Source organism: Lynx rufus, unplaced genomic scaffold, assembly GCF_022079265.1.
Source record: "Lynx rufus isolate CCGP_SWC_20201006 ecotype Redwood Valley unplaced genomic scaffold, mLynRuf1.p SCAF_11, whole genome shotgun sequence".
NCBI lineage: Eukaryota > Metazoa > Chordata > Mammalia > Carnivora > Felidae > Lynx > Lynx rufus.
This window is the reverse complement of record NW_025814825.1, coordinates 43,774,724-44,063,081: the sequence shown is the minus strand read 5'-3', so window position 1 is coordinate 44,063,081 and position 288,358 is coordinate 43,774,724. Positions and strand designations below refer to the sequence as shown.

The following is a 288,358-nucleotide window of genomic DNA, read 5'->3' as shown; positions in this document are numbered from 1 at the left end:
TCATGAATGATAAGAGATTTGAATTGGATTTTAGTATTCGATGAATTTCTTTTCCTCCAGAACAATAGCATGGGTTCAAAAAGAACAAGTTTCACCAAACCATTCCAATCTCCTTTCTTTAATAAAATGATAATATGGGCATAAAAGGAAATGTAACAGACATAATTAATCCAAATGGTAAAGTGGTTGGCAGTCTTTTTTTTTTCCTGTTTTCAAAAATTCTTGTTTTCAAATGAAGAAACAAGTCATATATCTCTGATAGTACAGATAAAATTATTAATTATCAGAGCCAAAGAGTATTTGATCAATGGAGTAATGAAACGTACAGAGTGGCCCCCAAGGGAATGTTATGAGGGTTTATCCTATTTAAAATAATATATCAGTAATTTTCATATTATTGATTTTAAAATCATATAAACCTGGGAGAGATTGATTGTGAAATCAAGACTTAAAAGATTATAACAGGATACAATAATCTACCCTAAAAGTAACAAGATAATATTTAATAAAAATGTACTCCTACACTTAAGTTTAAAAACAAACGAACAAACAAGAATTACACAAGTACAGAATGGAGAAGACCTGGTTTGACTGTATTTCATTCATTCAAAAAAAAAAAAAAAGATGCAGGTGATTCACTGGACCACAAAGTACAGTTATGTGGCCGTCACTACAGATGATAATAAAGAAGGAATTTCCTGACATGGAGAAAATCCCCAGAACATTTTCCTAAGTGGATAAAAACCAGTTTACTGAAAATACACACACACATATAGATATTAATAGAAAAAAAGACTCAAAAGGTAGCAGCAGTTAACTTTCAGTGGTGAGAATATAGACAATCTTATTTTCTTCTTTGTGTTGTTCCATATTTTATACATTTGCTGCAATTACTTTTTATAATAAAAATGTCATTGCAGTTCAATATGGATCAAAAATGTAACGGCTGATAAAAAACAAAAAGGAATTCAGTCTTAAGCTGCATACATAGAATTACGTTTCCCAGAAAAAGAGATATTGATCAGTTCACTATGCTCTGGACTGGGACAGCCATATCTGGGATAATGAATCAAGTCCTGGATGTCATGTCTTAAAGGATCACTTTGACCATTTAGATTCATACAGGGGTGGGGAAGGGTGGAGGGTGATCTGAAGCTTAAAGAAACTTGTAAGCAGGGCCTGTAAAGAAAAAGAGTTAATGGAGACATATTTGCTTTCTTTATGAGTGTTTAGCGTTCTCACATAGAAAGGGCAGTAGATTGGGGCACCTGGGTGGCTCAGTTGGTTAAGCGTCTGACTTCGGCTCAGGTCATGATCTTGCAGTTCGTGAGTTTGAGCCCTGCATCAGGCTCTGTGCTGACAGCTCAGAGCCTGGAGCCTGCTTTGGATTCTGTGTCTCCCTCTCTCTCTGCCCCTCCCCTGCTCATGCTCTGTCTCTCTCTGTCTCAAAAAATAAATAAAACATTAAAAAAAAAGGGGGGCAGTAGATTTCTGGCAGATTAAAGATGGCCGCAAATTCTTCAATACTTACACCATTCAGAGATGGGAATCTATGTCCCCTCCCTTTAAATGTGGATGGTCCCTGTGGCTGCTTTGATCAATAGAAAATGGCAGAAGTCAAAATTCTCAATAAGATACTAGCAAATCGAATTCAACAGCATATAAAAAGAATTATTCACCATGATCAAGTGGGATTCATTCCTGGGATGCAGGGCTGGTTCAACATTCGCAAATCAATCAACGTGATACATCACATTAACAAAAAAAAAGAGAAGAACCATATGATCCTGTCAATCGATGCAGAAAAGGCCTTTGATAAAATCCAGCACCCTTTCTTAATAAAAACCCTTGAGAAAGTCGGGATAGAAGGAACATACTTAAAGATCATAAAAGCCATTTATGAAAAGCCCACAGCTAACATCATCCTCAACGGGGAAAAACTGAGAGCTTTTTCCCTGAGATCAGGAACACGACAGGGATGCCCACTCTCACCGTTGTTATTTAACATAGTGCTGGAAGTTCTAGCATCAGCAATCAGACAACAAAAGGAAATCAAAGGCATCAAAATTGGCAAAGATGAAGTCAAGCTTTCGCTTTTTGCAGATGACATGATATTATACATGGAAAATCCGATAGACTCCACCAAAAGTCTGCTAGAACTGATACATGAATTCAGCAAAGTTGCAGGATACAAAATCAATGTACAGAAATCAGTTGCATTCTTATACACTAACAATGAAGCAACAGAAAGACAAATAAAGAAACTGATCCCATTCACAATTGCACCAAAAAGCATAAAATACCTAGGAATAAATCTAACCAAAGATGTAAAGGATCTGTATGCTGAAAATTATAGAAAGCTTATGAAGGTAATTGAAGAAGATTTAAAGAAATGGAAAGACATTCCCTGCTCATGGATTGGAAAAATAAATATTGTCAAAATGTCAATACTACCCAAAGCTATCTACACATTCAATGCAATCCCAATCAAAATTGCACCAGCATTCTTCTCGAAACTAGAACAAGCAATCCTAAAATTCATATGGAACCACAAAAGGCCCCGAATAGCCAAAGGAATTTTGAAGAAGAAGACCAAAGCAGGAGGCATCACAATCCCAGACTTCAGCCTCTACTACAAAGCTGTCATCATCAAGACAGCATGGTATTGGCACAAAAACAGACACACAGACCAATGGAATAGAATAGAAACCCCAGAACTAGACCCACAAACATATGGCCAACTCATCTTTGACAAAGCAGGAAAGAACATCCAATGGAAAAAAGACAGCCTCTTTAACAAATGGTGCTGGGAGAACTGGACAGCAACATGCAGAAGGTTGAAACTAGACCACTTTCTCACACCATTTACAAAAATAAACTCAAAATGGATAAAGGACCTAAATGTGAGACAGGAAACCATCAGAACCTTAGAGGAGAAAGCAGGAAAAGACCTCTCTGACCTCAGCCGTAGCAATCTCTTACTCGACACATCCCCAAAGGCAAGGGAATTAAAAGCAAAAGTGAATTACTGGGACCTTATGAAGATAAAAAGCTTCTGCACAGCAAAGGAAACAACCAACAAAACTAAAAGACAACCAACGGAATGGGAAAAGATATTTGCAAATGACATATCGGACAAAGGGCTAGTATCTAAAATCTATAAAGAGCTCACCAAACTCCACACCCGAAAAACAAATAACCCAGTGAAGAAATGGGCAGAAAACATGAATAGACACTTCTCTAAAGAAGACATCCAGATGGCCAACAGGCACATGAAAAGATGTTCAGCGTCGCTCCTTATCAGGGAAATACAAATCAAAACCACACTCAGGTATCACCTCACGCCAGTCAGAGTGGCCAAAATGAACAAATCAGGAGACTATAGATGCTGGAGAGGATGTGGAGAAACGGGAACCCTCTTGCACTGTTGGTGGGAATGCAAATTGGTGCAGCCGCTCTGGAAAACAGTGTGGAGGTTCCTCAGAAAATTAAAAATAGACCTACCCTATGACCCAGCAATAGCACTGCTAGGAATCTACCCAAGGGATACAGGAGTACTGATGCATAGGGGCACTTGTACCCCAATGTTCATAGCAGCACTCTCAACAATAGCCAAATTATGGAAAGAGCCTAAATGTCCATCAACTGATGAATGGATAAAGAAATTGTGGTTTATATACACAATGGAATACTACGTGGCAATGAGAAAAAATGAAATATGGCCTTTTGTAGCAACGTGGATGGAACTGGAGAGTGTGATGCTAAGTGAAATAAGCCATACAGAGAAAGACAGATACCATATGGTTTCACTCTTATGTGGATCCTGAGAAACTCAACAGGAACCCATGGGGGAGGGGAAGGGAGAAAAAAAAAAAGACGTTAGAGTGGGAGAGAGCCAAAGCATAAGAGACTGTTAAAAACTGAGAACAAACTGAGGGTTGATGGGGGGTGGGAGGGAGGGGCGGGTGGGTGATGGGTATTGAGGAGGGCACCTTTTGGGATGAGCACTGGGTGTTGTATGGAAACCAATTTGTCAATAAACTTCATAAAAAAAAAAAAAAAAAAAAAAGAAAATGGCAGAAGTGACACTATGGCAGTTTCTAGGCCCAGGCCTTAAGAGATTGGCAGCTTCCTCTTCCTGTCTTCTGGGGAAGCCAGTAGCCTTGTGAGAGGTACACTGTAACCACCAGGCATGAGGATGCCCAAGCTAGCCATATGGAGAGGCCACGCAAAGGGAGAGATGTCTAAGCAGACTCCAGTGGATCCAGCCATCCCAGCCCAGGCACCAGCCATGTGAGGGAAGAAGCCTTTAGACAACTTCTGACTGCAACCAAATGAGGGATGCCAAACAAGAATTGCCCCACCGAGCCCATCAATCCCAGAATCATGGGAGATAATAATAGTTATTTTAAGTTAGTGTGTCTGGGGATAGTTTGTTACAGAGCAATAGAAAGTCAGAATGCTTATTATATCCAACTTGATCTCAGTATTGAACAGGAGAAGATTGAGGATTTTTGACCAAGAGAAGATACCTTGCCCTTTATGGTAAGTGCTGTGACCAAACAGCAAAGGATGGAGGGATGTGTGGCCCCTGAGACAAGTTCAGGGATGATACATCAGGCTTTGGAACAAGCTGCTAGATAACTGCTAGCTGTAAGGAAGACTAAACCACAAAGATAACCAAAGTGGGCTCCACCCTCAGGAATTTCCATGTGGAAAGGGGACCAGAGGCAGGAAGAGAGGGCCCTGTTTTTCTCTCCAATTCCTTCTTGGCATGAGCCCCCTGGATTTTGGATCTAACAGACTTTAGGTCCAGAGTGTAGGGACCTCCTCTGCTCAGTGCATGGGCATGAACTTCACTACAAGAATTCTGAGTTAGTGTCTGGGAGGAGAGGGAAGAACTCATTCTTCCACAGCATTCAGACCTTAGCAATGTGCAAAACAGGAATACCAGAATGCCTTCTAGCATTTCCCCAGAAATAACTGTATATACACGTAGGTCTTTGAAACAAATCCTCCTAGAAAATTCACCATAAGAAGATGGAGCATTTCCCACACAGATCCAATAGTCCCCATCCAAGAGGCAGTAGCTCCCTTGGCTGTGGGTCTGCCAGAAACTATTTGTATAGGATGGGGGGGGGGGAAATCACTCATTCCTGACTTTTCTCATCTGCAAAATGAGGTCTTTGGGTTGGGTGATCAGAAAGCACTCCCTTCCTGGGTTTTCCCTTCCATGATTGTTTTTCACAATACCCATACTTGCTTCACTCTAAGAATTTATCACAATGTGTAAAATGTCTATTTGCTCTTTCATTGGCTTGTGTGCCACTAGATAGTAAGTTCGTGAGGACAGATGCTGACCTTGTTCATTGCCATGTCCACAGCTCCTCATACAGTACCTGACACAATAAAGACCTGTCATAAATATTCACTAAATAAATAAGGTTTATTTTACTTTATTTCACTGTGCCTATCTTTATATATAGGTTTCATTTATCGGATGCATACTTCAGAAACTTTCCATACACATCAGACTCGGAGGAAAAGGAGAAATAATGGAACTGTAAGAAACCAATTATCAAATTTTCAAAGTTTGGGCTTGATACGTATTCACAAATAATGAGGGGCCAGCCTGCAGTGTGGTGGATTAAAAATAAATCGCTTCCATGTGCTTAATTTTGCTATCTTTCCAAACATTGTCATTTAGACTCCTTCGGCAGGACATCAGCAAGCAGAAAAGAAGAAGACAACTGTTGTGAAGGAGCAAAATTTAACAAAGTTACAGCTCTTCTGAGTGCTGGGTGTTTGTGCTGGATGGATTCACATTTAAGTTAGATTCTGAGCAGATGAAAGGAAGTGCCCTCAGTGGACTTGAAGAGATGGACAGGTACCTGTGCCCCCATGGAAGACAACGGGGCCTTCAGCAGATGACAGGATTTGGGGTGGGGGTACAGACTGGGAGGGAAGAAGCTGCTGTCCCTGCCCCACTTTCAGTCACAGGCAGGCACAGCTCTGTAGGTAGATCACAGCTGTAGAGGGAGGTGTTGTACCTCCAGGTAAAGATTTCCATATGGAGATGCAAATTAGGACCCCTCTGCAGGGATGTCTGAAAAGAGCCAATAACCCGGGGAAATGCTGGGAAGCAGCTTGGAGAAAGGAAAAGTGTGGTGGAGGAAGGAGGCAGAATGTCTTTGGCTTCTTAGAGAACAGTTTTATTGCTGTCATTGATGACCATGCTTAATTAGCATCTGGTTCTTGACCCAGGGACCCAGGTAACAAGGGCCAGACTGTTGGCTTCACCACTCAGCACCAGAAGAGAAATGCTCTGCTTTTCCACCCCATCTGGTCTTAAGATCTGCTCATACCTCACACCTATACTGCTCGACCTCCTCACTGCAAATGTGTGGGTCTCTTTTCGGCAGCCTCTGCCTGAGGCTCCCTGAACACAAGGTGAGTTTTTCCCTGTTTGCCCTCTAGTCCCCAGACCTAGTGGACAAATGATAGCCAGTGTGATGCTTTACAGTTATCTAAACACACCCACCTACCCTGTCTCATTTGATCTTCATGACAATGCTTTTAAGGAACCCAATTCCGAAAGAGGAAAAGCATTAGTAACAGTGGAGGGTACTCTCTCTGGAGCTGGTCAAAGGTGAATTTGAGTCCTGCTCTCACTTCCTAGCTGTGTGACTTCAGCAAGTTATCTAACCTTTCTGTGCCCCAATTTCCTAATCCCAGTCTGACTTTCAGCCCAGGAAGTGATATAGAGTTTGGTTAAGAGCTTAGACTCTGAAGCCTGGCTGCCTGGGTAGAGTCTCTGTCACTGGCTGGCCATTTGACCTTGGGAAATTTACTTAACATCTCGACCTCAGTTGCCACATCTGGAAACTGGGAACAATGAGAGCATCTCCAAGTCAGAGGTTGTGAGGATTAAATAAATGCAGTAATCACTATTCAGTCTTTACTGTGAGTCTTATTACTCTTTATAAAATGTATTTTTGTTGTGGTACTAAAAGTAGCACATCAACATTGTAGAAATCCAGGGACATCTCTATTTTGCTTTCTACTTAATTATGTTTTAATAAGAGTCTTCGTAAAGACCGTTCTAAAATATTTAGCTAATGCCTCCTCCCTCTGGGTACCATCTCCTCCCTCCAGGCTGTCATAATCACTGAGCTAGGACACAGGGGTGAGGACACAGGGGCCACAGCCCACTGTTCACCAACCACCCTCCCCCTCTCCCAGTGACAACAGTAACAAACAATTGAGAAAGAACAGGATTCAAACTGAGGCCCAAAGTGTCCTCCTCCAAGCTGGTTGCTTGTTTGTTTTCCTGGAGTTCTGTTGTTGGGTTGCCATTTTAATTTGGCCTGTCTGTACTGTCTCCCTCCGGCAAGTAGCCACTCCCTTGCAGAACCTAGCAAGACAACAAAGTTCCTATAGTGTGCACTGACCTGGCAACAGAGAGAAAAAAGAAAAAAATCCACAACTTTTCCAGGAGAGGTAAGATGTGTTCTCTGAGCACACCAGAGAAGCCCCCTCGTCTTTTCTATCCTTCCCAAACGCCAGAGGTTGACCAAGGTGTACTTCGGAGCACATTCTTTAGAGCCACGTGGAGGTGTTTTTCTTAAGGAGGTCAAGAAGGGAGATGGTTTTAAGGTGAAAAAGAGCACAGTTAATAAGAACATCGGGAAGGCAGTCAGAGACCAGGATGGGTGGCCACCCCAGAAGTACCCACATCCACTTTTGCCATCAGTTCCCATCCCAGGTCCCAGGGGGTGTACCTGGTTTGTAACTGGGATCTCCTCATGAGAACCCCAACTCTTTCAGCCAAGGCACCCTTTGGGGATTCAAGTAGCCCTACCTTAGTTTTTTTGTACAATATTCCAGTGTTCTAACTAGGGTAGAGGAAGTAAATATTCCTCCAAAACAGAAAAGATGTGCATGCTTCCTCATTAGGGAAGGAGCTTTATTCCAGTACCAAGCCCACACTGAGCACTATCTTTACTAATATTTGTTGAATGAATAGTGTTAAATCAGGGTAGTTCTCAAGATTATAAAATAGAAAACATGGATGGTGATTTCTCTACGACAGGCACAGTGCTAAGCATTACGTCTTGTCTCATTTGATGTTTGTGATAACCCCAGGACATAAAAGAAACCCCCAGATAAAAGGGGAGGACACAGGGGCTTAGGGAGGTTGAACAATTATCCAAGGTCACAGAGCTGATAAGTGGCAGAGCCAAGACCCAAACCCAATCTTCCTGCCACCGAAATCCACTCTTTTAACCACTAACAATAATAATGAAGATGATGATAATACTGACAAACACTGTGTGTGCCAGGCACACTCAGAGTTTTACATGTACTAATATTATATGTATATATACATGATCACTAGAACAGTAGTATTATTGTGTCCTTTTTTTTTTAATTAATTAATTTATTTTGAGAGAGAGAGAGAGTGAGCACAAGCAGGGGAGGGGCAGAAAGAGAGAGGGAGAGAGAGAATCCCAAGCAGGTTCCATGCCAGCAGCACAGAACTCCACATAGAGCTCCAACTCACAAACTGTGAAATCATGACCTGGGCTGAAATCAAGAGTTGGGCGCTTAACCAATTGCATCACCCAGGTGCCCCTTTTTGGGTCCTTCTAACAGGTAAAGAGATTGAGGCACAGAGAGGCTAAATGACACATGCAAAGTCACACAGCTCTTAAAGTGCCGGAGCTGAGACTCAAACCCAAAGAGTGGAGCTGGAAAGGCCCTGACCACCCCTTGGCTCTCCCCCCACCTTGCCGCTCTATCACTTACAATGACCCAAGACAACGTTGTTCGAGTCAAAACTTTCCTCTGGCAGGACTCTGATAAAATAAAGACCCAGGCAGACACTTGCATCCAATGTAATAAATCAGTATTATATTATTATTTATTTGGCCCAGAGCTTCATAGGAACTGTCAGGGACACAGCAGAAGACACATACATTTGCCCTTCAGAAACTTAAAGTTCATTCAAGGTTGAGATTCTGGAAGTAGTGAGTATTTACTGAGTACTGAAGCAGTAGCCATGTGTTAGGTCCTTTTACATCCCCTGCTTCCTTTTATCTGCACAACCATCCCAAGGGGGAGGTTTTATTCTCCCCCATTTTACAGGTAACCGAACAGTGGCTTTCAGGAGAGAAAGAGGTCCCTCAGCTGTCGACTCTTGGCTCTACCTGCCCGGGAATCCTGCCAGGCCCATCTTTAAGTCAGCCAGCTTCACACACAGCAGCAGTCAGCACTCATAATTTTTTTCTTTATATTCAGCACGCACACATACCCACACACATACACACACACACACAGACACACACACACGAAAATCCTAGCTGTTTAAGAACTAAATATAGAACTGACTGCTGGCTTCAGTGTTTATTCTAATCCGTGCAGGTTCATAAAGTCCACTTAAGACCAAAATAAGGCTGACTCACATATGTAAAAGAAAATCAGTTCATATTTACAAGCTTCATAAAACCTGCTGCAAATACTTAGGTAGAAAGATACAGTGAATGCATTTACAACTTTACCCAAATGTCTCACTAGCAGTGGTCTGGAGGAGGCTGAGAGAGGGCTGAAAGGAAGTATAAGGTTCAAATAATCTATAAGAGTAATATATTCTAATTACTAAATGAACCAGGCAATCTAAGAATATTGGATTCAAATGGATTTTCTTGTGTTTGCAAAAACACTACAGAACACACCATAAATGGGTTTATGGCACATACAGAGGACCCGGCTCATGGACAAGGACGGATGGACACACACACACACACACACACACACACTATGGGGGGAGCAGAGTGATACCTTTCTGAATGAAAGGTTCAGACAATTGTTGATATTTCCAGGGGCAAACACACTCCCTGTACCCAGCCTAGTGCTACACAGGCTCATTATTCATCAAACCAACAACGAATATGCCTCCAGCATCTCTTACTTGCCCTGCCCTATATTGTGCGTTGAGGGAAAGATAAGAAGACAAATGCCCTCAAGAAACCTACTATGTGACTTCCATGGATTATTTAGAGAAGAAATTAGTTGGGGTCCATTAGTTGAGGGGCATCAAAGCCCACATGACCCAAGGAAATGAGCCAAGTTGCAAAGGGAGATTTGTAGGCAGGAAGAGCAGTATGGTGAGGAAGTGGGCACAGGGAACATAGCCAAGTTCCCATCTGTTTCTCCTCCCTGGGCCCCCCCTGGTTTGCTTTCTCATCTCCATTCTCCAGGCTCCTCTCACCTCATCTTTCTCTGCCAGCCGCTCTGTCTCCACATCACCAGCCATTTGGACAGTGGTGGACCTGATGACTAAACCCTGATACGAGGGAATCAGGAGACTGCTCCAGGGCTAAGAAACTCAGAGCCACTCAAAATCATGGCCTCTGAGGGGAAGGGGTGCTGCCTTGAAGACTCTGTGCCCACGGGCAAGGAGCAGGCAAGCTCATTTCACTTGGGCTTTGCAGCTGTGTCTCCCTGAACCTGATTCTGTCTTGGGAGAAGGACTCTCTGCAATGGGGCCACTTTGCAAAGAGGAGTCATAACTTACTGAGGATGTATGAGCTCCAGTAACTGCATCTCCTAGGATACAGAGAAGAGGAAAAGGCATGTGTCCCTGAGCCTGTGGGTGACAACACAGCCATTTCAAGCTGCCTCAAACCAGAATGTATTGACTTACAATATTCTCCATGCTGCAAGCATTAATGGAGAGCTGTAGCAAGCCTACACTTGACACAGTGGACCCAGAATTAGGAAACACAGTCACCACCTCAAGAACTCTGGATCCTACCAAAGAGCACAGACATGGCCTTAATCAGCCATAATCTAAGGTAAAGGTGGAATGTGTCTCGTAGTACTGGGAGGAAACTAGGCATTGTTAAAAGACAACTCTATGCAGGCATTTAGGCTTCACATTCTGCCTGAAAGACACTAGGGGTAACCCAAAGAGGCTAAGCAACTTTCCCATAGTCACACTGTTTCTTGCAGGATTTGGGCCCATGATGCTAGGCAGCTTCCTTCTGGAACAGTGCCTTGCCCTAGAGAGTCCAGGGGACCCAGGGAATGGAGAGGAGGAGGAAGTAGACAAGATTGCATTGCTGAGAATTCAACCCGCCATTTGGGGAGAATAATTATGCAAAATTAAATTACTAATGTACTTTCACAGTCTACAGTGTGTGGGGAAATAGATTTTAGAAGATTTGTTTGAAGCAGGCACAGTAAGAGATTTACAATGATGAAGACAGACCTGAGAAGTACCAGGAGCAAACACCAAAATAACATTAAATGAGCCTATGGAGTGTGGGAGCAAACAGACCTACACACCTCAGCCAGCCTTGTACTGCAACATTATATGATAATTAATGTGCCTGATGATACCCCTGGGTTATCAATAAATGGGCAAATTACATTGACATGCTGTCTCTAGTGAATAGAAGGTACAGTCAGGACCCTACTGACTTTGCATCAGTCTTCAGCTACTGGCGTGATCTCGGAAACGCCAGTCCACTCCTTTGGACCTCAGTCCTCTCACTGGTGAAATGGGGGTTATGGCAACTCTGAAAGTCTGAAAAGCAAAGTCTATAAGCAAACAAAGGGATCCGGGAGAGAGAAATTTTTCCAGCACTCCACAGTGCCGCCAGCCCTTGCGGAGGACGGCCATGTTCTCCCTCTGGACCATCCAATCCATACATAGATGCTTATTCCCTCTCTGCTCCATTTCCCCAAAAACTCCATTTCACAGCAATTCTACTTTTGCCCAGGTTGTCACTGGTGGTAGCGTGACCATAATTGTTCCAAAATCAGGGTCACTTTGCTACTGATGAGAAAGGAAAAACATATTCATATGGCAAAATTATTTTCACTTATGGCACGAGTCATGCTGTCTAGATGCTAAGTGACTTTGGCCATCTACAGGCAAAAATGAAAATGTGTGGCAGAGAAACCATTGGCAACTCCAGCTTCTACACTGGAGGATGCTGAGCCTGAATGTAGATGCTCTACCGGAGCCTTCTCAGTACTGAGGGCTTGAGGTATTTTCTGTTGTCTGTCCCTTGTGCCCTAGCTTGTGTTCAAGGGTGGGAGCTAGTCAGGGCATGAGATTTGAAACCCCTGCTTCTATCCAAGTCCAGTAAAGGAAGGAACAGCCTTAGAGGTCAAGTCCTAGGAGCATTTCTCTTTAACTCCCAGAGCACATTGTTTGAAACCAAATAAACCAAATACCCTTGGGGGACATAAGATCTTAATGCATGGATGGTAAATAAGTTTAATCTAAACTACCCATTGATCAATTGGTAATGACTGCCTGGAGCATCGTACTGAGAAAACTTTTTAAACTGTTCCCCAGGGTGATATTCAAAAGATTTAACAACCCACCAACTGCTGAGCTAGAGCAAGCTCTACCAGCCCACCAACCTAACCCTAATCCTAAACCCTCTGGGCTCTTCTAGGTTCCAGGCTGGTTTGAATGTTAACTCTTTGGCTGCTGGCTCAGTGTGAGCCCTCCAGGCAGCAGCTATTGACCAATTGCTGAAGATGTTTAAACGACCTGATCACAGGTCCAGTATCAGCTCTGTCTGTCCCCCCAGGTTCACAGGAAGTGGACAACAGTTGGTTAGCCTCCTCAGCCTTACATGGAGACAGAGGAGAGTATAGCAGCACGTCAAGCATTTTCTCTCCCTGCCTGCCGACTTGACCTACATTTTCCTCCGTGGGTCATCTGTTGTAGGTACTGTCAATTTTGCCTGAATACAAATAGAAATTGAGACTGTGCACCTCAGACACATCCATACTGGATATGCTTACACCGATATGCTTTGCATTGTTACATTGCATGTAACCTGTTGACGTGAAACCAGAGTACTCATTGGTCATTTTACTGGCATTAGCCTTAGATAGCAAAAAATGACAGAATTGCTTCTGTTCAGCTTCGATTTAAATTATGGGTGGGTCAAGGCTATTAGTCTGACACAGACGATGGCTTTCAGACCCTGGGAGTCCCAGGAAGGTGGCTGAGTTCTCCTGGCCCTTCTTGTGTGCTCACTAATTACAAGCTATTGCTAAAAATATTAGGCAGAGGGCAGCTCAGGGTTAGCTTGCCTGTTGGACACCTGGCCTGGCAGGCAGAGCAGATCACCGTCTACCCTTGAAGAACATCTGGGGCCAAAGACCTAAGTCTCTCATACCCCCGTGTGCATGACTAGGAGTGTGTTAAAGTGACTCAAGGGCCTGCCCTAAAAGATTCTAGTTCAGTAGAAATCTGCCTTTTAACAACTTTCCAGACTGGCTCTGTTGCAAGTTATGGATCACATTTTGAGAACCTTTAGACAGCAGGGATGAGAAGCCAAGAGGCTTCTGGGCAGATAGAAACAGATAGTAAAATGGAAGAAGATAATGCAGTGGGGACATGGGGGTCACTGACATAAACTCCACCCACTCTGGCTTTCCTAATGAGTGGCGGGATTCTGCCTTCATCAGAATAATAAATTAGGTTCGTTTATTGACGCAGAGTAATAGGTGCTTGGTGTGCATTCATTGACTCATACAGCTCACAGCCACAAACACCTAGAAGAGGACACACATTCTTCAGTGAAGAAACTGAGGCCAACACCAGAACTTGAAGGTGATAAAATCAGGACTTGAAACCAGGCAGCCTGACTCCAGAACCTGAACACTCACCACCGTGGGCTTCCCACATCCGAGAACTATTCCAATATACCTGAGATAATAGCTCTTAATATCCTCATGGATTAACTAGAATATAAATACAACTATCAGCTTTTCTCAACTTATAATGAATATTTCTGGTAGAAAATGCAGAATGGGGGGCGCCTGGGTGGCGCAGTCGGTTAAGCGTCCGACTTCAGCCAGGTCACGATCTCACGGTCCATGAGTTCGAGCCCCGCGTCAGGCTCTGGGCTGATGGCTCAGAGCCTGGAGCCTGTTTCCGATTCTGTGTCTCCCTCTCTCTCTGCCCCTCCCCCGTTCATGCTCTGTCTCTCTCTGTCCCAAAAATAAATAAACGTTGAAAAAAAAAATTAAAAAAAAAAAAAAGAAAATGCAGAATGGAAAATAGAGCTGAAAGTGGCTAAAACGGTACATAATAAATTCATTATAATTAGAATATAACTAAAGAATCTTATCTCCTTGACAAAATTTAGATTTGCAAAATTAAGCCTAAGAAAACTGGACCTGAAAAAGGTTAAATCAGTCATTGTGGCAAAAGCTATAATGGTCAAAAAATGAAAAATAAAAACTCTGAGTGACAAATCAAATATTCATTGTATGGTATATATGGAATAGAATTTCTCACAATAAAAATGGAAATGAAAACCAAAATGATTAGAAATGTTTAGATTCATCACATAGCAGAAGATCATCAAGAAATTAAATGTACTTAATAGAGTTTGCTCTATAAAATCATTTTTTGACACAAATTATTGTTTTTGTTATTCCAGTTAAAATGACTTTATTTATACACATGGAATCAAAATTCCCTTAGGGGGTCAAAACAGGAACAAGCTTTCAGGTCACACTGGGTTGTATTTATAAATGTTATCCATCACTTGGGCAGTGACCCTAGGCCTCCCTCACAGTTCGGATTTATGTAATAATCAGGACATAAAATCATGTGGCAGTTGGTGAGATATTGGAGTAGGGCGTCCCACCATGTTCCTCCAACAACAATGTGCTCCTTATGGATTCCATGGGAATCCCAGTAGAGAATCACTGCTGAATTGACACAGTGGTTTTTTGTTTGTTTGTTTTTATGTTTGTTTAAGTAGGCTCCATGCCGGGTGTGGGGCTTGAACTTAAACCCTGAGATCAAGAGTTGCATGCTCTACTGATTGAGCTAGCCAGGAGCCCCAGATATACTGTGTTTTTAAAAAAATTTTTTAACGTTTATTTATTATTGAGAGACAGAAAGAGAGCATGAGCATGGGAGAGGCAGAGAGAGGGGGAGACACAGAATCCAAAGCAGGCTCCAGGCTCTGAGCTGTCAGCACAAAGCCCGACGTGGGGCTCAAACTCAACAACCGCGAGATCATGACCTGAGCCGAAGTCAGACGCCTAACCAACTGAGCCACCCAGGCGCCCCTAGATGTACTGTTTTTGATACAAGTATACAACATTCCCTACATGGGCAGGAAAAAGATGTTTGAGAAACATTGCTTTAAATATTGAGAACTTGCCCTACCTCCTTGTGTCTCCCTATCCCACCCACTCTGCCCTGGGTATTTAAATATCTGTGCACTGTTTGTCCAAACCATCATCTACACCATCATCATTGCTGATCTGGACCACTGCAATTACCTCAGAAGGCATCCTGTTTCCACTCTGCCTCCTTAGAATCATTCTTCATTCTGAAGCCACAGAGATCTCTCAAAAACATAAATCAAATTATGTTCCTCTGCTTAAAGCCATTCAATGGTTCCCTATTGCACTTAGAATAAAGCATGATATCCTTATCCTGGTTTATAAAACCCTTTACATTCTGACCCCTGCCTACTTCACCAGATATATCGTGTACCACACTCCCAACTTTCACCTCACTCCTCCTGCAGTGCCTTTTTTTTGTTCCTGTTAATTCCCACCTTAGATCCTTTGCACCGAGAGTTCCCTCTGCCTAAAGTACTCTGTCCTCATCTTGTCCTGTTTGGGTCCTTGACTTTTATATCTCACCTTACATGTCCTCAGAGAGGCCTTTTCGACCCCTGTCTCAATCCAAGAAACCATGTAGTCATTATTATCTCATCCTGTGTTAATTCTCTGCAAAACACTACATCTCATATTTTGATTAATTTGTGTGTTCATTTCTTACCTGATCCCTCCTTTATATTGTTAGCCTCCATAAGGGCAGACACTAATTTTATCTTGTTTACTGTATGTAAGCACCCAAGATATGTTTATGGATATAATGAATAGATGGATGGATGGATGGGCAAATGAATGAATGAAATAAATACCTCAAGGCTGTTGAAATTTTAGGAGCCAGTGTGCTGGGAATATCAAAGAGAAATAAAGGTAAGGCAAGCTTTACCTTAAAAAGGTAAAGCCAAGACCCTCCCCAAAGTCCCCTTTTCCAGTAGGAAGCCTACCCCATCCACCATGCCTTCCCCTCCTCTGAACTTATAGCAGTGATTTACAGTTGCAGTTAGCCCTTTGTTCCCTGGATTGGATCTCCCCAACTAAAGTAACCTCCTTGCAGGTTTGAGCTATGTTATTTGGTGACCTTCAGCTCCTAGGGGGCAACTAATAAATATTTCATAAGCCACAGGAGTTCAGGGTTGGAAGTGATCTGAGAGCTCACCTTCTGGAATCTCCCATCATGGAAGTAAGACAGCAGAGACCTACAGACAGAAAGTGACTTGCTCAAGTTTGCATGGTCAGCCAGACATAGGATGCTCCCTGACCTGTGTCCTATTTCCCAATCTAATATTCTTTCCACTGCTTCAGTGGAGACCTTATTAGAAGGACAGACTCATGGGCAACCCCCACCAGACCTGGGACAGGCTCCAGCATCAGGTGTTCAGCATGCTGGTGGTGACTGTGGTTGTAGGGCCCCAAAGATGGTGCTGTTTGGGTAACCCACTATTAGGACGAACCATATGAAATCCCCAGCATTCAGCAGCTTTTGACATACAAAGTGACAATTTCGTATGGTTCAACCTAATGACATTTAGGTTTAAAGGTGTTAAGGGTAACAGGGGAAAAGACCCAGAGAAGAAATGATAGCTCTATGAAAAAAATAAATAAAAACAAATGAAAGTCTAAGAAGGATAATAAATAGACTCCCAAGTAGAAATTTCATGAAGACAGGAGAGCTCCCTTTGCTGGACACAAAACTGTCCAAAGTGCCAGGAAGGATATGGGGTACAAATGGCCATAGCAAGTTCCTTATCACCGAGAAGATTATGCACAATAAGGAAAGCTTTTGTTTTTTTTTTTTTATTTTTTAAGGATTTCTTTATTTTAGGGGGCACGTAGGTGGCTTAGTTGGTTAAACATCTGACTCTTGATTTTGGCTCAGGTAATTATCCTAGGGTCATAGAATCAAGCCCCATGTTGGGCTCTACAGTGAGCATGGAGCCTGTTTAAGATTCTCTCTTAAATCAATAAATTTTAAGAAGACTTTTTTATTTTTAAGTAATCTCTACACCCATAGTTGGGCTCAAACTCACAGCTTCAAGATTATGAGTTGCATGCCCCACTGACTGAGCCAGCTAGGTGCCCCATGGAAAGCTTTTAAAGCTGGCATTTACTGAGTGGTTTCTCTTGCCAAGGACTGTTTTAAGCACTTTACCTCTGTTGCGTCCTCCATACAACAATCTTACTAGATCAGTACTATGATTATTATTAATCTTACCAGTGTCCCACTTTACAGATGAGGAAACTGAGGCAGAGAGAGGTAAGGAACTAGCCCAAGGTTGTGGATTAAAAGTAACAAAGGGGCACATGGGTGGCCCAGTCGGTTAAGCGTCTGACTTCGGCTCAGGTCATGATCTCGCAGTTCATCAGTTCAAGCCATGTCAGGCTCTGTGCTGACAGATTGGAGCCTGGTGCCTGCTGCAAATACTGTGTCTCCCTCTCTCTCTCTGCCCCTCCCCCACTCACACTCTGTCTCTCTGTCATAAACATGTTTTTTTTCATAAACATGAAAAAAAACTTTTTAAATAAAAAAGGATCCGACTTTTGATTTTGGCTCAGGTCATGATCTCACGGCTTGTGAGATGGAGCCCTGCATTAGGCACTGTGCTGACAACGCAGAGCCTGCTTGGGATTCTCTCTCCCCCCCTACTCACACCCCTCCCCCCTTTCAAAATAAATAAACTTTAAAAAAAAAAAAAAAAGGAAGTGACAGAGACCATGTCCTCACCCACTGTGTTATTTTGAAGCTGTTCCAGGGGAAGTCAGATGACCACTAAGTACACACTTTGGAAAGCCATCTCCAGCATTGGGAGGACAGCTGGATAAAATACCCTTAAGGAAAGCTCTGGACCTGGGGTTTCAGGGTTCTAGAATGCTGAGTAGTTCTGGTAGAGGAGTGTCTCACCACAGCGTCTTTTCCCCCCAGTACAGCCCTCCCCACCTCCCTCCTGCCCATCTTGGTGAGGCACACACTGTTGCCTGGGGGGATGTGTAGGGCGGGTCCAAGAATTTAGGGTTATGAACTCCTACTGATTATACACCTGATATGCGCCAGGCAGAGGTCAGTCTATCCAAAGATGACATTGTGTCTTGTGGGCTCCTCTTAACAACATCGAAGCAGATATTTCATTTTACAGACAAGAAGACTAAGTCACCAGAGAGGGCCCTGGCCTTAGCTGGTTAGCTGGTCAGTAACACAGCCAGGATTGGCACCTGGGTGTGTCTGATTCTAGAATCTTGTGCTCCTTCTGTGAAACCACAGCATACCTTGGGAATATTTCCAGATAGTAGTGGGCCCGAGCGCCGAGTGGCGCTCAAGGGACGAAAAGGAGTTCTGAAATTCTTGGTTCTGACTGCAAATGCCCTGTGCCTCCTGCCACCTCAGCCCCTGCTTCAGAGAAGCTGGCAACCCGGATAAGCTCGTCCCAGGCCGTTTCCACATACGACGCCCCGTCCAAAGGCATGAAGTGGGATAGGCAACGTGCAATTTCCAACTTTGGCGCATCAACACACTTGGAAAATCACGAGAGCCTGTCAAGACAATCTGACAGTGAACAAGAGGAAGTGAAGTCGTTCATCAAACATTTAAAATCGAGACTCACCCAGACTCCCAAGCCGGGAGCTCCCAAAGTTCTTCCCTTCAGGTGAGCTCTATAGGAGCACGTGCTGAGGGGTCAGCGCCCTTGTTCCCGGGTGAGAAGTGTCTCCCCGCACGGCCCCCGGGAAGCCGCCAGCTCCCCAGCACCCCAGCTCCAGCCAGCCACGGCGGGGACAGATGCTGTTTCCTTTACATGCCTGATTCTGATATCATTTACCTTGCGGGTTCCTCTGGCTGGCTTTTGTCTTATATGCTCCACGAGTTGCAAGTAGCCTCCCCTCCACCATCTGCTGGTGAGGGTGATGGCATGCATGGCAGCAACTGCTGAGCTCCTGTCCCTCTTTTCTCAGAGCTGATGAGAAGAGACACAGAGCCTGGCCCCTGGGGAGAGTCACAGTCTCCCCACCGCGGACAGATCGGAGACAGCAGAGAACATGGTCAAGGTCTGAGTTTACGACCACATGAGAGAAGATGCCACACTTCCGAGGCTCATTCACCATGCGTAGCTCAAGGGCCCTGTGCCCGGCGAGCTCTGCCCGGCAAATCCAGTGTCACCCATTCACCAGCCTGTCTGCCGAGCAGGGGCCCTGGCCCTAGTAACCTCGGCTCTGCCCGTGGACGTGAGGCGGGCAGCCTCGATTGGGGTTGACAGGCCCCACATTCGAGCGAGCGTGAGCCGTGTTTCTGAAACTGTTCTGCAGAACATTTATTAACGGGCGTTCAGTTTAAATGCCCCTTGATCAAGTACAAAGAAACAAGTTCACTCCCAGGTGTTTACCCAAGAGAAATGGAAATACGTGTCCACATAAACACTTACATGCAAATATCCATAGCAGTTTTATTCTTAAGCACCTAACATCCATCAGCTGGCAGGTGGATTAACAAACAGGATGCATCCGTACAATGGACTACAACTTCCTAATAATAAGGAACCAACTGCCAATACACACAGCATGACTGAACCCCAGGAAACATGAAGTAAGGGAAAGAAACCTGAGACGCAAAAGATTACTTGCTGTAGGATTCCATTTATGCGAAATTCTAGAAAAGGCAAAACTATATATAGCCACGGAAAACAGATCAGTGTTGTCAACGGTGGGGAGTTTGAGAAGAAGGATAGCTGTAAAGATCTTTTGGGGCGGAGAGAAACATCCTGTATCTTTTTCTTAAATTTTTTTAAATGTTTATTTTTGAGAGAGAGAGACAGAGTGCGAGCAGGGGAGGGGCAGAGAGGGAGAATCTGAAGCAGGCTCCAGACTCCGAGGTGTCAGCCCAGAGCCCGACATGGAACTCGAACCCACGAACCGTGAGATCAAGACCTGAGCCAAAGTCGAACGCTTAACCAACTGAGCCACCCAGGCGCCCAGAAACATCCTATATCTTAATTGTGAGGTTAATTGCCTGACTGTATATATTTGTCAAAACTCATTGAACTGCACTCTTAAAATGAGTGAATTCTATTGTTTGTAAACCATACCTCAGTAAGGTTGATTATTGTTTTAAAGGGGCGCCTGGGTGGCGCAGTCTGTTAAGCGTCCGACTTCAGCCAGGTCACGATCTCGCGGTCCGGGAGTTCGAGCCCCGTGTCGGGCTCTGGGCTGATGGCTCAGAGCCTGGAGCCTGTTTCCGATTCTGTGTCTCCCTCTCTCTCTGCCCCTCCCCCGTTCATGCTGTGTCTCTCTCTGTCCCAAAAAAAATAAACGTTGAAAAAAAAAAATTTTAAAAAGTAAAACAGCTTGTTTTTAAACCACAGGACTTTTCAGAGCCTTGAATATGTCAATGTGCATTTTAAACCTTCAAGATGACGCTACAATGTCCAAGGTTTGGCAAATTCGCTTGACCAAGGATTTAATAAGAAGTTTTACATAATACCAAATAAAGCCTTGAAGAAACAGGAAGAGAAGATCGCATTAAGGAATTACCAGTCTGGATAAATCATTGCCCTTTCATTGTTGCCTTTTAAACCTCAGACCCTCTTGAGAAAGGCAGCACATTGAGCAGGACATCTTCCTGGGGGTGGTGGAGCAGGCGGGGCCAGGGCTCAGCAGGGGTGCAACGAGTGTGAGGAGAGGGTGTTGGGCACCGAAGCAGGCATCAGGATCCTGAATGGGCCCCCTGCAAGCTTTGGCCATTTATCCCTCCATCCAACTGTCTTGTGCAAGGCACTCTGCCCAGAGCCAGGGGAACAAATCCCCTATGGAGCCTGCCGTCCAGGACTGCTCACAGCCTCACTCACTCTCATAAAGAGCTGCTTCCCCGGACCCCCCTGCCCACCCTCTCCTCCATGATTTTCTTCTCTGGCTTCTCACTGTCTTTTCCCGGAGGGAAAATGGGATGGGTCTCTACCACTTGGGCTGGCACATTGCCGAGTACCTCCAGCCAACGTGGTCATCAGCTGTAACCAGCGGATCATCCCAGACGCACTGACCACCCGAAGGAGCTCAGCACAAGCCGGGGCGTTCTATCAGACGGCAGCAGAGGGAGAGAGTTTTCCACCTCATTTCACCTCCAGCCACATCCAACTTCTCCCCACCCCTCACCCGGTCTGCCTGTTGCTCTGAGTCAGGGAGGGGTGGGGGGAACCAGACAAGAGACAACATCACAGAGACGGCTGTGTGGAACACGCCTGCTTTGTTACATGGAGGAGACCCATCCATCCAGCTCTGCTCTCTCTGCCTATTTTTTCTTCTTCCTCTCTCGTGTCCCCCTGACGCGGTCACCTGGCTCCTTTCCAAAAACAGCCGAATCCAGGGAAGCAAAGCACATATCCAAGTTGGGACCCTAGTCTGTTCCCAGAAACTGACTCTTAACTCCTGCACTATACTGCTAAATTCCTCGCCTGCCCTGTAACTAGGAAAGGAGGCGGACCCAGGAGTGTAACAGGCTCTCCTCACCCCTTTCTGTATTCCATGCACCTCACCCAGCATCCAGCCACAGAAGATCTCCAGCCTCCAAGGCTCGGGAACAGAAGCGTCCAGGAGGCAGAGCCAGAAGTGGTGACACACGACTGCCCTTATCTGTGCTCCTGGGATTTCCCAACGGAGGTTTAGGGAGGGCGTTTCAAACCCCAGAATTTCTCTGAAATGCTCTGGGGCTGTCGCAATGGAAACCACTCTGGAGTTCTGGCTGCCCATCACTTCCTGCTCTGGGTTCTCAGCTTCAGACAGTGGCATGTCCTCCGCATGAGCCCACACCATCCTACACACTCCCCAGGCTCTGAGGCTGCCCCAGGCCTTCGACCTGTGTGTGAGCTACGCTCAGCTGTGACACACACCCACCCCAGACCTCACAGAGGATCTGGGAACCTAAGAAATCCAGAAATGCAGCCCCTTAGCACAGCTGGGAAGAGCGGGACGGGCAGCAGCAAACCAGCAGCGCTAGAAGCAGACGCAGTCGCCACCACCTCCCAGCCAGGATAGAAGTTCATGGGGACCATGTGTTGACTCTACTTCGTTCACTGTTCTGTCCCCAGATCCCAGAAGCCCTAGTAGGCACTCAAGAAACATGTGCTGAATGAATGGATTGATAAAATGCATGTGTGTACACATACATTTTAAAGAAGCTATTTAAAATTTTTAAGATTTTTTTGAAAGGAAGAAAGGAATTCAAAAGGAAGGCACAGATGCCTTGAGTGATAAATCACATACTGGGACTCTCCTGGCAGAAGATTTCTCTAAGCAGCAGAATACACGAGGAAGCCAAGGAATGATGTAGCCTAGTCATTTTCAATTTCTTTCTTCACAACAGAATCGTTATTCCAAATGGAATCTTCCACCACACAGCCCAAGAGAAAGTGGGGTTGCTCCAGATGAGGCTGGAAGAAAGCTCCTGGCCAGAGCTCCATGCAATCAACCCCTTCAGCTATCCTCCAGCCACCTTCCATCCCCCTCCCCACTTGGCCCCCATTCCAAGAGCAGCCAGTGGCCATGGCCCACCACAGGACTTGCCCAGGAGACAGGGCGTCCCACCCACATGGCATGCTCAGGAGACAGGAGTGCCGGCAGCATGGAGCCTCCATTTCCAGGTGGACAAAAGCCCCACCTCATTTCCATCCCTGGGCTCTGTGAACCCTTCCCCTGTGTATGTCAAGATTTCTTGCTATGTTGCATTAGCCAGTTTGAGGAAGGTTTTGGTCACTGGAGATTAAAGTGGCTTTAATAAATTTAGGTGATCTGTTGTGAGCACTCTCACAGGTGCCCCTAAGCCTTTGTTTTTCCCAGCATTTGCCCAGATGAGCCCTGATGGGAGCCCTTGGGCTGAGGGTGGAGAAGCGGCCAGCATAATAACCCATGACCTTCCAGCTGACCAGAACGTTTCCAGCCCACAGGGCAGAGACCCTTCACACTCCATGAAATCAAAGTTAACCCCCTTACCTCTCTTTCTAGCAAGGGAGGGAGGGAGGGAGGGAGGGAGGGAGGGAAGGAAGGAAAGAAGGAAGGAAGGAAGGAAGGAAGGAAGGAAGGAAGGAAGGAAGGGAGGAAGGGAAGGAGGGAGGAAGGGAGGGAGGGAAGAAGGAAGGGAGGAAGGGAAGGAGGGAGGAAGGGAGGGAGGAAGGGAGGGAGGGAAGGAGGGAGGGAGGAAGGAAGGGAGGAAGGGAGGGAGGAAGGAAGGGAGGAAGGGAGGGAGGAAGGGAGGGAGGAAGGAAGGGAGGAAGGGAGGGAGGAAGGAAGGGAGGAAGGAAAGGAGGAAGGGAGGGAGGAAGGAAGGGAGGGAGGAAGGAAGGGAGGGAGGAAGGAAGGAAGGGAGGGAGGAAAGAAGGGAGGGAGGGAGAGAGGAAGGGAGAGATTAGGGGGGGAAACCCCTCATTTTTGGCAAGATCTAAATGCAATTCTAACTCGGTAGATCCATGAGAAAATTGACAAGAGCCAATCCTTTGCACAAAGCATGCTCTGATTTCATGTCGACAAATTATTTTTTAAAGGGCATTAATATCACAAGCTGATGACTTTTAGCCCTGAGCAAATGATGCATTTTAATGTTTCTTTACACATAGCTCTCAGCCCAAGTGAAGCTGTCTTCAGCAAAGCATTAGCAAACATTTACATTTCAAAATTCAACAGAGGGTTGTTGTTGGGCGTTTCTTTCTTTTCCTATATGCCCAGACAGAGAAATCATATTTCACATGTTAAGTGGTGTGGAGCATCCATTTCTAACCCCTGGCATACCATCAGAAGACAGTGGCACCTGGCTTTCAGGCCTACAACATAAAGACTGATTTTGAAAGGGAGACAGAAATGCAGTGGCTCCATCAAACACCGTTACCGTGGTGGCAGGCAGGCTGTTTGTGAAATGGCCGTGTATTTGCAGGTTCCTTTATTCCCCAGCACAGGGGAAGGCACCGGATATTTGATGCAGGGTCATCAGAGAGCAAACAGACTCAGTAGTTAGTGCTTATTTCTCCAGACGGAGTCAAAGCCAAAGGGACAGCGAACCCAGGGCTGGGTGAGAATCAGAATCAATCAGGGGTAGGGATTCATTTTCCATTTTAATAAACTCAAATCGGTTAAGAGTCATACAATTAGAGGTCTGCAGCATGCCTTCAAATCTGTCGCATTTAAAGTCATCCTACTATAGATGAAGAGGTCCTTGCTCTAGACCAGGGCTTCCAGATGCCCCCTAATGGTTTGGGCATGCAGACTCTGTAGGCAGAGAGGTGTGGGTTCAAATCCCACCTCAGCCACTTTCTAGCAGTGAGACCTTGTACAAGAGACTCAACCTGTGTTATCTTTAGTTCCTCCATCTTTAAAATGGAAATAACAAGGTTGCCCATCTCCCTGGCTCCTGTTAGAAGCAAATGTGATAATTCGTGTGACAAAGCCAGCATGGTCCCTGACTCACTGTACACCATAGGAACTGCCCGTTCTTGTCATCATTCCCTCCCCAAGGAAACTTGCCATTCAGCCAATCCAACATCTCTCCAACATGTCCTCTCCTCCCAAGATTGGCTGGGCGTCCTCCTCCCCTACTTTGCAACCCGCTCCCAACTCTCTGAATCATTCAGAGAAACAGGATAATAAAAACATATCTTGTTCTAAAATGGGATTGCTGTGATGGTTGTACAACTCTACACTTACTAAAGCCCGCTGAACATGCATAGTGAGGGAATTTCATGGTATGTGAATGAAAACTTCAATAAAAATAAAGAAATAACCAAGACAGGAAAGTTACCAAGGTTCTGAAAGGTTGGTTGACAGTGATTCACAACAAGGTTGAAATCTCCCAAATGTGTCAGAGTCAGGGTCTGGGCCAAACATTCTAGACCCCTCCTCTCACGTCCTTCAATCCAGAAGGCCACCTGACATGCTCGTTTACCTCCCTTTGCCCCTCTGCTCTGTGTTTCAAGGTCAGGACAACTGATTGTGACACCTGAAGGCAGGGGTGCCCAGAAGGAAATCTGCCTTCCTGCTCTGGGTCCACTTTTCCTTCCCCGGGTGACACCGATTAGAAGGAACTCAATGAATATGAATGGCACAGGGTGGGAGGATGATTCCCAAGAAACCCAGACCTAGGAGTCATCTCCATCCCGTTACTGAGCTAGGGGAAAGCTACCAAGACAACACCATCCATTCTACCTAAAGTTCCCTCGCCCTGACAGCACATCTCTCCCACACACTCATTCCCCCGAATAGGAATCTATCTTGCTTCCTCCCTGGGTACACAACGGGTCCTGGCTGGCTGTAATGGAGATGACACTCTCCTGGAAAATGCCTTTTGCTGTGATGTGTGCACTCTGTTATTTGGGGAGAGGCAAACGGCTGGACAGGGCTGCAGGATGGCTATCTAGAGTCCCCAGGGCGTCTGGCAGGTACAGAATGCCTCGTCTTCTTCTTCATTCTCCATCTCTGTCCCACTGAGGTGAGTGCAATCCAGCCTGCATCGATATGTGACCATGAAAGGAGGGAGGGGACAGCCCTCCCAGATGCCTGCAGAAGACACACCAGCTCATCCACCTCTTTGGAAGCTGCTGGTGGCTCTGCTTTCTTCTCGGGACCACCTACCCCAGTCCCTCTTGCCTGCCACTGAAATTGCACCTGGGACTCTATTTCCCATTTCCTGAGGGGTTTTCCTCCTTGCCTGCATTCTACTGAGTGTGTTCTCAAAATAAACAAAGTACGGTTCCTGGCTATGGTTTGTCCAACAGCCTCTTGGCACATTTAACACAAGGCAAAGGAAGAACACAGGTGAGAATCCCGACAGCCCCAGGAGAGGATGTAAGATGGGCAGACTGGAACTGCCTGTGCTCCAGTCAGGCCAGCCTTGGGCCGGAGCCACCAACATGGGTGACCAAGCCAGCTAAGTGCTCAGAGGGTAGCAGGCTTCCACAGAAGTGAAGAGCAACAAGGAATCCACTCAGGACAGGGCAATGGACACAGAGGATGAGCCCAGGACAGCCTGCGGACGTGTGCTATCCACTGATTGCATAAGTCTTAGCAGAGCTCAGTTTAAAGATGCTCTGACTTGCTCGTGCCCAGAAACCCTGCTACCCTATGTTCTTTTCAGAACTTTTCTCTGAACACAACAGTCCTGGACCTCAGTTTTCTGAAGCCACTCTGAAAATCCCAAGGCCCAGAAACGACTTGAGGCTTCCTGCTTTCAAGCCTCAGATGTTCTCACGTCCTGTTCTTCTGAAGTACATGCAAGTTCGTGCTCTTTAGCACCTCCCTGAGCTTCCCTGCCAGCAAAGAGGATCCCTCATCCTTCAGAAGCTGTCTGGTTGGCTGTTCAAGATGAATCAGATGCAGGTGCAAGCCTTGGCTTCCTCACTCCCCATCAAGTGCTCACGCACTGTATTATTCTGCCCCATAAGGACCAGTCTTTGAAGAAGACAGAGAAGGGAGCTTATGACATTGCAAACAGAAAGGACCCAGGAAGCTTTCTCTAGATTCCACATAGCTATGCTTTCCTTCCTGAGGTGACTTCTCTGTAAGTCAACACTTCTTCCAGCTAGGTGTTTCCTCTCAATAAAACCCCTCACTCATTCTCCTGATTGTCACCCTTAATGAGATTTAGCAACTAATGTGTCTCTCTGATCAGGTCTCTCCTGCCTTTATTGACATCCCACCCCACACCCCTGCACCCTCACCACCCTGAATCCTCTCATCAGGAAACATGACAGCCAACTCTGGAATCCCACCCATATGCCTCCTGCTTTCTCCTAACTGGTGAAGATCCCCACCTGGCATCCAGGCATTTAGCCGTAACCCTTGATTGTGAGTATGCCAATCATCCCATTCATCAAGTGTCTCTCCCAGGACTTGGAAATCCAACTGCCTGCTGACTATTTCCATATGAGAATATGGTCACATTACACATTCTCCATGGCCAAAGAGAACACAGGTCCCTCTCTTCCTGGCTCTCCCAAAGCCATTTTCCCCAATAAATCTCTCCAGCACCCACCCAGGGCCCAGACCTTTCTCTCTCACACCTCAGGTGGCAAACCTCCAGTAAATACTACCAGTCCTAACTCCAAAAGATACCCTGGGTCCATTTGCTTTTCCCCATCTTCATCAATGCCACCCTGGTGTCTCTGGACCATGCAACAGCCTCCCCCATGTGTCCATGGGGTATGCTCCACCATCTGTACCTTGCAGAGCAGCCAGAGGTATAACGGGCCACAGCACTCCCTGGCTTGGAAGTCTCCAAAGACCCCCCCCCAATAGCATTTGGAATAGAATCCAGACTCCCTTCCATGATCCGCATGGTCTTACTAATCTGCAGCCAACTTTTCAGACCTAATGTCCTACCCACACTCAGTGAATGACTGAACAAATGTCTGCTTCATAGACATCATCTTCCTTTGCTTCTTAAGGAGAAATGAAAACATTCATAAGGCACCTCCGTAGTTCTGACAGTCCTAGAACCCTACCCAACCCAGTAACATTCCCCCACCTCTCCAACCAAAGTAAGAATTAGAGGCAGCGGCTCAGCTGTATCATCACAGTTTTCTAGCTGGGGCTTAAGCTTTACCTTCCAACATCATCCCTTCTGAGTTCACACTATTTTCTTTTGTGTTCCTATTCACTAAGGGGGGGGGGTGGCGAGGGGAGGGAGGTGGAGAACCCATAGAAAAGTAAGGAATGAAGAAGTAATGGAAACTCTTTGGTGCCCCCTTGTGGTCATGTTCAGTTAGCCGGCCGAGGAGTGCCCACAGGCATGCTGGCTTTTCTTGTAGTTTTGGAGGTGGATGAGAGGGCTGTGCCGGGACCTAGGCAAAGGGGAGGCTGAAGTTGGAGAGGGAAGTACTCCCAGGGACCGATGCTAGAGATACATGTCCGCCACTCACAGCGGGAGGAATCCAGAATAAGATGCTTGCCAGTAGGGATGCTTGGGTGGCTCAGTCGTTAAGCATCCAACTCTTGATTTCAGCTCAGGTCTTGATATCACAGTTCGTGAGATGGAGCCCTGCATCAGCTGCGTGACAGTGTGGCACCTGTTCGGGATTCTCTCTCTCTGCCTCTCCTCCGCTTTCTCTCTCTCTCTCTCTCTCTCTCTCTCTCTCTCTCTCTCTCTCTCAAAATGAATAAACTTTAAAAAGAAAAAAGAAAATAGATGCTTGCCAGTCAATTTCTCTACCTCTCAGATTCCTGTTTGGTAAAATAGATGTAATTAATTCCTGCCCAACATTCTACTAAGGGTGTTGAAGCTGCCATGAGACCATCTGTACTTTTTTGTTGCTTAAAAAGACAAATATATGTAGATATTATATATATTTATATATTCTAGTACTCAATCTTGATAAATTCTAAACCACTCCTCCTGCCCCTGCACACTTGCATGTTCACATAAACTTTCTGTAATCACCAAATGAATCAGGCAGGATGGGAACAAGGATGTACTTAAGATAATGTGTGTCTGACAAAGAAGTACCCAAATGCCACTCATCCTCATACAAAAACGTCCTGGAGAAAATGCCGATGGCAAGACTTCACAAGTGGTGAAGCAGAGAAGGGGGGGGTGGTATTATGTCCCCCAGGAAAACCCAAGGGCAAATGTGGACTTCCAGCATTTGCAAAGGAACAACGGAAGCCAGGTGAAAAGGCAAATCTCTTGTGCTTCTAACCCTTTTAGAGCTCCTATCTTAAAGATATTATTCATCTTTGCAGCCTAAAGCCTATTAAAGTGTTTGACACTAACCACCACCTACCAAGTAGACAGTGCATGCAAGAGTGAATGAATGCATGAATGGAATAATTTGAGGAAATATTTGCAACATGTATAGCCTCTAGCTTTGAAAATGCCTACTTTCTAGTCCTATCCAAATCCTAAGGAGCCTTTTCATAGCTTTTTTGGATCTCCTATTTTGAGTATAGTGAAAAGGGTACATGGCTAATTTTGTCATGAATGCCCGGAGTCTCTAATTCCCTCTCTGAACAACTAATTTTGCATTGTCTGCCTACCACATTGTCTTAGTCTGATGAAAGAAAATCTTCCTAATTCTAACAGTGAAAATGGATAACTTTTTCTTCCAAACCAGTAGTTCTTAACACTGGCTATTAGAATAAGCTAAGAAGTGTGCACACACACACACACACACACACACACACATACTCACACATACACACACACCCCAATATCCAGGTGCCATCCCAGACCAATTAAATCAAAATCTCTAGAGGTCAGCACATGGGCATCAGTGTTTTTCCAAGCTGGGACAACTTGTTCTAACATGCCTCCAGCATTAAGAACCACTATGAATGAGCTGGCCTTTGCCCAGAGAGCAGGGTCTCACTAATTATGCATGAAGCAAAAGCAGGCTTTAATGTTGCCTTCCATACAACCTTAGACCTAGGCCAGGAAGAAAGAATCCAGAGCCCAGAGCTGGTAAAGAGTTCCAGCCTTCACTCTTCCTTGGGCACCTCTCTTGTTGATGGCAGAAGGAAATGGGACTCCAAGCTGGATCTGCCTCATCCAGGTTGGGTGGGGGCAGCAACTCAGGACCAGGTTCCTGCAAGTGTAATGGCATCAGCAGACTCTAGTCTGGTCCTGCCCATTTAAGCAAGCCCAGAGAGCAAGCCATGGTCACAGTGACTGCGGTGGGGAGATGCTCCTTCTATGGCACTGAGTGGAAACTGGGTTTCCAATGCAAATAGCCAGATAACCAAGGGGATTCTGCATAAGGAGCCCACCATTCATTTAAAATGAGCTCTCAGACAGCCACTCATATATTTTGAACACAGTGCATGAACCTAAATTCAATCTGCTACATTGTACTTTCTTGCTTTTAACTTATGGCTTCGGTAATTTAACGGACAATCTGTTGCAAAAAGGAGACCACCCTCTTACAAAAATTGACATTAGCATAAGGCACTGCTTCCCAAATTTGGAGCATAATTGAGACTATCCAAATCTTACCTACAGGTCAGGAGTTATTTTAAGCTATACACCTGAGCCATATAAAATAAAGTTTGTCTATTAAGGAGCAAATCATGGCTGTGTCCATTTCTTCTACTCGCCACCAAACCTTTTGTTCATTTAATGTTTGCATGCTCTTAAACATTAGGCGGCTGCGTTCAAAAGCATGGAATAAATATGAGCATGATTCATCACTTTGCCACGTTCAAACAGTGATTTGACTGTGCCCTGCTGACTCTCAGTGAGAACAGCAGTTATCAGGTCTCAACAAGCCCCAAGCTGAGATCAGAAGTCGCACCCTAGACCTAGGGCACCAACTGCTTGTCACTGATGGACGGGAGCGTCGCCTGAAGGGCCCTTTGTGTCTAGATGGAAACACGGGGGAGAGGGCCATGTGTTAGGGCTCTCTGCAGGCAGCTCTGACTGGCAGGCCAGAGAAAGGGGAAGTGCTGGCTCAAAGGGCAGAAGGCAGACTGGCATTTATCTTGATGGCATCAGCTAGATCCAAGCAGGTACTCTGAGCTTGCTATCCTGGGGCGTCCTGCACAGGGCAGAGGCCTTCAAGAGGCGCTTTTGCCCATAGTGGATCTAGGGAAGGAAAAATTCTTCCTCTAGTCTTGAAGATCTTCCAGCTGGACTAAGAATTAAAGTTACAAGTGCAGACGAACAGGGCAAAGAATCCTAAAGTTTTCTTACGGGCACATGGAGGCCCAATAATGACATGGACACCGAAACGAGTGACCCAGGCAGGCTGTTGTTATACTTTGTAGACAAAGAGACAATAAATCTTTGAGGAGTTGATGACAAAGAAAGCTTAAGTTTGGGAGCTTCAATTAGTAAGAAATTTTAAACAGAATTTGGGCTGAGGTAGTCAATTAGTAGGAAGTAACAAGAGTTGTTTATATAGTCTTCTGGGCCCTGAATTGCCCATCTCTGGTGATAAGGACATCTATCCCCTGTTACAAGAAGGGGCCCTTTCACATGGGAGATTTATTTCCTGCTCCCAGGGGGACTGAGGAAGGTTTGTGTACCCTTCATGCACAGACTGTAACTTTTACTAAAATAATAAATTAAAAGTAACTTATTTAAAATAATCAATACACCAAAGTGGCACATTTTGGGGTGGCCTGCCCTTGGCCCTGACATGGAAAATAAGTTAGAACCACTAATTTTTAGTTTCAGAGGGCTCGTCCCCTGGGATCTGTAGGAAACTAGTCTATGTTTTTTGAAAGCCTTGACTTCCCCTTGCCTAAGCCTCATCCTCACTCCCCCTCTGTCCTCAAAAAGTGCTTGCCACACACAGAACATTCAATAATTATTTGTAATAAAATTCCCCAACACCAAAGAAGCCATCCTCCATTCAAGAGATAGGAGAGAAGGAAGTCCAGGATAGATTCTCCTCTGTTACAGAATTTTTGTTCAGAGATCTCATTCATTACAAGCCCATGATCTGAAACATCACTGTCTTGATGAGGCTTTTCCTGCTTCCTGAAGAATAAGCAAAAGGTCACAGAAGGTGTTGTGGGAAGGAGTCTCAGAGATTTCTTAAATGGACCCCATTCTTTGGTGGAAGAGGGAGTGGAAAGTCAGAGAACTACAGAGACTTACACATAGAAAGCTTTTGATAAATGTTATTCAGTGAATAACACAACAGTTTGCTGCATGGAATGTGCCAAGACCTCGGTCTTCAGGCCTCCACCTCCAGTGCACCATGCATAGCACCACCCACAGGGAAGCAGGTCAGAACACAGCCTAAACTATCCTCCTGCTTATTTGAGCCTGTAAGTTTCCCCTGAAGCCCCTCCAGCCAGTGCACCCCATCTTAATGAGGTCATGTTTCCCAGGAGCTGGAAAGACAGTAAATCCAATCGAGTCAGTTTTGGAATAGATCACACATTCTTTGGACCCCCGGATTATGCAGTTGCCTGTGGTTAGGGGAAATGTTATGAGAAATTAGATAAGATACGGCTAAAGAGAGAGGGATTGTAGAGATAGAGAGATGGAAAGACAGATAACTTTGAAAACTTGCTTTACATCAAGCACGAGGAGATGCTCACTCTTGGAAGCTTGAGAAATTGAGCCAGGACAGGGGACAGCAGATTCACACCTCTGACCTCACACTCCCTCCAGGGCACTCTCACAGTGAGTGTATCAGTCTGCTTAGGTTGTTATAACAAAATGCCATGGATTGGGTGGCTTAAAAGAAATTTATTTTCTCAAAGTTTTGGAAGCTGTAAGTCCAAATTCAAGGTGATGGCAGAAGCCTGAGGCCAGTCTCCTTGATTTACAGATGTCTGCCTTCTTGCTGTGTCCTCACATGGTCTTTCTTCTGTGTGTGCACATCTCTGGTGTCCCTTTATGAATCTTAATGTCCTCTTATAAAGACACCAGTCAGACTGGATTACAGCCCACCCTGGTAGCCTCATTTTAACTTAATCATCTCTTTAAGTGCCCTATCTCATGTTAAAAAGCAAAATTCAACCAAGTAAGTTTGAAGATCTAATTGATTTTATTAAACAATTCATGAATCTGGCAATATCTTATTAGCTAGTAGAGAGGAGCTCTGCTGAGCTAAACAAAGGAAATGTTTTTAAAAGCAGAGAGGGGTCATGAAAGAAAAGAAAAAAGAGAAAAGAAAAGAAAAGAAAAGAAAAGAAAAGAAAAGAAAAGAAAAGAAAAGAAAAGAAAAGAAAAGAAAAGAAAAGAAAAGAAAGGGGAGGGGAGGGAGAGGAGAGGAGAGGAGAGGAGAGGAGAGGAGAGGAGAGGAGAGGAGAAGAGAAGAGAAGAGAAGAGAAGAGAAGAGAAGAGAAGAGAAGAGAAAAAAGAGGGGCACCTGGGTGGCTCGGTCGGTTGAGCATCCGACTTTGGCTCAGGTCATGATCTCACAGTCCGTGGGTTCGAGCCCTGCGTCGGGCTCTGTGCTGACTGCTCAGAGCCTGGAGCCTGTTTCAGATTCTGTGTCTCCCTCTCTCTGTGACCCTCCCCTGTTCATGCTCTGTCTCTGTCTCAAAAATAAACGTTAAAAAAAATTTTTTTTTAAAAAGAAAAGAAAAGAAAAGGAAAGAAAAGGAAAGAAAAGGAAAGGAAAGGAAAGGAAAGGAAAGGAAAGGAAAGAAAAGAAAAGAAAAGAAAAGAAAAGAAAAGAAAAGAAAAGAAAAGGAACATAGTGCCTGGGTGGTTCAGTTGGTTAAATATGTCTTTATTTTGATTGGAACCATGGTCTCATGGTTCTCAAAATCGAGCCCCACATCAGGCTCTGTGCTCACAGTGCAGAGCCTCCTTGGGATTCTCTCTCTCCTCTCTCCCCTGCTCATGCTGTGCGCTCTCTCTCTCTCTCTATCTCTCAAAATAAATAAACTTTTAAAAAAGAAAAAGAAGAAAGGAATTTATTAGCAAGACATTTATTGTTTAGGCAAGGTTGCCCTCATATGGGGAGTGGAAGGGGTCTATCAATAAACTTGCTAGTATTGACCAGGAAATTCCATGTTGACTGGTTGAATTTTACATTCCTGAATGGGTTGAAAGTTCAGTTAGGTTAGGTATCAACTCTTAGTTTGCTAACTTGGGGCCTTAACCTATCTGACACCATTCTGGGACTGTGGTTTTCTTTTTAACACTCCAAATAGAGTCACATTCTGCACTACTGGAGATTAGGGTTTCAACATATGAATTTGATGGTGGGGGGTGGGGGTGGGGGGTTGGGGGGTGGTGGGGGCAGATAAAATCTCTTTCCCCCTTCCCTCTCCTGCAGGTAGAGTTGAATTTTCATAAGGTCAATGAACATGCCATCAACAGCAGTGATTTCTAGGTACAAGATTCATGTTGAATGGATGGCAGGTAGAGTCAATATACCAAGTTCAGAAGATAGTGAGCTCATGGAGAACTGAGAACGTCCACAGGTGGGCAAGATGGGGGACGTAACTTCTGAGAATACCTTTGGACAGATACTTGGGAAATGAATAGACATTCTAACAGAGGGGACAGGGCAATGGAAAGCACTAATTCTGGAGTGGTCAGGATATATGCAGATGGTGCTGAGTAGCTGGAGGGATTGAAAGGTGGCAGAGGGTTCACACCATGGATGCAGGAGAGAGAACAGTCCAGAAGTAAAGTCAAATTGTGTCAGATCTTGGAGGAACATGAATGCTAGAACAATGAGTATAGAATTTACCTGTAAGTTCCATTACCTGAAAGTTCCATTCAGAACTTTATAGTCTAGGAATGTCCAGTGAGGGATAGGAAGGGCCTGCTTGATACAAAAGACCAATCAAAAAGATATCATAAGGTCGCAAGTAGCTGGAGCTCTTGGGTGACATAAGACTTCCCGCAATATTCCGCCCAAAGTCAAGGTTAGAAATAGCTATTATGATCTCAGTCTGAATACCCTCCCCCCAAATACCAGAACCATCACATGACTCATCAGCTTCAAGCCACTAATCAAAGTACAAAAACCAACCTCATGCCAACAAAAATCAATTTCTGTTTTGCCCTTTGCTTTGCAAATGATCTAGATTTTCCAAGTACAGTAGAAGAAATAAGGTAACTTTTCCAATAAGATTATTTCATGCAAGAAACAGTCTCCTTTTCAATAAATAGTTTTAAACCATTCTCCCTGGTTTCTGAATTACACTACTCTCTGAAGATATATAAATATCAGGTAGCAGTTTTATTTCCTGTGAGTGGGGAGCTTTGGTTTAATAAGGAGGAGAGAGGCAGGGTGATAGACTTTTGGAGATGAAGCAAGATCTATTAGATCATCTCGGCCATTTCACTGGGCCTGCCGAGATTGCTCCCAGCTGCACTGGCATATTCACTGCTGCTCGGGCTAGTCCAGTTTTAAATGATTTAAGGGTAATATATTAAAGGCTCATGACCAGCCATAAAGAGTTGCTTCTTCCTGAGACACTAGCAGAGGCTTGGCTGTAATTGTAGATGGATGCTCATCCTACAGAGGTCTGAGGGCACCTTGCTGCCCTTCAGGCAGTACCACACAAGAGCCGTAGAAGTCACACCCATCCAGGCCGTGGTCATCATCCAAGGAAAAAGTACAAACGCCATGTGCATTTGTCACAACCTGAGAGAAACCATGGGCTGTGCTGATATAAACAACTGTATTCTTACAATCCATGGCAAGGAGATATGGTCATTGAGTTCCTTTCTGAACCTGATTTGTACACAGGGTGGGATACATACCTCAAGCAGCTGGTCTTGGAATATAGGATGGGGTGGGATACGTAGTCACCTCCTCCTCTTCCTCATCAAGAGTTACAATTGCCTTCACTGAGTCCTGAGACTGACCCATCGCAGGACTGGGAGGTCCATAACTAGGAATATCCTGACTTGTATATCCTCACCACACCTTAGGTCCAGAGGATCCAAATGCTCTGAGTATAGTTTAACCATTTGAAAGCCTTGGTGGCATGGTCCAGGACTCAGAAATAGAGGAGAAGGTAAAAAGAAATGGGGTGACTCAACCAAGGAACTAGTGGCCATCAGTGGTCTCAAAACAAGTCTTTAGAATTATAATAATCATTACTAGATTTAGCAAGTGCATACTACATACCAGACACATATATAATTTCTCCTTTTATGGTCTATCCTTGGATACTATTATTATTATTTTACAGCTAGGGAAACTGAGGCGTAGGGAAGTTAATTCAACTATCCTTATTTTCATAGCACTCTCCCCCACCCACCCAATCAGCAGCATTTGGGCCCCTCATAGGCTTACTGTCCTTACTCTTCACTTGGGTCACTGTGGTGTTAGCATTCCTTGCTGTTCACACATAGGAAGGCCTGGGATTCATGCCGTGGGATTTATTTACTAAAGGAGATATTAGAAGTAACACATCTGACTGAATCCATCAAAGTCTTCTGAATGTAACTTCAGGAGAAATTTCTTCCAGCCTCAGTACCTGATACAGCTGCAGATCTATTGAGCAACTAGTTGGCTTTTACCTTTGGACAATGCAAAAACTAGAAGTGATGATATTTCGCTTTCTGCATTACCAACTAGGAAACTCAGGGACAAATTTCTATCCCACCTCTACTAAGTATGTAAGACATTATTCCGTGTACTTGGATAATCATTTTACTCCTGGTTTTGTTTTCCTTCTACATTACTTCTCTCCCCACTTTCCTCACTTAAAATTATTTTTGCTCTCATTGACACTATATACATCTTTGTAAGTTACCATAAATAATTTTTGAAATGAGAGGATACACAGATATGTTTTAAAACACAAAAAGATCTGAAGGGTGAATATAGAGGTATATATGTCTTGTGAAAATTCATCACATCATCTAGCTGTATACTTACGAATTTGTTTACTAAGAAGCAAAATGGTAGAATAGGTAGCTCTAAGAACTGATCCTTCCACAGAAATATAAAAAAATATCAAGGAAACGCTGTCAGAATCAACATTGTCAGAACACTTGAAAGAAGTCCAAAGTTCATAGCAATCAAGTGAATTCTGAACCAACAAAAGTCAACTTTAAAATGGTAGGAATCGGGGCGCCTGGGTGGCTCAGTCGGTTAAACGGCCAACTTCCACTCAGGTCACAATCTTGCGGTCTGTGAGTTCAAGCGCCGCGTCGGGCTCTGTGCTGACAGCTTGGAGCCTGGAGCCTGTTTCAGATTCTGTGTCTCCCTCTCTCTCTGACCCTCCCCCGTTCATGCTCTGTCTCTCTCTGTCTCAAAAATAAATAAACATTAAAAAAATTAAAAAAAAAAAAATAAAATAAAATAAAATAAAATAAATAAAATGGTAGGAAGGCTTTGTGACTTTTTAGTTACATTTGACCCATCCCCTCTTTAGCTTGACAGTGGTCTTGAAGACATTAGCCTATATTACCCATAGGGGTCCCTGGTTCTGAGGGAGGGGAGGAACAAGACTTGTTCACATGGAACTCTGTCTGTTGCAACCTATAGGAAGCTACCAGCAGGGTTTTTTGCAAACTGCATGTCCTTCATTAGCCTAACTCAGAACTCACTCAGGGTGGAAAAGACAGTGTGCATTCCCCAGAAATATCATGAGGCAAATTAAAAAACCTAAAGCCACCTAAGACAAAAGATTATAATTGAGGCATACAATACCATGCCTAAAGCCTGGGAACCAAAGCTGGGGAGGAAGTTTCTTTGGGAAATTAGAACATTCAAAAGTCCCCATGTATACTGGGGATTTAAGAAAGCCACACACATGCTCAGGGTAGAATGCATGCCCAGAAAAGACCTGAGAAGACCTTATACTTTCACCTGTAGCTGATCCTTAAGCTCAGTGCAGGTAGAAATTGAAGGCTAAGGCAAAAGTTTAAATGATCTAATTGAGCATTGAAGGAGCACTCCTGTACAGAACCAATCTCCATAGACTGAAATTTTAGTCTTTGGTTCTAAATACAAATTTTAGTATCTGGTTCTTTAAGGTTTTTTTTTTTTTTTCCTTTTCCCTCTCTATCTCTCCCTCCCTTCCTCTTCTCTCTCTCGCTCTCCTTTTGGCTTGGGATTCAGGGAAAATTTTGTCAAAACACTAGCTGAGGGGCCCCTGGGTGGCTTAGTCAGTTAAGTATCTGATTCCTGATTTTGGCTCAGGTCATGATCTCATGGTTCATGAGTTCAAGCCCCGCATTAGGCTCTGTACTAACAGCATGGAGCCTGCTTAGGATTCTCTCTCTCCCTCTCCCTCTGCCCTTCCCCCAGTTGTGCATTCTCTCTCTCCCAGAAGTAAACTTAAAAATATATATTAAAAAAATAAAACATTAGCTGAACACAAAAGGGAACTTCAGAGACCATACATAAAAAGAATGCAAAAATAGTTTAGAAAAATGTTTTTTAATTTAATGTTTATTTATTTTTGAGAGAGAGAGCAAATGACAGAGCTTGAGTGAGGGAGGGGCAGAGAGCGAGGGAGACACAGAATCCAAAGCAGGTTCCAGGCTCTGAGCTGTCAGCACAGAGCCTGATGTGGGGCTCAAACCCATGAACTGTGAGATCATGACCTGAGTGGAAGTTGGACGCTTAACCAACTGAGCCATCCAGGTGCCCTGAAAAATTTCTAAGGAAATAACTGAAGTCTACAGCAAGCAATAAAAATAAACTCTGAAGAAGATGAATATGATTTACAGAGTTACCACATCACAATGTTCAATGTCCATTTTTCAACAAAAAAATTATGAGGCATGCTAAGAAAGAAACATGGTCCATTCACACAAATATACACACAAAATTAACAGAAACTGTCCCTAAGGAAGCATAGACATTGGACTTACTAGACAAAGACTTTAAATCAACCATCTTAAATATGTTAAAAGAGTTAAAGGAAACCAGGAAAATAACATATGAACAAATAGAGAATATAAATTAAGAGAAGTCATAAAAAAGAGCCAAACAAATTCTGGAACTGAAAATATAACAAATGAAAAACTTACTGGAGGGTTTCAGTAGCATATTTTAGCAGGAAAAAAGAAAAATCAGTGAACCTGAAGAAAAGTCAATTGAAATTATACAGTCTTAGGAAACAGGGGAGAGGGAAAGAATGAAGAAAAATGAACTGAGCCAGAAATTTAAAACTCTTAGAAGAAAATTTAGGAGCAAAACTTTATGACCTTGGATTTGGAAATGGATTCTTAGATATGACAACAAAAGCATGATCAACAAAATAATAGATTAGACTTCATCAAAATTACAAACCTTTGTACCTCAAAGAACATTATCAAGATAAAGACAATCTACATATGGGAAAAAATATTTGCAAATCATAGATATGATAGCAGTCTGCTGGCCAGAAGACACAAAGAACTGTTGAGCTCAATAACAAAAAGGAAACCCAATTTTAACATTGGCAAAGGACTTGAACAGACACTTCTCTAAAGAAGATTTACAAATGGGCAACACACACATGAAAGGATGATCAATATTATTAGTCTTTAGAGAAATACAAATAAAAGCCACAAGATACTATTTCGTATTCACTTAGGATGGTTATTTAAAAAAAACAGGGGTGCCTGGGTGGCTCAGTTGGTTAAACATCCAACTTTGGCTAAGGTCATGATCTCATGGTTCATGGGTTCAAGCCCTGTGTCGGACTCTGTGTTGACAGCTCACAGCCTGGAGCCTGCTTCAGATTCTGTGTCTCCCTCTCCATCTGCCCTTCCCTCACTCATTCTCTGTCTCCCACTCTCTCTCAAAATTAAATATTAAAAAATAATAAAATAAAATAAAATTTTTAATTAAAAAACTAAAACAGAAAATTGCTAGTAGTAACGTAAAACATTCAGCTGCTTTCGTGGTTCCTCAAACCATTAACTATAGCTACAATATTTACCAGCAATTAACCAAATTACCAAAATTTACCAAAAATACCATCCTAGGTATATCTCCAAAATAATTGAAAATAGGTATTGAAACAAATATATTTACACATGTTCATCAAAATATCCAAAAGATGGAGCTCCAAATGTTCTTCCATGGATGAATGGATTCAAAAAATTGTATATAATAAAATGGACTTAAAAATATACATAAAATAGAAAATTAGGAATTTCATGTAAGGGAATGGAGTACTGACACATGGTGCAATCAAGATGGATCTTGAAAGTAGTATGCTAAGTGAAAGAAGCCAGACAAAGAAAATCATATTGTATAATTTCATTTATATGAAATAGAAGAGGTAGTTAATCCACAGAAACAGAAGGCAGCTTGGTGGATGCCATGGGCTGGAGGGGAGAAGAGAATGAGAGGTAACTACCTTCTTTTTGGGATGACGAAAAATTTTTAGAGGTGGTGGTTGTACAACATTGTAAATGTACTAAATGCCACTGAATTATTTGCTTTAAAATGGTTAATTTTAGGAGCGCCTGGGTGGTTCAGTCAGTTAAGTGTCCGACTGCGGCTCAGGTCATGATTTCGCAGTGTGTGAGTTCAAGCCTTCCATATTGGGCCCTGTCTTGATGGCTTGGAGCCTGAAGCCTGCTTCAGATTCTGTGTCTCCCTCTCTCTCTGCCCCTCCCCCACTTACACTATGTGTCTCTGTCTCTCTTAAAAAATAAATACACATCAAAAATTTTTTGAATGGTTAATTTTATGTGATGTGACTTTCACCTCATTTAAAGAGGGAATAGTGCAGATAAGCCAATAAAAACAGTTTATTGAAAAACAAAGCTACTGAGGAGTGCCTGGGTGACTGTCAGTTAACATTAAGCGTCTGACTCTTGATTTCGGCTCGGGTCATGATCTCACAGTGAGTTCAAACCCCACATCAGGCTCTGTGCTGACAATGAGGAGTCTGCTTGGGATTTTCTCTCTCTCTCTCTTTCTCTCTCTCTCTACCCCTCCCCCTCCCTCCCTCCAAATAAACTTAAAAAAAAAAAACATGAAACAAAACTACCAAAAGTAGAAATCAAATCCATTCATCTTTATGTGCCCTCATCCCTGTGACCTTTAGCACGGGCTGGCACATAAAGACAATGAACAGTGTCTGCTTGGATGAAGGAATAATTTGAAGAAAAGCTATAAACTTTGGGGGCTCAGAAGTCCCATAAGATCTTCCTCACCTTTCATTCACCATTTTTATTTGTTTGTTTAAATGTTTCCTTAGATTTTTTTTTCAACTACAAAAGCAGTACTCACTTGTTAATATAAGCTAAAACCAAAACCAGACAGCTATACTGAGTGGTGGTGGTTGCACTATTCCTACCCCCTAGCCACCCCACTCCCCAACACTGCCATCCTGCACTTTCCAAAAACACCAGGGTCCTGATATTAGCAGATTAACAGACTGGTATGTATCTTTTCACTGCTTTCTTCACGCTCATTCAAATATCTTCCAATTGATGCATGCAATCCATCTCTCAGCTATTATCCTGGTATTAGTATTCCAAGAACAAATTACTCCTGGTGCTTTTATTCCTTCATCTTCTCCCCTGAGATGTGGCCAAGAGGGAATGATTAGGACACATTTTCCCAGGTCAAAGGAATGACACTTCCACTGCTGCATGGATGGTCTGATTACACAAACTCAGAGTTTGATTTGAAACTGGAAGCAAGAAAGCTTAAGTGGGTGAGACATCTGGCAACACCCATTCTCCCACCCCTAAAATAAGCTATTCATTATTTTATGACCATTCCCATTTGTCAGCTGAGACCATCTGCCTCCCAGCATGGATTTTATCCAAAAGTGTTTTGACTTTTATTAATTCAAAAATGGATTTTCATCACCTTCTAATATTTACTTATTTATTTTGCTTATGGTCTGCCTCCCCCATGATCATGTTATCTCCACAGAGCAGAGATTTTAGTCTGTCCTGCTCATTCACATATGCCCAGCACCTAGCATACCTACCCGGCACACAGATGATCAAAAATATTCATTGAATGAAAGTCTACAATCTCCTCATTGGGGCCTCTTATAAAGGTTACATCCTTTTAGAAGAAGTTGGGGGTTTACATCTGGAACATTTCCTCTTCTCTCCTTCCTGGTTTCCCCACAAAGACTACAGCTAACAAGGAGGGTGGGGGAGCTGATTGGCTGACACACCTCCATATTTCTCACCTTGCTGGGTCCCCACTAAAGTTTAGAGATGATAAGACCCTTGACATGCATCATCCCTTAAGAATCAGTAAGCCCCTCCACATGATCTCACTGGGTTCTGAAGCCATCCTTTGGGAGAGGTATCACCATTTCACAAGACATCTGGGAGGCATCTGACTGTCAGGAGAAAGCCAAGAAAGAATCCATGGCTTCAACCATTTGTCCAGGATTATCTTCATCACCCAAGAGAAGACTCACTGCTCCCTCGCAAGGTTTCATGCTAAAACTCCAAATGAGTATCCTATTTTTCTACTTCAGAGAGCAATGTCCCCCAACCCTATTTTGAGACCAACAGAATATAAAAGCAGAGGCTTGACTTTTTTTTCAAAAAGGATCCATTGACTAGCTATTTTATTGAGTGCCCCTCAATACGCGTTCATCTGATGTTTTCTCTTATCAGGCGGAGGTTATGCATTTGGGGCAAAAATACCATAGAAGTGGCATTTTTCCACTGAAGTGAAGTTGTGCCCTCAGTGCTATACTCTTTGAAAGGGTCAAGGCCATAAAAGGCAAAGACAGACTAAGGAATTGTTAGAGGCTGAAGATGAAATGCCATGTGGGATGCTGGAGAGGGTCTGGGACAGACAAAGGGCAGAAGTAGAAGAACATCCAAAGCCTGTAGTTAATAGTATCAGACCAACATTAATTTCCTCATCGTGTTCATTGTTCTCTGGTTATGGAAATTCTTAACATTAGATGAAGCTCAAAAAAGGGTACAGGGAAACTCTGTACTATTCTGCAACTTCTTCTGTAAGTGTAAAATTAATTCAAAATAAAAGATTTTTAAAAGTGGTTGTTCCCTGTTTGCCCCACTTCCACTTAACTGGAAGGAGAGAGAGCTCCTCGCTCCTTTAGAGTGACTGAGATAGGAGCACCCAACCCCAAGCAGAAGGAGAACTAGACAGCTCCAAGTAGCTTCTGAACTCAGAGTTGGATGACTAGCAGACAGTGAGTTCTTCCTGGAATTCCAAGATATTCCACCTTGAATAATTTGCTGAAATTTTTATTTCCACATACAGGAACCTGGATGGTTGGTCTCATTGGCCAAACTCTCTACTCTTGTTTTCACCTCTGTCTGCATGACCACCCACTAATCTTCTCTGCATGCTAGGGCCCTACCTAGGCTGGCAGTTGTTAACGCTGCAGAAGATTTTCCCCCTCCCCTGTCCATACTCTGCTTGACATTTTCCTGCCATCATCTTAGATAGCAGTGGCGTGTTCTGTGTAGTGTATGCATGTGTGTGTATGTGCACTAAAACAAGTAATTTCCCATCTATCTTGCATAATTTTCATGCCATCAAACAATACTAAATATTTTATTAGTATTTGTGAAGTTGAAGTCAAGTCACTATCAATTGTGGGTAGCAAAACAAAACAAAACAACAAAGGACTTACAAGACCTCCTCTACCACATGTCGCTCATTCAGTAAGTATGGATTAGAAACCTTTGGAGTGTCCCATACCATGGAGCAACAGGGAGTGGCTCACTTCCAATCCTGCCAGCATAAGTGAATTCTCCATGATGAGCCCAGACCAACCCAGGACTCATCAAAAAGCTAGTTTTATCTTGACCCACATGATATGTGCACACCTACAGACACCCAAAGAGCAAAAGTTAGCATGGACGTGAGAGACATTCTAAAGGAATGAGAAGGGACACTGAGTTATTAGTTGGACATGGAGGTGTCTGAAAGGAGAAAAGGAAAGAATCCTGGAGCCCTCCTCTCTTCCAGTTTCCAAGTGCCAGATTCTATGCAGCAGGAGGCCTCTATAGGTCCTATGGCAAGGAGGCCTTTTCACCACTGTCTTAGTGTTTTTGGGCTACTGGAACAAAAATACCATAGACTGGGCAGCTTATAAGCCACAGAAATTTGTCTGTCACAATTCTGGAGGCCAAGTCTGAAGTCCAAGTGGCTGCATTATCAGGTTCTCTGTCTGGTTCATCAACTGCCATCTTGGCCATGTAACCTCACATGGTAGAAGGGGGGGGGGGGTGTGGTGAGGGAGCTTCCTCAGGTGTCTCTTATTAAGGCACTAATCACATTCATGTGGCTCTGCCCTAATGATCTAATCACTTCCTAAAAGCCCCACCTCCTAATACCATGACCTCAGAATTAGGATTTCAACATATGAATTTTGAAGCATTCAGACCATAGCACCAACAGCCTCAGTCCCTATTTCTTCCTGTAATAAATTAAACCCTGGACTCATCCTTATCGGTGGAAATGGGGGGGGAAAAAAAGGAATGATTTGGGTCCAACCTGACATGAACTTGACTTTTGAGGTTCTGGACAATTGTAGGGGAGTGGATTGAGGAACTACATTGGTTTTGGGAATAGACCCAAGGATCCAGACAAAGTTTTCCACCTCCATCTCACTTCTGTGCATATAATGATATCACCATGGGTTTCAGAAGCCACTGAGCACAACTTTTAGTCCCCACTCCTTATAGTGTCCAGGCTGTTTGGGTCTCTGAGGTAGGAAGGTACTTAGTGCACAGTGCTCAGAGCCACCTCCCCTCAGAGCTGAGAAGGGCTGTTTCTCATTTAGTCCCTTAAATGTCTATGTGAGATACAGCCAGCTACCTTGTTGCCCAACATAACCAGGGAAATGTGGTTGTCCCACATCTGCTTAGCCCATATTTTTAATTGCTTAATAATGGCAAGTGGGCTTCCCCCTCCCCTCCAGCATAGCAGCGTGGGGGGCTTTGACATTCAGGGCCCAGTGTGTGGGCAGGAAACACAGATGAGGCTGGGAAATGTCAACCTCCTACAGCTTCCCTCACAATTAATCACAGCGTCATATGACAAGGCACACCTCCAGTGAGGAGCCCTAGGCTGGCAGTCCCCAGAGCTCAGCCCCAGCCCTGGCTCTGACTCCACTGCTAAATTAGCTGCATGACGTGGGATAAGTGGCTCACTCTCTGGGATAGTGATTAAAAGCACAGACTCAGGGGGGCGCCTGGGTGGCGCAGTCGGTTAAGCGTCCGACTTCAGCCAGGTCACGATCTCGCGGTCCGTGAGTTCGAGCCCCGCGTCAGGCTCTGGGCTGATGGCTCGGAGCCTGGAGCCTGTTTCCGAGTCTGTGTCTCCTTCTCTCTCTGCCCCTCCCCCGTTCATGCTCTGTCTCTCTCTGTCCCAAAAATAAATAAACGTTGAAAAAAAAAAATTTAAAAAAAAAAAAAAGCACAGACTCAGGATCTAGACCACCTGAACCCACCTCCAATTCCTTTACTTGCCAATAGTGGGATCCCAAGTAAATGACTTAACCATCCACGCCACAATTCTTTCAACTACAAAACAGGCACGAGAACACCTATGCAGCCGGGTGCTTAGAAAGACTCAGATTTAATAAGTGTTAGTTGCTGTTATTATCCCAATTCTAGTCACCTGATTTGATTGACTCTCTCCAAAGTTCCACGGGACCTATTTTCAAAGATGAGTAACATATGGAATTTGCCCCAGATACTCAGTCTTAAGGGGAAGATGAACATGTGCATAAAACATTTGGGAGTGGGGGAGGTGGGTTGCCTGGGGCCCGCCCTGTACCAGAAGCAGGTGTGGGGACTGGGCTCTGCCTGCATCCTCCCATTTAACCCTCACAGCTGTCTGGTCAGCTTGATCCCCCTGTATAAAGTGGGAAGCAGTCTCAGAGAAGTTACAGAATTTGCCTTAGATCACATAGCTTGTACCTGTCAAAGACAGGATTCAAACTCAAGTCTTAAGTCCCTTGCTCTTAAACTCCACATGACTAGGGGATTGGGTGGGATTTGGGGAATGCCTCACAAAGGAAGTGACATCCGAGTGAACTAAGCCTCCACATTTTTGTTATGAAAAGGCAGGATTTCTGGAGCATCTTCCAGCACTGCCTCTTAGCTACATGGGTGAGTTTTTAACCTCTCTGAGCCCTGGTTTTTTTGTTTCTGAATAATCATTGTGTCCACCATGGAGCTGACAGAAGGAATGAGTTTACGGATGTGATGCTGTTAATAGCACCTGGCAGACACTTAATAGATGTTAATTTGCCATCATCACCATGGTCACCGGGTGTGTTCAGTTGCCCCTCAGCTGACAGGACCACCTGTTAGTAAAAAGGGAACCTCTGTGTTCACAAGGGCTCTCAAGATAATTTCCCACCAGTTTTCTGAAATGTGACAATCAGCCATTTGTTCTTCAGGTTAAGCATTTGTCCTGTGTCTGGGGTCTCCATGTGAATATGAAAGCCACCAAGAGGAATGAGTAACACATACAATTCTTAAGAGCATTAAGTTAGTTATTCGGGAAGGGAATCCATTCCCTAGGCAGGATAAATGAACTGGCCAAGGTGAAATGGAGGCAGAGAGGAAAAAGGCCCCTATAAGTGGAGACTGACTAAAAAGTAGGAAGGATACAGCGAGGTGCTGCCTTTCTCACAATTCCAAGGGCTGCCCTTTCTAGGTCCACCAAGAGGCCAAGCCCCCTCTCCACCCCCAGCCTTCGGGCAGGGATGTTACAGGAGCTGGGCCCTCATTAGCATGTGCCGCGAGAGTTCAGAGAGGTGAATGATGGCTCCCCCAGAACAGAGGCGTGTTTGATGTAGGCTTGTCAGCCCCGCCATCCTTCACAGGGACCTGGAGCCAAGATTCATATCCCCTGTCAGAGGCTCATCCAACACCCCGTGCTGGCCACCACTGGAGTCCAATTTGTATACTCTCTCCCTGAGAATGGCAGGCAATTTTTCAGGGCCTAGAGATGAGGAAACACACAGTAATGCTACATTTTTCCTAGAAATAGCTTAGGGGCTGGAGTCAGGATAAACTAAGAAAAGGGAAAAGGAGAGGAGGATTCAGAAGGAATGTAATTAACCGTGGATTTTTGCCTGTTTTCTGCCATTGCTGTGTCCCTCCGCCAGCCCCATCTCAGGTTTTCTGGGCAATATCACTTAAATAATGGTATATTATTCTTTATCAGTTCACAGTACTAGTCTGTCACAACAGGCTGTCGTTCACCAAAAGAAAATAATGCTAGGATGTGCAAGATCAGATTCATGAGAAATAAAATCCCCAAATTAAGATGAAACAGTTTGACGATTTCAGTTAGACGTTCTGCTTTGCCTTCCTCTATTTTGTGTCTCACAGGGGTTGCCTGGTGTTTAATTCATTAAGTCCCCATTATGTGCTAAGGACTGGGAAACATGCAGTGAGGAGTGTGGCCAAGTTCTGTGACTAGAAGCTTACCAAGGGCAGGAACTAGGTCTGGGAGGCTCACTCTGCCCTGTGGCTTCCCTAGTCTTTGGTCCACAGTAGGTACTTCCATAGTGCCTCTTCAGCGCTCAATTTCTATAGCACCTTTCCCACAAAAAAAAATAGTGCAGAAACCAACAGAAGCAAAGTCTTATTTTCTCTTTTTTCTCTAATCCATTCCAGGGGAGAAAGCATTTTCCTCATTTTTTATTAAAATTGGACAAGAATAAAAAATGTTACAAAAATTGACACCACACGTCAGAGAACATCACCATGCATTTTGTGTGGTACTGGAAGAAGGGAATCTGGACTTGAGACCACCAGCTAATGCTAGCTCTGTCCTCAGCTTCCTGTGTGACTGTGGAGTCCCTACAAGAGCACGCAGAATTGGCTTTTCTGCCCAATCTGTCAGGATACCAGAGGCAGCTGGAGCTCAAAGATGCTTTAAAACAGAGGTTCTGTGAGTTATGCTCTCAAAGCCTGAAGCTGAGGAAACAAAATGGTGGCCCCCAGTTGTGAGTTTGGGGCCCACATAGGGTTTTAAAGAAAATTAAATTCGGGGCACCTGGGTGGCTCAGTTGGTAAAGCGGCCAACTTCAGCTCAGGTCATGATCTCTTGGTCTGTGAGTTCGAGCCCCGCGTCGGGCTCTATGCTGACAGCTCAGAGCCTGGAGCCTGTTTCAGATTCTGTGTCTTCCTCTCTCTCTGACCCTCCCCTGTTCATGCTTTGTCTCTGTCTCAAAAATAAATAAATGTTTTAAAAAAAATAAAGAAAATTAAATTCATTGAATGTTTTAAAATAAGGAGATTTTACATTTTAAAATCAGGATTCTCAGCTGCTATTAGAAAATCTGACAAAACCAGACCAGAAGCTCAACCTGAAAATAGTGTTTTGTAATTGAAAAGTGGTTTGTGTCCATTAGACTGAATCTGGCCTCTGCAGGTCACCACACTTGTCACTACCATCAGCTTCCTCTTGGAAGCTGCCTCCCTGGACCCTGTAGGTGTCTGAGTGGGTAAAAGAGTCTGACCAGGTTACAGCACCATGTGCCCAACATCATCTAGGAATTTACACTGACAGGCAGAAGCTGGCTCCCATGAATTTAGAGGAAAGGGAGCTCCAGGGGGTGGAGAGGACCAAGGGAGTTAAGGGAAGGAATTAGAAATGTGTGTGTGGCCCTACTTGCGGCCCAGGCGTAAACCTTTATTTGCCAGTGCAGGGGAGTTGGGGGAGTGGTAAGTTGAGCTCATACTGTTGGAACAAGGGCCCCGAAATGCCAAGTACTATTATTCTCAGCTGTTCATGCCACAAACCCCAGATAGGAGACGTGGGATTTAGGGACTAAGGCTGCCAAGCTCACCCCCACATACATTTCCACCCCTTACCTTCACGAGAATAGAAGTAGGGGTCTAGGCCTCAGGAAATACAAGGTTAGTACCAAGTTCTGGAAACCACCCTCCACCTTCACAAAGTCCTCATCTGTAGGTTTCCTCAAGCAGCCAGAGGCATCCCACAAAGACCCAGTGGCAGCAGCAGGCAAACTTCTGGGTTGAATTCTCCGAAAGCACCTCAGGGGAAATAACAGGAGAAAGAAGGGAATAAACCTCCTTTGTGCTTCATTAGAGCTCTTGCTTAACCGAGCTAAAAATAAAACTAATTGCTTTTGCTATTCTAATGTGAAAAATCAGTTTTTAAAGGATCAAAATTCTCTCCCTGGCTGGAGAAATCACTGAATCGGTAATAGAATGACTGCCAATGAATTATGAATGTCGTAATCAAGCCTTCTTGGAAGGCCACAGTCTTGGTTACAAATGGGCACTATAATTAGAAATACATTGAAGCGGCCTAAAGCAGACCCCCTTTTGTCTTTTTTTTTAAGAGTCAAGAGGCGTGGGCTGCTCTTCAGGTATCTGGCTTGTTCCAAACAATGCCTTGTTCTTATCATTAGGGGAGACATGGAAGAGCACAGAATACCATCCCTTCCCCCTCTAAAAAGCCCAACTAATCTCCCCCAATGGTAATGGGGAAGTGCTTCAGTTCTCTACATCTAATGCCTGGAATTCTGTAAACTGAAGATATTCTAGGACAGCAAGCAGCCTCTTCAAATCCAAGAGAGCTGGGGTATGGGTAGGGCTCAGTCACCGACACGTTAGTGGGATCCAATCCTTGCACTTGAACAGATAGCTCAGCTCTGCAGGATTGGGAGGACATGGGTATTCATATCAGGGAGGAAAATGAGAGAAGGGCAACCCTGACGTGAGGATGATGGGAATAAAGCTGCCTCCCAGCACCACACCCCAGCCAGGAAGAAGGGGTCCCCCCACAACACTTAGACAACAAGAAAAGCCCATCCAGATTAGCAGGCCAATAATAACAACATCTGCTCCAAAAATAAATTTTAAAAAATCATCTCAGAAGGGATTACCTTACCCCATGTTTTCTTGAGGATAGATCCATTTTAAGAAAAAAAAAAATCCTCAAATCCTTTACCTTTGAGTTGGCCTCTAGAGATGGATCCATACTAACCAGAAAGCCTGCTGAACCAGAACTCCTTCCAAGAGCTTATTTTAAAGCAGCTCTGGAAATGGCTAGTTGGGGAAAGGAGGTCAGGGCTCTGCTCCTCTCAAGCCCAGAGTGAAGATTGAGCCCAGCTCCTCAATCTCTTGCCACTTGCTGAGCACAACCATATGGGCTTAATCAGTGGTTCTCAGCCCTGATTGTACATTAGATTCACCTGGGAGATTTTTCCATGTTGCTGCCCAGGTCATGTCCCAGACCAATTAAATATAATATCTAGGAATGGTTCCAGGCATCATTATTTGTTAAGGCTTTCTTAGTGATTCTAATGTTCAGTCATGGTTGAGAACCACTGACTTAATCATCCCCTTCCAGCACCTGTTCTCTGTCTTGCTGACCCTCCTCTCACTTCCCAGACCTGTGCAGAGGTGCTTTTCTAGCATGAGAGATCCCAAAAGCAGCAATGTCTTCATCTCTCAGGGTGGGCCAGGTCCTGAGCCATCTCTGTATGGTCAGGACAGCTTCCCCACACACCTCAAATCATTCCATGAGAAAAGACCTGAAAGCACATCTTATTGGGGGTTTTGTGAATAGATTCATCCTCAAGCCAAATTTGTTGGATCAAAAGTCACTCCCTAGGGAAAATCTTTCTCAACAGGACATGTTGAGAAAGAATACCATCTTCAATGATCAATGCTAGCTAAGAGAGCAGAGAGAAATGGCAGTACTGAAACCAAGCACTTGTCGAACTTGGCAAAATTTTTGTCAACAAATTTCCTCATCTGGCTTATAGGAAAAAGAGAGCCAGAGAAAGGAAGTGATATGTCCATTAGTCAGTTCAGTAAATCAACAGGTTAGCTCTAAAGGTATTTGGTCTAATACCGTGGAACTTTGCAACTGAAAGTGAGGTCCATAGAGCATCAGGATCAGCTGGGAACTCATTAGAAACACAGAATCTCAAGCTCCACACAAGACTTATTGGATCCAAACCAACATTTTAACAAGTTCCTCGGGTGATTCTACTTGACAATGAATTTTGAAATGTCCTGTTGGACAGTGGACAGAAGATGAGAATAACAGCATGGTCTTCCATGGTCCAGATGAGGACTGCAAGGCAAACTCAAGAAAAGAACAATGTCAAGCAGTGTAAGAGAACAGAAATGCTGTCTGGTCCCAGAAGGGAGGGAGACCCACGTAAATACAAAAGCCTAGAAGCTTCAGAGAGAAGGAGGCCTTAGGGCTGGGTGCTAAAGGATGGATGGAGTTTGAACAGACAGAAAGGGCCCCTGCCACTGTCAAGGAGCTCTCCTCCCCTTACCTCTGGGAGCCCTCTATCATCCTCTCCCCCACCTTATGTAGAGCAGGTGTTTCCAGTGGGAGTCGTCTACCCAGTGGGCTTGGGCACTCCTTGAGGCCAGGGACAGTTTCCTTTCCCTGCCCCATCTCCTATACATATCCACACAGGACTAGGCTCAGAATGACCACTCAAAATATTTTTGAATGAATAAAGAAGTGATTGAATGAACAAGGGAGGACTGAAGCCAGACCTGTAAAACCAGAGTCCAGCTCCATTCTGCCCCTCTTCATCACCACCACCTGAAACTGACCCAGCGAAATTTAGGCTGGTGCCTACAATTACCAGGCCTATGACTTTTAAAACAAAGAAAACTTAGTCTAGTGCCCCAAAATTCACCCAAGTCTCATTGGCTACTAACCAGCTGGGGTTCCTTTATTCTGAAGAGAACCCCATGCTCTGTGATCCAGCATGCGTGGCTGAATCCCAAGGGGAGAAGCAGAGACTAAGGCTTGAAGAGAGGGTGTGGAAGGCCTGCCTAAAATTTTATGGGGCAGAAGTAATAATCACTCTGGAAGGTAGGCTCCCCCTTAGTCAAGATGTTCCCTCTTATGCAGCAGCAACCAGCCTGCAGACCCGCCCCACAAAATTAATGTACGTGGAAGTACTTTGTAGAGAGTAAAGAAATGTGCAGCATAAAATATTGTCATTGCTGTATTATAAAAAAAACTCAAAAAGAATATGAAAGTCATAGATATTTTCCATGTATTTATTCTTTCACAGTCTTGTATTTGTGAACTCTGTAGAGACAGAGAGAGAGAGAGAAAGAGTAGGTACAGGGGTGATACTATCTGTTTTCAGATCCTGACTCTGGCACTTCTTAGTTGTGTGACCTTAAGCACACTTATTTAACTTCTCTATGCCTTAGGATCCCTGTCAATAAAAGAAAGCTCATAATAATAACACCTATGTCACAAGATGCTCCAAGGATAAAAGAGCTAATGCATATGTAAGCTCTGGAACGTACTACATATTCGATAAATGGTAGGAATAAGTATCTGCTTTGGCTCCTGCCTAACGTACCTTCCAGAGCCCACCCAACTATACACATCTCATTCAATGCCCACTCTGTGAATGCTGCCCCTGGTTGCCCAGATCCTCCCATGGACATCAACTAGACTTGCATAAGGCAGCATCTCATGCTTCAAAGAAAGCAGTGCCCTCTGACATTTCACTCTTTACATCTACCATTCTCTCTGGGTTTATTCTCAGCAAACTGAAGAGTATTTGATAATCTAATTCATATGGAGGTGTTACAGAACTTATAGATGTCTATATTCTTTTAAAGGCACAGAACATCTGCTCTTTAAAAAGGAACCGAAAGATAGTAATGCCTCAACAAAAAAGGGACTAAGAATTAGCACTGAAATTTCTGAAACAGTCCCAGATCAGGTAGGTAGGTGCTTTTAAGACAAAGAAGGAGAGAAAGGAACCTGAATGCCCAACTTGGGGAAAACTCTCCTCCTGCAATACCAGAGGACAAGGAGATTCAAGAAGGAATTTCAAGGCAGATGTATGATTTCGTTAGTTCCCTATTCCTGAACTTGGAGTTTTCCTTTGAGTAACAACATAAAGGAGTATCTCTGTCTTCATCATTCCACCAACAAGTAGTCCTCCTATGGTTATAGACTGCGAGTGCCACCTCTGCCACTAAGGGTAAAATCCCCATTGGCAAAGTGAGCTCCATGAGCTGACCCTCCCTGAGAACTCTTTAAGCATCAACCAGCCAAAATCTCCACCATTTCCTCACCTCTATCCAAGGAAAACATGCTTCCCCTTTGTGCAAGAGAACACAGTAGTAGGAGAAGGAAGGCTTAACAGTGCTGGCCCTACTTCGTTTAGGGCAGAGCACATGTGAAGGGGAAAGCTTTGGGGGAGAGAAAGTGATACAGGTATGGCTGGGGGAGTGGGAGGCTGCCTCTCAGCCACATCTCAGATCCTACTCAAGGCAGGTTCAGGAGTCCAGAAAGAAGAGATGGAATTTTATTTTCTATCTCTCCCCACTCATTTGGCACCTGAAGTTCTGGCATCATCCCTCAGCCCTCATTATGTCATGTAACTGCACATACATTTGCCACATACAACAAAGACAATCACAGTAGACACAGCAAGTATACCAGAGGGCAGCATAAGCCGCTCTGTCCCCTGAGTGGTATGGATGTCACTTTTATGGTGAAGATGTATGAGCAGGAAAGGACCAGCTGGCTCAACTCCCTTTTTTTTTTTTTTCACAAGCAAAAGACTGTAGAAGGACCGCTCTTGCCCCAGATCAAAGTGAGCCTACAGCTGAGTTAGGACCAGACCCCAATTCTTTTTTACTATCTCTTGCTTAGAACTCCTCTACTGGGTGACTTCACACAGGTAATTTTTGGTGGTGGCTGACAATAGATACCAGAAGGATAGAGGAGCCTACAGTTTGAGGGTTCTTCATTCCCCATCTTGCCTTTATGCTGAGCCTCTGGAGCAATGAAGCCTTGATTATGTGCATGTTCCCCATCTGTATGGATACCATAACCGTATGGTTCCTGTTATAATGCAGCCTTTGCCTCCTCCTCTGACAATGGGTAGGTGTCACAGACTATGAGTCTGGAGTTCTCTCTTGTCCAGCAAGAGAGCGAACACAGAATTGAATATAAGAGAGGCTGATGTCCAGAAGGAGACACGAGCCCCAAACAGGGGTTTCATCTCTGTATTTATTGAGCTCTCAAGGTAGTACCCACATGGTGAATGTGAAGAAAGCACAAGATATTGCCCATGTGGTGAATGTGAAGAAAACAAGATCTTATACACGTGAACATGGAGAAAACAATCAGACAGTAATCATTAACTTGTGTGTGTAAGAAGCAAAGATTTTGGGCGGCAAGTGGTCTTTGTTATCAAAGTACAATATTACATTGGCACCAAATGGAAAGTAATGTCCTGCAGGTGATATAACAAATTACTCATGATCCCATTGTAATATCTCGCTAGCTAACCTCAAGCGCTTTCGCCCCGTGGTGGCGGCTTGCCACTCTAAGTGTTTTTCTAACCAATTTATGTAAGTAGAACCTATTTTCCCACAGGTAGGTCTTCATGGATGGATCTTCTCCCTAGAAGCAAAGGCTTGTTTGCCATCTGGAGATGTGCCTGGTTGAAGAGCCTCTATTCCAGTATCAATACCTCCTGAAACCTCTAGCCAGAATAGGGCTAGCAATTCTTAGGGAAGGGCTTCAGTAGATTCATACCTACCTTCAGAGAAGAACTGGTATATAGGGAAGGGGACAGATCTCTAGGCCCTCACCCTACCCACAGAGAGCAGACAAAAGCCTCTCTGTCTCCCCATTCTTAAACACTCATTCCCTCTCCACACTTTACAAAAAATGCAAAACTGTTCAGGGGAAAGAAGCGGTGATGTTTGAAGAAAAACAATGGATTCTTATCTCAAAATAGTGTCTCATTCATATCCTCTATTAGCATCAGCTACATTCTTGATGAATGTGTCACTTCCACATGCTGCTCATTTTCTTTTCTACAGAACAGGAGAGTCTTGTACTCAAGAGGGAGATGAGGATAGAGGGGGTGGGGCTGAGAGGGGGAACTGCCACAGTCCAGCTTTTAAATGCTGCCTAGGAAACAAAATGAGGGGTCTTCTTCAGACTAGAGGAACATGACGTACAATCAGCGATCACATAGGAAGGCTGGAATATCACCTGGGAGCTGGCTGTGGAAGAAGCTGGATGACATGAAAGCTGGGGGTAATGAGGAAGAATGTATCTTAAAATCAGAAAGACCTCAGTCTGAAATCCAATTCCTCCACTTACTTGCTGTGTATCTCATACAAGAGTCTTAAATTGTACAGTACTTAGACTCCCCACTTAAAATAGGATCATAATATTTGCCTCATGGGAATGTTATTAAACTTAAATGAGCCACTGAGTGTCAAGTACCTGGAACACAATAGACATTCAGTAAATGGAAGCCAATTGTATAATGACTTTTCAGTTTTCCTTTAAGGGTTTTTAATCTCCCAGACCAAGAGTCAGCATATTTTTCTGCAGTGACTTTCAAATCGTTTTAGGGAGCAAAATATTTTCCTCAAAATAAATCAAACAGACAAAATTGGTCCCATCATCCCCTTCTCTCCTGAAGGGTCCCTGAGACACTGCCTCTGAACCCTTAGGAAACTATTGGTGCAGGATGAATTGGAAGACCTGAGTTCTAACATCAATGATGCCAGTACCTCCCAGGGAGACCTTGGACAAGTTACTTCTGCTCTCTAAATCTCAGCTCTCACTGTTAAAATAAGGAGCATGGAGTAAGTGACCACTAACAACGTTCTGACTTCTAAACTGCAATGTAACTAAATGCATTGCATTTATTTACTAAAATGCAATGTAACTCAAGAAAGATTCTGGTTACTGGATCCGATTATTAGTTTTCTTGTCTTTTCCCAGGCCTACCCCAATCTATTATGCTGAATAACGATTGCTACTCTATGAGGGAGCTATAACCCCACCACTAGGGTGCAATTGCTTCTATTAAATGAAGCCATCATGTACAGACATCATGTACTGTCTTGGTCCACACCAGGGCCCTTGCATGCAGCAAAATGTCACATGCTATAGTCAAACTCAGGGTAAGCCAAGGGTCCTGGGAATGAAGCTGTGGCTTTGGTCAGAGGGTGAAAGAAACAAAAAGTGACATATCTACCTTAGTGCAAAGACCCTGAAGTATCCTCCAAAATGAGAAGTCAAGAGTGGAGTTTCATGGTATTTTAGTCAAGAGCAGAGTTTCATGGTATTTTAAAGAACACATCATTTCTCTTTGAAAGTCAATATCATTAACCTCAGTACTAGGTTAAGAAGATGAACACTTACCAAGTACCTGAAGGCTTTCATTAGTGTCCAGAGAATGTATTAGTAGGGGGCAAGTTGTCTGATACTGAGTTAATGGCAGGAACTTGAGCAGAAAGCACAAGAAGGCAAATTCTTGAGGAGGGCGCAGAGAGGGGGAGAGATAGTGAAGGGGCCTGACCCAGGACTTAATGAGTTCAAGGAGTCAAGTGTAGGTCTGGGCAAGATGAATACTGAAGTAAAAGCCAAAAGATGAATACCAAAACCTATCTGTTAAGATCTGCAGGCAAAGCAGAATGAGGCTCAATGAGAGATTGAAAATGAAGATTTAATTGTGAAAATTTAGCTAAGGCACGGTGCAGAAAGAATCCAAACTCTTCCAGGTTCTACCATTAGCATACACAAAACTCTGTTTTGCATACCTCTCAGAAACAATAGCAGAATCAAGTGAAAACGCATTTTAGAGTCCTTTGAAGACAAATAAGTCCCTAATAAACTTAAGATCCTACCTATTAAGGTATTGGACTCAATCAGTGCTTGACATCAGCATCAAGGACAGCTGGCCACTGAGCTAACTGCTTTCTGGGTCTTCTTTCAGCAGGTTGGTCTTCCAGAATGGGCCTTACCCCTGAAATGAATCTTGAGATTTAAAGAATTTGTCAGGATAAGTCCAATTTGCCTAAAATGCATAGTCAACATGTACATCATGTGGCATGCATGCCACATATATGTATTGGGTAGAAGCAATGTTTTCCCAGTAAATGGCTGGCTCAGCTGGAGAGCTTACCTAGTGGACTGCATGGAGTTAATTCCTCAGTGTCCCCTTGGAGATGAGGCAGGAGTCTTGAAACATATCAGCAGATGATCTAGGATAGGGGTTGGCAAAATTTTTCTGTAAATAAAGATTTTAGGCTTTGCAGGCTATAAGGTGTCTGCTCAGTGTTGTCACTGTAGTGTAAAAGCACAGTCAATTATAAACAAATGAGTACGGCTGTGTTCCAATAAAATTTTATTTATAAAAACAGATGGTGGAATGGATTTGTCCCATAGGCTGTTGTTCACTGACCCCTGATTTAATGAGTCAGTTGCAAATCATTTTAGGCAGGACTGGGCAATGCTTCACTATTATATATCCAAATACATAACCCCATTTGGTTGTATCTAAGGGATGTTTAAAAAGTATGAACCATCGTTTCATTATCCTGAACCTCAACTTTGGCTTTTATTCCAGATATCCATTTGGGAGAGCTCAGGTAGCCCAAGCCAACAAATGGAGAGTGTAAAAACTATCAAGAGAAGGCAATAAAAAATTTTTTTAAACAGTTCCAAAACATTTATGGAAAAGAGAACTATGGACATGTGGTGTCTTAGCATTGGCTTTGCAAGAGTCATAGTGCTTCAACTGGTAGAAGTATTTCCAATAATAATTAACAAGAGTGGTCCACTGAGAACTGAAGCAGAGGGGAAAACTATGACTGCCCAGAAGCAACTTCACTCCAGTACAAGAAGGAGAGGCCCCACAGCAGTCACACATCTACTTCATGTTCAGACCAACACTGGGAGATCTGTTATTGTGCTCACTCCTCAGCTTCCCCTCCAATGGCATATTACTCCTCCTGAAACAGGAGAAGTCCAAGGAGCAGAGAAATGAAGTCCTTGCCCGAGTACATGAAGTTCATAAATGGAAAAGTCAGGATGAAAACACAGAAGAGTTGAGGGGTGCCTGGTGGGCTCAGTGGATAAAGCTTCCAATTCTTGATCTCAGGGTCATGAGCTCAAGCCCCATGCTCAAGCCCCATGCTGGGTCAAAAAAAGAAAAAAAAAAAAGGAAAATACAGAAGAGTTGAATGTCAGAGCTGGGGATCCCCATCCAACTCTCTGTCATCATATTTAGTGTCTGAGTCACTTAGCAGGGGTCTGGGGACTTGTTCCCATGAGACTCAAGTCCAAAGAGTGGCCCTGCTTCTCCTGACAATTTCCATTTCAGCTGGGACCACTCTGGCAAGTCTCTAAGTCTCTCTAGTGTTTTCTCCTTGCAGCTACCCAAATTGGGAACCACTAGGAACCACTCGCCCACCCTGAGGACGCTCTCTCCTTCCATGCAGGTGGTCCCACGACCTTCCTGCAAGACCCTGGATGCAGCAAGGCTCAGCCAAGTGGGAACTCCGGAGTGAGTGAGCCTGGAGCAGATGAGTCTGTCTGAGGGGCTTGCAGAGTGATTCCCTGCCACCCTGCTTGCTCAAACGGTGCCTGAATGGCAGCTGCAAATTGCCTATGAAATCCATCCTTTAGTGCTGCCAAGCGTAGGGGGAGGAGGCAGTGTTTTGAAGTAAAGCTATAATATGCCTGCAATAAAAGTTTACCGGCTTTTATATAGGTTCCCAATAATGAGGGGAGATATTTCAGCAGCTTGGAGAATGCCGTGAGAGGAAAAGCAATTCCTGGCACCACCTCTTTAAGGCAAGAATCTGTCTCCCCCACATGGTTCATAACTGGGAGTTTTTCCCATTTAAAGGGGATTGCATCAAGTTCTGTGTCTCTTTCATTCCTCATCAGGGCTTGTAATGATTCCTAAGGCTTCTGAATGAAGAGTCATAAAGTGTAACTTTGCACTGGAGATGAGTGGTGAATTTTTATGCCCACAAATCTTGGAAGAGTCAAGAGTTACAGATACAGAGAGGTAAGGAGGTGGGGAATTCTGGAGTGTTCTAGGAGTTCAGACCTGGAGCCAGGGGTGTGAAGAGAAAGTAGGACCCAGGTTGTAGACCTTGAGAAATAAACCAGGGCTGGATCAAAATGTTGCTGCCTTAGATAAGGACTCTAAGAGGTGAGGCTTCCGTGAGCTGGTCAGAAACCTAAGAGAAAGTATGGAGAAGAAAATACCTGGAAAGGGGGTATTGCCAATGGGCAGCCAGAGAGAATGACTGGCCACCTGGAAGCAGAGGGACTACCCTTGGAGATGCTGGTGAGGGGGCAGAAGAGGGGTGGAGGCCAAGGTAAGGGGATGGCAGGGGGAAGCCAGGCCGAAGGCAAGGGAACCCACTGTGTCACTAGGAGGGAAGCCTGCTCTTGACCACCACTCTCCTACACTACCCAGAGAGCTACACAGGGAACTGATTTCAGTCTGTGCTGAGATGCCCTTGAGATGAGATACAGACCTGCGGGGCCAGTGGTATTCATGGGCTAATGCACATCATGTCAAACCTCATTAACAGAAACATGCCTGATTTCAAATTTGTGATCATTTAGACACAGACAAGACTTGAGTTGACACATGAGCTTTCAATGAAAATAGAGTTTGTTACACAAATAGAGAGTGTGAAAGGATTATGGGCAACAGGGATAATTAACCTACTTGGAAAAAACCCACTGATTTCAAGAACTTGAAATGACATTAGTTCCTCTCTCTTTGCATCCAAATGATGTCACTAACAAATGACTGCTGTCTCACCTCAGCATAGACCCAGCAGACCCTCTGCCTTGTAACACTTTGTTAATCACTAATCAGTGCTGTTACACATGCTTAACATAGCAATGGCACCTCTCTCCCTTCCACGGTCCAGCCCAAACCACCTCCTCCCCTTGCATGGAGCCTTCCAAGATTTTTCAGCCCACTCAACTTCTAAATCATCTAGTGCCCGTGCCACCTGTGTGCCATGTAAAGCCTCCCTTGTACTGAGTTCCATCCTGTGCCCACTCTTATCAGCACTAGCTAGACTAGAAGTACTTGGAGACCAAAAACAAGTCTTATTTATGGCAATGTGACCCATTAGGTCACCAAGAACTTTATGTTAGCTAATTGAAAGAGAAGTGTAATTTTCTAGAAAAATCTTTATATATGAGTATAATGAAATATTAGGAAGCGATTTAAAAAGATGAGTTGGGACTATATATATCGATTTATCTGCAAAGATATCCATTTCAGTTTTAGTGGGAAAAAATTGATTGTGGGGCTATGCACATTGTGTGATCTCACATTTGAAGAAAAATACTTGGGTATTTTGCAAACATCGAAATGTGTTGAGCATAGAGAAGAGGACAGACACGAAACCCTTAATGTTTGTTTTCTTGGCTTAGGGGATGGGACGGGGGATGAAGGAAGGAGTCAGACTTTCCCTTTGCAGGTCTCTGTGCTGTCTGGCTTGCTGAAATGAGCATTCATGAAAATCTACTTTGGGTGGGGGTGGAGGGTCAGTAAGCATTACAAATAGTACAAAGTTCAGCTGTGTTAGACTTTGCTGCCGCTTCATGTGGCATCCACACACAGTCTCCCCCAGGGAGCTTTACAAGAGATCTTCATGAACTCCACATCCCAGTGCATTCCTACCTTTGAGGTTCCGTCCCATCACTGGCTTCTCCTGGGGGGTGACCATGAGTGGATCTGCTTCTTTTATCCAGAAAGCCCTGTATGACACAAGAGATAGCACTCGAGAGCTGTCTGTTTTTCCTTCCAGGTCCACTCTCCACCCCTTCCAGTTTGCTCAGTGCGGAAGAGATGCTTCTGCACACTAACATCCATGGACTGCGTCAATAAGACTTCCTCCCCCACTGAGTTGGGTTCAGCCAGCAGGAGACCAGAGCAGACAGGGCCTTCACTCCCCAACTCTGTCACAGCTCAGCCCCAGCTCAACCATGGCTGTACTGCTCTACTAGAAACCACAGGTCCTGTGGGCCAGCCCTTCTGCACCCGTCACTTTCCCTGGATGTGCTTTGTGTCTTATGTCAGGAGAGAGACAAATGTGGGAACAGTTTCTTGCTGTCCTTTGTCCCAAGGCATTTTACCTCCCCTGCTGGTTCCTTCAAACCTGCGCCCTTGTGAACTGTCCCTTCACTAAGCTGTCTTCAATGCCCTTCTTGTGCCGTCTGTTTCCTGACTGGACCCTGAGCAGCCACTAGCAAAGGGCTGTGGGGTGCTTCAATGGAGAGCAAGGGCTGTCTTCAAACCCTGTCTCTGCTGTGAGAAGCTTCTCAAGCCAGAGACACAGGCACTTTGGAAACACCCCTCTCTAGCAGACCATCCTGAACCTAGCGGGGGTTCTAAGAGCAATGCTTCTTGTTTCTCTCATCCACCAGCCATGGACAGGTGACAAATCAGCCCAGTTTACCTCCTGGAAGTCCATTTGAACAAAAGAATTGAGGCGAGCTAAAAGAGATGGAAATCTCCATGCCCCCTCCCAGGCTAGAAACAGGGGTGCTGTGAAGCCACTTCAGCCAAATCGCTCCCATAGCAAAATTATGCTCCTGTGCCTCTCACCCAGTGGGTGTCAATCAGACAGGGAACAGGGAGAGAACAGATGCAAACAAGCCGACTAAAAATACACCGGTTGCAGACTTCGTTAAGTGTGCGGGAACATCTCAGTCCCTGGGGCAATGATGGGACCTCGGGATCTCAAGAGGCAGAAGAGGGATGGAACTAAAGTAAAACCCAGTATAAAAACAATAGCAGCAATGACAAAAAATATATACCCAGTACAAAAAAGAAAAGAAAAAAGAAAAAAACTGTTCATGTTTAAATCCCATGGTGTACTAACACCTAATTATTAATCAAGCTGAACTAGAGCGAGCGATGGTCTCTGGGTCCACTTCCTTCCACTGTCCAGAGCCCATCATTCATTCTGTGTGCTTCTGATCTCATGCACTCTAGGAGATGTGAGAAGGACCCATGTCAGGCCCGCTTCTAGACAAAGCAGAAGGCTCCAACCAAGTGTGGCCTCGAGGCCAGGCACCATGATACAGACAAGCAAACAACCCCTCCACCAGCACTCTCTGCACTCCTGGCTGCAAGAAAGCAAACGATATTCTATACCCAGGTTTAGAACAACCAGGAGAAAAAAGGACTGTTTTTCAAACGCATGAATGCCGATATATTACCTTTATTTTAATGAAAGCACTGGTTGCATGTTGTAGAAGAGTCCGAACTAAACTGGCTGATGCAGGAGAGGGCACTGGTTGGCTCCTATAATGGAAAAGTCTAGGAATACTTCAGGCATAGCTGGATCTAGGTACGCAATGGATGTCACCAGGAGTCTCCAGCTCTCTCTGCCTTTCAGATCTGCTTTTCTTGGTGGGACTTGATTTTCGCTGCTCATGAGTGGCCTCCAGAAGCTCCAGGCTGACACCTGTTATTAAGCAACTTTAGAAGAGAGTACATGCTTCTCCAAGAGCACCCACAAAAGTATTAGATTTGAATTTCAATGGTGTGACTTGTAGCACTGGCCCATCTGTATGTAACTTATCTCTGTGAGTAGGAGAATGGAATTCTCTGATGGGCTAGGTCTGGGTCATGTGCTCACCCCTGAGTCTTTGAAATGGAATAGTCCATCATGCAGTAGGCACTCCAAAAATTATGTTGAACACATGAATGAATGAAGGCCCCAGAGATGTGAAAGTTCATGGTACATTGGGAATCAGTGAGGGGCTACTGTGGGTGAAAGAATGTGATGGGAAAGCTAAGAACGAACACACAGTATGTGATGTGGTGGCCACGGGCAAGGTACTTGGCCAACTGGACACAGAGAAGCCCAAATGCGCCATCTGCCTTCTGAAGCTTACAACCTGGTAAGAGTCTTGTTACAACCACCCACATGCCATGACACAGAGAGATATTCCTGCAGGAGCAGAGGATGTCTTGGCACCTGGGGAGGAGTAGGGCATCAGAGACCTTTCGCGGGAGGAGTACACAAACGTTGTGTTCCACTTGGAGTTGGTGAGCGGGAAGAGTTTGGACAGGTGAAAGCAAGGACAAGGGCTTGAGGCAGAAATGCTGCACTGTAGGCCAGGATTGGAGTGGGTTGGTCCTGTGAGGACAGGCCAGTGAGGGCGCCCAGGAAGTCGAACTCTACGTGGGCTCAGGATGCCCCCAGGGGAGAAGGATGAGGTTTCTGGGCCAAGGATTTAGAGCTTTACTCAGTTGGCCGTGGGGCATTGCAGTGGCTTCTTGAGCGGATTCCTCTCAGTCATTATCCTGAAAATAGACAGCATCTGCCTTTTCTTGGGGTGTAGCATCTCAAATTCATGGTTTCAGGAAATCAGCAGGATCTCTCCGCCCTGGCTGCTGCTAAAGGAGCTGTGATTCCTCTCCGAGGGGCAGCAGCGTCTTCAGGCTGCAAATCGCCCTCCCTCTGACTTTCAACCACTTCTAGCGACAACGGCATAGCTCATCTTAAAGAGCCAGGTTTCGCGGCATGCGTGATAAACTCAGCTTTAACTGACTATTGAAATCTACAAGCTGTTAATCCAGTGGCTGCCAGCAAAGCCCCATTCTCTCCAGTGTTTAATCTTCACTTACAATGACAGAATTCACATGTTCTCTCAGCTGCTCTCAGCAGCCCCCACCGAGCCTCCTTCCCTAGACCTCTCCTGAAGTCACTCACACAGCAAATACATTCACAACCTCCTCTCCCCCCCTCCCCTCCCCGTCTATCTATCACTCTCTCTAATGGAGGCACACTGGAAATTCTTGGTCAAAGCAAGTAAGAAACTCTCTTGGCATGGGTAAATTCTGTGCAGGGGAAAGTATGGATTCTCCAGGACCCTTATCAGGATTTGCCCACTCTGCCAGCGATTGGCCCAGCACGCTCAGAGGAATGCTCAGTTTGATGAGTGACCTTTGCCAGCCATCTGGGTGGGGCCCCTGAGCAGTGCAGAACCTTGTCAAGGGCTTCCTGGGGGTAACCTAGGAGCATCACTGGAGTCCGTGTTGCCTCCTCCCCCATTGAGCAGCTTTACCTGGGACTCCCAGGGCCTCTACTCACTTGGCTGAGTTAGAGCTGCCAACCTGTCCCTCACACCAGAGGAACCACAAGCACCAGGGCAGACCGGGTCCTCATTGTCCCCTACTCATAGGGGACGTCTTCAGTGGCACCTGAGATCCTACCCAGACTGGTCCCTCTTCTTCACCCTTCTCTGCCCTCCTCACACACCCTCACTTCCAGCCATACTGAACTGCCTTCTCTTTCCCCAGATCCCTCCACCCTTCCTCATTCCTCCACCTTTGCTCCCCCGTCTCCTCATGAGGTCACCTCCCCCCTGCAACCATCCCCCACTGAGAAGCTCTCCAGATCCTCCCTAACTTTCAAGCTCAAATGCCACTCTTCCACGAAGCCTTCCCACATTCCCGAGCTCACCTGGAGCCCTGCCTCCAAACTCCTGTGGCACGGTTTGTGCATTTGTGGACATTCCTCCTGTTCTACTTTATCTTTGCAACAGCATGGCATAGAATTTTGAATATAAAGTTTTCTGTGTGGCCCTGAGAAAACGACTTAACCTCTCTGTGCCTCGATTTCCCAATCCGTAGGAATAGTATTCCTAACTCATAGAGTTGAAAAAACTGAATGAGCCAATATCTTCAAGTGTCTACAGCAATATCTGGCATACAGTGACTGTTTAAAAACCAGCAGGTGTATTAGCATTGCTAGGATGGCTGCCGCTATAAATATTTCCTTTCTCTTACTGTGTTATGAGTTCCTCCAGGACAGGACAATGTCTTGTTCATACTGGAAACCCTCTCGTTGCCCAGCATATGTCCTGGCAGGCAGTATGCACTTATTAGTTGAAAAATGAATGAACAAGCAAGCAAAAGAACAAATTGCAGAGGACTGGCTTTTTGGCTTGGATTAACTAATATTTTAACTTCTTTTCCTACTGGCCCTTCTTTACTCACATTCACACATACTGCTCCTCTCCACCCCCCACCCCCACCACATCCCCTCACACACATATACAGTCTAGGCACATCAGATGCCTTAGTAATAGAAGCAGGGAAGAAATAAGCCTCTGGGGAGGTCGGCAAAGCCTGCCTTTCTGGATACACGTGGCACAGAGCATTACGACTGGTTCTTCTCATTGTCAGTCATTTCACTCATTTCATCAGTCAACAAACCTTTGCTCAGCACTTACTCTGCACCAGACACTAGGCTAGGTGCCAAGGCAAGATCAGCCCAGTCCTGCCCTCGTGGCGCTTGAATCTAGTAGCAAAGATGGACCTTAATGAATATTAACTCAAATAGCTGTAAAATCCTAACTATGACATCAACCATGACAGTGGCATTTAATAGGAGCAGCTGGTCTGTCTGGGAAGGGCAAGCAAGCAGCAGTACACAGCTCAGGGGCCCTTATTTATCACACTTCCTATGGGATTGTACCCCAAGGGGTGCCACTCATGTAAAAGACTGTCCAAATGATGCCTCCCACCAGAACTGTGTGATGCAAAAGCCTGAGAAAGACTTCTCATGGGAGGTCCCCTGGGCTGTGACCAACAGAAAGAGAAGGATTGCACTAGAAGATGGGTCAGAAGAGAGTATTCCAGGCTGTGCCATGGCCCTAAGGCAGAAGGAAGCAAGGTGTCTTATAGGACTGGAAGGAAGACTACTGTGGTTGAACCATAGGATGCCAGGGACAGGAGGAGCACGAGGAGGCTGGAAGGGACGAAGGTGCCAGACAATGTGGGGTTTTTCTGGTCATGCAAAGGATCTGTGCCTTACCCTGCAAGTGGAGGGAATGTGGGTGGGGTCCTTCAGAGACACCTCAAAGCCCAATTTCCCCAGTACAGAACCTTCTCCACAGAGGCACCCATCATAAAACTGGCCCAGCTGGGAGGGGTCTGCAGCCCCACTTGTCCTGACTCTCTTTCCATTTCCCTTTGGTCCCCTGATCTACACACCCCTTTCCTGCGGCCAGAACACTTTATAGCACACCTGGCCATTAGGGGCCCATAGGTCCCCACCTGCTCCAAATCCACTTCTGGAAACCTCTTTGAAGTCCATCATTCAGCAAACACAGATGAGATTTGTTACAGGAATTCTTTTCTGGAAATTAAAGCCAATACAGAGTGAGAGAGAGCACAGTTGCAAAAAAGGATGGGTATGACTGAGCCTGTCTTCTGCTGGACAGAGCTTCCCAGATTCCTGAACTGACCTTCAACCTCCACCATCCTGGCTCCCCACTGCTTGGGAAGCCATGGTTTGTCCTCCCTACTTCATGGGGGACTCCCAGAATCCAAAGTGTTACCCCTGAACTGGCTCAGCCAGAACAAAGTACAGGGGCCTGTCTCCTCCGTGGACTCACTTCCCTTCTGTAGTGCAGCCTCAGAGCAAGCAGCCTCTTGGCAACTCACGCTGAATTTGACTAGCTTAGCCTTCTGAATTTCTTTGAAGCTTGGCTTTCTCTGAGCCAGTGGTTCTTAAATTTTTGAGCCCTCTGAAGGGCTCTACTCTTCATTAGGTGAACCCTTATATCATTTCATGGGATTTATGGTCTCCCTAAACCCACCTATGGACACGCTGCCCTAAGCCTCCACTTGTAAGGCCAGAGCAGGCTTTGAATACCTGGAAACACTCTAAGACAGCTTCTTCCACCCTATCCCTAAGGAAGAAGGTTCCTTCCTTCTCCCTCCTCACTTCCTAGAACCCAGACCTACCTTTTCAAGTCTATAACCAGAGATTCCACTGTAGAAGTCTTAGGAAAATCCCAACTGTGGAAATCCCAGAAGTTCCCCCAAAGCTAATCTTTGCTACATTTCTGGCCTTTGCCCAAGCCAACATACAAAAATCCTTTTGTAGGATTTTAATACAGACTATGCAAGAAAAGAAAAAGAGGGGAGAACTTTGTGAAATAGGTGTGAAAAACACTGGATTTCACAAAGTTAATTCTGTTTCTTTGCTTTTATACTTCTCAGAGCCTTTAATATGCTAATGTGTTCCTCAGGCCTGTTTGACCACAGAACACTTTTCACAGAGCTTCTCAGTGGTGCACAGAAATGACTTTAGAAATGCCATCCTAAACCCTTTCCAATGTCAGCATAGCATTAGGTAGCTCCTCAAAAGTGCCCCTGCCCTCCCTTTGGGGAGGTGGGAACAGATATTTGGAACAAATGCATTGCTTGCCTGTGGGGAAATAAGTTCAGGAATGCCTATACTTACAAAATGGCTTAAGAAAGCTTAGGGTGGAAAGCCACCACCACGGGGCAAAAGCGCCCAAGGTTAGCTAGTGAGATATTGTAATGGGGTCATGAGTAACTTGTTACTTTCCTTATGGTGCCAATGTAGTATTGTACTTTGATCACAAACACCACTTGCCCCCCAGACCCTTTGCTTCTTACACACACAAGTTAATGATTACTGTCTGATTGTTTTCTTTACGTTCACCACGTGTGGAAGATCTTGAGCACTCAATAAATATGGAGACGAAAGTCCTGTTGGGGGCTCTTGTCTCCTCCCAGACATTAGCCTCTCCCATATTCATTTCTGCATCCGCTGTCTTGCTGGATAAGAGAGAATTCCAGACTCATAGTCTGCAACACTGGATGGAGACCAGTGATTTTCAACCTTGGCTACATATTAGAATTGGCTGGGGAATTGTGAAACTTACTTCTGCCCGGACCCTACCTCCAGAAGTTCCAGGTCTTTTGGTCTGGGATGGGGCTTTTCTTTTTGACTATCTTCCAGGTGATTAAGATATGTAGCTAGGGTAAGAATGTGTTGAGTTTCTTAATGGATTGGTTTTTACTAGGTTCAGTTATGAGGCTAAGATGAGATGAGATGGCTTAAATAAGAGTTTATTTCTCCCTTATATAAAAGTCATAAGGCTCGTATGCTGGTTCTACCCCATAAAATCCTCAGAAACTAAAGCTCCTTCCATCTCACTGCTCCACCATCCCTAGAGTGTGGTCCTCATCTTCACGGCACAATGTGGCAGCTAGCACTCCAGCCATCACATCTATGTCTTCCAGGCAGCAAGAAAGGGAAAGAAAAAAGAAGGGACAATGAGCATGTGCCCACTTCCTTAATGAAGGTGCTCCTACAATGACAAACGGCACTTTGATTTATATCTCATTGACCAGAACTTTGTCATATGGTCATACCTATCCACACAGAAGGCTGGGAAATACGATCTTTATTTGGTTGGCATTATACCCAGATAAAAATCAGATGTTCTATAGAAGACAGAAAAAAAAACAGGACAAACTGTCACCTCTGCCATGAGTTATGAGAAGTTTAATTAGACAATGCATTTACACTTGCCAAGCATCCTATCTGGCTATGCACGGGTGCCCACAAAGAGGCTAGGCTAGTGCTAGAGAGTGGCAGAGGAAAGGACTCACTTGGCAAGAAGGATCATCTAGGAATAAGTCTTTCCTAGGATCCTGGTTTCACAAATGGCCAGAATGCACCACCATGGAGGCTGTGCCACAGGTCAGAAGCGACAGAGCCGGGATTCAAACTCGGGGCTGTCTGGGTATGATATCTAATATCATACCCAGGGGGAGGGGAGGGGAAAGTGTGACAACCTTTGCCTGGATCAAAAAGCCCCCAGACATGCATAACCCATAGCCTCCCAAGGTCTTGTTTTGGTGTGAAGATGTAGCCCCTGCATGGAAAGGACCTCCAGGTGCTGAGTGCCTCCTCCCATGTCTGTCCTGCTGGGTTAAGGGTTTGCCCTCTGAAGGCCTCTGGGAACAACATCAAGAGGCTGACACCTGTGCTACTCAGTACATGGCAGTTTCTTCACCTTCTTCCTTAGTAGGGAAGTGGGGGGTGAGGGGAGGGCTAGAGAACCTAGAAATGAAGTTATCACATGGAGTGGAATGGAGAGAATTGGCATAGAAAGGGATCCCAGGGTAGGGCTCCTTGTGGGAGTGGAGTGAGAGTGGGCGGGTCCCTGCTTTCTTTCTTTGTCAAATTTGATCCATTTGTTCTCAGCACTGGGCTCTCTTCACTCAGAGGGTCCCCAGGATGAATGCTCAGCTGGGTTCAAAACATGTCAGTGGGTGATATCTGCTTTCATCAGCCAAGCAATCAACCACCTGTGGAGTCTTGCAGAGTGATGACATCCAGAGCCCTGGGCTTGACCCTGAGTGGGACAGAGGGGGCATGGCATAGCAGAGGTATTCCCTGCCCTGAGAGCTACTAACTCATTAGACAGACAGAAGTAATTCCTAACAAACCTCCCAGACAATTGATTTACAACCAAGGCCATGTGCCAGCTGCCTTGAGGAGGGTCCCTAGAAACCAACATGAGACACCTCTGCCTACCTCTCATCTGTGAGATACAAATATGTCTGCCTTGAGCTGGGTCAGCTGGGCTGGAGCGGCAGGGTGGAGATGGGTGGTCCAAGAAGTCTTCATAAAACACCCAAACCAGGCAAGTACGTGCATGCATGGGTGTGTGTGCATGCAAGTGCCTGATCACGTGCATGGGTACATGAGTGCACATGCGGACATATGCGTGAGCATCTTCAGACTGGCCTTTGCCAAAACTGTCAAGCTTCAGGTGTATCCATGCTTCCATTTGAAGTGACTTTCTCCTCCTTTCCTCAACACCCCTTGCCTCCCTACCCTCACCTTCTCTACTGCCCACTCACAACACACAGAAGAACCAGTGGCCCCCTTCCAGCCCCAGAGATAAGTAATTAATTATGATTAAAGGCATAACATCTTACCTTACAGGGGCATCTGTCTCTATATTTTGAAAAGGGGCAATGCTTAACCCCTAGGACTGGATCTCTAAAGGAGGTAACAGCTGGGGGACAGGTTTTCTAACAATTCTTAAGTTTCCTTGAGGTCATGCACAGTGCTGGGCAAATCATGTCCATCATCTCATTCAGCCCTCATAATAATTCTGCAAAAGACACAGTCTCTGTCTTGTTTCTCAGAAAGAGAAACTGAGGCATGGAGGCAGGAACGGGGCTTGCCCAAGGTGGTCCAGTGGTGGCACAGAGTGACCCTTTTTCAGTACCCTGTGCCTGGATGGGGACAAAATATCGGAGTGGGGATTGGGATGGATGGCAAGACATGAACTACTCCTCTGTCCAGGCTGACCCCACATCTGTGAGGCCCAAGGTCCTTCTAGAGCCCCACAGCCCTTTTCCCTCCCACTTTCCCCTCCATCCTCCCTCCCTCTCTCCTCTCCTCTGTCACTTTGGGAAGTAATTGACAAGGTGGGATTATTCGCCCTTGCATTCACACCTCCCAAAATGAGGTGGTGGTTTGGGGCTATCCCTGAGCAGTTTTTAAGAAAGCAATCTAAACGGAATCAAGTGTACTTCCCTGCCTGAGAATTTAGCTACGGAGTCATTTCTCTGGGTAATAATGATAATGAAAAATGGCTTCCAATTATTCAAAGCCTGTTTCCATGAATAATTCAGGAGCAAAGAAGCTGGGGCTCCTTACCTGCTTTTGCCACAGCTCCCCTCCTCCACTCCCACACTTTCCTCACTCCTGGGCTGCTTCTTAATTTCCAAAACAAAGACAGTAACTCTCTCCACCCTGAGGTACCCAGAAACTCGTTACCTGGAAATGCCAGTTAAGGTAACCACCATTGGAACTCATGCCATGTGCCCGACCCTGGGCTAAGCATGCTGTATGCATTCCCTCCTGAATCCTCACAGGAGCTGGTCCACATTGTACAGGTAAGGAAGCAGAGGCTCAGAAAATGAAGGGAATTCTTCCAAGGTCATACAACAAAAAAGTGATAGTGCAAGGATCCAACCCCAGGAAATGCCAAAGCCTGGGCTCCACGCCACCACTGTCCATTTGCACTGAGGGGACAGGGCCATTTCCTGGGTCATATACCTGACCGTCCCTCTTCTTGCCCCCACTCTCAAGTCCAAAGCTGGAGAGCTTTCTCAGCCCATTCCGGTGCTTTAAGATTTGTGCAGAATTATCCCTCCTCCTGGAATGTTGCTGGACTCCCCAGTTTACAGCACTGGCTTCTTGCAAGACCTGTTTGGTGGACAGAAACCTGGGAAATCTTTTCAAGCCCTGTGACATCTGGGGGCAGGCTTTGCTTTATCCTAAGTCCAACTCCTCAGAGAAAACTTTTACAAAGTTTTATGTGTAGGTGAAAGCACCCACAACCCCCTCCCTCACCTTCCCATTACTTTAGCAATCTATATCCCATCATAACTAAGAGGACAGGTGGGAGGAGCAAGTTTGAAATAGCACTTTTAGCTTCCTGACCTAAGACGGCTGTGCTTGGTTCTGCTCTGGTTCTTTGCCATCTCCCTGTGACACTGGGCACATGGCCCCTTGCTCTACACTCAACACAGAGAAGGGGCCAAGTCAGCCAAAGCCCGATGTCTAGACACCTGATACTGGGAGAAGAAAGAAGGCACAGGTGACTCATTCACCCCAGTCCCAAAGGGTCTTTAATCAGCCCCACAGCAGAGGCAGTCAATGCACCTCCTGTATCCATTCACCCTTCTTCTTTAGAAACAGAACCCTGGAATTTATTCCCACACTCTGTCTCCAAGAGTAAAGACTACTTACGCAGCTGGTCTCCTCAGGCAGTTGGGCTCTTACCACAGGAAATATAGCAGAAGAGTGTGGGAAACTTCCAGTAAGCCTTCCTTTTCCTTCTCTTCCTCCCATTGCTGCTTAGTATGAGATGTGGTGGCAGGAGAGGACCAGAGCCATTGCCAAACAGGCAGGAAGAGGATCCCTGACCTCATTCTTCTCTTGCCCGCCTACCACCTGCGCACACCTCCCATTGGCCAGACCCACCTGGAAGACAGAGGAGTTGAGCTGAGGGTTCCTTAGTGGTCAGCCTCTAGGAATCAGATAGGGAACCTTCTGCCAGGGCAGGCATGACTCCAGAAGACCCTCTCACCCCCTTCCCCCCAAAAGCTCATAACATGTCTGCTAGAACCCCCACCCTCTGCCTTTGAAACCCACCTCAGCACTCACAACAAAAGACGATTGAGTCTGCAACCAGTTTATACCATTATTTGTATTTGCTGATTCTTTCTCTTGTTGTTTCCTTTTTTTATTGTGCATAACATAAAATGTACCTATTTAACCACTTCTAAATGTACAGTTAGCGGCATTAAGTACATTTACATTGTTGTGTAACCATCACCACCATCCATCTCCAGAACTTTTTCCTCTTCCCAAACTGACACTCTGGCCCCATTAAACACTAGCCCCACTAACGCTCCTCTAGCCCCTCCCCATTTCTCCTCCCTCCAGCCCCTGGAGACCACCAACTACTTTCTGTTTCTATTAGTTTGACAACTCCAGGTACCTCATATAAGTGGAATCAAAGAATATTCTCCTTTTGTGACTAACTTATTTCACTTAGCACAAAGTCTTCAAGATACATTTAGCTCGCAGTGCGTATCAGAATTTCCTTCTTTTCAAAGACTGACTATATTCTACTGTAAGTGTATACCCCATTTTGGTTTTGCATTCATCCACAGATGGACACCTGGCTGGCTGGCTTCCACCTTTTGGTTATTATGAGTCATGCTGCTGTGGACATGGGTATAGGACATAGTTCAAGTCTCTGCTTTCAGTTCCTTTGGATATACGCCCGTATGATAATTCTATGTTTAGTTTTTGAGGAATTGCCAGACTGTTCTCCATAGTGGCTATACCGTTTTACATTCCCACCACTGCTGACTCATTTTCAGCATTGTTTTCATGACATTTTATGTTCCTATGTCGTTTCCTCATCCAGACAATCAGTACCTCCAGGGCAAGGACAATACCTTCTCCTGCCTATGGATTTGACAGCAATAAATATTTATGGAGGACCCCCTGTAGAAAGACACTACAAATCACCAAGCACATTAATACAAATGACCAACAGCCTTTCCTAGACCTCAAGGAATCAAGGTTTTCAACGTAGAAAGAAAAGCATCCCAGCAAATAAATGCAGTGGTATCGGCTACAACACAGAAACAACATGCTTATTCCCATCAGGGTATTTACAGAAGTCTTCCTAGTAAAGACAACATTTGAATCGGGCTGTGAATGGAAAGAAGAAGGTCTCCAGCCAGCACCAAGAAAGGGAACCCCAAGTGAGAGAAACAGGGAGAGCAAAAGCACAGCAGTATGAAAGCTTCCGGTGTGTTCGGGGAGTAACAGGGGCTCAGGGGTCTGGCACCACGACTGCAGGGCCAGTGAACTGAGGCAAAGTCGGTGGGGTGAGTTGGGGAGTGAAGACCGTCTTAGCTGCCATGTTGAAGAGTTTGGGCTTAATTGGGACCAATTCATCTTAATTGCTGAAAGTTTTTGAGCAGGAGATGTTATAACCAGAGCTTTGTTTTATGATAAGGAAAGCAACAGCAGAGCAGAGGACTGGGTTAGGAGGAGGAGATTAGAAGCAGCAAGCCAGCTCACGAGACCATTGCAAGTTAGACACAAACCATATTAGGACCTTGAAAGCAATGCCACAGACAGAGCGGGCTTGTGTTGGGGATGCTGGTAAGAGAGCACTGTGCAGGGAACCCTGTGGAATGCAGGCTCATTCTCCTTGAGCTGAGGGAACCCGTGCTGTGTGCTGCCTTTCCCAAGCCTCCTCTCTCAATTTGCATGTGGTATGGACTCCAACTCAAGGATTAGTTAGCCTTCTGTGGGGCCCACTGAGGCAGAGGTGAAAGGCTGCAAAGGCTGGGAATGGGCCAGCTGGGCCGGCACCAGGTTGAGGACATGGCATAGACACAGGATGCCCCTGGGAGGAAGAGCTAAGGGGAGGCCGAGTCAGGATGTCTACTGACTCCAGAGCCCGGGAACTCTACTGGCCTCTGCCCTCCCCCTCCTGGAGTGCCAGCAAGGTGAGCCATGATCAGACGGGGAAGTGGCATCACTGCAGAAACCATGCAGGTCTGAAAACTCCTGTACCCTGATGTTTTGAGGGAGCTCCCCATACTTCCCAGCATCCATTTGGACAGGGCCAGAATAAGAGAAACGAGCAATAGCCCAGATCAGACAATGCAAAGTATGTTTTCCACTCATCAGAAGGCTGGATCTGTTATAGTCAGAATGGAAAAGCTTCAAGTTCTGTACCAGAGAAGATGATGCTCTTACAATGTTACCTTTTATTCCCTGCACTTGGGATAGAACTCCACCACAGGTGCCTAACACACAGGGCTCAGCACGCCCTGGCCATGCGATAGGGAGGCAGGCCCAGACCCGCATCTCCAAGCTGTGGGAGCACGGCTGTGGGTTGAGGACAAACAGAAGGCTGTGGAGCTGAGTGGCAGGACCACTGTGCACACTTCTGCAGGTCACTGATCACGCAAGGGCTTCTGGGAGCTGGGACAGCTTTTCCAAATTTGCACAAAGGCTTCATGTGGAGTAGCCAGGGCCTTGGTGATACAAAGATTTTTAAACTGCTTCAGAAATCATCTCCCAGCTCTGATGTTCCAAAGCCAAATACTTCTATTATTAGCTCTCATAGCCCAAGTAGCTCCCTTGTGTAGCACCTGTCACATTTACAGATTTACATTTATTTGTATGAATATTTATCAATGTCTGTCTTCCCTCTGGATCCTAATCTCCAAAAGAGCAGGGAGCAAAAGGTTGCTTGGGTGCCCGGCAATACTTGGCACATAGTAGAGGTTTATTAAGTGAAAACTGCTGTCCCAGCTGTGGGTCACCACAAAGCTCTGCAGGATGCCTTTTGTGCCCCAATCCCTGTCTCCAACACCAGGATCCAGTTCCCTGGAGACCTGCCGTGGCTTGGAAGTGGGTGAGAAATTTGGCTGCACTTATGTTTCAGAAGCTCCAGATTTTGAAGAAAGCACACTGTGTGAAAACCCTCAAGCCACAGGCAAGGGTGGAAACCGAATTAGGGTCCCTCACCTCCCGTGTCCCATCCCTTATGCCACCAGTAATGCAATGAGCCAGCCAGGGAACCCCATGGCAGAATGACGGAGAAGTCCAATTTTCTAAAAGGCATCTAAAGCCAGACTTTGTCTGAAATCCACACACCCTCGTGCACACACATAGACATTATTTTAGGCTGCAGAGTTACTCACAGAAGTCAGCAATGGTAAACAACGCCTTTTGTCACCATGGGAGAATGGGTCGCTTCTCAAAGAAGCCCCGTTTCTTTTTTTTCCACCCACCAAAGCCGTCATCGTTCAGGTTTTAACAGCAACAGGCTTGGCTTAGACAGGAAGATGCTGGGGGGGGGGGGGTGGAATTCGACACCTCCTCCTCCTCCCTTCAGTCTTCCATCGGGAAAACAACCAACCAGTTCTTCAAGTCACTCCTCCATGTTCCCTTTTTTCCTAAAAAGTAGATGCCATCCCTTAAAAACAACTAACACCTCAAGGCCTTCTGTTTTTCTTAGCCCACATTTTAGGTCAACAGCGGTATTTAAAAGCTATTGCTGCATGGCAAACACCCTCCAAATTGCAACAGTAAGCACTTATTTTTCACTCACAGGTTTGCAGATTGGCCGGGCAGCTCTGCTCCGTGTGTTTCTCATCCTCATCTTGGGGCTAGGGGTGAGTCGGGTGATGATAAAAGCACAAGAGGGCAACAGTATTGCACCAGCACGTCTCAAGCCTCCACTTCCTTCATGTCTGTTGGCATCCCCCTGGCAAAGCACGTCCAATGGCCAGACCTCATGTCAAAGGGCAGGGACGTGCTATCCACCTTTGCGAAAGGAACAGCAAAGTGACACGGCACGGGCATGGATCTAGAGAGGGGTAAGTCCATCCTTCATAATAAAAAACTATCTGCTTTCTTGCTGTTCACCAAGTCCCTCATTTGCTGAGTTTCTGCTACATGCAAAGCACTATGGGATACCAAGTTGAATTGGATCCAGTCTCCACCCTCCAGGAATTTACAATAAAGGAAACACAAGAGTCCCTAAAAAGGTGACATTTGAATGTGAAGCAAAGAGCTTGGGAACAGGGGAGGAAGTAACACATTCTGCCGGTGCCAATGGAGGAATACTTCGCGAGGGAGGGAACATTTTAGGTACAAGAATGCTTTTGATGGGTAAAAAAGGAAAGAACCCTTGGCTTTCAAGCCAAGGGCAAGAAATTCAAGATCAGTGGTGATGTATGATGTTGTATTCTTTCGTACTGTAAACTGCTTTCATAATCCTGGATACTAAAGACACAGAGGGTGCTGGATTCCCAGCATGATAGTGCTGTAGAGGATTCAAGAGCTCACCTAAACCAGAAGCCTGTATCAGGACCTCCACATTGTGAAGCCCAAGGGGACCCCAAGGTGAACAAGCCATAGCTCTCTGCCTTCAGATTGGGCGGTTCTCACCTCAGAACAGAGGTAGACAGGTGCATGGCTTGTGATCGTGGGAAACAACAGGACCAATTTGTAACACCAAACCATGCAAAGCAAGGAGGGAGAAAATGTGGCAATCTTGAGGGCAAGAGAAATGTTGAGAGACTTCTGGTCAAGAAAGACTTCCACACTCTGAGACCTTTCCTGGGAGAGGAATTCTCTCTCTCTGAATGCAGGTGTCTGGAGTGGAATTTCTCTTAAGGCCCCTGGGCTCCAAAGCATTTGGGTGAACCCTGTTTATCTTCCTAAAACTTAGAAATTAAAAGTAAAATTGCCTCTTCAGATCCACCTGTTCTATGTTACATTGGGGAAATCAAGGTGGCCCAGTAGACCCTTCTCTCACTGATGGTCCAAACTAACAAATGCCCAAGGACACCTAGAGGTTAACATGGCCAGGAATTCTCCCTGTGGAGTCTCAGGATGGCCATGAGTGAGTCTGTGAGCACTGTGAAATGACATATAAGATGTGTGTTTTCATGACTATCATTTTGGAGTAAGAATTCATACCTTTCATTATATTTACATCCTCAATACAATTAGGAACACCCCCAAGAAGTTAAAAACTTGGTGCACTCCTTCTTTCATTTCTTCAGCAAACACTTACTGATGCTGACCTCCCAGAGACCACGTGCCCAGCACTGGGGACACAAGGAAGGTGAGGCATCACACAGCCTCCAGATAGGACAATCCATACGTCACCTAGCTCTTGCAAGGAGTCTGTTAGGTCAGCCTCATTTTATATCCTTTCATAATGTGAGACAATATGCCCAACATTCCTCACTGCTCCCCAAATCCTTCCACACACACACCCCTGCACACCCCTCTCCCACCTCCATCCCTTTATGCCTTTAAAGAATGTTTAAGGAGCACACACACGTTTTGCGCCTGGCCCGGCCTGTGTCTCGTTTAATTACTGAAACTACAGATCGGACTGAGCCAATTTTGAGGCAATTCATCTCTATGACGAGAAAAAAAAATGTTAAGTCTCTACATCTCCTCTCCGCCCCTCTCCCGGCCCCCCTGCCCTGCCCCAGTCAGGGAAAGCTTTGTTTTCTCCTTGAAGAAGCCGTGTTGGAGACTCCCCCCTATGTTTATGGTTTATGGAAGGAGAACATTAGAGAATTGCCATGGTTACAGGCCCCATTCTGCTGGCATCTGAGGACCAGAGGGAGCTGGAGGAAAGCACAGAGCAGCGGCCCCTGGTGCCACTCAGCCCAGAATCATCATTAAAAAAAAAAAAAAAAAAAAAAAAAGAATGTTTACATCAGAGGAGAAATTGCTTCCCTAACAGCAAAGAGAAAATGCCAGGTTTGATGAGATTGTTACACAGACTCTTGGCTGGGTTGTTTCTTCCTCACCAGCTCCCCCCTTCCCCCGGCTCCATTATTATTGAAGGTGGTATTAAATCAGGCAAAGGGAGCGGACGACAAAATGCTACTGGGTGTTGGCAGCTCTGGCGGGACGCCCGGGCTCCGTGCTGGCCCCAGGCCCCGTCCCCTTCGTCTTCAGCCGCGCCAGCCTGGGCCTCCAGGGTCGCCGTCTGCCTGCAGGCCCCGTGGAGGCCAGCCCGGAGCCGGGCCGATGGACCCCACTCCATCTCCCCGGGGGCTCGTGGACTCCAGCAGAGCGTTCTGATTCTGAACCAGAAGCCGGCCAGGCTACAGACCGGCAACCAGCGTCCTTGGAAAGGTGTCTTTGCCTCTCCGAACTATGATTTCCCTTCCTGAAAAACGAGGGCGTGGGTGACCGTCCCGAAAGCAGAGCCGCGGAACACTGTGGTGGAGGGTCCCGCTGCCTGGGCCCAAATCCTGCCTCTGCCGTTGGCTGCTTGGATGACCCTGGCCAGGTGCTTAATCTCCCTGAGCTTCAGCTCCCTCACCTGAAAACCGGGAAGGACGGCAGCGCTGACCACGTGGAGCTGTGGGGACAAACACCCACTCAGAGGGGTGTGGCTGTGCACACACTCGGGCAAAGGAGCGCCTCGTTCCTGTGGCCACAGCCTGTGGAGTCTCCTTTCTTCCAGAAAGCCCGGAAACTAATGCATTTCTTCAATAAGGGGTGTTGTTTGGGCTACCAGATGGCAGGCCAAGCTGTTGGCATTCTGATGGAATGATCTTGCACCTGTCTTTCTTCCCCTTCTCCCACGCCCCTGCCCCTCCCTCGGAATGAACCCACGGTGGGTGCGTGAGGGGACTCATCGCGAGGAGATCTGCGGGGGCCTGAGGGAAGGCTCACCTGCTGCCAGTTACAGAGCAGGGGACCTGGGTTTTTGCACTCCAAGCTCATGAGGCGCACCTGGCTTTGGGTGGGGTTCCTTGGTGAGGTAAAGTGGGAGCTAACTAAAGAGGTCCCGGTCCGGGGAGCCATAGTGAAGGGAGTAACCAGATCACACTTGTTAAGGACAACAGATGCATTCCTATCTGCGGCGCCCTTTGGCCGGGCACCATGTTAAGCCGGCACTGCGCTTGTAGTTGTGATCACACACGTGTGACAACACGTGGCACCTTGCTCAAGCTCATACAGCTTCCATGGGGCCGAGCCTGGCTTCCACACTGGGATAGTTGGGGCCGGACCCTCAGCCTCTCCACACAGTTTCCAAACATGAGACCCACTAGGAAAAGGACTCTAGCCAGCATACAAAGTGCTGAAGGCCCCCGACCTCAAACCTTTTGCTCTTTCTTATCACTACTCTGTTCCCTGAGGTCTTGTTGACATGCCTGAGAACTTAGTAAGGTATAATGTGAAAATCCGAGTGCCTCTACTGTGCAGAAACCAGGAAGGAGAATTTGGAAGACAAAAGGCAGCTGTGGGAGTGGGAGGCCCAGCAGCCCCATCCCACACAAAGACTCCACCCAGAGATGGCCCTGGAAGAACCAGACTCTGTTCTCTCAAGAGGGGAGATTCCTTTACCCAGGTGTGTGGGTGCATTAGTCAGTGGTACTGATCGGTTCGAGCAGCACCGTGCCAGCCCCCAGGGCAGGCAGGAAGGACCCTGGTGATCAGAGACCATCTCCCTTTCCTCCTAAGCCTCATACTCTGTGCCAGGTGCTGTATTACTTAATTCAGCTCCTCATAGCTACCTGATTAGATAATCACTATAGTTACTCCCATTATGTGGAAGGAAAAGGAGCCTTAGAGAGGCTAACTGCCCCCTCCACGTTCCTAAAGTGGAAAGTGACAGAACCAAGATTTAAACTCAGAGCTGTCCAAAATCAGAATCCAAAGCCCTTGCTTTGTGCTCACTGAATCCCTCCTCAAGGCAGAAAGAACTGTCCTAGAAGCCCAAGGCAGGTCTGTCTAACCCCACAGCCCAGGCCCTTAGCCCATAGGACACGTTCCTTCTCCTCAGGGAAGGACAAACTAGTTAAAAGACAGGGCAGCCACCAAACCCACTAAGTAGCATGCTGCGAATGTCCATCACTGAGGAATGTAGCAGGAGGTATAGACATTCACCGAAGAAGATGTGGGTTCCCAGATGGACACCTGGGACAGGGTGAGCTGGCAGGACAGAACGGCCATAGCAGAAGGGACCAACCCAAGCAAAGGCAGAGAGAGGAGGGTAAGTTCAGCAGAGAAGGCATCCTGAGAGCCAAGTAAGAGGAGGCCCCCTCCAGTGAGCTAATGAGGAATAGTGGGGTCTCCATGTTGAGTTATGACGGGCTTCAGGGCTCCAAGTTGGCCTCGGGTGCTGAGCCCAGGCCTCCCCACCTGTTCCACCGCTCAATCCAGGAAGCCTGAGCCCTTGTACCCCACCCACCCCCTGTCCCCCACTCGGAAGGAAAAGCAATTTTCCATATTAATGTATCTGAGTCCCAAACCTGCTGACCTGTGGAAAACCCTTCCTAGTGATTTGTCTCTTCTAAGACGACTGCCATTATTTTAAGTCACATATGTAGTGGAGACACTCGCTCCTCTCTGGGGTCAGATTGGGCTTGCCCTGGAGGCCAGAGAAAGTCCAGAGGCATCTCAAGGGGTTCCTGGCCCCAGGGTGGCATCACCTGGCAGGGCCACTTATACCACTCTGGGGCCACATGGAACTCCTCAGAGACCCCTGTTGGCAGGGACTTGGCCAGGAGGGACCAGACAGAGAGAAAATCTGGGCTCAGGCCAACAGCCAGCAAAATAACTTTCAGAAGAATTAGTTTACCTACCTATGAAACCAGGGCAACTGTGTCATGGCAGACATCTTAGAAGAGCTTTCACGGATCCCACAGTGGACTCAGGATGACAATCTTGTACTTAAATGACCCTGCTTTTTCTCAGATAGCAAGAGAAATAATAATACCCCAAACATTTCCACCCCACCTCATTTTTTCTTTGCTACAAAAGGGGGGAGGTTTTGGGAAATGGATGCTAGAGATTGGTCAGACCAAAAACAACTCAGAAATTGCAACTTAGTTCACAGGGGGACAACATTTATTCATCACCTGATGCATGGCTGTAGGGCCTTTCAATGTTCACAAAAAGGGTGGGAATTGCCAGGGGTAATGGCAAGACCCTACCAGGCACCCTTGACAGAGAGGCAGAATAATGGGGGGGAAAAAGGAGCTCTGTGGTCTGGGTATCTGGGTTTAAAACCAGCCCCCTGTGGCATTAGGCATGGTGTTTAAGCTCTGTGTGCCTCCACGTCCTTATTTGTAAAATGGGGATATTAACAACCGCAGCAGATATTTAAGTAACATTATTTCTCTTCCTTCTTATATCTCACTTATTCCACTCTGAATCTTTCAAAGCTCACTTCTCCATTGAAATCTGAGCTGTCTACCCCTCTACCTCCTACAGCCTGCTAGTACTGTTTACTGTGTGCAAACCTCTACTATGCCATCAAATATTTTTATGTGCTGTGTTTGCATATTGTTTTCAGAGTGGAGGTGCTGTCTCCCCAATTATAGGCATAGTGTGTTGAGGTACAGCCACCTTAATACTTACTGTTGATGCCCTCTGGGATCTGCTACAGGACTGGCACAGGGTGGGAACTCAAGCAAGAGGTGTTAGCCAGGTGACTGTGGAGACAGAAGGGGCTTGTGGATCAGAAAAGTCAGTCCACTGGACTGGCCAGGTAAGGACTTGCTCAATGTATACTGAGGATGTAGTCTGCCATTGCCTACACATACAGGGGATGATGGATGGATGATGGGTGGATGAATGGGTGAATGGATGGGTGAATGGATACTGGAAGATGAATGGATGGAGAATGAATGGATGGCTGGAATGATGACTGGATGCATGCTTAGACACATGGATGCATGGACAGAATGACCTTATTCTGGGGAGATTTCTCTGGCAGCCCAGTCCCTTCAAGTTTACCCTGAATATTTACCTCCTTTCCTCCTCCACAGGCTGTTATTTTAGCCAGGCCACACCCAAATTCTCAAAGGGAAGGTTGGATAGTTTTCTCACTTGCTTGTGTTGTGTAACTAAATAATATAAAAGTAAATCAGTGTGGGGGCACCTGGGTGGCTCCGTCAGTTAAGCATTGGACTTCAGCTCAGGTCATGATCTCACAGCTCGTGAGTTCAAGCCCCACATCCGGCTCTCTGCTGTCAGTGCAGAGTCTACTTTTGATTCTCTATCTCCTTCTCTTTCTGTTCCTCCCCTGTGCTTTCTCTCTCTCTCTCAAAAATAAACATTTTTTAAAACATTAGTGCCATGTCCCAAGCATTTCTGCCAGTTCTGTCAGCCTCCTAATTAATGCCGTTGACTGGCAGGCACTCAGTAGCCTGTTCCCCTGAGCTCTGCCGGAGCCCCCAACAGGTCATACCAGGCCTGGTGCAGCCTGCATTGAGCCCCAGCCGGTGACCTCCTCTCCTGCCCACCCTGGAGACACAAACACTTCTGCCAAGTTCGGTGTGAGGCAGTCCAATGCCACCACATGCCCAGGAATGTGGTTACCAGGATCATGTAGGAAACAGGCTTTGTCTTTGAAGAAATCCCTTTAGAGTTTCCTTCCACAGCCTTAGCTCTGCTCAACCCACAACTCACCCTCCAGGGCTGATTCCTCAGCCCTCCTCCATCAGTTCCCTTCTCTGGCCTTTGAAACCTTCTATTTACTCTGTGGGGAAGGTCAAACTGTCTCTTCCCTCCACTCATATTTCTTTTTTTTAATATTTATTGTGAAAGAGAGGAAAAGAGCACGTGGGAGAGGGGCAGAGACAGAGGGAGAGAGAGAGAGAATCCCAAGCAGGCTCCATGCTGTCAGCGCAGAACTCAATGTGGGGCTCCATCCCATGAACCATGAGATCATGACCTGAGCTGAGATCAAGAGTCAGACGCTTAACCAACTGAGTCACCCAGGCACCCCCCTCCCAGCCATATTTCAACCTCAGCCCACCAGAGAAGAGCACCTTTCATGAGTTTCCCCCCAAAGCACATTCTACAAAGCACCTAGATGGTACCCCTCAAAACTGTCAAAGTCATCAAAAACAACGAAAGTCTGAAAAACTGTCACAACCAAGAGAAGCTAAGGAGTCAAGATGACTAAATGGGATGAGGTGTCCTGAATGGGATCCTGGCTCATCAAAAGGACATGAGGTAAAAAAATAAGGAAATCTGAACCAAGTATGGGCTTTAGTTATTAATAACGTACAAATGCTGGTTCATTGCTTAGGACAAACGCACCATACTAATGTTAAGATGTAACAACAGGAAAACTGTGTGGGGTTTCGTTCTTAGTATCTTTGCGATTGTTGTATTTTTTTTTTAATCTAAAACTGTTCTAAAATCAGATTATTTTTTAAAAGTTAATGGAAGAATTTGAGTCCCCAACCCCACCCATCCTGAAGCACTGACACATATATCCCCCAGGGTAACACCTGTTCACCTGGCAGTGAGACATTTGGGGCCCCAGTAAGCGCAGGTTCCTTAAAGACAAGAATCAAGTCTTTTCTTTCTCTTACTTCATGGATAGATTCTTCACACAGAGCCAAGCAAGTAGTAGGTGCTTAATAAATGCCTGATAATTGTTTAAAACACCTCAGGACTTCAGGAAGCTATGGAGATGGGAGGAGATAGTAAGTGGCCCAATTTTGCACCTTACATAATATATATTTTCCACAAGGAAACCAGCTAAGGCTGATCCATTAAATGCAGCAAATTATCGCAAGTTCACAATTAGCTGACTGGTACAAATAATAAGTCACTCATAATACTTAATGTGTAATCCTACTAGTTCCTACTGAAAGCATGAAATACTCATAATAGGCCAGGTGGTGTGCACGATCTCATATAATCCTCAAAACAACCCTAAGTAGCAGATAGTTAGAGTCGCTATAATCCCCATTGTATAGATGAGCAAAGTGGAGCACAGGGAGATAATGGGACTGACTCAAGGTCATAGGGCTAGTCATCAGTGGATTAGATTTTACCCGAGGCAGAGCAGTCTGGCTCTGAATCCACTTTAAGCCAGTACATTCTTCTTGTGTCAATGACCTACCAACCTGTGTTACTTATTTCAATCTGTTTCTCAACAAGGCCTATGCGCTCTGTGTCCAAATGATGGCAAATCACCAACAAATAAGGTCAAAATAAGCAAGGGCATCTAAAGGTGTCTGTCCAAGGGCGCCTAGGTGGCTCAGTCAGTTAAGCATCTGACTCTTGACTTCAACTTAGGTCATGATCTCGTGTTCGTGAGTTCGAGGCCCACATTGGACTCTGTGCTGATTGTGCAGAGCCTGCTTGGGATTCTGTCTCCCTCCCTCTCACCCCTCCCCCCCCCCGCTTGCTCTCTATCTCTCTCTCAAAATATATAAAAAGAAACTTAAACTGCGTTTTAAAAAATCCCTTAAAAGTGTCTGTCCAGACTAACAGAGAGGGGTGGTCCAGACCTTCCAGAATGGCAGCTTCTCCTCCACAGCACATTCCCTGTCCTCCTCCTGCTACTACGTGCTCGGCTCTGGTCCTGGCTTGGCCATCAGGTGGCTGGGTCAGCTCAGTCAGCCTCAGTTTCCTGCTTGTGCAATGATAGGGCTGGACCAGCAGACCGCTGAGGGCCTTTCCAACTCGAACAGTCCAGGGCTCTTCAGACATGATGGGGTCCCCCAGGGGTAGGCCTGCCTGCATCAGAACCCTGTGGTATGGGCACAGTGGGACCAGGGTCTGGGGGGGACAGCCCTGCGTTTGTCTTTTCCCTCCAGGTCCTCCTAGCTTAATTCCTCAAAGTCCAGTCCTGTCATCTCTTCTCCAGGACCGGGATCTCAGAAACAACCCAGCCCTTAGCACAGGTCTTCCTGAACTTCTGCCCTTCCTCATGGTAAGGGAAAAGGCCAGCCACAGCAATCCTACTCAGACGCTCTTCTTTGTTTTGTTTTAAATTACGAGGACATTCTACTACACAGATTTTTAAAACTGAATCACAGAATCTCCAGGTTGGCAGTCACTTAAAAAATAAATCAGTTCAGTGGTGCCTGGGTGGCTTAGTCGGTTGGGCATCCCACTTTGGCTCAGGTCATGATCTCACAATTCGTGAGTTGGAGCCCCGTGTCAGGCTCTGTGCTGACAGCTCAGAGTCTGGAGCCTGCTTTGGATTCTGTGTCTCCTCCCTCTCTCTTTATCCCTCTCCCATTTGCACTTTGTCTCTCTCTCTCTCTCTCTCAAAAATAAATAAACAAAAAAAAATTTAAATCAAATAAATAATGATGCACAAGAATAAAATATTTCGGTTCAAACCATCACCACCACAAGTAGTTCACCCCACTCCACAGCATCCTTTCTAAGAGGTCTACCCCATCAACACCACGGACTCTCGCTTCATGTGTGCTCTGACCTGGGCACTGGGGTGGAGGCAGGTGGCACTGGGGAAGGGGGAAGACTGGGCACGGAGCAAGGGAAACAGACCTGGATTATTCTCGCCTCCCTGTAACTGTGTACTGGGGAAACGGTAGAGGCTTATATTTTAAACACACACACACACACACACACACACACACACACACACACACACTCCAGGCCAGTCCTCGCCCCTCCCCTGCTCTGTTCTCTGTAACAGGAGACCTTGGAGGAGCTGCTCCCAGGCTCCTCATCAGCTGGCTTCTGGCTGGGTTGGCTCAACCAGAAGCATCAGTAGGAGACTGGAGGGTGGGAAAAAGGGAGAAATCAGAGTATCCTTCCCCCTCCTTCTCTCTCCCCGGAAGTGTCTATGGCAACAGATGCCTAACTGACTCCTGCTCCCATCAGAAACACCTGCTCCATGGCTCCAGTTTCCACTGGATAACACTCCTGGGCTCTGCTAACACCACTCCTTCCCTCTGACTCTCCAGCCTAGAAGGGGACAACTACTTCCTTCTGTTGCTAAGCTCTGAGTTGCCTCACTCTCCCTTTGGGCTTTAAGCTTCTCCATCACATTGTGTTAAATGTCCGGCATTGTGAAAATTCACAGTGACGTCTGTTTTCCTGGTTGTACCCTGCCTCTGTAACCAGCTCTTTGGTTATGTAAGAACGTCAAGCTGGAGGGCAAAGCCCCTTTAGTCTATTACTTTCCACGCAACTCATCAACGGGACTGTGCCCCAGAGGAAGAACCCTGAGCGGCTAAGGAAGGTGCTCAAATATCCTGCGATCCCAGGGATTTGAACTGCCAGCTCTAACGCCCCCCACCTGTGGCTCAGGGGACCTACCACTCACCTCCAGATGTTTTTGCCCCCCCCCCCGGCCAGATGTGCTCAGAGACCACAGAGAGCAGTGCATACCTTTGGTGGAAGAAGGGGTCTGAAGCAGTTCAGGGAGGCCTTGAGAGATGCCAATGACCTCCATTCTCCCCCCCTCACCCCCAGTGGACACATGTAAACCCTTATAAGATGTTCAGGGGTTCTGCAGGGCAGCGTCTGGGGCTCATTCCCTTCTAATCAGGAGTGATCTTGCTCATACACCGTCACCGTCCACAGTGGTGACCTGTATCCACAGGTGGCTTTTTCTAATTTTAATTTAATTAAAATTAAATAAAGTTTAAAATTCAGCTCTTCAGTCGCACAAGCCCGATTTCAAGTGCTCACCTGTGGCCAGCAGCTGCCGTATTAGTGCAGACACAGAACATTTCCATGTTTGGGGCAGCGCCGTTATAAACCAAACTGCCGTTTGTCAACAGAGAAAGAAATGGAAACTGCATAATACAAATTAACCAATTACATTTTAACAAGCAAACATTCTCCCAGCTACATGTGTGACCAAAGGATGATTGCATTTTTATGCAGAAATGGCTTCTAGTTGTACCAGCCGAGGGTTCGGGCAGAGTGGAAGAGGCAGAGATTATTTTCTAATGCCTCTTCCAAAGATCCATGAATCAAGAGCTGATAGGATTAATGTAAGGATGCAGACCCACCAGAGCGAGGAGCTTTTCAGAAATGAAAGAGAGATATTTACTTAAATGGAAAAAAAAAAGAAGAAACAACTTGTTTACTCTTTGCTTGGTTCTTTTATGAAAAGAAACAAAAGAGCACCAGCTAAAACGTATTTAACTACCACACAAGTGTAACAGGCCAGGGCTCTGAAGGCGATGCTGGCGGTGGGAGAATGAGATAGGATATTTAAACTGTCTGCTCTGACAAGAAAATTAAAGACAATTGAGCACAGCACCAAGCCTGGAGAAACCGAGACGGTTTCTTTGCATTATACCTTCTCTTGCCGCAGCTCCTAGCTAGAAAGAGCTCTAATAGAAAGCTCTATTTCCAGTTCATTCAGAATCTAGAGCAGCCCCCCTCCCTTATCCACAGAGGATACCTCCCAAGACGCCCCGTGGGCGTCTGAGACCGCAGACCTTACAGAACGCTGTCGGTGCCACAAGTGTGCCTTGTATTGCACTTTCCTTTACTGCACTTCACAGATGCTGCACTTTTTGCAAAATGAAGGTGTGCAGCAATCCTGCATGGAGGATGTGTCCTCCATCGGCGCCACTTTCCCAAAAGCGTCCGCTCACTTTGTGTCTCTGTGTCCTGAAATATTTCAAACATTTCCTCATTGTTATATTGGTCATGGTGATATGAGATCAGCGATTTCTGCTGTTACTGTTGTAATTCTTTCTGGGGCACCATGAACCGCACCCACGCAATTTGGAGATCTTGATTGATAAAAGTGTGTGGTCTGGCTCCAGCCCTTCCCCTGTCTCTCCCTCTCCTGAGGCCTCCCTCTTCCCTGAGACACAACAATATTGAAATTAGGACACTTAATAGCCCTTCAAGGCCCTCTAAGTGTTCAGGTGAAAGGAAGCGTCGCCAGTCTCTCGCTTTAAATCAAAAGCTAGAAATGATTAGGCTCAGTGAGGATGGCATGTCGAAAGCTGAGATCGACTGGAAGCCAGGCCTCTTGTGCCAAACAGTTAGCCAAGTCATGAATGCAAAGGAAAAGTTCTTGAAGGAAATTACAAGTGCTATCCCCATGAACACGCAAATGGTAAGAAAGTGAAACAGCCTTATTACCGATATAGACAAAGTTTGAGTGGTCTGGATAAAAAATCAAACTGACCGCAACATTCCCTTAAACCAAAGCCTCATCCAGAGAAAGGTCCTAACTCTCTTCAGTTCTATGAATGCTGAGAGAGGTGAGGAAGCTTCAGAAGAAATGTGTGAAAGTAGCAGAGGTTGGTTCATGAGGTTTGAGGAAAGAAGCCGTCTCCACAACAAAAAAGTGTAACGTGAAGCAGCGAGTGCTAATGTAGAATCTGCAGCAAGTTCTCAAGATCTAGCTGAGATACTTCATGAAGGCGGATACACTAAACAGATTTTCAGTGTAGATGAAACTGTCTTGTATTAGAGAAGATGTCATCTAGGATTTTCATAACTGGAGAGCAATCAATGCCTGGCTTCAAAGCTCCAAAGGACAGACGGACTCTATTAAGGGCTAATGCAGCTGCTGACTTTAAGTTGAGGCCAATATTCATCAACCATTCCAAAAATCCTAGGGCCCAAAAGAATTATGCGACATCTACTTTGCCCATGCACTATAAGTGGAAAAACAAAGCTTGGAGGACAGCACATCTGTTTACAATATGGTTTGCAGAATACTTTAAGTCTACTGTTGCGAACTACTGCTCAGAAAAGAAGATTTGTTCCAAAGTATTACTGTTCATTGACAATGCACCTGGTCACCCAAGAACTCTGATTGAGATACACAACAAAATTAATGTTGTTTTTCATGCCCACTAACACAACATCCATTCTGTAGCCCATGGATCAAGGAGTCATTTGTACTTTCAAGTTTTATTATTTAGGAAATATATTTTGTAAGGCGTAGCTGCCATATATAATGACTCCCCTGATGGCTCTGGGCAAAGTCAATTGAAAACCTTCTGGAAAGGATTTACCATTCTAGATGCTGTTGAGAATACTCGTGATTTATAGGAAGAGGTCAAAACGTCAACATTAATAGGAGTTTGGAAGAAGTTGATGAATCTCAACAAAAAACTCCTAGAACCAAGAAAAAGGAACGGCTAACATTAATTAACATTCACCATTTGCTAGGCATACTCTGCCCACATCATCTCATTTAATCTTTGTATCAAATCTAGGGAAGGAGGCACTGCTGGCCTTTTCATTTCACAGATGAGAAACACTGGGTACAAAAAGGCCTATCTGTCTAAAGTCACAAAGCTAGTAAAGGGGAGATCCCAGATTCTGACTTGGACAGCCTGCTTCCAGAGGCTGAACTCACCATCACTACACCACACAGGAGAGGAGAAATGTCCTAGATTTAGCAGATGCCCACAACACCTCTATTAATTACATATGCCACACAAAGACGTTTCCAATTCAGCCAACTCCTGATTGCACACCTACTGTGCATGGCCACTGGACAAGATTTAGATTCTTTGTTTGCAGTTCTAACCCTTCAGGATTTTACATATTTGCCTCTTTCAGGCACACAGAGAGCCTGGTCCTTTGTGGATAATGCCCAGATCATTTGTCTTTCAAAAAAGCATAGGAAAAAAAAATAATGACACATTTTTAGCAAGAAAGGAGATGCCAGAAGGTAATTGCTTTCCAAATTACTGTAAGTTATAAATGGATCAATGATTTTCTCTGGAGTTGGAATCAACTGTAATTAGCAATATGCAAATCCCACCCTGAGCCCTTTGCTGTCCACAATGAAGGGGGAGGCACCCTAAGCAGTCATTTACATTCATCTGGAAGAGGCCCAGATGGGCTCACACCAAATGGGGTTTGCGGACTGTGAACTGAAGGAAAGTGGAGGTGAGCAAAGGAAACCTGTGTCCTCTTGATGTTGGGGGCCAGGTCTGGGGGTGCTCCTCAGAGCCCTTGTAGCAAAAGTCCTGCCCCTGTCCCCAGGTTGGGCTTGAGTGGGGATAGCACAGAGGAATCTGGATCACATGTGACTTCCCTTCCACAATGTACAGCGAGATTGTGAGAAGGGTGGGGCAACTGTCAGGATTTAATTTCTTTTTTTTTAATGTTTTTATTTATTTTTGAGAGAGCATGTGTGTGCCAGTGGGGGAGGGGCAGAGAGAAAGGGGGACAGAGGATCCAAAGCAGGCTCTGCACTGCCAGCAGTGAGCCTGACGCAGGGCTCAAACTCACGAACTGGACGCTCAACCAACTGAGCCACCCAGGTGCCCCCACGATTTAATTTCTAAGTGGAACCGATATGTCTGTCACCTGAAGGAAGAAGCCGGCCTGGGTGGGAGAACTGGGCACCTGATGAGAAGTCTGGAAGCCTGAGCACTAGTCCTCACCCTGCACTACTAGCCTTGTGGCTTGGAGCCAGTTGCCTCACTTCTTAGGTACTTGAAAGAGGAGAGGATTGAACCAGGTTTTCCTTAGGGCTCCCTCCATTCATTTACTCATTACTCATTCATTTACTCATTCAAGCACTTACTCTACCTACTGTGTGCCACACACTGTGCCAAGCACTAAGGACAGAAACCCAAATAAAATTTGTTCCCGCCATCAGGAGTGCGCAGTTTGCCAAAAGCAAAGGATTTGTAACCAGATCATCTTAACGATGTATACTAAGTGCCCCCAAACATACGGGACCAGGTTCATCCCAAGGGAATCCAGTAGGCTTCTTGGAGGAGGGGACATTTGAGCTGGACCTCAAAGAATGATTCTATACTTCATTTCCAAGCAATTCACTTGTAACCTCATTCTGGGGCCACAGAAGTTTTAAGGTAGTGCTTCTTGAGCTTTTATGAACACATGAATCTTTGGGGAGCACCTATAAAATGTCCATTCCTGGGGCCATCTCTCACAGATTCCTGTCAGCCCATCTGGGCCTGGGACTGAGAATCTGCATTTTAGCAAGCTCACCAGTGATGCTGGAGCAGTTGGTCTGCCGACCACATTCTGAGAAATGACTGGTTCAATCCTTGTTGATTCTATTTGTATTGTTACAAAAAAAAAAAAAATCCTAAGGTTTGTTTTCAGATACTTAAGACACTTGACATTGACAACTCCTGAAACTTCCACATAGGTGTCCCTTCCCGAGAAGTAAACCAAGCAGTGGTGCCACCACGAGGATACAGGGAACCTCTGTAGAGGTGAAGCCCCATATTCCATTCATTCTCTGTAAAGGGCCAGTGGCTCAGCATCTGTCCTTCAGAGGTGCCCATGAAGCAGTCTGGGAAAATGTCCCCAAGCTCTTCTCCTGGTCCCTCCCTGCTGACTGCTGACTGGGTCCTGAGCCAGAGGCACGTGGTTTCCCTCCATCCAGTTTCCTGTTTCCCCTGTCCCTATCAAATAGGGGGTCTACATCCAGCTCCAGCCTGGGAAGCAGGAAGTAAGGAGGACATTATGGTAGAGAAAGCCATACTGCCCTGAATAGAAGGCTCGTCCCCCAGATCTTCCCCTAGCTGGCTCCATAGTCAGCCAGGCCTCGGCTCAGATGTCATTTCTTCAGAGACACCTTCCCCAACCAGCCCACCTAACACACACACCCTGCCTCATTAGCCTAGCCACCACCTAGTCTAGTGTACCTGGGATGGCCCTTTAAATGGTGACCCCCAATCCGTCATGCCTCTACATCTTTCTGCCTCACACAGTCTTATCTCCTTGGTTCTAGGCTGCTCCTGGGACCTGTTTTAACCTTAGAATATGGCAGGGGTAAGGCCATGCCTTAGGAAGTACTGGAAGCTTCCACTTCTGTGTTTGTGGAAGCCCAGGGCCCGATTTAAGGTGTCCACCTCCCTTCCTGGAGAGAGTAAGTGCAGGGCCATATAAAGAGTGAGAGGCCCCAAGAATGGAGAGGGAGAGGGAGATGGAGACAGAAAGAGGGGCCCGGCGGACCTGGCTGATCCCAGACCCTGCCAGCCACCAACCAAATGCAGCCACACAGGGGACCCTCAGCAAGATCTGCAAAAGAGTTCACCCTGTTGAGTCCAGCCCTGATTGTAGAATTGTAAACAAATTGAATAGGTGGTTTTCTATTTTTTTAATTTTTTAATGTTTTCATTTCATTCCTTTTTTAAGAAAGAGAGAGAGTAGGAGAAGGGCAGAGACAGAGGGAGACACAGAATCCGAAGCAGGCTCCAGGCTCCGAGCTGTCAGCACAGAGCCTGACGCGGGGCTCGAACCCACGAACCGTGAGATCATGACCCGAGCCCAAGTTGGCCGCTTAACCAACTGAGCCGCCCAGGTGCCCCTGAATCGGTAGTGTTCTAAACCACTGAGTTTTAGGATGGTGTCTTATGCAGCGGCTGGAACCTGATACCACATTGCTCAGTTTCACTTCTTCATACCATTAACACAAAGAAACAAAAAGTCTCTGTCTGCTGCCTCTAAAAGGTAAGCTGGTGAGGGAAGGGGCTGTCTGCCCGTTGCTGTACCCCCACCACCTACAGAGCAAGAGCTCCCAATACTGGCTGCATGAATTCACCACCGCCCACACCTGCACCCCAGGCTGGACCAGGAGAAAATGTAAGATGGTAATCCAGTGCCCAGAAGCCTCTGACTCTGCCAGAGCCAGAGTCAAAAAGACATGTTGATTTTCCATTAACAAACTTCACGCTAATCAGAGCAAACTTTAAAGAATAAGGGAAAACAGTTAGTGAGGAATTTTATGCCTGTTCGGAGGCGCCATAAACAGCTGGCTTGCAAGCAGCAGCCGTGGAGTTTCCCTGGGGTCACAGCACGCAGCAGCCGAGACCAAATGGCACCGGCACCAGTCTCCGCAAAGTCCCAGAGCCAACAGCTGGCCTTCTGCGCTCCCCTCCGCCACGCCATGCTCGGAGCTCAACCGCTCACAGTAATGACACTTCCCAAACAGACCTTCGTCTGCCACCTCCCGCAGAGCGCAGCCAGCTGCTGATGCCAGAGGAAGTCAAGGGTTCCCTCCAGGGTGGGCAAGCTGGCTACATACGGGACAAAGGGAGACAGTGCATAAAGATGCTTCCTTGCTTCCTGTTACACAAATGGCCCCCTGACACCAAGCCCCTGACTCCCGTTTGCATGATCTGGTCTCTTGGTTCGTCCCTCCCTGTCTGTGTTTGCAAAGGCCTGAGGAACCTTTCTCTACAGGCAGCAACTGGCTGCAAAAAAGCAAAGAAGTGCACAAGAGGGCCGTCCACCAGGACCTTGGGAGCCACTAGATCAGCTTGACAATGGTATGGGTGGGGGGGAACCTGGTCCATCCCCTTAGCTTTAACTTTTCTAAGTTCCCTTGTCTTCTCTTTTTAGGGATTCTCTCAGCACTTTGTGAAAGTTAAATCCGGCAACGTATTTAAAGTAGCGGTTCTCACACCTTGCTACACAACAGAAGCATTTGGAGGACTTGCTACATCACAGATTTCTGGGGCTCATCCCAGATTTTCAGTAGGTCAGGAATGAGGTCCCCCAAATTCTGCTTCTAGCAGCTAACAAGTACCCAGACGATACTGTGCTGCTGACCCAGGCACCACACTTTGAGAACCACTCACTTCACACAGTAGAAATATAAATGTGAACATCTATATACACACACATGCACATAAGAAGCTCAGGTTTTTCTGGAACTGTCCCAATTTTTAGTCAATGGAAATACATAAATCATTTTAAACTGTCCCTACGACAGCCCTCAAGGGGCTGGCAAAAAAGCAGCCTTGCAGCAGAGAGATTGTAAAGGAAGCAGAGAGGAGAGGATAAATATTTCAAAGGCCTAGAAAGTGGTGTTCCTTACATGTCCAGAAAGAAGCCGGGGAGTGTCTGGAGAAAAGGAGAAATTACACATCTTCTGAATCTATTAGCCCGGGAGCATCGCTTCACTACAGATCAGTCAAGGAGTCTCAGTGGAGGTGGGCTCTAAGATCTGCGGCCCCCCTGGCCCATCATCACAGCAGCTCGGACTCCCAGGCCTCCCTCCACTCCTGCGCACTCAGGGTCTACGAAGGGGAGCTCCACGCCTCTGTTTCAACACGATCCTAGGTCAGACTTCTATGCCCCTGAGGAGTTCTTTCCCAGGGTGACTCGAGTGTCCTGAAGGACACAAGGGGCAGGAAAGGGCAAATGGGCAGTCAGAGTTTTGTGCAGTTTCAGTCTGGGAAGATGGGAACGTTCGGGAGATAAATGCAGAGCAATGTAAATGTACTCAGGGTGGTACCCTTGAGTGTGGTTGAAATGGAAGTTTTCTGTTATGTGTATTTTACCACAATAAAAAGTAAGGACCCAACAAGGAGATAAATATGATCAGGGGCCCCTGGGTGGCTCAGTTGGTTAAATGTCCCACTTCGGCTCAGGTCATGATCTCCCCGTTCGTGGGCTCGAGTCCCATGTTGGGTTCCGTGCTAACAGCTCAGAGACTGGAGCCGGCTTCGAATTCTGTGTCTCCCTCTCTCTCTGCCCCTCCCCCACTCTCTCTCTCTCTCTCTCTCTCTCTCTCTCTCTCAAACATAAACATTTAGAAAAGGACATAAACATGATCAATAAGTTGTATCTGATTAATTACAAACTACCTTGATACAGTTGCCATAATGTATTGGATAGAATGCAGAAAGACAAAAGAGAGAATGTTTTGAGGTATCCCTGCCTAACTGAATCGGGTGGTCTGATTCTAATAACAAACATTTCTGAATAAGGCAAAAAGATCTTCGGGATAAACAGGAAACAATATTCCTGGTGAATATCCAAACTCCTTTGCTTCTCTTCTAGGCTCTGAGACAATATTCTGAGCTACAACGGGGGCTTTCTCAAGCACCACCCTTCACCTCCACCCCCCAACCCCCAGGAGGCAATCTCCCCGGCAGATACATGTGGCTGGGGAGGGTTCTGTTGTAAATTTCCACACAGACATTCCACACTCCACTACAGGTGCATTCTTCTGGGAGCAGAGTCCTGTTTGGTCACCACAAATCCATTCCCCAGAACCTCAGTCAGTGCCAAGCCAATTGAAAAAGCTGAAGTTCTAAGCCTGCAAAGTAGGAGATGCAAAGGACCCTCTAGAGGGTCACAAATTCCAGAGGCCCAGCCTGGGAAGTGAACTGTCAACTCCATCGACCTCCTTCCCCCAACACACACCTGCTTATAATGAAAATGCAAGTCAAACATAGGAAATGCTCTCATTTTGCCCCGTAATGGAGGAAGCATTGTCTGCTTTCGCTTTCCAAGCTCACCGAGGGGATCTGTCAAGGTCCCACTTTAACCTCCTCAACAGAATAATGGCTGAGTTTTCCAAATGCCGCACATCTCGCCCTCTCCCTTCTACATGCCTACTGGACCTACTGAGTCAAGGAGTCAGCACTAAATTATGCATGGCCTTGTGTCTTTTCCTAGCATAAATCACCTGATAAGGTGGGTGCAAAAGGTGTGGGTTTTGTAACCAGAGAGCTTCCTATCGGAGATTAACCCTGCACCTGCAGGCTGTCTAACTTTGATTCTGAGTCTTGGAATCAGCATCTATGCTTAGAATTTAAGAAACAAGAAATTAAAGCAAAGAACCGAGGAGGTGAGCTAACATGGCTGCAAGAATGCCAGACCCTGCACAGGCACACGGCAGCTACCTCTGAACACACTGCTGAGCTTCCGGGGGGTGACGAGCACCTACTCTCCCCCGTTCTCAAGCTTGACTGCACTGGAGAGTCTGGTGGAGAGCTTCGGATGCCCAGAGGTCCTGGAGCGAGGCTCGAGAATCTATTCTTCTAAAGCTCCCCCAGCCACTTCCCAGGAGCAAACAGCACAACACTGAGTTCAACAAATGTTCAAGACGGACTTAATCAATCGATGGAGATGCAGAGTTCTGTGATCGATATGATTGACAGGGAGGGACTATTCCTTGCAGGCATCATTATTATTAGGTTCCATCTTAATAGTGAGAAAACTCCATAGAATATTAGATGCCTCCAGATGGGCATTAACTGAGCTGCCAAACACTCCGTCTTAAGGCCAAGGATTTCAACAAAGTTTTTGTTAATTATTCACATTCGACAGCAGTGTCTCTTCACGTACTGAGACTCCTTGTTAGAGAAATAACCATCTTCTCTGAGACATACCTTGTTTGCTGCAGTTGTGAAAAAATACAGGGGTCATGGAAGAATTGGGGGAGGAAGAGCTGAGAAGCCCAGTGGTGTATAAATAGATAGCTGGATGGTTACTAAAGTTGATGGCAGAGTCATGTAAGTAGAGAACGGGGGGGAAGAGGGACCTCATTAACTACAAAAATCATTAGCAAAGAAAGAAAGAAAGGGGCGGGCTGACATTAGAGGTGTTGAGCTGCCAAGGGAAGACTGTTCTGGAGGAGAGCAGGATTGTATCTGGAACAGGTGCTGTGGGTCAGGTCACAAGGAAGGAGCAGAGAGCTGGGCGTGTCCCACATCCATCTGTGGTTTTCCACAAGAATAAGAAGGTGAAATGTTCAGGGCCATGGTCTCTGTCTTCCAACACCTACGCTCCAGGTTGTGTGGCAGCAGCCCCCACAGGCAGAGAGGCCTGCAGAGGTGACCCAGACCCTCTCCATGCCATGCATGGACATGAGAGGTCATCCATGATCTGAACAGTAGTCAAGGCGAGACTCAGAATGGAGCCAAGGATCCCGATGAGCACAGACTCCGGATAGCAAGTCCCACCTGATGCCTGCTCCCCAAATCCCAGCTCCTTCTTCAACTCTCCAAGTTCTCCTGGGTCCTGCCTTCACCCTAAGCAGGGAGAGCGCTGACTCCTACGATGTCCCATGGCCTAAGGAGGAATTCATTCACTTTGACTTGAGTCATTCTGCTCACACATGCTGTGCTCCTACTCCGTGTCAGCAAAGAGGGATGTACAGCCACAGAGGATAATGACAGATGAATGAATGGATGTTAAATATTTAAAACAACACTAAAAATAACTAGCATTTACTAAACCCATGTCATATACTAGACTCTGTGTTAAGTGCCCTATATTACCATTTTATCCTTAGCCCATAAAGAAGGCATTACTATTCCAGTTTTACAGATCAGGAAACTGAAGTTCAGAGAATTTAAACAGCCAGGTCATAGAGCCAGGAATTGGTGGAGCAGAAATTTAAGGCCACGGCTACCTGCTCCAGCATTTGAAGAGCTCGAACCTGATTGAACAATGAGATGAGGGTGTCGGATAATAGGGTGAAAGAACCAGAACCCTGGGGACACCAGCACAAAGGGAGCAAAGAAGGAAGAGCTCACGGGCAGAGGCCAGGAGTGCCCTGCAGTGGGGCGAGGTGAGGGTCCACGAGTGTAGCATTTCGCGCTCAGAAGAACCTGTACACATTTTGGCAAGCAGTTTTTAAGGTTTGATTCTAACTTTAGATGTGGAATGCGTACCATCCCTAATGTCTTATCACAGTCTGATTCATACAATAGTCAAATGCCCAACTCCTGTTGATTTGGGGACCCTGGGAAAAGATTATGGGCCCCCAGATGAAATTCAAGCCCATAGCAAAGTTACATGACAACATTATGCTTTATTTAAAAAGCACAAAGGAACCACTTTTTCTTATCTATTTGAAGATGGGTGTGCATGCTCATGTGTGTATTTGTGTAAAAATTTGCCTAAATATCAAGCCCCACGCACAGGATGTGTAGAAGTTCTATATTCTCCCTCAAAGAAGATAGGCACATAACTTATAGGATGCAGTGGCCTTGGCCTACCTTGTTTAAGAACAATGGCAATAATTTATTAGTATATTCTGTACCCTTTAGAAAGGGGAAAATCCATCACATGGCCGTTCCCAAGGATTTCAAATCCTTTATAGGATTTTCCCAAGGATCCTTCATAACATCTACCCATGTGCTTCTCTGAGTAGCAGAGAAGGCGTAGAAGGACATGTAATATCAAGAGAATTGGGTACATGCCATAGCCCATCAGATCTAGAATGTCTATAGGGGAGTATCAAGCAGCCATACATCACCAATCAGGTGTGGAAAAGGGGCTGGGAAATGTGTTATAGAAGACATGATCACTTCTCTGGACAAGTCCTCACTCAGATCAGACTTCACTTAGAACTGTCAGCCTCTGCAGGTAGAATAGCACCTGAAATTCAGGCAAGGATGAGCAGAAGGTATAAGGAGAGATTCAAGGGAGAGTTTACTTCCCATACCCAAGCACTGCTGAAGATTTCAAAACACAAGTAACCCCAAGAGATACCCAAATCCCATACCCCAAACCCATCTGGGTTTATTATTAACCTGAGAAGATTTCCTGCAATAGCAACACAGGACATTTAGATGGTAGAACGTTCTGTCATATGACAGAGGAGGTGAGGGATGGAAGGAAAGAGCCTGTACTCATTGCCAGGAAAGTTGGAGCCAAGTGGGTCTGCTGGAGACTCCTGCTTTCAGAGAACATCAGTGTATTCACAGTGGCTCTTGCAGGTTGCTCTGGAAAACTTCTGTCTTCCAAGATGCAATATCATGCCTTTGTTATCAGATGAGGCCTTCCATGAGGCAAGTCCATGTCTTCTGATATCCCATTCAGATAAGTCTTCTTGAGCATAGGGGAACCAAATTCATCACTGCCCTCTTCTCATAGAGCAGAGCCTAGTAAACAATTCTGCTCACAGGGGAGATTTTCAAGCCATAACATCAAAGAACTGAGTAGCTGTAATTAAGTGTGTGTGTGTGTGTGTGTGTGTGTGTGTGTGTAGCAATTTGCTGTACACACACACATAAATACAGCCAATGGCAACATATAAATACCCATTTGCTTAAATGCATAGATAGATACAATCAGACGATAAGGGAGTGTGGATCTATGTTGAGCCTAAGCTGTATCACCTGTGGGATTCAAACATGTTTTAGAATGTCTGATGAATTGGTGATCCCCTCTAGGAAATTGTTATAAGGACTGAGGAGCTTCCAGCAGTGAAATTCCTAAGGAAAGAAGGAGATGAGGAAAAGTTGGACCCAATGTCACATCCTCAAGGTGAGAGAGGAGGCATGGTTCTGTGGATAGTGCAGAATCTGTCACTTGGCCCTGTCCTGTGCGGTATCACTTGGGCCCTATTAGCTAATTAATATCAGCTAACATTATAGAGCATTACATCGTAAGTGTAGTTTTTGCATGCATTAGCTCATTTAGCCTCTAAACCTGAATTGGGTACTACTGTTTTAGTTCTATTTCACCAATAAACATGTTAAAGTTCAAAGAAGCAAAGAACTTTCTCTAGCACAGACAACTACTGAGCAGGAGAACCAGGCTTCAAACCCTAATCAGTTTGAACCCATTACCCAGATTCTAACCTCACACTATCCTGTTCCCCCAGGGAAAGAGGACCTTAAATAAAAAATGAAAGAACCTTCTGCCTGCAACTGAAGGCGGGGAGGCTTGAGGAAGCACAAAGACAGCTATTCCCTCTAGCTGTGCCGCTAACTGCCATGTGTTAGCACCTCAAAAGTTCCAGGGTATCAGTGGTGCCTCAGTGGGAAGGCAGGTGTTCACGGAGAGAGACTGTGGTGCTCTGTGGCGGAAGGTGGTGGAGGTGGAGAGAAGGCACAGTGCCCTGTGGCCGTGGCAATGTCCAGCACAGGTAGAAATGCACAGCTGGCCCATGGACAGCAGTGCCCAGCAGAAACCTGTAGCAGCTGACCAGATTTGCCCATGGGCTTCACGGGAAACTCCCTGGGTACATGCACAAATGCTTGAGGGGCTGTGGCAAGGATCAGGGTCCTGCATTCCCAAGAAGGAGCATGAGCTAAGAAAGCATGGGAGATTACTGGTGACATGACCCACCTTTAATCTCAGGCTGCAACAGCCTGAGGAAACATATAGTAAATCTAAGAGAGAGGAAGAAAGAACTATGTGATCCTCAGCCTGACCTTTTTTTTTTTTTTTTTTTACTGATCCAGATCTCTTTCAAACCAAAAGGCCAAGCCAGATGGCAAAAAATTAAATTAAAAAATAAAAAATAAAAAATTAAAAAAAATTAAAAATGAAAAAAGATTGTAAAATTTGCATCAAAATGAGGATAATAGTTTCAGTTACCTGATTCCACTCTTCCCCTAAATTATCCTCAATAATGGTGAGAATTTCTACCTTCGATCTGTCCCGTGTTCTGACAATCTCTGACCATCCAGAGAAATATCTACCGGCTCTTAGAGCAGAACTCACAACCCCTAGCCCTCAAGTTCATGGGGGTAGACCCCCATATTCATCTCCATGCGAGCTCATAAGTACCCGCACAACGTAGACGGGATAGGGTTAAAGGCTCAGCCCTGCATTCTCTTAGCAGATGCCATGTGGAAAAGTGCTGCCCTGGCAGTGCCCTGTGGCTTCAGCAATCAGGCAGGGTAGGCTAATTAGTCAGTCTGAGAACCATGGGGGAAATGCTGACAAACTCAATAAGCAGCCAGTGCCTGGCCCTGAGGGGTGGGGGTAGAACCAGAGCAAAACAGAGGGGCAGCAGGTCTGGGGGCAAACAGGTGTTCTCCAAAGAGCCCTTGATCTACTGACCTCTTCAGCCTTTATTCCAGAGACTATTTTCAAGCCACATTAAAGAGGCCTTACCCAGAAACAGACCCATACGTACAGAGAGCACACTGGTGGTTGCCAGTGGGGAGGGGGTGGAGGGATGGGCAAAAGGGAGTGAAGGCAAGTGGGAGGCGCAGGCTCTCGGCTATGGAATGAATACGCCAGGGAACACGGTCAAATGTCTTGCGATAGCGCCGTATGGTGACAGATGGCAGCCACATGGTAGTCAGCTACATGGCATAACATACGGAACTGTCTAATCATTATGTTTTACACCTGCAACTAATGCAACATTGTGGGTCGACTGTACTTCAATTTAAAAAAAAGAAGCACAATTAAAAAACTTGAATTAGGGGCGCCTGGATGGCTCAATCGGGGCTAAACCTCTGGCTCTTGATTTTGGCTCAGCTCATGATCTCACAGTTTGTGAGTTCGAGCCCGACATTGTGGCCTCTGCACACACAGTGCAGAACCTCCCTCGGATCCTCTCTCTCTGCCCATCCGCCACTTGCTCTCTCTCTCTCTCTCTCTCAAAAGTAAATATTTAAAAACTTGAACTATGTGATTTAAAAAAGAACTGAAAAATAAAGAGGTCTTGCTAAGGCACCAGGCCCTGTGGTCATGCCCTTGAAATGGAAGCAGAGTGGGGACAGGCAGATGATACCAAAGGTCCTTGAGTGTTGCAGGAGGCACAGGATACGCTATCATCCTGAAATGGTGATTCTCTATCCAGAGATGTGGGAGCAGAGAGCACTGTTTTATATCAAACCGAGCATGGGCATATTAAGGTATACAATGCAAACTCTGCAGGAATGTTTAAAATAGAGCACAAGGCTTTAGGATTAGAACTACGCTCGCAAACACCATCCCCCAGCTCCAGGTACATGCTCAGTATCTGCTACAGTTGGAGTTCAGCCGTGGAAAAGCAGAATATATTTTTACTCTGTCTTTTTTTTTAATGTTTATTTATTTTTCAGAGAGAGAGAGAGAGAGAGAGAGACAGCAGGGGAGGGGCAGCAAGAGAGGGAGACACAGAATCCGAAGCAGGCTCCAGGCTCTGAGCTGTCAGCACAGAGCCTGACATGGGGCTCAAACCCATGACCGGTGAGATCATGACCTGAGGCAACGTCAAACGCTCATCTGCTTGTCTGACTGAGCCACCCAGAGGCCCCGATTTTCTCTTTGTCTTTATCTAGCAATTCTAAGGGTTAGATTTCAGGATCTTCTTCTCAGTTTTAAATAATAATGGCTTAATGACTTGCCCAAGCTCACCTAGCTGTGACTGAGCTAGAAGTATAAACCAAGAGTGTCTGATTCCACCACCCCATTCGAGAAGACAGCTGAAAGAACCTAATACCCTGCTCAGGCCACAAGGAGAGCATTTAAGCTCCTCAGTTATTTCCCATATTTGCCAAGAGCACAGAGAATACGCCGGCAGGCAGAAAGAGATGGCTGTTGGAAACGAAGAACTGGAGCAGGTCCCCCAATGTCCAAACAGCCACTAACAGAGCATCAGGGACCCCTGAAACAAACAACAATGTCCCTTTTCCTACAGGTAGGGTGTGGTGGACACCAGTGATTCAGAGAACAAAATGTTTCTTTTTCATTTCATATAACACACCTTTCTTTTGATGTGTTGTGACTGAGGACATCACAGAAGCCTACCAGTGGTGGAAAACTGATTTCAATTTGATATATTCGCACAGTTTCTGGACCCTGGTGGAAACGTTAAATTATAGTGGTTTCTGGGGCGCCTGGGTGGCTCAATCAGTTAAGTGTCCGACTTCAGCTCAGGTCATGATCTCAAGGTTCGTGAGTTCGAACTCGACACTGGGCTCTGTGCTGACAGCTCAGAGCCTGGAGCCTGCTTCAGACTCTGTCTCCCTCTCTCTCTGCCCTTCCCCCGCTCATGCTCACGCAAGCACACACACACTCTCTCTCTCTCTCTCAAAACCAAATTAAAAAAAAATTATAGTGGTTTCCATGTATTTCCAAAAGCTAAAATTCATAGGCAGTGAAAGGCAGGTCTGGAAGCTGCCCCATGAGGAGAATCTTGGAGGACACAGAGCATTCCTGCCTGAACAGCTCTGCCCACAGATTACAATCCGTGCAAGGAGAAGCAGAAAGGAGGCGGTTGTGGAATTCACCCATTCCACAGGTAGTTGTTCAGCCAAGCAACTGCTTTTGGCACTGAGGACACAACAGTGAACCAAACAGTCACAATGGTGCTTTCACTGAGTAGCTGAAACTAAAGCAAATTCCCAGTCGTCAGTGAGTATGGATATTACCTTAGTAACAGCAGCAGGAGCCTGCAGTAACTATTTTCTACCTGCTACTGATAGAGTTCACCTTCCTGGGCCTTACCGAGTTTCCTAGCCTGTAAATGAAGACGGGGGTGACAGCCTTCAGTATGAGGTCTAGGACAACTAACCTGTTTAAAATACATAAAACAGCAAACACAGTATAGCAGGTGATAATGACATGGGCTTGGATCAGAGACCTGAGTTCAGGACACGACTCTGAGTCCATTATCCTGTGCACTGCAGAGGATATAAACATAAGCGAAAGAAAAGGAACTTAGAACAACACCCTGTCAATATTAACTTCTATTATGAACAATAATACAAACAGGAAGATAGAGAACTCACTGCTCCCTGAATGGTACCGAATAAGCATTCAATATAGGCGCCTCAGTTACTTTTCCTCTCGCCTCCTCTTTCTGTACTCAGGGGGGTGCCGGAAGGGGGCTGGGGACTCCCTGAAGGTTGATGAACCTGTGTCCCATCTCTGACTTCACTACAGACCAAAGAAACAAATGACTTCGAACTTCCTTCGGTTTTTACATCAGTTGTCCCTGAGAGGAGCTGAGTGACGCTTTCATCAGAATGAACTATGCTGGCTTCAGTTACCCAAGTACAGGAGGGGTTTTGTCCAAATTTTATATCGCTTATCACCCTTAATAATTCAGACCATGGCCTTGAGTTCCCCATTGGATGGGGCAGTAGAAGCAGCTCTCCTTACATGATAAAAATAAATGAAGGCAGGGGAGGAAGAGGGATAGAGCAAATCGTGTCAACTGAGGTCAAAGGAAATCAGGTCTGTATGCTATCTTCAATTGGAAATGGGAGCAACTCCACCAAAGGTCAACGTTAGGTAAAAGCCCGGCCCTGGAAAGCACTCACAGGAGAAAATCTCTCATCATTGTTTCCCTGACTGCCCTCCCTATGTCCCTCCCACTGGTCTTCAGCTGGGAGGAGGGGCCCATTCTTATAAAGAAGGAACCAGTTGATGATCAGAGGGGAACAGATGTCTTCACTTCTTCCCTGGCACCTTCATGCTGCTTTCAGCTTAATTAGCCAACTGTGCTCCCTTCACACCTGGATGGGAATCTGGACAGGATTCTGGAAGGGAATCTGGATGGGAAATTGGAAGGCTGAGCAAACACCCACTGGGCCGGTGAAGGGCAGTCCACACCCTCTCCACCCTCTCCGTGCTCCACCTGAGCCCCAAGAGCCAGCTGCCTCTTCTAGGACTCTGGCCTATAGCTGGGACCCTCAATCAACTGCAGGGGCAGGTCTGAAGGGAAGCAGGCTCCAGAGAAAGGCCCTTACTCCCAGGCTGCCCCCTCAGCACCCAACCTACCTCGGTCCTTGGGAGAAGACGAGCAGATCTCAAAGCACCAGATACCTTTCTCAGTATCTTACACATATGAATTCCTTCACTCCTGGCAAGAATGCTAAAAAGTGAGAATGTTGCTATTGTTTTTTTTTTAACTGATGAAGGAACAGAAGCACAAAGAGATTAAATAATATGCCTCAGGTCATACAACTATTGAGTAGCAGAACTGGGATTAAGACCCAGACATTCCAACTCTAGAATCTGGGTTCCTCATCATGACACTAGAAGCTTGATGGGTGAGCTCACCGGCGAGCAGAGCTGAGTGAATATATTTGAGGTCTGGAGACCAACATGTGGACGTCCTTCAGCCCATCAAGCCAGAGAGCCCATGCAGAGCCAAGCTGCCCTAGAGAGATCAGCTGAGGAAAGAGACGTGGTTTCTGCTCTGGTGAGGTTTAGTGGTTAATAACAATGGCAGGTGTTTGCCGTGCACTTACCAAGTACCCCAACCTTATGTTACTATTTCCATTTTACACATGAGGAAAACAGACTCGGAGGAGAACATGCACAAGGTCATGTAGATAATTCAGAGGTAGAGCTGAGGTTTGAGGGTAGCTCTGTCCCCAAAGGAGCTATGCTTATCCTTCCTTGCACCGGTTGAAAAGGCCATTCAGGTACAGGAGCGATCAGGAATGGGATGCCCTCTCCCCCGACCCCTGCCCTGTGCTACAGAAACCCCTGGGTCAGAAGAGCTAGACTTGGCCCCTGTCCCCTTCAGGCCCACCTGTGACTCCCTGCGAACAAAGCAGAACCTTGGGCTGAGCCCCTAACCCTGCCCCTACAGCCCTTCTCGACCAGGGAAAGGAGGTTCCCAGAAGCATGTCTTCCTGAAGGAGTCTGTCTTCTCCAAGCTCCCAGGAGAGTGGGCAGATGCCCGGAAGGATATGATCCTCCTGGTCTGGAATACCCCTGAGCCTTCCATGGAGCCTTGTCCAGCCTGCTCAGTCCCCACACCCACCTGCCCTATCGCCCCAAGAGACGGAAAACTTGGCCTGATGGCCTCCTGGGGATGTTCTCTGTGATTTCAGATTTTTGTAAAATGGCCATTTTGGATTTTTTGAGAAGGCTTTTCTGAAGTTCTGCATTTGGAGACACATTGACGGTTTTCGAACTCACCATCATCATTACCCATCATTATCCTTGGTAACCTTAGTTTGAAATCTGCTCTGAGATTAATGTAGCTGTTCTTGCTTTCTTTTGATTATTGTTAGCATGGTGTATTTTCCTCTATCCATTTTTTAAAATTTATTTATCTTGAGAGAGAGAGGGTGTGTGCGTGTGCATGTGAGCAGGGGAGGAGCAGAGAGAGAGGGAGAGAGAGAACCCAAGCAGGCTCCATGCTACCAGTGCAGAGCCAGACACGGGGCTCAATCTCTCAAAGCATGAGATCATGACCTGAGCCGCAATCAAGGGTCTGACACTTAACAGGCTGAGCTGCCCAGGTGCCCCTCCTCTATCCATTTTTAATCAATATGCATCTTTATATCTAAAGTAAGTTTCTTGTAGACAACATAAAGTTGGGTCTTGATTTTGCATTACTGCAACAATCTCTGTCTTTTCATTGGTTCTTTGAGCCCACTGATGTCCCAAGTGATTATTGACATAGGTGGATTAATATTTATCGCATCTGTTACTGTCTCCTATTTGTTCCCCTTGTTCTTTGTTCCTGTTTTTATCTTCCACTCTTTTTCTGTCTCTTGTGGTTTGAATTGAGCATTTCATACGATTCCATTTTCTCTCCTTCCTTAGCATGTCCATTATACATCTCTCACTAGTGTTTTTGAAAAGCTACCATGGTCATTCCTTTCCAACTTTCTGCCAATCCAGATTGTCTCTCTGTTATTCACCAAGTCCATTCCGTGCAAGCCACTTTCTGCTCTCAGTGGGCCACGGTGAGTTATCAGTTATTCCGTTAACAACTTTATTTTGCATTCAGTCCTATGTAAATGCTGGGCTCTGCCTCCAGGAGTTGATGCTCACAGTTCCCATTTACTGAACATCTATTATGTGCCAGTCGCTTTCCTGGATGTTCTTGCTCCTTCAGAATGGGGATATTACTATTCCAGTTTCAGTGACTGGCTGCAGAAATGTCCCTAACTGTACATTGTTATCATTTTCTCCCCCCCCCCAAAAAAAAATTAGGACAGTCCAGAATCTGAGTGGACATCTAACCCCTGATATCATCTGTTCTTGACAGGTTAGAAATCTGACTTCCTGACCTCTGATTTCCTCCCGTGTTCATTTTTTTACCCCATGGAGGAAGGATCACTTGGCTTTAGTACCAGCAAGTACATATTGTGATTTTTTTTAATTAAATGTTTTTTAATTTTAAAAATTTACAGCACAGCCATTTGAGGATGAGTATTAAAAGGGATGACTTCACCCCTTCTGGGCATTCTGATCTAATCTTAGCTATAATAATAATATTGCAGTAAAATGATAGATAGGGGGAACAAAACATTTTGGGAGCACCCTGTCCATGGCTGATTCAATCAGTAATGGCCATCTTGCCCATGTGATGCCCTTTGTTTTGCCACTTCTGGGAATTTGAAATGGAAACTTTGAGATGGAGCCACCGATGAGAGTAGGTCAGAGTGGAGCTTAGCTGAATCACACTAATAGCGAAGCACTAATGCAAGGTCAGGGCACGCTGCTGCTACCGTTGGCCTGGGAGCAGCCTGGTCCCACCTCTCCTGTGGCCTCATTGTCCAGATTTTACTTGGATTCCAGCAGGCCCGTAGACTTATTCTTACCCTTTCTTAAGCCAACTGCAGGGACTTATGTTCCTAGCAAATATATGATCTGTAAGATAAATTGATTTTGCTTTAAAAAAAATGTACCTCACTCACAGAAATATAAAAGATATTCTCTTCTGAGTTTCAGATCATACACTGACTCTAACCAAACTCCCAGGCAAGTGGGTGTGAAGTTCCCAGCATGCCCCTGACCCTGTGGCCGAAGTTGAAGAAGGGACAGAAAGCGGGGTGGGGGGTGGGGTGGAGGGGAAGGGCAGGTGCAGTGGGCCAGTCCTATTCCATCCTGGAGGGAAGGGACAGGAGTGAGAGCAGAAAGCCTGGCTTAGGGCCAAAGGGAACAGGAAGAAAGGAAAAGGAGCCGACTTTTGTTCAGTGCTTGCTTCTCTCCTGCTGCCAGCTTGCTGGCTGCCACAGAGACAGGCTGGGTTGTTTCCTGGGCCGAGCACTTTTCCAAGAGCTGGGAAATAAACCACAACCAAACCCTCACTGACACCTTTGCCAAGCCAATAAACTGAAGTTCATGGGAAAGGTGAGCTCATCCAAAGGCAGTTTTCACTAATGAAAAACTGTGCAAGATATGAAAGTCACTTTTTTAATAGGAGCCTGGGGATAAATTTCTAAATCTTATGTATCTTTCTATAGAGTCAGGGTGCTTATGTGCAAGTATGCATGTGCCTTAGGGGGTAACTCTTTGGAAAGGAAAGCACAGTGTTAAAGAAATCCACTTACTGAGCATCCTTGGGCAAGTTACTTAACGTCTCTGAGCTTCAATTTCTTCATCCATTAAAAAAAAAAAGATAAATCACCCCATATGGTCATTTTGAGGATCAGATGGCCTGACATGTAATGCCTGGAACACGGTAAGCATTCAGGAGCAGGGTTTTTTTTTTTTTTATTATTATTATTCAACTGGACTTGGGATTCTGTCAGTTCCTACAGCAAGATCCTTCCTCAGCCCTTGCTGTCTGCATAGGAGAGAAAGTTCCACCATTATGAATCTTAGCCCTCCACTCTTAAAACAGAAACTCCGCAGCATTCTCCTGGTACAATTTCTTTCCCTTTATAAGGAAGCTGTTCGAGGAAAGCAGCAGGAAACCGACTGAGCCCCCCGGGAGCCCCGAGATCAGGCTATCCTTAGGTGGACCAAGTGCAGCCTCTCCTCTAGGCACGTCTACCAATCTGGGTGGGGGTGGTGGGGTGGTGGTTGGCAGCGGACAGGGGTAGAGATAAAGGGTGCAAAGTGCTGAGATGGTCACTGATGAACAACAGCCCGCTCCCTAGCTCAGGTCATGATCTCACCGTTCGTGAGTTGAAGCCCCGCATCCAGCTCTACGCTGACAGCACGGAGCCTGCTTGGGACTTCTCTCTCTCTCTCTCTCTCTCTCTTCTCCCCTCCCCAACTCTTGCTGTCTCTGTCTCTCTCAAAATAAATAAATAAGTGCTAGCAAGTGCTGGGGAGCGGGCTGATGTTCATCAGTGACCATCTCAGCACTTTGCATGTTTTATCTCTACCACTCTGTCCACAGCCAACCCCCCAGATCGGTCGACGTGCCTAGAGGAGAGGCTGCACTCGGTTCATATAAGGATAGCCTCATCTCGGGGCGGCCAGGGGGGACTCAGTCGGTTGACTGTCTGACTCTTGGGTTCGGCTCAGGTCATGATCTCACCATTTGTGAGTTCAAGCCCCACATCGGGCTCTGTGCTGACAGCTTGGAGCATGCTTGGGAGTCTTTCTCTTTCCTTCTCTCTCTGCCCCTCCCCCACTTGCTTGTGCAGTCTCTCTCAATAAATAAATAAATAAGCAAAAAAAAAAAAAAAAAAGAATAGCCTGAACTCAGGTCACACAAGAATCTTTGTCTGACCCACTCAGGGTTTCATATTTTAATATAGCCAATCAGATTTTAAGAAGTCTAGAATTCTAGTGCCTCTTGAAAAGTCAGACATCAGGCCACACTGGGCTCTCCTTCCTCTGGATCAACAAGACGCTGGCACTCTGTAGCCACTGCCTCTTTCAGTTGAGGTGAGCAGTCTCCTGTCAACCAAAGTCCTGACCATTCCTTATTGCTTTGCACTACGGGCCTGGCCCCGCGGTGTCTGCAACATCTAGGCCAGGGCCATTCACTTACCCCTGCATCAGCCTTATATTCTGTGAGAAGACAAATAGCAAGGGATCCCACGAAGTCCCCAGCATGGGGCCACAAGAAAAAGGACGGGTGCTTTGCCCTGCAGGCTTTTCCAGTAGGAAAAGAGCCCTGGGTCAGGAGTCTGGCACCTGGGGTGTGTGAATTCATCCTCCCCTCTCACCTCTCTGGACTTCAGTTTCTCCTCTTGTGACTCGGGACAGTTGGAGGAGCGGGACTCAGAGATTCGCTTTGGCATGACTTTGTCATAATGCAGAGTCACGACCGTCTGGCTCAGCTGGGAGTAGAGCTGCCTGATGACCCCAGGCGCCTGGGCCATAGTTCAGAGCTAGTCCACCAGAAACAGGCTGAGCTCCTTGCGGGAATGCCAACTGGTGCAGCCACTCTGGGAAACAGTATGGAGGGGCCTCAGAAAGTTAAAAATAGAACTACCCTACGACCCAGCAATTGCACTACTAGGTATTTACCCAAAGAATACAAAAACACTAATTCAAAGGGATACGTGCACCTCGATGTTTACAGCACCATTATCTACAACAGCCAAACTATGGAAGCAGCCCAGGTATCTCTCAACTGATGAACAGTAAAGAAGATGTGGCATATATATATACAATGGAATATTACTCAGCCAAAAAAAAAAAGAACGAAATCTTGCCATTTGCAGTGACATTTTTTGCTAAGCTAAATAAGTCAGTCAGAGAAAGATAAATATCATATGATTTCCCTCCTGTGGGGAATTTAAGTAACAAAACAAATGAGCAAAAGGAAACAAAAGAGAGACAAACCAAGACTGTTAACTATAGAGAACAAAGCGATGGTGACCAGAGGGGAGGCAGGGGGATGGGTGAAATAGGTGAAGGGTTTAACGAGGGCACTTGTGATGGGCACCCGGTGTTGTTATGGAAGTGTGGAATCACTATATTGCACACCTGAAACCAATACTACACTGTATGTTAACTAACTGGAATTTATATAAAAACTTAAAAAAACAAAAAAACAAAAAAACAGGCTGAGCTGAAAACTCCCAGCCCCCGGGCCTCAGCAGGAAGAAGGAGAAGAGCTAGAAGTCTCTGTCTCCTGCTGGGGCTGTTCATTTACCACCCAAAGTCGCATGGTGGGTGGGTGTCAGAGGAAGTGGAGGCCCTGGCTGGGGCCAGGCATGCAGTAAAAACTTGAAGTAGAGGGAGAAACACTAAAAGCAGGAGGGATGGGAAGATAAAAGGAGATAGGGAGAGAGGCTTCTGGCTAAAGAGCTGCATAATTCTGAACTAAAATGAAAATTCTATCCCAGGGGGCTAAAACCACTAAAAAGGGTCATCAGTTTGTGTTGTGACTTATGCCGGTGCCACCCCAGCTCCTGGAGACATTTCTACCCTTAGATCCCACCCCCCCACCACCCTGCGGAGAATATGCTGTCTGCTTCCCCCTCCCCACCTGCCCTCCCAAGCCCTGGTCGCTTCCAAATGAGCCCTCCGTTCTGTAAGCTGTTTTCTTAGATTGCATCTAACGTAAAATGTTCCACTAGAATAATTTTGTTTTTGTTTCACCAAGCAAGAGAAAAGACCTGGGATGATTTGAAAAAGCAACCAAGCCCAGGCAGTTTTAATAGCCTAGGGGGTGGGGTGCTAAAAGTACTTTAACACAGATTTAAAGCAAAGTAGAAGCTCCAGAAATGCAGAGAGAGGGAAAGAGAATGAGAGAGAGATGGAGAGACAAGAGAGCAACACAGAGGAGCGAGTTTGAGGGCATCCTTCTCAAACCCCCACACCTCACCTGAAACCCAAGACAGGCTCTGGGAAAATGCCCGCAGCCAGAACCTCCCCATCAAAGAGCCCTGGCCTGGCACACTGTCCCTGCAGCTGGAGCCTTAGGCCAGTCTCATCAAACACAGTCTCGGTCTTTTACTCATTCAATACACATTTGCAGGGTTCTAAAGACTGGGGAAACCTTCAAGGTCAGAACTATGTCCCTTTTGTCCACTAACGTAAGTCCAGTGTCCGACATGCTCCTGGCATAATGGGTTGCTAATAAGCATTTGTTGATCAAACGATTACTTTGTGCCAGGCACTGATCTAGGCACAAGAGGATATGATGCAGAGTAAAAAAGACACAGCCTCTGTCCCATAGAGCTAACAATCTAGCTGGAGAGATAAAGACCTTAAGAGACTATTACACTACAGCATGCTAAGTGGGGGTTGGGGGGGGGGGTCAGGGTGCTATGAATATACACAGGCGGAGCATCTGGAAGGCTTCCTGGAGGAAGAGACATTCAATCTTTAACCCTTAGACACGAAGGATGACAAAGAGTCATCCAGGAGAAGTGGAGGGCGGTGGTGTGGGGAGACTGCAGGCAGAGGAAACAGCGTTGTGACGACTCAGTGACCAGACGGAATGGGACATCCAAGGAACAGAGAGAGATCTGGGGCAACCGGATGGTTGGAGACAAGAAGGTGAAGGTTTGGAGAGAGTTTGGTGAGGGAGAACACACCGCTTTACACAGGGCCTGAGAAGCCAGGGTAAGGCATGTCTGTACTTCATCCTAAAGCAGTGGGGGGCATTCAACAGACGTTTATTAAGCAACTTCTTTATGTCAAGACTGGCCTGGGCATTGTGAATTCAGAGGAAAGCAAATCAGTGGTGACCCTTGCCCTCATGGACTTCAGTGTAGTGCGGGGACCAGACACGAATCAAAAAATAACTGAACAAACCAATGTGTAACCATGAAGGGAGATAAACAGTCCAGAAGAGCCCTACCAGACCTTCCTGTGTTGATGGACATATGTAAATACAGCATAGCCACATAGGCTAGTGTGCACTTAGGACGTCACTAACGTGACTGAAAAACCAAGTGTTTCATTTTATTCAATTTTTATTATCTTAAATTCAAATTGAAATAACCGTAGGTGGCTAGTAGCTACCTTATTGGACGGTATAGAAAAAAATGAAGCCAGATCTGAGAACACATAACAAAGGAAGCTGGTCTTATCTAGGGGAGCAGGACATTCTTGGGGATGTGACATGACCTAGCATCTCAATTATGAGGTGGCAGATACTGCTGATGGTCCTGTGTCCAAATTCCTAATATGTAGCGGAAAGAACTCGACAGCCAGAATACAAGAGATCGGGGTTCAAACCCCGGTTCAGTGACTTACGTGCTGGACAATGCATTATTCAAGCCCTCGATTTGCTCTGAGCCTCAGTTTCCTCATCCGCAAAACAGAAATAAACTGTTCCACCAAATTCACAGAACTGTTATGAGGATCCAATGAAAGTGCGTACGCAAAAAAAAAAAACTTTGAAAACTATAAATACTACACGAGTGTAATACATGATTTTAGTATCTCTTTTGCTGATTACAGGAGAAACACATGCCCATTGTAGAAAAATCGGAAAATGTAGCAAGACTCAAAAGGCAAACAAACAAACAAATTTAAATAACATAATACCTCAGCTGTCTCTTCAGTCATCTTTCTTTGCATATGTGTGCCTATCTGTAATTTTTAAAACAAATACCTAGAGCACACCTGCATGCTGTTTTGTGGTCTACTTTTTTCCCTTAGCAATATATCACGAACCTTCCTCCGAGTGGTTAGTTTTCTACAACATGGTTTTGAATGGCTGCAGAGTGCTCCGTAAGAAGTTGTGATTTTACCTTCAGAGCCCATTACTTCCTTCATTAGCAGGGTGAGAGCGAGTCGAGGGACTCTGCTCTCTCCCCATCTCGAGGCTGGCATTGGGCCCAAGGACGCTGCCCACACGTTCAAATTCAGTGCCCGGTTCCTAGAATCCATTGCCCCGATGCCTCCGAGCAAACCGAATCACGAAGGAGGAAGTCTCCCAAGGCGCTCGGCTCACCCCACCCATCTCTTCCCAGTGGTTTCTCCTCTCCCTGGAAGCCAGCCAAGCCCAGAGAGCAGCAAGAGTTGCAGATTCAGCGGTAATTAACACTTCGGCACCTGGCACCTGGTGCTGTGTGGGTGGCAGTCTCCAGGGTGACCATCCAGCTGCCCTCACCGGCCGCCTCTACACCAGGCTACTTGGGGAAAGTGTGTTTTGTGTGCATGTGTGTGTGTGTGTGTGTGTGTGACTGGTCAACTTCCCTGGACTTTAATATTTTCAAAGTTCAGGGGCCCCGGGGGCCCCCTGAGCAGCCCTCCTGCTGAATTGGTTTTCAGACTGTGCCACTTTAAACATGATTCAAGAAAAATTACCGGAGCCTCCACTCCATCTGTCTCTGGAAATGGTCTTTGTGCTTAGATCATTTGCCAGCGACACTCCATCTCCACAATTACCTCGGCTATTTTATCTTTATCTGTCCGGAACACTGAAGGGGAAGCAGCAGATAACGCCATTATTTAAGTGACTCGTTCAGCCTAAATACTTTTGCACCTCAGACTGCGAAATACCGCCCGCTGCACTGGCCTCTCCCCCGGGGGGCCAGCCCCTGCGCTGCCTTTAGGTTTCAGGCATGGTAAAGAGGGGCTGCTAACAGAACAGTGTCGCCACAGCCCGGCTGCATCCTTAGGAGCCCAGGAACGGAACCGAACCCCTAGTCCCAGCTAGAACTGCTTCTCCACACTCCCTAACCCCCAGGTAGCCCCAAGGCAGAGACGGGTACTCTAACAAGCCTCCAAGACCAGCGTGTCTTCTATGTAACTGGAAGTTTCTGCAGTGGATGAAGCATGAGAGGTTAGGAGAAAAAGGCAAGGATCAGAGGGTTCGGATGTTACCCTACCTGGTCACCACCCATGCATCTTTTTACATATTTACTATATGCACATATGTTAGCCACCAAGAGGAAGAAAGAGGCTACCACATGCCTCCCTCCTGCCGGGAGATAAAACATCAAAAGATAATGAACGAAACCAGGCAGTACGGGCCAGGTTAATACGAACAGCTAGCACTTACGGAGCTCTCACTACGTGCCAGGCAACCTGCTAAGCACTTCATCACATTTTCTTATTTACTCCTTGCAACTACCCTATGAGGTATGCCTGAGGAACCTCATTTTTCAGGAAGACACGGAGCTATGGTGAGCTTAAATGACTCGCCCAACGTCACACACAAGCAGTGGTTGCAGCCAGGACTTGCCGCTTTGCAAGCAAGATGCTGCTGCTTCCAAAGGAAGCAGTTACGGGAAAGGAAAGGGAGGGCACAGTCCCACTTCTACTAAAGCCGATCCACCTGCCATTTCAAGTGTCCTGGGACCAGAGACTGACACGCCCAGTGGGTGGTGAACGCAGCTCCCCATCCACCCGGTTCTTCTCCCAGAGACACATTCTCCACATTTCATACCCGAGGTGTGGCCCTTTCGGGATTTCTTTCTTTCTATTCTTTTCTCCCCTAAAAACGAGATTCCAGGGGCGCCTGGGTGGCGCAGTCGGTTAAGCGTCCGACTTCAGCCAGGTCACAATCTCGCGGTCGGTGAGTTCGAGCCCCGCGTCGGGCTCTGGGCTGATGGCTCGGAGCCTGGAGCCTGTTTCCGATTCTGTGTCTCCCTCTCTCTCTGACCCTCCCCCGTTCATGCTCTGTCTCTCTCTGTCCCAAAAATAAATAAAAAACGTTGAAAAAAAAATTAAAAAAAAAAAAAAAACGAGATTCCATTCTTTCCACTCAAGGACTGGGTCAAAACCAGGAGAAATACCAGCCACATGGAACAGGGGAGCATCCTGGTAGTCGAGCCAGGTCATGGAGCAGAGGTGCCTAGGACAGATACGACCTGAGAAGTCAAATGAATTCCAGGTAAGTAAGGGAGCAAGAAAAGCCCATGACACCATGGGACAAGCCACGCCAGATCTTGGACCCAAGGTAAGAGTCAGAGCAGACAGGAAATGAGGTAGGAGGTCTGGCTTAGGGTGCAAGCCCCAGCGGTAGGCTCTGAGACAAGGCTGGGTGTGAGAATTTTTTTGGGGAGTGGCTCTGAGAATCAGCAGTAGTGGGGTGGGGGCTGAGATAAGGAGAGGAAGGAAGCAAATAAGAAGGTGTTAATAAGAAGTTTACCATTTGGGGGATGCCTGGGTGGCTCCATCGATTAAGCGTCTGACTTCAGCTCAGGTTATGATCTCATGGTTCATAAGTTCGAGCCCCACATCGGGCTCTGTATTGACAGCTTAGAGCCTGGAGCCTGTTTCAGATTCTGTGTCTCCCTCTCTCAGATCCTCCCCCATTCACTCTCTCTCTCTCTCTCAGAAATAAACATTAAAAAAAGAAGTTTACCATTTGGGGCAGTTGGGGCTTGTTGTACCAGGAATCCCAGGAGAAGATGTGGGGCACATCTCAGAGCGGTCCCACCTCAGGGGTTAGGAAACTAGGTTATTTGTCCAGCAACACCTTCACATGAATAGTTGGGGGCTGCTCCCAAGTGAGGTAGCGCCCAGCATGTGCACTGCCCCACCTGCTCAGGCTAAGCGGGCTTCTACAGCCAGAGGGAGCCTGCAGGCAGAGGATCGCAGGGGCTTGCAGAAAAGAGGCCTGGTTGGGTGGGCCTCAGCACGTGACAAGGTCAGAGCCAGAATAAGTAGTAACTGGGAGGGAAAGAGAACAAGAACACAGGGCAAGTCCTTCAGCTATAGGGGACAGAAGGGTTGTGCGCTCCTGCGTGCAGCCTGGGTAAGGACCATCTGACACAGAGACAGGCAGGGGCAGAGTCTCCGCGGGGAGGGCTGGATGGATGGGGAGGTCCTCTGGCCCTCAAGGACCTGCTCCCATGCCCCTTCCCTGTCCTAGGGATGAGGTGGCCACCCAACCTGCAGATCAGACTCTGAGCAATGGAAGGACACCCTGCCAGTCCCTGGTCCTCTGTCACCTTCTAGGTCTCTCTCTCTTCTCCCACTCTGCTCTTCAGGGTCTGCTTCCCCCAAGCACTTGATCCCCAGGCCAGGGCGAGGTGATCCTACTGAGATGGCTTCTCCTTTCCTTCAGCCCAGATCTACAGCCTGACCCTGTGACAGTGGCCCCAGAACTGTCATTCTGCAAATAACTGTGGCCAGGGCAAAGAGGGGCAGAAGCCAACGTGAGGATCTGAGACAGGCATCTGTAAGTGCACGTTTGGAAAAACCCAGACCTCTGAGCAGAAACTCTATTTCAACTTTCTCACTTTATTCTTCCTTAACCTCAGACTGAGGGGGAATAAACCTTCTTTGATTTGTAGACTGAAGTCTTTAAAGAGCTAGCTTGTCTCTTTTAAATTTATTTTTTCCTTCTGCTTGGGGCAGTTGCCAGGGGCCCCAAATGGGAATTTGGTACCTTGGTCAGTTGGCTCAAAATGTCAAAAGTTACTGTAGGGGATATCATGCCACCAATCCATCTTTCCTGCTAATCCAAAAGTCAAATAAGTTCATGGAGGGCTTTTTTTTCCCCTAGAATTTCAGGCTCCCTGAGGACTAATTTCTCTGAAAGCTGCATTAAACTAATAGCACCATAAAAGGCCCATTGTGAGATGTAATTGGTTTGCAGGACTTTCCAATAAAAATAATAAAAAGACTGACAAAGGCAGTTTCCAAAGGTCAATTATCTTTGTGTTGCTTGAGTTGAGTGGAGGTCAGTCCCAGAATCCCATTTTATAGGTGTATTAATCAAAACCGGGCCTGCCCTGCCCATCTGCCCCCATCAGCTGTCAGAGAAATCAGAGGCTCCACCTCATGTGGATTACCAAAAGGATGCTTTGGGCTCCTCTTTTCCCCAGAAGAGATTGGCCCATCATCACCGTGGATGCAGAGTTGGAAGCTGAAGTTTTCAAGGCAGCAAAACTATACCCTGAACACAAGAAAGAAAAGATAACTCAGTGATCTGGGCAGGTGTATGACAGGCAGTGTGCTCAGAGATAAGGCCACCATCCCCAAGGAGCTGAAGAAGTATGTTAGTCTTGGCTCTTGGTTATATTTAACCAAAACTAACTAAAAACTAGCTTAAGTAAAAGTAAAAATTATTTAGCTTAAATAATGGAATTTTAAGGTTGGCTGGATCCAAGGGCTCAAAGAAATTCAACTCACTGATGACAGAAAGTTCTCATTATTCTCTCTCTCATTTATCTATCATCTATCTACATCTATCTATCTATCTATCTATCTATCTATCTATCTATCTATCACCTTTCTTTGTCTATATCTGCACTGCTGGTCCCTGCTCTCAGACAGGCTGTCTGCCACATGGCAGGCAAGAAGACATGAGGCAGCCTTATGGCCCATTTTCCCCAGTGAGTTACTTCACCATAAAGAGACTTTTTCTCCTAATGTTCACATATCAATTCCAGGAAAACCAAAATAAAACAAAACAAACACAAAACCTCTCATTAGCCCTGTTTGGATCACATGCCCACCCCTGGACCAATCACTATATCCACAGGGTTGCAAGAATATGATTTCTCAGATTGGGTCACATGCTCAGCCCTGTGGCTAGGAGGTCTAGAGAGAGGGCATAACAACATGTTTGACAATCAACCAGATCATACCAAGTAGGGAGAAAAGAGGCTCCCCCAAGGGCAGGATACTGGCAGACAAAATCGGACCCACCCAAAGACAATTACCCAACTTAAAAATGCACTCTACCAAATAAGAATACTATCTGGGGTCGAAAATAGATTAGAATCCCTCTCTATGGAGATAAAAGAAGAAAAGCTAGTCAGGATGAAATAAAAAATGCTATAACTGAGCTGCAATCTCGAATGGATGCCACGGTGGCAAGGATGAATGAGCTGTGAATCAGCGATATAGAGAACAAATTTATGGAGAATAATGAAGCAGAAAAAAAGAGGGAGACTAAGGCAAAAGAGCACAATTTAAGAATTAGAGAAATCTGGGCACCTGGGTGGCTTAGCGTCCAACTTTGGCTCAGGTCACAATCTCGCAGTTTTTGAGTCTGAGCCCCATATCAGGCTCTGTGCCGAGAGCTCAGACCCTGAAGCCTGCTTCAGATTCTGTGTCTCTTCCTCTCTTGCCCCCTCCCATGCTCATCCTCTCTCTCTCTCTCTCTCTCTCTCTCTCTCTCTCTCAGTAATAAATAAACATTTAAAAAATTTAAAAAAAAAGAATTAGAGAAATCAGTGACTCATTAAAAAGGAACAACATCAAAATCATAGGGGTCCCAGAAGATGGAGAGAGAGAAAAAGGGGTAGAAGGGTTATGTGAGCAAATCATAGCAGAAAACTTTCCCAACCTGGGGAAAGACACAGACATCAAAATCCAAGAAGCACAGAGGACTCCCATAAGATTCAACAAAAACTGACCATCAACAGGTATATCATAGTCAAATTCACAAAATACTCAGGTAAGGAAAGAATCATGAAAGCAACAAGGGAAAAAAGTCCTTGACCTACAAGAGAGGACAGATCAGGTTTGCAGCAGACCTATCCACAGAAACTTGGCAGGCCAGGAAGGAGGGTCAGGACATATTCAATGTGCTGAATTGGAAAAACATGCACCCAAGAATTCTTTATCCAGCAAGGCTGTCATTCAAAATAGAAGGAAAGATTAAAAGTTTCCCAGACAAACAATAACCACAGGAGTTTGTGACCGCTAAACCAGCCTTGCAAGAAATTTTAAGGGGGAATCTCTGAGGGGAGAAAAGATGAAGAAAAAAAAAGACCAAAAGCAACAAAGACTAGAAAGGACCAGAGAACACCACCAGAAACTCCAACTCTACAAGAAACATAAAGGTAATAAACTCATATCTGTCAGCACTCACTCTAAACATCAATGGACTAAATGTTCTAATCAAAAGACATAGGGTAACAGAATGGATAAGAAAACAATATCCATCTATATGCTGTTTACAAGAGACCCACTTTAGACCTAAAGACAACTTCAGATTGAAAGTAAGGGGATGAAGAACCATCTATCATGCTAATGGTTGACAAAAGAAAGCCGGAGTAGCCATATTTATATCAGACAATCTAGACTATAAAATAAAGACTGTAACAAGAGATGAAGAAGGGCATTACATCATAATTAAGGGTCTATCCACCAAGAAGACCTAACAATTGTACACATTTATGCTCCAAATGTGGAGCATCCAAATATATAAATCAATTAATCACCAACATAAACTCATTGATAATAATACCATAATTAATAGCAGGGGACTTCAACACCACACTTACAACAATGGACACATCATCTAAACAGAAAATCAACAAGGAAACAGTGGCTTTGAATGACACACTGAGCCAGATGGACTTAATAGGTATATTCAGAACATTTCATCCTATAGCGGCGGAATATACATTCTTCTCCAGTGCACATGGAACGGTCTCCAGAATAGATCACGTGCTGGGACACAAATCAGCCCTCAATAAGTACAAAAAGACTGAGATCATACCATGCATATTTTCAGACCACAACGCTATGAAACTCGAAATCAACCACAAGAAAAAAATTAGAAACATAACAAATATTTGGAGACTAAAGAACATCTTACTAAAGAATGAATTGGCTTCTCAAGAAGTTAAAGAAGAACTTAAAACGTATATGGAAGCCAATGAAAATGATAACATGAAAACCTCTGGGATGCAGCAAAGGCAGTTATAAGAGGGAGGTATATAGCAATCCAGGCCTTCCTAAAGAAGGAAGAAAGGTCTCAAATACATAACCTAACCTTACAGCTTAAAGAGCTGGAAAAAGAACAGCAAGTAAACCCAAAGCCAGCAGAAGACAGGAAATAATAAAGATTAGAGCAGAAATCAATGCTATCGAAACCAAAAAAAACAAAAAACAAAAAACAAAAACAAAACAAAACCCAGCAGAAGAGATCAATGAAACCAGAAGCTGGTTCTTTGAAAGAATTAACAAAATTGATAAACCACCAGCCAGTTTGATCAAAAAGAAAAAGGAAAGGACCCAAATAAATAAAATGAAGAATGAAAGAGGAGAGATCACAACCAACACAGCAGAAATAAAAACAATAATAAGAGAATAGTATGAGCAATTATACACCAATAAATGGGCAATCTGGAAGAAATGGATAAATTCCTAGAAACAGATAAACTACCACGACTGAAACAGGAAGAAAGATAAAATTTGAACAGACACATAACTAGTAAAGAAATCAAATTAGTAATCAAAAATCTCCCAAAAAACAAGAGTCCAGGGCCAGATGGCTTTCCAAGGGAATTCTACCAAACAATTAAGTAAAAGTTAACACCTATTCTCTTGAAGCTGTTCCAAAAAATAGAAATGGAATGAAAACTTCCAAATTCTTTCTATGAAGCTAATATTACCTTGATTCTAAAACCAGACAAAGACCCTACTAAAAAGGAGAACTATAGACCAATTTCCCTGATGAACATGGATGCAAAAATCCTCAACAAGATATTAGCCAACTGGATCCAACAATACATTAAAAAAAATTATTCACCACGGCCAAGTGGGATTTATACCTGGGATGCAGGGCTGGTTCAATATCCACAAAACAATCAATGTGATTCATCACATCAATAAAAGAAGGGACAAGAACCACATGACCATCTCAATAGATGCTGAGAAAGCCTTTGACCAAATACAGCATCTTTCTTAATAAAAACCCTTAAGAAAGTAGGAATAGAAGGATCATACGTCAAGATCACAAAAACCATATGTGAACGACCCACCACTAATATTATCCTCAATGGGGAAAAACTGAGAGCTTTCCCCCTAAGGTCAGGAACAAGACAGGGATGTCCACTCTCACCACTGTTATTCAACATGCTATTGGAAGTCTTAGCCTCAACAATCAGACAACACAAAGCAATAAAAGGCATCCAAATCGGCCAGGAGGAGGTCAAACTTTCACTCTTTACAGATGACATGATACTCTATATGGAAAACCCAAAAGATTCCACCAAAAAACTGCTAGAACTGATCGATGAATTCAGCAAAGTGGCAGTATATAAAATCAATGCACAGAAATCGGTTGCATTCCTATTCACCAATAATGAAGCAATAGAAAGAGAAATCAAGGAATCAACACCATTTACAATTGCACCAAAAACCATAAAATACCTAGGAATAAATCTAACCAAAGAGGTGAAAAATCTATACACTGAAAACTACAGAAAGCTTATGAAAGAAATTGAAGAAGACACCAAAAAATGGAAAAAGATTCCATGCTCCTGGATAGGAAGAACAAATATTGTTAAAATGTCAATACTACCTAAAGCAATCTACATATTCAATGGAATCTCTATAAAAGTAACACCAGCATTCTTCACAGAGCTAGAACAAACAAACAAACAACCTAAAATTTGTATGGAACCAGAAAAGACCCTGGATAGCCAAAGCAATCTTGAAAAAGAAAACCAAAGCAGGAGACATCACAATCCCAGACTTCAATCTGTATTACAAAGCTGTAATCATCAAAACAGTATGGTACTGGCACAAGAACAGACACTCAGATCAATGGAACAGAATAGAGAACCCAGAAATGGACTCACAAATGTATGGCCAACTAATCTTTGACAAAGCAGTAAAGAATAACCAATGGAATAAAGACAGTCTCTTTAACAAGTGGTGCTGGGAAAACTGGACAGTGACATGTAGAAAAATGAACCTGGACCACTTTCTTACACCGAAACAAACTCAAAATGGATGAAAGACCTAAATGTCAGACAGGAAGCCATCAAAATCCTCAAGGAGAAAGCAGGCAACAACCTCTTTGACCTTGGCCACAGCAACTTCTTACTCAACACATCTCCAGAGGCAAGGGAAACAAAAGCAAAAATGAACTATTGGGACCTCATCAAAATAAAAAGCTTCCACACAGCAAAGGAAGCAATCAGCAAAACCTAAAGGCAACCAACAGAATGGGAGAAGATATTTGCAAATGACATATCAGATAAAGGGTTAGTATCCAAAATCTATAAAGAACTTATCAAACTCAACACCCAAAAAACAAATAATCCAGTGAAGAAATGGGCCAAAGGCATGAATAGACACTTTTCCAAAGAAGACATAGAGATGGCCAACTGACACATGAAAAAATGCTCAACATCACTCATCATCTGGGAAATACAAACCAAAACCACAATGAGATACCACCTCACACCTGTCAGAATGGCTAACATTAACAACTCAGGCAATGACAGATGTTGGTGAGGATGCAGAGAAAGAGGATCTCTTTTGCACTACTGGTAGGAATGCAAACTGGTGCTGCTACTCTGGAAAACGGTATGGAGTTTCCTCAAAAAAATTAAAAATAGAACTACCCTATGACCCAGCAACTGCACTACTAGGTATCTATCTAAGGGATATAAGTATGCTGTTTTGAATAGGCACATGCACCCCAAGTTTACAGCAGCACTATCAACATAATCAAGGTATGGAAAGAGTCCAAATGTCCACCAATGGATGAATGGATAAAGAAGATGTGGTATATATACATATATATATATACACACACACACACACACACACACACACACACACACACACACACACAATGGGGTATTACTCAGCAATCAAAAAGAATGAAATCTTGCTATTTGCAACTACGAGGATGCAACTAGAGGGTATTATGCTAAGCGAAATTAGTCAGTCAGAGAAAGACAAATATCGTATGACTTCACTCATATGAGGACTGTAAGAGACAAAACAGTTGAACAGAAGGGAAGGGAAGCAAAAATAATATAAAAACAAGGAGGGGGACAAAACATAAGAGACTCTTAAATATGGAGAACAAACAGAGGGTTGCTGGAGGGGTTGTGGAAGGGGGGAACGGGTTAAATGGGTAAGGAGCATCAAGGAATCTACTCCTGAAATCATTGTTGCACTATATGCTAACTAATTAGGATGTAAATTTAAAAAATAAATTAAATAAAAAATTTAAAAAAGAAATAAACTTTATAAATAAATAAATAAATACTTTTTTAAATAAAAAAAGCACTCTACCAGTTAGTGAAAGGTGTTCTTCATTCCAAATATTCCACTGATTATTCATCCCTCGTTTCTCTCACCCATCCATCCATTTATCTGGCAAAAGAGTTGGTTTTACAGGAATAAGATCTTTTACTTCTTGTCCCTGCTCAAAATAAAATTTAAAAAAATAAAAATAAATAATTGCTATTTCAGGGGTCTAAGTCTCTCCAAAATGATGAATTACCCTCAAGTCCTATATTGTACAAAACTCAATAAGGATGCACAAGAAAGAATGGAAGACTGTACAACAGAATGCTAACATTGGTTATCCCTAAGTAGTGTGGGTGGCTCCTTCTTTTTCTTTATTGTGTTTTGTATTCTTTATTGTGTATTTTATTCTTGTGTTCTTTATATATTGTGTTTTGTATTCTTTATATTATATAAAATATATATATATATTGTGTTTTGTATTCTTTATTGTGTATTGTGTTTTCCAATCTTACTATAATGAAAATGTATTGCTCATATCATTTTAAAAAGGGAAAAGTAGGGACAACTGAGTGGCTCAGTCAGTTAACCATCCGACTTCAGCTCAGGTCATGATCTCACGGTCTGTGAGTTCAAGCCCCACATCAGGCTCTGTGCTAACAGCTCAGAGCCTAGAGCCTGCTTCAGATTTTGTGTCTCCCTCTCTCTCTAGTCCTCCTCCACTCGCGTTCTGCCTCTCTCTCTCTCTCTCTCTCTCTCTCTCACTCTCACTCTTTCCCTCTCAAAACTAAATAAACATTAATTTTTTTTTTTAATAGGGGCACCTAGGTGGCTCAATCGGTTGAGCGTCCGACTTCAGCTCAGGTCATGATCTCGCGGTTTGTGAGTTCAAGTCCCTCGTCGTGTTCTGTGCTGACAGCTCAGAGCCTGGAGCTGGCTTCGGATTCTGTGTCTTTCTCCCTCTGCCCCTCCCCCACTCGTGCTCTGTCTCTGTCTCTCTCAAAAATAAACGTTAAAAATTAAAAAAAATATTTTAAGTAAATAAAAATAAAAAGGAAAAAGTAATGCTAAAAACCTCTTAATCTCATTCTTCTGATTCTATATGCACCAAGCAACCATTTCAAACTTAGACTAGTTTCCCAAGTCAACTTTGCTACAAAAGGGAGAACAGACCATCCAGAGTACTCAGTACATCTTTCCATAATGATAGTACTCAGTCATGCTAATTCAAGTGTTTCCTGAGTCTCGGACTGCTCACAAGATGCTAACCCAACACCCAGCTTCTTCTTGACAAAACTTGAAGGCAGCACCCAAGACCCTGGAGGATAAAAGTGTTTGCCTCCTCACAATAGCCCTCCAGTGGCCAGCCACATTTGCTGCCGGCCACAAAGCCATGACTCATTAGCAGCTAAGTAAAGGACTGTACATTTTCTATCATCTACATGAGGGGTAGTCTTTTGAAGCAATCAGCGATTGTCCACTCTGAGCATGAAAGGAATGTGCCCTTCCTGCGAACAGCAGCAGGAATGTTCCAGCTGGAGTCTGGGGCTCCATAAAGAGTCATTCCAGCATTGAGAATAAAAGTGGAAATTATCAGACCTTTGAAATAGCTTCAGCTTAGATCTTACTATTTTGAATAGGATCAAAGTGCCTTCGTATAGTACAGTACTTTTCATGGAGTGCTTTGTCACACAGGTATGGAAATACACATATATGCCAATCAAAAGTATTTTAAACTCTTATACCCGGATCCATCTTGGTAGAAGTAGGATTGCTGATCAAATAGGAAATACAGTTTTTAAAGGATGTTTGTGCTTCTCCGAGGTGAAACCATTGAATGACTGAACACGAAGCTACATATGTAATATTCACATGGACTCTGAATCTGATAAATTTCCAAGGAAAGCAACTATCAATCAGAAATCAACTAACATTTACTATTCATCGCCTGTGATTTATACATTCTTTTCAAGAAGTGCCTTACAATAAACCTACAAGGTTTTGAAGGTGGGAAACCAGTGAATAAATCTAGTAACAGGAACAACCAGAGTTTCATCCAAGTCTGTCTTGACTCTGTCCCCTACTTCTTTCTATGACACCTGTGTGACCTTCCCAGCAACCCCCAACTATATCTGCACATAGCATTGCACATCCATGGGCATCACATGTAGAACTCGTGCAATGCTCAAGTGCCACATTTTCTGCATTGACTACATATTAATATGCAGGCAATGGAAAAGGATGCCAAGTCAGAATAACTCAAATGAAAAAGGAAAATAGAAGGGAGAGTTAACTCTGAACAAATAAAATCAATTCAACTTAGAGTCCCTCTTCTACTCATAGAAAGTAGCAGCTGAGCAGTGGGTTCTGGATGAGCTTGGCCATTTCTGGCTTAAATACAACCTCTTCAGAGGAAATTTCCTGAAGTGTCAGGTGGGCATAATTCTAAAATGTAATGCTAAACGCCAGGAGGGAAATAAACCTACTGGTTATAAATCCCATAAGGAAATAATAAAAAGGTCTCTGACTAGATAACAGCATGACATGCCAATGTTCCAGAAAGACAAACATAAACATAAGTTGCTGCCTACTTTAAAAAAAAAGAAGGAGAAGAACTAGTGACAAATTCACTTTAGCTACTTTGCTGAGTCCTTGCTATTAGTGCCTGCAAAGTTACAGGGCCCGAGGGTCTGTTCTCAGATACTGCTTTCTGGGAGGGGTGCCGTCCAGACTGGGTTTATTTCTTCTAAAGCTAAGACTGGGGAGAGTACAAATCTTTCTTTAGAGGTTTATAGAAAACAAGACTGGCTATTCAGAGTATGGCTGTTTTGTTGTTGTTCTTTATAATAACAAGAGGATTTGGATACACACTTGGGTTCATGAAGTATAAATCCTGCTTAAATCTATAGAAGTTAAGAAGATGTGTGGTGGCTCCGTGGAGCAGGAAGCAGCATCTGTGTCAAATTGTACTGAGCAATGTTCTTTGTTGTTGTGAGGTATTGATAAATCCCCAGGTCTTCAACAAGGGGAGTCAGGAATAGGAAACTCATTTCAAATCATATCTCAGGTAGGCGTCTGAGCCAAAATAAGATGAAAGTCATTAATTTTTTTTCCTATTAAGCCACCAAGCACAAGTGGAATAGTTCTCTCTTTCCTTATTTCGACCTGAATTCTGTTAAGAACGAGGGCCAAGATTCCTGTTCTAAATCTTCGGAGAATGGCACAGAATTGTTCTTTTCCTTTTTCCTTAGCAAAACAACAATGTGTGAACAAAACTGTCACTTAACATGGTAATTAATACAGGGAGGTATAATTAGCTGCCACAAGCATTTCTTTCCCATCTCAAACACCACTGATGCCAAGGAGATGAATGTCTATATCACTGTTAGGGTAACAAGCCCACCTGATAGATAGGTATGCTCCGCTTGTCTTGATTTGGTAACACCATGCCCGAAATTAATTTCTGAGTGATTTCTTTATAGATGAAAAGAGTCGCAGAGGCAAAATGCTTCCTCAGGCAAATCTTCACATCTGTAAACATACACAGCCTTATAACAAACCACATAACTTTCTGGAACAACGTAGATATAAGCGACTAGAACTCAAGGCAAAGCTGGAATGATCTCTAATGGTAAAAAACTGGATAGTGAGTACCCCAGTATTTAGCCACCTAAACCAAAACCCACTCTGCCATCAGTCTGCATAAGACCTTACAACAAAAAAAGACTGAAACACTATCTTTGGCAGGCTGTGTTTAGAAGAGGTTGTACAAATTATTTATACTACATCTGGCTTTCCCTTTATTTCAAGAAAGCCAAAGCTGTTCAATCAGAAAATAAAATCCAGCATGCAGTTTGCCTAGCGATAAGCATGCTGCTTCTTTAACTAGATCATTCCATCACATCCTCAACCCTCTTTCTCCATGTACAACAAAACACAAACTTCCGCCAGTCCCTTCACCTTGGACCACTGCCCAATTTTCTCCCTACATCTCTGTCCTGCTCACCATCCCCTGTAGCTCAGACACTTGAGTCAGCTCACTGTAGCCTTTGCTTCCCATATTTTTTTAAAGTAAGCTCTATGCTCAATGTGGGGCTTGAATTCATGACCTGAGATCAAGAGTCACGTGCTCTACTGACTGAGCCAGGCAGGTGACCCCATTTGTCTTATAATTGGGAGCATTAATGCAGTCTGCCCTGTATAGTCAGTTACAAGGTACAATACTTCTTCATGAGTAGAACTGCCATTCCATCAAGTTTATTAATTCTTCAGGAAAACAGGGCTGCATAATATTTCCGTTGTGAGTGCTTCTTCCAGTGTGCCTGTCCCAAACGTTCTCCAGTGCACAAATCCTGTCTTCCATAGTCCTGAGTCATGATCCTCTCCCCTTTGCTTAAACACTTCTGGTGAAAAGAAAGTCAGCATGTTTGGGGAAACCTGCTGCTTTGCCAGACTGCAAACATCTGCAGACCATCCTGCCATAAGCAGGCAACTGGAGGCTGTCTCCTACAGCTTGGGTGGTTGATTCTGGTTCCCCTCTCAGGAGCTCTGCAGAATATGTCAAGTCCTCTTCTATCTTGGTAACCCTTCACTCAACTGGAGACTATGAGTTGGTCTCTCTTAGCATGAGTGTTGGGCTCAGACAGCTGCAAAAGCCAGTCACTCCAGATAGCTACATGGGACCCTTGGAGAGAATCATTCAAGAGGACCGGCAGTGGCTTGGCACCACAGGGACCCCTGTCATAAGTAAATGAAGATACATTGCTGCCATATCTTTCAAATTTCCAAGAGAAGTTTGAGATCTTTATTTGTGAGGGAAACTTCCCGGTTTTCCCAATGTTTGTAAATTGACAACCAAGAAACAAAATCATTTTTTTGACAGAGGCAGGGAGGGAGAGAGAGAGAGAAAGAGAATGAATCTGAAGCAGGCTCTACACTCTCAATGTTGAGTCCAATGCAGGGCTCAAACTCCCAAACCACGAGATGGTGACCTGAGCCGAAATCAAGAGTTAGACGCTTAACCAACTGAGCCACCCAGGTGCCCTCAGAGAAAGTAATTTTAAATACCATGCAGGTCAAATAAAACACATATGCAAGCTGGATCCAAACCACAGAACACAAGTTGCGATCACTTCTCTAAAACGTTCTCCTCTCTGAATTAGAGGTATGGAGGCACAGATGATAATAGCAAATGTTTGGTATCTCTTTTTATTTTTGTTGTACACATTGGCCTACAAAAATGATTAAGTGTCTCGCTGAGTGCATTCATTTGCAATTACCTGGAGGTTTTTGGGTTTTTTTAAACCCTTTCAACCGAACTAATCCCTCATGCAAGTCTGTCTGCATAAGTACAGGTTGGATGGCTGCAAGTTATTTAAATAATTAGCCAACATTATTCATCATCCATCCATGTGTGACCTTAGGACATTCATTTAACCTCCCTGTGCCTCAATTTCCTAGGATAAATGTATCTTTCTTGGTGGAACTTAATTATTACCAATCCCTTCGCAGGTTGAGGTTGCATTACAATTAGTGACTCTTTTCCAAAGTACAGAGTGTGGAAAGGGAAAAATAGTAATTTTACAGCGGAAAAGCCTGGCAAACACTACCGTAACCAAATGATAAAGATGAACATTACCTGTGATGCCCTGTGGCTATCATGTACCAGCCGGTATGAAGGAATTAGAAGGCACTTCACCTCTGTGGTGAGCCATGCTGGTAAATATAAGTTATTAAGAATGACCCTACAGAGTAGGACAGACCTATGATGCAGGAGAGAGGTAATAAAACTTCCTGAAACAGCAAGTCCTTGAGGTAGTAAGGAGATGTGATCCAGAGCACAAGAAGAGAGATTGGCCTTGGGTAAAGTGGAAACACTTCTCACCTCTTAATAGGAGAGATTTGAAGACAGACAAAACCCCAAGCAGATGTCTAAGTTTGTTGGTGGAAAGATCATAGATTCTATGGTCTCACTTAAGTATGAAGCAATCCATGAGTTTAAAGTAAGAAGGTAAGGGGTGAGGATGGATGGTAAAAGAGGCAGGGGGTGGACACTTGCATTAGGATACTTGCCAATCCATTGCAGCAGAGAGAGAGGGTCAAGGGATCTGAAAGTGTTTGCAAGGAAACAATGGTAACTGTGGGCCATAACATCTAAGACACATATGGAGGGAAAGGAAGAAAAGAGATGAATAGTGACAAAGCAGTAGAGTCTAAGTTTGAAAGGGTTCAGTGATGTTGGAAAACTGTTGTATTGGCTATTCTAAAGCATATTATCAAGAAGAATAAGAAGCTGCTGTCAGGGAACAGAATATTTAAAATCAAGATTTCAAGGGGTGCCAGGGTGGTTCAGTTGGTTAAGCGTCCAACTCTTGATTTCGGCTCAGGTTACAATCTCACAGTCGTGAGATCAAGTCACCCTAGGCGTGGAGCCTGCTTAAAATTCTCTCTTTCCCTCTCCACCCCTCCCCCTCTTGCATGTGCTCTCACTCTCTGCCCAGAAAATAAAATAAAAAAATAAATAAAATCTTTTTTAAAAATAATTAAAATAAAATAAAATAATTGGACAGTGACCCAAGGTGGAAGGGAGGGAAAGTTGCTGGAAGTGAGGAACTCAAGGAACTGAGAGCCCAGGGCACTGTGCGGATCATGCACATGGTTATGGAAGTCACCAGAACCAATGAGAGGAGTAGGCACTAAAATACCACACAATGAGACTTGAGTCAAGGCCTTTGGGGCACAAGGAGAGTGCCTAGAAGGTGGACAGGTAGAGAATGGAATTTGAAAGGTTGGTGGGTAATATAGTATGATGGCCCAACTTCAAACAGTCTGATATTTTTAAGGAGAAAAAAATCGGAATTAAAGTAGAAATGCAGAGCAAATATGACACCTACTCCGTATCCTTAGTCTGAAGAGCACAGACTTCCGTGAGATTTAAGAAAATTGTCTCTACTTAAGAGGGCTGCAAAGAAGGCAAGGGTGAGCCAGGACAAGGGAAAGAAGAAGGGAATTTCCATTCAGAATAAAAGATTAAGGATGTAGGAAGCTTGCAGATCATAGGTCAGAGTTTAGAGGGCACAATAAAGGAGAGAAGGGATAGGGGATTGGGTCACTTGAGCGGTATGAGAATGGGATGGCCAGGAGCTTGTGCTTTCATCAGAGATGGAGGAAAACCTCAATGTCATAATGTGGGGCATGATAGGATTAGTCAAACTTGCCAGTTCAAGCCTTGCCTCTGAAATCAAGTGCCACATTCCAGCAGGCTGCTTCTTCTTTCATGAGAGAGGCTGCATGAATCTGAAGACAGGCTTCCCTCAGGGAGGAGATACTATGTGTAAATCAGCTGTTCTCAAGTCTGGCTGTGCATCAGAACCACCTTGGAGCTTTAAAAAATTCTATGTCCACATTACACCTGAGCCAGTGAAATCAGAGTCTCTGGAGAAGCATCCAGATAGAAGTATTTCTGTAAGTTCCCCAAGTGATTCCCATGTGCAACCAGGTTTGAGAATGTGGGTTCCTCTCCCAAAGACTCTGGGGTGTGGCCTGAGCATTATTAAGGCCACACTCTGGGGTGTGGCCTGAGTTATTAAAAGCCTTTGTGATGGCAGCTATTACAATTATTGTATTGTAATAAGTTCCCATGCATCATCACAATGGGAAGGAGAAAAAGAAATTGTCTTTGTTTAACCAGAAAAGAACAGTGTTATTATGGAACTAGAGGAAAGACTTCCTGGCATTCTGTCTCAGATTAAGTGTGAGAAAGACTAATCACTTAAATGAAAGAGACAGAATTGGCACAATATACTTTTATAGCCATTCAGTCTTCTAATGCCTATTTAAAGAACATAATAGAAGACTTCAAAATCCAGGGAGGATTCTTGACCATACCCATTCAGACAGCAGTTAAGCAGTTTTCATGATGTTTATTATCCATTCACCTGACCACATAGAACAATATTTTAAAACTTTCTAGGCCATTATTAATAGCAAGGAGATGATTTTTAGATAATAATAATTAAAGCTGACATTTATTGAGCACTTACTATGTGCCAGGCACTATGAAAATATCACATGTGGTCTTCTGTAATCCTCATAACAATTCTGAGATGGGTTATTATCCCCATTTTGCAAATGAGAGTCTGAAGCCTGGGGAGGCTACATAACCTGCCTGTGATCAAAAAGCTATACTTGGAAGAATATGGATTCAAATTAAAAAGTCTGTCTGGTTCCAAAACCTGTGTGGTTTTAACCACTATGCCATCTCGTCTACTTACAAGATTCCACAAGACATAAAAGCGTACAAGGCTGTGGGAAAAAATGGAGGAATCAGCCTTAAAGAAAAAATAGAGGCATACTCTCTTGCTTGATAGAATAAAAGAATAAGTGGTCTGAGGAGCAGGATGTAAAGGAATTTGGAACTGAAGAGGAGAAAACTCAAAAGTTCTAAAATTTACAAGGAAAGTTTTACATTTCCTAAAGCACTTAGTACAATAAGTTATATACAGTAGAAACTCAAAACATACTGTTGACTGAATATTCTTTCATTTGTCATTGTTTCATTAAATGAGAAATCTTAATGGAAATAGTTGATTTTCCAAAGGACTCATATTATGAAAGCTTTTGTTCCTTTTAAAAATTCTCGTGTTTATTACAATCATATTGTTTGTATAAATAGTTTAGAAAATCTAAATACAGGAAGGAAGGAAGGAAGGAAGGAAGGAAGGAAGGAAGGAAGGAAGGAAGGAAAGAAGGAAGGAAGGAAGAAAAGGGAAGAGAAGGGAAGGGAAGGGAAGGGAAGAAGAAAGGAAGGAAACATTCTTCCTACCAGTAAAAAGCAAGCTAATAAGTGGAGAAGGAATGAGAAAATATCACCATTTGGCAAAATGTTATAATTGCTGTTGATTAAGGAAAGAATCATCACTGGTGCTAAAACTAGTGGGTACCAATAAGGAGGAATAGAATATTAACACAGTCTCAAATTTACCTGCTAGATATTAGTCACAGAGCTGCAAATTAAATTTACAGTGGAGAAATATGGTGATGGCATCTTAAGCAAACTGTCAAACTTAACATGATCAGTAATGAGACCAACCATCTGCCTCCTGATATGATGCATTGAGAAGAACTCAACATCACTTCTGTGATATTCTGGCCAAAAGTGTATAACATAAATAGCCATAAGAAAACACTAAAAAAAATGAAATTTGAGTTTGAAAATAACCTTCAGTGCCATGAAATACAAAGAAAGACTAAAGATCTCTTCTATATAAAAGTAATTTAAAGAGATGTGGTATTGAATTTTCATTTGCTATAAAGAACATAAATGGGACAACTTGTAAAATTTTCATAAAGTCTAGAGATTAGAAAGTAGTGTTATATCAGTGTTAATTTTTTGAGGTTCATTTTTATTAGAGTTATTTAACAGAGTTCTTCATCTTTAGGAAATACACTCTGACATATTTAGGAATAAAGAGACATTGGTTCAGAAAAAAAATTAATAGATAAATGAATAAAGCAAATAAAATGGTAAAAATTGGATAATCTAGGTGAATGATATCAATGAATTCTTTGCACTATTCTCCGACTTTTCTGTAAGTCTAAAAATAAGTCAGAATAAAAAATTGTTTGAAAAACTATCTAAGGTAATCCACAAGCAATTTATCTAGCAAAAGGAGGACAACAAACTCTAGACACTCAATGTTGAAATATGCACAATATTTAGCATCTAATTAAAAAATATATACCATATATGCAAAGATGCAGGTAAATGTGACCCAAACCAGAAGGAAATTTAGTCAATAGAAATAGCTACAGGGGAGCGTGGGTGGCTCAGCTGGTTGAGCGTCTGACTCTTGATTTCAACTCTGGTCATGATCTTGCGGTGTGGGATCAAGCCCCATGTCAGGCTGCACACTAAACATGGAGACTGCTTGGGATTCTCTCTCTCTCCCTCCCTCTCTGCCCTTCCCTGCTCATGCTCTCTCCCTCTCTCTCTCAAAATAATAGATAAAGTTAAAAAAATAAATAGCCACAAATTACAGTAGATAGGAATTTAAAAATATCCATGGTAAATATGTTCATATTTGTAAAGGAAGCATGAAAATAAAGGAGAGGGAAGATATAAAAATAACCAAATGAAACTGCTAAAGCTGAAATATACAATATTTAAGATAAGAAATTTAGTAAATGTGGTTTAAACATAGTTAGCACTGCACAAGGAAATATTAAGTAATATTTAATTTAAATAATAAGTAATATTAGTAAAACCTTAAGACATTGCAAAAGAAAGTACCCAAAGTGAATAACCAAAAAAGGAGGAAAAATAGAAAATGTAATGCCTACTCAACACTATCAAACTGTCCAACATAAAAATAATAGTAATCTGGATGCCTGGGTGGCTCACTCGGTTAAGTGTCCAGCTTCAGCTCAGGTCATGATCTCATGGTTTGTGAGTTCAAACCCCACATTGGGCTCTCTGCTGTCAGCACAGAGCCCACTTTGGATCCTCTGTCTCCCTCTCTCTCTGCCCCTACCCCCATTTTCATGCATGCTCTTTCTCTCTCTCAAAAATAAATATTTTTTAAAAATAGCAATCCCAGAAAAAGAGTGTGCACAAAAAAAGTCTAAGAAATAATGGCTAAATTTTTTCCTAATTTTATGAAAACTATAACCAAGATCCAACGATCTCAATGCCCCACGAGCAGGATAAACATAAAGAAAACCACAAAAAAGCACATTATAATCAAATCAATTATAAAGATAAATTTTATAAAGCAAAAGACATACTACATTCAGGGGAACAAAGATAAGAATATTTGCAGTCTTCTAATAAAAAATAATACAAACCAGGGGTGCCTAAGTGGCTCAGTTGGTTAAATGTCTGACTCTTGATCTCAGCTCAGGTCTTGATCTCAGGGTTGTGAGTTCAGGTTGTGTGCTCTGTCTGCACTGTGTGTAAAGCCTAATTTAAAATAATAATAATTAATAATAATAATAATTGCACAAACCAGAAAACAATATAACAACAAGCATAGGAATAAGTTGGCAAAAGGGAACAAACTTGCAGTTATAAGGTGAATAAGGTCTAATGTATAACATGGTGAGTGTAACTGATAACACTGCATTGTATAACTGAAATTTGTTTAGAGTAGAACTTAAATAAAATTACAAAAAGGTAAATGTATGAAATGATGGATATGTGTCAATTGACTCAATGGGGGAATCCTTTCATAATGTATACATACATCAAATAATCATGCTGTTTATTTTACTTTAAATATCTTACAATTTTATTTGTCAATTATACCTCAATAAAGCTGAAAAGAAAATTCAGTACAAAAGCAAATAGGAAAAGAGAAACAGTGAAAAGATGGAACAAATACAAGACAAACAGTAAAATGGTAGACCTAAAAATATTGATAATTACGTTAAATGTAATGGGTCTAATTCCTCCAATTAAAAGGGCAAGACTGGGGCTCCTGGGTGGCTCAGTCGGGTAAGTGTCCGACTTTGGCTCAGGTCATGATCTCACGGTTGGTGGTTTGAGCCCCGCATTGGGATCTGTGCTGGCAGTTCGAAGCCGGGAGCCTGCTTCGGATTCTGTGTCTCCCTCTCTCTCTGCCCCTCCCCCACTCATGCTCTGTCTGTCTCTCTCTCTCTCTCTCTCTCTCTCTCAAAAATAAATAAACATTAAAAAAATTTTTTAAAAGAGCAATACTGCCACATTGAACTTGAAAAGAAAGCAATACCCCACTATATGCTATCCACAGTGAGTATATTTTAATATAAGGATACAAATACCTTAAAAGTAGGGGTGCCTAGGTGGCTCATGCTGTTAAGTGTCTGACTCTTGATTTCAGCTCAGGTCATGATCTCACAGTTCGTGAATTCAGCCCCACATCAGGCTCCATACTGACAATGAAAAGCCTGCTTGGGATTCTCTCCCTCTCCCTCTCTCTCTGCCTCTCCCCAACCCCTCTCTCAAAGTAAATAAATGAAAACTTAAAAAAAAAAAACATACACATTAAAGGTAAAAGGATATAAAAAGATATGAAAACTCTACAAATAATAAGGCTGGAGTGACTATATTAATGTTAGACAAGGCAGACTTCTAGACAAGCAGTATTCCCAGCAATAAAGAGAGATATTTCATAATAAAAAGGTCAATATTTCAAGAAGACACAATCCTAAGTATTTATACACTAATTTTAAATCTTCAAAATCCACACAGCAAAAACTAACAGAGGACAGACAAAGCCGCAATCACATTTGGAGATTTGACACTCCACTCACAGTAATCAATAAAACAAGAAAATCAGCAACAATTTACACTACTGCCTAACTTGACCTAATTGACATTTATACAATACTCCACCAAAGAGAAGGAAAATACGTATTCTTTTCAAGTGCACAAAGAACAAGAACTAAGTCCATATTCTGGCCCACAGGAAGGTGGGGGGATGGGTGAAACAGATGATGGGGTTTAAGGAGTGCACTTGTTGTCAGGAGCATTGGGTGATGTATGGAATTTTGAATCACTATATTATACACCTGAAACTAATGTAACACTGTATGTTAAATATACTGAAATGAAATGAAATGAAATGAAATGAAGTGAAATGAAATAAAAATAAAATTAAATTAAATTAAAATTAAATAAAATATACAGGTTGTGTTCTCTGATGACAACAGAATTAAATTAAAAATCAATAACAAAAAGCTATCTGGAAAAGCACTAAAATGTTTGTAAATTTAAAAACATGATTCTAAACAGCCCATGAGTAAAAGAAATAGTCATAAAAGAAGGTAGAAACTAATTAAACTGAATAATAATGAAAACACAGAATATTAAAATGGGTGGGATGCATTTAAAACAGAGTTTAGAGTAAAATGTGTAGCTTTAAAGGCTATTTAAAAAAAAGAAGGAAAGGGCTAAAATCAATTACCTTAAGAAGCTATAAGAACAAGAGAAAATTAAACCCAAAGTAACTAGAAGAAAATACTAAGTATAGAGCAGAAGTCATTGAAATAAAAAACTGACAATAGAGACTAATTAAAGAAATAAAGAGCTGGTTTTATGGAAATATCAATAAAATTTTGTTGATAAACTCTAGACTCTCATAAAGAAAAAAGGAGAGAAAATGCAAATTACCAAAATCCAGAATGAAACATTTGTTCAGATCTTAGCCATGTTAAGAGTAGTAAAAGAATATTCTGAAAAATTGTATGTCAATAAATTCAAAAACTTATATGAAATACACAAATTCCTTGAAAGACACAAAGTATAAAAAGTGATGCAAGATAAAACAGAAAAACTGAATAACCTTATATCTATTTCAAACTGCCACACAAGAAAAATTGTAATTTCAGATGGCTTTACTGGAATATTATGTCAAACATATAAGGAAGAAATAATACCAATTCCACACATAGTATTTCAGGAAGTAGAGGAGAAGGAGCTTTCCCAATTCAGCTTTTGAGGCCAGCAAACTCTTAATACCAAAATCAGAGAAAGATATTACAAGAAAACTATAGCCCAATAAAACTCATAAACATATTTGTAAAAAGTCCTTAACAAAATATTAGTAAGTCTAATTCAATAATATATAAATACATAAAAATGATAATATGACAAAGTACAGTTTACCCCCCAAAAAAGCAAAATTGGTTTAACATTTGAAAATCAAAGTGATTTATCAACAAAAGCCAAGTTATGGAAAGAGCCCAAATGTCCATCGACTGATGAATGGATAACGAAGATGTATATACACACAGTGGAATATTACTCAGTGATCAAAAAGAATTAAATCTTGCCATTTGCATCAACATGGATGGAACTAGAGTGTGTTATACTAAGCAAAGTCAGTCAGTCATGGAAAGATAAATATCATATGATTTCACTCATATGGGGAATTTAAGAAAAAAAACAGATGAACACAGGGGAAGGGAAGGAAAAACAAGATAAAAAAAGAGAGGGAGGCAAACCATAAAAGACTCAAATACAGAGAACTGAGGGCTTCTGGGAGGGGTGTTGGGCAGGGGGATGGGCTAAATGGGTGATGGGCATTAAGGAGGATACTTGTTAGGATGAGCACTGGGTGTTATATGTAAGTGATGAATCACTAAATTCTACTCCTGAAAGCATTACTATACTACATGTTAACTAATGTGGATTTAAATAAAATTTAAAAATTAAAAAGAAAGAAAATCAAAGTGATTTACCATGTTAACAACAGAGGAAAAAAACATGATCATCTCAACATGCAAAAAAAGGGTTGATGAAATTCAATATACATGCCTGATTAAAACCTCTTAGCAAACAAGAAATAAACCCAATAAAAGGCATCTGTGAAAATCCTACAGCTAACAGTATACTTCATGTTGAAGTATATTACAGCTAACATCAAGAACAAGACAAGATACTGCTCTCACCATTTCAACTTAACATTGTACTAAAAGTCCTGGCTAATACAAGTATGGCAATTATGAGCAAAGAAACAAATAATAAAAAGAATACTGACTGGAAACAAAGAGAAACGGTCCTTATTTGTAGAAAATATGTTTATGTTCATAGAATAACTTACATAATCCCAAAAAGCTATAAAAAAATTAATTTAGTAACATCTTAGAATGTAAACAATTACAGAAAAATCAGTTGCATTTCTACATATCAATGACAAATGGAAAGTAAAAACTAAAATACCATTTATAGTAGCATCAGAAAATCAAAACACTTAGACATAAATTTAACAAAATATGTGCAATATCTATTTTTAAAGAAACTTAAAACTATCTACATAGGGGCACCTGGGTGGCTCAGTCGGTTGGGCATCCGACTTTGGCTCAGGTCATGATCGTGTGTTCTCTGTGCTGACAGCTCGGAGCCGGGAGTCTGCTTCAAATTTCTGTCTCCCTCTCTCTCTGCCCCTCCCCCACTTAAGTTCTGTCTCTTTCAAAAAATTAAAGAAAATTTAAGAAAAAATTAAGAAAATTAAAACTAAATAAATGAGAACATATACTATATTCATGGATTAAGCCTGAATATTGTTAAAATGACAATTCTCCCCAAATCAATCTATAGATTCAGGGCAATTCCAACCAAATTCCCAGCAGGCTTTGTTGTAGAAATTGACAAGCTGATTCTAAGCTGTATATAGATATGCAAAAGATCTAGAATAATAAAAATAATCCTACAGAAGAAAAAAGTTGAAGATTTTATACCATCTAATTTTAAGACTTACTATAAAGCTATTGTTACCAAGAGAAATAGATATGGAACTACAGAACAGAACAGAGAGTTCATAAATAGAACTAGTTGAATAGTCAATTGGTTTTCTACAAGTATGCCAAGGCAATTCAATGGGAAAATGACAGTCTTTTCAGTAAATGGTACTGACCAACTGGATATCCACATGGAAGAAAGATGAACTTCTACTCTAACCTCACACCATACATAAAATTAACTATAAATGGATTATAAATATAAACATAAAAGCTAAAACTTCTAGAGGAAAACAGATTAAAAAATCATTACTATCTTGGAATAGGCACAAATTACTTAGGACAAGAAAAGTACAAACCACATAAGAAAATAAAAATAAGTTGGATCTTATTAAATTTTAAATGTCTGCTCCTCAAGATACACCATTAAGAAGGTGGAAAGATAAGTCACAAGCTGAGTGAAAATATTAATAATTCATATATCTGAATAAGGTTTTGTATCCAGAATATACAAAAAACTTCTACAATCTAATATGATAAAAAGTGAATAAATGATTGAAGATACATCACATACAAATGACCAAAAGCACATGAAAAATGCTTAATATTATTATCAGGAAATACAAATTTAAACCGCAATAAGATATCACTACATATCCAAAAGAATGGCTCAAAACTACTGACAATACTGAATATTGACAAGGATTAGAGTAATTACAGTTGATACACAATATTAGTAGGGATGTAAAATGATCCAATCAAGTTAGGAAAACAGTTCAGCAGTTTCTTATCATGTTAAATGTACACTTACCTTTTGATCCAGCAATTTCATTCCTCAACATTTACCCAAGGCAAATGAAAATATTTTTTCATGTAAAGACTTGTACATAAATGTTCATAGCAACTTGGTTCATAATAACTAAACACTAGAAACAATCTGAATTCCCATCAACAGGTAAATCAATGGACAAATTGTATTATATCAATATAAGAGAATATTACTCAACGATAAAAATGAATGAATTATTGATATACACAACAACATGGCTGAATCTCAAAAAAGACACCACACGAAAAAAAGCCAGGTACAAAAGAGTGTATAGTGTATGATTCCATTTATATGAAACTCTAAGAAAGATATAACAAATATATAATGATGAAAAACAGATCCATTGTTGCTTAGGTGGGGTGGCAGCTGTGAATATTGACTGCAAAGGGACACAAGGGCATTCTTGGAAGGTGATGACTGTGGCAGCAGTTGTTGGGTATATGCACTTGTCAAAACCACTAAACTTCACACTTGAACCAAATGCTTTTATTATATGTAAATTATATATCTCAATTACATCTTCAGTTTTTAAAAACAAAATATATATTTATGTAACTTATTTTAAAAGTCCAGAAAGGTACACTCAAGATCCTAAAATAGTAGTATTTCAGAGGTAATATTCAAAACATTTAATGGTTGGGAATGATAAGTACCAACCAATCAGAACAAATGGTGGGCATGAACAAATGCAACAGCCAACCCATGTAAATGATGCTCCCTGAGCGGAGCATTGGCCCCAGGAAACAACAGATATCAATAGATGGTGGGATTATTGATGCTCTTTTCTTCTTTTTGCTCATTAGTATCTTCTAATTTTCTACCCATATTTTCAATCAGGTACTTTAAAATAAAGGGGAAAAATCTATCTTTCCTTATAAAAAAGAAAAATGGTACCCTGTTGATACCACATTTAACACTGTTATAAAATTCTAATGGGTCTCAAAATCCTAATGGAACTTTTAAATAATAGATACGAGAAATGGTATACTAAAACAGCATTGAATTAGGAGTTAAAAATGGATAATGCCATAAAAATACTTCTTATCCACCACAAAGAAAATAGTGACATATATTTTTAAACTATTTTACCATTTTAATATTTTAAAATGCCCTCCCTTTGATCCTATTCCAGCCAGATCTCCGTATAATTGATTATGTTTACTAAGAGACCTAGTATCTTTCCTCAAATAGCCCAGGCTCTGAAATGCCACATTGCTCAAAATTCATTATATAGTGTTTTCCTATGGGTATCTTGGCCTAGGTCAACCTTCAGAATCTGGCTGAGCAAGCCAAGAGATCAAACGATAATTATCAACCCTGGATAAATTTTTACAGCAAAATTACAGCCCATGATTGGAGAGTTGCTGCTGCCTTCTCTTAGCATAACTACCTCCATCTCTATGGCTTATCACAGCAACAAACCTTTGCTCTGGGCAATTTCTTTAGAGGTAAGCACAATAAAAACCTGTCTATAAGAGCAGTCGTTGAGATGCTATGATCAGCAAATAATGACCAGGGAGTCCATTTTATCATGTCTCTCTCTATCCACAGAGAAACCCTACCAGTTCCCCATCAGCCCAGTAGAGAGTCAATAGCTGGTTTAGCAACATGACTCCTTTCTGAAACTCTGAAAACCCCAGGATAAAATGATGCTACTGTACAATCTCCTAATGTTGTTTTACAATGCAGTTCAAATTTGTGATTTTAAAAGCACCTCAGCCCACTGTGAGTTCACAGTTATCTTTAATGATTTGCAAATCTCAGTGTTTTTAATGACTCATTTTTGTACTGTGGCTATGCTAGTAATACCTGCACCTAAGTAGTTATTGCTTATAATACCCTGGGCTGTCAGGGTGTGCAGTAAATGAGAAGCAGCAGCAGTATCTTCCACCTTTTCAAGTCTTAATTTACTCCTCCTCCATTTGAACATAAGCCTATGGAGCCTATAGAGTTGCTGTGTCATCTCTTGGAGCACACGCCATCTTGGCTCATGGGACCTCGGTCATCCATAGAGGCTGACCACCCTTCTCCTCCCCATGGAGAAAAACAAGAAGATGGCAGCTAGAGGCCACCAGGGTCTTTCCTTCTGGAAGCTCTGACTTCTGAAGGTGAAAGATCTGTCCCCAAATCACAGTTACAAAAATATATATATATAGAACTTTTCATGAGGTACTCAATGTGGCATTTCCACAAGATATTCAACTATAAATCACATTACCAAATCTAACTTTATCCCAATATTATAGTGTTATCTGTTATTATTAGTATCATGTGACAATTCTTATTAATTTCAAAACATAAGTTATCACCATGTAATAATAATAATGGCAGATATTTACTGAACAGTTACTATGTGCCTGACATTGTTCTAATCTTATCCATGCATTAATTCATTTAATCCTTAAAACAAATTATTGTTATGATGAGCCAGAACTTGAACCCATCTATACCATAATAGGATACATCAAGAATCACAGATCCCTTTTCCCTAGGGAAGTGAATTTCTCATAGGGTCACCAGGTGGCTCAGTTGGTTAAGCATCCAACTTCAGCTCAGGTCATGATCTCATGGTTTGTGAGTTCGAGCCCTGCATCAGGCTCTGTACTGACAGCTCAGAGCTTGGAGTCTGCTTTGGATTCTGTGTCTCCCTCTCTTTCTGCCACTCCCCCACTCGTGTTCTTTCTCTCTCAAAAATAAATAAATATTTAAAAAATTTTGTAAAAAAAAAAGTGAACCTCTCATAGCCACCCAAGGACTCAGTAGGAGGTTGACAATAGATATATTTCAAAAGTCCCTGAATGGACTGGAAAATCTCCAGTGTTGTACATGTGTAATAACTGCCTTGCTTTACTTTACCTGCAGAAGTCTTTTGTCTAAACAAAATATGGCCCTGAGGTAAGATAACATCAGTGATTTTAAAAATGGAAATGGTCCCACCATGATTCTTTAGGTCTAAGGTGCTCTTGGCAAATTCTCTGGGGTACATTCTCATCCTCCACACTCCTATATGGTACACAAAGAGTTGATGACCACACCTCATCATAGAGTCACCGTCTACAGTGAAGGGTGATTTCCATCTGCCATTTTTCTCCTGGGACCCTGTGGGAAAAGCAAGAGAGGATGGCACTGCCTCACCCACTCCCACTTCCCACCCCCAGCCCTTAGCATTTTCACTGCTGATAGTCAGCAACTGCCCTTTCTGTCTCAGGGCTGCCCCCAGGCTGCTGGACCCTGCTGTGCTGCAGGCAGAAGAACCCTTCCAAAGCAGTCCTTGACCAAAGACTGACAGCATAAGGGTTATAAATACTCAGCTGCCTTCCCCTGAAGGGGACAACTCTGAGATGTCTTTACATTGTCTCCAGAGCCCCCTGCGAAATGTAGCCAGTCTCCCACCATGGAACCTGACTTCAAATTGCACCTAGCTTGATTCCCTTCCCTTCTCAGACCCACTTCCCCACTATTAGTGGGTTTCCTGGGATCACTTCGTGATAAATCACTTCATGGCCATAACTGCCTTGGGTCTGCTTCTGGTGGTGAACTGAGGACATGTAGACAATCCCTCTAAAATCCCACCTCTCTGTATAATCTGAACAAGCATCCTGGAGTCATTAAGTTTCCTGCTCCCTGCAGTGGGGACCTTGGTCCCATAGCACAAATGGAATGATCCACTTGTAATGTCCTTGCTTAACCCTGATCTGCTTACTCCTCTATAATTTCAAAGATCATGGAGGTCAAGTTCTTGTGAGGGGGATGACCACAATGTCCTCACATAATATTACTGAATCAGCACCCTTAATGAGGAGACTTTGAACTGACGTCCAAGTAATTGAGGCTTCAACAGAAAGAAAACACAATGGATTCAATGACTCCAAATGTTGGCATGCAGCCTGAAAGCCAAACAGATCCCGGTCCTATATAATTCTGTTCTCCAAGTAGGAGGTCTAAGAAACGCAAGGTCTTCAGAGGATACCAGCCCAAACCCCTCATTTTAAAGTCTTGGTTCCTCTGAATCAAATCCTATGTTAAACATTTCTCACAGTAGTTTTAAACTTTAATTACATACTCTACCAAAGCAAAGATCAAAATCTCTACAAAGGTTCTTTTTTATTTTTTATGATGAAGTATTTATTAGTATGTCTCTTTGGAATAGATTTTCATACCCCAGGCCTGAAAAGAAATTCCACATAGAAATCATTCTCAAAACACTTTTTAAATACTTGAGAGTTTGTCCTTTTTTCTCACCTCATGCAATGACTTGTTAATGAGGAATAATTAAAATAGATTCTTATTAAAAAGAAATGCACTGCATTTCAAAAATATTTTTTAAATGTAAAACCTATACAGCAATGTTTATAATAGAGAAATTCAGATCCAAAGTTTCATCTATACAGAGTGTCTAGACATAGGGTGCATTTCAAATCAATCAACAAAAGATCTGCTTTATGCAATGTGTCAGCCTAATTGAATGATATAATTACAATCTGTTAATATCCATGTGGACCAAGCAGAATGTCACCACTCTTTTATGTACATGGCGATGATGGTTTTGCATTTCTTTCCATCCTGGAATTTGAACACTGATTTCTCTAAATATTTGTGATCCAAGGGATTTGAAAAAGATTCCTCCAAAACGTTTCAAAGAGAATTTCATGAGCTGCTCTACTGGACCCAGGCAGGAGCTTCAGGTTAGGACTTCACTTTGGATGGCCTGTAGAGGGGAAATCCACCCCCAGTAAAACGAGGGCCAGTTGGCTTGGCCATTGAGAGGGTGTTATCCATGGATATTCTGTCCTTATTTCTGTAAGAGAGGAGGTGAAAGTTAACTTCCTTACCATCTTTTTTCCTCTTTCTAAGTTTAGTGTTCTCTAAGTTCCCTGGGTGAGTTAGCCATTGAAATCTGCTTTGATTAAAGCTTCCAGTTTTAGACAAAGTGGTTGTTTAAATCTAATTAGGTGTTCGCTGATAACACATAAAATTAGGGAAAGACACAATTAAACGTGCCCTCCTAATGTTGATCTAAATGTGGACATAAGACCTCATTATAACTCAATTATGGACTTGAGACTTCCGACTTGTCATCATCTTCCTGTTTCATAAAACATCTGTTTAGTTGCAAAGATTCATCAGAAGAGTCTTTCTCTTGGCTCAGTTATAATGACGAATTCATCATTTATCAACTTTTCTATTTCAAATTTTCAGTGGAAACATAAATATTTACCACACGCGTAAGGTATCTTCATCAAACTTGGACATTTATAAAATACAAATTTTACTATAACTTTAGACAAGTAGAAGTTATTATTAGAAATAGTTTAAGATACAAGAAAATCTGAGAAAGATAAATAAGATAGTACATTGGGCAACAGATAAAGGGAGTCCTGCCCTAAAATCTATAATGTATCTTCTACATAGATATCCTTTAAATACACACACACACACACACACACACACACACACACACACACTCTCTCTCAAGTTTCCTGCAGAGGTACCTTAAATTTATACAAATTCCCTATTGTGAATTCAGGGGTCTTACAGAAAACATCTTTGGAACCCCTTTTTAAAAATAAAAGTTAAGCTAATAACTAAGACCAAAACCAATTAGATTTGACAACTGGAAGTGATTTACCTCAGAGGAGAGAATTCCACCTTTTGGGAGAGAATCTGACTAGTTCTACAAACTCTAGACCAGCCTGGGGTTCCAGGACAGGAGAGTCAGAGGCAGGTGGGTGGGGGTGCAGGTCAGGATGGAAACATGATGAAAAGGGTGTTTGAGAAAAATGAAAGAAGGCATAAATGCAAAAGTAGCATGAGTTGCTATTTTATAAAGAGCAAGTGTGGGGAGAATGTCCACAGAGATTATTCTAAATTATTCCATTTGGAAAGAACCTGAAGAAGATTGGTTAATCAATCCAGCAGTTTCTTAGCAGAATTGATTTCATTATTATAAAAAAAAAAACCATCCTCCATAAATAGGACAAAAGCTTTAGCCTTGAATGGATCCAGTTAAGAGGATTCCTTCAAGTGCTTGGCAACTTGTCTACCCCCTGACTGCCGGTAGATGCAGCAAGCACCACCTCCTCCAGCCCTCTCTTGCCTTAAATAACCTAAGTTTTCCTCTCTGAAGTAACTTAAGCATAATGCTTCTGGCTTGCTCTAAGCTGACTGATGGGAATGATGTCTCCTTTATATTGCCTTTGTAATGCATTTACAGACCAGCACAATGGCTCCCTCAGCCTTCTCCCTTCCAGTCCACACCATCTCAGCACTCTTGTTCTTGCCTCAGTAAACTTTCATTCAGTCCTTGAATCCTTTTGCTCTTCTCTTATGAACCCCTCTCTCTGTCTGCTTCCAGTTTATGGATCCCCAAATAAATGTAATTGCCAATGGCACCCTAACCAGGGTAGAATGGCTACAAGTGAGCAATTTAGGGAAAGGAGAGGACAGGTAAAGACAAAGATTCTACAGCCATGCTACCCAATAGAAGTTTCCACCATGATGGAAAAACTCTCTATCTAGAGCCTGATGTGGCATCCACTACCTCCATGTGGCTATTTAGCAGTTGAAATGTGACTAGTGCAACTAAGGAACTGAATTTTTAATTTGATTTAACTGTAGTTCATTTTTAATTAAATACCTACAAAAGACCTATGGCTGGGGGCCATGCAATTTTAGTAGATGTGCCAATGGGAGGGACTGAGCCAACAGAATGGCATTTCCATGGGCTCAACACACTGTCAGTGTCCAGAAAACTATGGGTGGAAGGGGATCAATAAGGTCAAAGGTGACTAGGCCAAACTGCAGGACCAAGGTAGGGAAGTTGGTCAGCTCTAGAAAGATAACTAACTGTTTAGCTAAGTGAGCTATTTGTAACTGTGTATACTAGACTGCTGGTCTCCAAAATAGATGCATGTACTCTCAAAAATGAGTAAGATGACCCACTGGGAAGTGCCAAGAAGGTAGTTCAGATTCTGCCCATATTTTGTCTTTAAAAATTAAAAACAAAATCTCAGTATACTAATATTTACTCACAATGTCATAATAGTATTTTGCATGTGATATACAAATGAAGGACTCCTGGGTGGCTCAGTCAGTTAAGCGTCTGACTCTTGACTTCAGCTCAGGTCATGATCTCACAGTTCATGAGACGGAGTCCCCCACGTCAGGCTCTGTGTTGACAGAGCGGAGTCTGCTTGGGATTCTCTCTCTCCCTCTATCTCTGCCCCTCCCTCACTCACACTTTCTCCCTCCCTCTCTCTCTCCTCTCTCTCTCTAAAGTAAATAAATAAACACTTTTTAAAAATTAAAATAGGGGCGCCTGGGTGGCGCAGTCGGTTAAGCGTCCGACTTCAGCCAGGTCACGATCTCGCGGTCCATGAGTTCGAGCCCCGCGTCGGGCTCTGGGCTGATGGCTCAGAGCCTGGAGCCTGTTTCTGGTTCTGTGTCTCCCTCTCTCTCTGCCCCTCCCCCGTTCATGCTCTGTCTCTCTCTGTCCCAAAAATAAATAAACGTTGAAAAAAAAAAATTAAAAAAAAAAAATTAAAATAATAGGGGTGCCTGCGTGGCTCAGTTGGCTAAGCGTCCAATTCTTGGATTTCAGCTCAGGTCATACTCTCTCAGTTCATGGGTCCCAAGCCCTGCTTGGGATTCTCTGTCTCCCCTCTCTCTGCCTCTCTCTCAAAATTAAATAAATAAACATTAAAAATTAAAATATATTGGAGATATAGAACTATTCTAAAATAAAATTTTGTTTTAAAACTTAACGTAAATATATATTTAATATATATGCATATATTGGGGGGGTGCTACGAGTTCAAAAGTGTTTTACTGATAAGAGTGTGCACTAAAAATGCTTGAAGACCACTGAGCTGGATGCATGCCTCACACAGGAACTAGCCATGTTGACATCTTACCAGCTCAACCTTGCTGTCCTAAAATAAAACCAGTGTCTCCACTCCAACATTGAGTCACATCATTAATATCAGTGCTTCTCCAGCTTAGATGTGCATGGACATCACCTGAGGACTGATGTTACTGCACATTTCTAAGGCTCATCCAGAGCCTACTGAATCCAAACATCAGGAAATGGGGCCTGGGAACCTGAATGTTTAATAAATCCCACCAGTGATTCTGTATCGGGTAGTTGCTAGACCCTACATTAAGACAGACCCATAGGAATTAGCTCAAATTTTTAGCAGGATTTTATTCTACCAAGGAGTTGGCATCTGAATGTGAAACAGGGGAATATTCTGATTTACCAGAAGGGCAAATTTTTACTGGCAAATCAATTTGCATCCAGTTACTTTAAATAGCTGCCACTAATGAATCATAGGCGGATGTACCTCTTTCCCCATGTCCCTGCAATGCCTACGTGAATGAAACACCAAACTTGGCTTAAACCCGCAATGTGAGTACTACAGAATTAACTAGATGAGTAATGCCACAGAATTAACTAGATGGGTAATGCCACTCAGCCAAACCAAGGTTCAAATCTATTGATTCATCCAAGTCCACTCTCTCACCCTAGCATTAGGCAAATGATGAAAACAAAGTGAAAAGAACATTTACTCTTCCACATGCAGGCATCCTGAAACCCAAAATGTTAACCTGAGATAGCATGATCATCTCCTAGAAAAATAAGAGCTCACGTCAATACCCCCAGCAGATACTGAAGTCAGTTATTAGACATAAAGATGGTTCAGAGCTAGATTATCTAAAACATAGGTAAAAGTTATTCGTGGGCTCATCATTACCATGGCACAAAATGCATTATTGAAAAGTACAGCTTTACCAAGCCTAAACCCCTTAGCAAAATCACCTGTGGTTTTAAGTGTGGACATGCTTTTAGTTTGTACAAGCCTGGCCGTGAACCTCATTTGCAAACATTGTCATGGCATAATTATCTCCAAACCATAAGAACAGTGGGGCGGTGGGGGGGGTGCAGGGAAGACTACATACATTTCCTCTGCTCCGTATTAGGTCCATCGGTGAGCAGATATTAATGGATCCCTGTTAGGGTCCTAAGGAGAGGCCTCAGTATCAAATGAGACATGCATCTTGCCCTGACACAAACCAGGGGGGGGACCTGTAAAATGTCATTTGTTCACCCTGTGACCGACTTTAGACCAGTGGATTCTGTGACTCCATGACCGTCTGCCAATTATTTTCTTAGCAGGTAATAGGCACAACAAAATTAGAATAACATTTGACTAATTCTTACTTCTGAGTGTATTCTTTACGTTTCTGAGCTAGGTATTTCTTCTTTAAGTTCATCAGTTCATTGGTAAGTTTCTCGATTTCATATTTATATTCTTGGCTCTGTGATTCGTACATATTCAGCTCCGAAGACAAAACCTAATGCGACAAATGACAGCAGCATTAACAGAAGATATGCAGTGAGACAATATCCTTTCCTGAACATTTTTCCTAATCTGCTGCCATTTACCTCACTGAGGCTAGTGTTACAAAACCATGCCCAAGTCTAACAGCTAATCCTCGCACTTCCGCCAGCTCTCAAGATCTGCACCGAGGTAAAAATCCGACTGAGGTCTGAAGTCTCATAATCCAGTGACAAACTTAACAAAACCTCTGCTTAAAAGAAGTATCAGGCCACATTCAACGAGGCTCACACATGAATGGTGTAATGTGTTTCAAGAATATGGTGAGTAGAGACAGAAAAACTCCCAGGCATACAGGATAAAATTGCTTTTAAAGCCTTTTTAAAAAGCATTCAGAGAAGTCATCACTAGGGACAGTGATTCATTTGAGGATTATGGTAAAAAAATTATTCTGGAATCATCCTGCCACCACCACCACTAAGTAGGCATTCAATTTCTGTGTTTTCCTGGGTTGCTGTTCTGCTAAATGTCTATCACCTCTTTACTGTGCTCTTTGGGACTCTTCACAGGTTCTTTCTTTCTCCAGGCACAGTAATTCTTTCCCCTGATAAGCACGGAGCTATGATATGAATGCAAGAGAGTCCAGGGAATGTGTAATAGGAACCCTGATTACCTGCCTCTTCCACTGTGGTGTTCAATAGATGCTGCTGGTCTTGGCTGGGCAAGAAGGGTGGGCATTTACTCACCTGACCAGAATATGTAAAGCATTCCCGAGCTAGGGGCACACCTCACAGAAATCAAACCCAAGAAAGGAAGGTTACCATTCTAAGGGGCGTGCAACAGACTTAGACCTATTTTTTTCCTCTTGCTCACTATTTTAAAAATTTGCACAAAAGGAGGATCTTTGTCCTTTGAGTGTTTACCTGCTTCTGAACTCTCTCCTTTAATCTCTATGAAAATGATTCTGACTATGTTATCATGAGCTAAAGAGTAAGACTTTCATGTTGGGAGAAAATCTGCCTAATAGTTAAGCAATTAGGAACCAAGGTTCTGTTTCCAAACAATGAATAATAGCATTTCCTAAAAGAGTCCAGATAATGAGGACAAACTAGCAGACAGGCTCAGTACCACCACCTCTGAACCTCTTCCACCAGGAGTCATATTTCCTCAGAGCAAAAAAAATCTAGATTTCCTGAGTTAAATGGTTAAAAATACCAAAAAGCTCCTGTGAGTCATATAATGCTACCCAGCGCTAAGTGTGGCTATCTGACGGTGGCATAAAGACAGACCTGTGAGAAAATGAGCTTTTATTTTATTTGGAATACTCAATTGGTGAGAAGGGTGAAAATGATCAAAAGATTATGTCTCATGCAAAACTCAAACTACGTCTCGGGATACTCGTGTGAAATAAACACTGTGAGTGAGAAGTTGAAAATTAATGTTCTAATTACACTTCTGTTTCATCTGCCTTTTTAAAGAAGAAGGATGTGCTTGTAAAACGTGCTACTTGTGAAGGGATTAGCACTATAGTAGTCGATTTTACCCCAGGCAGAAAGGCAACGATCATCGCCCTTGTCACGCAGGTAAGTTCCAGAATTCAGCTGGTGTGTGCTACATTCTGTGCATGCGTGTGTATAAGACTTCCCTGACGTGCCAAGAATATCTAAGTACTTGTTTGGGAGGTAAAGCTCCAAATATAATGGGAACACACAGTTTCTGAGAAAACTTTTTAAAAAGCACGTGTAATAATAAAACATTCCATCTCCCCAGCTGACGTTCTTAAGTCGCCGAGAAGGGAAATTATGCTAACAGAATTCTAAAATGATTTTACTTTCCTTTCATAGCAACTTATTTGAGAGATGGTCATGAAGGAGGGCCCTGGGGGCTGGGCAGTAGCCCGTGCTTTCTGTACATTTATTTCAGGTGGAATGGAATTGCAAAAACCTGCTTTGGCACAGTGGTCTGCTTCGGTGGATGATGGTGTTAAAATATTTCCTCTGCTCTTCCCCACCAACCACATCCTCTACCTCATCTTGAGGTGGTCCCTACACACCCCATCCCCCGAATTTCCATTCTGTCGCCATCACCCTCTCTCCAGCTCTTTCCTTACTCGCTCACCACCCCCTTTCAGGAAACAGAGAATTGTGAGGTCTATTAGTCTACATGCTGGGTGGGGGGGTAGCTCTGAGATGTGCCCTGCTCCTCCTGGGACTGGAATTCTAAAAGAAAAAAAAAAAAAAAACAGGCCAACCTCCGTGGAGTGTGGCATTTGGGAGCTGGGCTCCTTGTACTGAGGGCTTGTCGGGTCCCCAGCAGGTGACTGTCCTCTGGCCAGGAAAGCACTGAGGCTCCCACTTACTTTCAGCTGCTTGGTCTTCTCCCGCAGCGTGTGACGGTAGATCTGTAGCTGTTCCGCAGCCTCGGGGCCGGGCTGCCGTGCCAGGATGTGCTTGAGTTCCACATACAGTTTCTCTTTTTCCTGGTGGAGAGCACACCCATAAGGGAGAGAATCAGCCCCGTCAAGACAGGGAAAGAGCCTTTGCCAGCATGGTCAGGAGAACGTGGGGCCACCTAGGTGACTTCAGAGTGCCCCACCGAGTACATCCACCATACATTCTATCAAGAGAGCATCAAGCCAGCCCTGGTCAAGGGCTTAGGATGTGCCCAGCATTTGGATACAAATAATAAGGCAAATGAGGAAGGGAAAGTCTCTGCTACCTAAGCTTATGATCCCATGACCAAGAGACAAGGGCAATGATGCAAGATTGGGGCATGTGCTGTGGCCAGTAAAAGTAGGGAGTGGGGAAGGTTTCACAAAAATGTCATTTTGACTTGTTGCTTGAAGAATGAGTAGTAGTTTTCCCCAAGCGAAGGGAGAAAAGAAGAGCTTTTTAGGCCAAAGTCCAGAGTTAGGACAGGGGAGAAGTGAGTCTAGTTCAGTAGGTGCACAGGAGGAAGTAGTGGAGAGAATAGGCTGGGCTCAGGTACGTTCCAGGCTGTATGGTCTGGGAAAGGATAAGCCATGCCTGGGTTTGTCTTCAGAGGAAGAGCTCCAGCAGGAAGGCAGAGAACAAAGTGAAGAGACTGCTCAGTGTACCAGGATAAGCAGAAGATGAAAACAGATGGACCTAAGGCAACTAGGTTGGAAAGGAAGTAGATATGAAGACATTCCCGAAGTAGAATCAGTGGGATTTGGTGAAAAATCAGACAAGTGAGGAAGGAAGGAGCAGGGCCAAGAAGACTCCAAGGCTTCTAACATGGATACTTTGGGGGCTGGAGGGTGATGGTGATGGAGGCAGGGAGGCTAGGAAAGAAGGAGTGGGGAAGGAGGGAGGGAATTGTCCCCACATTGTCTCCTGATTATCAGTGGGGTCCGGATATATTGAGCTTGAGATACAGTGGGATATCAACAAGAGGAGTTGAAAATGAGGTCCCAGAGTTTGAACTAAAGAGCAAATTGGAACTGGTGGTGGGTTATGGCTACAGCCATGAGAGCAGCTCCACCAACCAAGGATGGCTTCTGGGGTGGCCAGGAACTTGAGGTCTTTGGGAAATCCAGCATATCAGGGGAGGTAAGGAAGAAAGACACAGAGAAAAGGAACAAAGGAGAGTAAGCAAATGTCCCCCAAGCAAGAAATGGCAGCGTTTAAAAAGGGAGGCATGATTTGATGGGTCAATGATATCAGATGGGCTAAAAGAAGAAACCTGAGAGGGACTGAAAAGGGCCTTGGGGGAGGGCTGTTAGGATGATACCACTGACCTTAGAGAGGTTGCAAGAACATTTGGGGAGCAAAAGTCACAGAGGCTGGAAAAAAAATCAGAAGGAGGAAGTAAGGAAACTGAGTCTTTTAAGCAATATAACATCGGAAGAACAGAGCCCTGGAAGTGGTTTGAGAGAATAGGTAAAAAGCCATGAAAACTAGGATGTGCACATTTGTAGAAAGAATGGGCTTCCTAGGAACCCAAAGCAAATCATAATTTTGTAATTAAATTTAACCAACAAACAATATAGAATTCCCATTTGTACCCTAAAGTTTAATTGCTTGTAATGTGTTTTCAGATTCTTGAACTAAAGATACTACATACAAGAAAGATTTATTTCCTAGGCATCTCAGTTCCAGATTCCCATTTCTCTAAACTGCAATAATTTGAACAAACATTGATAAAGACTAGTGTGTCTACTCATTTGTCTCTGTACATATTTATTTCCCTAAGGTAATTGTGTTAAAGGAAAAAAATATAAGTAAAAGCCCTCTCAATAAATGACACATCCAGGCAAATGGAAACTAATTTCTACCTGGAGCTAAGTCTTCTTAGCATTGCCATCAAATAATCTGTTTTTGACAGAGAACATGAGAGTCATTAAAAAAAAATCGGTAAAAGAAAATTCATTAACTACTCATTGTTACCATTTGCTTTGGATTTTCCTTTCCCCCTGGCCAAATTATAGAAATTTGCTCACAAAAAAACATGACTCTACTTTCAAAAGAACGTATGTAACTTAAGAATTGGTGGGGCGCCTGGGTGGCGCAGTCGGTTAAGCGTCCGACTTCAGCCAGGTCACGATCTCGCGGTCCGTGAGTTCGAGCCCCGCCTCAGGCTCTGGGCTGATGGCTCAGAGCCTGGAGCCTGTTTCTGATTCTGTGTCTCCCTCTCTGTCTGCCCCTCCCCCGTTCATGCTCTGTCTCTCTCTGTCCCAAATAAATAAACGTTGAAAAAAAAATTAAAAAAAAAAAAAAGAATTAGTTGGATGGTGGGGCACCTGAGTGGCTCAGTCAGTGAAGCATCCCACTTTGGCTCAGGTCATTATCTCACGGTTTGTAAGTTTGAGCCCCACATTGGGCTCTGTGCTAACAGCTCAGAGCCTGGAGCCTGCTTTGGATTCTGTGTCTCCCTCTCTCTCTGCCCCTCCCCCACTCATGCCCTGTCTCTCTCTCCTTCAAAAATAAACAAATAAATAAACATTAAAAAAAAAAAGAATTAGTTGGATGGAATCAATTCTGGAGAAACATGTATCGAAATATAATACTCACCATTTAAAAAATAATTCCAGAAATGACAAGTAAATCCAAAATCCCACGCAAAAGAAAAAAACTTGAACAAATAGAATTACAAAGTGGTGATTTTCCTTTGTTGAACAACACCTCCCATCACACCTTACAATATAATCTTCCCAGTAAATGGATGTAGCAAGCAATGGGAAAGATGTCAGGAGGTGAGTTTATTTGTTATAGCCACTTAATGTGTGTTCTGTTGGAAAAATAACACTTCTGACAAGGCTTCAAGATTCAATTTGGAGAGGGTAATAAATATGTGGAGAAGCCCATGAAACTGTTTCGTCCATTTGTTTCAGCTCCCCTTCCTCTATACCAAATTACAGGTAGACTTGAAAAGAACCCCACAATGACAAGGAGGAAGCAATCTGGTTTGGGATATAATAGCATCTTAAACTGAAAAGATAGTCTTACTCCAAGAACCTTAGAATGTTTCCCAGGTGTAACACTTTTCAACTGCTCTTGGCAGGGAGGACAGAGACACAGAGGAGAAAGGCTGGAAGAAGCAAATATTGTTATCTAGTCTCCTAAGTGAGCATCCCAAGGTCAACAGGAATGAACGGTGTATCCTTAAGACCAAAGTGTGATAAATCAAAAATCTACTCATGATATACTCATGAATCACTTTTCCATGTGACGCCTCCTGTGGGGCTTCAAGATATGTTATAACGCTGAAAGAATTTGGATGAAATCATGCTGCATAATTCCTAAGGGCTACATGATACTATCAGTAGACGAATGGAGCCAGAAGGTGAAATCAGGTTCAGAGCCAAGTTAGAGCACATAGAGGTAAGAGCCTGACTCAGCTCCCTGCTCTCTGGACCTACACCAGCTGGATGGGCTCTGCCCACACCCTCTAATAGGTGTGTAATCTTCACATACAGAGTGAATGATGCTGCCATTTATCCTGCCTTCTCCTACCACCACTTCCTGGGGTTTTTTCAAGGCTGCAAAAGGAATTGAAATGGATTTATTCTAAAGAAATAACTCAGTGACTGAACAGTGAGAACCCATAAGTGTGGAGAAAACTGAAGAAGCAGAGTGAATTACCATTATAACTGTTGGCGTATTCAAAGTCGAAAAGTTCTAAGAGTTAAATAACCCAGGCCAAGTGATGCATGTGTGTTCATGGTGGGTGGAGAGAATCCCAAATGAAACTTCAGGGACCAAGAGAGTGGAACTAGGAAGAGCAGAGGGAAAAGGAGTGGGGGGGTACTGGCTAAAATGCATTACCAGGCTTCAACGTGCATGAATTTTGGTCTGTGTTTACAATGGAAAACCTAACTGATGAAAGCAGAGTGAAGGCTGGTCAGCATTAACATTCTAGCTGTGTGTATCATACAGATTTGTATTTTGGGAGAGCATGCTGGTAATTTAGATAAATATGGAGTGTTTGATGGATTGAAGGTCTTAAGTACGATTGTTTTCCAATTTATTTCTCTCCTAACCCTCTACAAGGGCCAACCAAGCTCTTCAAACATTGTGCAATGGTGTGTATAATAACCCCATTTAGAGACAAAGCGTACAATTCTATTATAAAGAGAATCTATCTTATGCAACAGAGAGACTCATTAGCTGTCCCATGTATATTGTCTCCATAAGCCAGCAGTGGCAGAACCAGCTGCCTTGTGATACATATCCTGTCCTTCTTCGTTAAGCTGCATCCATTTCTTTTTAAACCAAGTCAATTAATTTGTCACTGGGTTAGAAGCACCATATGTCAGTGAAACGTCATAAGAAAATCATAAATAGTTTATTATTTCCCCACCAACAAAAGATTGCATCTTCAGGTTGGCATTTCTTTATACAGAGTTTGTTCATAATGTACATCAATATTACTTTGTAGCATGCCTCACTCTCTAAATTATTTTGTGAACAGCTATACTGGAAAAAGCCAGACTATTAACATCAGGAGACTAGCTTTCTCTCTGGCTGAGCACAACTTGCAAGCATAAACCATATTATGTCCATCCCTGAAATATTCCCTTGCTAGACATCCAATTCTCCCAGTTGGACAGACTGTCAGACACGGTTATGGATTCTTTTGCTACAAGAACTCTCCGCTAAGGTGTGCCGGATAACAGTATGGTTCATTGTTAATATTGGCTGAGTAGAGTGGTAAGAAATTAATTACAGTATTAGCTTCAAATAATGCTGTCATTACATGGTGACAGTCTGTAACCCCAGATTGGAAACTCCAGACACGAAGTCACTCAGACTTCAGGTCTTTGTATTTTATCTGACAATGAATTAAAAGTCTGCATTCTGAACAGTCTATGCAAATAGGAGTCAGCGCTATTCTGGGTACAATTCAGAGGAAGAAATTGAGTTGCTCACAGAACTCCTTTCCCTACCGAGCTACAATTTCATATTCACTGTCTGTTTACATTCCCTGTCTTTGGCTCTGCATCTTCAGCTGAAAACAGAAGGTAGTTCACATTCAATGTGCACCTTAACACCTCTTTTTCCTCAGCTCGCCTACTTGAGGCAATAACTGACTAAGAGGAACTAATTTATTCTGTTTTGATCTGAATCTGTGCTTGGCAAATGCCAGTGCATTGATTCTGTTCACCCTGGATTCATCAATTTGTTTGGGCGAGCATTGCAAATAATCGCTTCACCCCATGAACTGGCTAATTCATGTGAATCAGGCAGCTTTGCTCCTGATCCAAAGTCACATGCTTATCTATACCCACCAGGGTGAAAGCCACTCACTGAGATGCTTGAATACCATGTACTCCAAAGAAAGAGACACTACCACCTTGTCTTCACTCTAGCTCACCCAATGGGTTCAAGATGAAGTTGATTCTTTTTTCTTTAAATGCCCCACTCACTACTTCTGACAGAACCAACCTCAGAGAATATACAGAAAATCTCTTTTCCAAAATGTCAAGATATCAGTTCTATTACTTCAGTATTTAATTCATATGAATCCATGCTTTCTCTCCAGTTGCATTATGAGCCTTTAAGGTCAGAACTATGATGGATCTTTCTATATGTCCCTCATACCTGCCATTGTGTTCTACTCATTCCAGATGCTCAATAATTTTGTTGCTTGTCAGCAAAGTATATTGTCAGCAAACTATATCCATCATATTTTAGTAATACACATCAACAGAGGTGAGATATATTTATGTTGAGAACTTTTACTTGAATTAGATCAGTGGGTAACAACTCCCAGGTAGCTAAGCTTGTATAATTCACCTTAATGAGCTAGCTGGTCCTATAAACCACATACCTTTGAGTGAAATGTTTTCATCATGTATATTGTGTATTAACTCAGGAAAATACTTGATATACAACCTCAATCTCTTAGTAAAATGTTTATAGTGGCTTTCTGATAGTGCAAGTGGTTTCAAATACTTTTTTGAATTCATAAGGCTCGCAAATGTATTCATATTAATTGACTCTGAAGCTCTGTTTGTATGTGCATGTGCACACAGACACATGAAAATGCAAGCATAACTCTTAAACTATGTGTGGACTTTTTAAACAGCCTCCTTAAACACAAGAATTCTAATTGCACACATAACTCTTTTCTACAATTAAAATAATGCATTATTTTTGCCTGTTTGTTTGCCTTTAGTTCTTTTTCCATCTTCCCACCCACATCCATAATGTTTAACAAAAGACTAAAGCCAAATTTCAAATCTTAAGCAAACCTGTTTCCCTCTTTGTATAAAGGCAACTCCAGAACACTGCCTAATTTATCTAGAAATGCCTCTTTTTGTTAGTAGGAAAATAAATTAGAAACTCTGTATACATATTACATTTCTATCTAGCTTTAGGAAAGGAAAAAACAATGGCTGATACCTTGGGGCTTTCTTGTTTATTAGCTTTATAACAAAAGTGTCAGCTAAACTGAACTCTGGACCTATCTTGTTTATGATGTCATGAAGTGGTAAAGCCCCCTAGACAGGATGGGAGATGCTGGATCTGGGGATGAAACAGAATTACACAGCTGAGTTCCTTATAAGCAGGAAACTACTTGGTTACACAGTGGTTCTTGGCTCCGGATTTAGATGATTAAGTGTTTTATGAGGCATATGAGAAATCTGCATGCACTAACCTTCACCATTTTGGTAATAATAGGAAAAATGCTTCTGGGGCTTTCTGATATAAGCAACACAAACTTTCTTGAAAGATTTCTTTGCAACAGGTTTTGTTCTCAAATGCAAATATATGTTTGTGAAGTCCTGGACAGAGTATATAATTGCCTAGACCGGCCTGAACTTCATCAGCAAGAATGCTGGCTTGTTTTACCCTTCACCTTACCTCACAATGTAATGTATGTGAAAATTTTGCACTTATTAAGAAATGATGGTATTGACTTCTCTTAACCCCTATAGTGTAACACGTCTAGAAAAATTCAAGTTCACTAAATTTTTATTTAGTGCCAGTACTATGCATATGATTGCTAGTTTCATACAAAGATAAATAAGGTCTAAACTTCAAGGAGCTCACTTTTCAGCACAGGAAAAACGAATAACTAAGTCACAAAATAAGACAGAGTTTTGCCAGGTCCCCAAAGAGGTGCTAGGAATAGAGTGTGGTGTGTGGGTAGTTCAAAACTAGAGACAATATTTATTTGGTGGACTGTAGAGAGGGAAATATTTCAGATGGATCTTAGTGGGAATAATAGTTGTAGAAATAATATTTACATTCATGAATTAGAGAAGGGCCTCACTACCAAAGAACAAATTTAATAGATAAAGCCACATAAAGCCCATCCATTGAAAATGTGACCAATTTTAATAATAAATACTAAGGGGAAAAGTTTGAGATTTTTTTCCTTGAAAAAAATGATCTAAAATTCATTTTAAGAATTTCTTTAGGGGTGCCTGAGTGGCTCAGTTGGTTAAATTCCTGACTCTTGATTTCAGCTCAAGTCATGATCTCGCAGTTGGTGGGTTCAAGTCCCACATAAGGATCTGCACTGATGGTACAGAGCCTGCTTGGGATTCTCTATCTATCTATCTATCTATCTATCTATCTATCTATCTTTGTCCCTCCCCCCATCTCTCTCTCTCAAAATAAATAAACTTTAATTTTTTATTTAGTATTTTGTCTTATAATTTAAAAATTTGTATTTTAATGTTTATCCATTTTTGACAGAGAGAGAGACAGAACATGAGTGGGGGACACATAATTTGAAACAGGCTCCAGGCTCTGAGCTGTCATCACAGAGCCCAATGCAGGGCTTGAACCCACCAACTGCAAGATCATGACCTGAGCCAAAGTTGGATGCCCAACTGACTGAGCCACCCAGGCACCCCTAAAATTTGCATTTTAATTATAACAGTGTACACTTACTGGATCAATTAAAATTATTGGGTTTTGGGGGGCACCTGGCTGGTCAGTCAGAAGAGCATGCAATTCTTGAGTTCACAAGTTCGAGCCCCATGTTGGTTATAGAGATTACTCACATAAACTTTTAAAAAATTATTAGATTTCTTTCACATAGCTAACAACATTATAGTACAATTTGACTTCCCTCATATATTTGACTTCTGCAGTACAACATTTAAAAATTTTTTTATTATGTAACAAAAGAACATATAGCATATATAACTATAAAGCGTATTAATAAAATGAATGCTCATGATGAACCCATCACCCAATTTATGAAATAGAACATCATCAATGTACTCCCTTCTCCATCCCATCCCTGTACCTACACAACTGCCACCATCAGCCAACATAAGCACCTTCTGAATTCTGTTTTTGTCATTCCCTAGACTTTTTTCACATAGTTTTATTATACATCTATCGCTTAATTTTGCTTTGCTTTGAGCTTTATAAAAATACGTCCCAGCATACCTAGTTTTCTTTGACGTACTTGTTTTATTCAATATGATGGGTCTAAGATTACTGATGTCATTGTGCGTTTCTGTACATGTATTTCATCTGATATTCTGTTGGGTGAGAATTCCACAATTCTCCTTCAGTGGGCATTTGGGTTGTGTCCAGGATTTTGTTTTTATCAACAGTGTTGCCATGAACATTCTCACACGTGTTCCCAAGTCCCCAAATACAAGTCTTCCTGGCATCCAGAACTATAGGTGGGATTGCTGCACCTTGAAGATATATACATGTTCAGCTTTGTAAGAGAATGTAAAATGATTTTCCAAAGATCAGTTTCCACTGCTCTACATCCTCACCATTGCTTCGTGTCACCAGGCATCCCTGATCAGAGGCCCCAAACAAGCTATTCCTAGATTCCTATCCACTGAAATCATGAAATAATGTGTATTAAGCTCCCAGATTGGTGGTAATTTATAAGGAAGCAATAGATAAGTAATACAAACATCTTAACATTTGTCCCTCTAGAAATAGAAAAACAATGTCTCAAGGTGGCAATACATTTAATTTCCCTGCTTATAAAATAAGATTGAGCATTTTTTTTCAAGTTTAGTCATCATTTGTGTTTCCCCTTCTGAGAAAGGCCTGCTCGCATACACTATTTTCCTATTTTTCTACTGTTTCCTTTTTCTTATTGATTTGTAATTCTTTATATATTCTGGGTAAAGATACATAAAGTTTGTGCCTTGCTTTCTTTATGACTTCTTTTGAGGAGCTCTTAATTTTAATGTAGTAAGATTTATCCATAATTTCTTTTATGGTTAATGCTTTTTGTGTCTTAGTTAAGTACTCAGGACCAATTATTTTTAAAAGACTTCCTTTAGCAGAAATATTCAAAGCCCTCATTAATTTCTCCCAAATCCCCTCTTAATCCTTTGATATTTAAAACATTCTGTTTTGAGGTACCTACACTTATAATTGTTCAATTTTATTTTTTCCTACCAGATGCTGATTTAACATTGCCTTTGATATGATTCCAGCATTTTTCTAAGTCACTTGCATTGACTTCAAGTGATCTGGCATCTTTTGTAAAGCTTACAACTGCTCTGCATAGTATTTGCATTTCTTGTTGACTGTTAATAACATTGGACAATCTTGGGGCACCTGGGTGGCTCAGTTTAAGTGTCTGACTCTTGATTTCGACTCAGGTCATGATCTCATGGTTCATGAGTTCGAGCCCCACGTCAGGCTCTGTGCTGACAGTGAGGAGCCTGCTTCAGATTCTCTCCCTCTTTCTCTCTTCCCCTCCCCCTCTGTCTCTCTCTCTCTCTCTCTCTCTCTCTCTCTCTCTCTCTCTGTCAAAAATATGTAAATAAGTAAACATTTTTTAAAAATAACATTGGACAATCCTATTGAAAAAGAGACCAATGATATCAAGATGAGCAAGTTAGTCACATGATGCTGGTAGGGATATCTGAGTAGGTGATAGTCATATAAATGGCAAGCTCATTAATGACTATATTTATATTATGAAAATATTCACTTTCATGAACAATCTCACAATTTGGGAGAATTGGACCAAAAAATACCTGAAAAGAGTAATAGAAGCAGTCACAGCAGCTCTTATCTACTGAACAGGTACATTGGATGTACCAGGCCAGGTGCTCAGCTCAATGTGGTATTTCAATAATTCACCACAACAAACATGAGAACTGATTGCTATTATTCCTATTTTCCAGATGAGCAAGTTGAGTCTCAGAAGTGTCAGTGACTTACCTAAATAAAACAAGAAAGTGGCAGAACCAAGATTTGAACCTATATGAAATAGAACATTTCGAAGATTGAGATAAGCATATATCTATACCACCATGTGTGCATATATAGATACATAAATAGATATAGATAGATATGTGTAAATATGTGTGTATGTATATATGTATGCATGTGTGTATATATCTTCATTCTTGCTCTTAAGCTTATTCACACTGCTTCCTAGAGCAGGTGGAAAGTAAAAGAAGGGAAAAATACAAACAAAAGTATAAAGGTAAGGAGATGAGAGCATAAAAACATCCAGTAAGTCTGCAGTATATACAAGAAAAGTTGTAAGTGACTATCTGACTAGAGTAGAAAAGAAGACTATATGTGTTTTGAACGATAGACAGTTGAGTTTGTTTTCAACATGATAGGCAGCAGGAAACAAAGGAGGTGTTGGTGGTAGATAATATATTAATAACAGTAATTTATAAGACATGTATAAAATAGAATATATAGGGGCGCCTGGGTGGCGCAGTCGGTTAAGCGTCCGACTTCAGCCAGGTCACGATCTCGCGGTCCGTGAGTTCGAGCCCCGCGTCAGGCTCTGGGCTGATGGCTCAGAGCCTGGAGCCTGTTTCCGATTCTGTGTCTCCCTCTCTCTCTGCCCCTCCCCCGTTCATGCTCTGTCTCTCTCTGTTCCAAAAATAAATAAACATTGAAAAAAAATAAATAAATAAAATAAAATAAAATAGAATATATATATAATATTATATTCAAATATATAATATAATAATATTATAATATAATTAATATATATAATATGATATATAATATATATAATAATATAATACAACATATTAAAATATATTAAAATATATTAAAATATATTAAAATATATTAAAATATATTAAAATATATTATAATATATTATATTATATTATATTATATTATATTATATTATATTATATTAAAATGTGTGTGTGTGTGTGTGTGTATTCTAATATTTTCTTCCAATGCTCAGTAGATAGCCTTAAGTACTCTACATTGGAGAACGCTGGTCTAAGAAAATAGAATGAGGACCTACAATAGAAGAGTGGCTTGGGGAAAACTTACAAGGTTAGAAATAGATGCAAGAGCATGGGAGATGGAATTTATTTGACTCAGCAACTGACCTGGCAAGAGGTGGAGGAATCAGAAGTAACTCTGGCATTTCAAGCTTCTGGGTGCCTGGAGATACTGCCACACCATGAATGTGTATACCCAAGCCAGGGAAGCAGCTGGCTGTTCAGGAAGAAAATGGTGAGTTCCATTTTAAGGAGTCAACAAGACATCCTTTGGTAAACATGTATTAAGGAAACTGAGGCTCAGCAAAGCTAAATAATTGGCCCGTGCTCACACACCTACAAACTGCAGAGCCAGGATTGTAACCCAGGCCAGTATAACTCCAAGCCTGGACCAGCACACTTTTGGTTTCTTCCAGCCCCTTATAAAGCACCCTGCCTCCACCATTCTCAGTTACCAGCCAAACCACAGGGATGGCCAAAGTAGTGATGGATCAGGAAATAATATAGCAGTGGTGTAACTATACATCAACAATGACAGTTGCATAAAGAAAGGACCTTACACAATCAGGTTATTAACACATGCAGAGGGGCCAATGAAAGGTAGTTCAGGGAAATCTTGCTAAATTGGAAAATTCTTTGGAGTAGTACATAGTTTTAAATAAGCCAAATTAAGTTTTATAACAAGAAATACTCTGATGGAATTACATACTCAAAGCAAATGAACTTTTTGGCTACAGAGGCATCACAAGAAAATACAAGGAGGCTAGATTTGTCACTTGCGTTTCAGGACCAGAGATGGTCTGCTTAGGCTAGAGTCAGGTGCATGGAGAAAGAGATGAAGTCCCAGACTGGAGTCTGATAATGATGGTTTTAAACATCAGGTATGTTGGCGGAAGGCCCAAAACATCACTACCAGTAGGGAGATAAAGTAACCAAAGTCACAACAACAGAGAGCAAGTAACACCCTCCAAAAAACACCTCCTGAAAGGCCAGGCCCTGGACAGCGTATGACCCCTTATTAATATAGAAGAAATGCTTGCAGGTGTAGGACATGTAACAAGCTATTAAAACATATAAGGGACAGAAAACTAGCCAATGATGAAACAGAAGAATTCTCCTCAAAAGAAATTCCAGGAAGAAATGACAGCTAGAGAATTGCTAAAAACAGATATAAACAATATATCTGAGCAAGAATTTAGAATAATAGTCTAAGATTAATAGCTGCACTTGAAAAAAGCATAGGAGACAGCAGAGAATCTATTGCTTCAGAGATCAAGGAACTAAAAAATAGTCACAACAAATTAAGAAATGTTGTAATGAGATGCAAAATAAACTAGATGCACTGACAGCAAGGGTGGAGGAAGCGGAAGGGAAAATAAGTGAAACAGAAGATAAAATTATGAAAAATAACAAAGCTGAGAAAAAGAGAGATAAGAAAATACTAGACCATGAGGGGAGAATTAAAGAACTAAATCATAGGAGTTCCAGAAGGAGAAGACAGAGAGAAAGGGGCAAAGGGTTTACTTGAACAAATTATAGCTGAGAACTTCCCTAATCTGGGGAAGGAAGCAGACATCCAAATCTAGGAAGCACAGAGAACTCCCTTAAGATTTAGTAGGAATAGGTCCTCTCCACAGCATATCATAGTTGAAACTGGCAAAATACAAAGATAAAGAGAGAATTCTGAAAATGGCTAGCGACAAACAGGCTTTAACCTACAAGGGTAGACACATAAGGGTAGTAGCAGACCTGTCCATTGAAACTTGGCAGGCCAGAGGGAGTGGCAGGAAATATTGAATGTGCTGAACAGGAAAAATATGCAGCCAAGAATCCTTTATCCAGCAAGGGTGTCATTCAGAATAGAAGGAGAGGTAAAGGCTTTCCAAAACAAACAAAAACTGAAGGAGAAGGAGTTCATGACCACTAAACCAGCCCTTCAAGAGATCCTAAGGGGAACTCTGTGAGTGGAAGGACCAGAAACATTACCACAAGCATGAAACCTATAGACAACACAATGCCACTAAATCCATATCTTTCAATAATAACTCTGAATGTAAATGGACTAAATGCTCCAATAAAAAGACATACGGTATCAGAATGGATTAAAAAAACCCATCTAGATGCTGTCTACAAGAGACCCGTTTTAGACCTGAGGACATCTTCAGATTGAAAGTGAGGGGATGGAAAACCATCCATCATGCTACTGGAAGCCAAAAGAAAGCTAGAGTAGCCATACTTATATCAGACAAGCTAGATTTTACTAAAGGCCATAACAAGAGATGAAGATGGGCATTATATCATAATTACAGGGTCTATCCATCAAGAAGAGCTAAAAATTGTAAATGTTTATGCCCCCAACTTGAAAGTACCCAAATATATAAATAAATTAATCACAAACATAAGAAATCTTATTGATAAGAATAGGGTAATTGCAGGGGACTTTAAAACTCCACTTACAACAATGAACAGATCATATAGGCAGAAAACCAATAAAGAATCAATGACCTTGAATGATACACTGGACCAGATGGACTTGACAGGTATATTCAGGACTTTTAATCCAAAAGCAGCAAAATGCACATTCTTCTTGAGTGTACATGGAACATTCTCCAAGATAGATCACATACTGGGTCGCAAAACATCCCTCAATAAATATAAAAGAATTGATATTATACCATACATATTTTTATATCACAGTACTATGAAACTTGAAATCAATCACAAGAAAAAATTTGGAAAGCCTCCAAATGCATGCAGGTTAAAGAACATCCTACTAAAGAATGAATGGGTCAATCAAGCAATTAAAGAAGAAATTTTAGAAGATATGGAAGCAAATGAAAATGAAAACATGACAGTCCAAACCCTTTGGGATGCAGCAAAGGCAGTCTTAAAAGGAATATACATTGCAATCCAGGCCTATCTCAAGAAACAAGAAAAATCCCAAATACAAAACCTAACCACACACCCAAAGGAACTAGACACAGAACAACAAAGAAACCCCAAAGCCAGCAGAAGAAAAGAAATAATAAAGATTATCCCAGAAATAAACAATATAGAATCAAAAAAAACCCCAGTACAACAGATCAATTAATCTAAGAGCTGGTTTTTTGAAAAAATAAACAAAATTGATAAACCCCTAGCCAGACTTCTCAAAAAGAAGAAAGAGGGCCCAAATACATAAAATCATGAATGAAAGAGGACATATCAAAACCAACACCACCGAAATACAATTATTAGAGAATGCTATGAAAAATTATATTCCAACAAACTGGACAACCTGGAAGAAATGGACAAATTCCTAGACACCCACACACTACCAAAACTCAAACGGGAAGAAATAGAATATTTGAAAAGACCCATAATCAGTGAAGAAATTGAATCAGTTATCAAAAAACCTCCCAATAAAAAAGAGACCTGGGCCAGATGGCTTCCCAGGGGAATTCTACCAGACATTTAAAGCAGAGTTAATACCTATCCTTCAAGCTGTTCCAAAAAATAGAGATGGAAGGAAAGCTTCCAGACTCATACTATGAAGCCAGCATTACCTTGATTCCAAAAACAGAGATCCCACTAAAAAGGAGAATTACAAGCCAATATCCCTGATGAATATGGATGTAAAAATTCTCAACAAGATACTAGCAAATCAAATTCAACAATATATTAAAAGAATTATTCACCATGATCAACTGGGATTCATTCCTAGGCTGTAAGGCTGGTTCAATATTCACAAATCAATCAGTGTGATACATCACATTAATAGAAGAAAGGATAAGAACCATATGATCCTGTCAATAGATGTAGAAAAAGCATTTGACAAAGTAAAGCATCCTTTCTTAATAAACCCTCAAGAAAGTCAGGATAGAAGGAACATACCTTAACATCATAAAAGCCATATATGAAAAGCCCACAGCTAATATCATCCTCAATGGGGGAAAACTGAGAGCTTTTCCCCTGAGATCAGAAACACTACAGGGATGTCCACTCTCACCACTGTTGTTTAACATAGTTTTGGAAGTCCTAGCATCAGCAATCAGAAAACAAAATGAAATAAAAGCCATACAAATTGGCAAAGAAGTCAAACTTTCATTATTCACAGATGACATGATACTCTACATGTATCATGTAGAAAACCCATAAGACTCCACCAAAAAGCTGCTAGAACTGATACATGAATTCAGCAAAGTCGCAGGATACAAAATCAATGTAGAGACATCGGTTGCATTTCTATACACCAATAATGAAGCAACAGAAAGAGAAGTCAAGAAATTGATCCCATTTACAATTGTACCAAGAACCATAAAATACCTAGGAATAAACCTAACCAAAGATGTAAAAGATCTGTGTGCTGAAAACTATAGAAAACTTATGAAAGAAATTTAAGAATACATAAAGAAATGGAAAACCATTCCATGTTCATGGATGGAAAGAATAAATAATGTTAAAATGTCAATACTACCCAAATAAGTCTATACATTAAATGCAATTCAAATCAAAATTGCACCGCATTCTTCTCAAAGCTAGAACAAACAACCCTAAAATTTGTATGGAGCCACAAAAGACCCCAAATAGCCAAAGTAATGTTGAAAAAGAAAACCAAAGTGGGAGTCATCATAATCCCAGACTTTAGCTTTTACTGCAAAGCTGTAATCATCAAGATAGTATGGTACTGGCACAAAAACAGACACATAGACGAATGGAATAGAATAGAGAACCCAGAATTGGACCCACAAATGTATGGCCAACTAATCTTTGACAAAGCAGGAAAGAGTATCCAATGGAAAAAAGACAGTCTCTTTAACAAATGGTACTGGAAGAACCAGACAGCAATGTGCAGAAGAATGAAACTGGACCACTTTCTTATACCATACACAAAAATAAACTCAAATTGGATGAAAGACCTAAATGTGAGACAGGAAACAATCAAAACCCTAGAGGAAAAAACAGACAACAACCTCTTTGACCTCAGCTGCAGCAACTTCTTACTCGACACATCTCCAAAGGCAAGGGAAATAACAGCAAAAATGAACCATTGGGACCTCATCAAGATAAAAAGCTTCTGCACTACAAAAGAAACAATCAACAAAACTAAAAGGCAAGTTGTAGAATGGGAGAAGATATTTGCAAATGACATATCAGATAAAGGGTTAGTATCCAAAATCTATAAAGAACTCACCAAACTCAACACCCAAAAAACTAATAATCCAGTGAAGAAATGGGCAGAAGATATGAAAAGATACTTTTCTAAAGAAGACATCCAAATGGCCAACAGGCACATGAAAATATGCTCATCACTCATCATTAAGGAAATACAAGTCAAAACCACATTGAGATACCACCTCACACCAGTCAGAGTGGCTAAAATGAACAACTCAGGAAACAACAGATGTTGGTGAGGATGTGGAAAAACAGGAATCCTCTTGCACTGTTGGTGGGAATGCAAACTAGTGCAGCCACTCTAGAAAACAGAGTGGAGGTTCCTCAAAAAATTAAAAATAGAATTACCCTACAACCCAGCAATAGCACTACTAGGAATTTATGCAAAGGCCACAGGAGTGCTGATTCATAGGGGCACATGTTCCCCTATGTTTACGGCAGCACTTTGAACAATTGCCAAATTATGGACAGAGCCCAAATGTCCATGGACTGATGAATGGATAAAGAATATGTGGTTTGTATATAAAATGGAATACTACTTGGCAATGAGAAAGGATGAAATCCTGCCATTTGCAACAACATGGATGAAACTGGAGAGTATTATGCTAAGTGAAATAAGTCAGTCAGAGAAAGACAAATATACATTTTCATTCATATGTGGAACTTGAGAAACTTAACAGAAGACCATGGGGGAAGGGAAGGGGAAAAAATAGTTTCAAACAGAGAGGGAGGCAAACCGTAAGAGACTCTTAAATACAGAGAACAAACTGAAGGTTGGTGGGGGGGGGGGGAGAGATAGGGGAGAGGGGAAAATGGGTGATGGGCATTGAGGAGGCACTTGTTGGGATGAGCATTGGGTGTTGTATGTAAGCAATGAATCATGGGAATCTACCCCCAAAACCACAAGCACACTGTGTACACTGTATGTTAACTACCTTGACAATAAATTATTTTAAAAAAAAAACCTTTATATATAGCATAAATAACACTACAATAAGCACCTTCAATATGGCAGAGTTATGCACAACTGAGTTTTTTCTGGATTAATTTCTAATGTAGAATTTTCAAGTCAAAGTTTGCACATTAGGAGGCCTTTAATATTTGCTACCAAACTCTCTTCTAGAAAGTTGACATCAATGCAAACTCTACCCACAGTATATAAAAGTGCCTACTGCCCCATGTTCTCACCAGATGGGTATCATCATTGGTTTTCATCTTTGCCAATTCAATAGGCCAAAAAAAGGGATAATTATTCTTTTAGTTTTCATTCCTTTGGTTACTAATAACGTGAATCACATTTGTATATGTTTATAAGCCGTTCATATTTTTCCTTTGTGAGTTGTTTACTTATGACCTCTACCAGTTTATTCACAGGGGTGATCATCTTTTTTAAGTTGGTTTACAAAATTTTTTGTATATTAAGGAAATTAACCCTTTCTCTGTCATATTTGTTGCAAGTATTTTTTTTTTGCCTTTCCATTTTTAAAGTACTTCCTACTATACTGATGATACTTTCAACTTTTTCTGAGAGAGAGAGAGAGAGAGAGAGGAAGAGAGAGAGGAAGAGAAAGAGAGAGAGTGGGGTAGGGGCAGAAAGAGAAGGAGAGGGAATTTCAAGCAGACCCCATGTTGTCAGTGCAGAGCATGACCTGGGGTTCAAATTCACAAACCATGAGAACACGACCTGAGCCCAGATCAAGAGTCGGACACTTAACTGACTGAGCTAACCAGGCGCCCTGATGCTCTCAAAATTTTATGCAAAGCTATCACTCTCTTCCTTTGTGATTTCTGCCTTTGATATTATACCTAGAAAATCTTCACCCTTCCTCTAGGTACCTAACCTAGAAACATGCTCACATATGTATACAAGGAAACTTGTACAGGAATGCCCACTGAAATACTTCTACAATAGTGAAAGTTTGGGGGGGAAATACCTAAATGTCTATCACTTAAATTATAGATAAATACAGTAGAAATATACAATAGAATTATCCACAGCATCTATGTGTATCATCATGGATAGTCTCAAAAATATAATGTTGATGGGCACCTGGGTGGCTCAGTTAGTTAAGCGTCTGGCTCTTGATTTCAGCTCAGGTCATAATCTTGCGGTTCATGGGATTGAGCCCTAAATCAGGCTCTGCACTGACAGCAGAGAGACTGCTTGGTATTCTTTCTCTCTATCCCTCCCCCCACTCATGCACGTTCTCTCTCTCTCTCTCAAAATAAATAGATAAATATTATATATATACATATATATATGCATATATATGTATATATATTGAGTGTGGGGAGAAAAGAACAAAATAAATAATAATACATGTACTATAATACCATGTGTGTAAATGTAAAGTACACCAAGTAGTCTCTATGTTGTCTGTATGTGCAACAATTTGCAGTAAAAGGATAAGAAGGAATACACACCAAATTCATGATAGTTATTGTTACCCCTAGGAAAGGCAGGAAAGAAAGAGGACTTTGAACGTGGCCACCCAAACCGAAAGAGGTACTCTAGTAATTTTTTTCTTCTAAAACAAATGTGACAACACATTAGTATTCACCATTCTGGATGAATATCAGGTGTATTTGTCCTATTAGACTTTACTTTTCTGCATTATCATCTTTCCCCAAATGAAAAAGGGAGGGCTTCCTCCACCCTTCAAGAATATACATAAGTTCACTTTTATTTCTATAACATTTGCAATATGTCTTAAAATTTAGCAGATGGTATGAAGTAGAACTCTAAGCTAATGAATGAATAAGTGAATGAAAAGGAATGAGTGCATGAGTAAATGAATGAAAAAAGGAACGAATGAATGATTCTTAATAACTAAATAATTCTGTCACTTCCATGAGTGCCATCATTCAGATTACATAAACATACTCAGCAAATCAGAGAGAATTTAGTAGCCAAGCTGATATTCAAGTAATCATGGCCAAAGGGTAGATCTGTGCCAGTCAGTATTGTAGCCATTGCCACGTGTGCCTAGTAAGCCTTGAAATGCAGATAGTCTGAACTGATATGTGTTCCAAGTGTAAAATACATACCGATATTACAGACTTAGTACAAAAACAGAATCTGAAATATCATCTTACTAACTTAAAGTTCATATTATGTGAAAATGACAATTATTTTGGATAAATCGGGTTAAACAATGTATATTATTAAAGTTAATTTCACTTGGGGCGCCTGGGTGGCTCAGTCGGTTAAGCGTCCAACTTCGTCTCAGGTCATGATCTCGCGGTCCGTGAGTTCAAGCCCCGCGTCGGGCTCTGCACTGACTGCTCAGAGCCTGGAGCCTGTTTCAGATTCTGTGTCTCCCTCTCTCTCTGACCCTCCCCGGTTCATGCTCTGTCTCTCTCTGTCTCAAAAATAAATAAACGTTAAAGAAAAATTAAAAAAATAAATAAAGTTAATTTCACTTAATTCTTTTTACCTTGTTATTGTGACAGCTAGAAAATTTACAATTACAGATACAGCTTTTTATTTATTTTTTTATTGGATGGCACTAAAATAGAACAACAGTGTTGCTTTAGATCTAAAATTGTCGAAGAAAAAACACATGTCCAGTTTTCACATTTGCCTAATCTGAATGCAAACCAACCACCTCTTTAAATAAATAACGGTATGAAACTAGATGAGAAAGTATGAGGTCATTACGTTGCACAGCCGACAACTTGGAAAATTAGACCTTACACAAATTGTTCCATAAGGCACTTAATAAAACTTTAGGGAAGTGGAAAATTTTGTATTAAGTTCTGTAATACAAAATAGATTCACTTCCAGAAGTAGACCATAAGGTGAGAAGGCAACATGAAATACAACAACCAGAAAGGAATGACATTTTGTTGTCAGTCTCCTGAAGTTTCTGTTCCCCCGTGGAACATCACTGAATTAGCTCATGTTATTCATAGTCCTGGGCTTGCTTTCTTTTTAATGCAGTCTACTCTTGACTGGACAGTGATGATTCTAGTGTAGACCTATTGACAGGAGGATCCAGATGTGGCCCAGGCACAGAGGAGTATCATGGTCAAACAAAGCTACCAAAAAGTAATTTCAGACTAACTTCAGTACTTCGTTGGTATCAGTGACTGGGAAGGAGGCGTATTATCCACATCAATACTAAAACCCCCACAGCTACTCTTACATCCTCAACTCCAAAATTCCTAGAAAAACTTCTTTCATGTGCTGCCCATCTATTCCTTCCTTCATTGTTACCATGACCGTGTACCTCAAAAGCGAGGAGAACTGTTCTGAGAAGGGAAGACCCCTTCCCCTGAGTGGGGAGGAGGGGTTGCCAGTAAGAAAGTACAAAGCCAGAACCCTCTCTAGTAGACAGAAGAGGAAAATGTGGTGGGGAAAAAAAATGACGTTTGCATTTGGTGTCCTGTCCAAACCAGCCAAAGCCAGGAGTTATAAGTCTACGCATAGCATTGGAGTTCAACATGGGGAACTCAACTGATTAAAAGATCAGATTTTACAGAGCAAAAGTGAGGGGAGGTACAAAAATGTACCTTGAGTCGTGTTTTACTGGAGAGTAATTTAGTAAATTACTGAATGGAAGGATTTCACAAGTCAGAGAGCATCAGTAATAGTCTATATTAAAGAGGAATTAAGTCTTCTCTAAATAGGTGCCATTTGGAGACATATTGATTTTCAGAAGTGACACCTACAAAGGGACCATAAATAACAAGGAAAATTTTTATAAGTCTTAGAAATAGAGACAGATATATTACAATAGGCACTGACTCTTTTTTTTTTTTTTTTTTTTTTGGCTTTTATCTGGTTGAAATAGCCTACCTGAAATTCCATGACCAGTTTAATACGAATGTCACTAATTCAAGAGCTAGCTTTAAAATGCTCTAAGTTTGGGGCACCTGGGTGGCTCAGTCAGTCAAGCCTCTGACTTTGGCTCAGGACATGATCTCGCATTCCAGGAATTCAAGCCCCACGTGGGACTCTGTGCTGACAGCTCAGAGCTTGGTGCCTGTTTCAGGTTCTGTCTTTCCCTCTCTCTCTTGTCCCTCCCCTGCTTGCACTCTGTCTCTCTCTCTCATTCTCAAAAATAAACACTAAAAAAAATAAAATAAAATAAAATAAAATAAAATAAAATAAAATAAAATAAAATAAAATGCTCTAAGTCTATGTCCCCCCTCTCTGAGTGCTGGCTCCTAACCTGCCATTTCTCCCCCTCCTTCACTCTGCCCTTGCAGGGACCTGCAATCACTCAACCCTTCCACTCTGCTCAGCCCATTAGCCTCCTCCTGGCTTTATGGTTCTGCTTCCCCCACATTACCCCAGAGTCAAGTACTCCTGAGTGCCCTCCACAACACTTTCAACCCTCTTCCCCGACCTCCTATTCACCTGTGACTCACGATCCCAGTGCTACCTCTCTCCTGCTGTCCATTTCTCAGCTTCCAGGACACCCAATGCTGCTGGAGGGCAATGCAGAAGTATGGAGCAGGGACATTACAAGTTCAAGTTAGACACATTAACTCATTCCTTCCCTCCTCTCATTCCTTCCCTCCTCTCAGAAATTCTCATTTTAGGGGGTGCCTGGGTGGCTCAGTCAGTTAAGCCTCTGACTTCAGCTCAGGTCAAGATCTCACAGTTTGTGAGTTCAAGTCCCACATTGGACTCTGCTGACAGGTCAGATCCTGGATCCTACTTCGGATTCTGTGTCTCCCTCTCTCTCTGCCCCTCCCCAGCTTGCACACTCCTCTCTCTCTCTCTGTCTCTCAAAAAGTAAATAAACATTTAAAAAAAAATTTTTTTAAGAAATTCTCATTTTAATTTCTTGTGGAGACCCAGATATCACTGGCTCAGCTTCTTCAGACCTCTCTTCTCTGGACCACAGTTTCACCATGGTCACACTCACACTCAGCAGATGACCTGATCTGAAAAGACAGAAGGCATCTCAAGAGACCCCAGTCTTCATCACAAGACACCAGTGCTACATAAATCTTTTTCCTTCCTGTCCATATCAAATGAAGAGCTGGTGGCCTTCATCTTCTCTCCTGGTATGTGCATGTGAATAAACATATGTAGACATATACCCATGCATATAAATCCACACACTCTATAACTCTGCACACACGCAAACATACATGCCTACCTTGAATCTCATCCTCTCCCTTCTGTGCATCCCCTTTGTGCTTATGCCTGACACCAACATGAATTTCACCCTATCTCTAAAATGTTTACTAAGGATTGGAAGAGCACCTCTCACCCCATTACACTCGGGGAGTGGGGCTGCAACTAAAAGGAACAGAGGTCTTGCCTAGTTTATTCCATGTTTCTAAATACTTTGAATTTTTTATAACAGAAACATATTTATATTATGTGTATGTTTAATCATTTTCCTCCAGTCTTTCAGAGCCATAAGTCTTATACATATGACCTAAGTCTACTGCCTCCATTCTGTCACCATCTCTTCCCTTCTGAACCCGTGGTAGTCAGGTTTCCATGCCCAATAACCTCCCAGAACTGGACTCTCAAAGGGCACTTGTGAGTGACTTCCTTGTGGCCACATCCCTCCCCGAGTTCCACTTCTCCTGGCAGATGCTAACAGTGATAACCTACTCCCTCCATGAAATTCTCTTTCCTTGGCCTCTGTGAGACTGCCCTCTGAGTTCCACTGCAAAATTGGACACATTTCACTAAAAGATCCTGCAAACAGCCAAATGAGCTTCTTTTTACTTCCTTATAAAATCAGGGGAATGGACAGGCCCCGCAGAATGGGGAGCCTCTAAATGTGTGTAGGAGTATTTGCTTATGAAATGTCACCCTCTAAACAGCACACTACACACCCTCACACAGCCACATTCACCACTCTCTTCACTTTGAGGAAAAGCCAAATACGATAAGATCACTTCAAAGTTCTCATAACCCTCAGAGCTGCCAAGGGGACTTCCCATCAGCCATCTCTACATATACCCCCACCACACGGGCCACAGGGCTGGGTGCTCCCTTCCTGAGCTGCTTCACTCAGCTTCTCTCCACTCCATCTCTGTCTCTTAACTGTCTCTTGTGAGGAGAGGGAAAAAAATAATGTCCTACCTGAACAGGATTTTAAAAAATGAAGAGGGTTTCAGTGCATGGACAAAGCAAGGATGGATATTCTCTGGGGAATTTTGTTTTCCAAAACAGAAAAGAAAGGGTGCCTGGGTGGTTCAGCAGGTTGAGCGTCCAACTCTTAATTTTCGCTCAAGTCATGATCTTACAGTTCGTGAGTTCAAGCTCCACGTTGGGCTCTGCGCTAACAGCGAGGAGCTTGCTTGGGATTCTCTCTCCCTCTCTCTCTGCCCCTGCCCCCCTCAAAACAAATAAATAAACATTTTTAAAGAAAATCTGTGCATGGAGAACTACAATTAGACAAACTTTTTTAGTGTATGTTAAAAACCAAAGAGTGTAAGCATTAAATGAAGCGATGTAGGCAGAAGCACTTTGCAAAACGTAACTTGCAAGACAAATGCTGGATACTTCCATCATCATCCATCTCAGAGACATTGAATACCAAATGAGACGATATATGTAAAATTACTTTGTCAACTGGAAAAAAACATTTTTGAATTGTATTTATTATGTGATGTTTTGCCTTGGGCTAGATTAAGAGTCAGATCATGGCAATGTTGAACAAAATTAAAATACCTGCTAATTTCTTTTAAATCTACATTCCTGGAGCTGTTTATAAACTGAAAATTCTAATTAATTTCCATTTTCTCACCTCTTTTCAGACGAATTGATCACAATAAACTTCAAACTCTATTAACAACAGAGTCAAAGTTCCTGGTGACTACTAACTAGAACACAGACTTTGGAGTTGAGGTCTGAAAGTCATCTCTTGTGCTCCGCCCACCATAACATGGCAAGTCTTTTTTCTCTTGTGACTATTTCAGCTTTTTTTTCATTTCCATCTCCTTGGGCATCTTCAAATTATGGTTCTACTGAAGTAGCTTCCAGGACTTTCACTATATCTGAGCCTCTCTGATTTCCAATCCACCCTTCCTTCAGGTGCCCAACAACCCAACATCATTTTTGCTATTGCAACTAATTTCTTAAAATAACTAATATTATAAACAAAGTGATGAGTCAGAAAATAAAAACAAATAGAATACTTATTGGAAAGGAAGAGGAAAACCATCATTTACTAGAGAAGGCATGATTATATAATGAGAAACCCTAGAAAATTAACTAAGAAGCTATGTAGTAGGATGGGTTGGTTACAAATAAGCATGCAAAGATCAACAGTTTTCCAATATGGCAGCAGTAACCAAGTGGAATACATAATGGGGGAAAGAGTTCTTTCGCCTTAACGTCTAATCCCTACCAGAAGTACACTCACCTTGATGAGTGAAATGGTGTTAAAAGATTACTGAAGTCTTTAGTTTTTCTATGATAGTAACTATTTGTAGCCTTTATGTGACATGGGTTTTCTTCCCTATTTTTGTTTTATTTTCATCTTATGTTGTTCCAGGTTTAAAGAGCTTCCTGTTCCAAGTTTCAGCCTGGGCAACTTTGCAGGGGTGGGGAACAGGAGCGAGAGGAAGGGTATGGTGTAGTTACTGGGCCCCAAGGCAGTGGGTCAGCTGCAGCACCCTAGGAGTTATCACTGACCAGGATGAAAACTGCAAAACACTTCTGACTCTTCTCCCTTGACCTTCACAGACATTCAATTCTCAAATCCTTTAAGTTGGTCTCTTTAAAGATCTCATGGATTTACTCCTTTCTCCTCATCCCCAGTGCCTGTCTCTTACCAATATCCTCAGGAACTTGGGCCCAAATAGCAACTGTCTCTTGGCTGCTCCTTTAGCCCAGACCCTGACCGCTTGTCTGTTTCATTTTTTCCTCCTGGTCACATTTACTGTGCCACTCCTCTGATAGTTAATATCCTGCAGAACATAGGCTTGGAAGGCTAACCAAGCCAGGTTAGAATACAGATTCACCTCTAACCATAGACTGCATGGGTCTGAGACCCAGTTCTGCCACTGATTATCTCTGTGACTTTGACCATATTACTTAATCATTCTGAGCCTCAGTTTCCTCATTTGTAAAACAGGCCTAATATATAAACAGGAAAAAATTACTATGAGAATTAAAAATAATACATAACATAAAAGACCTATCACAGGATTGGACACATAATGACACAATAGGCATTCAAAACTTGTGACCTCTACCATGGGAGTTGTGGTCATTATCACAATTAGTCTATACCGTCTACTGGAGCAAGTTGAATGCCTATGTTTGGTCTCTAAGACCAGGTAATTGGTCCCCACTTAACATATTCAAAGGTATTCTCCAATACCAAATAGCCAGCTGTGTGTCTCTGCTGGCCAGCTCCGTCTCCGCACCCAAACATACTCACCCCATCTCAGAACTTTTGACTCTTCATTTTCTCTCAGCCTAAAATGCCCTTTTCACTTGTTTCCAAATATGCCCCCTTCAAGAAAACTTTCCATTACTCCACCCATGTGCTTCCACGAGCCTTTTCTATATCAATACCATCAACGTCACATGCAGTTAGCTCTTACGACCCTGCGTGACTAGCTCTATCCTAGACAGTTTAAATGACGTATCTCACGGAGTCCTCACAACAGCCCTATGAGCCAGGTACTATTACTCTGACTATTCTACAATTCTACAGTTGGGCTCTGAGAGGGTGAGCTGCTTGCTCAAAGTCACAAAGTTGGACATTGGGAAAACCAGGACTCAAAACTAGCTCTCAGCTCTCAACTGCCACACCATTCTTCAACACATGTTTTTAGGAAATGGCTGGATAAGTAATTTTAACACATCAAAGTCCAGCCCAATCACATCTTCTTTGTCAGCGAGGAAGCCAGTTCTTATTCATCTCCCCTACTCTTACCCCTTTGGCACTTACAGCTGTTTTAAACAACAAACACCATATTATATTCTCTCCTAGACAGTGTCTCTTCTGCATAATTGGACACTCACTATTGTCAGTGGCCAGTATAATGTAATGATGCATAATTGGGTATTGTTCACTAAGTGGAACCGCAAAGTGATAGTCTGGATTTTTTTATACACTGCTCATAGAGACCAGTCTCATTTTTTCCCAGATATACCTCAGAAACCTTCTGAAACAGAAAATAAATTTATTGAAGGTAAGGACCATGTCTTATATTCCTTTATGTCTCAGAAACTTCTGCACACACTAGAGATACCCCAAAATAACTTTCGGTTCGTAATTGGTCTTCCAACCAGGCTCTCTACCAGGTGGGGATGGTAGATCCTTGGACATATTCAGGACAAAAGGATTTAAGAGATAATGATCTTCTATTATCATCTCAGAACAGATAGCACACTCGGTCCCTATACACACTGGGAAAAATATTTCCAATTGTCAGAAGCCAAAAGCAAACTTAGTTTGATGGCATCAATATGATGCTTAATATGCTACATATTTGGCATCTGTTCCAGAGGAGGCTGTGTGTCAGGAACTCAGAAAAGGTCTCCTGGGCATATAGGCAGCTCTCAGTATGTCTCCTACACATTAAATACGCTCAGGCTAGGGAATATACATTTTTAAATGCATGAAACATGAGCCAGACTTGACACCCATCTATCAGGGCTGCTTTAAGGATAATAAAATCAGTGCTGCCATTATAAGGAGAGGAAACTTGATGACCCACTGGAGATTTCTTCCAATCTAAACGATTCTATAAATTCCCCTAAAATCATAAAAAAGCAGATTAAGGATTCATGTAGGTGTTTGGACTATAAATACAAATTAATTTCTGCTCCAGCTGCAATTTTTCTCATCCTTGCAAGAGGCACCTCTATCTCTGAGGTATTTCTGGGTGAAACACCAACAGAGCAGCTAAAGATAGATAGGTCTCCCCCCAGTTGACACCTATTTTCTTCTAATTTCACAAATAAATCTGCAACTTGCAATGAACTGAATTGAATCTTGCTGCTGTCCAAAAACATTTATCACTGAAAATCTGTTTTGTTTAGGGAGTAAGATATAATTGTGTACAGATTCAATAAGAATCTAAATGTTCCACTGAGAAATTCTTCATTGAAAATGTTTTGTTTGGACTCTAAGTAATCTATTTATTTCCATTTTCAGTTACTAGTCATATTATTGTATTTGGTTTTCTTAAAAAAAATTTCCTGCTTAAACACTCCTCTAATGAAAAAAATTGAATAGTTTCTGACATCAAAAACTCATATTATTCTCCTTCTCAATTGGTTTTGTGAAACTTCCAACAGACCTTTATAAAAGAAAGAAAATTAATTATTTTTTAATATTCCTTCAGCTATTAGAGCTCAATAACTAGAAATCAAAAGAAAATAGTAAATAACATTCTTTAAAGATTAATTTATCACCTAATATATTTTTGGCTCTTGTATTTGCTCTGATTCAATGTGAAGTCAGACACCAAAATAGAAATGAACAAATGGATTGTGGATCATTTCTCCAAATGCATGGGGATAAATGCATAACCCTAAGGAAATGTGCTCGGTTATGACATCACAGCTGTTTCTCCTATAAAAAGAACTATGTCCTGCAGCAAACTATAATTTCCCAAATAAAGGGAATAAAAGATTAAAGAAAAGAAAAACATGTCAGCAATAAAATCCAAGGAGTGCAACCAGATGCCAGACACATTAAAATACCATATCTGACAAAGGATTAAAAAAAGAAATCTTGTACCACTTGAATGCCTAACTGCAAAGTATTTCCATTCGAACTCATGAAAGGTAAGAAATTGGGGTATGTTTTTGCAATAATGGCTGCATGTATCCATGAGCCTACACGGTCCTCTCCCACATTTACCTTGGCCATGTGACTTGCTTTGGTCGATGGGACATTAGTAAGTATGACACAAATGGAGGCTCCAACCCCACACGGGGGCTTATCCTTTCTTGCTGTTCTTAAAAAGCTGAGACTGTCAGCATGAGAATCAACCTGGGCCAGCCTAGTGGAGACGTAGTTCATTTGCTGCCATCACCCCAGCCAATTGCCAGAATCAACCACACTGTACAAGTGAATGATGCCACTTAGATCAACCAGCTGCTAGCAACCTGCCAGCTGCCTGCAGAAACATGAGTCAGGCCAGGCAAGCCCAACAGAAGAACTGGCTAGCTGAGCCCAGCCCAAATTGCCAACTGATAGGATTGTGGCCTAATAAATGATTATTGTTTCAAGCTATTAAGTTTTAGATTGGTTTGTTATACAGCAAAAGCTAACTGATACCAAGGTCATCACAGAACCTATTCCATGAGCACACCAGTTTATGGGCCAGCCACACATAAAGTGAAAGGGAAAGGCTTCCGTAAGGATGGATGAGTCTAGTAACTATTCCACAAAGTGAGTTTAGATATGTAATGCTGAGTTGCTACACTAAGCCACTTACAAATAAGCTTTGTTTTGGAGATGCTTCTAAAGTCTACATCCAAAGTGCGATGTCAAGGCAATAACAGCTAACATTTATTAAGTGCGTGTGTTGAGCTGTGAGCTTGGTAAAGACAATCTCATTTAATCTATACAAAACCACATATGAAAGGTATTACTATTTTCCGTATTTTACAAGTCAAGAACTGAAGCTCAGGGAAGTTAAGTAACTTGCTTGGGATCACACAGTGTTAGGAGTGAGCTTGAACTCGAATGTGATTTGCTCAACAGTCATGGCTCTTAATCACTAGGCTTTTCTACGTGATACCCCCCAAACTATTCCCCATTGAAAGGCTTCTTTAGTCCATTGGACTGGGAAATTATCTGCACCAAGAGACTTACTCTCCCTTTCTTAAAGCCCAGATGGCCAGGCAGAACAGACCTAGTCAAAGATAGAGAGGAGTTTGAATGGACAGTGGACGTGGTGGGTCTTTCCCTCACCCCCTGACCTCTGACCCAGTGAATAGGAGAGCAAGGGAGCTTCAGGACACCGGCAGGGGCTATGTAACATGTAAGGGCCTGGCTCACCCACAATATGGGGCCCAAGCCTCTTGTGATTATGTGCTAATCAGGTTAGCAATGATTCCCTTTGATTGCCTTTCCCATTTGATTCCCAATGATTGCCTTTCCAGGGGGCATGCAGGTGGGGAGCGAAAAGGAGTCATGGAAGGGCTGGAAAATAGGTGAAAAGCTGGGCAGAAATCCTTTTCTTCTTGGGGGCAGGGAAAGTGTTCCCATGAGGAGAGGGAAGAGGTTCACTGTCTGCTGCACATTTAACGCCTGTCTGTCCTTTGTTAACAAAACCTCTGGAATCAGGCCTGCTGTTTCTTGGGATTCCTGACAATTTTAACTGCCCCAACCCTAACTCTTAATATTGAGAGGAAAACAAGAGTGAGGAGAAGGGAGTCCATCAAGATAACCCCTTTTGAAAGACACTTGTTTCCAAATAAGTAAAATGAACAAAACCCTTGCTAAGCAAATCAAAGATCTAGTACACCAGTCAGCTGAGTATCTCCCTGGGTTAGCTGAAGTTACAAGTGTTTAGGGTACTCATGGCTGAAGGTATAAACTTGTTTTTAACCTCTGCCTGCCTAATGGAGCCTACCAGTTCTCTTTAAGGAACTCCTAATGTGTGCAGGACTCTAACGCCTCAGGAAGTTATTCCCGGCACATTTATAGAGAACTAGTGAGAGGGAATAGGAGAAGGTATGTGATAATTGAGCACATTAAGTACATGTAGGCAAGTGTGAAGGGACACAGGTTGAGAAACTTATTCATTTTAAATGAAGCTGAACACAATTTTAAGAAAAGCCCCAACATCTGCATATTAAAAGCTTGCTCCTGCAAAGGAGACCAGTGGGTCCTGCACCACCCTCCACAGTCACCCTCTTTCTCAAGGCCGGCAGACATTTTCTAAAGGCACACAAACCACCCTGAACGTTAGCTCCTTCATCTGTTAAATGGGGCCGTTGTGAGGATGAAAAGTAAAGTAGTGGCTCCTACCTTCTAGATTCCTTAGATTTGAATAACTCCTCCCTGAGATCTTGAAAGCACCAGCATAGTCTTAGTAATTTCTTCTTTTGCTAAGTTTTAACACGAAATAGAAAAAGACTAATAGATAATAATAATGTAGTGCCTGCTCTGGTCCAGGGGTCTATTTCTAAATGTTTCACATATATTAATATAATCTCTCCAACAACCCTATGAGATAGCTATGATTATCCCTACTTAACAAATGAGGAAACCGAGTTACCACAGACAGGTTAAGTAAGCCACCCAGGGGCTCAGATCTCATGGCAGAGACAAGATTCAAAGGTAGTAATCTAGCAATAGGATCCACGCTCTCAACAGACAGCACATTGTCAGGAGCTCTCAGCAAGCACTTCATAAAGGAAAGGAATGCACAAAAAATAAAAGAGAATGCCATTTCAAAAAATAAATAATATTTTACATCTCCAAAAGTAAGGAAGAAGAACACAGTGGGGGGAAACTGCAGTCCCCCAAAATAAAAAAAAATAAAATGAACCTTATGCTACACAGCCATTGTGCTCATTACGTTACAAACCAAGGAAATACTTCTTTGGGAACATATACATCCCCCGCAGTCCCCAGATCAGCATTTGGGAACCAGTGAGATATGACGATGCACGGAAAGCACTTTGACAACATTCCCATCAGACATTAGTGGTTGCTGGGGTGCTGTAAGATCATGAACCAGCTGTCCTGGAACCCACCCTCTTACAGTGTTCACACTACGCAAATCAGATGCAGACAGGCATGTAGCCCCCCACAGGCAGGCCACATGGATGTACACAAGTCTTGTTTATGGCCAGCATTAGCACTCTGTTTTCTGAACGACCCCTCTCCAGTTGCTGCTTCATCCTCCCTGACACTCAAGGAGCAGGTGCAGGAAAGCAGACATCCCCCAGGAAGTCACAGGACGAGGTGGCAGTGGAGAAGCTGCCCACAAGGAGCATGCTGGGGAAGAAACCTCAACCATTCCCAGTGCTTTCAATACTCTTTGCTGAGGACAGCAAGAAGGCTGAAGGTATTTCCCCCTCTCAATTCGTTCTTCTTCCCCTTGATTTTGGAACAGAACAAAAACCTGCAGATGGGTTTCTAGCCATCAGCTTTCGCCGTAACTTTCTGTCCCTCGATCTCTGTGGTGAGGGAGCATCTCCAACAATTCCAGCCCAGCTTTGGGGAGGATGACCACTTAGTTATCTGTGAGTGGAGCAGGCAAGAATGATGTTTGGCACAGGCTACACTCCCAGCGACTGAGATGCAATATTGGAATTCTGCCTTCCACATCTTAAAACAGTTCTTTAATAATTGAACAATTCCTTTGGAATTAGGGAAGTTGGAAGTAGTCATAGAAATGAAATGTTCAGTGGCTTTACTGGGAGGCACCACAAAACAGTGGTGAATGGTTCCAGTCTGGCTTCCAGTGACTAAGGTCTACGAGTGGGGTCGGTGAGTGTTTTCTTAAAAGGCCAGATAGTTACCTTTGCAGACTTTGTGGGCCATACGGTCTCTGTCACAACTACTCGGCTCTACTGCTGTCTCATGAAAGGAGCATAGGCAATACATAAATGGGAGAGTATGACAGTGTGCCAATAAAACTTGATTCGTGGACACAGAAATTTGAGGTACGTTTCATCTTCTTTTTATGTCATGAGATATGATCATTCTTTTACATTTTTTTCTAACCACTTAAATACATTCTTGGTGTGGGCCATGTTGGGTCATCACTTACCAAACCCTGCTTTATAACTGTAGCTCTGGTATATCTTAGCTGTAAACTCTTGGGCAAGTTTTGTTTTGAAGCCTCAGTTCTCTTCTCTGTAAAACAGAAACAACAGCACTGGCCTCATCTGGGTTTCCCGTGGATACAGTGAAAGCAAAATGCTTTAGCACAGGGCGTCTGGGCACGTACTCAGTATGCTATAAATGTGAGCTGTGACTGCCATTTCCCTCCACTCTTCAAAACTCTTGGCAGCTTCTGCCAAATTCATCCAGGCTACCATCAAACAGGACAGAGGTTTCTCATGTCTCTAACAACAAAGAAACATTCTAGACTTTTCATAACAACAGCACTAGCCTTTGAGAGTTTATGGGGCCCTAAAACATGCCTCAAACCCTGGATGCGCTCATCTGTCCATTTCCTGCTAGATCTCAGTCTCTGGAGTTCAGGAGCTGAGGACAAGAGTATGAGGTAGTTTCTCATGCTCTAAGCCAGAAATAATGATATTTTTTTGAGCAGTGGCCAATTCTCATGGCCACTGGCATTCCTGTAAGGGCTTTATGCAATTCTTTCCCTTCATCTTCACAATAACTGAAGGATGCTGATAAGATGGTGAGCTCCAAGTGTCAGACAAGTGTTTCAGGCTTCAGAGAAGATCTGAAGTGTTGGAAGGTCAGGCAACTAGCAAGACGGCAGGCCTAGTAACCAGGAGGTGTGATGTTCCTTCTTGAACCATAGCTCTTGCTTTGGAGTAAAGAAAGGATGACCATCTTTTAGAGCCCCGGGACTCTTCCAACTGAACCCATATACTGCACCCCTGGGTAACTTGTTTAAATGCAGATTCTGATTCATTAGGCCTGGGAAGGTCCTGAGATTCTGCATTTCTAAAAAGTTTTCAGGTGATGCCAATGGCATAGGTTCTGGAACCGGGCTTAGTGTGGACAGCCTCAAGACACAATGAGAAGCGTGAGTTCTGCCTGTTGACGACCAAAGTGGCCTACATGAGATGAATCAATGGCCATGGTTTTCCACAGTCAAGAGCCTTTGGAGCCAGACTGCCAAAGTTAGATTCATAACTCCACCAGGTGCCAGATGTGTGGCCTGGGGGGAAAGTCTCTCAGCCTTTCTGTGCCTCATGTTCCCTGCCTATAAAGGGGAACAGTGGTGGCTCTCATCTCATAGGGTTGTGAAGATGAATTAAATAATCCACATATAAAACATTTAGAGGAATGTCTAATGCATGGTAAATATCCGATAAATGTAAGATAATCAAAAGATTGGGAAAAATGAAGATTTATCTAAAAGTGTGCCGTAAGAGGTTTGTTCCCCTGCACAACTAATGACTTGTGCTGATCCATTCAAACCCTCCTCTCACTCAAGCCATTTTATAGTTAAGTAAACCAGACCTGCAACTAGTCAGTTATAAAATTAAATTAGGAAGAAAATTTACCCTGAAAGGGCAGGACCCAGATGCCAACAAAGAAGCAGTGATTTCCAGTTCGGTTCATTATTTATTCATCTAAGGGACATGCCCATTCCCTAGACATCTAGGCACAAGAAACGATCAAGAATGCATATAGCGATTTCCTGAGCAGCATAAACCTGAACTTCACCAGAGTCCTTTTCTCACTGGAGTCATTTAGTCTGTCACTCTGGTAGGTGGTATGCTCCCATGGGTATGACAGTTCAGTGTTAATGTTGTGGGGTCAAGCTTGTTTCCTTTCCCCCAAATTATACCATCTCCTCAGGGGAATCATGCATCATTTCACCCTCCCATCCAGCCAGCTATCATTCATTGTGTGCTCACCATAACCCCTGAGGTCTTTGTGTGGGTAAAGCACAGGGCCCAGTGCACAGGCTTCATGCAGTAAAAGATGATTGTGATTAGAGCAAATTCGGGGTGCCATCTTTTAAACAAACCACAGTCTGACCATGGCATCTGGTTACTGGATATCAACTAGATACCAGGAGCTGGAATGGGGGAAGGCCAAGTGGAAACTTGGTAGGAAAATGCCCACTGCCTTTTCTAAAGTTGGACTGGCAATTTATCACTCAAGTGAGAAACTAAGTGAGCAAGGGCCTGAGAGGAAGAGGGTCTCCTGGTTGCTGGTCTTCATGACCTGTTGGGAAACCTCATCTCCTTCAATAGTGCTGAGTCTCATCCTCTCAGTCAGTCCATCTAGAAATTTCAGCTGTGGCTGACATTCCTGGCGCACTTGATATGGCCATCATTTCCTGGAATAGTCTGGCAGCTTCAGCCTCAGGTACACATGGAGTCAGCTTTTCTGCCTCAGGCCAGGACTTCCTCAGATGTGGGCATGGATACAACTAAAGTATCTCAATCTTCTTTAGAAGCAACCCAATGACCCTGGGGACAACTTTCAACCAGTGGGGAATGGGAGTCAATGAACAATGTCCCAGCCTCCCCTCCTTTGGCAGGACAATTCTGCAGTGGTTTCAGTGGATCCTCAAAGAAATTCCAGTGGCACTGGAACTGAGATCTCCACCGGGCATCCAGCTGTCTCCCTCCCTTTACTGGCTTTTCCTCCTTCCCAGTCTCACTGTTCTGCTCCCTCACTCCAACTTCCTGAGACAACCTCCCAAACTACCGAAACCCAAGCCCTGTCTCAGTCTCTGATTTGGGGAATCCACACTGAGACCCCTGACCACACCAAAGGTTTTTTCCCAGAGTCCCATAGCATCCTGTACAGAATCACAGCCCTTTTCACACTGCACTGTGGTTGCAGAGCCACAGGGTCTTCCAAGACCAAGATAAAGAGGAACCCTGGAACCCCAGGTGCCCTGGCAAGTAGACGGCTCTCAGTAACTGTTAGTTGAATGGATGCCAGAAATACATCTGCCGCCTGTGCATCAGGAGGTCAGGAGGCAACCCTTTGTCTTTTTAACAATTCACAGAATACCTTTTCTGTTTTAGAAAAGCTTGTAAAAAAAATTGAGAGACATTAGCAGCAGGGGAAAAGACATCTTAAGGAGGTCCATCTTCATTAATCCCACCGATGACTGCCCCACAAACACACCCCAGGTTTCTCCACCTTTTTGCTTGCCTCCTTGGAAGAAACCCAGCCTCATTCACCTCTGACTGTCCATCACTGCAAACTACCTGGAGACTCTCCTCCTCCCCCCTCATCTCTGCTTTACCTTTTGATTCTTATGCTCTGTACTTCCATCAGGGAATCATGACAAAGGACTAAATCAAAGATACTGAAGCAACTCAAGTTGATTGTGCTGCTGCTGTTCCTTTAAATCTCTATCTCCCCTGGGCCTTGAAGCTAGAGGTTGCAAACCAGCCTCCTATGGGTCAAGGGTGGTTGGCAGATGCATTTCTGGGAAGACCATACAATGTTCTAAAGTTTCCAATATTTGAAACTCAGTATAGGGAGCATAAAAATCTACATTTCAAGTTATTCTTGAAAAATTAAAGATCTGATGACATGAGAGCGCAACTAACTAGGGTGGGGTGAGGCTGCTTCCTAGAGATGGCACCCGCAGCCCCTCATGCACTGCAGTCCCCACCACTCCCTTTTGCCTCTGATTCTGAGGCCCTTGTCCATTTCATGTTGCCATTTCTGATCACGACACACAGTTTTACTTTGCTCTTTCTTGTTACTGGCCCTAAGGGTGGGTATATTTGAGCTTGCTACTTGATCTTTAAACACTTGGAAAAAACAAGTCCCAAATGCTGTGTATGTTTCTTGTGTGTTTAAGTGCCTCTGGCAAGAGGTTAGAGCTTCCTACTGTAATGCTGTCATGCTGTATACCGTTAATTGGAATCCCATCTTGATGATGATGATGGTGGTGATGATTATGCACTAATACTTGGGTAATGGATAGCAGTTACTCATGACATGGATGCCTGCCTAAGCCTCCAGATGCTTTTCTTGTTTTTTAAAGAAGTCATTAACACAAGGGATTCAGAATAAATGCATTAAAAACAGAAAGAAGAGGCCACCAGGAGGCGGCACATCTCAGGTATGCTTGCATTGCCCTTGCTTCGTTGAAGGGGAGAGTAGACTGGTGGGCAAAAGAAAAGAAATTCTTCACATTCACATCTTAGACTCCAATTCTGGAAAGAATACAGACTTCTTCATCTTATCACTGAAGCTGTAAAGTCAAGCTCAAGAACCATTTTCACCTTAACCCTGAGCAAGGGGAGAACTTCGAGCACACCCCATGAATCAGCATGCCTTGGCACACAGAAAGGACATTGACAGTTTGCATCAAGTGTATAGATCCATAAACCCAGAGTAAATACTAGGCTCCTCCAAAGTTAGAAGTTAGTAACAAAAATGCAAAGGCAAATAAGAAGAATAATTCCTATAATCTGTCAGAGCTCAAAGACAGAACTTAAATGGCTACAAGACATACCACTTACTGAAGGACCACCATTCTTCCAACATTTAATCAGTCACTAAACAAATATTTATCTGTGGGCAAGGAACTAGGAATGAAATGATCGTCAAGACAGACACAGGCACTGCCTTTGTGAATCTTACGGTCCAGCAGGAGTGATTAAACACAAAATTACAATTATTTTGTTAATTACAAACGTAACGAGGGCATAAAAGAGAAGTCAAAATATGGTAACCTGTACCAGGAGACATAATCTAGGAAGAGGGCCCCCCCTGAAGAAACACCATTTAAATTGAGGCCTAAAGGCTGAGTAGGACTTGCCCAGGCAGCAGGCATGTCCGTCATTACTGAGCACTTCCTGTGTGCCCTGCTACCATATCAGGCATTGGGGTTAAAGAGATAAATTACCAAGTGACTTTCCTCAAAGAACTCACAGTCTATTGGGGGTAAGTAGGCTTCTATCTTATCTGCTGCTGGTAAATGATGGGGTCTCTTCATCACCATGCAACAGATTAAATAGTCATTTAACAAATGTTCTGAGACTCAGAAGAATTCAACCAAAAATCTTTCTAATTGTAAAATGTTCTAAGTGCAGAGAATTTCTCAAATAATTTAATAAAACAGATGAAACTGAGCAACTGTCAAATCCGGTGGAGCACCTGGGGCTTCCCCAAGATAATAAAGCATGTTGTCTGGAGATGTGCAAGCCCCAGAAGGAAACTTGCAGCAGGCACAGGGCAACCCAACCATCCAAAAGAAAGATTAAATGAGGAACTGAATAAAAAGCAGTGAGGCTGGATGTTAAACTTTGGAGAACTGTAAAAAACTATTTTGTGATTAATAATATTAATAGTACTAATACTAGTACCAATAATAATGTTAATGAGAACATTGTTCAGGATAACCAAGCATACTGGCAAATCTTTTTATGCACTTAACACATTCAATTCTGTGGGTAAGTACTGGGATAAAATGGGGTAAAAGTCCCCATTTTATGGCTAAAAAACTAGGGATTAGAGAAAACAAGAAACTTCTATTTATGACAATATGGCAGACTGAAAGCTAAAGTCCACAAAGCATTAGACCTGCTGAGTAAAACAACACATTCTTTTTGATCACCAAATGGAGTTTACAAGTAGTCTGATCCTCGGGTGTCAAATTCAGAGGGTGAACTGCATATAAGGGCAGCTACCTCTTGGGGGTTGAGTGGGACAAGTGGCTGGACTCACTGAACAACGGGCTTGGGTTTTAATGGCCATAAAAGTATAAAAGATGTGGTGCTAGGCCTGTGTGAAGTGGGTAACTGGTACTGAGACATCTCCACATAAAGTTAGGGACTTAACAGCATTACACCCTCAGTGAAAAGAGACAATAGACAGAAATCCACCCACTGGCACAGTAAGACCACAAAGAACCCAACAATCTCTCCTGGGCTTTGAGCGGGGAAAAAAATGTTGGCTGTCTCGAGAACTTATATCCATGGCTCTTCCATCACAAGAGTTTGGGGTTCTAATATACATGAACCAAATAGTCCAGGAAGTTCCAAGGTGAGATTTTAACATAAAAATATATCTTAAGCAACTCATCACTCCTAGGGTACCTGGCAGAAACAAATGAAAGGGCATACCCTTAACCTGAACCATTCCTGAATCCTATAAAACTTTTCTGAAAATGAGTCCACAATCCAAAATTACAACACAAAGAGAAAAAGATCCATCATGAGTGAAAGTCAGCAGTTATAATACACAATAGCAAAGATCTCCAAGGCCTTAAAATTATAGAACAATCAGATAAAGACTATAAAATAAATGTTTAAATTATTTGAAGACACAAAGGAAGGAACAAAAACATAAGAAAAATCAAGACACTATCAACAAAGACCAGTCATATGGGAAAAAAAACCTCTAGAAAATAAAAATAAATTTAGTGAAAACAAGTCTGTTCAATTGGCTATTAGCAGAGAAGCACACCTTAGTGCACAATAAGATAAAGCTGAGAAAAAGTAACATAAGAGATAAAGAGAAGAAAAATATCAAAGAGGCCAGTAGATAAGGAAGAAAGAATGAGAAAACCCAACCTATATGTGGTAAGAGTTCCAGAAGGAGTGAATAAAGAAGATAAAGGAGACACTATTCAAAGACAGATTCAGATTCAGGAAGTAGAGCAAGTCCTAAGCACTGTCATCAAAACCAAATTCATACCAAATGCATTGTGCAAAACTCCAGGACACCAAAGACAATGGGAAGCACTAGCAACCAAACAGAGGCAAAGACAAAATGCCTGAAGAGGATTGAGAATAATGAGACTAATAGCAGACTTCTCAATGCCATTGCTAGAAACCAACACAAAGGCTGTCCAGCTTCAAAGTACACACAGAAAACAGAATTTTGACTCCATCAGTTATAAGTATGGCCAAAATAAAAACATTTTCAGATGAGTAAAGGAGAGTGTTCAACTCTGAAAAATTTATCACTGAAATAACTATGAAAGGCTCCAAAAGGAGATGGAACCTTGAAGAAAGGAACTGAGGATATGAAGAAATAGAAAACAAAAGAACAGGGGGTGCCTGACTGGCTCAGTGAGTAGGGCATGTGGCTCTTAATCTTGGGGTCCTGAGTCTAAGCCCCATATTGGGCAAAGAGCTTACTTAATTATTTTTTTTAAAGGGTGGGTGACTCATTCAGTTAAGCATCCGATTTTTGATTTTGGTTCAGGTCATGATTTCACAGTTCATGAGATCGAGCCCCACATCGGGCTCTGTACTGCTTGGGATTCTCTCTTGCTTCCTCTCGCTCTGCCCCTCCTCACCCGCCCCTCTCTCAAAATAAATAAATACTTTTTAAAAATTAAAAAAACCAAACTGGTAAACACCTTGGTAAATATGAATAAGTATTCATTGACTCTATAAAATCATGATGCTGGCTAATGCTGGCAGAACTGGAGTGAGTATTTAGCATTAAAGCACTCCAGGTCCTTGTATTGTTAGGAATAAGCATATGGATCAACTGTAGATTAGTTTAGACTTGACGTCCACTACACATGCTCAATTTTTGAGGAAATTCATGAAACAGAAAATGAGAATTACATTGAGTAGTGGCAGCAATTCAGAAAAAATAAATAGATAAACCAGGAAAAGGAGAGTAGGGAGTAATGAGGAGAGAGAAGTAACCAGCAGAGGGAAAAATGAGGGGATAAAGAAAACTCAATCCAATAGAAAGCAGGAACAGACCTTTTTCAAACCAAAAAAATAATAATAATAATCAGGGTAAATAATAGAAAATAAGTAGGTAGAAATAAACCTAAAATTATCAATAATTATCTGGATTAAATGTACCAATCAAAAGACAAATATAGTAAAACTTTGGATTGTAACTTGTTCTGCTAGTATTCCACAAATTTAAAACTTTTTAATTTTAACTTGATAAACAAGCGATGTCTTGCAATGTGAGCAGTATGTGACACCGAATGTCACATGATCACAATGGTTCTTCTGAGCCAATGGCTCTTCTCTCTCTCTCTCTCTCTCTCTCTCTCTCTCTCTGCAGGATTGTGGGTGATCATCTCCCATACTCAGATGCTCAGTCTTAGGCTGTGGTGTTTTTCCAAAATCAGTGATTTTTCAAAATATTGGAAGGTGCCCACAACTGGCACTAGTGTATTTTTTGCCACTTCAAAGCACCTATGGACAGTCCTTTGCTTGTCCATCCAAGAGTAAGCTTAGGAATGCTTTCTTCATTCTAGGTCAGGCTTCCAGCACATAGTGCCCCTTTCCTCTGCTGCCTTATTGCCAGTTACGTTAAATACAGTATATGACAAGGGTTTATTAATACTGTACTATTGTTGACATTCGTGTAAGTGTGTATACGATGGCCCCCATGCAGAAAAAGATTCCATTGAGCCAACAGTGATTCCGTTAGTGATAGTGAAAGTTGTCCTACACAATAACCCTCCTCTCTCTTGTTTCCCTCACACCAGCCACGAAGGCTTTCAAGGTTAAGTGCGGGTTAATTTGTTTATTTTTCTTTATATTATGTATTTTCATTATTATTTTATATTATATTACAGTATTGTAATCATTTTTATATGAATATTTTTGGGTTGTAGAATGAATCATCTGTGTTTCCATTATTTCTTATGGGGAAATTTGCTTTGATATACGAGTGCTTTGGGTTATAAGCATGTTTCCAGAACTAATTATGCTCCAAGGTTTTACTGTAGATCAGATTGAATTTTTTTAATTACAAGAGGGGCCCCTGGGTAGCTCAGTCAATTAAGCGCAGGACTTCAGCTTAGGTCATGATTTCACAGTTCATGGGTTCAAGCCTCACATCGGGCTCTGTGCTGACAGTTCAGAACCTGGAGCCTGCTTCAGATTCTTTGTCTCCCTCTCTCTCTGCCCCTCCTCCGCTCCCACTCGCTCTCTTGCGCTCTCTCTCTCAAAAACACATAAACATTTAAAAAAATGTTTTTTAATTACAAGAGACTCACCTAAAATATAAAGACACCAAAAGTTTAAAAGTATAGAGACCGTATGCACAAACACCCCAGGTAGAGCTAAATTAATATCAGACAATTCTTTAAGTAAAAGTATTAAGGATTGAGGAAGGTTCTTGCACAATATTAAAGGAACAATTCACCAGGGAGCAATAACAATTGCAACCTTTTACTCAACTTATGAACATAATGTAAAATATACTTAAAGCAAAGAAAAAAAGTGAGAAATAGACAAATCTCTAAACTTTCTTTCATTGATTATGCAGACAAAAAAAATTAGGAAAGATACAGATCTGGACAATGCAATTAAGAAGGCTGATCTGGGGAGCCTGGGTGGCTCAGTTGGTTGAGCATCCAGCTTCAGCTCAGGTCATGATCTCATGGTTTGTGAGTTCGAGCCCCGTGTCAGGCTCTCTGCTGACAGCTCGGAGCCTGGAGCCTGTTTGGGATTCTGTGTCTCCCTCTCTCTCTGCTCTTCCCCTGCTCGTGCTCTGTCTCTCTCTCTCAAAAAGAAATAAACATTTAAAAAATAAAAAAAATAAAAAGAAGGCTGATCTGATAAACATCATAGAGACTCCTGAATCTTGAACCTTTAGAGAGTACATCACCCTTTCAAGCACACAGGCTTCAGTTACAAAAACTGACCACCTTAGCTGGTCACAAAAGCAAGTTTCAACAAATTCCAAAGAATCAGTAGAATACAGACCACAATGCAAAAAAAAGTGAGAAATCAGTAACTAAAAGATAGCTTAACTGTATGTATATCTGGAAATTTAAAGTTGTACTTTTCATTACCACAGGAGGAATAGTGTCTACTTTTTAAGACTACTCTCGAAGGAGAAATAATTCTGAAATAATTCTGAAAACAGAAAATATTTAGAACTAAATGAAAATGAAAATTCCGTATCTCAAAACCTGTGGGGAGGAACTCAAGAAATCATTTAGAAGACGTATTATAGCTGTAAATGCTTCTAATAGAAAAGTAGATTTAACATTAGTGAGCTGAGCATCAGTCTTCAGAAGGTAGAAAAAGAACAGAATAAATCCAAAGCCCATAGAAGGAAAGAAATAATAAAATCAGAGCAGTCAATGAAATACAAAACAAGCTTACAACACAGAGGTTTGGCAAACACAAAATCTTCTTTTTAAAGCCAACAAGGCAGTAATAAGAGAGGCAAAGTAATGCAGTGGTAGAAAGTGTGGGCTCTGGAGGTGACTGTCTAGTTTGAGTTCCCACTTTGCCACTTCCCAGTTGTGTGGCCTTGGGACGGGACTGTGGCTTCATTTGTGGAGTCACAGCTTAGAGCCCGGACTGCCTGCCAGACCCCAGTGCCCATGCACTAAGTGGTTACCCTCACAACAGGATTTCTAAGTTGTATACTCTAATGAGAGTATCTTCCTCCCATAATGAAATTCAGTATTATTGTCCCCATTTAACAGATGGAGAAACTGAGGTTTGGAGAATTTATGTAAGTCTCCTGAGTCATGTGATACAAAGCACTGGAGCTGATTCAAGACCAGATCTTTCTGACTCCAAAGTCTCATCTATAAGAAAGAGGACTGTCTCCCATGGGCCACTCAGCATAGCTATGTTCTGGAAAGCTACTTACCATATACCCAACTTCAGGGAAAATGTCTTTTTTAAGGTAAAGTGTAAAAGAGAAGGGGCACACACCCCTTGCTCACGTACAGAAGTTCCTGCTCTTACTAATGGTAACCCAGCAGTTAAGATTACAGGCTTTGGAATTAGAAATAATAAGAATAATTGCCAATGTCCATTAGACATTATGTGCCAAGCAGAATACTAAGCTCTTTCCGTCTTCACAATGTCCCTTTCCACAGGTTCTGTTATTGTCCCATAATACAGGTTAAGAATCCCAGGTGCAGAGAGGTTACCCTCATGCAGCTGCAAATTGGCAAAGACAGGATTCAACTCAGTCCACCAAACACCGGAGCTAACATTCTTGTCCACACTGAATTCTGGGAGCCCAGCTTCCTCATCTGCTGATTGGGGGTGATAAGACCCACTCCCACGCCCCCAAACTGTGAAAAGGAACCAAGACCAGTAGGGAAAGCCACCCGCACGGTATTTGGCATGGTGGTGATAATGGTGGTGACGGCTTATTCTCTCAAAGACACAGGCCTGAAAGGATGCTACCATTCCTGATTGCTCCAGAATAACTGATTGCATACAATTCACAAAAAGAAGTCTTTCCTTCCAGTGCATCTCACAAATCTTCAAGAGGACAGATCATCCGCGCTCTATGTGAAAGCTTATTTTCAAAATCAAAATCATAGCATTTTCCATTATATGAAGATATAAAGAAAAGTATTTAAAAGAATCTGACAAATAAAACTGTAGAGAAGTGAGGGATAAAAGCTCACATTACCCAACTTAATTTTCCAGAATTCTTGAAATATCAGTGATGGCAGCATAAAAGAGCAATTAATCATGTTGTTTGTTCTCTGTGTGTGAGTCACTGTTGCCATCTACAGTTAAAAATGGGGCATGCAATGCTGCCAGCTAGCTAATTCGAAAAACAGTCCTGGAGATGGTGATGCCCAAAAAACATGCTTGCTCAGTGAGTACAGAAAACGAAAGTACTACCTGCAGGAGCAGCTCTTTTTCAACCACCTCCTCTGTCTTGCTGATGAGACGCTTCTGCAGGGTATGAATTTTCTGTATCAGCTCATAGGTACTGGGGTCACTGGCCTGTTCAAAGGGAACAAAATAAAGCAGCTGAGCTATCATTAGTTCAAAGCACTGAGGTCCCTGTGTAAAGTAATTATTGTTTTGTTAAAATTTATTGCAAACCTGCAGACCCAACTCAGAGAGAATTAGAACCAAAAAACTAAGAAAGCATAACAGATGGCAACGGCCATCAAAAAAGATTGAAGCTTGGCTAATGTCTTATCTACTGGCTCTAGCTAGCCAATAAGTGGACAGCAAATATGTTTATTCCACCAGTGGGATAATACTAATAATAACAATAATGATAGCTACCGTGCATTTTACCTGATTCTTTGCCACCATCCAGACACCATGCTAAGTGCTTTTTGTACAGTATCAAATTTTAGGCACATGACAGTCCTAAGAGACAATATTAGTCTTCCCCTTTTACAGATAAGGGAACTGAGGCTCAGAGGATTAAGTCATTTACCCATACCGGTGAAGGTCAGAGCTGGATTCAAGCCCAGACATGCCTGGCTCTAAAGCCTGTGGTTCTTCGTTACTATGTTCTGAGGCTTTTCTTCCTATGCCCTCTGTTTCCAAATGAATGAGACAGGGTTCCCTAATGTATTCAAACTCAGGATTCTCCTTTGGTAATTGCCAACAAGAAGATTCATTATAGCCTAAGATGGGGAAGGTTTCTAGGACGTAGACTTCTGCTAATCATTGGCAGCAAAACATGACCAGGGCATTTAGCTCTCAAATGGGGTTATCAATCCGTAAAGGTTTGATGCACCTTTGAATTGTACAAATTCGAACAAACTCTACAATTATAAATTGATAATCTGTCCTCTCGACTTTGAGCCAAAGCTCTGCTTTCAACTGTACTGACATTTTGAATTAATCTAGCAGCTAAATATTTTCATCTGCCTCCCCAATATTTTCTAATTTTTAAATAGAAATTGACATGGAATTGGAAACTTTAAAGATCTGCTTGAAAACACATGGAATAAACTAATGTGACAGTAAATGAATTTTAAGTCTTTAGCTCTACTTCCCCAGACACATCCATATTATTGTTAGTTTAGTAAATGACACCACTCTTGGCATTTAAAGAGGAATAAATGAGGGTCGAGAAGAGGTGGGGAGAAAACATTTCACTGACTTTGACTTTGCTTAAGAAATACTAAGTAGTGCCAACTGATATCCACAAACTGGGACTAGATTTGGCACACATTCATCTGGCAAGACTAGATGTTGTTAAAATTCAGGCCTCATGTTTACCTAACAATTTATAATGCATTATCTTTAATGGTTTCTTCATTAAAAGGAAAAAAAAATAGAAATGAAAACCAAAAACTGACTTGGCTGATTGCTCTTTCTCACATTGTGTACTTGTATCCTTCCCAAACCCTAATTGTTCGTGTAGCCCAAGCCCCTCCTGGCACCCACGTGGCTGGGTACAACCATCAGAGATGGCCGTCTTTTCCTTGAATAAAGCAGAGCTTGTCTTTAACTGTTATCTGCAGGGCTGGTGGGAACATCTATCAGGAAATCATAAAATAAAATATGAGGTTTGTTATCCGTCACCTGACAGTGAGACTTCGGCTATGTCCCCAGATCCTAAGAGAAAGGGTTTGGCTAACACAATGCTAGTCCTTCAGAAAAAAAAAAAAAGGGCCTTATTTCCTGCAGGAAATCAAAGAATGCAAAGACCAACTGAAAGACAGCATAGACGCTTGTGGCCAATATAGCTAAAGGCAATTACCAATCCAAGACAGGCAGCCTCAGGATAACTGGTTGACCAAAACTACTTTAACAAGAAAAATGTCAATTGGTGAGGCAAGTTCACATCTTTCCCTGCGTTTTCTTTAAACAGAAGGGATTTTGTCCAAGACTTTTTTTTTTTTTTTTTTTTTGAGATAGGGTCGGGGAAAGAGGGAGAAGGGGAGAGAGAGAATCTTAAGCAGACTCCATGTTCAGTGCGGAGGCTAACACAACACTAGATTCCATGACCCCCAGGATAAAGAGCTGAGTGTTCAACTGACTGAGCCACACAGACCCCCTTGTCCAAGACTTTTTAAACAAAACCCAAGTAAACTATCTGGGTTTGGAACAACCCAACTGACATTCGATCCAGCCTTACATGTTAGGTAACAATTTGCATAGGATTAAATAAAACCAAGCTTCTTACTGTGCTTTAGCTAGGACACCGTGCAGGGCAGAAGAAGAGATTCGGGGAAGAGAGGAAAGCTTTGCCAGGTGTTACCTGAAGCTTCCTCCATCTGTGCACGTTCATGGGGTTCTCCAGTTCCTCCTCCAGGGCTCGGCATCGCGTCCTCTCCTTCAAGAATTCTCTTTGCATGTGAAAAAACTCCTGCCTAAAAAAGATGAACTTTCTTTTGCAGAGAAATTCTCCTCCCATTTGAAAATCATGTCTTTATGTGGCTATCTACACACTACATCTTACATAAAAAGTTGGAATGAGGGAGACTTCTGTGAACTAAGACCAGCCCCCAATCTGAGCCAGACACAGATGTTACCAATCCCTACAGAGAGCAGACTCCAGCTTTCTCTTTAATGAAAGGACCAGAGCTTCAGAATCATGATTCTGAATACCCAAGGAATTTGGAAGTGTATGGAAAGAACAGGGAGGAAGTAAATTATGAGAATTTTAATATACCTTTCAATGCTTCTAAATATCTCCATATAAAGAACAATATATCTTTTATGTTCTGCTTCAAAATACAGCACCTGACTGCAAGACACTGAGGCTCCGGTGTTAACCTGACACCAATCAGGGCGGTGCATTGTACCCACCTGCACCCTGGAATCACCTGGGGGAGCCTTACAACCTACCTTTGCCTAGACCAAATCCCACAGGAATTCTGCCTTAATTCATCTAGCATGTTACTTGGGTTTCATAGTTGTTGTTGTGTTTTTTTTAAGTGTTTATTTATTTTTGAGAGACAGAGACAGAGTGCAAGCAGGGGAGGGGCATAGAGAGGGAGACACAGAATCCAAAGCAGGCTCCAAGCTGGCAACACAGAGTCCGACGCGGGGCTCGAACCTACGAACCATGAGGTCATGGCCTGAGCCAGTCAGACGCTTAACCGACTGAGCCACCCAGGCGCCCCAGGTTTCATAGGCTTTAAAGTCCTCCTGGTAATTCTAAGGTACAGCCAGGATTGAGAAACACCGAGTTGGGAGTGATATTTTATTTCATGTTCCACAACTACACAGATGGCTGCAACGGTCCTGAAGAGCTAGCTCTGGCTCAAACCTACTTCTCCAAACCGCGGAAATCTCCAGCTAATAGGTACTGTGCGATAGCCATTCGCAGTACCCTGTGAGCTGGCTGCCACCCTATTGAACAAGACGCTTTGCTGGGGGGCGGAGAAGAAGCAAACACTCACACTGATACGGGCAACAAGGATATTATTATCTGTCCTCGTCTGCTGTGGGTGTGCAGATTACTAATACCAAGCCATCTCTTTTACTTAATTGCTTCATTTAAACCAATAATACAACTTCCCCTCATTAGCAAGACAAACCATTAGAATTAACTGCACGATGTTCACTCAACAGGGAGCTCAGAACAAGCTGCTTAGAATTAAAAGCATATTTTTAACACTTCGATTATCTAGAGCGCCGTCAGACAGGAGGGCAGGAGTATTAGCTACTGTCACTGACAGCTTATTTTGTACTAGACCCTGTGCTAGGCACATTGTGTTTGTTTCCGTGTTTAATTTTAACTACAAGCCTAACGCTCAGAGAAGTGTAATGATTTGCCCAAGGTCACACAGCTTGTGGGTGGCAAGTCTGAGATTGGAATTCATGCCTGCTTGCCTCCAATATCTTTCCTAAGTTGTCCTCCCATTGAAGAGAAAAATAAAATCTATTACCAACAAAACAGTCATACTGACAAGGAATGGGTAGAATTTGGTCCTTTGTGTATATAACAAAAATAACTCATGGCTGGCAAGTTTAGTGATGATCTTTGAGATCATTCAATAGCTACTTAGAATGAATCCATTTGTCTTCGAAATGTCAATGGTTGGTATCTCTGGTTAGTAAACTTATGAGTGATTTTCTAATCCCTTCTTTATATTTTTTCTTCATTTCCCACATTTTCTACAATGAATTTGTACTACTTTCATCACCTGAAATACGAGCAACTCTAAAAAAAAAAATAAAAAGTATTGATCCATCCTGGATAGTGGCAACTTCTCTTGCTATTCCTGAATATATTCACTGCATCTAAATATCAAAACTATCTTCTAACTTAATTCATTTAAGAAGCAGATGCAAACCGTGTCCTTGTCCCAAGGTGGTCAAGGATACTGTTCATCTACAAGTCTGGGGGGAATAAGGATAGCTACTGAAACAACACCAGTCCTCTTATTTGGTTTCCTGCAATTGCCTATATAAAACATGGTGATGTTTTCCCAAAGGGGAAGTAGATCTTGTATAATGTAAGATTTAAGGCAAGAAGAAGGCACACTAAGCTAAAGTAAAAGCTGCGGAAGATAAATCAAGAGTGAGACATAAAATTTGGCTGCCTTCTAAGGAAACAGAGTTTTTCAAATCGTGATAAAATTAAATTTTTCTCTTCTTTTCATTCTGTATATAATTCCAAGAAAAAAGATGTGCAAATGTTCCCAGGACCGAATGTAAATGTTGCTGATCCATTGCTTGCACACTGCCTTCTTAAATGAAGTCTAAACAGCTCATTGGGGGAAATTATTTTCTGCATTGTAACTAGTTTGTCTGTGGTCTGTTTTCAAATTTCTTTTTTTTTAATCCAGAATACATTTCTAAAAAAATCTTTTTGCCCTCACTTATATTTCCCTGAGAGGAAATGAGTCCATTCTTTTGTGACATAGAATGGGCACAACATAGATTCTGAATTACGGAAAAGTTGTTCTCATTATTCGTTAATAATTTCATCATATAAAAAATTATTTTGTACAACTTGAGAAAGACTTTCCATGACACACAAGCATGAACATAAGGTCATTTCAGGAGCTCCCCTCAGGCTACTGTGACCTCAGCTCTGAAAGGTCTTCTATTACCTGAGTTCATCAACATTTGCCACACTCCTGGCAAGAATCCCCTTTTCCCGGCGAAGTTTTTTAATCTCAAGTTTGAGAATTCTCATGTCCTCCACCTTCTGGTTGTACTGGCTCTCGCCTTTATTCAGCACGGACTGTTGGATCTTGATCTTCTCATAGAGCAAAGCCAACTCGTCATTGCGCCGGACAAGCTGAGACCCGAGAATATCTCTCTCGCTGATGACCTAGAAAAATCAGGAGAGGCATGGCTGTCAGGGAACAAAAAGTCTCACTTTACATTATGGCAGCCTCTTTCATTCTGTCAAAGATGTCTCAAATGCCCCTGTATGCTAGGTACCCAGTGGGCAGGGCACTGGAAAGACCCTGCTAGACAGTCAACACTGGGCTCCTTCCATGCATTTGCAGTCCCTTTGGAAAGAGAAAGGGTACAACAAATCATCAATCATCATCATCATCATCATCATCATCATCCAATAATTCTTGGTCCATCAGTTTGGTTTTTTCCCAACCCATTATTTTATAAATATTAAATTTTTAAATGTATTTGTTTATTTTGACAGAGAGAGAGAGAGAGAGAGAGAGAGAGAGAGAACGCACATGTGCACATATGAATGGGGGAGGGGCAGAAAGAGAGGGATAAAGAGAATCCCAAACAGGTTCTGCATTGTCAGTGAAGAGCCCAACTCAGGGCTCAAACTCACAAACCATGAGATCAATACCTGAGCCAAAATCAAGAGTCAGATGCTTAACTGACTGAGCCACCCAGGCGCCCCTATAAATGTTAAAATTTGAATGACTTAATGATGGGCTAGCTCTTACCAGTTTCCACCACTCCTTACTGTCTTACACCGGTCAACTTCTCTTTTTTTCACTCTCCCAAATCTCTGAAAGCTTATTTAAGTTTCTTTCTTTTTTTTTTTTTTTTACTATTTATTTTGAGAGAGAGAAAGAACGAGTTGGGGAGGGGCAGAGACAGAGAGGCAGAGAGAGAATCCCAAGCAGACTTCTCTGAGTTGTCAGTGCAAAGCCCAACCCAGGGCCCTATCTCACAAACTGTGAGATCATGACCAAGTCAAAATCAAGAGTCAGATGGTTAACTGACTAAGCCACCCAGGTGCCCCTGACAGTATGTAAGTTTCTAACCCCCTAATTATGCATTTGAGTTTCTAGCCCTGGAATTATGCCATTTTTAATTACAATTATATGTGAGCATTTATATTATACTAGAATGTAAACTCCCTGAGAATAAGGACCTTATTTTCTTGTTGGTCAGTGTATCCCCAGTGCCTGGAGGACAGTAAATGCTCATAAAAATGACTTGAATAATGAACAAATATTTCATAATTAATCAACAGAAGACGGATCTTCTGCTGCTGCTGTTCTTCCAATAAATAGAATGTAAGAGCATAAAGAATGAGGATTCATGAAAAGCTGAATCACACAGTTGTGCTTGCTGATGAGGTCTGGTGAGGAGATGTTCCTACCTGGTCTAATTCCTTCTTCTGTCTCAGCCTCTCCCCATCGGCCTCAGCGATGATCCGCAGGAGCTTTCTCTCCTCCACTTCCTGCTTTTCAATGAAGTGCTTGGTCTCCAGAGCTTGTTGTCTGAGCTTCTGCAGCTCGGCCTGACAAAGAGCGAAAGGTACAGACAAAGTTCACTCTGTGGCAATACCAGCCTGGACTGCAGGGCCCAGGATCAGATGTAGAGTTGTTCTTCTTGTACTTTCCTCTGATGTTTCGCTTAATATGGCCTGATCACTCTCACAAGCAAAACAAGCTACACACACACACACACAGGCCTGTAAAGAAACAGCAGTGAACATTACAGTGGTCATGTTTATTCTATGAGTTGTGCCCTTGAGGGATTTCCATCATTTTTCTATATATGTGTAGCAGAGGCTTCATTGGTATTCAGCAGCACTTCTCTCACCAGCTAAACAAGGTGAGAATTCACAAAGAATGGTGCAGAGGAGGATGTAGGGGTACGGAGGGGTGAGGGAGGGTCTTTGCATGCATCAGCTCCTGTAATGGTCCGAACACCACGGGCATATCAACTGTAAAGATAAAGCCTACTGCAAGCAAAAATTAAATTAACAAAGATAACAACCAAGTGTCTGTCTTATAAAATGTCTTGATGGAACAGAAGAGATGTCATGGTGCAAAAAGATACATAGATCCTATCCCTAAGATGCTTCCAATCTAGATGAGAAGATAAGATGTACAAGTATTATATGAACATTAACAAGTCCAGGCAGAGATTTTTCAGTATCTTTATTAGCACACAGACAGTGAATGGATGTTATAGGAGGTTAGAGGACTATGGTTGTCAGGGAGACTTCCGGGGAGAGCTCAGATCTTGAGGCTCTTGAGATCACATGGAAAATCGTAAGAGTGATGGAGACAGGGTGCCGTGGACTAGTCAGTTTCAGAAAGAAAATACCTCTCATCAAAGGACACATTCACTCCACTTCCACAAGTATGTTTGTGACCTACAATATCTCAGGCATTTTGATGCCAGGCATCTTGCATAGCTACTCTTATCCCCAGTTTACAAATGTGATCCGTAAGACTCTCTGTCTTAAAAATAAATAAACGTTAAAAAATAAAAATAAAAAAGGGCGTCTGAGTGGCTCAGTTGGTTAAGCGTCAGACTTCAGCTCAGGTCATGATCTCGCGGTCCGTGAGTTCGAGCCCCATGTCAGGCTCTGGGCTGACGGCTCAGAGCCTGGAGCCTGCTTCCGATTCTGTGTCTCCCTCTCTCTCTGCCCCTCCCCCGTTCATGCTCTGTCTCTCTCTGTCTCAAAAATAAATAAACATTAAAAAAAAAACAAATTGATCTGTAAGAGACAAAGAAAAGCAAATTAACTTGCACACGGTCACACAGCTAGTAGGTAGCAGAGTTTGGATTCCAACCCAGATCTTCTGATTCCAAACCCTGTACCCCCACTGCTATCACCACCCAATTGTTGTAAGTGAAATACAAGAATAAAACTTGAAAGATTCATCATCTGTTAGAAATGACAAATAAAACCACACCACAATGTGCAAATGCTATCTACTGAGAGAAAAAGGACATGGGAGTTCCTAATTCCTGCCTGCCCAGGGGTTAGAGGGAAAAACCAGTTGGAGCCTTGGCAACTGACAGGTAAGTTCCTAAATGCAGAGACTTGTGTTGGGGGAAGGCATTAAACAGCCAAGCATGCAAATTGTAAAGTACCTGGTGTGTTCACCACACAGCCAACATCCAGTGTGGCTGGATTAGTGTTAGGTAGGGAACAGCAGGAGGTAAAGCTGAACCAGACTGGGAAAGGTTTTGTGTGCCACACACTGGACAGAGTCTACAATGGGGAGCCATAGAGGGATTCATATTAAAGGAAACAAAAGTGTGTCTTTGAGAGGTTCCACTTCCACATGGGAAGGACAGGTTTTTATCACAGACGGGCTCAGCACAAAAAGTAACAAATAAGAATAGAGCTCTGTTATTACCCATGCCTGGAAACACAAGGGGGATGACAAGATGATAGTAAGGCTCCAACTTTTCAATGGTTTGCTGGCTGGCAAATGACAGTGAGAAAGTAATAAATTTTTCCTTCAAGGAAGTATTGGGAGCCCCACCACCACCACCACCACCACCTCCACCCATCCAGAAAGTTCACTGGGATGACAGAAAGCCCCATATTTGCAAATGCCTGTGACCCAACCCAACTCTAGTTAGGTTGGACTCACGGAGGCTAAGAGTCATTAACTCCATACCTCAAGCTTATCCAAACGGTAGAAGATACTGCACACCTAGTAATAGACGTGTAATGTCACAAACTAAAGGCATCCGGCTACTGTGAAACCAAAGGTTTCTTTTATGACATTTTGTTTGTTCATTCACGAACATGTTTTTGGTACAGGGATAAGCAAAAGCAAATACTTATTGAGAAAGGATCTGGTCTAATACTTACCACTTTGGCAATCCTGTTGGGAAAGAAAGCAAAGAACCAGCCTCTCTCTTTCTTTAATCAGTTAAGGTGACAGTGAAGGCAGCCATAAATACCTGTTTGGCTCATGTTTTCTTTAATAAAACTTTTATTTTCCCAGATGTGCAACATTCACTTCCCTGTTCCTAAGTGCCAAGAGCTGATCAGAATCCATCAGCAGAACAAAATGAAACCCCTGTTATATTAAAATGCAATCAACGGTGTGTAAAAGTATCTGTCTGAAATGTAAAACCGTTCACGCGTTTGGCATTGCTGTGTGTTTTTTTTCCCATAATATATCAAAATTCTGAGTGGTCTCCTTATGTCATAAATTTATGGGCTGTAAACAAGATGTGGCATTAGACTATGGCAGCAAATGTTAACATCAACAAAACACCTTGAGCCTAATGCATTTAGCAGCTATAAATCTGAGCTGTCTCACCCAGGAAAGATGGTAACAATTGCTGGGCTCCCAAAAGCCCATCAAGCAATGTTCTAGGTGGGACCTGAGGTATCCACGTCTCTGAAAGTGTTACCAGTGGTATGAAGTTGTAATTGTAATGCAATGACGGGACACACCCTTTAGTCACTGCCTCCACAATCATACGGTTTTGTGATAGGTGTTTATGGAATAGATATCATCCAATTTGGCTGCAGGTATAAATCATATCTCAAGAACCATACTCACAGGTGTTTCACCCATTCGTACATGATCCCAACATTCACTGGGTTTCACAGAAATCATCTGTTTACATCTAAGACTAATAGGACCACCTAAAGTTTTCTAGTCGTGAGAATAATTAGGCTTTCTTTCCCTCCCCCTCTCTGTCTATGTGGCAGCTCCCATCCAGGTCACCCTAGAAAGTCCACTAAGTAAAAGGATAAGGTGCCCTGAAGCCAGTTGCTAATGTGATGCTGGGCTCTGGACATAGAGAATCTGCTGCTGAATTATTCACCAGGAATCAAAGTGCTGTCAGACTGATGTGGGATGATTTGAAGGTGACGAGGCAGAATCAGGGGCTTGTTAGGACATTCCAAATGAGAGGGCTCCGTCAGCACTGATGAAACAAGACGGGGACAGAATGGGCAGATGAACGCACATGCAGCAACGTCTCAGAGGACTATTGACATTCTGTCATAACCATAATGTGCTGACAATGTCTAGAATCCTGAAAAGTCACTAAGGCCTGGGAGCAACTGAAAAAGGAAAAGAAATACGGAAGGAGCAAGATGTTTCTTTTGAGGGGGGATGAACGGGGACAAGGGTGATCCATTATGGACAACTCTTTGTCATCTTGGAGAAGTAGTAAATTGGGTTGTCCTGTCAAAAGGCGTATCACGGTCTAAAACACAGGCTGGGGCTTGCCCTTCCAGGAGAAATTAGGGCCCACGAAGCTTTGTAGAGCCCAACAATAAGAGGCTAAATGTCTCTTGGAGCAAAGGTACTAGAAAATCTGCCCTTCCCTCCACGGTTTTGGTTTGCGAACTTCAGATGCATGAAATCCAGAGACCTGTGTGAAACGTGATTCAAATATGAGGCTAAAAAGGCAAGAGGTTGAAACTCCACATTTGAGCTGTCGTATTTTTCTAAAGAATGTCAAGCAGGCCTAATGATAGGCCAAAATTATCCAGCCGAGGCACCATTGGATAACCTCAAATAGATTAAGCAGACATCCTTTTTCTGTTCCTCATTCTTGCCTCAATGGCAAATGCCAGGGAAAAAAAGTCACCCTGGTTTCATAGGAAGTCCAAAGCAACCAATCACCTTTCTATAATCAATGGTCCAAAGCTATCCAGACTTGGTATTCCCCGTTTAGAGCAGACTCTCTAGGGTAGAAGCCCTTTAATCATCTTTCATGTTCGCCAGCTGCCAGCTGTGCTGGTACAGGACCAAATACCAGCTCTATTGCCCTTCATTTTATTATGACGCTTCTTTGGAGCTGTACATGTATGATGATGGAGGGCATAATTGAAACAAATAATAACCAAGTCAAACTCTAGGGAATTAGTAACAATTGATCTTTTGCATAGGACATTGCTTTATCTAAAGCAGAATTTTATAGAAGGCAGTTTAGCTCCACCTTGGACCCCACTCATAGGGTCATAATCTTTTGAAAAGAGCACTAGTTGGGAATACTAACTAGTAAGAGATGAGGATCAATGTCATGATGTACCAAATAGAGCTACACTGAAGCCTTGCTAACATGGGTCCATGAGGCCGATGGGTGAAGCACTGTTTATAAAAAGATTCTTCCGATTCATTCAATGATTAATAAACCCGTCCCACTACAGGCTCCAGGGTGAAACCAGCTACCATCTACAAAACTATTCCTTCGAACAAGGAGAACAGGAGCAAAGATGAAGGATATTTTCCAATTTAAAAATATATATTTATATTTCTTTATATGGAAATGCATTTAAATGCAGATTTGTTATAATTTTTTAAATTAATTTATTTTTTATTTGGATTCAAGTTAGTTAACTTATAGTATAGTATTGGTTTCAGGAGTAGAATTTAGTGATTGATCATTTATCTATAACATCCAGTTCTCAGCCCAGCAAGTGCCCTTTTTAACGCCCATCACCCTGATTCAACTCACCCCTCCATCAACCGTCAGTGTTTACTCTATAGTTAAGAGTCCCTCATGGTTTGTCTCTCTATTTTTATCTTATTTTATTTTTCCTCCCCTGCCCCTATGTTTTGTTCCTTAAATTCCACATATGAGTGAAATCATATGATATTTGTCTTTCCCTGACTGACTTATTTCACTTAGCATAATACACTCTACTTTCATCCATGTTGTTGCAAGTGGTAGGATTTCATTCTATTTGACCGCCGAGTAATTTCCATTGTATATGTATCTCACATCTTCTTATCCATTCATTAGTTGATGGACATCTGGGCTCTTTCCATAATTTGGCTATTGCTGATAGTGCAATAAACATTGGGGTGCATGTGCCCCTTGGAATCAGCATTTTTGTATCTTTTGGATAAATACCTAGTAGTGCAATTGCTGGGTCATGAGTAGTTCTATTTTTAACTTTTTGAGGAACCTCCATACTGTTTTCCAGAGCGGCTGCACCAGTTTGCATTCCCACCAACAGTGCAAAAGGGTTCCCCTTTCTTCACATCCTCATCAACATCTGTTGCTTCCTGAGTTGTTAATGTTAGCCGTTCTGTCAGATGTGAGGTGGTATTTCATTGTGGTTTTGGTTTGTATTTCCCTGATGATGAGTGATGTTGAGCATCTTTTCATGTGTCTCTTAGCCATCTGGATGTCTTCTTTGGAAAAGTGTCTATTCATGTCCTCTGCCCATTTCTTCACCGGATTATTCTGGTTTTTTGGGTGTTGGGTTTGATAAGTTCCTTATAGATTTTGGATACTAACCCTTTATCTGATATGTCATTTGCAAATATCTTCTCCCATTCCGTCGGTTGCCTTTTAGTTTTGTTGATTGTTTCCTTTGCTGTGCAGAAGATTTTTATCTTGACTAGGTTCCAGTAGTTCATATGTGCTTTTCTTGTCTCCAGAGACATGTCTAGTAAGAAGTTGCTGCAGTCGAGGTCAAAGAGGTTGCCGTTTTCTCCTCTAGGATTTTAATGGTTTCCTGTCTTACATCTTCCATCTTCCATCCATTTTGAATTTATTTTTATGTATGGTATAAAGAAGTGGTCCAGGTTCATTCTTCTGCAAGTCGCTGTCCAGTTTTCCCAACACTGTTTGCTGAGAGACTTTTTTCCATTGGATATTCTTTCATGCTTTGTTGAAGATTAGTTGGCCATACATCTGTGGGTCCATTCCTGGGTTCTCTATCCTGTTCCACTGATCTATGTGTCTTTTTGTGCCAGTACCATACCATCTTGATGACTACAGCTTTGTAATAACAGCTTGAAGTCCGGAATTGTGATGCCTCCAGCTTTGGTTTTCTTTTCAACATTATTTTGGGTATTCAGGGTCTTTTCTGGTTCCATAAACATTTTAGAATTGTTTGTTCTACCTCTGTGAAGAATGCTGGTGTCATTTTGATAGGGATTGCCTTGAATGTGTAGATTGCTTTGGGTAGCATAGACATTTTAACAATGTTTGGTCTTCCAAAGCATGGAATCTTCTTCCATTTCTTTGTGTCTTCTTCAATTTCTTTCATTAGCATTCTATAGTTTTCAGCGTACAGATATTTTACCTCTTTAGTTAGGTTTATTCCTAGGTATCTTATGGTTTTTAGTGCAATTGTAAATGGGATCAATTCCTTGATTTCTCTTTATGTTGCTTCATTATTGGTATATAGAAATGCAACAGATTTCTGTACATTAATTTTATATCCTGCAACTTTGCTGCATTCATGTTCAAGCGATTTTTTTGGTGGAATCTTTTGGGTTTTCTACACAGAGAATCATGTCATCTGCAAAGAGTGAAAGTTTGACATCTTCCTTGCCAATTTGGATGCCTTTTATTTCTTTTTGTTGCCTGATTGCTGAGGCTAGGACTTCCAGTACTATGTTGAACAATAGTGGTGAGAGTGGACATGCCTGTCATGTTCTTGACCTTAACGGGAAAACTCTCAGTTTTTTTCCCACTGAGGATGACATTAGCTGTGCGTTTTTAGTATATGGCCTTTATGACGTTGAGGTATGTTCATTCTATCCCTACTTTCTTGAAGGTTTTTGTCAAGAAAGGATGCTGTACTTTATCAAATGCTTTTTCTTCATCTACAGAAATGATCATATGGTTTTTACCCTTTCTTTTATTAATGTGGTATATCACATTTATTGATTTGCAGATATTGAACCACTCCTGCAATCCAGGAATAAATCCCACTTGGTCATAGTGGATAATTCTTTTAATGTATTGTTGGATTTGATTTGCTAGTATTTTGTTGAAACTTTTTGCATCCATGTTCATCAGAGAAGCAGACACTCAACCGACTGAGCCACCCAGGCGCCCCAAAAAAAATATTTTTAAAAAGAAATTAAAAATTCAAAAAAGTTTTAACAATAAAGAAAATAAAATAGAACAACAAATTTTCTCTTTCTGTACCCAAGAAAGAAAAAGAAAACAACACAAACAAAAACAGAAGCAAAGAAAATGAACAAACAAACAAAAAGAAACCCAAATGAAGCTAGATCCAGTTTCCCCTTAGAGCTGAAACATTGCAGCACACTATAAAATGTAGACAAAGCAGGTGGAAGGGATTTGTGCTGGTCATCTGGACAAGGGTCCTGCTACTCTGGTTCAGGCCAACTTGCCCTAGTGGAGATATGCCTGGAAGGTGTAGGTGGGCGGGACTTGGTGGAAGCAATTTCGGCCTCTACTAGATGGTGCTGTGTTTCTCTCTGAAGTCTGATACTGCTGGTATGCAGGGGGATGGGTGGAAGATGGCATCATCCCGTCCTCTCCTCCCCTGAGATGGGAACCCACAGCCTCTGCTGTTCAGGAGGAACTCACAGAAAAATGTCCCAGGCTTTCGTCAGATCCCTAGCCTTAACCTGTCTTCCCAGTGCCACAGTTCTGTGTTTTATTTCTGGCCAATGGCTGGGTTTCGAAACACCAAATCTTAAAAGGCCCAGCAAAACTCAGACCACTCCCCTCCTCTGGAGGAGAGACTCACAGCAAGCCCTTCACTGTTCTGTCCCAGAAAAGTAGTCACACAGTGCACACCCAGTGGCTGGAGTCTATTGTGGCACAGAGCAAAAAGCTGGGACCAGGATATCATCCATCTGAGGGCACCTCTGTTCCCTGAAGTTGAATTGGCCACTCAACAGCTCCTGGTGGGCTTTTGTCCTTGGAAAGGCAAAAAAAAAAAAAAAAAAAAAAAAAAAACCCTCTTCAAAATGTACAGTAGGAAGTGGGGGGCAATCTCTCCCAGTGCAACCCAGGGGATCCCTGCATCACAGAATCCCCCACAAATCCTACACTAATTCAATCCCCACCACTCTTTCTCTCTCTTCCTGACCACTCCCTGCCAAAGGGTTCCCTTCCCTACGCAGCACCACTGCTTTCCTCTCCCCCAGTTCACAGCTCCAATCCTTGCTTCTGTCACATTCTCTCCCTCCAATTGTGCAGATTGTTTTCATAATCCTCAGACTGATATCCTAGTTGTTTAAAATGATTTCATGTTGGGGCGCCTGGGTGGCGCAGTCGGTTAAGCGTCCGACTTCAGCCAGGTCACGATCTCGCGGTCCGTGAGTTCGAGCCCCGCGTCAGGCTCTGGGCTGATGGCTCAGAGCCTGGAGCCTGTTTCCGATTCTGTGTCTCCCTCTCTCTCTGCCCCTCCCCCGTTCATGCTCTGTCTCTCTCTGTCCCAAAAATAAATAAACGTTGAAAAAAAAATTAAAAAAAAATAAATAAAAAAAAAATAAAATGATTTCATGTTGATCTAGCTGTATTCGAGGGACAAGGCAAGCTCAGGGTCCCCTTACTATTCCACCATCTTAAGTCCCTCCTCCTATTCCTTTTGTATCATAATCTAGAGTGGGAAGATCAAGTCTTAGGTAAATATCAATTATCATATCTTTTTGTAAAGGCAGTTTTGTTTATTTTAATCTTTCTCAAACCAAACGTGCCTTGATTTAATATAGTAGTCTTATTTACATGAAGACCCATCATTAAGTTGACAAAACCCATTATGAAATTCAGAGTGTATGTTCAATCTATGGCATCTTGGAATCAAGGAAATTTGGCATTAAAGCTACACATTTTCAATATAGAAACTATCCTTGAAAACAAATATGTGCAGAAACCAAGACACCCAGTCTCTCATTTGCTATAGATAGTTCCTGCAAGTGGCTTATAGACATCCATGAGTATTCTGCGTATACATTTTCAAATGAAAGTGATACTTTCATACTCTTAGCAGTTCCTTTTTAATTCTTCGGTCAAATGGATTAGAAGGGAAATCTACTGGATTGGATAGGAAAAGGAAAATACATTAGGTTTAGTGAATGTGTATACTAAAACATATTTGGTTCATGGATTTGAAAGGGCATAAATATTTGGTCTGTATTCTTGGGGAAAGTCTTTATGTTATATTGGTAGACATATAATGTTCGAAGTTAGTAGATTTAAAAGGATATGTCTTAGTAGTATATATAAAGACAGAGGTGATGCTCTGGAGGAGTGGCTAATGCTAATGCAGGTAGAAAAGTCAGGTGCACATAAAGCAAACAACTATTAGGAGCAGAGGGACAAAGTCTTGCCAGCACCACCTTATGGAAGGTCCGGGGAAGAGTTTGGGAGGGTTGGGTATGGGTGTTGGACTGAGGTTATAAATGCAAAGGGATTGTAGCAAGCCTGCAAGCTCCAGGACTTCCTAGGCACTGCTGACCTGCTAGTTTCTCTTCCACTGATGTGATAATAGCAGTATAGGTGAAAGGGGTGCTTATGCATCTCCACTGGCTTCCTCCTCTGCTCTACCTGGGAGCACTACCCATACAGAAGCCTGACCTGAAGGTGTAAGAGTTCATCCTCCTGGTTCCTCGGTTGTTCTCCCTGCACCTTGTTGCCTTCAATGAGCATGGAGCCTGCCTCAAGTGGGCCAAAGAGGTAGTCTATTGGTCCATCACTTTTATTATAAGATCTGTACCTTCAAAGTTTCCTTCTCCTTTTCTATCCGCTGCTGTTCCAGATGTAACTTCACAAGTGCTGACTCTTTGGCTGAGATTTCTTCTTTCAGCTGATCTACCTGATGGGTCATAATCTTTAATTTTCTCTTCATTTCTGTTATTTCATCCTAACAAAATGAAAGGAGAAATGTTTGAAAGTGAATTAAATAGACATCACCCTCTGTATAGAAGTTCAATACATAGTCAAGAGCTTTTAAGGGAGGTTCTCTCAAAACAATGGTCTCCTGGACAATCACCACCAGGTTGTTGTTCCTTTGTACCTTGTGCCCATCAACCTGAAAGTACTTTGTAGCATTAACTCTCAAAATATTCTCATGAGATATATACAAAGTATGCATAATGAACAGTTCACACACACATACACACACAACACATACATACAACACACATACACCAAACATATACACAACACACACATTTTATTCTTCATTTTACAAGGGAAGAATTGGCCCAACAACAAACATTATAACTAAGAGATTACAAAGCAAAGATGTGCAATTAAATGACAACAGAATGCTGCTCCCCTCTCAGCCCTGGTAGCTATTAGCAGTTTGAAAAATTAGAAACAAGAGAATGGCAATTCTACATAATAATTAAAAGCAGGACCATGATCTTCACATTGTATCAAGTTGTGTCATTTCTATTTCAAATAATCTGATAGTTCTGCACAAACTGATCCTTCTCTCTCAGGTGAATTCCATGAGATTTCTTGCTTGCCTTGTTCTAAATCCTGCCATTAGGATAACAGAAACTGCTTTGAACCCAGGAAGGGGAGGAGTCAAAACATAAAGACAAAAACATATTCTTTACCTGAGCCTCAACTAGATTTTTGCTATACAGATTCCTGTCTGACCTCACCGCTTCATACAGGTTCTGTTGCTGTTTTAATTTAGTTTCTGATTCAGCGATTTTTTTCCTGTAGTCAAAAATCTGCATTTCACGGATTTTTATGTCTTCCATGTTCATGAGAACCTGGGGGAAAAAGAAGTATAGAAAAATGGTTACATAGCCCATCTGTAATTATCAGTTCAGGACAAACAGAGATTTTGATCTAAGAGTAGCTGGTAGAAATGTTAGCAATCAAGAAATCTGACTGCAGTTCTGATCACTGCAGTGCAACACAGAAATTCAGCCCAGCTGATTAGGGGCAAACATACATTTTATCTACACCAGAGTTCTGCTCAAGCATGAAGGCTTTAGCAGTTATTTTGTGATCACAAGAGGAAAAAAAATCTTTCAATTCTGAAAACCTCTCCTGAACACCCACCCACCAAAAAAAGAAAAAGAAAAAGAAAAGGTGCAGGTTTAAACAGATCTTCACATGGAGCACTAAGAAAGATAAGAGATAACTTAGCTGTTTGGCCACACTCACAGCTTTATAAATTTAACCACGAAAAAGAAAAGTGGCCTTTGGACATCGATAGCAATCAAAGCACTGTCTTGCCAATGTCAAACTCGCTCCATCAGGGAAACTCAAAGGATTTCATAAAAATGCATTCTATTGTGCACAAAACACTTCTAGGAAAGATGAGATACAAGATAACTGCCTCTTTTTTGCAACTATGAAAAACCGAGGCACAAAATTCCACTGTGAGCCAATGCTTCTCAACAAGCAATCCATACAATTGAAATTATATAATCATGACTCTTAGCTGCAATGTCCACAGAAATTGATTTTTTAAGGACAAACTTCTTCAAAAATTCCTTCAGAAGAAAAACTTTAGCAAGGGAGACTGAATCAATGGAATGATGGTCTAGACAAAAGCTAGAATATATAAGGGGAAAATTCTTCAGAAGATTTTTACTGCATTTCAGTGGCGTTATTTTAATTAATGGTTATAACTAAAGGAAAGAAACAGCAATGTGACAGAGAATAGAAAGAAGGGCATGTCCATGCAGTAACATGGCCAGAGAAGGTTTCTCTGAAAAGGAGGTATTTTATCTAGAACCTAAAGGTCAAAAAGTACTTACACCTTTGACATACTCATATTCATTACGACTCAGGTGTGGGTTACTTGTGAGCAACATGTTCCCAAGTCATTGCACTACAGAAGCCTTTTATTCCCCCATGTGGAGTTAGTATTCCAGAAAACACACTCCAAGAAACAGTTCTAATGTTTTCCCATCAGAGTTAATGATGCCTAGTGTTTAATATATTTATCCTTTATATCTTTAAATAAACACCTTTCTAAGTTTTCTTAGAAATATTTAAGGAAAGGGGCACCTGGTTGGCTCCATCAGTTAAGCCTCCAACTCTTGATTTCAGCTCAGGTCAGGATCTCCCAGTTTGTGAGTTCGAGTTCGGCACTGGGCTCTGCACTGACAGCACGGGGCCTGCTTGGGATTCTCTCTTTTCCTCTCTCTCTCTGCCTCTCCCCAACTCTCTGTCTCTCTGTCTCTCTGTCTCTCTCTCAAAACAAATAAATAAACATTTAAAAAATATTTAAGGAAGGATGGAGTTAAATTTTAGTAAAAGCCTTTTCAGTGTATATTATTTTATACTATTTTTTTCTTATTGGTTCTATTTATTTGATATACTTACTAATAAATGTTTCCTTTTACAAGTATTTTAATTTTATGTGTTTATAAGTAGTCCCATGTTCCATAATTTTAAATAAATGCATCAACGTGAATTTTTTTTTCTTTTACTTATTTACTTGGATCTTCCTTCTCTCTTCTACCCATATCAACCCCTCATTGACACATAAAGTAACCAGGTTAACAATTTAGTATGTGTTCTTCCACATTTTTCTTTGAATTCTACATATATTCAAGTCTTCTAGCATAATAACAGCCAATATTTCTCAGGTACATTCTATCATTTAATCTTTACAAAAAATCCTATGAGATATGCATTATTAATCACCCTCATTTTACAAGGAAACAAATTTAAGTAAAAAAAAAAAGTAATATCACCCACAGCTCTTCAACTAGTAAATATACAGACACAGGGATTTGTTTGTCTTCCTTTGTCTTGCTTTTTTGGGTTTTGTTTTTATTTTTTAGCAAAATGTGATCTCCTTATACACATTTTATGCACCTTGCTTTTTAATCTCTCAATAATATTTTGGGGAATCATGTGGAGTAGCTCTAATTCATTCTCTTTAAAGGTGGTTTAATGCCCTCCAGTGTGAGTGAGACACTATACACTCAGCTCTTCCCCTCTGAGGGGCCTTAGTTTGGTTTCCACTTTTTTGCTGCTCTGAACCCTGCTGAAATAATCATTTCTGTACATGTGTCCTTATGCTCCTGTGTTTTTACTTCTGTTGGGAAGGATTCCCAGGAGTGAAATATCTGGTTCAAAAGACATATATGTTTTTAACTTTAATAGATATTGATAGATTGCTTTCCAAAATGGCTGTAACACTTTCCATTTCCATAGTGCCAGCAACAGTTTTCTTAACAGAAAACTATCCTTGCAGTTTCAGGACAGACCCTCTTTGGTCATACTGGATGATGCTTTTAATGTACTGTTGAATTTGGTTCGCCAGAATTTCATTTAGGATTCTGCATAAGTATTCACAAGTGATCTAAGTCTCTAACTTCCTTTTTCGTTCTATTTCAGTATCAAGGTTTCTGCTAGTTTCGTAAAGTGAACAGAGTACCTTTCTGTTCACTCTTTCATCCACTCACCCATTTATTCATTCACTCAATAAACATGTATTGAGGACTTATCTATGGCAGGCACTGTAAAAGCACTAGTGATGTAAAGAACCAGAAGACACATTCCCTACCCTCAAGTTCACCTCTGCTGAGTGACTCCACCACAAAATGGATAACCAAGGTACAAATATAACCAGGACATGTATAGGGTGTTATGACAGGTTCAAACACTGGAAGGTTAATGGATAGTTTCTAAGAATGGTCCTACATATATTTTCTAAGCAGTTAATATTTGGGATTTACACAATTTGTGGGAACTACCTCTTCCTTTTTATTCCTCAACCATCCCAACCAAGGACTCACTTCAGACCCCAAGCTCTCTCCTTGGCCTGGAGTCTTTACTCATTATCACTGCAGAAGGCATGGGTTACACATCAGTAGAGCAGTGCCAATCAGTATTACCCCAAAAGATACAAAGTGCATGAGCAGCACTTTTTCGAAAGTTATGGAGCCTGAGAACTATTTGATTCTTAAAAGTTTGAAGAAACTCAATTATAAAGTTATTAGGCCCTCTGTGAGTGTTGGAGCTTATTCTCCCTCATTTTTTTTTTGGTGGCCATAGCTATTGATTTTTCTATGTTTTCTACTTCTCCTCAAGTCAAACTTTGATGTAGGTATGTATTTTTGAGAGAATTGACCATTTCGGCCATTTTTTTAAATTTATGCCACTAGATTTGTACGAAGTATTTTCATATGCTTTTATAGTTTTATTATTATTAATTGCTATCATCCACTCTGTGTGGAAAGAAAGTATCCCAAAGTAAGAATGTATACAGACAGTGGTGAATGGTTTCGATGGTTGGTTGAGGATCTAGAAGGAAATAAATTAGAAAATCTGAGATAAGGAGGTCTGGGGAAAAGGCATGTGGATACATCTGAAATGAATGGAAACCCCATTCCTTCTCCCCTCATTTATTTGATCCATATCTGTAGAATCTATAGCAGGCAGTGTTTTAAGGTACCACCACAGTAACGAAAATGTGTAAGTTAAAAATAAATGTAAAAACCTAAATAAGATATCTATTAGTAGATCAGTTATTTGTTTGATTTTAAAAAAAGAAAAAGCACTACTTTAGACTAAAATTTAGCCTTTCTATGGACATGATTACCCTCTTTGGGGTCAGTGAAACGAATGGATTGAAAATACTTTGAACAGCATCATCAGCATTCAGAATATCAAGCTGCACATCAGAGAAAAGAAAAAAATTGCTTGTTCAATCACTTTGAGATATAACAAGAATAATCCTTTGCACAGACAGAAGAACACTCCAGAAAAAGGATGCAGCCAAGGGCATTTCTTTTGGAGGCATCCGGCTGGCAGGGTCCATCTTTCTGCACAAAACAGTGCACAAAATCACAGTGCACATGCTTCTGGATTGTTAAAGCTGGGAGTAATAAGAACCCATCGTGATACCAAGATCAAAGATATTTTAGTTAAGTGACAATGGAAAAAAAAGGAAAAAGGAAAAGACAATTTACAAAGCAATTTAGTTCTGAGGGTTGGAACTCGATTTTTTTCTATGGAAATCATTCAAACTGATGTCAAATCCTGAAAATTCATAAAATGTGTGGGGTGTTAAGTAGGAGCAAAACCTTTAGTCAGCAGATTGTCCCCTGTTGAAAATGGCATATCAGAGAATATGGGATGCCAGCTGTGGGACTGGAGTTTAATTAATTGATTACACTTTTAGATACCTCAAACCAACTCATGAGATAAATCCCACACAAATATAGAAAGCTTTGTTACAGCCAGAGACTTGGAGATCCTGGCCCTCATAAGCCTACTTCAGACTAGCCCAGAAAATGCTTACAATGCACTATGAGGGTACAATTCCAGTTTATAACCTACTACCTTTTCTTTTTCTGTTAAAACAACCTGCCAATAGAAATAAGAGTGAGATAAAAATCAATAATGCATGCTGGAAATCTGCAGCATAGTCAAAACATCATATAGACTAAGGCAGGATAAGAAAGTAGGTCATTGAATTTGGAACCCTTTAACTTACATTTGATGAAATATCGGTATAATAAACTCCTCCAATAAGTTTTTCTGACTCAATGTCAATGGTTTGAATGCTGACAATGCCTTTACCTTCATAATGAAACTAAAAAACTCACTCTCTAAAAAAAAGCAAACAAACCAAAAAAACCAAACAAACAAAAACCCTATGTGGCCAGGCACGTGAGATTTTAAGTCTCCTCTATTTTTCTTGCTTTCTTATTTTATCTTCTACCTTAAATTTAGAGAGGCATATCTATGTGTCTGTTTTTAATAACATATTACATTGTGTCATAAAATGAGGGATATAATAGTATCTACCTCAGATGGCTATTATGAGGATTTAAGTGAGAAGATACATATATTTGCACCATCATCTAAGTACCTAGCATATCATAATTTCATCATTTAATAAATAATAGATTTTTGTGACAGGTTAACATTATGTCCTATTCTATAATATTAGTACTTAACAAATTTGATGTTTCTATGGATCAAATTCTGTTCTGCAGGAAAGCAGTAAACCCTTGTACACTAATTTTATTACAACAGAAAAAGCTTGTAATTTGTGTATGTCCGGGGTTCTATCCTATGGAAGATGCTCTGTATAAAACTTCAAATTAATATCAAAGAAACAGGAGCTTCATTTCATCATGAAGTACCTATTCAGTCAACAATATTTCTTTGATCAACCTTTGCTTTCCTCACTTACTGCTAAGCCCTTGAAAGCACATTATTATTCATGCCTTGGAACTTTGTGCAGGAGGGTTTTGCGTGAGTGACACTGTTACAGGCAAATAAGCAGAGCATTAAGGGACATGTAGGTAAGCATCCATTGTGAAAGAATGCTTTCTGGCATATAAAATGTCTGGGAGAGGAATGGCCAGAAGTTTAATATTTAAAATGAAAAGGGAGGAGTTCTAAAATGAGTTAAGTGCATAATGTGCAAGACGGGTCACAGATTTAACTATTAACCAGGAAAGGTTTTACCCAGAATTTACAAAAGTTCAGTAAATATGGTGGACCACAACTCACAATGCCATTCCTAGTGCCTCTCGACTTACCTGAATAGTAAAATTTGGGAGTGCAGCAGAGGAGAAACCATGAGGATAAAAAGTGCTGAAACGTTGGACTAGGTTATCTTATGGTTCTGCAAATATTCACTCCCTCTCCCTGTCCCCACCACCTCAGTGGGAAGAGTCTATCTCCCCTTGCTGTTGAGATCAGACATGTGACTTGCCACAGCCAATGGGATGTCAAAGGACATTAGGCAAGTAGAGAGCTGTGAATTGTGCTTGTGTGGGTGGGTTTGTCCTTTGCTTTCCTTTCTTTCTCCATGAGAACACCATGCATCCTGAGAATCAGAAACATGTAGAGCAAAACCAGACCCAATTCACAGCCTCAAGCCAAGTACAGGCAAGCCTAGCCTCGATCACCTGACTCCCACTCAAATGCAGATGTGTGCGAAATAAGTGCTTGTTTTTGCACTCCAGGGAGATTTGGTGGTTCTGTATTATGCAGCATTATTATGGCAAGCGTTGACTGAGACAGGCACATAAGAAAAGGTTTGGGATTCTGAGCCATCCAATTCTGGCACAGAAAAGGATCTTCTGCCTTGTTTGCAAATGCCAAGTAAAATTAATAAAATGTAATGTAGGCCTTTTAGTATCTAAGATTTCACCTTTTTTTCTCTAAATGGAAAGAAGCAGAAGGCAAATATCGACACTGTTTTTGCAGCCCAGAAGGCAGAAGAGACCGTGCCATAAGTCACTCACAGCTAAAACTGCCAAGGATAGTTCAGGTAAGATTGTCCATTATGGCAACATGTTTCAAATGAATTTGAAGTGAGGGAAGGCCCATAATGATAAATATGTTATTGAAGAAGAATTTAATGTAGGTACCTATAAGTAAGTCTTTGAGTAGTTAATTCAGATATCTAATTATACTTTCCATCCATCTTTCAAAAAATATTTGGTACCTATTTAGAAAATAAGTAATACGAAGAGTTCAAAATCAAATATCAACCCTTCTCCTATGCACACGGATAAAACTAGGTCAAACCATATAAGTAATTTTGCATTCTGTTTTTGTCAGATTCATATTGTGAACATGTTCCCTATTTTTAAAACTACTTTTCAAACACGTGGTTTTCATGGTACATAATATTGTCTCATATAAATGTAGCAGAATTTATTTCAAAGAATGTTCTTTTGTAAAACTCTTTGCATTTTTATTTTTCCATAGATTGAGTTCTTACAAAAGAAATTGCTCGGTCAAAACTTGGAACAACATACACTCACTCCAGAAATAGATAAAAACATCAGTTTTGTGACATTATCCCCAGCCCCTGATATCAGTCCTCAACTCCCTATCAATAGAATGCATGAAAGGGAGTTTTCTGCTTGTCTGAATGAGTGAGGTATGTGTGTGCGAGTGTGTGTGTGTGTGTGTGTGTGTGTGTGTGTGTGTGTGTAACAGTAAACAAAGAAAGAAATATGGGGAGGAGCATATTTCTTACATGTATTAAGGACACACAGGACCTTAAGAAGAAGTCTAGAGATGACTGGAGTTGCCATAGCAACATATATAAGGCTATCAGGGGTTAAGTAAGAGACAGAAAAATTGCAGTTAATAAATAATATTTTAAGAACTGTGCTCAGATGATTTAGTGATACATTATATAAGCTTATGCGATTAAACATCAGAAATTGTGAAAAACAGTTACCAGCAAAACTTGGCACTTTTAGAGGCAAACCATAAGAGATTTCTAAATACAGAGAACAAGCTGAGGGTTGCTGGAGGGGAGTTGGGTGGGGGGATGGGCTAAATGGGTGATGGGCATTAAGGAGGACACTTGGGATGAGCACTGGGTGTTGTATGTAAGTGATGAATCACTAAATTCTGCTCCTGAAACCAATACTATACTATACATTAACTAACTTGGATTTAAGTTAAAGAAAAGAAAGAGAAGAAAAGAGAAAAAATAAACAACAACAAAAAACTTGGTACCCTTACCTTTTACAAGGAAACAGAAAAATATATAATCCTGTATTAAAATCAGTGGCAGCATTCTTTTTATCACTTGTCATCTACCCATCTGTTAAACACACACTTTATTGGTGCCTAGTATTTACCAGCACACTGCAGGTGAAGAAATGAATGAGATAAAGACCCTATTCTCAAGAGCTCTCTGTAAAGTAAGAAAAACAAATGTGAAAAGAAAATACTCGAGAAGATGATAAGTGCCATTCCAGAGATATCAACAAATCCGTAAAGTAGAGGTCAGGGCAGGCATGACCCCAGAGATGAGCACTTGAGCTGGGTATTGAAGGATGAAGAGGAGTTTTCCATACAGAGAAGGGAAGGAAGGATTTTCCAGGAAGAACAAAGAGCTTGGACTCTGTCTCATAAATCACAGCACACCAATTACTTTGTCTTGCATGCGTTATAGATATGTGTCCAAATACTGACTCACTCTACCAGGGGGGACCAAGGCATCCCTGGGTTAGTCCACTGCAGCCCTGAGCAGTTTCCCCCTAATTCCCACTAGCTATAGACATATTATTTTCTACATGTGCTAAAGACGCACTGCCCCAGTTGCTGAGAAGTGACAGAGGTTTGTAAGGCTGGGGGTGATACTAAGATCACATCGGAATTTTTAACAGCTAGTTTTGATAGTGTGATGGCAGCCAGGAGTGGAAAGAGATTGATCATCAAGAAGGTGAAGTAGGAAGCTGCGACAGATTATATGTTCAGATATATTTACTGTCTCACCAGACAGTGCCTCTCTCTTAGAAGGATTTATACTCCTATCCAGGGATGTTGGGCTTGGCCACGTGACTAGCTTTGGCCAAGGGAATATGAATGGACAAGCCCTGCGCCCTTCCCTTACCAGCAGAAGCTCTGAGAGCATCACAAGGTTCACTATTACTCTGTTTTCCCTCTGTACGAGGCCAGCCTGAAGTGAAGATGGCATGAAACAGGGCTGCAGCTGACCCTCAAAGGCCATTGATTTGAGCAAAAGATAAATCTTTGTTGCTATAAACCACTGAAATTTGAGGGTTATTTGTTACAGCTTAAGCTGACGGATGCAGAGCCTAACGGGCCAGCCCAGGCTGGAGAATACGAGTTCCTGAACTGACAGCTGGTCGTCTCTGAGTCAGGAAATCAATCAATGGCGCTTGTAAGATGATGAAGTCAGAAGAGAAATGCTGTATACCAACGGCTCCCAGTCAGGGGTATGAGAATCACCGGGGAGATCTTTTACAAGGAAGACACGTCCAGCCAGGGCTTGACAGAGCATATGCATTTGTGTTCCTCCAAACTTACATTCTACAAACATCTGCTCGGCATTTATTTAGTCTAAGCGGGAAGAAGCTGATTTCCTAACAGTAATGCTTGTTTCCCACTTTCTTAATGTTTATAATTCAAATGTTGGCTGTCCTCCTTGTCATCTTCTCTGAGATCCCACTCCAAAAAAACACAAAACAAATGTAAACATTCAAGCGCACTGGTAAACACTGTAGAATGCACTGAAGATTTCATTGAGGAGATGATAAAGAGGGCTTATGCTGCAGAGTAGAGAACACTTTTCGAGGCAGCCGGGGGTGGTTGGGAACCTCATTAAATGAGTCTTTTCTCCCAAACTCTCTTCTCTCAGCCTCATACTTAAAACTTTCCCCCATTCCCCAACCCCAGCTCCTGACACCATGAAACCCCCTCATGAAGCCCCCTGCTCTAAGCAGCTGTGAATGCACTGAAGGTGGATAGTCTGACCAGTCATGCTTAATGCTGGCAATGTGCTAAGACAACTGGTTAAAGTAGAATCCAAATCCCCGAAGTCATTCTTCAAGACACTGCCTTGAGCATTCTCTCTCCTCAGCAGCTTACAAGAGGTAGAGATGTGGGACTTAGCTACACAACATGTGAATTTCTGCCACAGGTGAGGTTTCAGGTTCCCCATAGTTGTGTGAACGTTCGCCTGATGCCAGTAGTTACTCACGTCTTAATCTGAGGTTATTTAATTCGATGCCTTGCTCCTAACTACTAGCTGCAATCCTCGGTCTGAAGGGACAAGGGTTTCAGGGCCAGACGTGGGGGGGGGTGAACAAAGGGTGCAGAGATAACGATGCCAAGAGCTCCCCCCCCATCCCATCCCACCCCCACGCATCCAGCTCTGGGAAGCTGCACGGCACGACAACAGGTGAAGGGGACCCCTAAGCATTGGCCTTGTCCATTTTGCAGTTTGGCCCAAATCAGCCCTGGGACAGCTTTTACTCTGCTGACGTCATTTCTCTTAAATTCTCATGCAAACCACAAGCGCACATCTGAATAAATCCTCTTTGCTACAGTGTGTGACAATCAGAAAGAATGTGCTTGTGCTCCATCCACATCGTCAAGGAGTGACTTACCTTTTGGGTAAGGTCACTGGCTTCATTGATGTACCGATCTCGCTCCTTTTCCAGCTGAAAGATGATCTTTCTCTGCTTCTGAGCCTCATCCTTGTAGTTCTGGATTTCTTCTTCCAGGTTCCTCTTGGATTGTTCATGGAGCTTTACCAGGTCTATCTGTTTCTGGGTCGCATGGACTGCCTTAAGCATGTTCTAAAAATAAAGACAAGAGAGCAGTCACGTTACTCAAAATGTGTGTGTGGCGGGGGTGGGGGGGTAAATTTACCCTGTTTCACCCCTAAAATAATTAGATACATTGTTTTTTGGGTGAATAAAAATAATTATATTCTCTACATCTTATTTAGAGATTATGTTAATTTTGCACAAGACACACACATATGTAGGTACACTCAGTGACCACAACATCCAAGGGAAATGAGTACTTCCTTTTTTTAAAAAAAAAAAATAGTCTGTATTTTAAAATACAACAAATATAATGTGGTATCATCATAAAATGTATATGTATATGACAGCGTATGCAAAAATAATTTTTTAAGGGAGATTTTCTTTTTCTTTTTTTTTTCCAATATATGAAATTTATTGTCAAATTGGTTTCCATACAACACCCAGTGCTCATCCCAAAAGGTGCCCTCCTCAATACCCATCACCCACCCTCCCCTCCCTCCCACCCCCCATCAACCCTCAGTTTGTTCTCAGTTTTTAAGAGTCTCTTATGCTTTGGCTCTCTCCCACTCTAACCTCTTTTTTTTTTCCCCTCCCCCATGGGTTTCTGTTAAGTTTCTCAGGATCCACATAAGAGTGAAAACATATGGTATCTGTCTTTCTCTGTATGGCTTACTTCACTTAGCATAACACTCTCCAGTTCCATCCACGTTGCTGCAAAGGGCCATATTTCATTCTTTCTCATTGCCACGTAGTACTCCATTGTGTATATAAACCACAATTTCTTTATCCATTCATCCGTTGATGGACATTTAGGCTCTTTCCATAATTTGGCTATTGTTGAGAGTGCTGCTATAAACATTGGGGTACAAGTGCCCCTATGCATCAGTACTCCTGTATCCCTTGGGTAAATTCCTAGCAGTGCTATTGCTGGGTCATAGGGTAGGTCTACTTTTAGTTTTCTGAGGAACCTCCACACTGCTTTCGAGAGCGGCTGCACCAATTTGCATTCACACCAACAGTGCAAGAGGGTTCCCGTTTCTCCACATCCTCTCCAGCATCTATAGTCTCCTGATTTGTTCATTTTGGCCACTCTGACTGGCGTGAGGTGATATCTGAGTGTGGTTTTGATTTGTATTTCCCTGATGAGGAGCGACGTTGAGCATCTTTTCATGTGCCTGTTGGCCATCCAGATGTCTTCTTTAGAGAAGTGTCTATTCATGTTTTCTGCCCATTTCTTCACTGGGTTATTTGTTTTTCGGGTGTGGAGTTTGGTGAGCTCTTTATAGATTTTGGATACTAGCCCTTTGTCCGATATGTCATTTGCAAATATCTTTTCCCATTCTGTTGGTTGCCTTTTAGTTTTGTTGGTTGTTTCCTTTGCTGTGCAGAAGCTTTTTATCTTCATAAGGTCTCAGTAGTTCATTTTTGCTTTTAATTCCCTTGCCTTTGGGGATGTGTCAAGTAAGAAATTGCTACGGCTGAGGTCAGAAAGGTCTTTTCCTGCTTTCTCCTCTAGGGTTGGAAATGAGTACTTTCTTGCTCCCATTTTAAGGGTAGGAAACTAAGACTCAGAAGTTAAGCTGCTTGCCTATAGGTTCATACAACAGGATTGGGGCAGAGCCAGGATTTGAGTCCAGGGCTGGCTGACCCCAAAGATAACCTCAATCCCAGCTCTACTCTTGTTCTTGTGAGCTTAGAACATTTAAACCTAATCACGTAACAGGGCTTTGACTACACAGTAAAATAAAACCAGCTCATTCAAAATGCAAATATCTAGAATTAACATATGAGCCAACAATTTCACTCCTGGGTATGCACCCAAAAGAACTGAAAACAGGTGTCCAACCAAGAATTTGTACATGAATGTTCACAGCAGCACTAGTCACAAAAACCAAAAGGTGGAAACAACCCAAATGTCCATCATCTAATAAACAGGTCATCAAAATATGGTATATCCACACAGTGGAATATTATTCATCCATAAAAAGGAATGAAGTCCTGCAGTGCCTGGGTGGCTCAGTCAGTTAAGCGTCCGACTTCGGCTCAGGTCATGATCTCACGGTTTGTGATTTCCAGTCCCGCTTCGGGCTCTGTGCTGACAGCTCAGAGCCTGGAGCCTGCTTTGGACTCTGTGACTCCTCCTCTTTCTGCCCCTCCCATGCTCATGGTCTGTCTCTCTCTGTCTCTTAATAATAAATAAACGTTTAAAAAAATTTTTTTAAATGCTACAGCACAGTTTCAGCCTGAAAACATCATTCTGAGTGAAAGACGCCAGACATAAATAGTCATGTATAATATGAGTCCAGCTAGATAAATATCCAGAATAGTCAAATCCATAGAAGAAAAAAGTAGACTAGTAGTTGCCAGGGGTGGTGGAAACAACTGTTTTACAGGTGTGGGGGTTCCTTTGGGAGTGATGAGAATGTTCTGGAACTAGATAGTGGTGATGGTTGCACAAACTGTGAATGTACTAAATGTCACTAATGGTAAATATTGTCTTATGTGTATTTTACTACAATAAAATAACTAACCCAGTTTCTTAAGGAAATGCAGATGCCTGTGTCTCAGATCCAGAGATTCTGATTCTGGGATGAGACGCAGCTGCCGGTATTTTTTTTTTTTAAGCTGCACTAGTGATTTCTGATGCTAAAGCAGAAAGTCCTTGGATTGGCTGCCTGAGAAGCCAGATTGTTCCCTGAAAACATGGAGGCAACAACAGTGTCACCCTGACAGCCACACTCATGCAAGAGGGTTCACTTCTCTGGCCATAGCTGAAGGGACCAGGGATTTTTGAAATAGGGCCTTTAGCTTTTTGAAGGTCAATAGAGGATGTAAACTGGGAGCTGTTGATGATAGCCTTTTTTTTTCCCCAAACAGACTGGGAAACAGGGAGGCAATCTTCTGTGAAAGAGAGAAACGAAAGCAAAAACTCAGCAGGAAATCCAGTGGTGGTGAGACAGGGCTTTCGTGTATCCCAAGATGTCAGGTCAGGTTCCCATCAGTTCCACCTGGATCCTTGGGTTCCACAAGGCACCTGGTGGCCCCTTCCCAAATCTCCTACCAATACAGACTTGCAGCCAGGGGTCTGAAAACCATGGAATATAAAGACAGTAAACCTTGGTTGGGTGATGATGCAGAAAATAGAAAAGGTCAACTTTATTTTCAAGTATTGAATTAAACTTTCACTCCAGAAAAGACAAAGCCACTTTAACATGACACTGAAAGAGCCAAAATATATTAACATTGCTGCCTGTCAAAACCATGTCACTCATTCATTCAGTGAAGGTGGCATATCAAGTCGTTGGGGAAAGAATGTATTACCAGTAAAGGTTGATTGCATACCTGCGGAGAGCTGGATGCTGTGCTAGGCACTAAGGATGTGCCGACCAGAAAAGAAAAAAGAAAGTATACCCTGCCCTAGAGGAGGGACCGACATCAGTCAAATTAAACAAATAAATGTAAAAGTAATGATGCTCTATATGTCCTATTGTGGCAGAAAAATCTACTGGTTGTTTACCAGAATACATAAAATATAAATGAATTAAATGTATATGTTTAAAATAAATTAAAAGGGGGCACCTGGGTGGCTCAGTCAGTTGAGCACCCAACTCTTGATTTCGGTTCAGATCATGATCTCAGGGTAGTGAGATGGAGCCTTGCATCAGGCTCTGCGCTAGGCCTGGAGCCTGCTTAGGATTCTCTCCCCACACCCTTTTCCCCTCTCCCCAATTCGTGCGTGGTCTCTCTCTAAACTAAAAAAAATTTTAATTACAAATCTAAATCCAACAACATTATTTGCATGTGCAAATTTATAGAATAAAGGAACAGTTTCCAGCATTATGCAAAAAAAAAAAACCACAATGATTTTCTAAGGAGAGCTCATCGTGTAAAGATATGTAATTTCCTACTACTTCCTGAGATCCCTAGTCTCAGTTAAGCTTACAGAGTGATCTATTTTGTCAATATTTGTTCAACTCTGGAAAACCGAAAGAAATCATAAAAGTTGGAATGAAAAAATATAGGCTGTTTCTACTTGATGAGACGAAGCTCTCTTGGACAAAAGCCATCAGACTAGACTGTTCTGCAAGCAGCCTCCCCCCTCTATAACTGGCCCTTTGATTTTTCCTCCCTGGAGGAAATCCTTGAGCAAGAAATTTACCCTAAATCCTTGAAAGTAGTTGATCTCCTAAGAGTGACTATCACTGGAAGGAATCCTCTGGAAGGGTTTGGAGAGGAAAGGGATGGGAGTAAGGGTCCCCCCCTTGAATGGAGGCTTTCCAGGCCTCAAGCCTCCCCCAACCACTTCCTCAGCTTTGGACCAGACTGAGCTCCAAAGACTAGGAGATGTAAGGGCTAAAAGCAAAACCGAAAACCTACATCCCGAAAAGGTACAGGGAAGGTTTTTGTCATCAACCAGCTGTTCTTTCAGCAAACACCTCAAAGTTAGAATTTTATTCGCGCTCACTTGTATCTTCTGGATTAGCAAAAGTTGCAGATTACAGATATTAAATTCAGAAATTTTGATCAACTGCTTAGGATGCCAAATAACACACCAGCAATAAAATCAGAATCCACACAGCGCTCTGAAATCCGCTCCTCGTTTATATGATAATTCCCAAGTCCCTTTGTGTTCCCTGGTGATAATGCAGTTTCAATTCTCAGCCAGTGAATGGTGGACTGTGCACAGCAGCTTGGAAGAAAACTGAGCACGATTATTTATTTCTAATCTACTTTTGTTCGCCTCAGAGTTTTCTATCCCCTAATAGGCAGATATCATAGCACTAAGGAAAGACATTTGTTTACCAGTGCTACAGAAAACAAACTCACCTTATTTAATATGTCCCTTTCTCTCAGAAGCTCATCCATTGCTTTCTTATCAAGTTCTGCTTGTTTCTTTGAAGCCTCCACCTCTAAATGACCAAGGAGAAGAAGAAGAAATATGAAGCCAACCTAAGAAAGAATCTGCCAAAGCCAATGTAACACAGAAACTGCTTTATAGATTTATCTGCAGCTATAAAACTACTATTTATTGAGGGTTACATGATCTTCACCATAACGCCATGAAGGAGGTCCCCTGTCCTCAGATGGAAACTGAGGCTTAGAGGAATTAAGCCACATGTCAACAGTCTGCAGCCAAGAGGTGAGGGGCTGAGGCTGGGAGCGTGGTTTCTCTGACTCCAAGAGTCCTTGCTCTTTTTAAATCTTTCTAATTATACAAATAATTAGGAATACAGACAGAAATGAGACATCCAAATAACAAAAGGGAAAAAATTTCAAGTCAACCAGAATCTACTTAGGATTTTCATATGTCTCTTTCCAGACTTTTTCCTATGCAAATATGTGTGTGCATAAAAATATAAATATATACACATTCATATACATACACCAAAATGAATTATACTACACATACTGTTTTGTAGCTTGCTTTCGTAATTAACTAACATAAAATAAATGCCTCTCTATATTATAAATGTGCAACTACAACAGAATTTTAATGACTCTGTGATATTTCACTATATGAAAATGCGTAATTTATTTAGCCAATCCCCTACCTTAACATTTAAATTGCTTCCATTTTACTTATTTATTTGCAATTATAAGCCATAATTCTGTGAAAGTTCTCATTCATTTGTTACTCTAGAAGAGGAAGTCCTGGATTGAAGGTGATAAAAAAAAAAAGATATTTCTCTCCTACTGCCAAATTTCTCTCCAGAAAACTAATAGCAGCTTAAATCCACACCCAGACCATCACTGGATATTATCACTCTTTGATCTTTAACAAGCCAATAGAGTATCAAAGCCAGTATGTCTGTATTTCATTTACATTTCCTTGATTAGTAGTGAAATCAACTACTTTTTCATGTTTAATGACCACTTACTTGTATTTCTGGGTTTTTTTTAACAGTGAGTTTTTTAAGTTTATTTATTTATTTTGAGGGGGGAAATGGGGGAGAGAGAGGAGAGAGAGAGAGAGAGAGAGAGAGAGAGAGAGAGAGAGAAACCCAAGTAGGCTCCACACCATCAGCGCAGAGCCTAATGAGGGACTCCAACTCACAAACCATGAGATCAAGACCTGAGCCCACTGAGGCACCCAGGTGCCCCCTGTATTTGTTTTTAAATTTGCCCACACTTGCCCTATGCCCATTTTTCTCATGAACTGTTTACCCCTTTTATGGATTTGTAAGAACTCTTTCATTAAATCTCTCAATCTTTGCTTTATGGTTTCCACATTTGGTGTTAACTTTTTTTTCCCAAAAGGTAACTTACTGTTCTGCTACCATTTTCTTAATAGTCCCTACAGAACACTGGTATGAAACACCTTTATCTTAATGATAATCTTGGGTATTTTTTGTTTTTTCCAACCTCTTCCATTTGATCTGTTTATCAGGCATTTTCACTACACTACTTGATGACTATTGAAGCTTTATAATATTAAAAACCTTTCCCAGTAAGGCAAATACTCCCTCATCACCCCTTTTTCCAGAATTTTATGGCTATTGTCACCTGTTTATTCTTCAGGAAGAACTCTAGAATCAGTTTTCAAGTCCCAACAATATAACTTACTGAAATTTTTATTGGAAATATCAAATATACAGATTAATTTAGGCAGATTTATATCTTTATCATATTGAGCTTTCTCATTCAGGAACTTTGTATATCTCTCCATTTTTCAAGTCTTCGTTTATACCCCTCAATAGAATTCTGGAGTGTGTTTTATATACACGTCTTGCAGATATCCGGGTAACTTTATTTATACATATTTTATTACTTGAGTTGCTATTGTGAAAAGGGGTTTTTCCATCATATATTCCAACTGATTCTGTGTATGAAAGGAAGCTATTGATACCTATATATTTATTTTATAACCTGCCACCCCAGTGAACTCTCATTAGTTCTGGCAGTTTATCAGTTTTTTGGGTTTTGTGATAGAAAAATCACAACCCATGGAGGACTCATGCTTCTAACTCTTATGTCCAGTGCCACTGTTTGATCAGACATTCAAAAGGAAGAAGTCCCCAAGAAAAAATAATGTTAACGATACCTATAAAATAACCAAAAGAGAGCATGATGACTTCTATAAATATGACTTAAGGATGAAGAATTGGGTTCAACACAGAATGAATAATTTTTTTTTCAAAACTTAGAACTATTGCAAGTAAAAAATATACCAATTTAAATATGGGAGTGTTTTGAAAGTCACTAAACCAATTACAAAATATGATCTAGTAGTTTTATTTTTCTTCCTAACTATCACTGAAAACATTAGATTGTAAACTCATGCAAGACTGTAAGCATCCCGAGGGCAGGGACCTCCATGCAGCCAATGCCTACCTTGGTGACTACACATAGTAGGCACTCAGTTTATTGAATGAAAGAATGGAGAAATTTTCAAGGTAAGCTCTAGCTGTACCTCAATAAAAGATTATTTCCTGATGTCTTAGAAGGAAAAATACCTGTACTTTTCAAAGGCTTACATAACAAATACAGCTCACTGTTGAACAACACCAGACTTAGGAATGCCGATCCCCTGTGAAGATGAAAATCCATGTATAACTTTTGACTCCCCAAAAACTTAACTACTAACAGCCTACTGTTGACCAGAAGCCTTACTGATAATATAAACAGTCGATTAACACATATTTAGCATGTTATATGTATTATATACTGCATTTTTACACTACAGTAAGCTGCGGAAAAGAAAATGTTACTAAAAATATCATAAGGAAGAGAAAATACATTCATAGTGATGTACTGTATTTACCGAAAAAAAAAATCCACAGGTAAGTGGACCCATGCAGTTCAAACCCATGTTGTTCAAGGGTCAGATGTATTTCTAATAACCTTGCCTAGAGATTTAGATTTTACCTTTTAGGGGGGCAATGTCTGCTTTTATGCTGGTATGCATGTTATCTCATTCAGTGACCTACAACCCATATGAGTTCAACGAGGTGTTCCTGCCTCACATACTCTGGTATAGTCAAAGTCAAACCCAGATCCTCTGTGTCCAAGTTCAGGGCTGTTTCTGCCACACCAAATTTGACTAGCATATCCTATTTTCAATTATATTCTTTTTCAGAATGAGATGGCATTCTCTCTTACTGCTTATATAAATAGTAATACACCCAGATGATAATAGATGCCATTTAGTAAGCATTTACTGTGTTAGGTACTGTCCACAAGTGCTTTATATGTATCAGCTCATTTCATCCCCTAACAATAAATACGATGAAGGTGAGATCTTTACCCAGGTAGACATGACTCCATAGTTTGTATCCTTAATGATTTTTCTGTGCTATGTAACCTTCCATAGCACTTAAATTTTTCCTCCACAGGGCAATGTGATAGCTGGTAAAAACAAGGTTCATCACATGGTAAAGTAATAACAGAGAAAAGAAGTTAGGAGCCATTGTGATGCGTGGTGGCTCAGTCAGTTAAATGTCTGACTCTTGGTTTCAGCTCAGATCATGATCTCACAGTTCATGAGTTCAAGCCCCATGTAGGGCTCTGCACTTACAGCTGCAGAGCCTACTTGGGATTCTCTGTCTCCCTCTTTCTCTGCCTCTCCCCTGCTCACTCTCTATCCCTCTCTCTCAAAATAAATAAATAAACATTTTTTTAAAGGAAGTTAGGAACCACTAATTTTTGTCTCACTGATTCTTGGTACAACATTGTCCCAAATATTGCTAGTGGAGGGACATTTGCTTTAATTTATCCCCTATCTTCTCTGAGAAAAGGAACTAAAGCATAAAGTCATGTAGAACCCAGACTTAAGAGTATAGATGCTATTTATTCCAGCGACAAATACTGAGCAATACTTTTGGCTGGATTTACATTGCGCCAATATAGTCTGTTGAAGAATTTTTTAAGGTAGGATAGTTCAAGGTATTCAAAATGATGTCCCCTGCATATTGGCTGCTTACCAGTTTGAAAGTTGTTTTACTGATTACATCTGGCATGGTTTGTGTTTGGACGCATAGAGCCCTGGGTTGCCAAATCACAGTCACCAATAAAATGTTTACAAAGGAATATGACAAAGCACAAAATATTTCTTGGATTACCTCTCTCTAATCCCAAGATCTGATTTTTTAGAGTTTCCTTGTGCTGTTCCACCTCTGACTTTTGATCTTCGATCTGATGCAATTTCTTATGGATTTGTTCTCTGATTTTATTGAGCTTCCCAATGTCAAGCCGCATCTGATGGACTTCTTCCTCTTTGGCCTGTAATTAGTGAGAGAATTAACCAGGGATATTCAGTAAATAAAGTGCCAGTGACTAGGTGACAGTGAACTCAGAACCCATAAAAGGAAATTATTCCCATGTTAGTGTAAAGTTGTTGTATGGGTTAAACAAAAACACACATTGTTTGGTTTTGAGAGAAATTGAAAAACTATTCTCTGAATAAAATGTTGCTATATAAGCTAAAAAATAATGGAAAGACTGATTAGACCTGATGTCTCAAGGTACCACTGAATTGTTGAATCAAACAGGGTAAGAATGCTGAGTTGTACATATCACAAATGTGTGAATTTTGTATATGAATGCTGTATCTGATTAGCAATTTTTATGGACTCACAGAGTGATCTCTCTCAGAAGGTTATTGAAATTTTTTTAATGTTTATTTTTGAGAGAGAGAAAGAGTGTGAGCAGGGGAGGGGCAGAGAGAGGGGGAGACACAGAATCCGAAGCAGGCTCCAGGCTCTGAGCTGTCAGCACAGAGCCCAAAGCAGGGCTCGAACCCACCAACTGTGAGATCATGACCTGAGCCAAAGTCGGACGCTTAACCGACTGAGCCACCCAGGCACCCCTCTCTCAGAAGGTTGCTGACATGCTATTAACATATTCAGATACTCTTTTGAACCCACATGGCCACTGGAGTACAACTACACACACTAGAGAAAGGGCCCTACTTCCTCAGAGGATGTTAGTCAGTGGGTGTACATACAGATACATGGACAGGGCATCATCAGTAGTCAAGTCTACATATTGGCAAAAGGCACCAAAATAATAATTCTAGCACAAGAAAGCACCAGATTTTTGCCAATGGACCTCAAGTTTTATTAATTTTTTAAAATTCAAATTCATTTTTTAAATCTGCCCTTCTTAGAAATTACTGGAAAAGCAACGAGAGCAAATAAACATTAGCAGTTATCCCCAGCTCTTGACAAGGAAGAAACTGCACTCAGCTGGGCATGTCATTCTCAGATTACTGCTAGAAGTAGAATCCCATAGGTTCAGGATCTGATAACAAAAATTTTCCATCTTTCAAGGTGCCCCATTCATGTTACCAAAGAAGAGAATTAATGGCATAAGTATTTTTACTTTAATTTTACCTTAGGGGCTAATATATTATTTTGCTTTAAGAAGCCATTTCATTTCTGCTTCAATTTACAGCTTTCTCATAAAGAATGGTTTCAAGTCAAACCACTCTGGACTGTTTTAAATACTCCTCGGCCTCAGATTTACATGGTCGAAATTAGCTGAACTAGGGCCCTTTCCAATTAGAACAATAGAATGTTGTAATTCAGTAGTTATTAATCCAGACCCCGTGGTTAGACTTCAGAAAAATCTTGGAAACCTGAGACTGCATTCAAAACAAGATAGAAGATGTGCAAATAAGTGTGTGTGTGTGTGTGTGTGTGTGCGCGCGTGTGTGTGTGTGTGTGTGGGCACACGTACACCCATGTTCTCATCAGATTTTCAAAAGGGCATAAGAAGCAAAAACTGTTATGACTCACTGATCAAATCTATGTATCATTCTTGATAGGTCACTCATTTTATGCTTAGTATCCTAACATAACCAGAGAAGGGTTTATGGATTTTTTTCAGAATCAGTGATAAACATAAAGTCGCTCTGTTAAACACGCAGGTATACAATATGTACCCAAGTATAAAACTGTTACCCAAACATAATTTGCAAACACTCTTCATTGAGGACAGGGAGAAGAATGGGAAGCCTGTCTTGAAATTTACAGTGTATAGAAGAAAAAATCATGGTTCTACAATCCTGGAAGTAGATACTCAATAGTACCAGTCCATCCCGCAACCCTCCCATTCTACCTTCTCCATATAAAAGTAGTAAAATATAATCTTCTTTGCTACTCACTCATGTAAATGGTTTCTAGCTCAGGGCAACTAGTTACTTGCAAGGCTAAGTTACAGAGATGAGTATCTGAGCTTGCTCTCAAAAATACTTGCATAATCATATGATCAATATTCAGGTTTGTGGTTTTATGAGAATGGAAGTCATCAAACTATCTACTTCCAAGCAGAAAGCAATCACTGTAGGCTTGAGCCTGCCTCTGACATATCAAGGCTAATACAGGTTATCCAACCAACAGCTCCAACCACTACAGCAAATCTGTATTAATAGGGAATGAGTGAGGGGGCCTGGGTGGCTCAGTTGGTTAAGTGTCTGACTTCAGCTCAGGTCATGATCTCAAGATCCTTGAGTTCAAGCCCTGCATCAGGCTCTGTGCTGACAGCTCCGAGCCTGGAGCCTGCTTCAGATTCTGTGTCTCCCTCTCTCTGTTCCTCCCCCGCTTGCAATCTGTTTCTTTCTCTCTCTCTTTCTCTCTCTCTCTCTCTCTCAAAAATTCGAAAAACATTAAAAAATTTTAATAAAATAGGGAATAAGGGAGGGAGTGCTAGGCAACAAATCAGTCACTTGGTGTTTACTTTGAGCTCCAATGCCTTCTGCTGGTTTTCCTGGGATAGCTGCTCACAAACCAAACTGTGTTGTTCATTCTCTTGCTGAAGTTTAGAATTTCGCATCTGAAACTGCTCCAGTTCCTTTGCAGCTCTTTCGTTCAATATCTGAAAGATGCATAATGAGCTGGTTAATGCTTTTAATCTGATTACAATATCTGCATATCCACACAGGAGGCCCTGCAAACCTCCTGGGATGATCACAGCAACCACACTTTTTTTTTGTCTTTGTAGAAATTGTTCTTTATCCCCGGTGAAAGCATTAATGCACTCAAATATGATGAATGTTAAATGGCTGAGGAAAATGACGCCTTCTAATGAATAACACAGAGCGCATAATTTTTTTTTTTTCTGAGAGCCTTGGGAAGTCTTGTTCACAGGTGGTGGATAAATATTTTAATGCCTGTTTGCCGTTTGGCAAGCTTCACATATGCAACAATTGCTATAATCATTGCAAATGAGCTAGAGATTCAAACGGGTTTTATCAGTTGTGGGGCTGGGAAGCCACATCTTCAGAAGCAAATCCTGCATTAACATGCCTACAACATTTTCTTGGACAGAACCATTCACTAACACCAGCACAGAGACAGTTCCCCTTAAATCCAACTCAAGTCAAAACCGTGGAACGGCAGAGGAATGATTTCTATCTGCCTGACTTCAGTGTCAGTGGGGTTTCCTCTTCCCTACCTTGCCTATCCTCAGCAGACACAGTTTTATAAAAACAGGATTATATTTTTTGGCAGGGCGGGGAGTCATCATTTGTATTGGCAGACTAGTGAGAGGATGGAGGGGGAGAAAATGCGCTGAAGGGAAAAGAGAGAGAAGATAGTTTAGACAGTTATCCCAAAATATAACTTGATGCAAGAAAAAGTTAAACATGGAAAGACTTCATCCAATTTCCCATCAATAGGGACCAAACAAAATACAGCCAGCTATGCTAAAAATGAAATTGTGTTTTACGTGAGTCCTGGATATTGCTAAACAAAGCACTGTAATTCAATTGTGATGTTCAAAAACCTCTCAAATTTCATGCTCAAAGAAGTCTCGTTTTTCTTGTGGATACTTGCACAATGTGTATTACCCATCTGATTTCTGCCTTTATACAATATTAATAAGGCAATTGACAAAGAAATGTGTTTTAATATCTATTTTTTAAGTGGAAAAATGCTGTATGTCTTGGCAATTCTTTGAAAACTTCCTAAGAGAAACTATTTTCAAGAAACGACTTTTCTCAATTATATGAATTGCCTCTTTAAGAAATGAGAAAAGACAGAACACAATTATTACTATTTGAGTTACCTTCAACTGCTGTTATAGGGAAAATATTAAAAATAGCACCATATTTAAAATGCAGATAGACTGAATATGGGTTCCTAAACTTGAAACTTAAAAATAAGCCGCTTAAAAATAAACCATGTTATGGTCACACAAGGAACACTATGATGGTGAATGTTCTATTGAGCTCTGTCCAACAGAACTTTCTGCAATGATGTGAATGTTGTCTATCTGTTCTGTCCAATAGGTTATCTACTAGCCCTGTGGCTATTAAGCACTTGAAATGGTACTAATTCAACTGAGCACTTGAGGTTTTATTTTATTTTGTTTCATTTTATTTAAAATAACTTAAATTTAAATAGCAATGCATGGCCAGTGGCTACCATACTGGATAGTGCCATTCTATAACCATGTGGCAACACAAATGAATCTCACAAACAGACAAAATATTGAGCAAGTTAGTACAAAAGAGCATTGTATGACTGTATGAGTGCATTTCTGTAAAGTGCAAAAACAGACAAAACTAAACTCTGCTTAGGTTTCAGAATAGAAGTGACCTTTAAGGGAGAGAGTGACTGGGAGGGGGCACAAAGGGACATCTGGCATACTGTTCCTTGGGCCTGGTGCAGGTGACCAAGATATGTTCATGTGGAGAAAATTCATCAAGCTGTACACTGTTGACTTACACACTTTTCTATGTGTATATTACACATCAACAGAATGTTAAAAAGAAATTAACCTGTTGGAGCTGGGGGAAAAAAGGTCATAGATACCCATACGAGCTCTTCAAAGAGCAATGCAGTGCCCAGTGCTGTGTTACCAACATCTCTAGTGCAGAGAGTCTGCTCCTTTCCAGAGAAAACTCAAAGTGTTCCAAAGGTCCCCTTCTTGTTTTTGCGAGGACCGAGGCGCAGCCCACACCCAGCGCACCTTCTGTTCCTTCAGCTGCTGCTCCAGCTTCTGAAGCTCCTCCTTGCTCTTCTGCACATACTGCTGCAGGGCCCTAATTTCTGTCTGCCTGGTGTCCATGTCTGTCTGAATCTGCCTGAGCTCTTTCTCCAGTTTTTCCTTCTTCCGAGACTCCCGTGATGCTTCATTCTGACGTTGCTGTATCTCTTGCCGGAACTAGGGGCACAGAAAGGATAGGGGAGGAAAGGGATGAAGCCCTCCCCAGGACAGATCTCAACCAGCTGAGCTGCTCCTCATCTCAACTCTTCTAGTTTCGGGGCAGTCACCTCGTGGTAGCCTTTCCCCTGCAGGACAGTCATCTTTGAACCCCAACGTTCAAACTTTTCGAGAATGTTCTGTGTTGTTTTCCAGAGCCTTAACACCAGACATCCACCCTAACGGTGGGAACAAATCCACAAAGAATGGTATAAGATCCAATTAAATAAGGAAACCCAGAATTCTAGAGAGTTAAACATTGAAAGAATTCACCCAATTCTCTATCAATAGGATCTAAATAAAATGTCGCCAGTTACCCTAAACATTAAATTATGTTTCACATGAGTCCTGGATGTTATTACATAAAGCATTATAGCTTTATCATGATGGTCAAAAATCTATGAAAAATCTGTTATCTCATGCTCAAAGTAATCTCCTAGGGGTTGCATGTGTGTATCATCTATTTGACTCCTGGGTTATTATAAAAAGTGTTCAAAAGAGGTCCTTACAAAGGAGAAGGGCCAAGGGAACTACTTGCACCATCTCCAGATGCAGAGCATTCTCGCCTTTGCCAGGGACACATTCTTAAGCCAAAATTGTAAGCAGTGCCCTGTCTTAGTGACTTCTCAGACACAGAATGTTGAGAAGAAATGAACAAGTAAAACTGTTCTTGTAAGAACAAACCAGACAAATAAGCAGACCTGTGGATGCTTCATTTGGGCACCAGGGGGTAAATCTGAGAGAGGAACAATATGGGAAGGACTTCTAGAAGGTAATGTTCTTTCATCTTGCCCTCCACGACAAAGCAGACCTGACTGATGGTTTGCTCTGCCTCTTCTCTGCATCGCTCCGTTTCCTGCTGCTGTTCAGTAGTCTGAGCTAAGGACTCTCGTAATTTCACCACTTCTGACAAGAGCTGGTCTCGCTCCTTTATCACTTCTTCTTTGAACTTCAGTAAATCTCGGATACTAAAAAAGAAGAACACAGGAGTCAGACTAAAAGGCCATCTTCTCAGGAGCCCTTCCTATCACCCTCTGAGCACATTTTCATGGGAAAGACTTTAGGTCAAGGACTAACACCATTCAAGTGTGAAAGAGAAGGACCTTTATGCCCTGACATGGGCATGGTAGCTGCTTGTGAGTTGTTAACTGAAAAAGACATTCCAATAATAATATATATAACATGATCCCTTTTCTAATGTTTAAATAATTACAGTGTCTGCATATAGGTGTATGTGTTTTATAGACATTTTTATAGAAGTCCAAGAAAATAGATCCAAACTGGTAATTGGTAACTGGTTATCTCTGAAAAGTAGAATATAGGGTTGGAAGAGTTAGAGGGGTAATTCTTACTCCTTAGTTGCCACACCTCTGTATTATTTGAATTTGTTACAATAAGACTATACAGCTACTGTCAACTCTTGTAATTAATCCTAAAGAAAATGTTAATTTAAGAAATTATTTGTTTAATATACCCAGGGGAGGGCTATGATCACAACTATAAAGTCTAAAATAAAGCATAAAAATAAGCAAATAATACACATCACCAGTTTTCTAATCATTCACCCATAGAGATTAGTTTCCACCAAAGGGATGCAACTCTGATAAAATGTTCCCAAGAACAAAATTTGGAAATCATTCATGTTGCCAGCTTTTGGAGAGTATGGGATGATATTTGTTGATTTGAATTGTTAACCAGTTACTTCCACATTAAAAAAAAAACATTATTTATGATTTGGCATGACTTTCTGCAGAATTAGTGTTCTTGAAATAGAAAGACTGTGTCTGATCTGACCTGTGCAGCAGAATGAAGGTCTAGAACAAGGCAGCCACATGAGAGTTGAGAAAATAGAGAACTTGAGGTACTCACTACTAAGTCATCAAATGACCATTGGAAGCACCTCTGACAATGTTTATTTACCAACAACTTTGGTAGAACATAAGTATTTAATAAGGAACTTTCAGAACTGCATTCAACTTCTTCTCCAGAAACAAAACTTCAAATTCTGAGGTTACTCTGAAGACAGCTACACCTAAGCACATTGTTAGGGCTAGATAGTTTCTTCAGTTCTCCTCCTCACTGTGCTCCAACTCTCATTAAAACTCCTAACTGATCAGTTCCCTCACATTGCTCTTCAGTAGTTGCTCTGATGATGCTTGACTCCTTTAATGAGAAAATAGAGTCCATTATGACAGATATCACGTCTTCTTTTTGTTTATCCTGTTCCTTCCTCCAACCCTGGCACCTAGAACTATCTCTCAACATTGGATAAATGCATCTAGAAAACATAAGAAACCTAGGCAGCAGTTAGAGTTGGTGAAAAATGCCTAAGGAAGGGGCACCCCGGTGGCTTGGTCAGTTGAGTGTCCCACTCTTGATTTCAGCTCAGGTCTTGATCTCAAGGTCATGAGTTCAAGCCCTGCATTGGGCTCCACACTGGGTATGGAGCCAACTTAAAAAAAAATGCCTAAGGAAGTGTGTGATCATTCCTGACTCATAAACTAATGCAAGGTTTTGCATGCCTTGCACAGTGCTAGACACCTAGAGGGAAGGTAAAAGTGTCTTCCTTCAAGAGTTTGTAGCCTAACGGATAGTGAAGTATTTCAACAAATAATTTCAATACAATGTGATCAATGCCATACTTGAGATACATGTTGGGTTCTACAGAAACAGAGAACACAGTGACTCTCACTGAGGCTAGGGGTAGGGAGGAGGTTGAAATAGAGGTGCCAACAGTGATGAAATTAAGAGGTGTTTGAGATGGGTCATGAAGGGTGCATAGTTGTTTACTGTGTGGAGAAATAAAGAAAAAGCATTCCTGGAATAAAAACAGCATGATCAAAGGTATTGAGGCATCAGCAAGCATGGTGTTTCGGGACATGAGTCTAGCAAGGCTGGCAGACAGATCTATGTAGGGCCCTAAAAGACATGTTCATGACTGGGCTGCATTCTTTGGGAGTGGGGAGCTATTGAAGGTGTTTGGAACATGTGCTGGAGATGGGAGCACTCAGATACACATTTCAGAAGCCTAAATCTGGTGTGTGGAAGATGGTGAAGAGGGGATATGTCTCCTTGAAGGCAGGTAGAACAGTTAGCAGTCCATTGCCAAATCCAGCCAAGAATGGGGAGCCCGAAGCAAGGCATTAGCACTGCTGATAAGGAGCAGGGAAAGACACAAGTGATGATTAGAAGACAGAATCAACAAGACAAAGCTTTCAGGGTTAAAAGAGCGGTCTAGAATCTGTTTTCTGGCCTAGAACCAGAGAAGTTAGAAGAATGGTGATGGGACTAATGGGGGTTCAGAGCATGGGAAGGGGCTGGAAATCAGAGCAGAAAGGCAGCGAGTTCCATTTCACACAAGTTTGAGAGAAAGAAATCTAAAATATTTACTCATTTTGAAATTATAGTACATATTCCTGCAGAGCCAAAAGTTTAATATAATCACAAATTATGAGTTCTTGGGTATGGAGAAAGGGAGCATTAAAAACAAAAAATAGCAATAGATGGAAAACAATCTCTGGGAAACTACCAAAGAAGAAGACTGTTGTATCATAAAGAATGTTCAAGATGACACGGCAAACCCCAGGCCATCTGCTGAATAAGGGGGCCTCCACAAAAGCAAGTTCAACATACATTAACAAATCTATGACCTACTTGCTATCCTGGTCCAGTGACAGTCCAGACCCCTGCTCGACTAGTTTGGTTAAGTTCACTATTTCCTCTTTCAGGGCAAGGATCGTCTCCTTTGCCTTCTGCTCTTTGTCATAGGCCGAGTCCACCATCTTCCAGGCCTTTTCGATTTCCTATATGGGCCACGGCACATCAGTGAGAAAAACCAAACTAGGATCCAGATGCAAGATAAACTGAGTAAATAGAATAATAAAACAACTCCAATATAGTTGTCATTTATGGGGAAGAAGATTATATATTATACATTATGCATTCCATTTATATTGACTTACTAAATTGTTCAACATGAGCTAGTCGATACTGAACAGCAGTGTTAGAAGGGGTCCTGGCAAATGGTATTTTTCCTTGTGTAGGAGAGTGGGGTTACAAGGCTCACATCTTGCAAGGGCCACTATAACTAGGAGGATATTTCTAATAAAAATGTTAAGATAGGTTTACAAAATTAAAAAACGAAAGCCTATGTGTTTTCCAAGCCCAAGTATTATGGAGAAAAAAAAAAAATAAGGAGTGGCCTTGGATCCAAGCCCTAAATTTGAAGCTCTTGATCGATTACAAATTTTTAAAAAATCTATTTTGTAGTCAGGTCTCAAGTAAGGGGTCCTGGATGGCTATGTCAGCTTTAGAACAATTCATAGCAAGGTAGTCTTTGCTGTCACCTAATTGTACATAACAGCCTTGGTAATTCCCATTCCAGAAATCCACTCCCAGATCTTCTCATCAGATGCTCACAGGGGAAAAGCAAAGCCCTAGCTGGGAATGGGAACAAGGACTCATGCAGTTTTGGCTTCCTTACTATTATTAAATCCAATGTGGAATATTAACATAAATACTTAAAAGTGAATTACAGCCATTCAAATAAGTGAACAAAGCATAGTAAATGTTGTAACAGCCTTCAGTTTTACCCCACCACTCCATTTTCTTGCTAAGTTCTGTCAAGTGCAATGTGAGTCCTTCGTAAAGGTAAGAACCTATAAGCTTAAGGTGAAAACATTCCACTTTTATGTTGACAAGGAATAAAATGAGTGGAAGAGAGTATTTACACAAATTCGTGCTCACCATTACATGAAAGAGAGAGAGATAGATGAGTCTTGGGTAACTTCACATAATTTAGTGATTCAAAATAATTACAGGGTATATTTTTCTGTAACAATGATATGTACTATTTTCAGCAAAACAAATGAAGGATATTTAAATGAAAATACAATTATACGAAGTTTTGTCCAAATCAACTTCACCAATTATATTTTAACCAGCTCATGACTTCCATTTACAGTTTTTTAATTTGCAATAAAAAAATGGTTTTTTTTCCTCATCATACAATGATTTAAAGCCTTCTTTTATTGGTTTTCCAGCAAAGAGAGGAAAATGACAATAGAAAATAGCACTTTAAAAAAAGTAAATTCTTTTTTTTTTTTAATTTTTTTTTTCAACGTTTATTTATTTTTGGGACAGAGAGAGACAGAGCATGAACGGGAGAGGGGCAGAGAGAGAGGGAGACACAGAATCGGAAACAGGCTCCAGGCTCTGAGCCATCAGCCCAGAGCCCGACGCGGGGCTCGAACTCCCGGACCGCGAGATTGTGACCTGGCTGAAGTCGGACGCTTAACCGACTGCGCCACCCAGGCGCCCCTAAAAAAAGTAAATTCTAAGATAACAGATGTCATAATTTGCACTGGTCTTGGAAATTCATTTAAATTGCCTGATGTTTCATTGTATGATATCAAGGGAATTATCCAAAAAGTTTATGAGTTATTTTTTACCACTCGGGTTTTAATTATAAATTAAAATCTCTCAACTTCTTATCACCCTGAGAGCAACAAGGAACATTTACATTTTACCCTCAAAATAATGCAACACACTTGAGGATGAAAAACTCCATGGTAAAGTAGAACCATGCTTCCTCAGTAGCCCCCAGACTGAATCCCTGATCTCCCATTATGAGGAATTGGGAGGATCAAGGAGGAAACAAGATCATGAAAATTACTATCTAGGAATTCTCAAGGCAATTTCTTCTAAAACAGTAGGAAAAGCAGAAACATGAAAATATCCTTCAAAAAATATCCTTCACAAGCTATCATCATGAGATATTTAATTACTCATCTTCTATCAAACAAGACATACCAAGGTCAGGTCCCTAATATTACATTTCCTTACTTCTCATTCTTTCTGCTAACCCAGTACTTCTTAGAAAGCAAGCCAGCAAGGTTCTATATTATTCTCTGCCCAGTGAAATTCACCAGGCTAATTATTTCCTTTGAAAATAACATTATTCCCTAGGCTTAATGAATATATAAATCATGTAGATTTTTACTTAATAACTCACTTACTACCAGCCTAGAGCTGCCAATATAAGGAAAGAATGACGTTTTAAATATAGGATGCATTTATGACAGCTCTCCGTAGGCTCTGTTTCTATGAGATCACTGACCTTCTTCAGGGATGCAATGGTGGTCTGATCATCCTGGGAGAGCTTCAGGGCAGTGGCAACCTTTGCAGAATTAACCACAATCTCTGCGTTTAGCTCTCTGCATTTGGCCATCAGACGCTTTTCATTGTCATAAGACTTTTTCATGACAGCATGAAGCTTCTCATATTCAATTCTAAATTTCTCCAGACTTTTATCTCCCGAAAGTTCATTGAGAACCTCCTGAAAATCCCTTTCGATTTCTTCAAATGCAGTTTCTTCCAGCACTAGTTTCTCACTCTTTTCCTGTACAAAAGAGCAGGAAGGGGAATGAGTATTACAATATGTCTATGTTACTATTCAGGGGTTGATATTATTATCTATGAATACAAGACCTTCATAGAAGCAAAACAAAAATCACTGAAAAAACAGAAACATTAAGACTATATGATGGAAAGACATCTTGTTCATCCCCTGATGCATGTATATATGTACACATATGCATTAGGATAATAATATTTCCTACCACATGGTGTCAAAGATCAGATTAAATAGGATCATTTATTAGGTGTGCTTGGTCGGTTAAGTGCATGACTTGATTTCAGCTTAGGTCATGATCTCACGGTGTGAGACTGAGCCCTGAATTGGGCACCATGATGACAGCACGGAGCCTGCTTAGGATTCTCTCTCTCCCTCTCTCTCTGCCTCTGCCCCCTCCAAAAGAAATAAATAAACTTCAAAAAAATAAACAAACAGGATCATTCATGTTAAACACTTGGTCAAGTGCCTGGCAAAGAGGAGGCACTCAATAAATTTTGATATCTGTTATGATTATTCCAAGCCCTGATTTGTTTTCACTTCGTCCTGCAGAAGAAAGCCAAGGGATATTATGGTCAGATATATGGAATCTTGGTGTGGATACCATGAAATCACACGTACTCACAATGAACCCCATCCGAAATATGGAATCTTCTCCTAAAAGCTATTCCATCATTTTTATCTCTTAAAATGATAAGACAAGGTCATCTTCACAGGTGTATTGAGATGCCCTTTGTGCAATGCTCACAGGTCTTCTCTAGATTTGCTTTCCATGATCAGCTGGACAACAAATTATTTTTTTAAAAAAAAAAAGCCTGGACATACAGATACAAATCAAACACATCTGGCTATGACTTAGATGAGAACTCGGAGTTAGTTAAATAAGATTTTTTTTCAGTGTATTTTATTTATTTTGGGGGTGGGGGGAGAGGGTGCAGGGGAGAGACACAGAAGAGGGAGAGAGAGAATCCCAAGCAGAATCTGCACCAATAGCACAATCTCACCAACCGCGAGATCATGACCTGAGCTGAAATCAAGAGTCAGACGTTCAACTGACTGAGCCACCCAGGCACCCCAAGAATTCTTATCTCCCTAGTGTTAAGGGTTGAATTTGTCTCCCAGAAAGGTATGTTGAACTTCTAACACCCAGTACCTATAAATGTGACTTGTTTGGAAGTAGAGTCATTGCATATATAATCAGTTAACTTGAGGTCACACTGGAGTAGAGTGGGCCCTCATCCAATAAGACTGGTGTCCTTATAAAAAGAGGGAAGACTGTAACTATGTGTAGTGATGGATGTTAAACTTATTGTAGTAATCATTTTGCAATATATATATATATATATATATATATAATCATTATGTTGTACAACTAAAACTAATACAATGTCACATGTCAATTCTATCTCAATGCAAAAAAGTAGAGGATGGGATTTGGACAGCGACACAAACACAGGAAGGAAGAAACACCACGAGGGGCGCCTGGGTGGCTCAGTTGGCTAAGCATCTGACTTCGGCTTAGGTCATGATCTCACAGTTCATGGGTTCGAGCACTGCATTAGGCTCTCTGCTGTCAGCCTGGAGCCCACTTTGGATCCTCTGTTTCCCTTTCACTGCCCCTCCTCCACTTGTTCTCTCTCTTGCTCTCTCTCAAAAATAAATAAACATTAAAATAAAAATTAGAAAGAAAGAAATACCACGTGAAGACAGAAACAGGGTGTAAGCCAAAGAAAGCTAAGGATCACTGGCTGCCATCAGAAGCTAGGAAGAGGTAAGGAAGAATTTCACTTAGAGTCTCAGAGGAAGCATGGTCCTGCCAACATCCTGATTGCAGATTTCAACCTCCGAAAGTGTGAGACAAGAAGTGTCTACTGTTTAAACCACCATGTTTGCAGTACTCTGTTATGGCTGAGTAACAGCCTAGTAAACTAATACACCTTCTCCTTGTTAGACACAGCACAATAATGAAAAAGAATGGGGGTGGTTAATAAATTTCTTCATTTATTCAGCAAATATTTATTGAACATCTGCTATTTGTAAGTTGGAATGAGGGAGACTTCGTAGGAGGTACCAAGGTAAGAAATAAACAGCCCTCCCACAGGGAATTTATACATTAATAGTTGATGGAGTATGTTTTCAGCTAGTGGAAGTACAGAATTTGATACATGCCATAAAATGGATTCAAAATTCTACAAGGACCTATAGGAAGATGGAACTACTCCCAGCAGCAAGAATGAAAGCAAATTTCCTAAAGGAGGTGGTATTTGAGTATGCCCAGATGGGAGAGTGAAATATTCACAGGTGAATATGGAGGGAAAAGGTATGCCTGGCCCATGGCAAAGCTTGAACAAAGGCTCAGGCCCAGAAAGTATCCAGGATTTGAGATTGGTTAAGAAGCTCAAGTTGGGGGTGTTGTATGTAAGTGATGAATCATGAGAATCTACTTCCGAAGCTAAGAGCACGTTGTATACACTGTATGTTAGCTAACTTGACAATAAATTCTATTAAAAAAAAAAAAAAAAAAAGCTCGGGGCGCCTGTGTGGCTCAGTTGGTTGAGCGTCTGACTTCGGCTCAGGTCATGATCTCACAGCTCATGAGTTCGAGCCCCGCGTCAGACTCTGTGCTGACAGCTTGGAGCCTGGAGCCTGCTTCAGATTCTGCGCCTCCCTCTCTCTCTGCCCTAACCCACTCGCATTCTGTCTCTCTCTCTCTCTTTCTCAAAAATAAATTTTAAAAAAATATTTAAAAAATTAAAAAAAAAACTCAAGTTGGCTAAAGAGTAAGAAGTATGACAGGGAGAAGGAAAAAGAAGACTAGACAGGAAGTTAAAGACAGACTGGAGGCCGTGAATGGCATTCTAAGGAACATGGAGTGAATTAATCTGTAGGCCACACAGACCCACTCAAAACTTCTGATCTGATAAAGTTTGAGAGGACTTATTTATGTATGCAACATTACACTTTGATATTCTACATGAAAAAGAGCTCCAAGATCGACACTGTATTGCTAATCAAAGAAATCAACTGAGAGGATCTCCAATCCCAAAAATAAAGTAAAATTTAAATTCACCCTGCAGAATCCGGGTAAGCAGTCTAGTTTACCTTCTGCCTTAACAAGCCTCACTTGCCCAATACGGAGAAAGTCTATGTATTTTTGGTTTTCAAAAACACTTGTACTATTGATTTCTAAAGATTACATGCAAGCAAAAAGAATCCACATCTTAAAGTAGATGTGGAGTACCAAGCCTACCTATAACATTTTGTATAACATTAGCACTAATGTTAAACTCAACAGAGATTTTCTTCCCAATGAGAAGCAGCTTACTGTAAACATCACAACACAGCAATTCCACAAAGAAGAAAAAAATCGTATTAAGGAAATATGGTGGTGCTGCCGCCCTGTGTTTTCCCCTTGTTGATGCTAAACATGAGCACACACAAAAATTTATCATAGCAATGTTCTCAGTTCCATCCGTGTAAATGGTATTAATGCCAACACTTGATCACTAGCCTGATGATTTGTTTGTAGACCAGGTTTTCCCTGTACACCTGGCACTTAGCATAGGAATGGAAAAATGTCAAAGAAAGAAAAGGTTTTTAAAAACATTCACGAACAGATTTGTTCATATTGTCATTTTAAAAATATACTACTATTGGGGCACCTGGGTGGCTCAGTCGGTTAAGTGTCAGACTCCAGATTTCCACTCAGGTCATGATCTCATGGTTCATGGGATGCAGTCCCATGATGGGCTTTGTAGAGCCTGCTTGGCATTCTCTCTCTCCCTCTCTCTCTCCCCCTCTCCTGCTTGCTTACTCTCTCCTTCTCTCAAAATAAATAAATATCCATATATGTGTGTCGTGTATATATATGTATATATACACAACACACATGGATACATATGTGTGTGTGTGTGTGTGTGTGTGTATATATATATATATATATATATATATATATATATATATGTATGCTACTACTAAAAGCACAGCAAAAATCATCTCTGAGCTGTGACCCATAACCAGTTGGTGTCTACATTGTTAGAGCATACAATGATACCTACTTTAGAAGCATGATTTCAACATGAACTGGTCAGAAAGGAACTATGATGTTCCTTCATTCAACACCTGTCTATTAAGTGCTTACTATCTGCCGGGCACTGTTGTAGGTGTTGGGAATATCATTCAGTGGGGAGAACAACAAGGAAAAAGGACAAGAGAGTTGCAGTGACAAATGAGGCCAGAGTGGAAATAGAGACTTGTGGAAGTAGAGGTGAGGAAAACCTGGCTGAGATCAAGTGAGAAGAAAAACAAAAGAAGGCAAGAAATGAGGGGCGATAATGCAGGGGAAGGGAGACTGGGAAATAAATTGTTAATGGTATTGGTATCTGGGCTTATGTGTGGAAAATGAAGAATGAAATGAACCAAGATGACTGGTGAGGGAGAAAAGGAAGGTATGCTAAAAATCGAATAAAGGAGAAACTAAAGGAGAGCTAGAAGGAATGGGAGGAAGAGATGGGAAGGAAAGAGACACGAGTGAGTGTAGGTAATGGGGTGAGTATTGTGGCCACCACAGTATGGATGTGTGAGGCACCTACCTGAGAGTGAGGAAGATGAGGGTGGGAGAGGGATTGTATGATAAGAGAAGGAGGGATCTTTGCCCACAGGAAGGAGGGACCAAATATGGAGGAGATGGAATGGTGAGGGATGTGAGGAGATATGAGAAGGAACTGGAATAAGAGTGGGGGCATGATGGTGATGAGAGAAGCGGGGACCGGTCTGATTCCCTAGACATAAAACCTTGAGAGTGCCCAGGGCTCCTTGTTCAGATAAGCCCCCACCTTTGGTTTAATGCTCTGCTGTCTCACTTTGGAATCTTAATAATTTGTTGACAAGGGGCTCTGCATCTTCATTGAGCCTCACAAACTATATGGCTGACCCTGGCTGGGACTGATCCTGTGACGTGTGAGATGAGGGAGGGATCTGAAGGGGTGATGGAGGAATAGGGTATGGCCACGGTGAATGGGGACTGTGACTGACAAGTGATGACAGGGACATGAGGTTGTCCAAATTACAAATGAAGGTGCTAATGGACAAAGGATCAATAAAGAGCTACAGAAATGGTCCCTTATTGGTGAGCCTGAAGATGGAGTGTGCTACAAAGTGAGCTAGAAGATTTTACACAGTGGTCAATGACAACATGGGGCATTGGTGATAGGTGAAGAGCTTAATGAAGATGTGTCACAGCAGGTGATGATAGGGAATCGTGGAGTGACAGGTGGACAAGGGTCAGTGAATAGGGGTGACAGTGGGTATCTATGAAGCCTTCCTCCAAGTCCCACCAATCAGTGAGACATCAATATTTCTACGTACCTCTCCTGGGCTCAAAACCTTATGGCTCAAAATCTAGGGGTGGGTGCCTGTCATGTGTGAATCTGGGAAATCATGAATTTCATACTATGTTGAACACAGCGCCAGTTTTAAGAGTGGGGTTGGGGTGTGTCCACCCAGTTGAAGGAGGGACAGGAGGTAAACACTGAGGGGTGGGGTGAGGCTGCGGGTGCGGGGAATAGGATGTTGATGGGAGGAATGTAGGAATCAGCGGATGTGACAGCGGAGAAGTCAAGTCAACAGAAGAGGGTTGATGGGGAGGGGACGAGCGAGAGACGACAGAGAGAGGGGCACCGACTCCTGACCTCGGCCATCCTGACGCTCTCTGGGGGTGGCCTCAGAGGCTTCTGTAGTGATCGCGGAAACCGGGCCGGAGCTGCGGATGGGGCTGTGCACTACCCCCGGCGTCTAAAACAGCGCCACGTTATTGGTATCCCCCGCAGGGGGCCGAAACTCGGCCCTCGGCGCGTCCTCCCGTCGCCAGGCAACCGCCACGCCCTCTGAGGAAACTGGAGGACTTCCGAAAGGGGAGGAGCCTCTGGGGAGGGCACCCGGGAGGCGTCCTAAGAGGCATAGGCAAACTGCCCTGTGTGGGGCGGGACCAAGGGTGTGAGGGGCGGGGCCCATGAGAGGCTGGGCGGAGTCCCAAGGTGCCCTCGGAAGTTGGAAACTCCGAGGAACGAGAAGGCGCAGCGCTGCGAGGCCGCTAAGGCCAGAGGAGAACTAACGCCTAGATGGAAAGGTGGATCAAAGGCTTCTGGAAGGGCCGGAAGCCACCCTCTGCTCTCCGTGACAAAGAGACTCCGTCGCGGGAACAAGAAATAATCTCCGTTCGAGTCAACTCAACCCTAATGAAGCAGCTACTGTGTGCAAGATACAGAGGGGAAAGTAAGGTGGAGAAAACACAGATCCTGCTTTCAAAGGGTTTAGTCACCAGTGGTAAGAATAGGGCGCAGCGCTTGAAGCACCCTGGGAAAACGTATGCGGAGCCACATCATGGAAAGTTGCCTTTCATCTAGGGCTCCTCTCAAGATCATTTCGTTTCCCTCTCCCCCTCCTCCTCCACACTCTTTAACCTTCAGGTACAGAGGGTAAATAACTTGGCTCATGAAATATGCAAAACCCCTCTTGTTTTTTTTCCCTTTAACCCCATCCTTACTCCCATCCCTCCTCAGCCCCATAAACACTCATGCTACTGTGCTTGAATATGCATTTTTGAAAAGTGTATGCATTTTTATTAGTGTATTTTTTAATGATATGGGACTTTAGGATGATCTTATTTTCTACTTTTTTTCACTCAATATTCTTTTTATGAATCTATTCTTTTGCAGTTGGTTGTAATCCTAGTTTATCGCTTCTGATTGCTGCACAGTATTCCATATTGGACAGCAACACATGTGACTTCCATTCCCCAAATGGATACCAAGGCTACCCCTACCTCTCAGCGATAATCATCCTCGTCCATGGTCTCTTGTGGACCTATGTGTAATTCCTCGGCAACATATGCCTAAAAATGAGGTTGGTAAGTTATAGGGGATGTACAGGGCAATTCACATTTGGTTATGCAACTTGTCCTGCACAAAGACATCCAGCCATGCACCAATGGGAGCTGGAAAACAGCTTTCCTATGTCATGTGCCCTGCTGAAGGAAGATATGCCCTTTTCTTCCCCCAAAAGCTCTGTTCCCTAGTCAAGTCACGAACCTGAGAGGCTATTACTATTGAGAGGGTATTCCTCTTTCAAATTCATTTGCCCAGTGGTAGACACTGTTTTCCAATGGCACAAAGGTGCCCAGTAGCCTGCTAGGAGCCCTGGGTACTTAACTTCAAGTACTGCTAGATGGCACACCAGAATTATTGCTCTACACTATCCTCCAGTGCACAGTGTGAGGGTTTCCGGCCCTACTCTCATCCTTACCAGCACATTGTAGTTTGTTTATTCATAAACACTCACATAGTGTTTACCAAGTGTCAAATACTATTCTAAGTGCCTTACAAATACTGACTCATCTAATTAGCCAATTTTCTAAATTCTGTCAATTATCATGGAAGTAGTGTCAACATATTTTTGCTTTACTCTGCGTTTCTCTGACTCCTAGTGAAATTGAACATTTCTTCATACATCTATAAGCCACTTGGGATTCCCTTCTGTGAATTGTCTATTTATAGCTTTTACCTATATTTCAGTTGCTCTTTTTCTTTTTCATTTGATTTGCAAGAGGTTTTTGTACATTAATCTGGACATTAATCTGCTTTCAAAGACTGAAAACTTTGCTTGCCATGTCCTTTGTAAAACAATAGTCCTTCATTTTGTAGCCCTTCATTGTGTGTGTGTGTGTGTGTGTGTGTGTGTGTTTTACTTTTTACATGCTTTTCCAGTATGATTTAAGAAGTCCTTCTCAACCCCAAGGTCATAAAGGTATTGTCTATCATTTTCTTACATTAGTGTCATAGTGTTACTTGTTAGCATTCAGTTCTTGAGCCCATCTTACTTTTGTGTATGGTGTGAGGTAAGGATCCGATTTTTTTTTCTCAGAGGAGTGAGCCCATTTTCAACATCTTGGTTCCCAAATATAGACAGTTCTGCACTGAGCTCTGTGGTTTGCTCCTGTGCTAGTACCACAAGGTTTTATCATGATGGTTTTATAGCCAGACATCATGACTGAGGGCAAGTCCCCCACTCCTACTTCTTCTGTCAAAACGTCACTGGCTAATCATGAACCTCCATCAACCCATATAATTTTCAGGATGTTTTCAAGTTCCTCATGAGAAATCTTAACTGGAACATTAATGAATTTATGATTTAACTTGGGGAAAATTCACATTTGTATAATTGTATCTCATTCATGAACAGAGACTATATATCTGGTAGACAAAAAAGGACATAATATGGCAGAGGCATAATGCACTATGGAGGCAATGGGAGAAGTGGCAGCTGAAGCTGGAGGATCAGGCTGAACCAAACTGCAAGCCAAGCTAATGGAAATGAGAACACAGGGCTCAGGCTACTTTGTGTGTTTACAGGAGATCCAATCACACGCTGGGACTAACAGGTGGTGATACCATCGTGATCCAGAGAGACTCCATAACATTCCTGAAGGTACATAACAGAGAAAGACCTAGAGGGCCCTGGCCACCCATATCTTGTATTGGTATCAGTTGTAGTGCTATGTCTTCTCATTTCCCAAGAATCTTCTGAAGGATTATTTTACAAGCAGATGGCCTGCCAAGGTGACAGAAATTAAATCCAGAAAGCACTTCTTTAAAGCACCTGCTGCATTGTAAGTACAAGGCTGGCCAGAGGAACCACAGAGCCAACTAAGACAGAGTCACTGCCCTTTGCATTCACAATCTGGCTTTGGGGGAAAGAGAGAAAAGACCATCTACAAGTAATCCCAACACAATATGATGGCATAATTTAGAACATGCCATGCCAACAGCGAGCACTATGGGTGCTGGGTCAGTCTAGACACTGATACCTGAGAGCATTATTTAAAATATGAGGACAAAAAGACCTTAACAAAGGAAATCAGGGAACCACAGGAGGTGGAAAGGAACATGACACGTTCAACTCACAGGAAAGAGATGCAGGTGACATCAACTTGGATGGATTAATGGATGAGAGGATGGGTGGTTGGACAAATTAATGTATGCTGATGAAAGAAAGTGCTTCATTTCCAATTTTCCAGATTCCTGAAGACCCTGTTCCCCTTTGTTGTTGTAATAAAAAGGAACACTAGGTGGCATCACACTACCAAAAGTTCTCACCTTTTAAAGCCTCCAGGAGATGCTCATCCACCAAGATTGGGTCAGCCCCTAATTTAGACAAGAGTGCTTCTATCAATTTCATTTCTCATTACATCCACTTCATTTATTTACTGAGCCTCTACTATGTGCCCAGCCTTGTGCTGCCTACTGTGGAGAATATAAAAGGAGTTGAATCGAGGATCTCCTCCCAAGGGAGCATAAGGAGAAGCAAAACACGCATGGCACCCCCTCCCCCACACAAAAAAAATTGTAAAACACTCCAAGGCAGGATGTGGTAAGCACTGAAATGAGGATGTCGGAATATAATATCCAGTGTCATCTGACCCCTTTGACCTTCTGGTGCCTTCTCCCACCGCTCACTTCTTGCCCCAATGGCTTCTTTCAGTTCCCTGTATGTCATGTTCTTTCCCACCGCTTGGAGTTCACAGAGGTTGATCTTTCTGTCTGGAATACTCAACCGTCCCTCTTCACCTGGCTAACTCCCGTCCACCCCTCCTGCAGATTTCACTTCCTTGGGGAGAGATTTCCTGACCATCCTTCAACACCAGATTACCTTTGCAAGTACCATGTATTCGACTTCTTGGACCCTCTCACAATGGTAGTTAATCATGTGTTCATGGAAATGGTTGCTTAAGATCTGTCTTCTCTACAAGCTATCAAACAAGAAGGCAAGGTACATGTATATCTTGTTCAGCCCTGTCTCCATTGGTATTGTAGGCTGAACTGTGTCCCCCTAAAACTCATATGTTGAAGCTATAACCTCACTACCTCAGAATGTCACTGTATCTGGAGATGAGGGCTTTGTGAGTTAAAATAAGGCCATTAGGGTGGGCCTAATACAGTCTGAATTGTGTCCTTACAAGAACAAGAAATTTGGACACACAAAGAGACACCAGGGATGCATGTACACAGAGGAAAGACATAGTGAAAAGAAGGGCATCTGCAAGCCAAGCAGAGAGGCCACAGGAGAAACCAAACCCACTGACACCTTGATCTTGGTCTCCTAGCCTCCAGAACAGTGAGCAAATAAATTTCTCTTTAAGCCACCCTAGTCAGTGGTACTTTATTATGGCAGATGAAAAAACCAATATAAATGGCCATCACTCCTCTCAGTTTACAACTATTAAGTAAGTGTCTATTGAATGAGCTCTAAAATAAGGAAGAACAGTGAAGGATAGCATATTAGGAAAAGCTACATGGTAGACATGGCCCTTGACCTTGACCTTAAATGATACAGATGGCTCAGAGAGTCATGGAAAAAAATAGAAGGAATCCCAAGTATGGGAAGTAGCATTGGGCACATACCAAGGCAAGAATGTAAAAGTCCTGCTATAGGGATGGTGCGGTCCCTCTCAGGGGCCAGTGGACACTAATGTTGAGAAGAGGGTAGGTGAATGGTGGAGGTTTGGAAGAATAACAGAGGCATGGCTGCAAACTCAAAGACCAGGGACAGCCAAGAACACATCCATTCACTCTGCCAGATAACTTGAATATATGATCATGAACTGTAATACCTCTGCAAAGCTCTTTGTTTAAACCTGGATATAAGTGCTTCCTATGGCACCCTGCTAGGATTTCTAAGCTGTGTGTTGTGACTCATAATAAGAACAGCTTTCTGTACATAACACTCACTTCTTTGGTAGCACCCAGTGAAGATACATCACAGAACTCCAGAAAAGCAGAAAGAAACACTGAGATGTGGCTCTGCATGGAAAGTCCCAGCCTACGATGCAAAGCGACTGTGCCCTAAAGGAAACCTGCTCCTGCAAGGTATCAGAGAGGTCCTGGAGCCAATTTGGAGGGAGTCCACACAGCCCACAATTCCTTTCTCTGAGACTAGTAACTCCCCCCAGGAAGTATGTTCCTTCCTGATGCCAAAATGTTATAGATGGCCCTATCTGGCTCCCTGGGGCCATAGCTGAAGGGTCTGGTAGAGACCTGATCCACCTGAGGTCAATCCCATTATTTTTCCTGGGGATTTATAAATGGGGTCAAGAGTTGCAAGCCACTCATTGCTGGGGCCTGGAACTGAGTATGTGAATCCCAGGAGAGGCAGAGAAAGGTAGGCTGAACAGAGGGAAGAATAAAGCAAATGAACGTGGGGAAGAATCCACAGGCCCAAGAGAAGGAAGCATTGGGGGAAGGAGCCTCCCTGGTTGTTGATGCCTCTTCAGAGCCTGGTAACTCCCTGGGGAGGCCTGGGAACACCCACACTCTTGAGTCCTGCTAGATACAACCTCCTAACAAACTGACTTCATTTGTTTAAACTAGACAGAGTTAGTTTCCATTGCTTATACCCCCAAAAACCCAAAAGTCCCGATCAACACAAATCCTGTTTATGCAGGCATTCTTGCGATGTCGCTTGAATTTAGTATCAAAACTGCATTTGGGGCCCCAAACAACATGGCAAAAACTGCCCCTGTCATCATATCTAACATTTCTCCCCCGGGCTGTTGGGAAGATTAAAAGCCCACGTGTTACAGAAAATTGTTGACATTTATCAGCCGACCCCCTGCTCACCTTAGATGACAGAACAGAGTCCCAGCTGGCTGGTGCTCTCCAAGACTGTGCGGGCCATATTTTATTCCTTTAATCTGCTCCTTTTCCAGCCTGCTGCAGACCAAACTTAACAGAACATTTGTTGAGCGTTTGACATCGGTTCCCTAAGGATCTCCATACAAACTCCACTCTTGATACTGGAGGAGGCTACAAAGCTGGGGCACAGTTATCAGGAAAATTGAAAGATTGGCCATGAAGCGGAAGCAGTGGGCGATCTGCCATTGCAGGCGATGATTTTTACCAGAAGGGGATGACAGTGTCACAACCACGCAGTTATCCAACCTGCCTTGCATTTCATTGGCTTAACAGCAACTGCGCTTCTCCCAGTCGGATTACTTTTGGGTATGAGTGGTTCATTCAGTTGGTGCTCTTGCTGGAGAGGCCAGGCCAAGACTGCAGTTTGGTGTTCCTCCTAGAACCAGGGAGGACTTACACAAAGTCACCAGCTAACCGGATTATTCAAAAAGACTGAGTAGCTCCACACAACCTGTTCCCACTACAAATGAATAAATAAATGAAATAAATTAATGAGTGAATAAGTAAATAAATAATTCCTTTAAAACATCAAAGCACAAATCCCTTGTCTTATTTCTGCTCTTTCCTGAAAACACCATATTTTCAAACATCTCTAGACTTTACCCATTGTCATGGGTAAAGTCTCCATTCCCATGTCAGGAATATCCTATGTCTCCTTCTTTGTCCAGTTAGTCTGTCCTTTTTTTTTTTTAACTTTTTTTGTCAATATTTATTTTTGAGAAAAAGAGAGAGAGAGAGCACAAGCCACGGAGGGGCAGAGAGAGAGGGAGATGAAGAATCTGAAGCAGGCTCTGCTCTGACAGCGCAAAGCCCTACGTGGGGCTTGAACCCACCAACCATGAGATCATGACCTCAGTCAAAGTTGGACACTCAACCGACTGAGCTACCCAGCTGCCCCCAGTTAGCCTTTTTAAAACTCAGCTCGGTGTCACCTCCTCCAGGAAGTCTTCCCTAGTTAGGTACTCCTCCTCTGTGTTGCTAGAAAAGCTGTGTGTCATTCTGTCAATACACAATAGTGTAACCATGTGTTTATTTCGGTCTTTCCCACCAGACTAGAAGGACCAGTCTTTAAGTATATCTATGGTGCTGACCCATAAGAGACAGTCAAAATAGAAAGTTTGATGAAGGAAGGAATTAAAAATAGGATTAGCTTATCCACTCAGGCATAGAGCAATTACTCTTGGGAGTAACTAGTGACTAAGTGACTAGTAACTAGTGAAGTTAAAAGGTATTGGAATACAAACATTTGTGATTCTAAGGTAGCAAACCAAAATCATCTTCAGGTATGCACCAGGTCCCCAAACAGAAGTATTAAGGATTACAATAAAATACATTTATCTCCTTTATCTCCCTATCCTTAACACAAGGGCCAAAGTTTGAACCAAATCTTTTTTCTTCTCCAGAGGGCCAAATGCACAGTAGCTACTCAATAAAAGTTGACGACTAGCTTCTCATAGCTGCAGATAGGCATCTATAAAATGAAACTATTTGTTATGTTAAAGGAATAAACTCTCCTTTCTACCCTGGGGGTATGTTTCTTTCTTTCCAATATTTGCTGCCAAATCTACTGAATAATTTCAGCAGTAGAAAATGACTATGGAGCATCTACTGTGAACAGGTGTTCTCAGAGGCAGCAATGGGAGGGAGGCAGAAAGCCTCAAACCCCTTCCCCCAAGGTGACTGAAACCCAGCTGAAGTCAAGCAGGACAATTCAAACCTCCAGGACAGCAGAGACCAGTCTAAAATAACACTGTATTTTAGAATCTAGCACCAGAGTCTGTGTACTTTTTCTGTAAAGGACCAGATTAAGAAATATTGTGGACTTCATAGGCCACATGATCTCCATATCCAACTGTGCTTTTGTAGTGCAAAAGCAGCCACAGACAATACAAAAATGAATGGGCATGGTTTTGAACCAGTAAAACTTTATTTACAGAAACAGGTGGCACTCTGGAGTTGGCCTGCCAGCCAGTATTGCCAAGTCCTGATTTAGCACGATGCCTGGCATATAGTACATGCTCAAATATTTATTGATTGAATGAATGGATAAATGAATGAATGAAGACAGGTTTTCCTAAGGTTATATAGCCTGGTGATTTGTTTTAAAGTCCCAGTGTACCATCTTTAGACATTAACTACAGGAAGCTCAATGAATACCTACTGACCAGAAATAAGTCTGATAGAAATTATCTGACAGTTTTTCTTACTCCAAGTGCTATGTGTGGTTGGAAATTTAACATGTATAAACCACCACCAGCTTTCATGACATGGGGCACCTGGCTGGCTCAGTCGGTGGGGCGTGCAACTCTTGATGTCAGGGTTGTGAGTTCAAGCCCCACACTGAGTGTAGAGATTACTTAAGAATAAAAATCTTTTTTAAAAAAGAAAGAAAGAAGCATTTCTTTTCTTACTGTGGATCATGACTCATTAGTAATTTGTGGCCTCCCTTTTCATTTTCAAATAAGGGTAAGAGATGGGTAGAGAATGAAGAGGGAATATACCAGAGTTTGTCACATGTAGTAAGCATATTGTTTTTAAGGAATTTGCCTTTCAATTATAACACACTTTTATGTGTGAATATATTGGGTTCTAAGGGAAAATGTGTTTTCAAAAAAGCTTGAAAAATGTTTAAATACTATTGTAATCTCATTCTTGGGGAAATTCAGTGTAGTGATGAGGGAGCATAAGGCAAGCTGAGGGCAAAGTACAGACTAACAGCACCTCCCTACCCCCACCCCAACCCCCACAGGTGGGATATGTGTGATATTCCTCCCGCACTCCTGGCTGCCCAAGAACAAGGAAAAGAAAAGAAAGCAAATGGTTGACTGGCAGAGATCACAGTCATGCAGGACAGGAGTCTCCTTCAGTTTAGTTAGTAAACTTAGAGAAGTGCAAGATAACTTAGTAAACTGCAAGAAAAAGGCAATCTTATCCATAGCCTAATCTCCAGAAGCATATAGACTCCGTTTTCTGGAGCCCTAATATCACCTTCATCAAGATGTAAGGGGGTTTAAGTGCTTGCCATGGTGACGTGAGAAACAAAGGCAAATGAAAAATTAAATTCCCTTACTGCCTACAGCCCATTGACTAGTCCTTGAAACAGGCAGAGTGACCTCCCTCTAGGGGCGCAGCTGCCTCAAAGATGACCCGTTGCTAGGGGCAAAAGGGAATCTTGGCTTAACATTATCCTGACTCCCCAGGATCCTGTACATCTACTTTAACATATAAGAATTCCTTTGGATACTTCCTATATCTCAACTTCCCCAAGATATATGCTGGCAATCATACTCCAAGCTTATGGCCCCCTGATACACATCCGAAGGATCTCAGGACTGAGATTTTACTAAGCAATAATAAATGACATTTTCCTAACAACAGCTAGCCCCTCAAGGTCCTGTAAACCTTGCTTCCAAAATTCCTTAGACTTACGCTGTCCCTAATCCCCTCCCAACCTGAAGGTATATAATCATTCACCCTCCACAACCCCAGTGCAGCTCTTTCTGCCCACAGGTCCTGTCCCCATGCTTTAATAAAATCACCTTTTTTTGCACCAAACACATCTTCAAGAATTCTTTCTTGGCCATTGGCTCCAAACCCCACCATCACCCCAAAACCCCATCAGTTGTACATTTGAAGGGGATTTGCTTCGTACAGAAAGATACAAGGTAGTAGTTTAGGTCAAGATTCTGGAGCCATAGTGCCTGATTTAAATCCCGGCTCTGCCACTTACTAGCTGTGTGACCTCAAGCAAGTTGCTTAGCCTCTTTGGGCTTCAATTTCTTCATCTGTTAAATGGGAATGCTAATGATACCTTCTGTGTGTGGTTATTATGAGAATTAAATGAGGTGTTATATGTAAAGTGCTTAAAGCAATAGTATAACCACATAGTATGAGTTTTACCTATTATTATACTGTCACTAAACAATAATGTGACCTTGAGTATATGACCCAGTTTCTCTGGGCTTCACTTTTTTTGACAGATAATCTTTAACCTGCTGTTTCCAACACTCCTAGAAGAGCGGGGGGATTCCCAGCACAAGGAAATTTCCTCTTTTCTCTGGGAAAGAAATAGCCAGATGTAAATCATCCTTCCTGTTCAACGGACACTCCTGAGGTCTCATCTCAGCAAAGCAGCCTATTCCAGTGAAATGCTCTGTAAACCAACTTGTTATTATCTCTTGAAACTGCGTGCAAAGGTGAATTTATGATGGCAAGAGATCGACCAAATCAAGGAAAATGCTGGGTTTTTTTACCATCCATCACTCTGTCTGTGACTAGCGTTGGCTTCCTGTCTCTCCCATTGTTGTGTATGTTATTCCACATACTGGGATAATCACAGCTGGGGGTGAACAGGAAATCTGTCCCCATATTTGTCTGGATTTTTTTTTCAATGTTCTTGACTGTGAAGTACAGTATGTGCCCAGCAGTTGGCCTGGTGTTGGTCACAAGTCACCTATAAATGCGGAATTTGAAGCCACATGTACGACCTGAGATTATGAAAACAGTTCCATTTACCTTCACACACACACACACACACACACACACACACACACATACACACACACGAAAAACAGACCAGCAGAAAAATGAGTAAAGTTATAACTGACTATTTACAAATGAAGAAATAAAAACGGCCAATAACCCTGTTCTGTTCAGCCTCACTCCTAATTAAAGAAATGCACATCAACACATTCAGATATCTTTTTCACCCATAAAAGAAGCACACTAATGTAAGTTAGGAAAGTGCCAGTGCTGGAAAGGATGTGGGGCAACCATCATTCTCACACTTTATCATTGAGAGTCTAAATTGGGGAAAGAGGCCTTGGAGGATGGTTTTCCAATATGTACCTTACTTTTGACCCGACCCTAAACTATCAAAGCGTTCAACCAAAGCAGCCACCCACATACAGACTTCTTGTTTGAAAAAAATAACCCCCCTTATTTGTTTAAACCTCTAGTAATCTCAAACACATACAAAATCATAGTCAGGATTCTAATACCTGAAACCAATCACACTCCAAATTGACAAGTTAAAAAAAGAGAGAGAGAGATGAAAGAAGACATCCTTATCTTGCACTGACTTAAACACGAAGGTTTCTAGTGTTTCCCCTTGAAGCATGATATTGGTTTTGGGGCCAAACTTCACCCTTTGTTTTTATCACGCTACAGAAGTGTTTAATTGTATTCTGATGCACTGCTGGAATTCTGTATTAACTTTTTCATTAGGATTTCTGAAAAAGTATTCATAAACAAGATGATGTGGGGAATAAAAGCAAAAGAAAAAAATCAAATTAAATTTCCTTACTACTTACAGCCCATTGACAAGTCCTTGAGATAAGTGGAGAGACCTTGCCCTTAGATCTCAACTGCCCCAATGTAGATACTTCACTAAGGGCAAAAGGCAATCTTAGTTTAACACTATCCAGACCTCCAGGATCCTATAAGTCTCCTTTAACTTCTAAAAATTCCTTTGGAAACTTCCTTAATCTCTACCCCCCCCCCCAAATACATGTTAGCAATTATCCTCCAAGCATAGGGCCCACTGATCTACATCTGAAGCATCTCATGACTAAGGTTTTATTAGGCAGTGATAAATGACCTTTTCCTGGGGCACCTGGGTGGCTCAGTCAGTTAAGCGTCTGACTTCAGCTCAGGTCATGAACTCACAGTTCATGAGTTCGAGCCCCGACAGCTCAGAGCCTGGAGCTGCTTCAGATTCTTTCTCTCTGTCCCTCCCTGTTCATGCTCTGCCTCTCTCTCTCGCTCTCTCTCAAAAATAAATAAATCGTTAAAAAAAAGTTTTTTAATAAATAAACAAATAAATAACCTTTTCCTAATAATAGCTAGCCCCCCTCCAGGTTCTGGAAACCTTGCTTCCAAAATTCCTTAGAGACTTATGTTATACCTAACCCCCTCCCTACCTGAAGGTATATGCTCAATTTCTCCTCACAATCCCAGTACAGCTTTTTCTGTCCACAGGTCCTGTCCTCGTGCTTTAATAAAACCACCTATTTGCAGGGTGCCTGGGTGGCTCAGACAGTTAAGTGCCCACTCTTGATTTCAGCTTAGGTCATGATCTCATGGGTTCACGCGTTCAAGCCACATTTTGGTTCTGTGCTGACAGTGCGGAGCCTGCTTAGGATTCTCTCTCTCCGTCTCTTTCTGCCTTTCCCCTGCTCATGCACTCTCTCTCTTTCTCTCTGTGTCACAAAATAAATAAATAAACTTTAAAAAATAAATAAAATAAAATAAAACCACCTATTTGCACCAAAGACATCTCAAGAGTTCTTTTTAATTTTTAATTTTTTTTTTTTTTTTTTTTTTTAGACAGAGCAAGAGCATGAGCAGGGGAAAGGGGCAGAGGGAGAGAGAATTCCAAGCAGGCTCCCGGCTCAGAGTGCAACCCAACTCAGGGCTTTATCCCACGACCTTGGGATCACTACCTGAACCAAAATCAAGAATTGGACGCTTAACTGACTGAGCCATGCAGGCACCCCTCAAGAACTCTTTCTTGACTGTTCGCTCTGAACCCCAACATTTCTATGTCAATTATTATGTCCCTTTTCTTTATTTTCCCCTTTTTAGTGAGGTATTATTATTGGAGTTTTGACTGATATATTATTACTGCCTAATAAGAAAAGAATACCAATCACTGAGTTTTTAAAAATGTAAACAACTATGCTTTTATTTCTATATATTGTATTTGTATCTTTTTTAAAAGTTTATTTATTTTTGAAAGAAACAAACACAGTGCAAGTGGGAGAGGGGCAGAGAGAGAGAGGGAGAGAGAAAGAGAATACCAAGCAGGCTCCATGCTGTGCTGCCAGTGCAGAGCCCCACGTGGGATTCAAACCCACAAACCATGAGATCATGGGTTGAGCTGAAACCAGGGGCGCCTGGGTGGCTCAGCTGCCACGGCCGACTTTGCAGTTTGTGAGTTTGAGCCCCGTGTTGTGCTCTGTGCTGACAGCTCAGAGCCTGGAGCCTGCTTCGGATTCTGTGTCTTCCTTTCTCTCTGCCCCTCCTCCGCGCTCTCTCTCTCTCTCTCTCTCTCTCAAAAATAAATATTTTTTAAAAAATGTAAACAACAAAGCTTTTATTTCTATATATTGTATTTGTACCTTTTTTAAAAGCTTATATATTTTTGAGAGAAACAAACACAGTGCAAGTGGGAGAGGGGCAGAGAGAGAGAGGGAGAGAGAAAGAGAATACCAAGCAGGCTCCGTGCTGTGCTGCCAGTGCAGAGCCCCATGTGGGATTTGAACCCACAAACCGTGAGATCAAGGGTTGAGCTGAAACCAATAGTCAGACGCTCAACTGACTGATTCACCCAGGTGCCCCTGTCTCAAGTCCTTAAGGGGCTAATTCTCTTGTTTATTATACCTACCAATCTCATCCCTCATTGGTTCACTTACTAGTTTGTAATTTCTTATTATAAGCTCATTTTCCATGGGGGATTGTTTATTCCCTGAGGGATCAGAAGAAACAACCGGGTTTTGCATTCACTTCTGACAGGGACTAAGGAGATTCATCACTTTGGAACCAACTTTTATGTTTTGTATTGACTTCAAGATTCCCTCACCACATGGGTTGTGTAAAGTGGGGCCTCACACCTATGCTGCCATAGCTGGGCTAGTGGTTTCGATTTCTATGGCAGACATCAGTTCATCCAGAGCGCCAAACCACAAACTTCCTTGCTGTGACCGTGAACAAGTGGGAAAATTTTTTCTCCATTCTCTAGTCACTAAGATCTTCTGCACAGTCCCAGCTGTGAGCAGGGGTCTCTAGTCCATATCTCTGCCTTTCTAGAACCCAAGGCCTGAGTGAGTACTCACCTCCAGTCAGCCATTTGGGCTTATTTTCACCTCAAACATAGATGGGTGCTTCTGGGTTCTCTCTTCTCATCTCACCCCCCGAGCTCCTCCTTTCTTCCTTTCATGCATTGCTATCTTTTTTTCAGCAGTTCTGTTAGAAGCAGATGGTCCCATACTTCTTAGTACCTCGTGGTCCCAGATGTTGAATCTTTGTACTTTCCTGTCTTTTAAAAACTTTGTAGAGTAACCACAAGGTGCTATGGAAACCACATGGCATAGATGGGGGTTCAAATGAAGGCATGGCGGTTCAAGGAAAACTTCCTGAAAGAGAAATCGCTTATTCTAAAGACTGAGCACACCTTAGCCAGGCCCCCCACCTCCCCAAAAAAGTGTGTGTGCACTGGGGGTGACAGGTTGGAGAACAAGGTGGGAGAAGGTTGCGTGCAGAAGACAGAGCACATGTGACTATCTAAGTGTGGGGGTGGGGACAAACCCTATATCACATTCTGAGAAGCACAAGTTCCAGGAACTGCAAGGAGTTTGGGGTGGCATATGGAGTGAGACGTGAGGTTAGTGAGATAAGCAGAGGCCAATTCATGAACCGCCTGTGTGCCAGCTTAGAATAGTGGACTCTGTTTTGAGAGCAGAGGGAAACCAGTGCAGGTGACCATTAGGTCTCAGAGAGTGAAACAGTCCGGTTTAAAAGAAAGACAAATCTAATAAATCTTCCTTCTATAAAGAAATATACACAGAGAACTTTGCAGGCTGGATGGCAATCCCAGAGGGTGTTTCAGTACTAACCTTCACATTCCGGCATACATAACCCTGAACTCTTACTCCAAGGATTATAAGGCAATGTAGGGGTGCTCAGGCCAGTGTTCCTACCCCCCCCCAAGAATTTCTTCTGCCTGCCTCGGAGAGAATGAGTGCCCTATCCATCCGCCTCACAAACATTTTGGAAATACACAGCTCTTTCACAAAAGTTTCCCCAGATCACCCTGTCAAGGAGGATTTTCTCTGCCCTTTAAGGACCTTCTACTACTCATTTGATTCTACTAAGAGTCAAACCGACAGCTGACAGATTTTTTTTACAGGAGAAAATCAGATTTAGGTTCCTATGTAAGGGGGATCCATGCAGACACGCAAATTCCAAAGGCAGTGAGGCAACAGGAGCTTATGGGAGCAGAGGAGAGGGGTAGGGGCCTAAGGAGACAAAGGGGAGAAAGACTCTTAGCAGGGAGGTAAAAGGAGAAGTTTGGAAAATAAAGCTTGCCTTATTATGCAGAGAAACTTCTTAGGTAAAGAGAAATCTCTGGTAATAGATCTCTTCCTGGTGGGGCAGGCAATTGGAGGGGGAGGTAAAGAGCTTTTCCCAAATCTGCTGCGGTTTCCTTGCTTTTAATTCAAAATAATGTTCAGACCAAACTGGCCCTTCTTGGTGCAGCCTGCCCTTGGCCCCTACAAGCCCATTCCCCATGCCTCCCCACCAGCCCCCAAAACTCTTTCATAATTGTCCCTGACGTAAGGAAAGAGCTATGAGCAACAGCAAAAGCTTGAAAACAAGAGTAACCTGGGCCAAGGGCCAGGGGGTGTATTTTTAGGACTTTGTCTCACTGCCTGTTTCTCTTTCCGACTCTCCCTAATGTCTTCCAGGCGAGTGTTAAAGTTATTTGGCTGGCGCGAAGAGGGAAGGAAGTAGGTGATCTAAGACTCGACAGCAGTAGCAGTGGTGATAATCATTTGGACAGTGTGTTCTCATAATTTCCCCCAAGGTGCCCTCGGTGGCGTTTGACTCCCCCAAAGCCACTTAATGCAGGATTTATTCAAGCCGTTGCCGGCCACTTCCACTGGCTGTGGCACTGGAGCAGGTCACAAAGGGAAAATAAGAGGTTATGGATTTCATAACCCATTAAGCGCCACCAGAGTGCTGCTGCTGCTATCCCTCCCGGCCTCAGTTCCTTCAGGGCTAACTCCACAAGGGTAAACAGGCTCTGGACATTAAAGCGCCCTCTACGGATAGACCCGTGTGGTCATCATTCTCCTTTGTGCAGGGTTACTCAGGGAGAAAGACTACGATGCTTTCGCTTCTCGTTCAGTTTGGTGAGTTCTTCTAATACATTCAAGCCGCAAAAAGAAAAAAAAAAGAAAAAAGAAAGAAAAGGGCCGGCGTGGCGGCTCAATTTATATTTCCCTCCAGGGGACAAAAGAGGTGGCCCCCGGAGTTCCGCCGCCGGTGAAACGCGCCGCGGGAAAACGCTCGGCCCACTACCAGTGATTTAACCCCTTCCACTCCGCCGGCCCAGACCGACTTTTAAGGGCGTCCTGCCCGACTCCCTGTCCACCCGCCCCAGTTTACTCCGGTGGCCAAAGCCCGGCTCGGCCGGTCACCTTCCAGTCCTGCTGGCCTCTCTGAAATTTCTGGGGGTCCACGGGCCGACCTCTACGGAGACCCCGGGGCCGGCCGCCGCAACCCGCGCGGTCCTCCTTAAGAAGTTTCCGCTGCCGCGAGTAGAGGCGGGTGTTTTGTTCTTATAAGGAGGAAAAAGTTTCTAGGACGTCCAGGAAATGAGTAACTCCGCCGCCTTTAGGGCCGCGCTGATGGAGGCCAGCGGACGGGAGCCGGCTGGGGTGTCGCGCCCCCAGTCCTTCTAAGTGCCGAGCGGTACGCTCGACGGAAGCCGCCCGAGAACAGCGGCCTCCGGGCCCTGGACCCGCGCGCGCGCCGCGGGGCTGGCGCGGTCCCTGCAGCGACGGGGCGTGGGACTAAGGGCAGCGTAAGTCCGACGCGTCCACCTCGCGGGGTGGGGGTGGGGGGCCGCGGGCCGACGGCGCTGCACCCGAGCTGGCGGCGTGGAGTGCGGGCGGCGGGAGTGCGGGCGGCGGGAGTGTGGGCGGCGCGCGGCCCCAGGCTGGGTGCCTGGGGGAGACCCGGCTGCGGCGCCCGTGCAGAGGCGGACGCGTGGTCTCCGGCGCCGCACGTCCCGCGCGCCCCAGGCCCCGCTCCAGCCCCCGCGGCGGACCCCGTGGCCCTATTATCACCGTCTGAGCAGAGTGCTCTGGCAGAAAGACAGGCCCGGCCACTCCTAGAAGGGGGCAGTAGGCGTGCAGCTTGTTTTTTCTCGGTGTAAGGTTTGTAGTTGTGAGGTTGCTGGGGTCGGGCGAAGCCTTCGCCGGCTTCCTCTTTCGGGACTATTAGTGGAGGGGACCTCACACAGCGCCGAACTTTCTCTTGTGGCTGCAGATAGTTTTCTGCCGCCTGACCCTTACTCACATCCCCATCCCCCTCCCAGTGTCTCCAGCTTTCTGGCTGCCAGGTGAAGGGACTCCGAAGCCCCAGGGCCAGGCATCCCTTCCGAAATGCTCTTTAAAAACCAAAAGGCTGCCAGCCAGGAAGGGAAAATATTTCAGTGAACCACTCAGGGACGGCACATTGCCTTTTGCATCCTCTGCCTGGTGTGAAAAGCCCCTCGCCCCCCTTTCAAAACTGGAAGAGCCCCAGATACTGGCAGATCCTGGACCCTGGTCTTTGGGATCTAAATCCGTTTGGGAATCCCATTTTCTTACTCTTTTGGATATGACCCAGGGCCCTTCCCTTTTACAAACCAGTTCTACCTCGAAGAGGCCGCTGAGTGAAGCTGGTCTGAGCCTGGTGTAGTTACAGATCCAGGTTGGCTGTGAAAAACGCCTCGGCAGCCACAGACGGAATTGCCGCCATTCATCTCTTTATTAATAACATAATAGGCTGTGCTTTTGAGTCCTCCTTCCAGCCTACGTGCCTAAGTGGCTTTCATTGTTTGCTAATTCCCTGTGCCGGCTGCTGCTCCAGGCCATTCTGCCCTCATATTTTCCACTTGTGGGTAACCATAAAGTGGTTACTCGGAGTCTCTTCTCTGCTGTCTCGCAGTGGATGGAAAGGCTTTTGTTCAGATGCCATCCTCTTACTCCATAATTTTCAAAGACGCATCCATTTCAGGCTCTGGCTTTCAGTGGGCGAGGATCTGACCTCTTAACCTGATGCCATCATCCTAGAAGTTGTCACCTTACTGGGAATGGCTCCCAGCTCCTGCAGTGCTCAAAGGGAAACAAAGAAGAGGGTGTGGGGGTGAACTTTTTACCTGAGAGCAAGACCTGGGGAAGAACGTCCAGGTAGAGGCTTCTGGCAAAATGGCCCACCAAAGAAAGTACTGCCTGGGAGAAAGCTGGTTTTGTATTTTTAACTTCCGGAACCCCTGGGATGAAGAAGAGAAAGAAAGTGGGAAATTCCATCCGATGGAGGGGGTACACGGCTCAGTGGGAGGCAGTGACCAGCGGAGCCCATGGAAGGGTGGGGGTCGGGCTGCTGGAGCCCCTGAGCTCAGTTCTCCCTGCTGCCTCTTGCCAGGGACAGCAGCACTGCCAAAGGGAACTGGTCCAGAGGAGAGGGGAAGACATGGTGAGGGGCGTCTGCAGAGCGCATCTTGTGAGGGAGAAGGGAGAGAACTGGTGATTTTACCTCCAGAAGGAGAAGCTGAGGAGGGGGGTGAGGCTGTGGCCTTCAGGACTCTCTAGCACTGTCACTTGAGGAAAGGGGAAGACTTCCTCTGTCTGACCTCAAAGACTCACTGACTAGGAGAGGCGGGGAGATGGATCTTATAAGAAATAAGGAGTAACCTGCCAGCAACTGGAAGTTCTCAGTGTCAGCAGAGACAAGTGGCCGTCAGCAATTATGAAGGAGAGAGTTGCTTCAGAATCCAAAACTGTGGGAGGATCAGTAGGGATGAAGTAGTAGGGCACGCTGTGGGACTTCAACCGAGAAGCGTCCCAAGGGAGGGGCGAGTGCTCCAAGAGTGCTGGGCAGCTGAGGAGTGGGACCTTAATGGCTGAGACCAGTCTATCCCAGACCCCCCTGTAATCCGGTCTTGTTCTGGAGGGAGATCTATCTGGGAATGCCAGCAATTGACAATAACTGCCAGGGCTGTTGCTAGCCTATTCCATCCCTTGTGTGAATTAGAGTAAGATACACCTCTCAGCAAGGGGGTGGCACCTCGGTGACATTTAGGATGCTACCTTGGGGCCTCGTCTTGATGGACATGGCCAAGGCTCATAGCTGGGCAATTGGCATGTGAAGTGGATTCATCCTCACTACACCCCGGCCAGGTTCTTGAGCAGTACACCACCTGTGCAACCATACCCAGCAGTCCTGATAACCAACAATTATTGAGGGCTTAGCATTTATTTGTCAAGCTTTTTTTTTTCCAAAACCATTTTCTTTGCATTAATTCATTTAATCTTCATAGTAGTCCTATGAGGGAGGTATTGTTATCCTCATATAGATGAGGAAACAAAGGCACAGAGAAGTAAAGTGTTCAGGAGACTGGAAGCTGAGCCCCAGTCATTGAACATTCACAGAGCAAGAAGCAGGTTAAACTTAAAAAGCTGGTTTGGTTGGGGGTCCTTGTGGGAAGGAGGAAAGAGCAGTTGCTTTTTTCTTTGTCAAAGGAAGAAATACCCACTCAGCTCACATGGAGGAAAAATGGAAAACTCATCTGGTGGCAGAAAGGCGAGGAAAAAAAGAGCAAGCTCAGTCTTGATGGCTGACAGGAGGCCTGGCCCCAGCATCAAATGACTTTCCTTCTTAATCACTGGGCATTGTGAGGTGGCAAATCCAGTTTGGGACCCGATGGGAGGGTGATGAGTAAGTGCCACCTGGGTGTGGTGCAGAGGGAGAAGGCCACAGCTACCCGGGGCCCCTGACCTAGGCAGAGACTGCCCCCAGGAGTGGCCAGAGGTGGCGAGTGTCCAAACATGCTGATCCAGCCCTCCCCACCCCACCCCCAATCCCCATCTCTTCCCTCTTTCCTTCTTGTCCAGGTCCTACTCGCCTGCAAATGCCCTTCCCAAACTTGTTCAGGAAATCTTTCCCAGAACTCCATTTCACAGCTCCATATATGTGATCCTTTATTTTCCACAGGATACATGTTAGCACTTACTTAGCTGGAATGGAGCATTTTACTACATACTGTCTCTAGACAGTATTTTAAACAAACGAGCTTCTTGGCCCATGAGGATGCCTCCAACTCTGTTGGGAAGGACCAGCCGGTGCCTTCACAGATTTGCCATAAAGGGTGGTGTTTACCTGGATCTTGTCACTTGGCCCAAGGTCTAGCTCTTAGCTGTGCCCGTGCAGAAACCCCATTTCCACAGTTTTCAGAGTGGTTTGGACCTGGACTACTGTGTTACCTCCAGAGGCTCCCAGGAGTGGGTGTACAAATTAGAATGCTAGTTTATTAATTTGGAAGACGTGTGACCATCATGCAGACTAGATGGTATCTGGTCCCTGCGTCCCGGGCGAGCCACATGGGAAACCAAAGATCCGGGCAGCTCGTGCTTGGCAAAGCAGGGCAGGGAGAGGGGTGTCCAATAGCATGGGCCCCTCTTCACTCCTGTGGCCCTCTCAGCAGTGGAGAGATACCTGCCTGGTAGAGCAGTACTCCAGTCAGCTTGGCTGTGTAGGTCTCCTTGGCCAGTGCCTCGGGGACAGTGTTTACCTGATAGCATTTCTCCATTCCCTCTTGCATAATTTAGCTACTTTTATTTTACTTACTTAATTTGTTAGTGCTTTATAAGCATTAGCTCCCAGCTACATAGTTTCATTTGCATAAGCTAACCACTGTACATTTCAGGGTTGGAAGGCCAGGCCATGGATGTGAATGCTAGATGCAAATTAAGACGATTTGGTCCGGCGGCCTGGTTGGGTTAACAGGAAGCCAAGCACAGAGCAAAGAAACGTGGTCCTGATCAGCGCAGATGCTCGGGGAAGTGAAAGGCCCCAGGCTGGCCACTTAGAGCATCCCCTGCATGCGCACGGGCGTGAAGCAGTACTAAGGCACCTTGCCTTGGCTGGCTCGGGTCAGCTTGGCCTGCCCAAATGGCCTCTTTGGATTTAAAGGGCTCTCTGTGATCTCTGTCCAGGTCCCCTCATGGCTCATCTTTAGTAAGGCACAGTCTCCAGGGTGCCCCAGCACCAAGGAGGTGTGACCCTCCTGAGCCTTCGTAGGGTGGACTAGGGTTGAGTCCTGGCTCCCCTGCTCAGTGTATGGACGTTCTCTGTATTGGGGCAAGTGTTTTGACTATTTCAAGCCTCAGTTTCATCATTGGTAAGATGGGGACAACCACTCCTAGGACACGCATAGAAAGCACTCAGCACTGTGCCTGGCACAGACTTTTAGTTTGGCTAGTATGAGATCTTAAAGACAGTAGAGGTCGTTCAAGGATCCACATTCTCTGCCGAATTGGGCCCTCAGCTTCCCCATTAGTGCCACTGATGTCTGGCTGAAGGACAAGGCTGTGGGGACCCAGACTGTCCCAGATGCATAGAAGGAAGGAGCTCATCGGTGCCCTAGCTGTGGTTTGTTCAGAGCTGAGGACAAAGCTTCTAGTCCTGACCTTTTATCCAGCTCTGGGAGAGGGAGAATCAGGTTTGAGTCTTGGCCTGAATAGGCATCCAGATGGGAGAAAAGGGTTAGGTTTTCTGGGAGAGGACAAGGGTCATTTGGGAGTGCCCCAGAGGTCTGTAGGGTCCTCCTCAGCAGTTTGGGACCTGTGATATTTTCCCAAAGAAAGTGTATTCCCCCTCCATCCATCCAGGTGGCCCACCCCTTGACATCAGCAGAATGGAAGTAACTGGTAGGTGACATCACTGTTGCCCATGGCAACACCTCCACCTTAAGGTAGAAAGAGGAATAAGAGCCATCCTAACTGTAAGACACATGTTGAAAGGAGAGACCATAGAAGGTGTGACCTCCACAGGTGTGTTTCTCAGGGGCTGGGCGAGGGGATGCGGGAGGGGCTGCAGTTCAGAGGTCTGAGCTAGCTGGTGGTAGGTCTCTGGGTCTTGGTTTGGCCTGAGTGAATAGATCTCTGAGCTGCGACTTGGGCCAAAGAGCATGACTCCTTACAGGGGTTTCTGGCAGCTTCCGTGGTTCTGGGTTTCCCTTCTACAACCTGAATTTGGAAGGGGAGCTTGGGGGCTAGGGGTGCAGTGATGGGGAGATCAGGAAAGTGGCTTTCCCTTCTTCACCCTCACCCCCAAAGGAAAGTAGGGAACAAGGATGCCCACGTCCTCACTACAGGGACTGATTTAAGAGAGAGCCTTCATTCATTGCTTGAGCGAGAATTTACTGTGCACCTACGATGTGCAAGGCAGTGTGCTAGGGATTCATTGGCCTCATGGGGCTTTATCATGAAATGCACACACAGAGAGGAGGAATGTCTGGGATCCGCTGCGCCAGGAACTGGTACCAGCTGGGAACAGAAGCAAGGTCTCCCAGCTCACCTCTTACCAGCTCTAGTATGCCCCATAGGATTTCAGATGACTTAGGGGGCGCCTGGGTGGCTCATTTGGTTAAGCGTTCGACTCTTGATTTCAGCTCAGGTCATGATCTCATGGTTCCTGAGTTCGAGCACCCGCTGATGGTGCAGAGCCTGCTTGGGATTCTCTCTCTCCCTGTCTCTCTGCCCCGCCCTCTCTCTCTGCCCCTCCCTCTCTCTCTGTTTCTCTCCTTCTCTCAAAATAAATAAGCTTTAAAAAAAAAAAAATGCAGCGACTTTCAAGTGGCTTAAACTAAAGCCATGGAAAGTCCCTTCCTCCCCAGTAGTTCACGCAGGCAGTTGAAGTATACCCGAGATCTGGGGAGTGACAGGCATGGGTATCAACTATGTCCTGCCAGAGGGCTGAATCCCTCAAAGTCAGAGTGTCCAAGGCTAGAAGACAGTAGGCTGACCGCCCACTCCTGGTTCCCTCCTGCTGTGTGACTCACTCAGTTTCTCTGCCTGTTTAATGGAAACAGTAGCAGCCAGGACCAGAGAACATACAGAGCACTTTAAGATCCTCAGATGGAAGTCCTGGAAAAAGTACCAAGGCCACAATTTTCAAATGACTCACTTCCAGGTGAATGACCTGGTGGGACGCTCACTGCCTGGGAGGGGGCTACGCTTTGGAGCTATCCTGGGCTGCTCCTGCTTTCTCCTCCATGTCATTCCCCTGCGGTGGATACAGGAAAGTCTCCTTCCAACCTGCACCAAACCATAGGGAGGGTGTTGTCATAATTTGAGTCCTGCTTGTTGGCACAAAACCATGTGCTGTTAACAGACTATTCTCCTGGGAGCCTGTTTCAATAACCTTAGAAGTAGTCAGGGGACCCGCCTGAAGTTCATGAAAAGGTCCTTTGTTCACTGAGACTTTGTTCCAGAGGGGCAGGACCACAGCCAGGCGAGCCTGGACTGGAGAGGAAGAGAATGAGGGATCCCTCAGCTCCCCCACTGCGTGCTGCCCCCAAAATGCCACTTTCTCCCTGACGCCTCCCACCAAAACACACTACCCAGTGCCAGGAGGGCCATCACCGCTTTTCCCAATGCACTGTCCTTTCGGGTGAATAGTGGTCTCAGACATCCCAAGTCACACTCCCAGAATCTCTGGGTGGGAGGAGCTTTGAAAGCTCATTAAGTCTGATTCCCTGCTTCATGCCCAGATTTTACCTAAACTGTCACCTTCTTTCCCAAAACAGTACAGGAAAGCCCGTAGGTGCACTGTAATATTTCACAGATACCAGGTCACTGAGCAGCACAGCATCATGGGAAGACCAGAGGCTTAAGTCAGTCCTGAGTTCAAATCCCAGCCCCAATCCTGAGCGAGTGGCCTCACCACTCTGTGCCTCAGTTTCCTTATCTGTAAAATGAGGATAGTGCCTCTTTTGGAAGTTTATTATGAAGATCACGTAAAGCCTCTTGCACAATGCTAAAATGCCAATAAATGTTACACATTGGTCACTATTTTCTAAATCCCCCCATGGGGTGTCAGGGCCATGGGGCTTGCTTGTCTTTTTTTCCAGAAAGGGAGAACAGCTTGCCACTCTTCAAGGGTTGCTCCTCTGCTACTTCTCTTACTTAATTTGCTTTGAACCCTATAATCCTCCATTTATCTTACATTTCTATAAGAGTCTGAAACAAGGAAGTGGGTGTCAAGGGCAGAGGCAGCTGAGGGTCAGATAAACGGTTCACTCCTGGGTTGGGTCATCTTCTCGGTAAACATCGGTGGTGAGTCAGCCTGCAGTTAGATGCAGGCCGTCCAGACCTGAGGCCGCTGAGGTCTGTCTCCAGGGCTGCATCTGCAAGGGGTTTTGCTCACATTTCCCAAGGCGCTTAACAACTGTGAGCACTTTGCTAACTTTCTGACTGCAGAGTGCCTCCCAAGGAAAAAAACAAAAACAAAAACTTACAAGTTACTTCATCAGGGATCTCCCACTCCACTCCCATTTCAGATTCCTGCTTCTGGGAGTAAACGCAGTGAGGGTTTTCCCCGGTCCTGACTTCATCCATTCAGCAGGTGTTTGTGGATGGCCTGCACCTCTCTTTAATGCCCAGGCATCAGGGACCAGCATTGGTTTCTCCTTCTAGGTGCTCAGAAGGGGTGGAGGCGCTGTCTCTATTGATGCTGCCAGATTGGGGTGGCAGTGGAGGGTGAGCTGCAGTCTCCCCAGGGGCCAAGCTTCCTGCTGTCCCTCTGTGGCAGCCTCTGGGGTCTTTCAAAGAAACAGAGAGGTTAGGAGACAACCAGACTAAGTCCCCAGGCTTCTGGAGTGTTGCAGGGATGTTGACCAACACCCCCCACCCCCACCGTCCCTAGAGCACTCCCTAAGATGCAGGACTTAACAAATCAAAAGAGACAGACCCATACCAACACCAAGATAACAACGTCCTTTATGGAGCACGACCATGTATGTGACTACCATGCCGAGGAAGTACTATTGTCACCACAAGTGAGAGACTTGAGACTCAAACCCAGGCCTTTTGATTCTAGACCTTGGCTCCATTGCCCCTGTACACTAAGCCTCTACAAAGCGTTAAGCTCTTCTGAACTGAAGAGCCTTGGGCTGTTTCTCTCTGGGTGGCCTCGGGGTGGAGTGTGTCCTGTGAACTTGGCATTGTCAGTGTCTGCTTGCTGCCTGCCCCAGCCTGACCCGCACGTACCTGCTGTACCTGTTTGGGGACACCTACTACGTGCCAGGCACAGCCCCGGGCAGAAACCAGGGCAGGACTCAGGCTTCAGTCCATCCCTGTGGCTGGATGCCGTTTTGTGTAATTCACAGGGAAGGGGACCCTGTGCAGTCCTAGATGATTCTGGGGGTGATTTTGCCAACTGTTCCTGGCCTTATGGTCTCGGCCCTCTGCTTTCCGGGACGGGGAGAACTGGTTGGCCCTGACTGTGGCGGCCCTGGTGGGGGAAGGCAGGCTAACTCTGGCTCTGGTGTTCAGCCCGGGTTCCTGCAGCAGCACAGAGGCCTGCCACAGACTCCTAAGTTTTTTACGACTGGGTTGGCCTCCGTCTTCTCTTTGTGTCTCTTGCTGTTCCCCTTTATTAAGATGAAAGGGGTTTTAGATCTTTGCAGGCACAGAGTGTGTGTGTGTCTGTGTGTGTGTGTGTGTGTGTGTGTGTGTGTGTGTGTGTGAACACACATACGTACAGGAGGCCCAGCGCTCTTCCCTTCCTCCCCACCCCTCTCCCCCTCTCTCCAGCCCAGCTGGGGCCCAGGCATTGTGTCAGGTACCGCCCAAGCCACAGAGGACCCGGGTGGGAGAACGGCCTGTTCACTGTGTGGGGGCCAGAATCCCTCAAGCCAGGACGTGAGTAAGAGGCGGCAGGATGGGGAGGGTGGGACGGGGAACTGGCCTTTCTGTGGCCATGGAAAAGTCCTGGGGGCCATTGCCCTTGCCTGCAAGGCCAGGTTGTCTTTGTGAGCAGGTCTCTCTTTGTTCTCATCCAGGGATCACAAGGGAGGTGGCGCCCAGCAGTCTGTTTCATTCCACCCATCCCCAGCTCATCTGTGAGAGGGGAGGTAGGGTGGCCAAGGGAGGGCTTTGTCTCCACTTTGTTTTCCTTTGTATTTTCTCTCTGGTTCCTGCTCAGCCCCCTTGAATACCCTCCGCATTGAGCCAGCATGTTTGCTCTTGTCCGGAGCCTGCTTTCTGTCCCTGCAGCCTGCCTTCCCCCCATCCCTGCCCCACAGCCAAAGTGTCTGAGCATTCGCTGCCTGGGGGCAGGGGGTGTAGAGGACACAGGTAGAGGGAGAGGAGGGGGACAAGTCTGGGGAGCTGTGGCATCATGGCATCGCTGCCCGAGGTGGGTGTTCATGCTCCCTCCCAGCCGGTGCTCTTGTGGGCGAGATGGGGCCCCGAGGCAGAGGGAAATTCTGAGAAATACTAGCTCAAGCCAAGTCAGCATCTGACGGTGTATGAGGGCTGCTTCACTGTGAGAGATGGTTAGCTCTGTGTTCCCATTGTTCATGTACCCCTATGATTTCAGGGCCAGAAGTCTGAGATGGGAATCCGGGATCAAGGGACATGCTTTGGTGCACACCTGCTTGCTGTAGGAAATGCATCCTTCCTAAGAATGGAGGGTGCGTGTGGTGCCTTCTTTTGAAAGCGGGGGTCTCTAGAGTGCAGGATGTGAGCATGCCGGTGGGTCCCCAGGATCGCACGTGTCCTTGGCGCATGAGCAGGCAGGGCTGGAAGCAGTGGGATAAGACCAGAGCTCAGGGAGCTCACTACAACAGAGATGCGGGTGGGGTAAACTGGGGAGACGGCAGTGCCTGGCCCCTCTGCTCTTAGCCTGTGAGACTTTGAGCGACTGCCCTACCTCTCAGCACCTTGGGCTCCTGCCTGTGCAGTGGGGCCGCTGCACCGATGAGCCAAACTAAGAGGCAGGGGAGCAGGCGTTGTGGGGTACCCGCCATGGGACGTCTCTGGAGATGCCTTGCACCAGACACAAGGCACCAGACTTGCTTGTGCTCAGAGGGACTTAATAAATATGCCATCTCCCGCCTCCCCCAACTTTGTTCTGTGTCCCTTTCAAGAAAGAAGATTTCTCTCAGGAGTTGAGGGTGGAGAGGATTCAGGAAGGCTCTTGGAAGCAGTTTCTGAGATGGACTCGTGTGAGGGCTGTCCGGCAGGGTTTTGGTTGCATGGTGTGGAAGCGGTGTAGGGAATTTGGGGCAGCGCAGGAGGTGTTTGGGGGACAGTCAGTAATCTGAATCAGCCAGAGCCAGTAGGAAGGGAACTGAGGCGTCCCCCAAGGCTGGGTGGGGCCAGGCCCTGAACGTCGTCTCAAAGCTCTGACCTGTGTCACATGGAAACTGGAACCCACTGAAATGGGGGAAGGGAGACCTCCAGGGCAGAGGCCACTGAGGGTGGCTGGGAATTAGAGCTCAGAGGAGATGTTTGCAAAGGTCCGTGCCAGCTGGGGTGGAGAGGCCCGAGTTTAGGCGAGGAGCAAAGGCTGCGTCAGAGCTGGGTGGGGCAAGGAGGCTGCACTGTGCGTTGAGACTCTGTTCGTCTCCCAAGACTGCTTTGACAGAACACCACAAACTGGGTGGTGAAACAACAGAAATGATCCTCTCACAGCTTTGGAGGCCCAAAGTCTGAAATCAAGGTCGCCGCAGGGCCACCCTGCCTCCGGATGCCGCAAGAGGGGATACCTCCTTGCCCCGCCCAGCGTCCAGTGGTTCCAGGCCATCCGGGCCTGGCAGCTTCCCTTCTGCCTCTGCCTCTGCCTTCTGTTACCTTCTCCTGTGTCTTTTTGCTCTTTTTCTGTTTTAAGAGACACTTGTCACTGGATTGTAGGCCCACCTGGGTAATCCCGGGCCAGCTCGTCTCCGTGATCCTTAATTTAATTACATCTGTAAAGACCCTTCCTTCCAACTAAAGTCACATTCACAGGGTCTCGGTGTTAGCACATGGATTTATGTGTTTGAGGGCCACCATTCAAGACACTGCAGCAAATGTTGGATTCGAGATGCCCTGGGGAGCACAGACGAGAGAAAGCTGGATGTGGGCCCAGACTCACGGCTGCTGGGGGAGCCCCTTCCTGTCTCTGTGGCCTGCAAGCCTCACTGCCATGCCTTAGCCTGTGAGATGCTGAGCCTCGGCCTGTCTGTCCCAGGACGCTGTGATTTCCCATGACGTGCTGTGGGGGCATCGGCATCAGGCAGCATGGCTGGGCGGAAGGACACCGTGTCCTTCCTGGGAGATTGATGGCTTCCCCGCCGTCCCCGTCCGTTGCGTGCCAAGGGATGCACATGAGCTGCCGATGGAGGAGCGGGAACAGGAAGGATGTGGGCTCTCCCAGCCACATCCGCGGAGTCCAGGCCCCTGTCCCTCCTGCACTCGGGCTGGCCAGCTGCATGTCCCAGGACCAGGGAATGGGGTTGGCATCCTGGTGACTTTTTGGAAACCCCTTCCTCTTCCAGAAGTAGGCCTTGAGGAAACTTAGCGCTTTGGCCGGTGTGATTGGGCACCCACTGTGAGTCTGGCCAATGTGGCCATGGGGCAAAGACAGCAGACCTTACCTTGGGGAGAAGACCTCTCCCCTCACAGTGTAAACTTTGCCATGGGCTCTCCACTGGGCGTGGAGGGGTAGGGAGTACCTCTCCTCTCTGCCCTCTCCCCTACCAGGACCCAGTGTTGACTCCTGCTTCTTCCTAGCCCAGATCTCTGCTCAGTCAGTATGGGTCTCCCCTGGATTGGCAGGGGGTTTGGGGGGACAGTGGGGATCCGGTTCTCCAGTCCAGGAGACCACAGACCTCAGACAGTAATACCAGGTGCTACTTAGTGCATACCCATTAAGGTACAGAGTCTCTATTTTCTTCTAGTTCCTGGAGAGGCTGTGGGGAAGCCCTTTATGTAAATCCCTGGCACAGGCTTGGCACATAGCCAACCCGCATAAATGCCGGGTATGATTATTCAGAGGGTGGCTGCTGGGACGACTGGGAGACACTGGGGACAAAGATTGAGCCGAGGGGGCTATTTCAGGGAGTCCTGTTCACAGAGGAAATAGTAGGTGCTGGTACTGCTGAGAGGGAAGAGTAAGGAGTCCCAGGGTCAAGGGCAGCCTTGAGGGATGCTTAATGGGGGGGAGGGGGAACTGGACAAGAGAAAGGGGCCTGTGGACCAGGGCCCACAGGCTTTAGGTGGCCTGCTGACATTTTATTTGGCTTCCATGGTTTTCAAAGAATTTTTGAAAAACCCCCGACAAGTGTAAAATTGAGGGATATTGATAAAATCCAGATCTCAGATTTATCTTGGGATAAAATCCCAAAATCTCTTGGGGAAAAAAACAAAAAAATGAGATCACGCCATTCTTGGCACACAGAACATGGGATGTAACGGCTCTGGCCTTTAGATAAAGCTTGTGCGACTCCATCCACTCCATGCCCATCCCTTAGATGTGCAGCCTCTGCAGCCTTGCCCATTTTCTGTGGGGGTCTTTCTCCACCCCCGTCCCCCACATGTGGTCTTACAACCCCTGCCTTCGGGAAGGGTGACTAAAAGATGATAAGGGAGGGGACCCAGGGGCCATGAGGGTGGCAGGCGGGAGGAAGGTGAGCCTGGTTAGAGGCCAAGGCAAAGGTCCTGCTGTGGGGGAGGGGTGGGTGGAAGGTGATGGGTGTGGCTGGGAGGACACTGAGAAGAGGAGGCACTGGGGCCTAGAACCTCACCCCCCCCCCACCCACTTTCTCAATGATGCTTTGTTGGGCTGCTTCCTTCCTCTTTCCTCACTTCCTTTCTTTGCCTGCTGCTCCCGTCTTACCCAGGCCTGAGGCCACCTTGGCCCAGCCCCTTGCTCAGCCCTTCCCCTGTCCCCACCCCCATGGAGGTGCAGGCAAAGAGGGACTGAAGCAAGAGATGCTCTTGGTGAGGCCATTCTCCTCTCCTGCAGAGGACTCTTCTCCTGGAACGGTGGGGGCCATCTCTGCTGAGTCTGTGCCCCTCTCCCCGGCCCTGAGTTAGGTGACGAGGAAAGAGGTTGTGGAGATATGTCGCTCCCGCAGCAGCCGTCTCCTCCCTAATACGTGATCAAGTCCGCTCCAACATATCGGGCACCTGCAATGGGTGCTGAAGGAGGCAGGAGGACATTCAGTTTCAGAACTTCCTGAAACTAGCCAGGAAGGCAGGGCCTGGTAGGTGAAGTGACACAAGGGAAGAGCAGGAAGGTGGCCTGCACCAAGGGGCAGGCTCCCGAAGGAGGGGCCCCTGAGCTGGCCCTGAATGAAGATGCCCCTGGGCTGGGCAGGGAAGCTTGTCTGACACCAGTGTGCGGTGTGGGCTCTGCTAGAGGGAGGCGAGCAGTCACAGGTGAGACAGGCCAGACCACGGGAGGAGAACCCCCCAGGGCTTCAGACAGACTGCGTGCTCATGGGGCCCAAACCACCACAAAGACTCAGGGTCAAATTCATGCTCTGCATTCAGCCTTACAGTCCTGTTTCCTCAAGGTCTGGGAAACTCGGGGCACAGCCATCCTGGATGATTTGGGCAGTCGTCCTTGGCAGTGATGCCTGGCAGGTGGTAGGGCTCATGCCCTGGGAGGTTGGAGGGAGAGCAGAAGGAGGGGGACAGGCTCACTGCAGACAGGGAATCTTAGAAGTCACACAGTGGACCTTTCTGTCGTCAGTCTCTTCACAAAATAGGATGTTGCAGCTACCTGACTAATGTTCTGAAAATCAAATGACAAAATGCATGCAGAGTGCTCAGCCTTGTAAATTTTGGCAGAAGTAGAAGCACCACTTCTCTCCGGTCTGTGCGGGAACCCCTGTGAGGGTCCACAGGGTGATGCCTACCGGGACCACCTCCACCCTGCCCTCCTCGTCGGGCATGCCTCCTCTCTAGGTCTCAGTTTCCTCATCCATAAAATGGGGCTTAGATGAGTACAACATTGAATTCTGACTTTATTAAATTTGTGGCTTTATTTCTCCCAAACAACTGTGTACCTTGTACCTGCACAAGACCAGGCACACAGTAGGGGTTCAGCCCAAACTTACCAACAGCTTGGTCTCCCTTGGCCCCTGCCTCCTCAGAGGGTGCAGAGCCTAAGCAGTGGGATAGGGCCCAGTAACCCCACGGGGCCTGGACTGCAGGTGGCTTCTCCTGCCACCAACCCACCTCCTTCATTTTGTTTCATAAAGAAACGACCTCAGCTGTTCCTTTCAGCTCTGAAGATGACGCCAGGGACTGGGCCACTTTTGCTGTTGTAATTAGCACAGCTAATTGCACCTGACAGGCTGGGCGTGGGGCAAGGTCTTGGCGAGCTGCAGGTCGGGGCTGCCGTGACACTGCAGGAGCCACACCTTCCTCTTCCCTGGAGACCTGCCTGGCTTGGGCAGGGCTGGTTCTCAGACTTGAGTGGGCACTGGAACCCGCCCCCCGCGAAGGGCTTGTTAAGACACCAGGTGCTGGGCCCCAGCCTTGGAATTTCTGATCAGCAGGTCTGAGATTGCACCTGAACATTTGCATCTCTAACAAGTCCCCAGGTGATTGCAGTGCTGCTTAGTGGGGACCATATTTTGAGAACCACCATCCCGGGGGACTGCTGGCTGCTGAGAAATGGGTCCTGGGCACTCCTGCTGCTGAGGCCACAGCCAGCTAGCTCTGGGTGGGGGTAGGCGGCTGGTGGGGCAGAAGGGGTGTTGATGAACACGTGGGGCCGGACACAGGCTCTCACTGCTTCAGGTTTGTTGTAGGAATTTGTCTGGAAGGAGGGCACTGGGTGGATATGGAGCCGAGGGCTTGCACACCCACATCTCCCCAGCCAGTGAGCACAGGGAAGGTCCACAGACAAGGAGGAGCCCCCAAAGAACAGAAACGAAACTCTCTCCCTCTGCGTTTTAGTGGTCTACTGCTCATGTACCATTTATGCCCACAGCTCATTCTGTTCTGTGACAGTCCCGGGTGGCTGTCTGCCTCCACTCATGAACTGTGGTGTTCTTTCTGCCTGGGATCATGCTGCCCTCATCTTTGTGGGCCCTGCAGCATCCAGCATGGTCCTTGCACGTAATAGGTGCTTTGTAAACATAGCAGGGTGGAAAGAACTTGGGCTGTGCAAGTGGAAGCACACAGAACAGACTGCATCTCAACCTGGCTGCGCCTTTTCTCGTAGTGTGGCTAGAAAATTTCTTTGTCTCTTGGGCTTGGTTAATCCATCTGTGAAACCAGGATAATACCCACCATGTAGAAGGTTATGGAGGGCGGGGGCACTGTGCACCCAGCACATCCTAGTGAGGGCTTGATAAACAGAAGCATATATCTATTAGACAACTCTTAGTGGCATTCATTGGATTAAGCTGTGATTGTGGGGGTGGGGGGATGCAGGAGTGACAGACCCCAGGGAATAGAGAGGGCATCTGGGGTTTCTCCCCCAGAGTCTGAGGCTTCCGGCCGGGCTCAGAATAAGGGTCTGAGAAAACCATTAGTCTGGGCTGACCACCTGCAGCCTTCTGCCCAGCCCCTGCTGCCTCGTGACCCTGGCCCTTTGCCAGGCTAAGTTTAGCTGTGACCTGCATGGGCCACTGCACTCTGTAGGCAAGGGCAGCGGTGGAGAGGAACTCAGCAGGTTTCCTGCTGGCTTCCTGGCAAGCAGACAGACAAAAGCCCTCAGAGGAACCCAAGTTAATTTTCAAGCCAAACCCAGTCGATGTCTTGGACCACATGCCTGGGGCAGCCTTGTAGAGCTGAGAGCCTTGGGCCAATGCAGAGGTGGACAGTTTTCAAATTGGGGGAAAGGGGCCCTTTGGGGAGGGTGGGGGAGGCACACATATATATCCATGGCTCTGGGAGAGGCTCCCAGATACCTGTCTGTCCCTCTGGTTTCCAACAAGACTCACACCACTCTGGTTCCTTCTCATTCTTCTGGCCCGGTGGCCCCAGGGCAGTGTTCCCTTTGGTTTGTTTTGGGGAGGAAAAGTAGAGGATCCACCCCGGTCCCATCTAGTGAGCACTGAGTGGCCACGGCCTGTTCGCCATCCCTTAGGGTGCCATAGGCAGAGCCGGCCTATCCACACGTTAAAAGCAAAATTATACCTCATCTGATCCCTGGGAGGGAGTTGCAGTTTAAGTAAGGACTGAGTCAGAACTCCACCTCCAGGAGGATCCAGGCCTCCAGAGGCTTCTCCCCTTTGCTGGAGGGCAGGGTGGGCAGAGTGGCATGCCAAGGGACAGCAATACTGGGGGAGCATTTTGTGCTTTCACAGCACTTTTGAGCGTGCTTTGCTCCGCACTCCTAGGACTTGGCAGGGTGTGCTTAGCAGGTGAGAAAACAGAGGCCTGCAGAGGCCTAAGGGGAAGGCCCTGATGTTGTAGGGCATCTACTCTGTGCCAAGCACCTGAGATGAATTATCTCCCTTAACTCAACCTCCCTGTGAAGGAGGGTCTGCTGTTAGCCCCATCTCACGGGTAAAGCAGTGGAGTCCTGGAGAAGCAAGACCACTCAGCAAGGAGTAAAGTTTCAAACCCAAGCCTGTCTGCTTCTATAGCCCAGGCTCTTTCCACTTTGTCACCCTCTCCCTCAGGTTCCCAGCAAGTCTTGTAACCCTATAGCTGTCCAACTGTCCGTGGTACTGTGGGCCGCTTGCATCCTCCTGAGTACCTTGTAGAGGCATCTGTGTGGCCCATCAGGAACCCCTGCAGGCAGGTTCACTGTGTTTGCCCATCCCATCACTTCACAGCTACACTTTTATAAGAAAACTTGCTCTGAGGAAAGCTAAGAGCTTTTTTTTTTTTTTTTTTTTTGGTTAAGTGCTTTATATGCATTACCTCGTTCAAGCTTTGCAACGGCAGATATTATTGCTATTTTATGGATGAAGAGACTGAGGGTCTAAGAAGTTGACTTGTTTGTCCAAGGTCACATAGCATGTGCTGGGCTCTGTCTTGTCTACTCTAGAATCCGTCCTCTTAACCCCTTGCACACAGAGTCGATGGCTCCAGTTCGTTTGGAGCTTTAAACCTTGCCTGTCGCAGTGCAAGGAGGCCATTACAGCCCTTGAACAGGGCCCAAGGATGCACACAGGTAGCCCTGTGGAAGCTGTTGGGGAGGGAGGAGGACGACTTCCCAGTCTTAAGGTTTGACAATGGCGCCATTGCCCACTCGGTAGCAGCCTATCCCGAGTTCACATGAAGACTAACCTCCCGGGTCAGGGGTTGCCCAGGATTATTACTGTGACTTGTCAGGGCCTGCCGTGCCCAAGGTGGCCTGTAGTACAGGGGCCCTCAAGGTCCTCAACACCCCCAAATTACCTGCTAACTGGCTGTTGCCTGGTGCTCTGCCTGTTAGCACACCTTTATCTTAAAACCCTGACCCGTGTTAATAAGCCAGGCTTGGACCACCCTGGCAAAACTTTCCATTGACGTGTCTCTAATGTGGAAACCAGGGCTGACCTGTTCCTGCAGTTCTCTAGCACACTGCTCCTGGTCTTGGGGAAAAAAAGCTGGCTAGCTGCCCCCTGTACTTTTTCCTCAGCCCGCCCACCTTCCGGTCTGACTTCCTCCACTTTCTCCTGTCCTCCGTCTCCTCAAGTGCACCCCTGAGGCCTGAGTGTGTGTGCACACTGAATTCGGCTGCAGGCGGACCCCTCTTTTGGTTCCTGCTTGCGTGTCCAGCTGCGTCTAGGATGGAGTCACATCTGAGCAGCGGGCTTTACCCAAGTGTGGCAACTCAGGTCGTGTACATCCTGGCACTGCTGGCCAGAATCTGCAGAGGTTTCTTTACCTGATGACACATACCTGTTCCTTGGCACCATTAGGGTAAGAACCCGAACAAGTGGTTTTAAGGGTGCAAGTTGAAGGTTAAGACATGGGGCTCAAGCAAAGTGGAAAAGCTCCTATCAGCATGTGTTGGCATACAGGGGGCCAGGGGAGCCCTCTGTGTTTTTTGTTGTCTGACAACGTCCTCATTTGGCCATTTGCCCTCCTAGCTGAGGTCCCAGGCAGGGGGAGCAGGACAAGTATGGAAAAGGCCCATTGTTACTTCTCAAGCTTTCTGCCTAGGAGAGGAGAAGGTGTAATAGAAGGCTCAGACTTTAATGTGGATGGTATTAAAATGCAGATTCTGGTTCAGTAGGTCTGGGATGGGGCCAAGGTTTTGCGTGTCTAACAAACTCCCAGGATTGAATGGGGTTAGCTCTTCCCTAAAAGTCACTTGAGATCTAAAACTCCATTTGTCCTGGAGGAATGGAGTATTGCCCTTCACACTAAGAAGTCAGATTTAAAGTTTAGAAGATTCATGAGAGCAAATCCAATGGCTCAGTCACTCTGGTTGTCTCCAAGATGGCCCTGGGGAGAGCTCTACCAAGGAGAAGGCCAGGAGGTCAGTGTCTGTATTTGGAGTGAGGCCTCACATATCAGGAGAGGTTTATGGCGGGGGAAGACAAGGGCCCAAAACTGCTTCAAAAGCACTTGCTATTGGATGAATATATGCTGTTCACCATCCACTGCTGTGTACCCACTTTTCACGGGTCACGGCATCCATCAGTACTGTGACCCTGTGGCTACCGTGGCTTTCCTCTTGTACAGTAAGGACACTGGGTCTCAGAGAGATGTGTTGACATGCCCAAGGTCACACAGCTAATTGCTTGGGACTCAGCCTTCTTGTTCTCAACCACTAGGCTTTACTGCATCGAGGAAAGACACCTTTGCCACAAGGAATTCAGTGGGGGGAGATGGGTTGAAGTGATAGAAAAGTGACTCAAACTGACTGAAACAAAGCAAAGAAATCATTAATTTATATGATTTTTTTTATTTATTTTTTTTTTTTTAATTTTTTTTTTCAACGTTTATTTATTTTTGGGACACAGAGAGAGCATGAACGGGGGAGGGGCAGAGAGAGAGGGAGACACAGAATCGGAAACAGGCTCCAGGCTCCGAGCCATCAGCCCAGAGCCCGACGCGGGGCTCGAACTCACGGACCGCGAGATTGTGACCTGGCTGAAGTCGGACGCTTAACCGACTGCGCCACCCAGGCGCCCCTAATTTATATGATTTTAAAAGTCCAGAGGGAATGGATCCAGAGAGTCTGCTTTTGTCTATGTTGGCATCTTTCTCAAGCAGTCCCCTCTTTGAGGCAGCTGGAGAGCCACCGGCAGCTATAATCTTGTTCCCTGGCAAACGAAGGCCACAGGGCAAGTCTTTCTCCCCATCGGCCCCAACAAATCCTACCTGGGCCTCCCTCCCATTGGCCCCAGTGAGGTCCTCTGCTCCTCACGGAATCCACACTGTCGGGGCAGGGAGTAGCTTGGGCCTGAGTTGTATGTTCCTCCCTGGAGCCGGGGTGGAATTATCCACCCAAGCCATAGGACGGGGAGCAGAAAATGGTTGACTGCTGGGGAAAGTGGGTTGCTCCTGCCAGAGAGAGGAAAACCTGGGCAGACAGAAACAGGGCCGTCTCTGTGGGTTGCTCAGCCAGGATTGCTGGTGTGGGACTCTTTGCAGTTCTTTCTTCCAAGGCTACACGGAAGCACACAAGGAGACCGCGGGTTGGGTGGGAGAAGAGCCATAAAACATTCACCAGCTCCACGGGGCAGGGGTTGGTGTGAGGGTCCGGGGAAGAAGCCTCGCGGAGAGGCGCTGGGTGTGACCGTTGATCTGTGTCTCTGTGTGACAGGAAAGTTGCAGCCATGGCTCTGGGGCTCTTCCGGGTGTGTCTGGTGGTGGTGACAGCCATCATCAACCACCCGCTGCTGTTCCCGCGGGAGAATGCCACGGTCCCCGAGAATGAGGAGGAGATCATCCGCAAGATGCAGGCGCACCAGGAGAAGCTGCAGCTCGAGCAGCTGCGGCTGGAGGAGGAGGTGGCCCGGCTGGCGGCCGAGAAGGAGGCGCTGGAGCGGGTGGCGGAGGAAGGCCAGCAGCAGAACGAGAGCCGCACGGCCTGGGACCTGTGGAGCACCCTGTGCATGATCCTCTTCCTGGTGATCGAGGTGTGGCGGCAGGACCACCAGGACGCGCCTTCACCCGAGTGCCCGGGCGGGGACGAGGACGAGCTGCCCGGCCTGGAGGGTGCCCCGCTCCGGGGCCTCACCCTGCCCAACAAGGGCACGCTCGACCACTTCTATGAGCGCTGCATCCGGGGGGCCACGGCCGACGCGGCCCGCACCCGGGAGTTTGTGGAAGGCTTTGTGGATGACCTGCTGGAGGCCCTGAGGAGCCTCTGCAACCGCGACACGGACATGGAGGTGGAGGACTTCATTGGCGTGGACAGCATGTATGAGAACTGGCAGGTGGACAGGCCGCTGCTGTGCGACCTCTTCGTGCCCTTCATGCCCCCCGAGCCCTACCACTTCCACGCAGAGCTCTGCTGCTCCCGCCACCCCGTGCCCTTGGATCGCCAGGGCTACGGCCAGATCAAGGTGGTCCGGGCCGACGAGGATCCCCTGGGCTGCATCTGCGACAAGACCAAGCTCGGGGAAGACATGCTGTGTCTCCTCCACGGCAAGAAGAGCCTGGCGCAGCCAGGCAGCGAGGTGGAAACCCTGCTGTGTGCCAGAGGCGCCCCATACCTGGACGCGATGCAGGTCATGAAATGGTTCCAGACGGCCCTCACCAGAGCCTGGCACCGCATTGCCCACAAATACGAGTTTGACCTGGCATTTGGTCAGCTGGACTCCCCTGGGTCCCTCAAGATCAGGTTCCGCTCAGGGAAGTTCATGCCCTTCAACCTGATTCCTGTGATCCAGTGTGACGACTCAGACCTGTACTTTGTCTCACACCTTCCCAGGGAGCCCTCTGGGGACGCCCCGGCATCCAGCACTGACTGGCTCCTGTCCTTTGCCGTCTACGAGCGACAGTTCCTCAGGATGACGTCGAAGGCGCTGCCTGAGGGTGCCTGTCACCTCAGCTGCTTGCAGATCGCCTCCTTCCTGCTGTCCAAGCAGAGCCGCCTGACTGGCCCCAGTGGGCTCAGCAACTACCACCTCAAGACAGCCCTCCTGCACCTGCTGGTCTCCCGGCGGCCCGCCGACTGGGAGGCCGGGCAGCTCGATGCTCGCCTGCACGAGCTGCTCCGATTCCTGGAGAAGAGCCTGCTGGAGAAGAAGCTCCATCACTTCTTCATTGGCAACCACAAGGTGCCCAATGCCATGGGACTCCCTGAGGCCGTTCGCAGGGCTGAGCCTCTCAACCTCTTCCGGCCCTTCGTCCTGCAGCGAAGTCTCTACCGGAAGACGGTGGACTCCTTCTATGAGATGCTGAAGAACGCCCCAGTGCTCATTAGCGAGTATTCCCTACATATCCCCTCAGACCATGCCAGCCTGCCCCCAAAAGCTGTTGTCTTGTAAAGTATCCAGGACCCAGAGGGCCGGGGTGCAGGACACCCCACATGTCCACACCTCTGGGGGTGTCTACAGGGCCTGTCCTGGGAAAACAGTGGGCTTTGTTGGGAGCCTCAGCCCGCCAGGGAATCCAGGCCCTACAGCCCGGAGGAAAGAATCCCACACTGGAAGCTGGTTTGCTTTCATGCCAACTGGGGCCTACTGGTGAGGTTACAGTCTGGGTTTGGTGGACGCCCTGCAGCTTACTTTTGGATCACCACAAATGGCCAAGAGGATGATGAAGTACTCCAAGGACACTAAGTTAAAGACAACACAAACATCGATTTGAGTGCAGTTTTTACCTCCTAGGTCCAGTCTTTACTTGGATATCAATAGACGATCTCTAGGAGGGCTGACAGGGTAGCATGTTAAGACCCTGCACCCTGTTTCCAGTCACTCTTGGCCCCGGCCATCTGCACCCAAGGCACTAATAGGGACAGCCATGGGAATTTGCAACCTTCTGTCCACAGCCTGCAAAACAGGAATCTAACTGCAGCTGCCATTTTTTAAGCTATTTGGAAAAAAGACCAGGTAGAGATTCGAGGCCCCAAGAGGCCAGTGTCTCTGTTGCACAGAAGTGGGTACTTGGTGGCAGAGAAGTTTCACATGGCCGCTTTTTCAGCTACACGTCTCAGGGTGCACCCCCTCACCCTACCCCTTCCCCCAGTGTGCCGAACTCTGTGGGTGCCACACACCGTGCAGGGTACAAGCTCCACGGCCCCTCACCCCTCTGTATTCTCTCCACAGCCGGTCTCTACATGGTGGGGGAGGGCAGATGCCGAAGGTGGAAGCTCCAAGAGACACAGGGTGAGTGGGATAAAGGATAGCACCTACACCCAGGGTACTCTGGTCTGGTTCGCAGCCTGGCCTCTGATGCCCGGTTTAGAGAAAGTTGCAGAGCTGAGAAGTGACAGATGCTGTAGCCCTGAGTTTTCTTCAGCAGGGTGTCGGTCCCAAAGCAGGAGCGCCTGGAGGCCAGGGGAGAGCCGGCTCCATCTGTTGGCCCCAAGACTTGCTCTCTCTAGTGGGGCTCCCTCACTGCACAGAACCCTCTTTTCTGGAAGGGGCCTTGCCAGCCACACAGATGACCAAGACCCGGAGAGGCTCAGCTGACTGGGAGCACACAGGGATGGTAGTGCAGACCCAGCCCCCAAACCCCAGAGAGGTCACCTCAGTGCGGCCGGGGGCCCCGGTCACTGGGCAGGTGCCAGAGCCTGTGGTGGGCGCTGGCCTGTCTCCAGGCCTGTTTAGGGGGGTTGGGAAGCCACTCCTCCTCCACTTGTGGCTTCACTGGCCCTTTGGGAGTTCCTCTCATGGCATTGCCTCAGTAACCCTTACAGCAAGCCGAGGGAGAGGCAAGAATGAGGGCGCCTGCACCAGCACCTGGGTTCCCCTCCAGGGTTTAAGCCGGCCACGCCTGCTGAACAGCCTACCCGGTCCACCAGGCTGTCAGGCTCACCATGAGCTGCAGAGGATCCCGTCCTGACCCCAGAGGTCCTCTCACCTGGCCCCAGGGGCTCTGGAAGATGGACAACCGGTTTGCCTGCCAGGGTTTACTCACAGCAGGCTGGGCTGTGATGGAACACTGAAACCTGTAGGAACCCTTCCGTGTGAGCCGGAGTCAGACTGCACAGACTGGCGGCTGGGGCTGTAGGGAAGGGGCGTGCCCACGTGGCCCCCAACAGTAGCCCCAGGCCCCCCATTCAGCTGGGACTTGTTTACAGAGTCGGGTTGAATTTCCATATTTATTATTGCCCGTGCCTTGCATTCCCCCCTCCTTCATCCGTATCTTATTGTGCTTGGAGACCCCACAGCCAGGAACCAGCCTCCAGAAGCCAGGACCAAGCCTGAACCTCCCTTGGCTCCCAGAAGAAAGTTCACTGAAAAATAACCTTCTGGCCTCTTGTTTATTCAGAGATGCCAACTCAGCGGGGAAATGGGGGTCTTTATGCAGCAAAGCTGCTTCTGAAGCAGAGAGCAGCAGGGCTCTCGGTGTTTCATGCTGCCTTATTTATATTAAAGGAAGAATTAAATTCTTACAAGAAGTAGAAACTGGTCACGGTGTTTGTTTTTACTTCAGGAAGTCTGTGAGGTTCCCAGAGCAGAGTTGGGGAGTGGGGAGGGTTTCCTGTTGACCATCGGAAGCTTTCACTCCCTTTTGATTCTTACACTTGCGGGAAACTTTTACAAATAATGCAGTAGAACATTTCTAGCCCATCTTCAAAGCAGCCTACAGAGTTCCAGAAGGGGAACATGGTGGATACCAGCACAGGACCTTATGTCACAGAGCATGATGTGCAAACAAATGTGGGAGAGAGAAGGAACACGAAGCTTTTGGTTTTTGAGGAAAGACATGATCTTTTAAGTGGAAGCTTTAGTCCCTCAGGGCACTTCTGAGGCATTTCCACTGAGGACCCCCAGGCCTCTTTGAGGAAGCTCTTCCCTTGGCCAAGCCTATTTGACTTCACTGGGCGTCCGCTCACTGGTTGTGTAACATAATCCAGAACCACATTTTGCTGCACCTCTTGACAACACGGAAAGGAGTAAGGCGGCCTGAGGCCAAGACGCTGGTTAGGTTGGGAAAGGCCACAAGAATGATGGAAACGGGGCACCCGGGGGGTTCAGTCGGTTAAGTGTCGACTTCGGCTCAGGTCATGATCTCACGGCTCATGAGTTCGAGCCCGGTGTCAGGCTCTGTGCTGACAGCTCGGAGCCTAGAGCCTGCTTCAGATTCTGTATCTCCCTCTCTCTCTGCCCCCCCGCCCCCCTTAAATATAAACTTTTTTTTTTTTTAATTTAAAAAAAAAACGAATGATGGAAATACTGGTGAATCCACAGGAGAAATCCAGTTCTGGCTGTTTTACCAGGTGTGGCC

At 43.6% G+C, this 288,358-nt stretch overlaps 2 protein-coding genes across 2 annotated transcripts; one reads left to right on the top strand and one right to left on the bottom strand.

The window, feature by feature from the left end:
• Positions 1-142,343: 142,343 nt before the first annotated feature.
• CFAP58 (cilia and flagella associated protein 58) lies at positions 142,344-247,457 on the bottom strand. The gene is made up of 18 exons (XM_047072378.1): positions 247,449-247,457; positions 241,465-241,746; positions 239,001-239,149; positions 236,158-236,314; positions 235,113-235,307; positions 232,878-233,015; positions 230,261-230,420; positions 226,029-226,111; positions 221,037-221,228; positions 210,774-210,935; positions 209,924-210,070; positions 199,862-200,002; positions 198,378-198,601; positions 195,572-195,683; positions 193,240-193,344; positions 149,628-149,747; positions 147,151-147,284; positions 142,344-142,728 (listed from the first exon to the last, which is right to left on the bottom strand). The coding sequence occupies exons 1-18, from the start codon at positions 247,455-247,457 to the stop codon at positions 142,617-142,619; spliced, it is 2,622 nt and encodes an 873-aa protein (XP_046928334.1). The 3' UTR covers positions 142,344-142,616.
• Positions 247,458-263,884: 16,427 nt separating this feature from the next.
• On the top strand, positions 263,885-287,531 carry ITPRIP (inositol 1,4,5-trisphosphate receptor interacting protein). Its single transcript, XM_047073413.1, has 2 exons — positions 263,885-264,093; positions 283,779-287,531. The coding sequence occupies exon 2, from the start codon at positions 283,792-283,794 to the stop codon at positions 285,448-285,450; it is 1,659 nt and encodes a 552-aa protein (XP_046929369.1). The 5' UTR covers positions 263,885-264,093; positions 283,779-283,791; the 3' UTR covers positions 285,451-287,531.
• Positions 287,532-288,358: the final 827 nt, after the last annotated feature.

Excerpts from the sequence above, each read along its gene's own strand:
- CFAP58 (XM_047072378.1), bottom strand. Across the intron at positions 236,315-239,000 it reads TCACTGGACCAGGATAGCAA|TATCCGAGATTTACTGAAGT; the intron begins GTAGGTCATAGA and ends CTTCTTTTTTAG. Across the intron at positions 210,936-221,036 it reads CCAGTGACCTTACCCAAAAG|GTTCTCATGAACATGGAAGA; the intron begins GTAAGTCACTCC and ends TTTTTCCCCCAG.
- ITPRIP (XM_047073413.1), top strand. The coding sequence starts at position 283,792 with ATGGCTCTGGGGCTCTTCCGGGTGTGTCTGGTGGTGGTGACAGCCATC.